This window comes from Microcaecilia unicolor, chromosome 10, assembly GCF_901765095.1.
Source record: "Microcaecilia unicolor chromosome 10, aMicUni1.1, whole genome shotgun sequence".
Classification (NCBI taxonomy): domain Eukaryota; kingdom Metazoa; phylum Chordata; class Amphibia; order Gymnophiona; family Siphonopidae; genus Microcaecilia; species Microcaecilia unicolor.
This window is the reverse complement of record NC_044040.1, coordinates 409,017-697,374: the sequence shown is the minus strand read 5'-3', so window position 1 is coordinate 697,374 and position 288,358 is coordinate 409,017. Positions and strand designations below refer to the sequence as shown.

General features: G+C 41.9%; 1 protein-coding gene across 1 annotated transcript; it reads left to right on the top strand.

The window, feature by feature from the left end:
- The first annotated feature begins 117,679 nt into the window (after positions 1 to 117,679).
- SEMA3C (semaphorin 3C) lies at positions 117,680 to 272,173 on the top strand. The gene is made up of 18 exons (XM_030215781.1): positions 117,680 to 117,950; positions 119,245 to 119,389; positions 156,355 to 156,515; positions 165,040 to 165,102; positions 174,508 to 174,627; positions 189,430 to 189,520; positions 197,140 to 197,259; positions 200,794 to 200,936; positions 209,767 to 209,881; positions 212,199 to 212,268; positions 222,534 to 222,678; positions 236,980 to 237,202; positions 238,398 to 238,486; positions 244,757 to 244,798; positions 252,009 to 252,166; positions 256,838 to 256,905; positions 262,573 to 262,703; positions 270,069 to 272,173. Exons 2-18 carry the CDS (start codon positions 119,287 to 119,289, stop codon positions 270,483 to 270,485), a joined length of 2,259 nt encoding a protein of 752 aa, XP_030071641.1. The 5' UTR covers positions 117,680 to 117,950; positions 119,245 to 119,286; the 3' UTR covers positions 270,486 to 272,173.
- Positions 272,174 to 288,358: the final 16,185 nt, after the last annotated feature.

Genomic DNA, 288,358 nt, shown 5'->3' with positions numbered 1-288,358 from the left:
GATTGAGAAAACAAACTATAGTCCCTTTGGTATAGGTAATATTTTCTATATTAACGCCTGAAAGTAGCACAATTAACACATTCAGGGATCAATTTCAAAGTGATGGTCTAATTAACAAAGGAATACGTTTTGCTGATTTTCTGGATCAGGTTTGGAGGTAAGTTCAAAGAATTGATATATCTATAAAGTCTGCAGGTAATTCTCAGTTTTCCCTTTCATAATCGAGTCAGAGTCTGCATGCAAATCTCCACTTTCTGTTTATATGCAAATTCAAAAAGTTACACGTGTGTAATAAGCTTAGGCTGCTACTTAAACACCTAGAACAATGCTTCAAGTTGAATATGGAAGGGACAAGTAAACGTTGACTCTCAGTTACAGAATTTGCTCTTTCTCCCCCAAAGTCTGTGAATGGCGCTCAATTGGTGCACAATTTAATTGAATAACAAGCCAATTAGCATCAATAGTTGGCCACTAACAATCAAGTATTGTTGCTAATTGACAACACTCTGCATTTACATTTGCATCTTCTTAGTATGTCTGAAGACGCGCGTGTAAATTTTAAGCGCGGATCTGAAAAGTGTGCGTTGCCATGAGAGAGATGGGTGGGTTAGGGACATTCCTAGAATTTGCAGGCATAGAATATGTCAGAGGATATACAGCAGCTTTCACTTGGTGTAAATCCTTGCATCCAAAATTGGGCGTAGATCTTGTGCAGAGCGTGATTCTATAAACACTCCCACCTTAGCGTTCTCTTTACACAATAGTGCTTAGTGCTTATTTTTTGGCACTTTTTATTGAATTTACCCCTACCTTTTGGATTCTATATATGGCATTTGAGTTGCACATGTAAATTTGGATGTGCGTCCAATTTGTTTGTGCAACTTAATTGAACAGCAAGCAATTTTCAGCGCTAATGGGCAACAATTAGAATTTACACGCGCATCCTTTTAGGTGTATTATATAAAGAGGTGTGTGTAAAGTTCAGTGTCTGGATCCAAAAAGAGGTCGTGGCCATGGGAGAAGCATGGGCAGGTCAGAGGTGTTCCTAAAAGTTATGCGCGTTGTTATAGAATTAGAGGGATCCGTGCCTAATTTACATGCGAGTATTTACACCGTTTTTCAGGGAGAACCATTTATAGACTTTGGAGGATAAAGGGCAAATTCTGTAACTGAGTGCCCCTTGCACACGTTGCACCTAAAGGTAATCATGGTTCCCGGAACTAGGCGCTATTGTATAAACTGAACCTAACTGTAAGCATGGTTTATAGAGCTAAGCGCTATTTTTTTCTTGTGCTGATTTTTTAGGCACCATTTATTGAATCTAGTCCTCTGTGTGTAGTAAAAAGATGCGCATAATTAAACCCAAGGTAGGGTTGGAAATGTTCAAAATCTGCATTTTTGCTATGTAGCTGTATGTTATTTATGTTAAAAGCTTTGCAGTGGCGTTCCTAGGGGAGGGCGGTGGGTGCGGTCCGCCCCAGGTGCACGCCGCTGGGGGGGTGCCGCGCGCCTGTCCGCTACATTCGTTCTGTGCTCCCTCTGCCCCAGAACAGGTTACTTCCTGTTCCGGGGCAGAGGGAGCATGGAAACGAACAAAGCGGACAGGCACGCGGCACCCCCTCCCCAGCGGCGTGCACCCGTGGGGGGGTTCCTTCGCTGATGGGTTTCCTTTCGCCGGGGGGAGGGTCGTGCTGCACCCGGGAGGTGGGGCGCATCGGCGATCTGCCCCGGGTATCAGCCCCCCTAGGAACGCCACTGAAGCTTTGCAAATTGTCCTTCCTCCTTCCCTCTAAATATTTGTGAGCTGAATTTAACTGTTATTTTCCTATGTTTATAAAGAAGTTTTGGACAAGTTCCTGGAGGAAATGTTCATAGACTGTTGTTAAGGTGGACTTGATAAGTAATGTGGAATGTTGCTACTTTTTAGGATTCTGCCAGGTATATACAGTGGTGGAAATAAGTATTTGATCCCTTGCTGATTTTGTAAGTTTGCCCACTGACAAAGACATGAGCAGCCCATAATTGAAGGGTAGGTTATTGGTAACAGTGAGAGATAGCACATCACAAATTAAATCCGGAAAATCACATTGTGGAAAGTATATGAATTTATTTGCATTCTGCAGAGGGAAATAAGTATTTGATCCCCCACCAACCAGTAAGAGATCTGGCCCCTACAGACCAGGTAGATGCTCCAAATCAACTCGTTACCTGCATGACAGACAGCTGTCGGCAATGGTCACCTGTATGAAAGACACCTGTCCACAGACTCAGTGAATCAGTCAGACTCTAACCTCTACAAAATGGCCAAGAGCAAGGAGCTGTCTAAGGATGTCAGGGACAAGATCATACACCTGCACAAGGCTGGAATGGGCTACAAAACCATCAGTAAGACGCTGGGTGAGAAGGAGACAACTGTTGGTGCCATAGTAAGAAAATGGAAGAAGTACAAAATGACTGTCAATCGACAAAGATCTGGGGCTCCACGCAAAATCTCACCTCGTGGGGTATCCTTGATCATGAGGAAGGTTAGAAATCAGCCTACAACTACAAGGGGGGAACTTGTCAATGATCTCAAGGCAGCTGGGACCACTGTCACCACGAAAACCATTGGTAACACATTACGACATAACGGATTGCAATCCTGCAGTGCCCGCAAGGTCCCCCTGCTCCGGAAGGCACATGTGACGGCCCGTCTGAAGTTTGCCAGTGAACACCTGGATGATGCCGAGAGTGATTGGGAGAAGGTGCTGTGGTCAGATGAGACAAAAATTGAGCTCTTTGGCATGAACTCAACTCGCCGTGTTTGGAGGAAGAGAAATGCTGCCTATGACCCAAAGAACACCGTCCCCACTGTCAAGCATGGAGGTGGAAATGTTATGTTTTGGGGGTGTTTCTCTGCTAAGGGCACAGGACTACTTCACCGCATCAATGGGAGAATGGATGGGGCCATGTACCGTACAATTCTGAGTGACAACCTCCTTCCCTCCGCCAGGGCCTTAAAAATGGGTCGTGGCTGGGTCTTCCAGCACGACAATGACCCAAAACATACAGCCAAGGCAACAAAGGAGTGGCTCAGGAAGAAGCACATTAGGGTCATGGAGTGGCCTAGCCAGTCACCAGACCTTAATCCCATTGAAAACTTATGGAGGGAGCTGAAGCTGCGAGTTGCCAAGCGACAGCCCAGAACTCTTAATGATTTAGAGATGATCTGCAAAGAGGAGTGGACCAAAATTCCTCCTGACATGTGTGCAAACCTCATCATCAACTACAGAAGACGTCTGACCGCTGTGCTTGCCAACAAGGGTTTTGCCACCAAGTATTAGGTCTTGTTTGCCAGAGGGATTAAATACTTATTTCCCTCTGCAGAATGCAAATAAATTCATATACTTTCCACAATGTGATTTTCCGGATTTAATTTGTGATGTGCTATCTCTCACTGTTACTAATAACCTACCCTTCAATTATGGGCTGCTCATGTCTTTGTCAGTGGGCAAACTTACAAAATCAGCAAGGGATCAAATACTTATTTCCACCACTGTAAGTATAAACACATCATCATACTGGGACAGACCATCAAGCCCAGTTTCTTCTTTCCAACAGGGCCCAATCCAGGTTGCAAGTAACTGTCAGCATCCAAAAAGAATAAATAGGTCTTATGCTGCTTATCCCAGCAATAACATATGGATTTCCTCAAGACCACCTTAATAAATGGACTTTTCTTCCAGGTGCTTGTCCAAGCCTTTTTTTAAACCCTGCTAAGATAACGGCTTTTATGCTTTTACCACATTCTCTGGCAATGAATTTCAGCGTTTAATTACAAGTTAAGTAAAGAAATATTTTCTCCAATTTGTTTTAAATGTACTACTTAGTAATTTCATTGTGTGGCCCCTGACCCTTGTACTTTTGGAAAAAGAAAAGAAGTGATTCACTTCTACCGAATCACTACTTTATAGACTTGTACCATATCTCCCTCCCTTCAGCTATCTCTTCTCCAAAGCTGAACAGCCTAACTTCTTTAGCCTATTCTAATAGAGGAGCTCATCCACTCCAGGGTCGCCGAGAGGTGGGGCAGTGGGAGCAAAATTCCCCAGGCCCAGCCTCGGTGCCAGCGAGCTTCTTCCTGCCTGATTCAGTCCTCTCCTGCTCCTGTCTGCCGCCCAGGACCACCCAGATGATTGCATTAACGTGATATCGCGTTAATGCAATCATTTGTGTCCCGACTCCCGGCACAGACAGGAACAGCACAGGACAGGACAGAGTGAGGAAGCAGACAGAAAGGTGAAGGGGCAGCGGCCCATGTGGGGATGGGGATGCGGCGGCCCAGCTGGGGGGGGGGGGTCCAGTCCTGGCTTGGCTGTGTCTCTTGGCGGCCCTGGTCCACCATCTCTATTATTTTGGTTGCCCTTCTCTGTATTTTTCTAAATTCAGCTCTATGTTTGTTGGAGATGCCGTGGCCAGAATTGCAGAGGCTGATAGGGCAGCCAGTTTTCGTGGAGGCGCAATGGAGGGTTAAGTGGCTTGCCCAATGTCACAAGGAGCTGCAGTGGGAATTGAACCCAGTTTGCCAGGATCAAAGCCTGTTGCACTAACCATTAGGCCACTCCCCTACACCCCCCGATTGAATGAGAGTAAGCAATGCACCCATAAACAAGTTAAATAATACTGCCATTAGAACAGGGCTACGTGGATAATTTCAGTGCGTGCAGCAGTTTACAGAGATACTTATTATAAAAGTAGAACAGTGGAGAGAAATAAAAAGATCTGTTTGATGCAAACTAATCATGCTTTCAAGAAATATTTTCAAAAATAATGTGCAGAGTCAGACTTTGCAATGTCTTACCTTTTTAAAGAAGGGTAGTTTTTTTTATTTATCTCCATTGAATATGTCACCTTTCCTTGGGTAAGGCACAAGGCAGGTTACAGTACATAAAAATGAAGTTCATTATGCAGAAGTATAATGCATATATTAACAGTCATAAATAAACTGCAAATAAGATTGAATCTGGGGTATCTGAACTTAAGATGAAATATTTGGTTGCACCAGCTCTACAGTTTTGAAATGTCTTTTTTCTTATGCTGCCTGGAACCAGAGTTTGCAATCAACATGACCCCTTAGGCTTCATGTTTTGTGGTTTTGCAGCTACTCAGCCACGCCGCATTGTTCTACATTACTCCAGTATTGCTATATACTCGTTTGAGGGCTTGTATCTTCGTGTTTTGCAGAATGCCATATGCTATACATCTAAAACTTACAGGGACTCCTGAGGTAGGCCTCTGTGGCCGAAACACGACTCGTGTCGAGTCCACTTGTTCTTTAATAAAGCACCTGATGTGAACTTTTGAGTCCACTGGACATGTCACCCCCGCTGTGTTTGCCTATTTGTGTAACACCCTCCTATGGTTAGAGATGCCAGATGATAATGGTCATGTCTGTGTTTGTTCCAGGTAATATTAAGGTGCTGAGCTCACTGGACAGAGAGATTAAGGCTCAATACACTGTAAGAGTGCGGGCGATAGATTTGAAAAATGATATTCAACCCGATCCCCTGAAGCAGAAAACGAATCACGCCATCGTCATAATCAACATTCTGGTAACGCTATAAACAGCTGATTTTCTGCTCCTCTGGATAGAGAACTGAAGCTGGAGACTTTTAGGGTTCACTCAACCCCCCCCCCCCCCCCCATGGGGGGCAGTGTATTAGCAGCAATTACTAAACGCGTTAGGAGTATAGAAGACAGCAGTCAATTTGGGGGTTGGTTCTGTGACCATCTTGAGTCAATCTGCTTTTCATCTTTTATTTCAAAAAATAAAATATGTTAACCACATGTTAACATATTTTACTGGCCAATAAAGGGTTAACATGCTAATGCAGCTTAGTAAATAGGGCTCAGAATGAGAAAAGACCTTAGACAATCTAGTAATTTAGGACTCATAAGATCTGGGGTTCTTGACTCTTCACAGGATCCAGTTATCTAACTCTTCAGCACCAATATTTGGGTCCAGCGTTCTAAGACGTAGACAGTTTCTTAATAATTGAAAAAGCATAGATTAAAGTTCATCATTAAAAAATAAATTCCTATTTTCATATGGGAACGGGCTGACTAAACAAACATGAGTTGAGTAAGTTTTCTTTAATTGAGAACAGATTGAAAAACAGGAAGAAAATTGGCTAAGGGTTCTGTTCTCGAATACACATTTCCTTAAAAAGTTGGTAATCTGTGTAATATGAATATTATAGTCAAGTGTAATTATATACCACTATGCAACATATTTGGCTACACATTTCACCAAAGACTGAAGCAAGAAAACTGAACTAGAGCCCACAGAAGTGAGGTTCTGTATAACCCTGAAAATGCATCCTGTCCAGAAGTGAGATGTGACACAGTTCCTTTAACCATACACCCGACAAGTGCTCCTACATGTGTTGGACTCCACACCTGTAGGATCGCGTTTTCACTGTATTATATGCGGAGGAATAGATGTTGTTGCAGCCTACAACCATCAATAGTTCTGTTGAGTTAATCTACATCACTGCACACTGTCCCTGCTACTTTTGTGACCCCTGACGCAGGCGCTGTGCGCCGAAACACAGCTCGTGTTGCGGTTTTTTGAAGATTATTTTATAAAGGTGTATGATTAAAGGAACTGTGTCCCTATTTTTGAGGCTCCTGGTACTTTATTTTTGTTCGTTAGACTTTTGTTTCTACTTTGTTCCCTCTCTTTGCTGTACTACAGAAGTGAGATGTGAGCATGTTCTTCTGAGATCTTATCTCCGATCAGGACATTGTTGATTTTCATGTGTCTTCCAGAATGTGAATGATGAGCCCCCTGTATGTGATCCAGCCTTCTACAAGACTGAGATAGACAGAGCTGCCTCGTCTTTTCTTCAGCTGAAGTGCTCGGACAATGACTCAAGGGACATTGAGCTAAGCTATGCAATTGTAGAAGGTAACCCTTGAAATTAAGCTTTCACAGTGCTGGACTAGGTTCAAACTACATATCTAATAATAATATTAGCGTTTGTACTGCACCCTCACATTCCTTCCTATTAAAACCAAATATCAAATGAATCAACACTAACAAATTAATTTATCTTTATGGCACCATCACTGGGCTGCAGCTTTAATCAAAAATTTCCATAATACAAAAACCAGAGTGGTTTTGTTTTCTTCTCCTAAAACCCTCAGCTAGACAGCATCTACCTAGTTGTAATTATGAATCAATATTCATCATGGCGATACCCATTAACTCCCCCACAAAGGTCTGCGGTGATGTCAAGCCTCCGCTGTCACTCACAGCAGTGTCGCATATAACCACTTACCTCCCCCCATTTTCTTGCTCCCCAAACACCCATCTGGAATATCACTACCCCTTCTTACCTGCTAGCAGCCACGAGAGGTCACGGTACCTATTTCCTTTGCATTTGTGTAGCTTGAGCCACATCAGGTGAAATCTGAATAGGTTGAACGTAAAGGCTCACATTTGTCCTGCAAAAGTAACATGTAAGCAGTTTAATCTTCTGGCCAATCCAGGTCACAAGTACCTGACAGAATCCCAAAGAGTAGCAGACACATATTTAAATCCTAGTTTTGTCCTTGTCTATTTCTTAGGGGGGGGGGGGTGATTCAAAGTGATTTAACGTGCCAGGAATGGCTTCTGGCTGGTTAACTTGCTAGAGCAGGGCTGTTTGCTAATATTCAGCAGCCCTTAACTGGTTAGTGTCACTGAATATTTGCACTAACCGCCAAACCAGGGGCGTAGCCATGGGTGGGCCCAGGCCCACCCACTTTCCTTCCAGGCCCGCCCACCCACCCCACATCCCTTGCATGTCGGTCCTGCCTTTTCTCCAGCCACAACGGAAATTCTTGTCCTCCCCCGGTCCCTGCATGCTGTGGAGTAGTGATGACTTTTTCTGTTGGTCTCGCTGCTGTTGTCTGTGGACGTCGTTTGCGCCGTCGGGATGATGAACTCGATGCTGTTCGCCGAGCTGGCTGCTGCCTCCCCTCCCCCCTCTCCCGGCTCGGCCGTTACCCTCGCGCTGCGCCACGACCTGGGCTCCGACATCCACCTGCTGAAGACGCTGAACGTTCGCTTCCGCTGCTTCCTGGCCAAGGTGCATGAGTTGGAGTGCCGCAGCTGCTTCTGCACCTACTACCGGGAGCAGAGCTCGCAGACGGAGCCCGACCCCGGCACCCCCTCCTCCAGCCTGCCCAGCACCATCTGGAGCTACACCCACGTGCGGCGCACCGGAGACAGCCTGGAGACCATGCAAGGCCCCGGAGTCACCTGGACCCACCCGGATGGAGTGGGCATCCAGATCGACACCATCACGCCCGAGATCCGGGCGCTCTACAACGTGCTGGCCAAAGTGAAGAGGGAGCGCGACGACTACAAGAGGAAGTGAGTGGCCCAGGTTTGAATTGATTAGATGACACCAGTTGGAAGTGGGGGGACTGTTTTTTCCTGGTTTACTTCTTGTCTGGAAGATAGAAAAAAGCAGGTATTGGTGGCAAACGAGGGAGATAATGTGGGTGTGCACCAAGCTTTCCTGGGGGGTAGGGTAGGGCAAGGCTGATGCTGGGAAACAGATAAATTTCATTGCTCTGATTATATTGCAAGATCCATTATAGTGGCCTTATGTCTGGTCAAGTTTAAGATAAGGCTTCATGTAATTGTATATTAAAATATTGTTTTTTTTTCCATTAAGTATGTATGTGGTTTATTTTGATGCAGGTCAGCAGTTGGGCAGGCTTAGAAACCCATCAAGTGCATTCTAAGGCATTAGTTTGTAGTATTCTAAGAAACACTATTCAAACCTATATACATAGTGCCCACCCATATTAGCTCTGGGCCCACCAAAAATGTCAGGTCTGGCTACGCCACTGCGCCAAACACAAAACCAACTATTTTGTTGGTGGTCCAGGGGTGGAGTCAACACTTAACCACATAAATAAGACCACATAAAACACAGTCCCATCTTTATGTGGTTTATCATAAGTGGTGAGGTGCTGACTATATGTTTTTAGCTGGATAGAGGAGTGGCCTAGTGGTTAGGGTGGTGGACTTTGGTCCTGGGGAACTGAGTTTGATTCCCGGCACAGGCAGCTCCTTGTGATTCTGGGCAAGTCACTTAACCCTCCATTGCCTGCCGCATTGAGCCTGCCATGAGTGGGAAAGCGCGGGGTACAAATATAACAAAAATAAAATAAATAAATAAATAAATAAATAAAATACTGGTGCCTGACATGGACTGGCATTCAATATCTGGGCATAAAGCCAGTGGCAGACAAAAAACCACTGACTGCCAGTGGCTGAATATTGACCCCCCCCCCCCCCATATGCTTAAGGTACTAAAATAGCTTCTCCCTCAGGGATCTGTCAATTTTAGATGGGAGCTAAATGCGCTTCACTTCACATTGATATTCACCCATACAAACACTGTCCAAAATGGTGCTGAATATTCCTCAATAAAGTCATAATCAGACCTTGCTGATTGGTAACCCTTATCATAATGCACCTGTTCACACTCAATCCAACCAATGAACATGACTTTCATTCAGTGTAATAACTGTTGTGTATTAGTTCTAAGGCAGACCATCTAAAAGCTTAAGGTCTGCCACAACTGTCTTCAACTTGCCATTATACAAGATGAGCACCACAAACTCCAGCAGGAATGGGCTACAATTAAAGGAATTTCCAGGACTACACAGCATCCAACCGATTTACCACCATAGCCACAGAGAACAAAACAACCCCAGAATAGATGTGTCACAGTAGGCTCAACAAGATTACAACCTGTGACAGAGGCATCCACCCTCCAAAATATTGCCCCTACATAATTCTTTGCTGCATTAAAACATTATAATGATCAAGAGAAAAGAATGGAGGTGGAATCATAGTAACATAGTAACATAGTAGATGACAGCAGAAAAAGACCTGCACGGTCCATCCAGTCTGCCCAACAAGATAACTCATATTTGCTGCTTTTTGTGTATACCCTACTTTGATTTGTACCTGTGCTGTTCAGGGCACAGACCTTATAAGTCTGCCCAGCACTATCCCCGCCTCCCAACCACCAGCCCCGCCTCCCAACCACCGGCTCCGGCACAGACCGCACAAGTCTGCCCAGCACCATCCCCACCTCCCAACCACCAGCCCCGCCTCCCAACCCCGGCTCCGGCACAGACCGTACAAGTCTGTCCAGCACTATTCCCGCCTCCCAACCACCAGTCCTGCTGCCCACCACCGGCCCTGGCACAGACCGTACAAGTCTGTCTAGCACTATCCCTGCCTCCCAACCACCAGCCCCGCCTCCCGATCCTGACTAAGCTCCTGAGGATCCATTCCATCGGCACAGGATTCCTTTATGCTTATCCCACGCATGTTTGAATTCCGATACCGTTTTCATTTCCACCACCTCCCGCGGGAGGGCATTCCAAGCATCCACTACTCTCTCCGTAGAGAAAGTGCAAGTAGCTTAAGGCAAAAGACAGCCTCAAAGCACAGACAAAAAAAAGCTAAAATGAGAAAATTCTTACTACTAGAGGACTCTGTTATCAATCAAAGAGATTAACTTGGGAGCCCAGTTTGAAGATCCCAATTATATTCAACAATGCAGCTTCTGCCAGTTGTGGCACCGAATACAGAAGTTAATGTCAAGACTGGTGCTTAAAACAAAAGCTGACTAACATGTGAATATCAACTGGACTTAGCCAGATGCTAGAGGAAACATTGATAAACCATTATTAGCCATGTAGAATTGAGGAAGTCAAGGCTTATGCCAAGGAGTGAGGAATTGACTATGGGATCCTGCCAGGTATTTGTGGCCTGGATTGTCAGAACAGCATCCTGAGTTTGATGGATCTTTGGTCTAATCCAGCATGGCATACCTTAAATTCTTATGTTTATGTAAAATGGTTCCCAAATACATTTTCTTTTTTTTTTTCATACCTGTATATAATTTTAGGGAATGTAAAGGACTGGTTTACACTGCAGAGAACAGGTGGCAACCCCCCTTCCCTGGCAACAACCAAGACGTTCCAATATGACCTGAACAACGGCATTCCAGATTCAACCGACATCCAGCTGCTCATTAAAGTGGTTGATGAATTTGGTGGGAATAAAGCCCTGCAGCTGTCCACTACAACAACTGTGATAGTGCATGTGGCTCCCACAACTACGACAGTGCCGACAACAGCCACACACACAAGCCTGGTGAGTGCTAGAGTTACCCCTAACAAAGGGGCATGAGTAGTTACGGGTCCCCTTTAACTAGCTGAGATTATTATGATGTCTTTTCTGTCATACCTGGCTAAGCACAGTTTAAATGGCTAGGTTATGACAGACTGCAGATTAAAATTATCCAATGTCTATCCCATCCAGTCACAATCATTAGCCCTGATTCAAAATCTCTTCCTCACATTCCATCTGAGCCTTGATCTGATTTTAAGACTCCTTCCCCATAATCAAAGCCCGATGCACATTTAATCTCCTTCCTTCTGGACACAAATTGTTTTGTTAACCCCAAACTCTGGTCTGCCTTCTCTTCTCTACCTTGGCCTCATGGTGGATCCCATCTAAACACCCCCCACCCAATTAGAGACAAGAGTAATTGTGCTCACCTCCTCTCCGATTTCTGCCGAAACATGTGCCTCCTACTGCCACCACTAACCTCTCCTTACTCCAGAACTGTTACCAAAACTCTTTTTTGCATATTTGCACAAAGGAGATTAAATCCAGCAATAGCAAAATTATAGGGCAGTGTGAGAAGTATGTCTCAAATTGTCTTTTCCTCCTCCTCTTCACCCTTAACGGTCTCCAGCTTTGTGGCTCTTCTGTTTTTGGCTGGCAGAAGCAATGACTATCCATACACTCCCCAAGCTCATTAGACCTGACAGGAACTCATGGCTTATTCATTATGAGCCAGATGTTGAAAAGCAAATTTCCAGATACAGATATTTATGCTGGCTGGTGCTATCCATTAATGTTCAGACACACTATGGCCCTTATTTTTCAAGCCATTTTGGGGTTTAATACGTGCATAAACCAGCACTTAAACGTTTCTCTTGCCTGGGATATGCACTTATTAGTCCCAAATGGCAAGGGGGATTGACTAGGAGTGTTTTGGGCAGGACAAGGGAGCAGCAACGTCATAGACATTTATTCCCTTTTTTCAAAGAGGACTAAACATTCTGCTTCTTGCTGGCCTCCCACTTGGTCACCTCTTCCCTCTCCAATCAGTTCAAAACTCTGCTGCCCATCTCGTCTTCCGCCAGGGTCGCTTTACTCATGCTACCCCTCTCCTCAAGTTGCTTCACTGGCTCCCTATCTGTTTTCGCATCCTGTTCAAACTTCTTCTACTAACCTATAAATGTACTCACTCTGCTGCTCCCCAGTATCTCTCCACACTCGTTCTACCCTACACCCCTTCCCGTGCACTCCGCTCCATGGATAAATCCTTCTTATCTGTTCCCTTCTCCACTACTGCCAACTCCAGACTTCGCGCCTTCTGTCTCGCTGCACCCTACGCCTGGAATAAACTTCCTGAGCCCCTACGTCTTGCCTCATCCTTGGCCACCTTTAAATCTAGACTGAAAGCCCACCTCTTTAACATTGCTTTTGACTCGTAACCACTTGTAACCAGTCGCCTCCACCTACCCTCCTCTCTTCCTTCCCGTTCACATTAATTGATTTGATTTGCTTACTTTATTTATTTTTTGTCTACTAGATTGTAAGCTCTTTGAGCAGGGACTGTCTTTCTTCTATGTTTGTGCAGCGCTGAGTACGCCTTGTGGCGCTATAGAAATGCTAAATAGTAGTAGTAGTCCAAAAAGATCTGTGTCGGGCATTACACCTGCTCCCAAGCACATGCAGGATTTAGTGACCAGCTTATAAGAGCAACACTCCACTGGAGGAATCAGATGGGTTGCCCCCTTAGTCCCTTAATTGGTTGGTGTCCCCCAATTGCCAAACTGACAAGGTTAACAGATCACTGTGGCAGTGTCGGGAACAAAACTGGTTATGTTTCTAAGATTACAAAGATAACCGGCTATGTGCCAGCTGTCTAAACGTCTGCATTCTATACGTTTTAATTGTTTTAATGGATGTTTATGCTGTTTACATCTTTTCCCTGTATTTTAGAAGATGATCTATGTTGGCAGATTCTGTTCTAAGATAGAGGTGAAAATTGCAAAGCGCTGACCTGTACTTCTCAATTCCTACCTCTGAAATGCCATTAAATATCCTTACAGACTACCTTGGCCCTATTTCATGGGTTGTTTCCAAAAGAATAGTTAACCACAAAAAAATTAAGTGCAATATCACCAAGGACAAGTAATTGGCAGGCCGTAAATAATTTTAAGTAAATACATTAATGTATTCCTTAGTGGTTCTTTTATTAAATTGCCTTAACAAATGGTCTTCGTCAACCCTTAAGCGAGTCATTGCTGCATACTAAGGTCATTTTTACAGTGGCTGTAAAGACCCTGATTTTGTATTTATTTCATTATTGGCCATGTGCTAACGTTGCCATTTAAAAAAAATTACCCTTGGACCACTTACCGCTATGTATTTTGTAGGTAGTAGGGGCTCCCGCATTATCCGTGCCCATATCAGTTAGCACATGGTAAAGTAGATGTGTTAACTGGTTATTGCAGGAATGACCACTCTCTGCCCCTGACGCACACCCTTAAAACATTTCCCCCAAAAATGTTTACTGTATGATTACGCACACATATGCAACAATTAATGCAGGACACTTTTGCACACGCTGCGTTAGGTCAGATTTGCTGTGTTAGTCATGCATTAGTGCCTAACATAGCTTATAAAGGGCCCCTTAATTAGCAGGAGGGTTTGTGCTATATTTTTCTTAGGATAAAATTACATTTTGCTGAACCTTTTTCACATCTCTAGCTAATGATAGCTGGTCGTCTTGTCTTTCAGCAGGTGACGACGGCCGTGCTGTTTCGTGTTTCATATTACTGGAGTCCTGATCATTGGTTTCCAGCAGTTCTGACCATAACTGGAGTTCTGTTTCTGCTGTGTCTCTATGCACTAGCATGGGGAATCCTGAAAGAGTAAGACTTGTTTTATCTATTACATATACTGTAAAGCAATTCGCCTGAGAAATCCTGGCATTCTGAATTCAAAATTCCTTCTGAATTCGTTCTATCTGAATATGTTATTAAAAATAAAAGTCCCAATTGAGGGTGGCTGGTTTTAAATTAAAATATCATTTGTTTCTCAACAGTATTCCAAAATATACCAAGTTCTTTCCTCAGTGTCATGGCTGTAAAAAAAGCCCACAGACTGGATCCGATTATAAGGCTGCCAACATAGACCAGTAAGTAAAACTTGTGCAGAATCTGATCCATCATACAGTTTGGTTCTATTTACTTTGTTGACACATGGAAGTAATTTAAAAAAAATTATTTACATGCTTATAAAAGAGTCTTGCTATAAATTTCTTGAAACATAGAGGGTAAAAATGTGTGCATGTCATTTCATTCACACCTAAGGAACATTCCTGGGAGAAGAGGTGGGGGAGGGCTTTGAATTTAAAAAATGCATTTCTGGATTTTCAAGTGTGTGCAAAAGATTTTTTGCAAACGTTAAGTGAATATGATTGGTTTTTAAGCATAAATATATATACTTGGAGCCACCTTTTTATTCACTCTCAATAAAATTTCATTTGAGCTTTTTAAGCTGCCACATTAAATTTGTTCTCTGTGTTCACCTTGCAGTTGGTTACTGCCTCTCTTTTGTCCTGTGTTTTCAAGGCACCAGGCTCTGCCCTCGCTTACGCTGCTACATATGGTTCTGGCAATGAGATCTGAGCTTCTATGAGTAGAAGAAGCCAGAATCCTCAATCTCATGGGCTCTGTGCCTAGTATCCAGTACCAAAACAGAATTTAGGCTAAAGGGATTAGCCCTGCCCTAGAAAAGGGCCAGAAATATAGCATATGCTGAACAGGCAGGTTTTTCTTTTTCCTTAAATAACTAATAATTAGGTATTATAGACACTAAATGAAATACAATAGATAATTATAATGTGCAGTGAAAAACTCAAACTAATAATATGAATAATGACAATATAGTGTTAAGAAGTGCCCAGTTCACACATCAGTCATAAATATAGTGACTGGCTGAGTAGAGAACCATCATTGCACCCACTTACGTTCTCAAAGGTGCAGATTACAGATAATATCTGCATTAAATCCAAATACAATATATTAATGTTAATTTGGGTTATATAGAATATATCAATCTCCCTTAATAATATCCAGATTGTACACATATATAAAGGAAGTATATAAGCATAAAACACAGCAAAATATATCAACAAAAGATTGACCAATATCTCTGTCCAAATCAAGCACTAGAAAAGTTTACTGTACTGTACTTACCTGAGCAGGACTTGACTCTTTAGTCAAAAACGCTATAAACGTAAGCAAATCACCAAACATGAGTGAAGTTGGTCAATACTCAGTCCAGAGTCTTCATTCCCAAAACAAATTGATCAAAAATTTCAAAAAAGCGAAAAGCTTCAACAAATGCCCAGTGTGGAATTTGCCTCAAATCTTCATCAGGAGGAAAAGGCTAAAATGAACCAAAACGGAAACAAAAACGAGACAGAAACACCCCCCATTAAACTAATTTTAAAAAATGCATACAAAGTAAACTCATAAGACTATATATCTGTGATAATGATTCAGTATCTTGCCTGCTTACCAAATGGGAAACTCCCGCAGAAACATACCAGCATTACTTAACCGCTACAAGACGCTGAGTTTAAAAAGCCCAGACACTATTAAATGACTAACATGGCGTCTACTATTGAGAAACAACTTGTTATACCAAATGGCCAAGAGATCCTTAGAAGGGGAAAAAGTGAAGCTGTTTCTAGTGCCTGAACTGGTACCCGGTCAAAATAGCCCCATCAAAAAAAGCTCCAAACAAAAATCTCCCAAAATAATTTCCACTGTCAAAACAGCCTGCCCACAATATATATAGCCCCTGACAAACTAACCCCCTGACAAAAGAGCCTGATCAGGCTGCCCAGAATATGGCCTCTGACAAAGTAACCCAAACAGTACCAGACAGGGGGAGAACTTACCTTGCGGCACACTGCAAGAGGATCTGCCCAAATTTACTTCTAGAGGATCCCTGTATTCAAGGTAATTTTATAGGTACTACTACTACTACTATTTAGCATTTTTATTGCGCTACAAAGCGTACGCAGCGCTGCACTAACATAGAAGAAAGCAGTCCCTGCTCAAAGAGCTTGCAATCTAATAGACAAAAATAAAGCAAGCAAATCAATTAATGTGTAGAGGAAAGAGGAGAGGAGGGTAGGTGGGGGGCGAGTGGTTACAAGTCAAAAGCAATGTTAAAGAGGTAATAATGATAAAACTAGTTTTAGATTAAGAGTTCCAACATAGTCTATTTGGGTAAATTCCTTTGTTAAGTTAAACAGACTGTGTTCAAACTCTTAACTAATACTTTATCAGTGAAGATTTCACTTGTAGTTTATCATCTTTTTTTGTGATGTGTTATTTTTTTCTAGGGGGCTATTTTGTTCTGGGCCATTTTTGCTACAAGGCTTTTTTGTCTGGGCTATTTTCTCAGGGCTATTATGTCAGGGTTCTGCCTGAACCCTTTCAAAGGCAGGTTATGCAGTTGGCCCATAGCCATCCCTTAGGGGTGGAAGGCTATACTTCACTAGATGATGTCTTATCTTCAAACATAAATAAACAGAAGTGACTATTTCACCTGTTGGTCTCCTTCTTTTGCCTTTTGGACCTCACTGTACGTTTTGTTGTTTGCTACCTATGAGCTTCTTCTTCTCCTTGCTTTTGTACAGGGAACTGCATTTTTGTCATAACGGGTACTTGTCTGCATGAAGTAATTTTATGAGATGCAATCTTCAATAGTTTGCTTATTCCCTAAAGTACAAGCTGCAAAATGTGTACACGGACTTCCTATGTGATAGTTTCCAAAAGGAAAACATATATCCTTACTTTCCTTAAAAAAAAAAAAAACCTGGTATAGCATGTGCCTATTTGATACATAAGTTACGTGACCTGTTATATAATTCCTCTCCTTGTGTGTAAACAAAGCTTGCAAAGTTAGGCCTTTAGACCTGACCGTTAAGCAAAATAATACAGTTTTCCTTCAAAAATGGTCTCTCAGACAGTCTGTTTTACATTTAGGAAATTGGAGTTTACTGACAGTCAACGGAAGCCAAAGTCAGCTGAGCGGGAGACAGTGCTGCCTGGAGAAGCCATTGTGAGTCTTTGGGTGGGGAATCTTTCTAGATTTTGCATGATTGCAGCAGAAGTGTCTGGTCTTTCCTGTTAGGGAATTGAAAATCCCACAGCAGGATCAGGATCTAGCTCATCTGAAGACTGAGTCATTTCGGTCAGTGCAACTGGACTTACATATGTATAATATAGAGTTAAGTGTATAAGTCAGCCATGTGGGGTTATTGGATAGACTAAAACTATCATGTAAGCACAGGAGAAGCATAAATTTTATCTACCAAACAAAGGTCATCCTAGAACACCAAGATTTAAGCCTGTAAAATGAATCATCACAGATGTATGTGTGGAAAGATCATATATACAGACTTTCAAAAGGTCTGTACACCTGACTTTAGGAGCTAGGTGCCCAGACTTTTGATTTTAACAATTTAACAACTCTGAACACCTAACCTAAATTTAGGAAACAGTTTAACAAATCTAAAGCTAAAATTAGGCATCTCTGGAAGGATTCTGTAAAGAAGGTAGTAAGAATGTGAATCTATGAGCAGAATACAGGCATATGTGCATGTGTGTACATACGTGTGTAAATGCCAATATTCCAGCCATGTGGTATTCTATTACATGTCTCCTTAAAGCGAGGGGTGTAGTCTGAAGGTGGTGTACACATGGGCGGAGTCTGAGTGGAGCATGGTGGGGTGTAAAGTTGTGTTGTTTGAAGGGGCGGAGTCTGAGTGGAGCGTGGTGGGGTGTATAGTTGTGTTGTTTGAGGGGTGCAGAGTCTGAGTGGAGCATGATGGGGTGCATAGTTGTGTAGATTGAAGCTGGGTGTACACATGGGTAGAGTCTAGGTGGGTATCTCCATTTAGGTATCTCTATTCTATACTGGCATCTGGTACCTATATTCCATTACAGAGTAGCAGCATACCTGCAGTTACAGTAACCGTAGACGTGGCATAACTATGCACATGTAATGTAGATTAGTGCCCACTATGGAGTCTCGATTAAACAGTAATACAAATTTCATATGATCTACATCTCCATTATTGATTACTGTATATCTTTTTAAGTATATTCTTTTATTATATTTCTTCAGACCTGAGAGGTACATCTTGCGTTTAAGAGTCGCCTTGATATTGTTTAATATCCGGTGACTAAATTCATGCCCATCTCTTCATAGGTCGTATGTACTATTTTTTTTTTAATACTATTTTACTCAAAGTAACTTTTCAATTCTCCATAAAAAATGGTATAAATGATTGTACTTAGCTTTATATCAGCTGAAACAGAAGGGCTGTATGATTGCTTGTACTTATGCAGGTACTTCATACGTTAATCTAGGGCTCCACACCAACTAGGCTTTCTCAAGGTATGCCCCTAGACAAATAGAAATAGTAAGCGCTTCTAGGTAATTAGGTTATCACATACAATTAAAACTTTAAACTTTCAGATGATGGTCTGTTACCTTTCTGTCTCAAAAATGAGTATCCACTCCTCATGCAACAGCCACCAACATGGGGAGCGAGAGACTGCACCAGGAAAAAGGCACAGTGATATGCCACAGGGCTTTCAGTATACAGTTAGTCAAGGTATTCACGTATTTATTCTGTTGTTGGATATTAATACTCATATTATCTCTCTCCTAGACTTCTACACCATTTTATGATGGCCGAGCTATTGACCCAAGTAAGTAGAAAAGGTGTAAGAAACATTCAACACCAGCTATATGTTCACCAGTAGTGGTGAACATATAGGGGACTTGTAATGAATTTTCGGAATGTGCCCAGATAGTATCAAGGTGAAAATCAGACTGAACGTGTAAGAAAGGGGAGGGCTGTGAAATATCCAGACAGCAGCAGGGTTCAGCTGTTATCCAGACACATGTATATATTTTTTAAACACAGCTAAAGAGCGCCAGCACCGTCACCGCACTCTCTCTAGATCAGTGTCTATATGCGTAGTGGGACTATGTCAAGCCCCGGAACCAGTATTTAACTTAAGCCAGTCATTGTGCCAATTGAGAATAGAGCTCATGGTATCTTACATATCTGATGGCCTCTTGCCTCTATCATATGAGAAAGCAGTTCGAACAGAGATGAACCACTGGCAATGAAATTGCTTCCCTGAGATTTCTGGTTCATTCTCTTAATATGTCACGTCTTCAATATTGCAACTTCCTCTTCCAAGGTCTCCCCCAATACCAGCTGCACAGACTACAGGGAATTCATAACACTGTACTTTAATTTTACGGTGCTAAAAAATATAATAGTGAAACATAGAAACAGAAACATAGAAAAATGTAGGCAGATAAAGACCATATGACCCTGTCCATCTAGTCTGCCCATCCATGCCATCTACTCTCCTTACCACTCCCTTAGAGATCCTATGTACTTGGCCTAAGTTCTCTTGAATTCAGACACTGTTATTATCTCCACCACTTCCACAAGGAGGCTGTTCCACGAATTTACTACCCTTTCTGTGAATAAATATTTTCTCAGGTTACTTCTGAGTCTATCCCTTTCACCTTCATCCTATGCCCCCTCGTACTAGAGCTTCCTTTCAATTGAAAGAGACTCACTTGCTGTGCATTTATGCTGCATAGGTATTTACATGTCTCTAGTATATCTTCCCTTTCCCACCTTTCTTCCATATTAAGATATTTAAGTATGTCCTGATATGCTTTATGACGAAGGCTACTGACCATTTTAGCTGCCACCCTCTAGACTGACTCTGTCCTGTTTATATCTTTTTGAAGGTGAGGTCACCAGAATTGCACACAATATTCTAAATGAGGTCTCACCAGAGTCTGATACAGGGGTATCATCACCTCCATTTTCCCCACTGGCTATTCCTCTCCCTATGCACCCAAGTATCCTTCTAGCTTTTACCATCGCCACCTTAAGGTCATCACATATGATCACACCCAAGTCCAGCTCCTCTTTCATGCACTAAAGTTCTTCACCCCCTAAACTGTACCATTCCCTCTGGTTTTTGCAGCCCAAATGCATGACCTTGCATTTTTTAGCATAAAATCTAAGCTGCTAAATTTCAGACCATTCCTCTAGGTTCGCTAAGTCCTCCCTCATGTTATCCACACCATCAGGGGTATCTATACTATTGCAGATTTTTGTATCATCCACAAAGAGGCAAACCTTACCATACAGCCCTTCAGCAATATCGGTTATAAAAATATAAAACAAAAAAAAAAAAAGGCCCAAGAACTCAATCTTATGACACTGGTAACATCCTTTTCTTCAGAATGAGCTCAATTTACCACAACCCTCTATCGTCTTCCATTCAACCAATTCCTAACCCAGTCAGTCACTTTAGGGCCCATAACGAGGGCACTCAGTTTATTTATTAGTCATCTATATGTTAATGTGTCAAGGGCTTTGCTATAATCTAAATATACCACATGTAGCGCTCTCCCTCGATCTGACTCTCTAGTCACCCAGTCAAAGAAATTATTCAGATTTGTCTGACAAGACCTGCCTCTAGTGAAACCATCTTGCCACGAGTCCTACAATCCATTGCATTCCAAAAATTTACTATTTTCTGTTTTAAAAGTGTTTCCATTAACTTACCACAGAAGTCAGACCTACCAGTCTGTAGTTCCAAACCTCTTCTTTACTTCTGCTTTTCTGGAGAGGGACCACATCTGCTCTTCTCCTGGCCTCTGGGACCACTCCCAACTCTAGAGAAGCATTGAAAAAGTCAGCTAGCGGAGACGCTAGAACTTCCCTAAGCTCCTTCAGTACCCTCGGATGTATGCTATCCGGCCCCATCGTTTTGTCCACCTCTAGTTTAGCCAGCTCCTCATGAACACAGTCTTCTGAAAATCATTCAGGGACTACCACCCGTCTATTCCTATTTGTGTTTGTTGTCTGTGGTCCTGTTCCCGGCCCTTCAGCTGTGAACACAGGACAGAAACATTTGTTAAGCAATTCCACCTTATCTTTATCAGCGTCTACATATTCCTCCTCTTCACCTTTGAGTCTCACAATGCCACATTTGCAGTTCATGCTATCACTAACATATCTAAAAAATGTCTTGTCACCCCCCCCCCCCCCCCATTTTACCATATTTATTTGCTGCATTTGTATCCCACATTTTCCTACCTCTTTGCAGGCTCAATCTGGCTTATATTATGCCGCAATGGCAATCACCATTAACGGAGTGAGAAGACCAGAGTATTATTACAATTAAGGTACATAGGATATCAAGAAAATTGGAAGTAAAGAAATAGTTAATACATATTAGATATGTAAAATGTAGGATAAAGTATAACATTAAATAATATGAGTGAAATTAAAGTAGCCAAATTAAGGAGTTCAATGTTGATTAGTTATAATACAGATTTGATGGTAAGTCTTTTTTCTTCCATTTGCATTTTTGCTTTCCTGACTACTTTACCTGCTTCTCTTAGCTTTCCCAGATATTGTTGCCTGTCTTCCTCTTTCTGCGATCTCTTGTAGTTTAAAAAGGCTAACCTCTCTTTCTTTACTTTTTCAGATACTACTTTTGAAAACCAAAGTGGCCTCCTTTCCCTCTTACCTTTATTTACTTTACTTACAAAAATGGTTTGTTGCCCTTGCAGTAGCTCCTTTCAGTTTTGCCCACTGCTTTCCAACTTCTTCCAGATGTTCCCATGCAGACAGCAATTCCTTGAGGTAATCCCCATCTGAATAAAGTTAGGGGTTTTTTAAGTCTATCTTCCATACTCCTGTATCAGAGCACTTTGGCTTCCTATCTTCCTTATCCTTGCCAACCAAATCTTGCACTCTGACATTTTATTTGTTTGGATTTTTCTCACACCTTTTTCAGTAGTAGCTGAAGGTGAGTTACGTTCAGGTACAATAGATATTTCTCTGTCCCTGGAAGGCTCACAATCTAAGTTTGTACCTAAGGCAATGGAGGGTTAAGTGACTTGTCCAAGATTTTTGGTCTTCTTTCCAGGGGTATAGGATATTTTAGGGGTTATGGGGGTTTGGATGATTTGGGAGGAGTGTGGAGTGGGAAGGACCAAATGCTTGGGGGTTGGGGTAAAGTTCTGATGCCATGGGGTAGATCGAGGCAATCTGATGTGGTGGGAAGAGGGTGCTGGGAAGGGCTGGACTTCGATAGTGACACCTGCTTCTTATAGCAAACAGTTATTCATACTTAGGGATAGGAATAGATGCCGATGTTTAGGGGGGTTTTTTAACGTGTGAGTGGAGGAGTGGCCTAGTGGTTAGGGTGGTGGACTTTGGTCCTGGGGAACTGAGGAACTGAGTTCGATTCCCAGCACAGGCAGCTCCTTGTGACTCTGGGCAAGTCACTTAACCCTCTATTGCCTACCGCATTGAGCCTGCCATGAGTGGGAAAGCATGGGGTACAAATGTAACAAACAACAAACAATGTGGTTCTACATGGATTCTCCTTGGTAAATGGAAAAGTCATATTGATATGTTAGACCCATGCAAACCGTTCCTTCTCCCCAGCCCACCAAGCCTCCTAGCAATTTGTATGTGGTAACCTTCATTCAGGGTAATTAGCCCCCTTTGTAAAATGGCTTTTACGTATGTTTGCCAATCTACATGTGGAGATGGTCCTAAAATAAGGATTATTGTTTTTAACAACTGCATGATTGCTAAGTAATAGAGAAATTAGTTCTGCACTGCACGTTGTCTTCATTTGAACTGTTTTTATTAAGTTACAGGCATCCATTACCTGTTCAACAGTCAAACGGGTGAGGTTCAGTGGCTAAATTAACCAAGAAACAGAACAATCTACAAAAACATAACTGGCTGACAGACTTTCCAGTTCAGGACTCTCAGATCTTCACATTTATTCATTCTGCTCGAGAATGTATTGTAAGAGTTATAGTAAAAAATGTATTCATCAGTATACACCTATACTAAACATGTCATGCATGTGGAATCTTGATATAGACTTTTGACCATGTTAAACCTCAACCTTTGACATCCTGCATCTTTCCATGTTTGGTCTAGGATTTTGGGATGGCTATAGAATTCCTTCCATGATCTGTCACCGGCTCATTTGAAATCTTTTCATTTGTAGCAGGCAAGACATGCTGGACAGAGTTTCCTCATGGTGCCTTTCTATAAATCCATTCCGAGAATATTTAGTGCCTAGGTCTCAGCTATGGAATGCACCGCCAGCTGTTTTTTGGTTAGATGGTATTCCCCCCTTTCCTTTTGGAAGGTTATATCGCCATTTGTACGGACTGCACTCACAAAGTTACATTCTGCACCTGCTTGAGCTGACTGTGATTTTAATTTGTTTCATAGGGTTGTGACGTCTATATAATCTGCTTAGAGTGAAAGATAACTGGAGTGTGAATAAGTGGAATTAAATAATACAGACAAGATTACTGTTACTGTAATGTAAAGATAGAGCTGTATCAATGCAAACTACCTATACATCCTTGGATTCTCAAAATTGCACACATGCCCAATTTGTATATGCAGTTTAATTGAGTAATGAGCAAATTAGCACCAATTATTAGCTACTATCAATTTGGATTTGCGCACACATCTGCAACTCTGTGTGACCCTGAGCAGGTCACTTAACCCTCCACTACTCCAGGTATAACAATAGTACAATGTACTAGATTGCCAGCCCTCTAGGGACAGACCCAGTACCTGTAAAATGAAACTGTAAACCACTTAGGTCTAAACTCTATATAAATACTGAAATGAATGAATGAAGATGCATGCAATTAAAAAGGAGGCATGGCCACGGGGGAGCATGGGTGGGTCAGGGGCATTCATTAAAGTTGCACATAGTATTGTAGAATTCGGGGGATCTGCGCCTAATTTACACATGAGGATGTACACCAGGTTTCAGTTGGTATAACTCCTTGGACCCAAAGTTGGGCCTGAATCCCAGGGCAATGCACTATTCTATAAATGGCATCCAACGCAGAGCACCATTTACAGAAAAGTGCTCAGTGGGCATTTTTTTTTCAGTTTACAAATTTGGACACCATTTACTGAATCTATTTTATTATGTATTTTATTGCTTTTGTATCCCACATTTTCCCACCTATTTGCGGGCTCAGTGTGGCTTACAATACATTGTGATTGATGGAAGTACAATTTGTTACAATACAATTTTGGGTTACATTGTGAAGAGTTAAGGGAAGACAAAGTCAATTCAGAATATCATTTGGGGATATATCAATGGAGTGCAACAAAGGGAGATGATAAGACGATAGAACAATAGCCTGAGAACGTTAGGGTGTAACAATTTATCTGTGGGTAGAGTTTTAGGTGTGGTGAAAGTATGGGGAGGGGGATCCAGAGGAAGTGTATTGATGCATTTCTATTAGTGTGTATGGACTTCATGTGTTTTGATCCTTATAGTAAATTTTCTCAAAGAGATGAGTCTTCAATATCTTGCGGAAGTCGGTTAATTCGTAGATCGTTTTCAGGTTGCGTGGTAGTGTATTCCAGAATTGCATGCTCATATAAGAGAAGGTTGATGCGTGCAAGTACTTTGTATTTTATGCCTTTGCACTTAGTTTTAGCTATAGACGCTGCTTTTTTTGTTTGTTTTTTAATTTCACTCCAAATATTTAATTATATTTCATGATGTTAATTGTTTTTTTATGATCCAGAACAGTTAGAAAGATTGCTGTTAGATAGGGAAGTGAGATGATGAATGCAGGTGAATAATATATGTTTGCCTTAAAGATTGTCAGGGAAAATATTGAGTATTTTGGATTTCTTATATTTGTTTGCTTTATTTCTCCTTTCAATCCGGTGGTGTGGGCTGTATTGTTTTCCTGTGCTCCTTGTACTGTTTATTCTAATTTGAAATTTCAAAATAGTCTATAGAAATATATAGTTGAGTATTGTGGAGTTTGTCTAATAATTTACCCCTCCCCCCATTTATTAAACCATGCTAGCGGCTGTTGGTGTAGTAATGCTCACACAGCCCATTCACTTTCTTATCATGTAGGGGAGTTAATGAGATCTTAACCTCCGTCATCAGTTTGGATAATCCATACATATGATTATGAGCCAAGGTGATGAACTGTATATCTGTTATTCAAGGTTGAGATCTAAAATATGATACAACCCAATTTCTTACTCAGGAACTTTCATGTATTACCATAATTTATTCTTCCTTACCATGTATTGCACATGATATATATGTTATGCTAAATGTATGTTACCATGTATGTATGCAACTTAACACATTACTACTTGTAATCTGTTATCCGGAAATGGCAACCGCCATTACGGCAAATGTAAGCCACATTGAGCCTGCAAATTGGTGGGAAAATGTGGGATACAAATGCTAAAGTAACAAAAGGTCACGGGAATCACTCCGCTAAGTTATAAACAATAACAGCTTGCAAACAGCGGGTTTTGTATGTCAATTGTGGGACACTGAATGAGAAACAGAGGAGGAGAGGACCTCAGACCAGTGCCACCTTTTCAATCAATAGAATGATAATCATGTGGTCATAATCGCATAATCACTGGTCCTCTACCAACCTCCTCCCTCAATATTTTTTAGTGTGTTTATACTCTATATCGGTGCTAACTGTATCATTAACAAATATCGAGCATCACAGCTACTTAGCTTGCTGCTCCGACCAGGGGCTCCCCAACAGTCCCGTTTCACCACCTGGGGCTTCGTCAGAGGAAGAGCTCCCTGCAACGCCAAACTGTGATAAGCACTGGGCCAGCTAGTAACGTCGTCAAACAAATTTACCAGGTGGCACTGGTCTGAGGTCCTCTCCTACTCTGTTTCTCATTCAGTGTCCCACAATTGACATACAAAACCCGCTGTTTGCAAGCTGTTATTGGATACAAATGCTACAAATAAAAATAAATAAATAAAATAAAGATTAATTCTGTTAAGCAAACTACAAGCAGTTTTCCAAAATTAGGGAAAGAAAAAGAAAGGGAAGCTGCCTTTCCCATATGTATACTCTTCATCTTTGAACGTGATTACAAAAAAAAAGCACACAAAACAGCAACAATCACAAAATATCATAAAATTACAGTAAGAACACATTTAAATATTCATAACAAATCAAAAACTATGTACATGAACAAGAGGTGTGGATACAAGCCACCACAACACCGTTAAACACTGGAGCATTGTAGGATACCATTCACTTACATATTTTTGTGTCTTAAGTGTATAAGTGTGTATTGCTGCAATTTTATGATATTGTGCGTTTTTCATCTTTATCATTTCCTCAGTTATCACACATATTTGATTACCTAGGTAAAGGTTCACGTGAGTCTTTTGGAAGGTAAGTTCAGAAACTTCAATGGTTTAACATGAAAAACAATGGTAGTGATGAGGAGACAAACATACTGAGAAAATAATGCCCATTTTAAAAATAAAGTTTAATAAGGAACTAGAAATCAACAATACAATTGTTTTGACTGAAGGATTGTTCTATGTTTGCAACTACTTTCTGGAAGTCTGCTCCCTTTATAATGTCAATGAAAAATGAACTATGGCTGACCTGGGAAAAGGATCAAAGACCCTGAAAATTGATTACAAATGTAATACATGAATCCAAGTAAAAGGTTTCACCTGAAACTTCTTTGTTGACCTTTATGAGTATTTCTTTAATGCTTACAGTTTATGGTTTTCAACATTTGATATACTGCCATATGGAGATACCGACATAGTTTACAATATTTGTTATAGGCTGGTGAGACAGTAAGATAAGAAAATAAAAGTTCAAAGATAAAGGAAAAATAAAGAAAAGAATTACAATCCATTTCTAGAGCAAGATAAAAAAAATATACAGCAATAATCACATGTCCCAGGTCTTCAAGCTGGTCCTGACAGACTCCCCCTGCTGCCGTGCTTTCAGTGTAATTTGAATATGTCCCTAAATAGAAGGCTTTAAAACCCTTCCTGATCAACTGATGATTACTCCATCCTCAGGTATTATTTCTACTACTACTACTACTACTTATCATTTCTATAGCACTACTAGACTTTTGCATGCATGAGACAGTCCCTGCTCAACAGTCGAGACAAACAGGAAAAATAAGAGATTAGGGAAATACTTATAGTAAGAATGATTAAAACAGACCTCGGTACTGAACAGGAGTTAAAAGCGATCTCAAAAAAGTGGGGTTTTAGCGTAGATTTCAATACGGCCAGAGACGGAGCTGACGAACCAACTCAGGAAGTCTATTCCAGGCATACGGTACAGCAAGATAAAAGGAATGGAGTCTGGAGTTAACAGCGGAGGAGAAAGGTACAGATAAGAGAGATTTACCCAATGAACGGAGTTTCTGGGTAGGGGTGTAGGGAGAGATAAGAGTTGAGAGATACAATGGAGCTGCAGAACGAATGCACTTGTAAGTCAATACGATGAGTTTTAACTGTGTTCGTCAATGAATAGGAAGCCAATGAAGTAATATGAGGAGAGGGCTAGTGTGAGTGTAGCAACACTGGTGGAATGTAAGTCATGCAGTAGAAGTTTGAACAGATTGAAGGTGACAGAGATGGTTTAGTGGGAGACCTGTGAGAAGAAGGTTGCAGTGATCTTAGCATGAGGTGGTAAGAGTATCAATGAAATGTTTTGATGTCCCCATGCATACCTCCTACCCACCCCCATCCTCCCACCCTGTCAGACTGTCAAAGTAATGCTTGGATGTCTCACTCATATATACTATCTGCTACCACATTTGCTTATTTCCGATCTGATGAAAAAGGGCAACCTTCGAAAGCTAATCAAGAAATGTATTAAGTTATGTCCAATAAAAAAAGTATCATCTTATTTTCTTTTCCATGTTTTATTTTGTTTGATTTCTATTGATAACCTTAAGAGTGGACTAACATGGCTACCACACCTCTCTACTTAAGGTAGTGTGTTCAGAAAGGAAGCAGCAAATTTTAGAGGTGTCAAAGACAAAGAAATGACAAATTTTAGCAGTCTGTTGGATATGTGCAGAGAAAGAGAGAGAGGATTCAAAGATGACCCCAAGGTTACGAGCTGACAAGACAGGGAGGATGAAAGTTATTCACAGAAATAGAGAATGGGGGAACAGGAGAGCTGTGTTTAGGGGAAAAGATAAGAAGCTCAATCTTGGTCATGTTTAGTTTCAGATTGTGGTGAGACATCCAGGCAGCAATGTCAGCCAAGCAGGCTAAGACTTGGGCTGGATTCCTGCTGAAATTTCTGGTGTGGAGAGGTAAATCTGAGAGTCATCAGCATAACATGATACTGAAAACTATGGAAGGAGATCAGAGCAGCAAGGGAATAAGTATAGATAGAAAAAAGAAGAGATCCAAAGACAGAGCCCTGAGTTACACCAATAGTGGGATAGCAGTGGAGAAGGATCCACCAGAACATACACTAAAAGTGCGATGGAAAGATAAGAAGAAATCCAAGACAGAACAGAGCCCCAAAATCCAAGTGAGGACAGCATATCAAGGAGTAGATGGTGATCAGCAGTGTCAAAAGCAGAAGATAGATGAGAAGGATGAAGATAGAATAGAAACCCTTGGATCTGGCCAGGAACAGGACTCTGAGGACTTTAGCAAGGGATGTTTCAGTTGAATCTAAACAGCGAAAGCCAGATTGTAGTGGATCAAGAATAGCTTAAGATGAAAGAAAGTCAAGACAATGGCAGTGAACAGCACATTCGAGTAGTTTGGATAAGAAAGGAAGGAGGGAGATGGGACAATAGTTGAAAGGGCAGATAGGATCTAATGAAGGTTTTGCTGAGTAGATGAGTGAGAATGGGACCAGAGGAGCAGGTTGTGAGTTTGGAGGAGGAAGGATGATGTGCAGTTTCCTCTTCAGTAAAAGTCAGTGGTCTTCATCATGAAGCATACGGGGACAGACTTAAAGATCTCAATTTGTATGTTTTGGAAGAAAGGCAGGAGAAGGGAGCTATAATAAAGATGTTTAAATAGCTACATGGCATAAATGCACAGGAGGCGAGTCTCTTTCAATTGAAAGGAAGCTCTGGAATGAGAGGGCATAAGTGTATTTACTTATTTTCAAAATTTCTATTCTGCACTAACTTTGGAATTCTAGGTGGATTACAACAAACATACACAATTCATAACATACACAACGAAATATACAAACTATAAAATAGACACAAAATGGTCAAAACCAGTAATTACTATAGTTCAAAGGTTCATAAAGCGAGTTCTTGATGGTCATTCACTTAAACTGAAGGCCTGACCAAACAAAAAGGTTTTTAAAGCAACTTTAAATTCCTTCAAGTCCTTCAGGGAGCAGATTTTCAATGGTAAGTTATTCCACATTTTAGGTCCTGCAACATAAAAAATAGGTGTCCGATTCGCCTGAAGACATATTACACGAAAAGAAGGCACATTCAGTAGATGTTGCCAGACATAAAGATCACGATGGCCAGGGCTTTTTTTGAGGGGGTACTCGGGGGTACTGAGTACCGGCATCTTTTCCATAGTGTGCTGAAATTGGCCCATGGTCCCCAAGTTTTAATGAAAGAGCTCAGGCTCTACACACCAATTGGTGTAGAGCACCAATTCTGCCTTGTCATAGATTCTGTGACTGGTTGCAGGGGTCATGGCTATTGTGGGGTGAGTCCCTCAGTGATCACCTCATCCCTGAAGGGTGGCCTGACATTTGAGTACTGGCACCTTTTTTGCTAGAAGAAACACACTGACGATGGCTGATGTAAAAGTAGGATCTTATATCATATCCAATTGGAACCAACATAATGCAATCAAAACAGGAGTATTGTGATCTCTTCTCTAATGCCCCGTAATCAACCTGGCAGTAGCATTCTGTGCTATCTGTAAGGATTTCAAAGAGCATTTAGAAACACCCACTAAAAAGCTGTTACAATAGTCAAAATGAGGACAAACAACACTTTGCAACTACCATTCTAAAATTGTAATCTGTGCTCTAGTTTAGTTCACTATTTTTATTAGTTTATGTGGTAACCTGACTTGGTTACAGGACCTCACAGGCACATGCAGACTGCAGAGTAAAGTCAAAGGAAAAGCTTTATCAGTGAACAAGTAATCAAAGCAATACAGTCTATTCCCCCATCACAGGCTCCATGCAGCCCCGAGCAACAAACACAATAACATTTACTTCATTCTCTCTATAGCAGTTCCACTTTCTTCAGTACAGTTCCAGTTAATCAGACATAAGTCCAGGCCTGGTTCCAACTAGGACACTCAGGACCTGGTACTCCTTTACCTTTGCAGTCTTCTGTTCCTTCTCATGCAATCCCTGGGCTTCTACAGGGTGCAAACCTCTGAGCTAGGGCCAGGCCTTACTTCCCTGGGACTCCCCCACAGGTACTACAGCCCAGCCAACACTTTAGGGAGGATTCCTTCACTTGCCTCCCTCCAGGAGATATCTGCAATTGGTATCTCTCTCCCGGAGACCTTTTGTGTCAGGGCCTCCCCAATCCACTCTGTGCCAGAGCATTTAACCACCTCCTAGGCTGAGCTCCACCCTTCTGACTCAGTCTCTGACATAACAGCTTAGCGCCACCTACTGTAAAGTGACTAAACTGCAACCTCAGTGAGGGAGTGTTCTAAGGGATATCTACCACTATACTACTCACTCCCTCACAGTTTATTATTTTTGTTCTGCACTAATCCATTATCATGGTACCAAGGCAGATACAGAAAACTACAGAAAGGGTGGGGAGTGCATAGAACAGCTTCCCAACATGGAGGAGACAATGACCATCTGAATGTAGGAAAGCATGGAGGATCCCTGAGGGAGAGGAAGAGATTATAGAGTTGAGCAGACTGGATGGGCATATGCCTCCCGATATTCAAAATCATTCAACTGGCCAGGAATGGTACCTGGCCGGTTAAATGCTACTTAGCTGGCTATCCGGCGATATTCAGCGGGAGACAATATCTCCAGTTAGTGGCTAACAGATATCGGGTGATATAACCAGCTGTCGATTTTTAGTGTGGGTTTGTTGGCCATTTTTCACCACATGTATGCCTAGAATACCTTTGGCCTATTTGAACTTAACCAGCCAGCACTAAATATCAACTTGGCTGGTTAAGTTCAAACCGGCCAAAAATAAACCAAATATTCAATGTCAGTCACCAAAAAAAGGTCTGGCATTGAATATCCAGCAATATCGCTGGCAGGAGAAGTTGGCTGGGCTAATTCCCAAGATCTGAATATCTGCCGCCATCTCTAAATTGGAAAATACTTGGAAAAGTCAACATTTAAAGCAGACGTTTTAATTTTACTGTGAAGAAAGTGTGATACCCCAACTCTACAGGTTAGTTGTCCCTTACGTTGACAACTGTAAAGTGATCAATATAAGGAAAGCTAATTCTATGGGTCCTGGGGACATTCCTATGTGCATGTGTGTTATGGACTCGTCTTCAAGCTAAAAACTACATTCCCATCTGGGTGCATACGTTAATTTTATATATTACACAACCAACAAAGACAAACTGATATTCCGAGACAAGTACAGCTGTATCAAATTATGTGATACACATGTGGAAGGCAATTTTATAAAACACATTGATGACATGTTTATTTCATTAGAACAATGGCATTTATGTGAGAATGTGTGCACCTGTGTATATGCTAAAATTTAATCCAAACGCTATTCTGTAAACACCTGTATGTTACGTAGCGCGTGTTTTAAAGATAGGCGTATGCATAGGTGAGACTGGGCAGAGCACGAGCAGCACTCACATTTGCATACATATCTCTGGAACTTAGGTAAACACGTATGCAAGCTCCATCGCTGATATAAGAGCTGGCACCTAAGTTACAGGCAGCTATTTTCACTGAAACGCTAGAACAGGTTCCTACCAGGTATTCAGTTAGAGAATTACCCCCGTCCCCTTAACTAGAGTAATTCCTGGTCCTGTCACAGGATATCATATCAAAGCATTCGTGGCATAAAATACAAAGAAAAGCCATAGAAAACTGGCTGATCGTGTTACAAATTTTTCCAGATCTTAAATGTTGTTGTATAAAGCAAATTGTATCGAGTCCCAAATCATAAGCAGTTTGTACAAAGGAACAGCTCAGGGACTATTGTCTATGGAGAGTTTTCTTTCTGTACTTTATAACCACATAAACCACGTTTTCTTGCGTAACTATAGCAGCTTTCCAAGTTTGTAACCAAACAGTAACATCACCATCTAGTGGCCACACATGAGATGCTTTTCATATGCAATATTTTTTGTATTATTCACATCTTTACCTTCTCTGCAATCCTCCTCACCCACACTTCCCTTTTTCTCACAATACATTATGAAACTTAAACTTACTAAAAGGTAGTAACAAAACAGGTTACAGCATTATTACAATCATAACGTAACACCAGCTCACAACTTTATCCCCTTCCTAGGATGTCCCACTGCTCTGTTGGGATGTCTGTGTGACCAGTCTACTAGGAAAGCTGGCTCCTCCTACATCCAAATGGCTTGATTTTGGGGGGGGGTTTTTCACTTGGATATTTGTTTTTCTAAATGGTCCAAAAAGATAGATGTACTAAGCACAATAACATCTAGGAAATGGTCATTTTCACAGAAAAAAAAGATAGACGTGTTTCTGGTTTGAAAATGGTCATTTTCACTTCTTGATTGTTGGACATTTTCAGCAAAACGTCCAAAGTCAAATTTAGACATCATATCGAAAATGCCCCGTACGTAACTTTGTAAGTCTAAGTGCTTTGAAAATGAGCCCGCTATATTGCACCCAAAATTGTTTAGTTTAAAAATAAATTGTCTTTTCATCATTTCCTTAGAATGGAGACAGTTGACTCTGTGGTGTTGTTTGACCTAGTTTTGGTCCCTGAACCTGCGTTCAAAACGAGGTACCTTGTCGGACCCGTAACTTCAATCTTCAGTGCTCAGATAAGTGCATTCTAGTGGCACCTTTCATTGACTACTATTACACATTTATTGAAAGAAGGACTTTTTCAACATTGCACTGCTATACGACTGATTTATTGGACAGTGATATATTGAGACCTATGAGGTTTATTTGTGTCTAGTAATGCTACAACACTGAAACAGTGGAGGTTCCACTGTAAGCACATCCAAGGACATGGATTATTGAGACCAAGTCAGCACAGCTTTTGTGTGGGGAAATCTTGCCTGACCAATTTACTTCAATTCTTTGAAGGAGTGAACAAACATGTCCATGCTACGGCGGGTCCCAGGTGTATCCGAAGCTGAAAAAAATAAGCCTGCTGACAGACTTTGGGTCCACGTCCTAAATTTCTGTGCTTTTCCCCTCTCTTTATGATCTGCCCACTTACTCCTCCTCCCTAACCCTGTCCTTTCCCTGTTGAGTCTTCACCACTGCCGTTTTGCCTCCTCTATGCTGGTGGGACCTGTGTCTGCCAATGATGTCTCTTTACTGCTCTTCTGCCCTGTTCTTCATGGTGTGAGTAAAGTCCCATGAATCTGTTTGGTGGTGGCACATGTGCAAAGGGATGATTATGGATGGACCCTCTCCCAAAGACACTATTGCTTGCGTTACATATCTAGACATTTGAATCAGACTATGCCCTGTGTGCACCTGTCTTTTTTCACAAGTGTGAGTCCTCCGTGCCAAGACACATTTACACCATGTGGTTTATCTTCACTGTTGTAAATAATTCCAATACAGTGCAAGAGTTCTGGCAGTGGCCAACAGCAGCTCAGATCTCCTGAATATATTAGCACAGCTTCAGTTAATTCCTAAGGTAGTTTCATTCCCCCACCTCCAACCTTTGTGGCTTCTCTTACTGCAAAACACACTTCTGTTTGCTGCATCAGTCACAAAAGTAAACTGGAAGCCTATGACTTAAGCACAAGATGGTGCTACACACCAAGCTGAGCATCTTATAAGCAGTTAAGTGCAACTATTTTTGAAATATAAAATGATCCTGTTATATTCTCAAGTCAGTTAAAGAGCTGCATTTAGTATTGTGATCAAGCAATTCTTCCCACAGTTGATATTTGATTTCTGATAGTGTAGTGTTCCAAAAAATTGGTATTGCAACATTAAAACATTTTGACCGCTTGAATACAGCAGATGATCTGTTTAACACATCCATTTTCTGCATATGCTCAAGCACCATACAGTATAATACACGCAGAATGCATTGCTATTCTGACAAATACAGGCCTGACCCTGCTTAGCTTCCAAGATGAGATGAGATTGGGCTCACTCAGGGTGGTCTGCCCATAGGCTATCAAACACCTATGTAATCCCCTTGGAAAACCGACAATTGAGTTAAGTCTGGGTGAGTTTCCCCCAGGGAATTACTAGATCATGGCTGGCTCCTAATCATGGTTTGAAAGGAGTGATGGGAATGGCTGTCAGCTGAGGGGAGGGATATACCCAGCCCATTCATATGTGGAGAATGCATCTTGGTACAGCTTTGTTGATGTGATATGAGAGAAAATGGTACTTTAATGTTGGGGGAGGGGTGATGTGAGATAAAACTGTCTGCCATTTTAAGCACAAGATCTTTGGTTGCCCAAACCCCTACTATGACCTGTAAAGTTTAGATATTGAAAGATTGAATAAGGGCTGCCAAGAGACTCGGAAACAGATTAAACAGAAGAGGGGAGAGGATTGAGCCCTAAGGGACCCTACAGTGGGGGAGAGACAGAGTAACAACCTGGAAATAGCGGTAAGAAAGGAAAGAAGTAAACCAGGAGAGTGAGAATAACCTCCTCCCCCAATGAGTGGAATAGGGAGCAACCTGTATGGGCCAGTGGGTGAGAGGAACCGCACCGCCAGGGAAGAAAAATGGACAGGGAGGTCCAATCCTGCATAGAGTCTGGCAGCTGGATAAAAGCCCAGTGGGACACTTGACTGGCAAGGAAACAGATAAGCTGCAGCCCTTGGTTGTCCTGCTGGATGGGATGGGCTTGAGAGAAGAGCCAAGTGGACATTTGATGAGACTGAGCAAATATCATCTGATCAGTGCCCTGTGATTGTCCCAGAGGGAATGAGAGTACATGACTCCGTGGTGTAGCTACAGGGGGCCATGGGGGCTTGGGCCCCCTTAAATTGGCTCTGTGCCCCTGGTTTGGCTGGTGGGGTCCCCAGCCCCTGCCAGCTGAAGCTTTTGTCCAGCGCTGGTCTCCGGCGCCACCGCATTGCCTGCTCTGCTCTCTCTTCCCCTCATATCCCATGCCCCACCTTTAATCACATGATTTATCATGAGATTAAAATTTTTAATTGCATGATTAATCACGATTACAAATTTTAAACCAAATGTAGCCCTAAAAATGATTAAAGTGTAAACTTAGACAAGCCGAACGAGCCTGGCAAGGTTGTCCTTCTAGACCAACCTTAGAAATATAAAATCTACAATTGCAAACTTATATAACAGCTAGGTTAAATGCAAAGGAAACATATTTTATCAAAGTGATTGAAGATGCCCCTTCAGAATCAAGAGAGTTATTTGCTGTAGTGTATAGACTGACATCTCAGCCCAAATCGCAATCATCCATAATAACATCCTTATCCTGTGGAGAATTTGCTGATAGCTTTCAAGGAAAAGTACATGATATAGTTGTCCAATTTAGTGAAGTGGAACAACTCACAGATATTTTTCAGCCAGTGTCTGATAGTAAATATATGGTCCAAATTTGAATTAATAAACAATTAACTTCAATTTTTGCTCATCTTAATAACTCTGTCAATTAGATGACAGGCATCCCTCAACTATCAAAGCCCTGAAATATCCATTTATAAATGTGTTTGTGGAGATAGTTAACAAGTCATTGAAAGAGGGATTATGCCGGTAAGTTTTTAAAAGCTGCTGTCAGATTGTTGATCAAAATTGAGACATTCGATTCATATGTTGTGAGCAATTATAGGCCAATTTCTTCTCTTCCATTTTTTTGCTAAAATGATTGAAAAGGTGGTTTTCCTTCAATCAATTTGGGTTCAGGGAACATCATGATACAGAGACACTTCTTATGTCATTACCTAATCCAGTCAAAGCAGGCTTTGATAAAGGCAACAATTTTCTGTTATCACCTTAGACATTTTGGCAGCATCTGACACCATCGATCATAACGTTTGATTTAATCGATTTCAAGCAATAGGGTTAGGAGGAAAAGTCTTGAAATCGTTTCAATCTTTTCTCACAGAAAATAAAATTCTGCATTATAAAGGCTGACAGAAGATCTGATGAGATGAAGTATAGAACAGGAGTCCCTGAGAGCTCCTGTCTTCTTTTTTTTAATTAACTCCACTCATTATTTTACAGACCTCTATCATTATCTCCCCTTAGCTGCCTTTTCTCCAAGCTCAAGAGCCCTAGCCGCTTTAGCCTTTCCTCATAGGGAAATATCAGAGTATGAATGTTACGTAAACAGTTGAAGACTTATCTATTCAAAAAACACGTGCTAAGGAATGAGGAACAACGAGTACAGCACCCAATGCCATGTTTTTCTTGAAACACTCCTAGTCTAAAATGTCTTGAGCCTAAAATGTAACAATATATTTGATGTCTTGATGTAAGTCGCGCTGAACTCAGTATGGGAATGCTTGTGACTAATAAGAAATAAAGTAAAATTTTTAAAAAGTAAAAGTTATTCAAAGTTGTTAAATCACAAGAGCATTGTGAAAAATTGCAAGTGCATCTTACGAAACTGGGAGACTGGGCATCCAAATGGCAGATGACTTAATGTGAGCAAGTTCAAAGTGATGCATGTGGGAAAGAGGAACCCAAACCATAGTTACATGATGCAAGATTTCACATTAGGAGTCACCACCCAGGAAAAGGATCTAGGTGTCATCTTTGATATGTTGAAATCCTCTGCTCAGTGTGTCAGTGTGTGTAGCGCTATAGAAATGCTAAATAGTAGTAGTAGTAGTAGTAGTAGTGTGTAGTGGCAGCTAAGAAAACAAATAGAATGTTAGGAATTATTAGGAAAGGAATGAAAAACAAAACTGAAAATGTTATAATGCCTTTGTATCACTCCTCGAATACTGTGTGCAGTTCTGGTCATATCATCTCAAAAAATATATAGTGGAATTAGAAAAGGTACAGAGAAGGTCAACGGAAATGATAAGGGGATGGGACGACTTCCCTATGAGGAAAGGCTAAAGTAGCTAGGGCTCTTCATCTTGGAGAAAAGATGGCTCAGGGGAGATATGATAGAGGTCTATAAAGTAATGATTGGAGTGGAACGGGTAGACGTGAATCGCTTGTTTACTCTTTCCAAAAATGCTAGGACTAAGGGGCACGCAATGAAGCTACAAAGTAGTACATTCAAAACAAATTGGAGAAAATATTTCTTCAGTGAATGTGTAATTAACCTCTGGAATTTATTGCCAGAGAATGTAGTAAAATCAGCTAACTTAGCAGGGTTTAAAAAAGGTTTGGCTAGCTTCCTAAAAGAAAAGTCCATAAGCCAGTATTAAGATAGTCTTGGGAAAATCCACTGCATATTCTAGGATAAGCAGCATAAAATCTGTTTTACTGTTCTGAGATCTTGCCAGGTCCTTGTGACCTGGATTGGCCACTGTTGGAAACAGGATACTGGGCTTGATGGACCCTTGGTCTGTCCCAGTATGTCAGTGCTTATAGTCTTATAATCCTATTCCTGTGAGATTGCAAGGAGTTGAAATGAATTGGAGAGACTGTCTTTACAGAACCCATTAATGAAACAGGACTTCTGGCACTTAATAAAAAGAGGAGAAAACAGCTGTTATGGGCAGATGGAGCATTTTTTGGTCCATAATGGTAAAATGCATAGCATTTGATTAAATGCTTTCACAGTCCCCGGCAATTGAGCCTGCTTTAATTCAGCTGTCATAAATCTACATTTCACTGGTTGAAACTAATCAGCTATATGAAAGATCCATGTTTCATTTGCATCACCCTTGTAACTTAATTATGGTTGATTTAAAGTTGGCACGGGAAAACAAAAGGAATTATTCTTTCCACTGGAGCAAGAAATCTTGTGAGTGGGCACACATGGCAGGATGAGCCAGGCAGGCATTCCTTTACTGTCCACTCCATTCATCTTGTTTAGGATTTGGCCCACACACTGCCGTCCTAAAATATGCAGTGGGAGTTTGCATTCCTGTTTTAGACTTATATAAACACAGATCAGGTAAAATAAACTAGAATCTTATTCAGTTATGATACCTTTTATTACAGCAATGAAGAAAGCTACAGCAGATGAACATTCAAATGAAGCCATTCACAGTGGGAACCAAAATGTACCATCTTAAAATGCAGTGGGATTACGGAATGAGTTGAATGGCTAATTGCAAAATAAAAGCCCTTGGATTCACTCCAAACGTTGTAAAATGGGGAGGGGGGTAGATTTAGCACATGCCTTTCGCAGTAGCTGAAGGTGAGTTTCATTTGACTACAGTATGCATTTCCAAGCCCTGGAAGACTTGCAGTCTGTTTTGCAGTGTCAGCGGAACTGGAATCCTGGAATCTCTGGTTATCAACCTGCTGTTCTTAGGTCTCTCTTTCATGCAAATACTGGAATATATATGTTCATGAGAAACTTTAATGCCAAAAATTCATCTGTTAACCTGATGAAAACATTTCTCTTAAGACTTGTACAGGAGCCTCACATGAAATAAGTCTTCATAACCTTTCTTGTTCATCTGTAGACAGTGCACACTGTTATTTAGTGGTTTACCATGACCGCAAACACATTTAGATCTCTAGGGGGCAGTGTCTTAGAAACATAGAAACATGACGGCAGATAAAGGCCATATGACCCATCCAGTCTACCCATCCTCTGTAACCCCTAATTCTTCCTGTTCCTAAGCGATCCCACATGCTTATCCCATGCCTTTTTAAAATTCTGGAACAGTCCTCGACTCCACCACCTCCACTGGGAGGCCATTCCACGCCTCCACCACCCTTTCTGTGAAATAATTCTTCCTTAGGTTACTCCTAAGCCTATTCCCTCTTATCTTTGTCATACGCCCCCTCATTCCAGTACTCTCCTTCAGTTGAAAAAGGCTCTCTTCCTGTACATAAATGCCCTTGAGATATTTAAATTTTTCTATCATGTCTCCTCTCTCCCTCCTCTCTTCCAGCGTATACATGTTGAGGTTCATAAGCCTGTCCCTATAATTTTTGCATTCAAGACTGCTTACTAATTTCATAGCCGCCCTCTGGACCGACTCCATCCTGTTTATATCTTTCCGTAGGTGCGGTCTCCAGAACTGCACACAGTACTCCAAATGAGGCCTCACCAGAGACTTATACAACGGCACTATCACCTCCTTTTTCCTGCTAGTCATGCCTCTCTTTATGCACCCAAGCATCCTTCTGGCTTTGGCTGTCACTTTTTCTACCTGTTTGAAAGCTTTAAGGTCATCAGACACAATCACCCCTAAGTCCCGCTCTTCCTTCGCACACTGAAGCACTACACCCCCCTTTACTGTACCGTTCCCTCGGAATTTTGCGACCCAAGTGCATGAGCCTGCATTTTGGGGGATTAAACCTTAGTTGCCAAATATCGGTCCATTCCTCTAGCTTTGCTAGGTCCTTCCTCATGTCATTCACACCCTCCAGGGTGTCCACCCTGTTGCAGAGTTAAGTATCATCCGCAAAGAGACAAACCTTACCAGACAGCCCTTCTGCAATATTGCTCACAAAGACATTAAAAAGAGCCAGCCCTAGGGCCGATCCCTGCGGTACTCCACTGACGACATCCTTTTCTTCAGAGCAAGCTCTATTTACCAACCACCCTCTGTCTCCTACCATTCAACCAATTTTTTACCCAGTCAGTTACTCTAGGTCCCACACCGAGGGAACTCAATTTACATAAGTACATATTGCCATACTGGGAAAGACCAAAGGTCCATCGAGCCCAGCATCCTGTTTCCAACAGTGGCCAATCCAGGTCACAAATACCCGGCAAGATCCCAAAAATGTACAAAACATTCTATACTGCTTATCCCAGAAATAGTGGATTTTCCCCAACTCCATTTAATAACGGTCTATGGACTTTTCCTTTAGGAAGCCATCCAAACCTTTTTTAAACTCCGCTAAGCTAACCGCCTTTACTGCATTCTCTGGCAATGAATTCCAGAGTTTAATTACACGTTGAGTGAAGAAACTTTTTCTCAGATTCGTTTTAAATTTACTACATTATAGCTTCATCGCCTGCCCCCTAGTCTTAGTATTTTTGGAAAGCATGAACAGACGCTTCACATCTACCCGTTCAACTCAACTCATTATTTTATAGACCTCTATCATATCGCCCCTCAGCCGCCTTTTCTCCAAGCTGAAGAGCCCTAGCCACGTTAGCCTTTCCTCATAGGGAAGTCGTCCCAATCGCCTTTATCATTTTTGTCGCCCTTCTCTGCACCTTTTCTAATTCCACTATATCTTTTTTGAGATGCAGTGACCAGAATTGAACACAATATTCGAGGTGCGGTCGCACCATGGAGCGATACAAAGGCATTATAACATCCTCATTTATCAGTCACCTGTGCGGAACCGTGTCAAAGGCTTTGCTGAAATCCAAGTATAACACATCAAGCGCCCCTCCCACATCCATCTGTTTGGTCACCCAGTCGAAGAAGACAGTCAGATTTGTCTGACACGATCTGCAGCTAGTGGTCTGTAATTCCCAACCTCCTCCTTACTTCTGCTCTTGTGCAAAGGAACCACATCCGCCCTTCTCCAGTCCACCAAGACCACTCCAGTTTCTAAGGAAGCATTGAAGAGGTCCCTCAGCGGAGCCGACAGAACTTCTCCAAGTTCCTTAAGCACCCTTGGGTGTATCCCATCAGGCGCTATTGCTCTGTCTACTTTTAGTTTGGCAAGCTACTCATGAACACAGTCCTCCGTAAACGGGTCTTGGTCTACCATACATCCATCCCCTTTAGCCTTTGCTTTCTGCAGCCCTACCCTCGGTCTTTCATTCGTGAACACAGAGCTAAAATGCTCGTTAAGCAGTTCATCTTTATCCTTATCATCTTCCACATATTTCTCTCCCTCAGCTTTGAGCCTCACAATGCTATTATGGCCCTTCCTCTTGTCACTTATATATCTGAAAAAGGTCTTGTCTCCCAATTTTACCGTACTAGCTATCTTTTCCTCCATTTGCCGCTTCGCTTTCCTGAATGGCATGCACCGAACACGTGCATGCCATGACAGGGCAAGCTGATTATGATCTCAATTACTCAAATAGATTGGGATTACCAATGCAGTATAGTAACTAAGTAAATGTAACTTGTTACTGTACTTGTAAATGTTTTGTCACTTTTACTTGTAAAGTAGTACAGGAAACATTTGTTACTTTTAGTGAAGTAATAATTTCACCGATTATTACTAATTTTACATAGTTGCCCGTGATGCCTGTAGTTAAACGTAAAGCACAAGAGAGAAGTAAATGACGACTCCTCAGTGAGCTAAATAAAGCAAAACCTGGCACAGGATTTTGCTATTGCAAACCTTGTCACGCAAACAGTGGATCAACTCATCTTCCATTTTGCTGATCAGTGAATATAACCTAACAGAACATTAGTGCTCATTTTTGAAACAGAAAGATGTCCAAAAACAGTCAAAAAGCAGCATTTGGATGAATTTCTTCTCAGATCATCCAAATCAGTATTTTGGAAACCTATTTTGCAGACGTTTATCGATGCAATTCATGTGCAGTGTGTCCAGATCACAAGGGGGTGTATTGGGATGTTTCAGGGGTAGGCTTAGGGCGTTCCTAACACTTGGACATTTTACAGCCATAATGAAACTTAAACATTTTGGTCTAGACCTGTTTTTAGAATGAATAAGGAACAAAGAGGTGCCCTGAATGACCAGATGACCACTGGAGGGAATCAGGGATGACACCCCGTACTCCCCCCCCCCCTCTAATAAAAGTATTACGTATCAGCCTCTATAACACCCACAATGAGAATCAAACACACATCCCCTGCATTCGGGGTACACAACCCTAACCCCTATGCCAAACACATATCTGACAAAGAAGTGTTCAAGGACAATACACTGACCACAGAGGGCTGTCACAGCACCAGTTGCCCCCCCAAATAGATGGTCTCTCATTGAATTCACCATTGTCAGCTCCCAAGTTCAGTATGCTGCCCTCTGAGACATCCTTCAAGGCTCAAGCTGGGGGCCCCTGAAATCTCTACATTATAGTAAGCTCCCAATGCTCCCCTTATGGAAACTCCCACCTATGTGTACATTTCCTCCCGCCCGGGTACCCCCAAAGTATGGCCATGAATCACAGAGTGATGAGCAGCCATTGCTATCAGTGAGGGCCTTAAAACAGCTAGTATGAGTATCCCACAGATAGATGCCCCCAAACCTAGGTTTCCCACCTTGATGTCTGTAAACTGCCTTTCTCCTGGGGGTCCCAGCAGAGGTGGCCAGAAGGATGGGCAGCTCTGACAGATCCCCTGCCATCTCCCAACCAGCTGTAGGACACATAGAGGCATATTTTCAAAGCACTTTGGGAGGCTAAGTTCCATAGGTTTCTATGGAACTTTGGGAGGCTAAGTGCTTTGAAAATGAGCCTCATAGTCATGGGGATACCCACACACCCAGATCCATGACAAAAACAGTAACAATGGCCCCATCCATACTAAATCCCAGCCAGTTCCTGCTCACCAAGGGGCCCCCAGCAGAGCCAGAACCTATCTTGAGAGCCCAAAGGCAGACAACCCCTTTGATATCATTGCCTCTGGGGTTCCCTGCTGTGTCATCTCATTAGTGTTACACCTCAGACATGTCTCGCAGGTAACCTCCAGTTGTCCCTGTCCCTGGCTTTACCACTACACAAGCCCTACATGATGTGTTGATCTCAGCTGCAAACCTTTCACATACACAGGCAGGGGTGGCCCAAGGCAAGATGCTGCCTGAGGTGAATCTAAGATGCCGCCTCCCTGGGCCGACATACCGCATATTTGCATATTTTGCATCTCATTACTACCTAACCTGCAACGACTTAATTATCACTGTGGTATTTTTAGTTAAGTAGCATTAAGGCTCTTTACATTGTGTTAAGGGCCAAATAATGCGTATTAAGACCCTAATGCTGCTTGATGACCCCCCCCCCCCCCCCTTAAATCTACTCTCTGTTTTCTATCTTTTAACCAGTTTTTAATCCACAGTAGGACACTACCTCCTATCCCATGACTCTCCAATTTCCTCTGGAGTTGTTCATGAGGTACTTTGTCAACCATCTTTTGAAAATCCAAATACACAATATTAACCGGCTCACCTTTAGCCACCCCTTCCAAGAAATGTAGTAGACTTGACTAAACCCACTTCGGTGTTGTTTTGTTAATCCATGCCTTCATATATGTTCAGTAATTTTGTTCTTTATAACAGTCTCTACCATTTTGCCCTGCACCAACATCAGGCTCACCAGTCTATAATCCAGATTACCTCTGGACCCCTTTTATTAAAAAAAAAAAAAGATTTAAACTTTTTTCTAAGAGATGCCTTATTAAGCTCATACTGAGGGTCTTAAATTACAAAGTCCTGGGTATTACCAGGCCACTTAATGTCAGAAAGATCTGCAAGTGATTTGAAATAGCCCATCCAACAATCTATGATCTGAATGCAGGGCATTATTTTTCTGAGAGTCATTCTGTGTTCCATTTGTAAGGTTATATTAACCTTCTAAATTAATCAATCATTCTCTTATAATCTTTAACCTAAGCTCCATTTCAACTGTGGTCTTTAGAGGTTTAAAGTCCATGACTGAATGTTCAAAATTCTTCTCCAATTTGTTTTCCAAGTGGAACCAGATGCAGTACGTAAGTGACGTGATGTAATCGGAGAAACAATGAAACTTTCGGGAATTTGAATATCCAACTATCAATCATTCTATATAATAAGTTCATCTGAAATGTTGCCAGAGATGAGTAAATCTTTATGTCATTCAGCTCTTATTGCTTGTTCTTCTAGTACTGAATCAGCACTATATTATCCATTTGTAATAGTATAAAGGGATTGCTTATTAGTACTTATTACATACTTCATTATGGTGCTTATTTCAGAAGAACTATTCACAATTTATACATTTAATTCCTGGCACATAAGCATCTATCTATGAAAAATGTCTATAATCCGTCTTCAAGAAGCTGCTTAAATTGCCAATATGCCCATATGGCAAGAGGTGTGTGGTTAGATGGGATGCGATGCACACAGATGTACATTCCCATTTTAAAGGGGAGTGCACATCCCCAGCCTGCCTATCCGACATTGCTGCCTGGATGTCCAACCGTCACCTGAAACTAAACATGGCCAAGACGGAACTTATTGTGTTCCCACCCAAACCCACTTCTCCTCTCCCTTCACTCTCTATCTCAATTGATAACACCCTCATCGTCCCTGTCTCATCTGCCCGCAACCTTGGTGTCATCTTCGACTCCTCCCTCTCTTTCTCTGCGCACATCCAGCAGATAGCCAAGACCTGTCGCTTCTTCCTCTATAACATTAGCAAAATTCACCCCCTCCTCTCCGAGCACACCACTCGAACTCTCATCCACTCTCTCATTACCTCTCGCCTTGACTACTGCAACTTACTCCTCACCGGCCTCCCACTTAGCCATCTATCCCCCCTTCAGTCCATCCAGAACTCGGCCGCACGTCTTATCTTCCGCCTCAACCGATATACTCATATCACCCCTCTCCTCAAGTCACTTCACTGGCTTCCGATCAGATACCGCATACAGTTCAAGCTTCTCCTACTCACCTACAAATGCACTCGATCTGCAGCCCCTCCTTATCTCTCTACTCTCATCTCCCCTTATGTCCCCACCCGTAACCTCCGCTCTCTTGACAAATCCCTCCTTTCAGTACCCTTCTCCACCACCGCCAAATCTAGGCTTCGCCCTTTCTGCCTCGCTTCACCCCATGCTTGGAACAAACTCCCTGAGCCCATACGGCGGGCCCCCTCCTTGCCCATCTTCAAATCCTTGCTCAAAGCCCACCTCTTCAATGTCGCCTTCGGCACCTAATCACTACACCTTTTCTCAGGAAATCTAAACTACCCCACCTTGACATTTCGTCCTTTAGATTGTAAGCTCTTCTGAGCAGGGACTGTCCTTATTTGTTAATTTGTACAGCGCTGCGTAACCCTAGTAGCACTCTAGAAATGTTAAGTAGTAGTAGCAATATGGCTGCCTGTGACTGCTAGCACATGGGGGCACTGCCATGCACTGCTTGTCAGGAATGTCAGTTAGCAAAGCTGAACTTACTGAGGAGTCGGTACATGAAACCCACTACTGGCAGATGGTGTGCCACAGAAAGGCAGTATATCAACTCCCATTACCCTTATACAAAAGTCCTTTTCATTTCTGTTTCCAATGAATGCAGATATCTATAGACTCGACCTTACGACAATGTGTCTCCTCTGTCATTTTCTATTATTCTTCTCATTCTGCTTTCTGAACTTCGTTTTGTATATTGAGGGAAGAAGGACTGAGAGGAACCCCTGGAAATCGCTTGCCCTTGGGGGATCCTCCTTTATGTGAGGCTACCTATTTAGAGACTGGCCAGGGAGTAGCATGTCATGGATATTTAAATGCCAGCAGAGGAACAGGATAAAAAAAAAAAGTGTAGCCTGCCAAGTGAACCCAGCTAAAATTTCTCCTGTCTCTTCAATTCATCCTATTATGGATTTTCCGTCAGTTCAATACTTCAGATGAACATTTAGAAGATCCTTATTGCAAAGAGGATAACTTGATAGCACGTCACCAACATTGGGATAGCAAGAAAGCATCTATTGTATAAGAAGCACAGAGGCAGTTTATAACAGGCATTAAGAGGGTAATTCTATCATCTAGAAGTATACGTAAATGTATAGAATGTGCAAATGTATAGAATACTAATACTTATACACTTAAGTGTAAGTGCCAGCAGGATACAATTCTGTATTGGTACACGAAGAGAGTGGTACATGGAAGAGAGTGTACACATGCCTTCTCTTCAGCATCGTTGTTCTTTGTGGATGGAATGAAGCTGTATGCATCTCTCTGTGCATTCAGAAACACAAAGATGGACAGATGGGAAGGGTGAGCCAGGAAATTACAGACTGGTAAGCCTGACGTCAGTGCTGGGTAAAATAGTGGAAACTTTTATAAAGAATAAAATTGTAGAACACATATGGTTTAATGGGACAGAGTCAGCATGGGCTCTGCCAAAGGGAAGTCTTGCCACACCAATTTGCTTCATTTCTTTGAAGGCATAAATAAATATGTGGATAAAAGTGAGCCGGTCGATGTAGTAGATTTTCAGAAAGCTTTTCATAAAGTTCCTCATGAGAGTCTCCTGAGAAAATTAAAAACCCATGGGATAGGAGGCAATGTTTTGTTGTGTATGGAATTGAATACTGGACAAAAAACAGAGGGTTGGGTTAAATGGTCATTTCTCTCAATGGAAGAGGGTGAATAGTGGAGTGCCACAGGGATCTGTACTGGGAACAGTGCTATTTAACATATTTATAAATGATATGGAAAACAGAATGATGAGTGAGGTGATTCAATCTGCAGATGACACTAAATTCTTCAAGGTTGTTAAAACACAGGTGGACTGTGAAAAATTGCTGAAAGACCTTAGGAAACTGGAAGACTGGGCATCCAAATGGCAGATGAAATTTAAAGTGGACAAATGCAAAGTGATGTACATTGGGAAGAATAATACAAATCATAGTTACCTGATGCTAGGGTTCACATTGGGAGGTCAACACTGAAATCTTCTGCCCAGTGTGCGGCGGTGGCCAAAAAAGCAAACAGGATGCTAGGAATTATTATGAAAGGGATGGTGAACAAGACCGAAAATACTATAATGCCTCTGTATCGCTCCATGGTACTACCTCACCTTGAGTATTGCGTTCAGTTCTGGTCGCCATATCTCAAAAAATATATAGCGGAATTAGAAGAGGGATTGGTAGCATGAAATGTTGCTACTATTTGGGTTTCTGCCAGGTACTTGTGACCTGGATTGCCACTATTAGAAACAGGATACTGGGCTTGATGGACCTTTGCTCTGAACCAATATGGCAACACTTATGTTACTTATGTACTTGGGATTCTGAATGGAATCTTGCTACTCTTTGGGGTTCTACATGTAATGTTGCTACTCTTTGGGTTTCTGCCAGGTACTTGTGACCTGGATTGGCCACTACTGGAAACAGGATACTGGGCTAGATAGACCATTGGTCTGATTCAGTATGGCTACTCTTATGTTCTTATGGTGCTATAGCTTAAGTGGAAATCACCTGAAAAAGGAAAAGAAAATGAAATTGTACCTGTTTAAGGTTCTTCTCCATCCTCCCCATTTTGAGAAAGTAAATTGCTCTATTGGCCTCTGAATCTTTCCCTCCTGTCTCTCCCACACCCCCAATACTCTGAACGAGCATGCACTCTTAGCAATGTTGCTCCTTCAAGAAAGAAAGACAAAAACCACCACACCAACAACAACAAAAAAACAAAATAAAAATGTTCAGGCTGCACATCCCTAACATACACAACTACACCTTGCCTTTTTTTCTGTGTTTAATTGCTCACAATGGGGCTAGAGTTATCCCCAGTGATGTTTGCACTGCTGGTGCTCTTTTTCAAAATGTCACCATCACATGTGAGGCTGACATCATTTTGACATCATTTTGAAGTACCGTCCCTAGTTCAGAATGGTATCGGCATCATGTTGGACTCCATCATTGATGAAGCAGGAGTCTGAAATAGAACGTAAGCATTACCATACTGAGACAGACCAAAGGTCCATCAAACGCAACATCCTGTTTCAAACAATGGCCAATCCAGTTTACAAGTACCTGGCAACATCCCAAAAAAGAACAATACATTTAATGCCACTTATCCTACAAATAAGCAGTGGATTTTCCCCAAGACCATTTTAATAATGGGTTCTGGACTTTTCCTTTAGGAAAGCATCCAAACCTTTTATAAAACCCCACAAAGCTATCCGCTTTTACTACGTTCTCTGGCAACAAATTCCAGAGTTTAATTACATGCTGATTGAAGAAATATGTTCTCCAATATATTTTAAATTTACTACTTTGTAGCTTCATTGCGTGCCTCTTAGTCCTAGTATTTTTGGAAAGGGTAAACAAGCGATGCATTATTTTATAGACCTCTATCATACTCCCCTCAGCTGTCTTTTCTCCAAGCTGAAGAGCCCTAGCCGTTTTAGCCTTTCCTCAAAGGGAAATTGTTCCATCCCCTTTATCATTTTCGTCACCCTTCTCTGTACCTTTTCTAATTCCACTATATCTTTTGTGTGATGCAGTGACCAGAATTGCACACAGTATTCAAGGTGTGGTCACACCATGAAGAGATACAAAGGCATTATAGCATCCTTATTTTTGTTTTCCATTTCATTCCTAATAATACCTAACATTATATTTAATTTCTTAGCCACCGCCGCACACTGAGCACCATCAAAAGATGAATGAGAATTTGGTTGAGTGGTGAAGAACAGGGAAAATAACCAGCAGGCATCAACAAGCATTGTGGAAAAAGTTCCCAATTCATTTTGTTTTGCACTGTTTGCCCTTTTCTGTCATTTCATTATTTCCAATGTTATTTTGTTTACTTTATTCTATTGCTTATTCCATTATTCATTAAAGTCGGTGGGGGAAATTAAAGTATTCCTATATGACTCATTTTTTTTATCCAAGCTTCCTGTTACTTCCTTTAGTAGCTGAGATAACAGCACTCCAGGCACGAAAAATGGCAGAAAGCAGCACCACGAGAGAAGTAAAGTAGATTTGCCATGGCATAAAAACCCCACGGTGCTATGAGAAGAGATTACCTGCCCTCTTCCAAAATACATTCACAATATAAAAACAAAGAAAAATAAACACCACAAGAAACTTGATAAACAAGGTAAAGATACAAAGGTATAAACAACAGAGGGGAAAATGGCGTTAGAGAATAATTTTCAAAAACAATTCCCCAGGTGAATTACATGGTAGGATCAACAACGCGCTTATTTCCACCCATGGGAAAGCTCAAGTTACAGGTAAGTGAGGGGGAGGCAATAAAATGCAGAATTCTGTATTTTTAAAACTCTAAAGTCTGCAGTAAAAGCAGATACTGTTTCCTGGCCATCTTTCAAAAGAAACTTTCCTTTCTAAATTGGTAATGGCCAAATTTGTACCTGCACACAAAGGTTTGAAAACTGCCCTCATACGTCATTGTACAGAGCAACTACAGATGCTGGTCTAAAAGCTTAGCAAAGGTTTGCTTTCAGCTCCTCTTTCCCTTTCAGACTTGCTTGTTTTCAGACCCACCCAGTGCTGTTGTCTTTCTTGTGCACCCCTTGCAAAAATACAAACACTGAAACATCTAGCAAGCTTCATTAAAGCACCAGAAGGCAGAAGTTCCACAGAATGAAAAGTTTAAGGGCAAAGGGTGATGGGATAAACTTGAAAGGAAGAGAGCAGCAAAGGCATGTGAGAATCTGACTTCCAGAGGACCAAACAGTAGCAGAATCACCCATGCATAGAAGAGACACAAAGCAGTTTTAAGGGTGGAACAAGGGAGAGGTCCATAGATCAAAGAAGACTGGTGACAGCAGAATTGGCAGACTGGGTGGAGAAATTGTCCTCTACCATGCTTCAGTGCAAATATCTCCAGTAGCAAACTAGTGACTCTGAATCAGAAAAACTGCAGAACGTGAATCAATAAACCTTTCCACCAAATTTAGGCTCTTAGGTAGAAAGCTGAAATCCAGATCCTCCAGGGTAGCATTTTCTGAAATGCTACCTGTGCCACGCGCAGGGCCCAAGAGACAGGCAGAGCTCCAGAGTCTCAATGCGTGGATGAGACGATGGTGCAGGGAGGAGGGCTTTAGATTTGTTAGGAACTGGGCAACATTCTGGGGAAGGGGGAGCCTATTCCGAAAGGATGGGCTCCATCTTAACCAGAGTGGGACCAGGCTGCTGGCATCGGCGTTTAAGAAGGAGATAGAGCAGCTTTTAAACTAGAAATGGGGGGAAGGCCGACAGTCGCTCAAAAGAGCATGGTTCGGGATAAGGTATCTTTCAAAGATATCACCATAACAGGGAAGATAGAGTATCCTGATAGTGAGGTTGCAAAAGAGATTGTAGTAGATCGGGTATCTTTAAATAACAATAAAAATCAGACAAAAGATTGCCAATTAATACTGTCAAGTACTAAGCATGATGTACTTAGGAACAACAAACATAGTTTGAAATGTCTATATGCGAATGCCAGGAGCCTAAGAAATAAGATGGGGGAGTTAGAATATATTGCACTAAATGAAAAATTAGATATAATAGGCATCTCTGAGACCTGGTGGAAGGAGGATAACCAGTGGGACACTGTCATACCGGGGTACAAATTATATCGTAGTGATAGGGTGAATCGGATTGGTGGAGGGGTAGCATTGTATATTAACGAGAGCCTTGAATCAAATAGATTGAAAATTCTGCAGGAAGCAAAACACTCCTTGGAATCACTGTGGATTGAAATTCCATGTGCAAAGGGGAAAAGGATAGTGATAGGAGTGTACTACCGTCCGCCTGGCCAGGACGAACAGACGGATGCGGAAATGTTAAAGGAAATCAGGGACGCAAACAAACTGGGCAACACAATAATAATGGGGGATTTCAATTACCCGCATATAGACTGGGGTAATGTAACATCTGTACACGCAAGGGACATAAGATTTCTTGATGAAATCAAGGACAGCTTCATGGAACAGCTAGTTCAGGAGCCGACAAGAGAAGGAAAAATACTAGACTTAGTCCTTAGTGGTGCTCATGATCTAGTGCAGGGGGTAACGATACGAGGGCTGCTTGATAACAGTGATCATAATATGATCGGTTTTGATATTGGCATTGAAGGAAGTGAAACTAGGAAATCAAGTACGCTAGCGTTTAACTATAGAAAAGGTGATTACGACAAAATGAGAAAAATGGTGAAAAAAAGACTGAAAGGAGCAGCTCGCAGAGTAAAAAACTTGCATCAGGCGTGGATGCTGTTTAAAAACACCATCCTGGAGGTTCAGGACAAATATATTCCACGTATTAGAAAAAAGGGAAAAAAGACTAAACGTCAGCCGGCGTGGCTAAACAGTAAGATAAAGGAAATCATTAGAGCCAAAAAACAATCCTTCAGAAAGTGGAGAAGAGAACCAACTGAAAGTAACAGGATAGATCATAAGGAATGCCAAGCCAAATGCAAAGCGGAGATAAGGAGGGCAAAAAAGGACTTTGAGAAGAAATTAGCGTTGGAAGCAAAAATACATAGTAAAAACTTTTTTAGATACATTAAAAGCAGGAAACCGGCCAAAGAGTCGGTTGGGCCGCTGGACGAAAATGGTGTTAAAGGGGTGATCAAGGAGGACAAAGCCGTAGCGGAGAAATTAAATGAATTCTTTGCTTCGGTCTTCACCGAGGAGGATTTGGGGGGGACACCGGTGCCGGAAAGAATATTTGAAGCGGGGGAGTCGGAGAAACTAAACAAATTCTCTGCAACCTTGGAGGATGTAATGGGTCAGTTCAGCAAGCTGAAGAGTAGTAAATCACCGGGACCTGATGGTATTCATCCCAGAGTATTAATAGAACTAAAAAATGAACTTGCGGAGCTACTGTTAGAAATATGCAATCTGTCCCTAAAATCGAGTGTAATACCGGAAGACTGGAGGGTAGCCAATGTTACTCCGATTTTTAAGAAAGGTTCCAGAGGAGATCCGGGAAATTATAGACCGGTGAGTCTGACGTCGGTGCCGGGCAAGATGGTGGAGGCTATTATTAAGAATAAAATTGCAGAGCATATACAAAAACATGGACTGATGAGACAAAGTCAGCACGGATTTAGTGAAGGGAAGTCTTGCCTCACCAATCTAATGCATTTTTTTGAGGGGGTAAGCAAACATGTGGACAATGGGGAGCCGGTTGATATTGTATATCTGGATTTTCAGAAGGCGTTTGACAAAGTGCCGCACGAAAGACTCCTGAAGAAATTGCAGAGTCATGGAATCGGAGGTAGGGTATTATTATGGATTAAGAACTGGTTGAAAGATAGGAAGCAGAGAGTAGGATTGCGTGGCCAGTATTCTCAGTGGAGGAGGGTAGTTAGTGGGGTCCCGCAGGGGTCTGTGCTGGGTCCGTTGCTTTTTAATGTATTTATAAATGACCTAGAGATGGGAATAACTAGTGAGGTAATTAAATTCGCCGATGACACAAAATTATTCAGGGTCGTCAAGTCGCAGGAGGAATGTGAACGATTACAGGAGGACCTTGCGAGACTGGGAGAATGGGCGTGCAAGTGGCAGATGAAGTTCAATGTTGACAAGTGCAAAGTGATGCATGTGGGTAAGAGGAACCCGAATTATAGCTACGTCTTGCAAGGTTCTGCGTTAGGAGTTACGGATCAAGAAAGGGATCTGGGTGTCGTCGTCGATGATACGCTGAAACCTTCTGCTCAGTGTGCTGCTGCGGCTAGGAAAGCGAATAGAATGTTGGGTGTTATTAAGAAGGGTATGGAGTCCAGGTGTGCGGATGTTATAATGCCGTTGTATCGCTCCATGGTGCGACCGCACCTGGAGTATTGTGTTCAGTACTGGTCTCCGTATCTCAAAAAAGATATAGTAGAATTGGAAAAGGTACAGCGAAGGGCGAAGAAAATGATAGTGGGGATGGGGCGACTTTCCTATGAAGAGAGGCTGAGAAGGCTAGGGCTTTTCAGCTTGGAGAAGAGACGGCTGAGGGGAGATATGATAGAAGTGTATAAAATAATGAGTGGAATGGATCGGGTGGATGTGAAGCGACTGTTCACGCTATCCAAAAATACTAGGACTAGAGGGCATGAGTTGAAGCTACAGTGTGGTAAATTTAAAACGAATCGGAGAAAATTTTTCTTCACCCAACGTGTAATTAGACTCTGGAATTCATTGCCGGAGAACGTGGTACGGGCGGTTAGCTTGACGGAGTTTAAAAAGGGATTAGATAGATTCCTAAAGGACAAGTCCATAGACCGCTATTAAATGGACTGGAAAAATTCCTCATTTTTAGGTATAACTTGTCTGGAATGTTTTTACGTTTGGGGAGCGTGCCAGGTGCCCTTGACCTGGATTGGCCACTGTCGGTGACAGGATGCTGGGCTAGATGGACCTTTGGTCTTTCCCAGTATGGCACTACTTATGTACTTATGTACAAGGAAAAACGAGACCATTGTATCCGAAGCCAGAAAAGAATTAAAAGAAGGTTTTGCAACTGTGTTTTACTTCTAAAGGCACAATCGTTACAAGTAATGGATGTCATGGAAAGAAGCAATGTACAACATTGTCTTTTGGCCTGCAAAATTAATTACAGACTGAGCTCATAACTTCTGCAAATTATCTGGTTATAATTTTAATGTTCGCTTACCTCACTGGATTGGGTGGGGAGCTGTGGTGACACATCGACTGCAGTTTAGTTGTGAGAATGATGTAACCTCAGATTTTTCAGTTTTGATACTTCTTTTACTTATTTCATGAGATTTTAAATTAGCACCTTTCTAGAATCTTCCCCATATTGGTTACCATACACCACTTTATTCTCTGTTATACTAAAGAGCTAATTTCTTACCAACGTCTAAACGAGTTATAAAAACCAGAGGTCCGTATTCGGCAGCTCAACTGGGTTTATCGGTAGAACTACCAGTGAGTTTAAATAAAAGCCTTTGTTCAGCCAACAATACCACTGACAACTTCAATGCTTTTCAAGACCAACCTTTGGGCCCCTTTTACTAAACCCCTTTGTGATTCTCAGCACGGCAAATGCGACTCAGCCCATTCAATTCGAAAGGGCTTCATTGCATCTGCCGCATGGGAATCACTTCTGTGGTTTAGTATAAGGGACCATTTCTTTTGTTGTGATGGAATTTTAGGGGGGGTTTGTTTATATTTTGATTTTTTTTTTTTACCTTTATTGTTTACCTTCCCACTTTGTGGTTGTAGAAAAGAACAACAATATAAATATTATACAGCAGTTTAGTGCTATAAAATAACAAAACAATTTAATTTATAACTAAAAGCCTCGGCATCTTTATTTGCCCCCTAACTTCCAGGAAAAGGCTCCAAAGCCGCCTTCAGGTACAAGGGAAGAATCTGTGAGATAGTAATTTTCCCCCTGCCTGGAAATCAAGGTTGAGGATCTGTGTGAGCTTTTTGGTACACTGAGGGGCCCGTTTACAGAACTCACTTTTCAGGACTACCACTGGCGGAAGTCCCGCCCCAAGTGTTTGCCATTTCCGGGGGAAAAAAGAAAACCACGCACTGCCCAGTTACTCCTGAGTTAGTGCAGGAGCCCTTATCACCACCTCAATGGGTGAAAGTAAGGGCTCCCCGTTGAATGGCCGTGCAGTAAGAATTCTCTTACCACATGGCCATGTGTGCCTGGGGTTTTCTACCCACTGCGGTAAAAAGGGCCCTGGTATGCTGGAAAAATAGCCCCCACCACCAGTGCAGGGCTCTTTTTCCCACAGCTTGGTTTACCTTTATTTTGGTGCATTTTCTCTCCAATTAAAATGCAAACAGGTATAACAGAACTTATATACAAATGATATTGTTAAAGCAAAGGATAGATGGATTCATAATCATGAGTGTGTTTAAGAAATGTTCTTGAAGCTTTAAGCCAAGGCAGTAAATGCTGACAGGAAAGTGGACATCTTAGAGTTATTATCAAAGTGTTCCTTTGTACTTATTTAAGTAAATTTAATTGTGCTGTGAAAGCTGCAAGAGTAGAATGGGTGGATAATGGTTTGCCGACTAGTCTTGGAACTCGGCAAGATTAGAATAGAAAGGAGGAGGAGATTATAAGATTCTCGGTGTCTCTTAAGGTCTTCTTTGGACAAGAGAAACTGTTCTGTGTTATGTACATAAGAATATAAGCATTGCCAAACTGGGATAGACAGAAAGTCGTCAAGCCCAGTATCCTGTTTCTAACAGTGGCCAATCCAGGTCACAAGTACCTGGCAAGATCCCAGAACACTAAAACAGATTTTATGCTGCTTATCCTAGAAATATACACAACAAAAATTGAACAAAACTTGATATGTGATAATGTGTATCTAATTGGCTATAGAGGTTATCTCATATCTTTCTTGACGACTATGTGCATTGACAAATCATGTCGCTCACATGTCTGTGTATAGTTATAATCACAGAATACCTCCAGCCAACCAGTAGTAACACGTTGTGTTTGAATATTTAATTTAAATCGTACTACTGATTCAAAAAATAAACATTATTGCACATATGAAAGCAAATAATGCACAAAAGTAACTTAGCTTAGCTACAGGGATCCAAACTTTGTCTGTTGTCTTCTGTGACTGAAGCTCAACAACTAGCGTCTTAGACTAATGGAACCCTCATTGGCAACTCCAGTGTTGTGGTAAGCCCGACAGGACCCTGTTTCGCGGTGTCATGCTTTGTCGAGGGCAAAAACCTGTATAAAGTGCATGCAATAAGGTATACATTGGCAAGACTAACAGATCCTTAAATGCAAGGATGGTAGAGCACAGATCAAGAATTTCAGCCCAAACGATTGGAGCCCCTCTTGTCCAACATTGTATTGCACAACAACATCTTTGTGAATCCCTGAAATGTATGGCCATTGATCATATCACACCAAGCTCTCGTGGGGGTGATATCAACAGATTACTTTTGCAGAAAGAAACACAATGGATTTTCAGCCTTAACACGTTAGAACCGCAGGGCTTGAATGCTCACCTCCAGTGGAACTGTTTCTTTTAATTTAACTCATTTGAACCACCAGCTGTACATGACGTATCTCAAGAGGCGGAGCCTATTATCGGTATAATAAGGACACCAACGCCATTTTAGTTTGGCGTCCTATCGACAGAAGTCAACATTGTTGTGAGTCTATATGCCAGGACTTAATAGCAAGTAAGGCACAAGGTTGGTTTTAATTTTAATTTTAATTGTAATTTTAATGCATTCTCCACTTTATACAGGTTTTTGCCCTCGACAAAGCATGACACCGCGAAACAGGGTCCTGTCGGGCTTACCACAACACTGGAGTTGCCAATGAGGGTTCCATTAGTCTAAGACGCTAGTTGTTGAGCTTCAGTCACAGAAGACAACAGACAAAGTTTTGATCCCTGTAGCTAAGCTAAGTTACTTTTGTGCATTATTTGCTTTCATATGTGCAATAATGTTTATTTTTTGAATCAGTAGTACGATTTAAATTAAATATTCAAACACAACGTGTTACTACTGGTTGGCTGGAGGTATTCTGTGATTATAACTATACACAGACATGTGAGCGACATGATTTGTCAATGCACATAGTCGTCAAGAAAGATATGAGATAACCTCTATAGCCAATTAGATACACATTATCACATATCAAGTTTTGTTCAATTTTTGTTGTGTATATTTACAAGGTTTATCCAGGGAACAAAACAGAGCCATTTATTTTTGTATTTGTATCCTAGAAATAAGCAGTGGATTTTTCCAATTCCATGTTAATAATGGATTATGCACTTTCTGTTAGGAAATTATTCAAACCTTTTTTAAACCTTGCTAAGCTAACTGCTTTGACCACATTATCTGGCAATGAATTCTAGAGTTTAATTATATGTTGAGTGAAGAAATATTTTCTCTGGTTTACACAAGAACATAAAAGCATAAGAATAGCCATACTGGGTCAGACTATTGGCCCATCTAGCCTTTTTTTCCCTGAGAAATTCTGAGAGAAGAGGACATTTCTGTGGGTAAGTAACATTATTTTGTTCTGTTCTTGGAAACTTAAAGATTGGGGTTTAAAACAGGAATAGTAGGATATTGATAAACACAGAATTTTTTGAAAAAGCAAACTTTATTAACTAGTCTCCATACCCTTCCCCATAGTTTTAAAACTTGAATTTTCTGCCCCAGCATTAACAGAGGGAAAAAATAATAATAATGCATGCCTCTCTCTCTTTTAACTAGTTTCCATTGTGTACACCCTTTTTCCCCATAGTTTTAAACTGAAACTTTCTCTAGAGGTAGAAAAACTTAACAGCCAAAAGTATAAAAAGAATAGTAGTAAAGCTTAAACTGTCCTAAAGTTATTTTCTGTTCTTGCCTTCTAGAGAGGTGGCACTGCTACTGACCTGAATTAGGTGTTAAAGTGTGAGGAAGTAGAATATTTGCAAAGGTTACTAAGGGCAATCTGATTACTGGGTTAGCTTCAAAGGGTTTGTTTGAAACAGTCTCCTTAGAATCCAAACTATATAAAGAGGTCCCACTTAACTTTCTTTCTGAGAAGTTCTAAGAGAAGAGGACATTTCTGTGGGTAAGTGACATTATTTTATTCTGTGCTTGGTAACTTAAAGATTGGGTTTAAAAGAGGAATTGTAAGATATTGATAAACACATTAGGAATTTTTTTTTTTTTAAAGCAAACTTTATTAGCTAGTCTCCATACCCTTTTCCCCACAGCTTTAAAACTTGAATTTTCTGCCAGAGCATTAACGGATAGTCTCTAGGAGACACAATAGGGCCTACTTCAGTCCACATTCCCACCCACTCTCTCCAACTCCCACCATCCCCTAGCTGAACTCTTCATTTGTAGTCAATTATTCTAATTAGAACAAGAGTCTCTAGAAGGCACAGTAGGGCCTAGTTCATTTGTCATAGCTTCATTGCGTTCCCCCTATTACTAGTAACTAGTATAGGTCTCACTGTATAAAATAAGTTAGTGCTAAAATGACGTGTAAACGGTAGCCCATGTTGATAACTCCCACCCTTATCCATTTGCAGCAGCTAAAAATCCACATAACGTTAATGGAGTAAGTTTATAAAGTTTTTCTATGTGCAAAGTTTGACACAGCAGAGAAAGGCCTTAATAAAGTTGTGTGACTGCATGTTCGTGTAAGGTGTTACATGCACAGAATGTGTCCCTGCTTTGGCTGAGACTGTGTGCAGGTGTTCACAGAAGTGTAGCTTGGGCAAAGCAGAGGAGGAGAGAATGAGTATTTTTTAAAAATCCAGTGCAAATTTTGCATTAGCATTTGTGGATATTGGTTCAGGATCTGGAAGCCTCTTTTGAAAATTAAATAGGTGTCCATGTTGCCTTTATAAAATAGCATTACAAGAGGCTCCTCTTAGGATGTCTCATCTCACATAGATGCCCCTTTGTCCATTTAGGACTTGATTTTATAACTTACCTATTTATACTGAGGGCAGAACTCCCTTCTATAAATCTGCAGAAAGCAAAAACAAAGACAAAGGTCTGTTTAAAACACCATCCATACAGGAAGTAACAGAGCTATACACAGTCTGTGACTTCCCTCGTTGCTGGATCAATTGCTTTCTAAAGAGCAGTTCAGAGTAGCTGAGATCTGTTGCACTAGGTTGAACAATCATCCTTCTGTTTGAAAATTAAATTTTCTGATAAACAAATGAAAGATTGTAACATAAAACACATTCTTATTGAGTTGAATCCGGATTTCATCTGAAACGTGGCAGTCGCACAAGCAATAAATAATTGACACTGTCTCTTTTTAAATTTAAGCAGAATTTTTGATACAGTTAACCACCATGATGTAGTTCTTTACAACCAGAAGTAACAGTTTCTAATGTAAACAATATGAAATACAATACAATGTTTCTAGTCCGCAAACACCTTGACAGTTGTTGCAGATTACAAAAAAGAAAAAGAACATAATTTCTAGGAAATACACCCTTACTAAATAAAAATAACCAAATTAAATTCCATACAATTTCTCAAACAACCAAGTTTTCAAAAATTTGCAAAAAAAAAAACAAATTAGTTTGATTTAACACGAATATCCTCAGGTTCATTGTTGGCAGGGGTGTAGCCAGACTTCGAGGTGGAAGGTGGCCAGAGCCCAAAGCGAGGGGGCACATTTTGGGCCCTCTCTTTGCCACCCCCCCACCCCGCCTTGCTGCCCCCACCCACCGCCGCCCTCCACCCACCACCACTGCTGCTACACATATCTTGACTGGCAGGAATTCCTCACCCAGCTGAAGCACTGCTACCACCACAGGCACACATACCTTGGCTGGGGGGGGTCTCCAACCCCCACCAGCTGAAGTGCATTTTCCAGCACTGGTCTCCGGCACTGTTGCATTTCCTGCCCTGCTCTCTCTTCCCCTTATGTCATGTCCAGCATGCCGGATGTTTCAAAACAAAGCAGAAAGTTGTAAGAAGACTAAAAAGACCATTAAAATAATCAAAAAATAGATTAAAAAATCTACTAAAAGGATAATGCAAGTAAAAGTAGTGGCCACATAAAGCTGCACATGTATATATGTTAATACAATGATGCTAAGATAAATAACAAATTTATAAATATAATAAATAACATACTCATACAAACTGGCCATAATTAGAAATATAGTAACATAGTAAATGACGGCAGAAAAAGACCTGCATGGTCCATCCAGTCTGCCCAACAAGACAAACTCATATGTGCTACTTTTTGTGTATACCCTACTTTGATTTGTACCTGTCTTTTTCAGGGCACAGACCGTATAAGTCTGTCCAGCACTATCCCCGCCTCCCACCACTGGCTCTGGCACAGACCGTATAAGTCTGTCCAGCACTATCCCCGCCTCCCAACCACCAGCCCTGCCTCCCACCACCGGCTCTGGCACAGACCGTATAAGTCTGCCCAGCACTATCCTCGCCTCCCACCACCGGCTGGCTCTGCCACCCAATCTCGGCTAAGCTCCTTAGGATCCATTCCTTCTGAATAGGATTCCTTTATGTTTATCCCACGCGTATTTGAATTCTGTTACTGTTTTCATTTCCACCACCTCCCGCGGGAGGGCATTCCAAGCATCCACTACTCTCTCCGTGAAAAAATACTTCCTGACATTTTTCTTGAGTCTGTCCCCCTTCAATCTCATTTCATTAGGCACAAATTAGGCACAAATAAAACTGATATAGTAAGATAGCAAATGACAGCAGATAAAGACCTGAACGGTCAATCCAGTCTGCCCAAGTCGCACTCATCAAATCATGATTAAACCAACATGATTTTATATGTGATATAAAATACATTGTCTCTCTTTGGCACTTCTGGGATAGACCATTGCTGTCCACCCGGCCTTGTTCTTAGTTTCCAACTACAGAAGTTGCCGTCAAAGTCCACTCCGGCTTATCCAATTCCTTCTTGTCAATTGTGAGACACAGACCGTAAAAGTCTGCCTGGCAAAGTACTCATGTTTCAAATTACTGGAGTTTGTCAAAGCCCTAAACCAGATTGCCATATACGGGACCCAGACTGTGCAAGCCTGCCCAGCACTGGCTTTATTTCTTCACAGCCAGAGTGGCCATCTGACGAAATATGGCCATGTCAAGTTACACTTATCTTTCTTGATTTGGATTTTATGAATACACTAGTAAAAAAGGCCCGTTTCTGGAGCAAATGAAACGGGCGCTAGCAAGGTTTTCCTCCCCAACCCCCCTCCCTACCCCTTCGTCGTTGTGAAGCCACTGACGCCATTGCTCCACACCTTGTCAACGCACCTTCATCACCTTCTTCGTTCTGAAGCCACTGACGCCATTGCTCCGCCCTCATGTGTGACGCCATTGCTCCGCCCTCGATGTCATCACGTTTGACGCTAGGGCGGGGCCCAGAGACTTGGTGATTTTGGTGGCTTCACCACCACGAACCCTTCATGAAGGAAGTGACGTCAGTGGCATCAGTGTCTTCAGAACGTTGAGGGTGAGTTTTATTATATAGATTTTGTGCATTCATGGAATCCTGGCTTCTATGTTGCCTCACTATTCCTCTTCCTACTGTTGCTTATCTTTGGGGCCCAGACTTCCTACTGTTGCTTTGTTGGATGTAATGGCTAACATGCATGCTATTTACCAAGCAATGTTCTGGCAATAGAGCTTATTAACCAGCAAGTAGCCCGTGTTGAAATCCAATAATGTGCGTTAATTGTGCCTCAGGCCTTTTATGTACATTAACACTTGAAAATCTGACCCAACCACTGAGGCATTAGTCTTGTACATAACTTTTTACAAGCTCAAAATCTAGCTCCTTGTGTATGTGCTACTCTATACATATTTCCATATGCCTAGAAATAATGTTTATTTATACGTTCTGACCGTGTCTGGAGTCAACAAGGTAAAATACATCTCATGGATCATATACAAACCCACCATGCTCTTTTCTCAATGGTTATTTTTGGTGTTATGAATATTTTGAAGAAGATTTCACTTAGCTCAGTGCTAATAACTTTACATTTCAGTAAATTGCATTCAGCTTCCCGTATGTCATGCCATTTACCAAACAAGGGAAGCTTTGATTGTTGCACTCGCCGCATTTGTCTTTCTTCCAAGTTTTAGCTGGTCAGAAATTTATAGTACTTTCAACAGGTTTACATTAGCAACCTCTGTTTACATTTATAGAGATTAAAGTTAAATGAGGTACAAACAATGAATTTAACTGGAAACCACTTCACATCTCTCTCAAATAATGTTTCATCACTAGTACACTGGTAATGGTTGCTTTATCAAAAGAGTTCCTCCCCCTACCCCCTACCTCACCAAAAAAATGATGGAAGATACCCTTGCATATAACAACTCCCTTCCATATTTAACCATTCCCTAATCACTCAATTCTTCTGCTTTCTAAATATAAATCTGCAGCAAGTAAGTACAGTGGTCCATACACATAAGTGAGTGACTAAACACGATCCAACATATGGAAAAGGTCAACATGACCCTGACAAGATCTGCATTTGCTAGTCACAGGGATTTACATAAGTATTGCCATACTGGGAAAGACCAAAGGTCCATCGAGCCCAGCATCCTGTTTCCAACAGTGGCCAATCCAGGTCACAAATACCTGGCAAGATCCCAAAAATGTACAAAACATTTTATACTGCTTATCACAGAAATAGTGGATTTTCCCCAAATCCATTTAATAACGGTCTATGGACTTTTCCTTTAGGAAGCCGTCCAAACCTTTTTTAAACTCCACTAAGCTAACCGCCTTTACCACATTCTCTGGCAACAAATTCCAGAGTTTAATTACACGTTGAGTGAAGAAAAACTTTCTCCAATTCGTTTTAAATTTACTACATTGTAGCTTCATCGCATGCCCCCTAGTCCTAGTATTTTTGGAAAGCGTAAACAGACGCTTCACATCTACCTGTTCAACTCCACTCATTATTTTATAGACCTCTATCATATCTCCCCTCAGCCGCCTTTTCTCTCAGCCTAATTTAATTACACATTTACAACCCACTTACCCATTAGAAAAGCACAAGGCAGAGTACAATAAAATATTAAAATTTCATGGGTAAATAAACATCTAATAGTTATTCCCAGTATCTATTGACCGCTTCCTCCCAATAAGGTCCAAAGTGGTTTACATTTAAGAACAAAATAACATTCATCAATAGTCCAACGAAAACAATTATCACACAAATATTTCTGAAATAAATGTTTTTATGAAAGGAAATGTAAGACCAAGGGCTCTGTTTACTAAGATGTGTTAGTGTTTTTAAAGTGCCTACAATTAGCATGCACGCTAACCGTGTAGGTGCCTATAGGGATATTGTAGATGCATTCACAGTTAATGTGCATATATTGTTAGCGTGCGTTAAAAATGCTAACGCGTCTATAACGCAACTTAGGGCCCCAATTTTGTTTTATAACAGAAAAGAAATTATTCCAAGTCTGCACTACTTGGAATAAAAAAGATGTTTCCTATCACAAATTCATTTGTACAAACACATTTCAGTGACCGATTACGAGTTGCCCAAAAACTAACACAGAATATCTTAATGTTAAAATCATCCAGAATATTTTTTAAACAAACACATCTATAAGTTTCTATGAAATCTACCGTACAGAGATTTTCATAATGAGAGAGTTTCATAATGAGGAACCATGCCTACAATACCTTTTTGGCATGTTAGTGAGTTAAACCATTTAGGCGAGGGGAATGTAACTCTCCATTGATCTATAGAGTGCAATTTTCACTTAGGGACATACCAAGACAACCAAATGGTCGTTTAATAGACCATGAAGAATATTAAAAACAATTATCTAAATTTTAAACTTGGCTCTTACCTGAATGGGCAACCAAGGTAATGCTATTATTTATTTATTTGTTACATTTGTACCCCACATTTTCCCACCTATTTGCAGGCTCAATGTGGCTTACAGTACCGTAAAGGCGTTCGCCAAGTCTGGTTGAGAAACAAATACAAAGTTTTGTTGTGGTCGAATGAGGAAGATGTGTATCAGACATCATGAGGGTCGAGGGGAGTGAAGATTATATATTTTCCAGTACGATCATTGGTATTGCTGTGTTGCCTGATGTAGGGGTTTACGTTGGATCGGTTGGGTAAGTCTATTTGAACAGGTTGTTTTTTAGTGATTTCCTGAAGTTTAGGTGGTCATGGATTGTTTTCACAGTTTTTGGGAGTGTGTTCCATAGTTGTACGCTTATGTAGGAGAAGTTAGATGCATAAGTTGTTTTGTATTTGAATCCTTTGCAAGTTGGGTAATGTAGATTTAAATATGTTCTTGATGATCCGGTTTTGTTTCTGGTTGGTAGGTCTATGAGGTCTATCATGTATCCTGGGGCTATGCCATAGATAATTTTGTGGATCAGGGTGCAGATTTTGAAGATGATCCGTTCTTTGATTGGGAGCCAATGCAGCTTTTCTTGGAGGGGTTTTGGCACTTAAAAACATTGTTGAGTGATTCCACCTGGAACTTTCAAAAATCAGTTTAGCTGCAACATTTTGAAGGACTTGACATCTGGATATCTGATATTCAAGTAGCCCCAGTAATCCACAATAAGCAAGATTACAGCCTGAATGACCATCTATATCTGTTATTCTAAATATGAACAAATAGAAATAAAGTCTCAGTTTACCATAAACTTTTCTGACCAAAACAAATTCCAAATGTGTATGCATTATCCATTGAGAATCTGCATAAACTCTAAACATTTTGATCTCCTCACATAATGTGGTCTGCGTACCTGCAGTAATTGGAGATACGTTGTGTATTTACATCCCCCCCACCCCCAAACACAAAATTTTAGTTTTCTCTGGTTGAACTTTAAATCTCTCTGATTCATCTTGTACAAAACTTAACCTGTAAGTCCTCCATGGACAGAAAAATATTTGTTGTACCTGAATGTAGCTTCCCTTCAGTATCGCCTTCCTCCTTTTTTCCATACAGTGTCTTCTCCCTATCCCACTTCAATTTCCATCTAGTGTCTGACCCCTCTCCCCTTTCCATCCATCATCTTCCCTTTCTGTATCCACCCCCTTGATCAGTACCTTCCTTCTCTCTCTGCCCCCCTTCTCAATACCAGCAGTGGCAAAGCAGCAAAAATCATTCACAGGGCCACACCCTCTATATATAAGAACATAAGCACAACCATACTGGGAAAAGAACAATGGTCCATCAAGCCCAGCATCCTGTCTCTGACATCGGCCAATCCAGGCTTCAAGAACACGGCAACCCCCCCAATAATGATCAATAGACTTTTCCCTCAGGAACTTGTCCAAACCCCCTTTAAATGCCGTAAGGCCAGCATTTTCTAGCAATTTTATTTTTTGTTACTCATGGCAGGCTCAATGCGGCTTACATGGGGCATTGAAGGGTTAAGTGACTTGCCCAGAGTCACAAAGAGCTGCCTGTGCCTGAAGTGGGAATTGAACTCAGTTCCTCAGTTCCCCAGGACCAAAGTCCACCACCCTAACCACTAGGCCACTCCTCCAAAGTCCAACTACACGCTGAGTAAAGAAAAACTTTCACCTGTTTGTTTTAAATCTACCATATTCTAGCTTCATCTTGTGTCCCCTGGTTCTATTGTTGTTTGAAAGTGTAAACAAATCTGTCCGCTCTACTTCGCTCATTATCTTGTAGACTTCTATCATCATATCACCCCTCAGCCGCCTTTTCTCCAAGCTGAAGAGCCCTAACCTTCTCAGCCTTTCCTCATAGGGAAGTCGTTCCATCCCTTTTATCATTTTTGTCGCCCTTCTCTGCTCCTTCTCCAATTCCTTTATATCTTTTTTGAGATGCGGCGACCAGACTTGGACACAATATTAGAGGTGCGGTCGCACTATGGAGTGATACAACGGCATTACAACATCCTTGTGTTTGTTTGTTTGTTTGTTTGTATGCAGCTCACAGCTGTGCCCTGGAACCAGAGGGGCGGGATTAGCAGTCACATGTGTGGGGACTGGCAGACTGTGGCCCCCCGCAATGGGTTAATTCTGTTTTGCCACTGCTGCTGCTGTTATCTGGAGAAGCCACAGCAGTGGGGGTGGTGGTGGAAGGGAGGTGGGGGAGGTTTCTGCTGCCTTGCTGAGTGGCAGTTTTTTTTAAAAAGGTGCAGAGCCCCGCAGCCCTGCAGCTTAGAGGGGAGCAATGCCCCTAAGTGGGCTCTGCTGGAAAAGCTACTGCAGCAGGAGCATTTTCCAGAGGAAGCAAGTCACACAGATCAATGCACAACACAGAGCATCTGCTTCTGTTATTTCAGTGTTGACGGCAGGCAGCCAGGAGCTAATAAGAGCCATTAGAACAACAAAATTAATTTGATCAAGCACAAATAATGGACTCAAGAGCTGCAAAGTACTTAAAAAATTTCTTGAAAGCTGTGCTGCATGTGTAAATAGAAACAGAAGCAGCCAATCACATTGCTTGTCCCTTGGGATTATGTAACTGACCCCCCCCCCCCCCTCGAAAATTAAATTAAGGAAAGATACTGATTTAGATATTTCTTTTTTGTGCACTAGAAGCTGCAGGACTAAATTTTTATATTCTTGGTTCCCAATTTTCAAAGGGGTTTAAGTATGTAGGAGGGGCTTCTGCCTGGTTAAACTCTGCTGAGCTGGTCAGTGGCTGTCATTCAGCAGCACATAAAGTAGCCTAACTTTATATGCCGAGTTAACTGGGACCAGTCTGAATATCAGTCAGTGGTCAGTTAACTTCTGGCTCTGTACACACGCCTGGATATCCAATGCCATGTGGTTGTGAGCAGCTTACCAGCCGCTTATCACCATGGGATGAATATCAACCCATAGAAGACTAGATTTGGGGACTGTTTGCGTGAACTGTGCTAATGCTTTACAGTTAACTACGTATTTTAACTGCTGAGGATGAGGCTCACTGGAGAAATATTTTCCACATGCTAAATGTATCGATAGCACAGCAAGAGTATCTGAACTCTGAATGCAGTTACCAAGACACAATGAGTTTAAAAAAAAAAAAGATTTTCCATCCCCAAATGAGCATCAATATTAAGTTGAGCCTAAAGGGTGAGATTCTATATATGGCGTCTAAAATATTGTCGCAGAAATCAATGCCAGCTAAACGTATTCTATAAGCGGAGCCTAGATTTAGACACGGTATATAGAAAATGCTTAGCTGATATCTCGGCACCTAAAATTATGTACCTTCATTTACACCAACGAAAACGTGGCATAAACCCCGCCACATAGATTTTGGCACATTGGGCCATATGCTATAACTACTACTAATTATCATTTCTAAAGCGCTACTAGACGTATGCAGCGCTGTACTTGAACATTAAAAGACAGCCCCTGCTCGACAGAGCTTACAGTCTAATTAAGACAAACAGGACAAACAAGAGATAAGGGAATATTAAAGTGAGGATGATAAAATAAGGGTTCTGAACAAGTGAATAAGGGTTAGGAGTTAAAAGCAGCATCAAAAAGGTGGGCTTTTAGCTTAGATTTGAAGACGGCCAGAGATGGAGCTTGATGTACTGGCTCAGGAAGTCTATTCCAGGCATATGGTGCAGCAAGATAAAAGAACGGAGTCTGGAGTTAGCAGTATGCCCACAAACACTCATTTCCCCATCCATAACCACACAGCTTTTTGCTGCGCGCATTAGAAGTTAGGCTCACTACATTACAGAATGCGCTTAGCGAGTTGTGTGTATAAATTCTAATTATTGCCAATTAGTGCTCATTATTGCTTAAGAGCTGTTATCAACGCTGATTAGCTTGTTAAGCCAATTTATAGAATACTCTTGGATTTTGTCACAGATCGCTAGGCGTGCTATATAGAACCCCGGGGAAAATGCTTAAGTTTAGCTCATTAGTTTACTTTAGTTACATACTGGATAGGCTGTTTTTTGAAAAGCATCATAGTGGTTTGCCAAAAATATCTGCGTAACATCCACAATACAAAAAAGCCACATCTTCACTCCTGCCTTGAATCTCAGATTAGGGGGTAAAGTGGAGGAGTGGCCTAGTGGTTAGGGTGGTGGACTTTGGTCCTGAGGAACTGAGTTCAATTCCCACTTCAGGCACAGGCAGCTCCTTGTGACTCTGGGCAAGTCACTTAACCCTCCCTCCATTGCCCCATGTAAGCTGCATTGAGCCTGCCATGAGTGGGAAAGCGCGGGGTACAAATGTAACAAAAATAAATTCCAAAGCCACAAGACCAGGTAAGCAACAGCCATCTGGCAGGCAAGATCCAAAAAAATTGTAGACGGAGAAAAGATGAGAAATGAGCCAAGAAGCAAGTAAGCTGGGTCCCCTGTATAGACTACAGTATGTGACCTTCATTGAAAGTGGCAGCTAATGTTTCTATAACATGATCAAATCGATGAACTTTTAGCAAACTTTTCATAGCGCTACTTTGTATATGTTGCAAATATTTTTTTTTTTTTTTTTAATTTTTAGAAGTCTTTATTGTACTGATTCAGATACATGACAAAATAGTAACAGCTAAAAACATTACAAGATTATGGCAGTAGTAGAAATACAAAGATAAACTATGATCTGAATTTGTATCAGAACAAACTGAACTCTATACGTAACTTCAACTTTTTCATTTTTATACAAAGAAAACTCTCCCTCCCATCCCAACCAACCCATCCCTCCAACTCCCCCCCCCCTTCTCCCACTCCCCGTATTCTACTATGAAGCCCTGTTTTAGAGACGTTCCGGTGACACTACCCCTACTCAGTTTTCAAGAAAGGGGCCCCATATTCTCTCCCATTTAGGCAGGACCTGGGCTTTAACTGCAATCAATCTCTCCATCTCGCACACATATCGTAACTTGGTAAGCCAGCGTGCTATTGGTGGTACCAATGGTGACTTCCAACTCTGAGCCAGGTTCGCTCTGGCTGTCTGCAAGGCTCCCCTTGTCAGAAGCCATTCATGTTCTTTGAGACCTACTGGTCGCTGTCCCAATATGTATACTAACGGATGCCACCGCACAGGTCCCCCTATCCATCTTTGAATGCGCGCCTGGACTGCTCTCCAATACGCTCTAGCCTTTGGGCAGGTCCACCATATATGGCCCATTGTACCTAAAGCGTCACATCTCCTCCAACATCTATCTGAGATCTGCCCATACATATGGTGCAGGCGCGCCGGAGTAAGATACCAGCGGAAGAAGACCTTAATTGCGTTCTCTTTCATAGGTATTGATCTCGCTGCACGCATTGTCCCCTTTTCCAGCTGTAACCACTTTTCGTCCGTTAGGGTGAACCCCAATTCCTGCTCCCACTTTCTCCTATGTAACAAAGATGGCTTTTGGTGCCCGGCTAGCACTGCATAAAGATAGGTGATCATCCCCCGTGTACTGTGATATCGCACACATACTTCTTCCATTGGGTGCGTTTCCCTCTTAAGACAAGTTGCATAAACAGACCCTTTCAGAAAGTGTCTCAATTGTAAATAAACATAAAAGTCACTTTGCCGTACCCCAAAATCCTCCTTCAAAGCCTCAAAGGAAACCACCTCTCCGCCTACATGCAATTGGCCCATCAAGTCTAGTCCGGCTTCAGCCCAGCGTACCAACACTGGGTTCCCCACACTCGGGTCAAACAACGGGTTGTCAATTATGGGCGCCAGGCCCGAAACAGGCGGTTGCCGATCAATAAACATCCGATCCCAATAATAAAAGGTGGCTTGTACCGCCGGTGGAAAGCACTCAACCCTCCCTCTATATTTGTTGGGTAGCCACATCAAATTACCCAGCTTACGGGATCCCACCATGGATTGTTCCAATTGTACCCAAAGCTTATGATCTTCCCCTCTGAACCACTCTACCGCCGATCTAGCCTGTGCCGCCCAATAGTACCAACACAGATTCGGCACTGCTAGACCTCCTTGATTTTTATTCCTGTACAGAATTGCCCGTGCCAAGCGGGGTCTTTTTTGATTCCAAATAAAGCGCATCAGACGGTCCTGCAAGTTAGACAAATAAACCCGGGGTACCTTCAGGGGAAGAACCTGAAAAAGATACATTAACCAAGGCAGGATGTTCATCTTAATTGCCGCTATCCGGCCCAACCAAGAGAGTCCGATGAGGGACCACCTGTCCAAATCTCTATAAATCTCTTTCTGTAGCGCCGGGTAGTTAGCTGAGAACAATTCCGACTGATCCGCAGGAATCTGTACCCCCAGGTATCGTATGGATCTAGTTGACCATTTAAAGACAAATGACTCCTGCAAGGCCTCATACACTCGTGGCGACACTCCCACCACCAGACCTTCTGACTTATTAGCGTTAAGCTTATAACCTGAGACCCGCGAGTATTTCTCTATTTCCTTTAGTAGGTTAGGCAAGGAGGTTAATGGGTTTGTTAACGATAATAACACGTCGTCTGCAAACAATGCAAGTTTGTATTCCTGCCCCTTTACCTCCACCCCAGTTACATTCACATTCTCCCGGATAGCAGCAGCCAACGGCTCCATTGTCAAGGCAAACAGCATTGGGGACAACGGGCATCCCTGTCGGGTGCCCCTCCCCAGCGCGAACATCCCCGAGTTCCCTCCGTTAATCCTAACACATGCCTGCGGTCGTGTATAAAGCGATTGGGTCCAAGCTCTAAATAAGGGCCCTATCCCGAGCCTGTGCAGGACCCTGTCAAGGAATCCCCAATGGACTCGGTCGAAGGCCTTCTCCGCATCCAGCCCCAACAAGACCAACGGACAGGTCCTCGACCGAGCCCAGTGCATCAAATCCAGAGTTCTACGCACATTGTCCATGGCCTGTCTCTTTGGCACAAATCCCACCTGGTCAGGGTGAATCAAGGTAGGTAAGAACCTCCCCAGCCGATTGGCAAGGACTTTTGCCAGGATTTTAACATCCGTATTTAAGATTGATATGGGGCGGTAAGAAGCACAATCCGCTCCATCTTTTTGAGGTTTAGGTATTACTGCTACCCAGGCTTCTAACATAGTCCTAGGCAGTGCCTGCCCATCTCTAACTGAGTTAATAACCAATGTTAAGCAGGGCGCCAACTCTCGTGCGAATTTCTTGAAGAACTCATTAGTAAAGCCATCCAAGCCTGGTGTCTTGCCCGTTGGTAAGTCCCTAATAACCTGCAATACCTCTTTTAGTTGCACTGGGTCATCCAATTCTTTTTTCTGCTGTTCGGATAATACAGCCAGCCCTCTATCTGCTAAATATTGGTCTATCCCCCCAACCTGTACGGCAGCATCTTCTCTATACAGAGACTCATAGAACTGAGCAAAGCGTTCTCTAATTTGGGCAGATTTATACAGCATTGTACCATTCTCAGCTTTCACTCGTATAATATGTCTATCAGCTCTCATCTTTCTCAATTTCCGAGCCAATAATCTCCCTGGCTTATTGGTCCCTTCATAATACACCTGTTTCAATCGTGCGTGCACAAACTTCAGGCTCTCCTCATGCAGCGCAGTCAGTTCCAATCTCACATCCTGTAGCTTACGGTAATCAGCCACCCTACCCGAAGTCCTGTATTTAGATTCTAGTTCCCCTATGCGGGCCATACATTTCAACAAGCGCTCTCTGTGGATCCTGTTTCTGTGACTGGCACATTTAATAAAGTATCCTCGTGCCACCGCCTTAAAGGCTTCCCACACAGTACTCAATGTCGGCCCCGAATCCATATTTATTTCAAAATACTCCCTCAGGACCGGTAGGAAATCCGCTACTATCTGAGGATCCTGCAACAGGCAATTATTAAATGACCACCTGCATTCTCTTCGCTCTCCCTCTAACGAAGGGATCACAACCCACGCCGGAGCATGGTCTGAGATTGTAATATGGCCAATAGCGGATTCCCCCCCCCCCCCCTCCGAGAGGGTTCTGTCCAGAAAGACGTAGTCTAGTCTCGAGTAAGTCAGGTGCACTTGGGAATAGAAAGTATAGTCTCGCCCCCTCGGATGACACACTCGCCACCAATCACACAGACCCATTTCTTCTACTAAGTTCCGCAAAGCTTGGGAAATGTTATAGTCAGCTTTAGTAGGAGATGCTGACCTGTCCAAACCAGGCTGCATGGTTGCATTGAAGTCTCCCGCTATGAATACCCTCCCCCGGGAGAACGATTGTAATTCCCTATGGAGATGTCTAAAAAACCCCTCCTGGTTTTCGTTAGGGGCATAGATATTGGCCAGGGTAAACTCCTCCCTCTCAAGCTGCACATGCAAAAAGAGATACCTCCCCGTTACGTCTCTCTTCAAGTGGAGAACCTGTACCTGGATATCTCTATGGAACAAGATAGCCACTCCTCTTTTTTTCCCCCCCTGAACATCAGAGGCACAGTATACCCCTGGATACATTTTAGATGCCAATAGCCCCTCATGCTTTGGTAACATATGCGTTTCCTGTAAAAACACCACCTTCGGGCACATTAAGCGTAACTCTCGCTGAAGGGCGTGGCGTTTGTATGGAGAATTGAGCCCTTTTACATTGTAAGTAAGTATCTTAAAGCCAGACATTAAACTTGTTCAATAAATCATCCCTATAAAACAGTGTATGAGGAACAATCAAACCTTCTGGTATCACACCCTTCTTACCCCTTCTCCGGATTCTCACCAAGTAGTGTAGTTCTTGATCCCCCATTCTATACTTCATAGTACATTCATTCCCTAGGGAACACTCTTCCCCCTCCCCCCCTGTACTCCCTCCCTCCCATCCCCCCCGTCCCAGAAAACCACTAGCGAGGTTCTTAGTCCCTCGACTAGGAATATAAAAGGAAGAGCCCATTAACCCAAACAGCTACCCAAGACCCCCTCCCCCATCCCCCCTCCCTTCTTACCCCTGCTTTTTACGCTGTAATCCCTCCTCAATAGTACAGAACTTTCGCCCTCTGTGGAAGTGGTGCATCTTTTTCCAATACTACTTTTACATAGTTCAAGATTTCCCATTCCCAGCACTCTTACTTATTTAGCATACTTAACACATACATATTTATACGACTCTCCACTGCAATGCACAGCACGAGTTCATTTTATAACTTCAGGTGCCTGTTCGGGCCTTTTTCCCCTTGCCCTGGACTCTCTGCCATTTCTGCAGCTTAGCTCGCGTGGTCGGGTCCAGTTCAGTTGGTGGGCCTTCCGTGGACACCAGTCCCTCGGTTCGTAGTATCTTCCACACTTCTTCTAGGGTCCGGGTTCGGTGCATACGTCCACCTGTAGTGAAGCAAAGGGCAAATGGAAAAGCCCATCTATAAGGGATTTTATTCTTTGTTAATACTTCCAGTGCCGGTTTCATCGCTTTCCTCAGGGACAAAGTGTGAGCAGACAAGTCCTGAAAGACTGTAATTTGTGCATCATTATACTCAATGTGCTGTACTTGGCGCGCTTTCTGTAGCAACTGTTCCTTGGCAGTGAAAGTAGTGAAGCAAACCACAATGTCCCGTGGTCTATTGTCTGTCCGTCTCCCCAATGCTCTGTGTGCGCGCTCAAATGTGATATCTAGAGAGTCTAGCAACTTGCTACAAAGCAGCTTTACAATGGCGCCAACATCCTCATGGTCCCCCACCTCCGGGACTCCACGAAAACGCAGGTTGTTACGACGCCCTCGATTTTCTAAGTCGTCCAATTTAAGCTGCATTTCGGCATAGGAGGTGAGTATTTTCGAAAGACGGGTTTCAGTCTCGATCAATTTTTCCGCGTTCTCGTCCACCCTCACCTCCAAGTCTTCCACGCGGCCTCCCATCTCCCGGAGATCTACGCTCAACCCGTCCATTTTTTCTAGGATTTCCTCCTTCGACGCTTTAATTTCCTTGCGGATCTCCATTAAAAAACGCGTTAGGTCTTTGGGCAATCCCCGCTTACCGGTTGATTTTCCCGATTCGCACAGGGATGGAGCAGAATCTGAGTCAGAATGTGAGGCGGGTGCGGACGAAAGCACATGGCGCCGCGTGGTCCGGAGCGCCGGCTTCTCCAACGTGTGTTCGCTATCCCTCCGAGACGCCGCCATTTATTTCAGCAGGGAGTATCGCTTTAGATTCCACACACCACGAGGAACGTTGCGATAGCTGATTTAGCTCGTCAAACAAGCAGAGGAACGCTGTTATTGCTCAGTTACGGAGGGTGGCAACGGAGCTAGCTCTCTAGGCAGCCATTCAGGTCCGTGACGTCACTTCCCCCATATGTTGCAAATATTTAAGAGAATATAACAAAATGCAAAGTGAACTACACCAAAGCATGGATAGCTGTCTTAAGATCCTGAAATTCCACATCCTAGAAACTGATAAAATCTGGAAGAAGGGACAAACCTTGTTTTGGGAGTGCATAATGACCAACGATAAGATACTTTTAGGGGAATATAAACACTCAGTGGGCCAAAACTTGGATTTCCTTGTAAGCCAAATGGATTCATGTTTGGCTGGGTTGGGTTTTAATTTGTGGTCTAAAGGCCATTCAGAAACTGCTTGCAGTGAAATCAAGTCAGGGCCAGAGGAATCTGTAGGGAAAAACAACCAAATGTCATCTGTAAAGATATATGGACTTAAACCAGACTAAAAAAGTGGAGTCATAAATTTGTTAGAGGACAGGGGCAATACTGACCTCTGACAAATGCCACATTTAAGACTAATCCAGTGGTTCCCAAACCTGATCTTGGAGGGTACCCCAACCAGTCAGGTTTTCAGGATATCCACAATGAATATTCATGAGAGAGATTTGCATGCAGTGGAGGCAGTGCATGCAAATCTCTCTCATGAATATTCATTGTGGATATCCTGAAAACCTGACTGGTTGGGTGCCTCCAGGACCAGGCTTGGGAACCACTAGACTAAGCAATATGGTGAATGTTGAAGCCTCACCTTAAATGTCCTACCAGAAAGAAATTGAGAGAAACACTTTAAGAAGTCCCACCTAATCCCAGCTCAGCTAGCCAAGATAACATCAGTGATTGATTGATCATAACAAATGCAGCACTTAAATCCTAAACAGCTAGAATGGATGCTTCCCAATTATTGTGGAACAACCAGACTTCACTCAGGAGAACCACCAAGAACATTTAAGTACTACGCCCCACCCCAAAACCCAATTTCTCTTGGATGAAGTAAATTAGTGTTCTCAAAAGAATCAGTAAGTCGGTTGCTGTGCTGAAAGTATGAGATTTGTGTGTTTTTTCATGTTGTTTTTTCTATCACACTGCAGAGAACATATAATTCCAGCAACGTATGCACAGACCACCTTAGACCTAAATTTCAACAAAGATAAATAATTGTTAGAGCAATTAAGGATTACATGAAGTAAGACGTCAGTGTGCCCTGCTCTTAAATGGTTTTATTTTACTGCAAAATCATATGTGAAATATGCAGGTTGTTGCCAATTAAACTCAATAGAAATGAAGCAAGCACAGGGTGGAATGAACAGCTGCAAAGAATCGCCTTAAAGAACAGATGTGGCAGATGTGCATCTACCCTTTCACATCTGTAACTCTAGCTTTATTTTCATTGTTTATGAAAAAGTAAAAGTATAGACTCTCTTCAAGAATGAGCAAAAAGAAACTGCTTGGAATGGAACAGTTGCACAGTTTCTAAATTCAAAAAGACTAAAAATATGTTATAGACTTATCAAAATATAGTCGAGATAAATGCAAAATACAGGAGCAGCTGTACCAAGAGTAGGTCTCATTTGTTCACGTGTAAGAAAGTAATTCACAATGTATAAACCTTTCCTGTAATTTTGTCACTTGTTGTTTTTAATCTTTTCCTTGTTGTTTCCTGCTTGTTAATTGCATTGTACAGCTTTTTAAAAAATATATTTTAATCACACATTAAAGAACATACAATATGGTACTAAAAGTAGGGTTACAAATAACAGAGATAAAAATTATAAAAGTTTGGAGGAGCAGAGTCAGTAGAAAGGGACTATGCAATTTTTTTCACATAGATTAAAGAGAAAGATTAAATATAGATATTTTAAGTTTGCAATTTTTCAAATGCATTTTCTGAAAAATGTACTTTTTATTGATAAACATGTCTTATCTTCAAAAGACAACAGCTGGCAGTCACCCAGGAGCGCATGGTTCGGTGTGGAGTATCCTTGAAGGATACTATTGAAACAGGACATTTAGGGAATCCCAATAAAGAGGTTTCAATAATGGTGAAAGAAAGCCAGGTGTGTTAAAGGGAAGAGCAGGGTAAAGAATGCACATTATCCCCTTCAACTTCTAAGCAGCTTGTAGATCAAAGGGAAAAACACAATTTGAAGTGTCTCTATACAAATGCTAGAAGCCTTAAAAATAAGATGGGAGAGTTGGATTATATAGCACTAAATGAGGTAGATTTAATAGGCATCTCAGAGACCTGGTGGAAGGAGGACAATCAATGGGACACTGTGTTATCAGGGTACAAATTATATTGTAATGATAGAGGTGATCAAATTGGGGGGGGGTTGCTCTATATAACCTCTTCAATGTTGCTTTCGGCACCTAACCTTTATACCTTTCAGGAAATCCTGACTGCCCCAATCTGATGACCCCTACTTGACTGTTTGTACATTTGTCCATTAGATTGTAAGCTCTTTGAGCAGGGACTGTCCTTCTATGTTAAATTGTACAGCGCTGTGTAACCCTAGTAGCGCTTTAGAAATGTCAAATAGTAGTAGTAGTATATGTTAAAGAGGGAATTGTTTAGAGAGATTAGGAAAGCTGGCAAATTGGGCAACTCTATAATAATGGGTGATTTCAATTACCTCAATATAGACTGGATAAATGTTACATCAGGGAGCGCCAGGGAGATAAAATTCCTAGATGTACTAAATGACTGCTTCTTGGATCAACTTCTCAAGAACCAACAAGAGGGGGAGCCATTTTAGATCTAGTCCTTGGTGGTATGCAGGTATACTGCAAGAGGTAATGGTATTGGGTCCACTGAGAAACAGCGATTATAACATGATGAAGTTTGAGCTACTATCTGCAATGAAGGCACAAAGGAAATTTACTATAGCAGCATTTAATTTTCGAAAGGGCGACTATGGTAAATTGGTTAAAAAGAAGCTAAAAGGATCGACTACAAAGCTTAGGATATAAAATCAGGCATGGACATTGTTTAAAAATTCCATCTTGGAAGCCCGGACCAGATGCATTCCACATATTTAAAAAGGTAGAAAGAAGAGAAAACAACATAGTTAAAAGGTGAAGTGAAAGAGGTTATAAGAGCCAAAAGAATGTCCTTCAAAGAATGGAAAAGGACACAAATGAAGAAAATAAGAAGCAACGTAAGCACTGGCAAGTTAGATACAAAGCATTGATAAAGAAGGCTAAAAGAGTATATGAAGAGAAACTTGCCTCAGAGTCTAAAACTCACAGTAAAAACTTTTTCAGGTACATCAGAAGCAGAAAGCCTGTGAGGAAATCCATGGGACAGTTAGATCATGAAAGAGCAAAAGGGGCACTCAGGGAGGACAAGACCATAGCAGAGAAACTGAATGAATTCTTTGCTTCGGTCTTTAAGGAAGAAGATGTAAGAGATCTACCTGTAACAGAAATGGTTTTCAAGGGTGATGATGCGGAGGAAGTGAAAGAAATCTCGGTGAACCTGGAAGATGTACTGAGCCAAATCAACAAATTAAAGAGTGATAAATCACCTAGACCCAATGGCATGCATCCAAGGGTACTAAAAGAACTCAAACATGAAATTGCTGATCTGCTGTTAGTAATCTGTAACCAGTCATTAAAGTCGTCCATAGTACCTGAAGATTGGAGAGTGGCCAATGTGACACTAATTTTTAAAAAGGGTTCCAGGGGTGATCCAGCAAATTAGACTGGTAAGCCTGACAGTGCCAGGTAAAAGAGTGGAAGCTATTATAAAGAATAAAATTATGGAACACTTAAACATGGTAAAATGGGACAGAGTCAGCATGGTTTCAACCAAGTGAAGTCTTGCCTCACCAATTTGCTTCATTGCTTTGAAGGTGTGAATAAACATGCGGATAAAGGTGATCCAGTTGATGTAGTGTATCTAGATTTTCAGAAAGCTTTTGACAAAGTTCCTCATAAGAGAAAATTCGAAAGTCATGGGATAGGAGGCAATGTTCTGTGGTGGATTAGGAGTTGTGGATTAGGAATTGGTTACTGGACAGAAAACAGAGGGTAGGAATAAATGGCCATTTCTCTCAGTGGAGGAGAAGTGGAGTGCCACAGGGATCTGTACTGGGATCAGTGCTACTTAACATATTTATAAATGATCTGGATATCAGAACAATGAGTAAAGTGATTAAATTTGCAGATGACACTAAATTATTCAAGGTAGTTAAAACTTATGCGGTCAAAAATCCTGTGTACAATTTCATAAAAAATAAATAAACAACTGTGCAAGGGATTGCTGAAGTTATTCTCTCTCAAGGTTCTCCTCGCCTCCTTGTACAAGGGATTGGTGGTAGTATTCTAAGAGCATAATCATTGCTGTACTGGAAGAGACTGAAGGTCCATCAAGCCCGGTATTCTGTTTCCAACAGTGGCCATTCCAGGTCACAAGTACCTGGCAAGATCCCAAAACAGTACAATACATTTTATGCTGCTTATCCTAGAAATAAGCAATGGATTTTCCCAAGTCCATCTTAATAATTGCTTATGGACTTTTAGGAAGATATCCAAACGTTTTTTAAACACCCCGCTAAGCTAACTGCTTTTATCACATTCTCTGGCACTGAATTCCAGAATTTAATTACACAGTGAGTGAAGAAATATTTTCTCCAAGTTGTTTTAAATGTACTACTTTATAGCTTCATTACATGCCCCTTAGTCCTAGTATTTTTGGAAAGAGTAAACATCTTCCCATTCCACTCCACTCATTTTTATAGACCTCTATCATATCTCCCCTCTGCTATCTGCTTTAGTATAATGAAGTAAGAGGATATCATCAGCATCAGGGCCGGTCTTAGGGCGAGGCGACCGCATAGGGCCTCGCGCTCAAGGGGGCCCCATGCGGCGCTCCTGAAGTTGCCCCACCCCGACCGCCCAAGCTCCAGTCCCCCCCGTCCTCTGAATTTTATGTTACCTCGTCATCGACGTCGGAGCGGCCGGCAGGTAGCAGCAGCCGTGAAAAGCGTGCGAGCTACTGGGCGACACTTTGGGAGCCTTCCTTTCCCTTCCTTCGCTCAGCTCTGGTCCCGCCCTCAAAACGAGCTGCTGCTACCTGCTGGCCGCTCCGATGTCGACGACGAGGTAACTTAAAATTCAGAGGGAGGGGGGCCTTGGAGCTGGTGGGTGGGAGGGAGAGAGAGAGAGAGAAAGGCCTTGGAGCGGGGAGGGAAGGAGGCCTTGGAGCTGGTGGGTAGGAGGGAGGGAGGGAGAGAGAGAGAGACCGGCCAGCCGGCCTTGGAGCTGGGAGGGAGGGGTCCTTGGAGCTGGGTGGGAGCTGGGTGGGGGGGCTTGGAGCTGGTGGGTGGGAGGGAGAGAGGGAGAGAGAAAGGCCTTGGAGCAGGGAGAGAGGGGGGCCTTGGAGCTGGTGGGCGGGAGGGGGAGAGAGAGAGAGACAGGCCTTGGAGTGGGGAGGGAGGGGGTCCTTGGAGCTGGTGGGTGGGAGGGAGAGAGAGAGAGAGAGAGACCGGCCAGCTGGCCTTGGAGCTGGGAGGGAGGAGCTGGGGAGCACAGGGGATGGCCCGGGAGCTCGGAGGAAGGGGTGGCCGGCCCTGGAGCTAGGGTGGGGGCGGGGCTAGGATGGGGCCCCATCAGATTGATCTGCATAGGGCCCCGCACTTGCTAAGACCGGCCCTGATCAGCATAATAGTAATCGCTAATGCCATGTTCCTGAACTAAAAGTGCCAAAGGACTAAGGAATTGATTAAACAAAGTCAGGGATAAAATGGATCCCTGTGGGACCCCACAATGAAGTGGTTGAGGAGATGATATGGATGAATGCCATTATACCTGAAATAAACGGTTTTGTAGAAAGATGGTAAACCATGCTAATACAGTTCCAGAAATACCGTGAAGAGATAATCGTTGCAAAATAAAAGCGAGTGATGATTTTATCAATCATTTATTGGTACTTGATCAAGATAGTAGATATTTCTTTTAATACTGATCGTTTGGGGTACCATTTGTAGAAGAATGAATTTACAAGGATTTGGAATTCTGTAGCTGGATTCATTGAAAAGTGATCTGGGGAAGAAGTAGAGGAAGTCCTAGAGAGTATAAAGGATAGAGGTTTTGAAAGAAATTGGACTTTCTTTTCCTATTTTTTTTCTGCCAAGCTGATAGCTTGGAGGCAGAGCTACCTAAAGCCCAGAGCTGCCTCTTGAGAGTGTCTTCAGAAGAGAAAGGAATGTACTAGTGTAAAGTCATAAACTATTGTAAGGATATGGGGTAGAGAAGACTTGATACTTAAGGAGTTCATTCCAGCCATTCTGAGAAATGGAGAAGACATTCCAGACAAGAGGAGAAAGCTTCACTAGTACCGTGGAAGAATAGCCACTGGAGGCGAGGAGAACCCTGAGAGAAAATACCATCAATAATCCCTTTCAAAAGAAGGCAAGGAGAATTCTGTGAGAGAAAACCATCACCAATCCCTTGCACAATGAGGTAAGGAGAATCCTAACAGAGAATATCATCACCAATTCCTTGTATAATGAGGCAAGGAGAACCTTGAGAGAGAGAATACCATCATCAATCCCTTTCAGAAGAAGGCTAGGAGAACCCTGAGAAAGAGAATGATAAAGGGGATAGGATGAATTCTCTATAAGGAAAGGCTAAAGTGGCTAGGGCTCTTCAGCTTGGAGAAAAGATGGCTGTCAGGAGATATGATAGAGGTCTCTAAAATAATGAGTGGAGTGGAATGGGTAGACATGAATTGCTTGTTTACTCTTTCCAAAAATACTAGGTCTAGGGGGCACACAATGAAGCTACAAACTAGTAAATGTAAAACGAGTCTGAGAAAAGTTTTCTTCAATCAACGTGTAATTAAAAACTCTGGAATTTGTTGCCACAGAATGCAGTAAAAGCAGTTAGCTTAGCGGTGTTTATAAAAGGTTTAAATGGCTTCCTAAAGGAAAAGTCCATAGACCATTATTAAAATGGACTTGGGGCAAATCCACTGCTTATTTCTAGCAGCATAAAATGTATTGTACTTTTTTGGGATCTCGCCAGGTACTTTTGACCTGGATTGGCCACTGTCGGAAACAGGATGCTGTGCTTGATGGACCTTCAGTCTGTCCCAGTATGGCAATACTTATGTACTTGTAAATTTGCAGATAACAGAAAACTAGTCAAAGTTGTTAAATCACATATGGATTGTGAAAAACTGCAGGAAGACTTTAGAAAATTGGAAGAATAACCATGAAATTGATCTGCATACACTGCCTCTATTATATGCAAATCTCTTTCATGCATATTCATTGTGGATATCCTGAAAACCTGACTGGCTAGGAATGCTTGGGAAACACTGCCTTAGGCCACAGCTTAGATGGGAAAGGGGGGGGGGGGACCACACCTTCAGCAGTTTCCAGGTCCATGTTGGGGTGTTCAAGCCAAAGGGTGAAAAATAAGGCAAGATATTACCTGCTGCATTCATATGTGATTGCCCTACATTGAACTGGTGGGCTCTGGTGAGGTAGTGGGCTGCAAAAGCACTATTCCATGTCTTTTCCTCATGGGAAGGTCTCACACACGAGGTGTTGGCTTTGATTACAGGAGACACTTCGCTCAGAAGTTCAGGCATTCTCAGGGACCTTTTGCTGGGGGAGATGGGGGGGGGCTAGAGACCCACCGGATCTCTAGCCCTCCCTGAACCTGGGGGGGGGGGATCATCGGGGAGACTGGAGGTCCACTGGACCTCCAGCCCCCTGTCACTGGCAGGTTTGCTGTAGGGGGGAATGGGGGCCTGGACAGGGCTCACCATTCCTCCCCAATGATCTGCAAACCCTAACGCCAGCTCCGAGCTGGCGTAGGGTTTGCCGCGGCCAGCGACCCAATCTTTGGCACACTGGCCGCTCATCATTGGGGATGAATATGTTTAGCCCTGTTTAGCATGCATTTGCATGCTAGTTGCATTCAGAGCCCTCGAGCGTGTTGTTTCACACGCTCGAGGGCTCTGATCATGGGGCGTTAGCAAACGCCAGTGCTAGTATGGTGCTAACAGCCTCTAGCGCCGGCGTTTGTTTCTGATCATCCCCCTGCTGGTGAGCTGCACTCATGAGAAATACAAGAGAAGAAGTAGAGTTGCAGATTGAAGGTTTTGGCATTCTGTCTTTGAAAATTAAGACGTATACAGCATGAGTGTTAATCACATAGTAACATAGTAACATAGTAGATGACGGCAGAAAAAGACCTGCACGGTCCATCCAGTCTGCCCAAGATAAACTCATGTGTATACCTTACCTTGATTTGTACCTGTCTTTCTCAGGGCACAGACCGTATAAGTCTGCCCAGCAGTTTTTCCTGCCTCCCAACCACCTGTCCCGCCTTCCATCACCGGCTGTGGCACAGACCGTATAAAAGTCTGCCCTCCCCTATCCTCGCCTCCCAACCACCAACCCCTCTTCCCCCCACCTGCTCTGCCACCCAATTGTAGCTAAGCTTCTGAGGATCCATTCCTTCTGCACAGGATTACTTTATGCACATCCCACGCATGTTTGAATTCCGTTACCGTTTTCATCGCCACCACCTCCCGCGGGAGGGCATTCCAAGCATCCACCACCCTTTCCGTGAAAAAATACTTCCTGACATCTTTCCTGAGTCTGCCCCCCTTCAATCTCATTTCATGTCCTCTCGTTCTACCGCCTTCCCAGCTCCGGAAAAGATTCGTTTGCGGATTAATACCTTTCAAATATTTGAACGTCTGTATCATATCACCCCTGTTCCTCCTTTCCTCCAGGGTATACATGTTCAGGTCAGCAAGTCTCTCTTCATACGTTTTGGAACGCAAATCCCATACCATCCTCGTAGCTTTTCTTTGCACCGCTTCCATTTTTTTGACATCCTTCGCAAGGTACGGCCTCCAAAACTGAACACAGTACTCCAGGTGGGGCCTCACCAATGTCTTATACAGGGGCATTAAAACCTCCCTTCTTCTGCTGGTCACACCTCTCCCTATACAGCCTAGCAATCTTCTAGCTACGGCCACCGCCTTGTCACACTGTTTCGTCGCCTTCAGGTCCTCGGATACTATCACCCCAAGATCCCTCATATATTGCATCTGCTCTGCGAGGACAAAGCTGGAAGGAAAATGCACATAAAAATGCCTTTTTCCTATGCATAGAAACACATGTGCTATGAAAACTGCATTCTTATAGCTGCATTTAAGAGGGACACTGTCCCGTGAGGTCATTTTCTGATACACAATTAAATCCTGCTAGTTCTATAACTGGGAATTCTCTCAGTAATACACCAGTTTTACTATCTCACATACTGTCATCAATATCATTGATTTATAGATTAGATATAATTTCTCAGCACTCTTCACTATCGATAACAATATTCAGAAATGCGTTTTTAAAATAAAAAGCACTATACATATCAGTATATCTAAGAAGCTTTGCACACTAAAATGCTGCGTTTTGTTTTGCTTTTTTAATGAGGTTATGCTATCAGCTATGTTTTTAATACAGCGTGCCAGAGTAGCACATACCAAAAATCTTGCAAATAACACTTCCCATGGCTAATCAGCAGCTTAAAAACTGTGAAGAACAGAAGGACAATGCCTGGGAGTGTTTTAGAGACCACCTGGCATGACTGAACAGCAGAAGAAAAAAAAAACAGCTTTGAGATAGCTGTGTTGCCCCTTGCTAGACTATGCAGACCCTTTTGGCAAAATCTGTAGTGAACAGTCCTGTCAGGAGGATTTGCACAGCTAATCAGATGGTAGCAAATTCGCATTTCACAGGAAAATGAAGGAACACTTTATCTTTTGTCTACAAGACATGATTCTTCTGCTTTTGTGGATTGCAATTGTTAATCTTGCTGTGATGAAGCATGAAAATACAGTATTGTATTATAGAAATGAACCATGAAAAGGACATGTCTGAAAGGGTCTGTTGTGATGATTTCATTAACAATTCCTGATAGAGCAAGAGAATGGACTTCCTTTCTTGAAGAGGGATCTAAATGTTCAAACCATTCCTTTTATTTAGTAGTGACTCGATTCACTTGTTCCACATAGAACGAAAATGTTTAAAGAATAAAAATTCAGATATGTCCTCCTTTAATATGCAATTTTATCATTAACTATCTTAAGTAGAGAGGTGTGGTAGCCGTGTTAGTCCACTCTTAAGGTTATGAATAGAAATCAAACAAAATAAAACATGGAAAAGAAAATAAGATGATACCTTTTTTATTGGACATAACTTATTACTTTTCTTGATTAGCTTTCGAAGGTTGCCCTTCTTCGTCAGATCGGAAATAAGCAAATATGCTAGCTGACAGTGTATATAACTGAAAACATTCAAGCATTACTATGACAGTCTGACAGGGTGGGAGGAGGGGGGTGGGTAGGAAGTATGCATGGGGACATCAAAGCATATCATTGATATTCTAACAGGGTGGGTGAGGGGAGGGTGATCAACAGAGACATACAGCTTAAGCATACATAAAGGGATCTTTCACTTGCTCATCTTCCAATGTGGTATATATCATTCAGTGTAAAAAATGTAACGAAGGATGCTATATTGGAGAAACAGGCCAGATGCCTAAGACAAGATTCAATTTACATAGACATCACATGAACAATGCTGGTGCCAGTAGGGTTCCCACACCTGTTGGTCAACATTTTACAGGACCAGGACACTGTACCAGTGACTTCACAGTGAGAATCCTGAAAGGTAACTTTAAAACCATACAAGAACGTAAGACCTTTGAAGTCAGAATGATTGAATATTTTAACACCCAACAGAAAGGACTTAACAAGGATCTGGGGGTTCCTAGCCCATTATAAACCATAAAGCTGTATGTCTCTGTTGATCACCCCACCCCTCACCTATCCACACCCATCCTGTTAGAATATCAATGATATGCTTTGATGTCCCCATGCATACCTCCGACCCACCCCCCTCCTCCCACCCTGTCAGACTGTCATAGTAATGCTTGAATGTTTTCACTTATATACACTGTCAGCTAGCACATTTGCTTATTTCCGATCTGACGAAGAAGGGCAACCTTCGAAAGCTAATCAAGAAATGTATTAATTTATGTCCAATAAAAAAGGTATCATCTTATTTTCTTTTCCATGTTTTATTTTGTTTGATTTCTATTGATATCATTAACTATTAACTTGGTAGAAAAAATGTTAACCTGATGGGAAGATTTGTCAGAAGTGTCATTTGCAAAGATTTCATTTCAATTCCCTTATCCCTGAGCTAGCGGTACATTTCCAGCATTAAGGGCACCATTTGTTTCTGCACTGTTCTCTGAGCATTGGGAGGGAATAGCAAATGACCTCATTAACATACATTTGAGTACATTTAAATAAAATTTGTGGCATGCACGTTGTTTCTCGTGCTAGAGACCTCTGAACATTCTGCACATATTAACAAGCTTGCTAGTCCAGTGCTAATCGCCTCTAATGCTAGCATTAGGATTTGAGTATCCGCCCCAAAGATCAATGGGAATGGGTAGACAAAGTCCTTAGGAAAATAAAACATTAAACAAATATATAGGATCTTTGATTTTGGAACGTGTTACTGTTTTGTGACCTCTGTTAATCCCCCACACTTTTTCATTGAGCTGTACTAAAATTCAGACAACTTAAAACTCAAATTTGTACTACTTAAACCCAACATAATTGTAGTATTTCTTTGCTGACCTTATGAAGATAGCAGAACCTCAAAGCTTGTCAGAGATACAAAATAATCGAAATGAGCTGCAGAGGCTCTTTCTGGTTAAATTGCCTATGTCTGTCTAGCACTAATATTCAGTAGCACTTGATTGGAGAGTGTCACCGCATATCACCACAGATATCATGACATGTCATCCCTTCCATGTCATTCCCAGATCCCACCAATGCAAAGACTCTCTTTTGGCTGCAGGACATGGTAACAGGTCCACAATGGTTTCTACTGCACTGATAACCCTGCATTAGCCTGCTTAGTACAGCTCAGTAAAAGGTCCCCATTGATTTAAATTATATGCCGTAACAGATGTTCCACTTAAGTAAACTTAAGAGTTCTATGAATGGAAGGATGGATAAAAATTAGCTTTAACGTAAAACTCAACAGAAGAACTCCACTGGCAAATGCTTTTATGCATTCATATTTTTTTTATAATTTCAATATATATCAAAAACAAATTAGATAAGATGAAAATATTTGTTGCAATCATACAAAACACTGGAAAATATAAGCTAACAATAATTTTTGCATCAAGCAAATTAGACTATAATTAAGGTGAGCCCAAGCAATAGGGGGTCCTTTTACTAAGGTGTACTGGAAAATGGCCTGCGCTGGTGTAGACGTGTGCATTGGATGCGCACAGGTCCATTTTCAGCGCACCTGCAAAAACAGCCTTTTTTGGCCGAAAATGGGCGTACAACAAAATAAAAATTGGCACGCATCCATTTTGGGCCTGGGACCTTTCCGCCACCCATTGACTTAGTGGTAAAGTCTCGCATGTTAACTGGGAAGTAATTGTCAGTGTGCGTACAGTGCTGATTACTGCCCAGTTAGCACCACGCGCTGAAAACTTTCCAGCACACATAGTGAACGCACATACAAAATGAAATCACCATCCGGGCCACACGGTAGCTCCGAATTGGTGCACATTGGGCATACGTAGGCGCCTACATAGCTCAGTAAAAGGGCCTCTAGACCAATGTTTCTCAACCCAGTCTTTCAGGCACACCTGGTCCCCATCAGGTTTTCAGATATCCATAATCAATATGCATGAGATAGATTTACATACCAAGGAGGCAGTGCATGTAAATCTATCTCATGCATATTCATTGTGGATGTCCTGAAAACCTGATAGGACCAGGTGTGCATGCCTCAAGGATTGGGTTGAGAAGCATTGTGCTAGACTATGTGGAGATGGGTTAATGAAAATGAAAAAAGGAAATTGGTATAAATATAAAACCTCACAATAATCAGAACCACAAACCTAACCTTTACTACAGAAATAATACACACACTATTATCTACCCTAATGGCATATTAACATGGAAAACAACAGAAATTAGCTCATGGAACAGGCCTCTTGACTCATGGCTGGCGATTTGCTTATTTTTCTCTTGAGTCTTCCAAAAAATATCAGAGAAGTTTTGAATCCTTCATAGAGAAAACAATTTGAATCTCGGTGTTGCTCAAGGATCAGTGCTGTCAAGAGTACTGTTTAACATCTATAGATAGCCAATTTGTCGATTGCAATATGTTGAATGTTCAAAAAACTGAATTTACATTTTTATTATGGCTGTACATCACTTAAAAAGTTACGCATGTGATTAACCAAGATTAAAAATTGTAATCATGTGATTAATCGCATAAAGCCCCCTCCCCTCATATTTCATCCTGTACAGTGCAATATATAGATAGCACATGTAAATTCTCAAAATGGACAAATTTCAATTACTAAACTAAAAATGAAATCATTTCTCTTACCCTTGTTGTCTGATTTTATCTTTCCAATCATCTTGTTCCCTGCCTGTGGTTCTGCTTCCCTGTGCTCTGAACTCTGCTTCCAGGGCTACTGTCTATTCACTATTTTTTTCTTTTTTTTCCTCCTCTTTCTCCTCCTGTCCTATTATCCATCCTTCACGTTCAATTTTCAACCATTTTTCTTCCTCCTTTGCAAATCTGCTTTCCATCTCTTCCTTTCCCTCCATTCATGGGCACCATCTCCTCCATTCTCTCTTGTTTTGTTACATTTGTACCCTGCGCTTTCCCACTCATGGCAGGCTCAATGCGGCAGGCAATGGAGGGTTAAGTGACTTGCCCAGAGTCACAAGGAGCTGCCTGTACCGGGAATCGAACTCAGTTCCTCAGTTCCCCAGGACCAAAGTCCACCACCCTAACCACTAGGCCACTCCTCCACTCTTCTCTTCCCTTGGTACCATCTCTTCCTGTCTCTGTTCTCTTCCCTTCCCCTCCACGGGCACCATCTCTTCCTGTCTCTCTTCTCTCCCCTTCCCTTCCATGGGCACCATCTTGTCCTGTCTCTCTTCTCTCCCCTTCTCTTCCATGAGCACAGTTTCCTCCCATCTCTTCACACCAAAGAGTCCCTCTACTTCTAAGAAGTGAAACAGATTGGTGAGGTGTAAGAATATACACAAGAGGACGAAGCCCCCAGGATGTAAGAATATATTAGAAGAATAAACTCCTAATCACAACACCTCTACTCAGGAAATCGAGACTACCCCAATTGACATTTCGTCCTTTAGATTGTAAGCTCTTCTGAGCAGGGACCGTCCTTAGTTATTAATTTGTACAGCGCTGCGTAACCCTAGTAGCGCTGTAGAAATGTTAAGTAGTAGTAGTAGTAATATATAATCAGAGGTACTTGGCTGACAGAACACTACTAAATAGCAATTATTCTGGACACATTTCTAGGGGATGCGTGTACCTATTATTTGTCCTCAGACTCTGCTAACTAGTTGTATAAATGAAAGGAACAATGTCACTGATGGAATAAGTTATTATTTATTATAAATATAAAAAATTATATGTGGCAAATTGCAAAGCAAGTTACAAAAATAAACTTGTAATACCAAAAGTATAGATTATCACCAAGTTAGGAAAATGTTGAAAACCCATCTCTTTAAGCTAGCTTATCCAAATGACCCGACATAAACCTACACATTTCTCTTATTATAACCATATCTATATATTAACCATGTCCCCCTAGCTACTCCATATTATCCTAGTCCTCCCTTCCTCATCCTATCATAACCATCCCCATTTCCTTATCTACCTTCATTACTCCTTCCTATGTTAATTAACATATAGTTAAAGCATTCTATTATTATGTTACATTATAGTTCTTAATATTCTTCTTAATGAATCTAATAATTGTAATTCTGTTAACTATGTAAGCCGCATTGTACCTGCTTATGTGGGAAAGTGTGGGGTACAAATGTAATAATAAATAAATATAAAGAAATCTGATCAGCTAAATAACTCTGTATGAGAGATTACAACAAATATATATATTGTTCAAAATAGACAGTAGCTAGTAATTCACTGACCACAAATCCAGAGATGAGCCAGTCTTCTACAGATAAAAGCCTAGACTAACTAAACCCTGAACCATAGGTAGTATATCCTGCTTATCTCTTACCCTGCAGTCCTTATTGCAGACTTCCAGTAGTAAAGAATCGGATTCCACCTTTGAGACTCTAGCAGAATTTCCCTGCGAGTCTTATCTCAGTCCAGGAATAAAGTCCAAGGTCTTGACTCTATATACTGAGGCCTCAGTGTTGCTACGGAACTGACCTTGTTAGCTTATTACAAGAAATTCAGTTCACTGGTGTTTAGGAATCAGTCTCTCTCTCTCTCTCTCTCTCTCTCTCTCTCTCAGAGCCATCTATCCACCAACAGGTCTTCTGCTCTTCTCCATTCTCTTCAGTCCAGCATTGGCATCTTTCTGGGTCAGATGATACCTATGGACCAATCACATATGGTGTAATTCTGTACAGCAGAATTCATGGTCATGAAGAGAGAGGCCTTGTTATTAGCAAAGAAACTTATCAGACAGTAGCAAATCTCTCTCTTGATTCTCATATTTCAGGAGCCACTGTGAAGTAAGCTCCTCCGCTCTTCCCAGGAGATAATTGGAGGCTAGTTTGCAGTAAACAACGTGTCCTTGGATTAAGTCATCATGGTTTGCCAAGCAGTGATTTTCCTTTGTAGAAAAGCTGGTTTCTGATGGTTTCAGATGTATTCAAGCCATAGGCTGTAGAATCCATATTGGTTATAAAAGATAGCAGGAAAATACTCCTATAGCGGCAAGACTTCTCCATTGCTGAACCCATGCTGATTCTGTTCCGTATCTTGCCCGGCACTAACTTACATAAGCACCGCCATACTGGGATAAGACCAAGAGTCCATCAAGCCCAGCATCCTGTCTCTGACAGCAGCAAATCCAGGCTTCAAGAACCCAGCAACCCCCCCCCCCCCCCCCAATGGACTTTTCCCTCAGGAATCTGTCCAAACCCCCTTTAAATTCCGTAAGGCCAGCTGCTGTCACTACATTCTCCGGCAACGAGTTCCAGAGTCTAACTACACGCTGAGTAAAGAAAAACTTTCTCCTATTTGTTTTAAATCTACCATATTCTAGCTTCATCTTGTGTCCCCTGGTTTTCTTGCTGTTTGAAAGTGTAAACAAATGCTTCACATTTGTCCGCTCTACTCCGCTCATTATCTTGTAAACTTCTATCATATCACCCCTCAGCCGTCTTTTCTCCAAGCTGAAGAGCCCTAACCTCCTCAGCCTTTCCTCATAGGGAAGTTGTTCCATTCCCTTTATCATTTTCATCGCCCTTCTCTGCACCTTCTCTAATTCTAACGTCAGGCTTACCGGTCTGTAATTTCCCGGATCACCCCTGGAACCCTTTTTAAAAATTGGCATTACATTGGCCACCCTCCAACCTTCAAGTATTATGGACGATTTTAACAACAGGTTACAGATCACTAACAGCAGAGCAGCAGTTTCATGTTTGAGTTCGTCAGGAGCTATCAACGTAGCATGGTAATGCTAACAACAGTGAACTTCTACATGTTTGTATAAGTTGATAGCTCCTGAAGAAGCCATTATTTAGTGAAACGGAGAAGCTCCGTAGAGTGAGCAAGTGTGTGAATGAGAGAGTTTGAGACAAGTTTACATATGAAATTGCTCTAGTTGTAATGCTGAAAAAGCAGAGCCAGGAAAGAAAATAACCAGGATTTAATATTGAGTGGACGTTCCTTTTTTAAGTAATCCTTTTGATAAAGAACTTTTATACATAATCAAGAAAAACTTAAGGAAAAATAAAAAATTAAAGTAGGAAGGAAGGGTTTTTCTGACTTATGATGGTAAAAGCAGCAGCTATATACAAGTAAGATAACACTGCTAATCTGAAGTCTTTCCTTTCCTCCTCTATAGAAAACTATTTGTGAGTTGAGCAAATAGCTCAGTATAACGACAGACTGTGGGATTGCGAGGATTATCCCTCTGTTTATGAATTTGTCTCATGTTCTTTACATCTTAATTTTTTTAAGTGTTTTTTCTTTCATGTTCTCTGCTGTGCTTCCATAACAATTATCTTTTCTTTATTCCATGTCATCTCTTTAATAATGAATCTATTTAAACTTGTAATAATAACATTAGATGTTGCACATAAGTATGAAAAACAAATCCACAGAAAGAAGTGTATTACTTTGATCACATTCATTTTCAAGTATATTAATTGGTAGCATGTTTTTCTGTCTACGTTGTAATTACTATTTCTGTCCACTTGTTATCATACACATATTCTTTAACTGTTATTAAATGCCCACAACTGGTTCAGCTGCTGCCCTAAGAAATGTTCTATCCAGCGTTAAGTCACCAAATGGATCAGCGCTCTATTTTCCTTGATAGGAGGCATGCTCTGAACAGAATGTCACAGCTGTTGCATCTGTTTTCACACAAAATACAGGAAGCATTGTACTAAAATTCTGTTACACAGCAGATGGGAAAACTACATGGCCATAAGTTCACTACAAACTCTGCATTACTTAGTTCTGGTTACTTGTATTGGGATTTGATCTCATTTTAAAAAGATCTTTCAAATCTATGGTATTTTTCACTTCCCAATTAACCTGGAGTCAATTCTAATCAGCTGGGGCTGAGGCTAGTCTGACTTTGCTGAACAGGAGCCAATTCTGCAATATGGTTGACTTTCCAAAAATATTTTGTACTTCTAAAAAGATCTGGGATGTGCTTCATTAGGGCAGTTGTAGCTGCTCCATAAATCATTTTCTTTTTCCCTTTCATAGACAAATTTAGTTCTCAAAGCCCACTGTTTCACTTTTTTTTTTTTAATATTTGTACCCCACGCTTTCAGGTTCAATGCGGCTTACATATTATATGCAGGTACTTATTTGTACACCAGACATCACCGCGGAGTTCCAGGCCAAGGTATCAGCCTGCTTATCCGACATTGCTGCATGGATGTCCAACCACCACCTGAAACTGAACATGTCCAAGACCGAGCTTATCGTCTTTCCACCAAAACCCACTTCTCCTTTTCCTCCACTCTCTATCTCAGTTGATGGCACCCTCATCCTCCCCGTTTCATCTGCCCGCAACCTCGGAGTCCCCTTCGACTCCTCCCTCTCCTTCTCTGCGCATATCCAGCAGATAGCCAAGTCCTGTCGCTTCTTTCTCTTTAACATCAGCAAAATTTGCCCTTTCCTCTCTGAGCACACCACCCGTACTCTCGTCCACGGTCTCATTACCTCTCACCTTGACTACTGCAACCTACTCCTTATTGGCCTCCCACTTAGCCATCTATCCCCCTTTCAATCTGTTCAGAACTCTGCTGCACGTCTTATATTCCGCCTGAACCGATATACTCATATCACCCCTCTTCTCAGGTCACTTCACTGGCTTCCAATCAGATACCGCATACAGTTCAAACTTCTCCTTCTTACCTACAAATGCACTCAGTCTGCAGCCCCTCATTACCTCTCTACCCTCATTTCCCCTTACGTTCCCGCCCGTAACCTCCGCTCACAGGACAAATCCCTCCTCTCAGTACCCTTCTCCACCACCTCCAACTCCAGGCTCCGCTCATTCTGCCTCACCTCACCCTATGCTTGGAATAAACTTCCTGAGCCCTTACGCCAAGCCCCCTCCCTACCCATTTTCAAATCCTTGCTCAAAGCCCACCTTTTCAATGTTGCTTTCGGCACCTAACCTTTATACCTTTCAGGAAATCTAGACTGCCCCTATTTGACTGACTGTACATTTGTCCTTTAGATTGTAAGCTCCTTTGAGCAGGGACTGTCCTTCTATGTTAAATTGTACAGCGCTGCGTAACCCTAGTAGTGCTTTAGAAATGTCAAGTAGTAGTAGTAATAGTAGTACTTGCCCAGAGTCGCAAGGAGCTGCAGTGGGAATCGAACCCAGTTCCCCAGGACCAAAGTCCACCACACTAACCACTAGGCCACTCCTCCACACTTTCACATGTCACAAAAAGGAAAGGTGACAAAAAACCATCTGATGCATAAAATTACTATTGACTGAACTCATGGCAAAAGCTACTTTTAAAGAGATAACGGTGCTGATTTTCAAAGCACATGAACATTTTTAAAAGGCAAGAAACCCATCTACCTGACAAAAATATCCAAATAGGAATTTCTGAAAGGCAGAAATAGGACATTTTATACTGCTGTGTGTCCAAATAGCAAGGGGCAGGCTGGAGGCATGTTGTGGGTGGGACTATATAAGGGCCAAAATTAGAACATCTAATAGACATAACGTAGCAGGAAGATACATCCAAGGGAAAAAGAAGGGCATTCAAGTGTACAGTGCTGCGTACGTCTAGTAGCGCTATACAAGGATTAGTAGTAGTCTAGATATGTTTCAGTCACATACAAGTAACATAAAGGTGCTTCAGCTAAGCAGTGGATGCTGCCCCCCCCCCCCCCAAAGAAGTGAAACTGAAAGGGAATACCTGACTCTATGGCAGCTTCAGGTATTATGGACATACCCAAACAAGCAGCAGGCAGATCCCAGGAGTAGCCTAGTGGTCAGTGCCGTGGACTGTACTCAAGGGGACCCAGGTTGAAATCTCATTCTACCTAGTTCTAATTTGGTGGAAATGTTGAGCATATAGCAGACACCAGCAGGCTTGAAGGCTACTGTAGTGGTGTACAGTTAGGGTCTGTTCCTGGAGGGCTCACAATACATAATAAAGCTGGGATTTGTACTTGGGTGCCACTGCACTGACCACTAGGCTGCCCCTCTGCTCTGCAGGGACGTCTGTGTGGCCATTTTCATACAAATGTTGCCAGACAGATGTTCTTGTCTCTGGATTTTTGCCATTCATAAGTTGGACATTTCATTTTCAAGAATGGCTGTTCACTTGGACATTTTCAGTATTTTTGTGCAGGAAACATTGTTCACCCCAACCCCCACCGCACCCCCCACCCTGTCCATCTCTAAGGCATTTTTGAACAGGAAACATTGTTCACCCCCCCCCCCCCCGTCTATCTCTAAGGCATTTTCGAACAGGAAACATTGTTCACCCCCAACCCCCACCCCGTCCATCTCTAAGGCATTTTCGAACAGGAAACATTGATCACACCCCCCCCCCCCCCCGTCCATCTCTAAGGCATTTTCGAACAGGAAACATTGTTCACCCCCAACCCACCCCCCACCCCGTCCATCTCTAAGGCATTTTCGAACAGGAAACATTGTTCACCCCCAACCCCCACCCCACCCCCCCACCCCGTCCATCTCGAACAGGAACGATGTCAGAGCTGAATTTTTTTTTTTACCTTGGATGTTCTTTCAAAAATGCCCCCTCCACATCACTTTCCTCATAGCCTCTTGCTGTGTTTGTATAGGGCACTAGGAAACTGAGAAAAATGTTTGAACGTAATGGTTCAGTGAGAGGTTGTTCCAGTGGATCAGGTGAATCCCTCCTCCCATCTCTTTCTGATGGGCAAAGACCTTAGTTGACTTTTCTTAGAGGTTCCACTTAATGCCCCGATAACAATGAATACACTCTTTCTTTACAATCTATATTTGAATTGTACTGTAGCTCCTAACTTTTTCAGTGGCACTAAAGGTGAAATTACACTAGGTATTTCTCTGACCCCAGAGGGCTCTCAATCTAATTCTGTACCCGAGGCTATAGAGGGTGAAGAGACTTGCCCAAGACCACAAGGAGCAACAGCTGAATTTGAACCAGGCTTTGCTGCTTTCTTGCTCCACCTCCCTCGCCCTGTCTTTAACACTTTTTCCTCTTCAACACACTGGGTTTCTGCCAGGTACTTGTGACGTAGCTTGGCCACTGTTTGAAAAACAGGATACTGGGCTAGATGGACCATTGGTCTGACCCACTATGGCTGTTTGTATGTACTCTGACACAGGATGAATCCTTTACATCTCCTTTCTTTCCTGCCTCTCAGGGCAACTTAAACATTGAGCAGACTAGGAGAAGGTGGCAAAGCAGCTGCAGTTAAAGCAAAACAATAGGTCCTCACAGGAGGACCCTCAAGGAACTATCAATGCAATTTTTTAATGGGCATTAGCAGATGCTGTTAATAAAAGCCCTCTTGTTTGTATACTGCTCTCTTCCTACCCCAGCTGCTTTTATCGAACTCCTGGCTTCTCCTCTCTCCAACAGTAACATAGTGCCATGATAAATGATGGCAGATAAAGATCTCTGTGTGGTCCTTCTAATCTGCCCAATGAGATAGCTCTGGTATCTGAATGAGACCATATAACCTATGTATGTTTGTTCTTCTATGCATGGGTTTCTTTTCTATAATTTATAACAGTTTCTTTCCTTTACTTTTTATTAGTTTTTAAACCGCTTTGCTCTGCCCAACATTTAAAGCGGTATAGTAAGTCCTGAAGCAGTAATTAAATTTGTACCTGCCTCTCCATGTTGGTTCTTTGGATTGGATTTATTAATTTTATATAGTGCTTTGTACCATGTGTTAAAGGGGTTTACATGACTCAAAAAAAAAAGAGAAGTAATTAATACTGAATGCAATAGAACAAAAACCACATCAAATAATCAAAATCAAGATAACTAAAGCATCATGTAAAAGCATTACTGAAACAACCAAGTCTTTAAAGATTTGCGAAAACTAAACCCCTCTATGCCTTGTTTAAGTTTGAAAGTGATTCCCTCCTCTTTCTGTGTTCATTCAATGCATTTTGAATTCTGTCACTGTTTTTGACCCCACCACCTCCACTGGGAGAATATTTGAGCCCTCTACCCTGTCTGTAAAAAAAAAACTATTTCCTGATGTTACTCCTAATTCTATCTCCCTGGAACCTCTGTTCATGTCCTCTAGTTCTACCACTTCCCTTCTCTCTTTGTATATTAATATCTGTCATGTAGTTAAATATCTGTATCATATTTCCCCTGTCCCTCTTTAGCTCTAAGGTATATATATTCAGATCTCCAAGCCTCTCCTCATAAGTGTTTTAACACAAAACAGCTTCCTCTGAACTTGTTTTCGTATATTCTTAGGGGCCCTTTTACTAAGCTGCAGTGAAGGGGGCCCTACGCTAGCCGCAGTGGACATTTTTGCCATCAACCAGGGCCCCTTTTACCGCAATGGGTGAAAATAGCCAAAAATGAAATGCCACACAGCCATTTCGGGGTGAGCACTTACCATCACCCACTGAGGTGGCAGTAAGGACTCCTGCGCTAACCAGCGGAAGTCCTGGGATGCCACGTGGCAACCCCTTCGTACAAGGGCCCCTTAATGAGATATGATCTCCAAAACTGAACAGAACTCCAAGCAGGGCCTCACTAATGAACTGCCTCCATCACTGGTATTTCACCGGGTGATATGGGCACCTGTTTGTGTAGAATGAAACTTCTCATATTGGATGCTTGTTGGTCTTGCCACTCAGGTGCCCTTTGCCTGGGTTGGCCGCTGTCATGGACAGGCTGCTGGGCTCGATGGACCCTTGGTATTTTCCCAGTGTGGCATTGCTTATGTACTTATTTTAATATCTCCTTTCTTCCACTAGTTATGCCTTTATACAGCCTAGCATCCTTCTGGCTTGGGCCATCACCTTGTCACATTCTTTTGACTTGGGAATCACCTCAACCTGGTCTGTGCCTGATATCAGCCTCCACTTCATAAGTACATAAATATTGCCACACTGGGATAAACCAAAGGTCCATCAAGGCCTGCATCCTGTTTCCAACAGTGGCCAATCCAGGTCACAAGTACCTGGCAAGATCCCAGAACAGTACAATACATTTTATGCTGCTTATCATAGAAATAAGCAATGGATTTTCCCCAAGTCCATTTTAATAATGGTCTATGGACTTTTCTTTTAGAAAGCCATCACAAACACTTTTTAAACCCCACTAAGCTAGCTGCTTTTACTACATTCTCTGTCAATGAATTCCAGAGTTTAATTACACATTGAGTGAACAAATATTTTCTCTGATTACTTTTAAATTTACTACTTTCTAGCTTCATTGCATGCCCCCTAGTCCTAGTATTTTTGGAAAGAGTAAACAAGCGATTCACGTCTACCCGCTCCACAGATAGGAAAAGGCTTTTTGTATCAAACTAAAATTTATGGAAGATGAGCAGAGGAAAAATAATTTTTGCTTCTAAGCTTCCCTAAGTTATCCCTAGTGTCTCCACTGGGCATGGACAGGAAATATTTTGTAGTTTTGGAAATGGCTCTGGAACAGCTTCCCCCATTAGTAAGAGCATATTATTTAACTGGTACAGTGAAATCTTTGCCTAGCAACCACAAGAAGTCGAATGAAGATGTGGAGGGACATTTTCAATAAAACGCCGAAGTCCGATTTTGGACATTTTGCTAACAACTCACTGCTCCATCTCATCTCAATGTTGGGAGCACACTTGGTCTACAGTGATTTGCTGTACTTCTGCCTCCTTCACTGGTATTTCACCAGGTGATATGGGCACCTGTTTGTGTAGAATGAAACTTCTCATATCGGATGCTTGTTGGTCTTGCCACTCAGCACCTGGCACCCTAGACCACCTTCTGTTTTACTGCTCTTCCACTCATCAGTTTTGGACAGCAATTTGGGACAAGATTCAATACTTCCTATCCTATGTGAATATTTTTCTATAGTCTTCCTCATCCATGCAATCTTTGGGGGAGGTCAATAAACACCTCTACTGTATCGTGTTAGCCACTGCTGTTCAGGACATTTTATGCAATTGAAAATCACAGGGTAACTTGAATGTACATATATGGTGGTCTTCTTTATGTTTGATATGTCACCTTGCCTTTACCTGTTAGTGTCAGCTCACTTTAAATGGTATGATGATTGCTACATGCTATTTTGAGTTGTCTATATTGCTGTTAATGTGTCATGCCCATATGCTTGCACAGTTTACTTTTCTTTCTCCCTGTTTTCACATCTGGCTATGATGTTGTTAGCATTCGATGAGATTTTCTCATTGTTGTTTTGTTTTATTATATAAAAACTTTTTCAATAAAGAATTTTGAACTTAAAAAGATTAAAAATATAATACAACATATATCCCATTTTAAGATGTATAAAACCAGAGAAATAGCCATGTCTGAGCTTGGCTTCAGATATTATAATTACATTAGGTTCTTATATGCCTCAGCTACCCAGGGGGTTCAGTGTGGCTCACAAGAGAAGGCAGACCCTGTTGACTAACAATACAAATTAAAAATGAGAACCCTGAAAACACGATGTAAATTAGAATGCAAACAATCCCCAATACCAGTTCAGTCTTAATATGACCCTACAAATTTCTTAAAAAGGAAAGTTTTCAAAGATTTCCTAAAAACAGTATAATTTTGAATTCTTCTTAGATAAAAAGGGATGGAATTCCAAATCATAAGTACTTGGTAAAAAAAGGCTAGCTGAAAACAAAGTTGTATATTTTAAACCACTCAGGCTAGATTAATGCAATTGCAAATTATTAGAAAGTTCCCTATTCCTATTAGTTATCTGAACCCAGCTGGGGCTGTCCCTTGAAAAATCCTTAAAACCATAGTACATACCTTGACATGAAGACATGCCTCCTCTGCCAACCACTGCAGGTCCATCAGTAATGGTGTAACTATCGTTTTTACGAGCCGGAAAAAAAAGTCAGACATCAGTATTTTGCACTGTCTAAAGTTTTCTCAAAATATTCTTCTGCCAACCTGCATAAATGATGTTACTATAATCCAGAGCTGACAACAGCAAACTCTGAACTATAAGCCTAAATGTATGTGTCAAACATATTTCAAATTTTTCTACGTTTTTTTCATCAGAAAAAAAGATTTCTTAATAAGACGACTCACATGGGATTCCAGCATTAGTGAACCAGATAACATGACTCCTAAAATTCTAATATCATTCTCAAATGTGATATGCTCCCCACTTCATTTTAACCAACTATCAATCCATAAGTCATTTGCTTGGCCCAAAAGTAGGAACTTAGTTTTAGCCTTATTGAGTTTTAAGGAATAAGTATTAACCCAAGGGGGTCTTTTACAAAGTGTCAGTAAGCCCAACGCGCCCACCGACGGTAGTCCTGGCCTGAGCACGCGCCATTTCCAGGGGAAAAAGAAAACCCTTGGAAATGGCTTGCAAAGCAGTAACCCAGCGGTAATCGGGCATCGCCACACTCTGCCTGGTTACTGCTGGGTTACCGCAGGAGCTCTTATCATCACCTCAATGGGTAGCGGAAAGGGGTCCCCACCACATGGCCATGCGATTTCTCTTACTGCATAGCCATGTTTGTCTTGGGGCTTTTTATCTACTGCAGTAAAAAAAAAGCCCCGGTGCGAGGATAAAACGGCCCCCACCGCTTGCACAGGGCCCTTTTTCCCGCAGCTTGGTAAAAGATCCCCTAGTATCTAGGAGAGAAATACATTCTTTTATTCTTTTTATTCTAACTGCTGTTAGTTCTGCTTTCTGTGGCCTTACCAACACCCCCCCCTCCCCCCAGTCCTTTAACAGTTTTAATAAGCAGTTTCCCCCTGGTTACATTGAGAACGTAGATGAGATTCTTGTATGTCTTTGCTCACATTCTTCTCCTTTGATTCTTGCCTATCGTGGCTAGTTAAAATTAAGAAGGATAACAGACTGGAACACATTTTAGTTTTATTGCTTTTCAGTGAAAATTACATCAAAGGATACCTTCGTAACAAAATATAAGTTCACAAAATCACATCAAAGAGACGTACTTAGCAAGCAAATAGCCAAGACTTTACATATGCTGTCTTATGCTGCAATAAAAGAGCCAAGACCTATAAACCAGAGGAGGCTGGTTCGAGGAATAATGTAACAACATAAGAATAGTTGAGCTCTTAATATTTTGTAGCCCCCACAATTCCAGATTACAATCATACATCAAACTATAAATTACCCTTAGAATCCAAACAAATAATGTAATTGCACGGGCTCAAAAAAGATATGCTCTGTTCTTCAACTGGACTTCACATTTACAGGGAAACCAAAGTTAATATTCAGCCCTAATCAAGGTCAGTTCTTGACACAAGGCCAAGAATTTATTCATCCTACTCACAGTCCGTCTTGGCGCATCTGAGAAAAGTTATATTCTGGCTCTCATAAAATGAAGTTCAGTAGCTCTGAAACAGAGGCACAGAAATGCATCTTTATCTTGAAGAAACACAAATGAAAACATTAATGTATCTCTGCCTACAAAGTCATCTTCAGGTTATTCTATCATTGCGTCTGAGGAAACATCTACTACATTTGCATCACCCTGTCCAGCAGACTTCACTTACAATGGAATAGGTGGGGTAATATTTTTTGTACAAGTGAGAGACCTTTACAAAACTTATCTTAGGAAACTATGAAAAAGGTGTCTAGGAGTTCATGTTTGAGCCAGTGGAAAATTAAGAATCCTCAGATTCAAATGTCTAAAATAGGAGACTTTTACTAAAGTGAGTAGAGGAGTGGCCTAGTGGTTAGGGTGGTGGACTTTGCTCCTGGGGAACTGAGGAACTGAGTTTGATTCCCGGCACAGGCAGCTCCTTGTGACTCTGGGCAAGTCACTTAACCCTCCATTGCCTGCTGCATTGAGCCTGCCATGAGTGGGAAAGCACGGGGTACAAAATGTAACAAAAAATAAAGTGCATTATGTTTTTGCATTAAACACACTCTAACAGCAAAAATCTGTGCTTGATAGCTAAAAAAGCTGTGCACTAATCACTGGGGGCTATGTCCAGCATGTTCTGTGCAATTAATGCACATGTGCATTAGCAGACTCATAACGACACTGACCTAGACTGTGAATCTCCTACCTTACTCCCTTCCCTTTGCCTATCTCTACCTACTTATCTCATTAATTATTCTGCTATTCTTAACTTTTACTTTCTCTAACAATATACTGTATTCCCTATTACTATGTAAGCCACATTGAACCTGCTTTTACTGGGAAAGCACGGGATACAAATGTAATAATAATAATCATCATAACCTGGCTACACTTAGCACCATGAATTAAGGAGGCACTAAGTGAAGTTGGGCTAACTGCCCAACTGACAGCTCATTATTTATGAACACTCAAATATTTATATTTAACATCAACTTTCAGGCCAAAATTTTGAGCTTCTTAGAGTAGCAGCAGTTGGGTTACATGGTATGTTGATGTAGGGATTTGGCAAAATTCACTGTAAAACCTGACATATTACCAAATTTACCAATGAGTCTCATCAAAGCAGGAAGAGATTCTCTAAGCCGTTTTAGAAAGATTAGAGTGTCATCAACATCAAGAGATATTGAGAATCCCTCCACAAATGTCCCCCACATTTCTAACCATCATGGCAAATGTTCAACAGAAAATGTAAAAAGGAGGGGTGAAAGAGGGCATCCTTGCCTTGAACCCCTGTACAAAGGAAAATATTTTGAATGCCAACCATTAACTAATACCATTGCTTAAGGCTTCAAGTAAATAGCATTAATCCATCCTACAGACTGCTCTCCAAAGCCACATTTAGATAGCTCCTCCATCTGGAAAGATTCTGACCCTTTTCAAATCCAGACAGTACCCGTTAAACATCTAAATTAAATGTTCGCCTATGAGCCAGGTTTTCAAAGCTATTTTAAAATTCTTAAAAGAGGGTTCAGAATCTGCAGTAAGAGGAAGAGAGTTCCAGTAGAAAGGGGCTGCGAAGAACATCATATGGTGATGGGTAAATACTAGCTGAGCAGCTCTAGGGTTAGGGATAACCAATCAATAATCATTTATCTAGCGAAGGAATCAGGTCAGTAAATATAGGATGGTTTGGGTCACAACGTAATCAGGAAGACCAAGTCTGTCTGAGTAAATTAAAGATAATACTTTTTTGATAGGGAGCCAGTAAAGTTTCAGATAAAGAGGAGAAACATGATTGTACTTACATGTGTGCCATAGAGATTTAATTTTGTATAGACTGACGTTTTTTCAGATTGAAACAGGGGCATCCTAAATAGATTATATTGCAATAATCAAACCTGGTGATCAGCAGGGACAGAAAGAGCAAGTGCCAAGTGTCCTGATCAAAGTATCTGTGGACAGAGAGGTTGTTCCACTCTACCACTAAGTTTTCCATAAAGAAGTATTTCCTTAGATTGCTCCTGAGTCTGTCCTTCACCTTCATCCTATCCCCCTAATTCCAGAGCTTCCTTTCAATTGAAAGAGACTCGTCTCCTGTGCATTTATGCTGTAGAGATATTCCAACATCTCTACCATTTCTCTCTTCTCCTGACTTTCTTCCAAAGTCTCTCCCCAAACACTTTATTATGGAGACCACTCACCATTTTAGTAGCCACCCTCTGGACTGAATCCTTCCTGTGTTTATATATTTTTTTGAAAATGCAGTCTCCAGAGTTGTACACAGTAATCTAAACGGGTTCTCACCAGAGACTTATAGAGGAACTATCACCTCCTTTCTCCTGTTGGCCATTCCTCCCCCTATACTCCAAGTATCGTTTGGCCTTTTACCATTGCATTAAGATCATCAGGTACGATCACCCCTATGTCCCATTTTCTTTTGTGCATAGAAGTACTTCATTCCCTATAATGTATTGCTCAATCAGAGAGTTTTGCAGCCCAAATGCATGACATTGCATTTTTTAGCATTACATCTTAGTTGCCAAATTCTAGACCATTCTTCAGGCTTCAGTACAGCACAAGAATATAACAATAGCCATACTGAGTCAGAGCAATGGTCCATCTAGGCCAGTGTCCTGCTTCCAACAGTGGCCAATCCAGGTCACAAGTTCCTGGCAGAAACTCAATTGATAGCAACATTCCATGCTACCTCCATGTCCATCACAATAACAGACTATAACCCTTTCCTCCAGGAACTTGGCTGAACCTTGTTTAAACCCAGATACGCTAACCGCTGTTACCACATCCTATGGCAGCAAGTTCCAGAGCTTAACTATTCTTTGAGTGAAAAAATATTTCCATGTAATTTCATTGGGTGTCCCCTGATCTTTGTACTTTTTGAAATAGTGAAAAATCGATTCACTTCTACCTGTACCATACCAATCAGGATTTTACAGACCTCAATCATATCCCCCCTCAGCCATCTCTTTTCCAAGCTGAAGAGCCCTAATCTCTTTAGCCTTTCCTCATATGAGAGGAGTTCATTGTCATTTTGGTAGTTCTTTATACATTTTCTAATTACACTATATCTGTTTTGAAATACTGCAACCAGAATTGAACACAATACTTAAGGTCAGGTCGCACCATGGAGTAACACATAGTAACATAGTAGATGACGGCAGAAAAAGACCTGCACGGTCCATCCAGTCTGCCCAACAAGATAAACTCATGTGTGCTACTTTTTGTGTATACCTTACCTTGATTTGTACCTGTCCTTTTCAGGGCACAGACCGTATAAGTCTGCCCAGCACTATCCCTGCCTCCCAACCACCAGCCCCGCCTCCCACAACCGGCTCTGGCACAGACCGTATAAGTCTGCCCAGCACTATCCCCGCCTCCCAACTACCAGCCCCGCCTCCCACAACCGGCTCTGGCACAGACCGTATAAGTCTGCCCAGCACTATCCCTGCCTCCCAACCACCAGCCCCGCCTCCCACCACCGGTTCTGGCACAGACCGTATAAGTCTGCCCAGCACTATCCCTGCCTCCCAACCACCAGCCCCGCCTCCCACCACCGGTTCTGGCACAGACCGTATAAGTCTGCCCAGCACTATCCCTGCCTCCCAACCACCAGCCCCGCCTCCCACCACCGGCTCTGGCACAGACTGTATAAGTCTGCCCAGCACCATCCCCAACTCCCGCCACTGGCTCTGCCACCCAATCTCGGCTAAGCTCCTTAGGATCCATTCCTTCTGAACAGGATTCCTTTATGTTTATCCCACACAGAGGCATAATATTGTTGGTCTTATTTTGCATCCCTTTCCTAATAATTCCTAGCATCCTGTTTGCTTTTTTGGCCACTACCGCACATTGGGCAGAAGATTTCAGTGCATTGTCTACAATGACACCTAGATCTTATTCTTGAGTGCTGACTCCTAAGGTGGACCCTAGCATCAATAATTATGATTCAGATTATTCTTCTCAATATGCATCACTTTGCATTTATCCACATTAAATTTCATGTGCCATTTCAATGCCCAGTCTTCCAGTTTCCTAAGGTCTTTCTGCGTTTATTTATAATCCGCATGTGCTTTGACAACTCTGAATAGTTTTGGGTCATCTGCAAATTTAATCACCTCACTCATCGTTCTGTTTTCCAGATCATTTATAAATATGTTAAATAGTACTGGTCTTAGTACAGACCCTAACGAAGCATTGTAAAGGTCAGGCAGCAGAACCACCAGAATCTGCCTAAATTCTTCCAGTACCCTCAGATGTATCTCATCTGGCCCCTATCACTTTGTCTAACTTTGGTTTTTCTAGCTCCTCATGAACACAGTCTACTGAAAATTGCTCAAGGTCTACCTCACTTCCGTTTGTATTTGTGGTCCTTAGAGATCCTTCACTAACATTTGCATAAATAGGCCCTGTGGCAAATAACTTAATTTAAGGATGTAAGCATGTATTGTCAGAAAAGAAGCCCCTTAGGGGTGCAGTTATCAATGTCAGCTACTGTTAAGCTGTGTTATTTTACCACTAATGTGCTATTTTAGCACAGGTCCCATTATATGCAGAGACCTAGCTACTAATAACTGGGGTTAACAGTAAAATAACATGTCTTAACGGTAGCCCACATTGATAACTTCCCCTGTTGGCTGTTAATCCTAACAGACATTAGTAAATAGATCCTAGAGAAACACAGAGCTTAGGTGAAGGCTCAGTTGGTAAAGCTGTTTCCTTGATTGCCAGCATCCGACTGGCTTTTGAAAAGAAAATTACGTATTTGTAAAATATTTTCACCCAGCTGGTTTTTTTTTTCCAGTGAATGCTAAGAAGACCACATCTTAATCTAGATAAAAGCAAAATGCAAATAAGTTTAACTAGAAATGTAAGGAAATGTCCCAGTGGAGTCAAGCCGCATGGCTTCTTGTTATGTCTATGCTTACTCATGCAGTGTCTGGGCAAATGTTTAATCATTTGTTTATTTATTTTTATTGATTACAAGCAGGTTTGCAATAAACTCCAAACCGGACTGCAGTTGATCAGACTCTGAGGAAACTGTTCCCAAACATAACAGATCTAGAATGTATTTATTCCTTACAGTTTCTGTCACTCCATTATCACAATGTGTGTGCAAATAGCAACACATAGAAGACCTGAACAGTGCAGAATCAGAGAGAGCACGATCACATGCAGTCAGATTATTAAATTGGAGATGATTTCAAAACAGTTTTGCCATTTAATGCATGTTATTTGGCTAAAATAGCGTGCTGTTCTCTTCACACACTAATATCTACCCTTCTGAATATTATCTGAACCTTGTGAGCACTTAATAAAACCTGTTTGGTCTCCATAATTTCCTCTACACTACATGGCATTGTAATTTAAGAGAGATCAGTCTGTAAGAACATCTGAAATCTTCTCTGGTAATCACTGAAATAGATACTCATAGCATAGCATAAGGGAGGGAATCACCCTTAAAACTTCATTTTTTAAAAACCTCTTTAAGCCCTGGGGCCAATAAGGGAAAATTCTGTAATTGTTCCAAGTCAAACCATCTTCCCAGGGACATTTCCCTAAACTATGTTGCTTTATTTCTCTGTCTCCTACAAGCAGAAAGTGTATAATCTTCTATGAACAGTGAAAAAGGAGTCATCTTCTTCAAGAACCAGAGCTAAAGAGGTGGATATTCAAAACAAGCTCTGGGGTTAGAACAGCACCACCAGCTGCATCAGCACCACAGGGAACAAAAGACACCGACAGTGTCATGAATGTTTCTTCTTTTTGCTTTGAGAGACACACATCACTCTGGGTCTCTGTGTGATGTGTACTGGTTTCCACGGCAGTCTGAACTCCCAGGGGGGTTGTTAACTTAAATAGCCCCAGCGTGAGGGACAGTGTCAGATTCTTAATGTCAATGCGTCAGTGGTGAACCTGGATCTTGGGAATACTTTCCTGAAACTGAAACCCTATCCACTTTCTCTAGCACATGTTGCTTACTTCACTGGACATACTGTTATATGCCGACTCCACAGTTGGCTCTACACAGAAATATAGGACAAGAAATATAAACAAAACACATCTTTACACAGAGAAATATGCAGCTATTTGTTCCCCACTCTTTACCTTGCTTATCATTGTGTCTATGCAGTATATTAGAAAATGTATTCAGTTCCTCTAGGACATTAAAAAAAATTCCGTGGAGGGGCATAATTGAACGAAAACATCTGTCTCCATGGGCGTTTATCTCCGAGAACGGGTCCGTGAAGGGGCGGACCGAACCGTATTTTCAAAAAAAACAGACGTCCATGTTTTATTCGACAATTTGTGAGCTGGGCGTTTTTGTTTTTCAGTGATAATGGAAAATGAAAGCGCCCAGCTCAAAAACGAATAAATCCAAGGCATTTGTTCGTGGGAGGGGCCAGGAGTCGTAGTGCACTGGTCCCCCTCACATGCCAGGACACCAACCGGGCACCCTAGGGGGCACTTTTACAAAAAAAAAAAAAAAAAAAAGGTAAAAGCTCCCAGGTGCATAGCACCCTTCCCTTGTGTGTTGAGCCCCCCAAATCCCCCTCAAAACCCACTGCCCACAAGTCTACCCCATTACTATAGCCCTAAGGGGTGAAGGGGGGCACCTGCATGTGGGTACAGTGGGTTTGGGGGGGTTGGACGACTAATAAGCATTAAGCAGCACAATTGTAACAGGTAGGGGGGATGGGCCTGGGTCCACCTGCCTGAAGTCCACTGCACCCCCTAACAACTGCTCCAGGGACCTGCATACTGCTGCCAGGGAGGTGGGTATGACATTTGAGGGTGAAAATAAAAAGTTGTGAAACATCATTTTTTGTGGTGGGAGGGGGTTAGTGACCACTGGGGGAGTCAGGGGGGTCATCCCCGATTCCCTCTGGTGGTAATCTGGTCATTTAGGGCACTTTTTGGGGCCTTATTCGTGAAAAAACAGGGTCCAGGAAAAGTGCCTTAAATTCTAGCTACAAACGCATACTTTTTTTCCATTATCGGCGAAAGGCGCCCATCTCTCCTCGGCTGATAACCACGCCCCAGTTCCACCTTCGCCACGCCTCCGACACGCCCCCGTCAACTTTGTACGCTTCCGCGATGGAGTGCAGTTGAAAACGTCCAAAATCGGCTTTCCATTATACCGATTTATTCGTTTTTGTGAGATAAACATCTATCTCCCGATTTAGGTCGAAATCTAGGCGTTTTTCTCTTTCAATTATAAGGTGGATAGTCACCTGCAGAAAATATTTACCTTTTTCACCCCTCTCTCAGACCTTCTATCTTAGAGTCTAAAGTGTCCTTTCACTAAACGGCAGAAAGCACTAACGCATGTTTCCTGTGTACCAAAATGCACGACGGTAGTTCAGGCATCTGCGCACACTTTCCCGGCAATAAAAATACTTTGTATTTTTTAGCACTGGAGATGTGTTTTGGGGGGAGGCGGAGAGTAGGCGTTCCCAGTGTTAATCAGTTAGGGCAGCTACTTTGACACATGCGAACCAATTGGCACGTGGTTAGCGCACAAGCTCTTTCTGCCTAATAAGTAGGTGTTGGGAAGAGCTCACGTGTTAATGACCACATGATAATTGGGGGAAATCAAATTTTGGCCCTTATACAGCCATACTAAAACTGGCCTCAGTGTACAGGGAATCCCACGTGCTTAGTAAAAGAGTCCCTAGGGTTTTTGGCCTAGTCATCCACAGTCTCCCAAAATGAATTTAGGCTTTGGTGTCTAGTAATGAAGTGGGCATTATAGCAGAACATTATGCAAAAAGTGAATAAGCTGATGTCACCAATTTATTTTCATAAGAAGGAACAGCTTGAAGAAATGTCAAACAAACTTCAGTGGACGTCACAGTTCACTGTATGGTTAGTAACATGGTAACATAGTGAATGACTGCAGATAAAGACCTGAATGGTCCATCCAGTCTGCCCAAGATAAACTCATTTTACATGGTATGTGATAGTTTATACCCAAGTTTGATTTGTCCTTGCCATTCTCAGGGCACAGACCATAGAAGTCTGCCCAGTACTCTTCCTGTACTAAAAGGTCTGAATATTCTGGAATCCTAAACAGTTACAAGATTCCAGAATCCCAATTAGTAGCAACATTCCATGTAGAACCCCAAAGAGTAACATAGTAAATGAAGGCAGATAAAGACCTGTACGGTCTATCCAGACTGCCCAATGAGATAAACTCATTTTACTTGGTATATGATACTTTATACCCAAGTTTGATTTGTCCTTGCCATTCTCAGGGCACAGACCGTAGAAGTCTGCCGAGCACTTTCTTGTATTAAGTTCTGAAGCTAACGTCAAAGCCCCTTAAAATTTAGACTCCAGCCCATCCATATCTATTCAATCACGATCAGGGCGTAGACCGTAGAAGTCTGCCCAGCACCGGTTTAAGTGGTAAGTTTTAAAAGATGTACTTGGTTTAAAGTTTTTAAAGTTTATGGCTTAAATCAGGTTTGATTAACCAGCCCTCCTCCAAGACAGACAACAAATAAACCAAATCTAAAATGGGAAAACAATATGGCCCTTATTTTAGGAACTCTTTTCCTATGTTGAACATCTGAAAAACAACAGCATTTAGATATCCATCTTGCAGGGACATCCAAATCTTGATTTTATAAAGCCAGAACATTGAATCTAAAACTACGGCACATCTTTATGGCCTACTATTATTGCAGCTTAGTAAAGGATGCCTTCATTTGAACAGTGGACATTCATGATAGAAATAGCAGCTCATGGACATTCATTCCTCAAGTATTTTAGAATGGACTGTACATCAGGAGATCTTCTTCTAAAATACTAGGACCACCAGCGATGTACAGTGACCTGGACATCCTTAGTTATGTCCTTTCTAAAATGCCGTTTCATATATGACAAAATCTAGGGCATATTAGAGTGTCTAATACGGAGTTAATCAATCAATAAAAATAAAAAAAAGGAAGGTAAAAAGAAAATCAAACCACTGTCCTGCTAATCTAGAAGTAGAGATCAAAAGAAAATGCCACATTTTCAGAGTGGATTCAAAATTCAGACCATTAGATTCTGGTCTAATATCTACTGCGAGCCTCTTTCATAACTGAGGAGTTGTATGATGGGTGGTGTCCAGTCTGATCATCAAAAGAGAAGAAAAACAATGCAGGTCTAAGATGGGGTGGTGTTTTATTAGAAGTGAGGTTGAGTATTATGGGAAACCTGCGTAGAAAGCATGAGTAGCCAGTAGTAAGATCCTGAATTGAGTAGGGTAATCTCGCCATTATATTCTTAAAGTTCTACAGTCTTATAATCAAAATAACCTCCAACTGAACAAACAGTTGCAATAGTCTAATCTATTAAAAATTAAAGAAAGAATGAATCAGAATTTTGTCAGTTAAAGTAAAATCATGTAGCCCTCAGTTTCAGAAATGTGGAGCGAGCAGATTAGACATATGATAACGTGGTAATATAGTACATGACTACAGATAAATACCAGAATGAGCCATCCAGTCTGCACAGACAGGTGGCTAGGGATGTACCTGTAGCTCGGTGCTGGTCTCTCCCTCTCCACCCTCTTTGTGTTTAGGGTTCTACCTACTGATCCAGTCCTCCCTCTATGACCTTTTTTTAAACTGTGAAAGTAATTTAAAGTTTTGCTTTTAGTGGAAACACTCTATACTTTTACTTCATCCTCTCGTCATAAAGGAATCCTCTGTGTTTGAACTTTCTCACTGTGTGTGTCCCCATCACCAACTCTGGAAGAGCATTCCAGGCATCTGCCAGTCTTTCTGTGAAAAAGTATTTCCTGAGGTTGCTGTTACATTTATCATATACTGGGATGCAAATCGAGCTCAGTTCCAAAGACAGTAACCAAAGACAAAGCCATATTTTGAATCATTGGCGAGATTTCGTCTTAGAGCTGCTAGGGTACAAACAATCATATTACCCCTTTATTACCCTACTCATTGGACTAGAGTATGACAACCAAATGGCAACTGACTTTTATGGATTAAGCTTAAATTTGTGATCAGGCCAGTTTCCAACTCATGCAAGGAGTTGAGAGACTGAAGATCTAGAAACAATGAATCAGCACAGACAACAATCAGAAAGTCATCAGCATATGAGTAACTAGTTATTTCAAAGCTTTGGATGAGAGTAAACAAAGGAGAGAAAGACAGATTGAATAGGGTCAAAAAGCTACAACGGAACCTCTGCATACAAAGACAAGAGCACATGTCCTTGTGTGACACGTTCCAGTGGGCATGTTTGGGTGGAGCATGGGACAGTCATGATTTCTACGTACACTTTAAGCACAAACCTTTATACCTGCTCCTGAGCAGAGGTAAATGTCCATAAATTCATTTTAGCCATGATTTCTGCAGCTTTTCTGGGTTACTATTATAGAAAGACACATGAGTATCTATGTTTATTTATAAAACAAAGGGATAGGTGTCTTACAGACCTGAGGGGGTTTTGTAGTGCTGTACAGTTAGGTACAGTAGGGGGGTCTTTTACCATAGGAATAAAATAGGCCCCGCTGCAGATAACTTTAGCTAATCTTTCGTAAAAGACCCCCTGGGTTTTTAGGTGTTCCTGGAGGGCTCACAATACAAAATAAGTGTGCTAAACTGGGATTTGTACCTGGGTCCCTTAATATGAAGTCCACTGCACTGACTACTAGGCTGCCCCTCTGCTTTGTTGGGATGTGTGGATGCCAGTTTACGAGGAACGGTGCCATACAGAAATTGCTATGGCTTCTTTTTGGGCATTTTTTTAAATGGTACCAAACTGAGCAGAAAAATCTGTGGAAAATAGCAATTTTCAAAACAAAAAAAAATAGACTTTTTCCTGTTCAAAAATTGTTATGCTCAGGATGAGAATTTTAAGGCATTTTCAGCAAAATGACTACAATTAGACTGGGCGTTATCTAGGGAAGAGCAGCCGATTCACAGTGGTCGAGTTGCCCACAGAAGCAGAAGTGCAAGTTTGGTTCTTCAGCGGTTTTCTACCTAGAGCCTGTGGTGTCAGATGAACGCCAGGCTCATAAGATAAGTTCTTGGTTCATTAACATATCTTATAAGTTTTTCTGTTTTTTCAGTGACTATTTTCTGTTTTACTTTTTGCTTCATGTGGTTTTGGTTTTCAGCTGGCTTTAGTGACAATTGCAAGTGCAGGCCAGACTATGATTAAATGTGGCATGTGAGAACTTATAGCCTATTTAAAACAGAAAAGGGTGAGCTGCCAATGAAAGACGTGCTATATCTCACTACAGAGTGGTACTAAAATGAGACCAACACATGGGTGTCATTGCCTGAGGGAGCTCCTCCTAATTATAATTATTATATTTTGGTTATGCATAATGTGAGTCCCACGATAGTATTTTTTCCTGGTTTATGTTAGATTACAATTAGACTTGGACATCATACCAAAAATTCCCCTCCATGTGTCTAGGTCCAAAATAGGAACCCAACTGCCCACCCAACCTAGACAAGCTTTATAAAATTATGTTTAGAATGTTTGTACGTTTGGGAAGCTTGCCAGGTGCCCTTGGCCTGGATTGGCTGCTGTCGTGGACAGGATGCTGGGCTCGATGGACCCTTGGTCTTTTTCCCAATGTGGCATTACTTATGTACTTAGGGTCTTAGGGGCTGTTTGCATTCACTACACTTTAATTGCAAAAATTGGTGTGTGGTGAGCACAAGGTTCTGTGCTATTGGACACAGCGTATAAGTACATTCACATTTAGCACAGACACACATACTAGCAGAAAAAAATGCCAGGCAGAACGTTACCATATTGTATGCTAACTCAATCTGCAATCCACTCCCATTCTCCACTCATAACGAACCCAGTTCTCACTGCAAAAGACGGAATGCAGTTAGTGCAGAAATTAGTCTATACTTTCAGTCCAACATGGTAACAGCTACTGCTTAGTACACATTAGTCAACAGACCTGGTAATGTTCAATGATCCATGCTTGAAAGAAGCACCCTAAGATGATAATGGGTTCAATATTCAGACCACGTGACCCCCACAGTCAGCACTGAACCCAGATATCCAATGCCAGGCCGTTTCCAATGACTGACATGGAATATCCAGGTGAAGCCAATATTCAGCACTGGCCAGTTAAGTTTAAACTGGCCAAAGATATACCTATATTGGTGACCAAATTTGGCCCCAAACTTAGCCGGCGATGCATTAAATATCAGCATATAACTAGTTATATCTCATGATACAACCACTTATTCACTAGGTGGCTATCTCCCGCTGAATATTATTGGATAGACAGCTGCGTGCCAGGATCCATTCCTGGACAGTTAAATGGTTTTAGATATTGGGCAGATTACGAATAAAAAGAACTTAATTCCTTAATTGTTTTCATCCTGTTCTATTAAATTCTCATTCTAAGACTGTTTTCAAAGCCTCTCTCTTGTCTCTGTGAATAAAGCTAACTTCTCCCAAAATGAGTACGAAGTCCTGCTCTAGATTTTTGAGCTCAAACTAGATAAATATTCATTTTTTTTGTTATCATAAAATGGCACCAATAGAACAGTTTCATATCACTATTATATTCTTCCAGGAAAAGTTAACAGATGGTTACTAAATTTAAAAACCACAAATATTTGAAGGAATGCCCATCCTGCTAATTACATTTCTAGACAAGATGAAACAGACCTTACCAACACATACCACTGCCTGGAGGATTTCAGAAGTGATATTGTTTCAACATTTCTGCTATCATGGGGCATAGATTTCTAAAGTGTCAAAGCATAATTTTCAATCATTTAACCCTTCCTTGTCTAGAAATTCCTGTCCTGTTCTAATTCTTGTACATCAGTTTCTTTGAGCCTACTTGCGAATAAATGCAGTGCTAAAAATGCACACACAGGGAAGTTCAATAATCGCAAGGTATGTGCGGAAGTAACCTATTTGGAGATATTGCCCCAGAGCAAATGCCAATCTAAAGAAGTCTCTCTGACACAGTCAAAGTCTTAACATCTTAGAAGAAAGCTATTTGTTTCAACTGGATGATTTTCAAGCCCCTTTAATAAGTCAGACATTATTGTATGGATGTTGTATTATATAATCCAGGCATGCTGTATCCATTAGTCAGACTACAAATTCCCTCTACCCTCCCTTGATTCAATAAACCCATCATTGCATTAATTCACATTCAGAGCCACTGTCCTGAATATCTGGATAAGAACATCAGCACTGGAACTTGTTATCTGTTATCCGGATAACATAGGACAGCTATCGGTTCTGAGTTATCAGGATAGCACCCTGAACACTGTCATTTGGATAAGTCCTGGCTTCACCCATATCCCACCCAGCACTACCTGGATGGTACAGAAGCACTCTGTAAGGATATTCATTTGTTTAAAGTTTATTCATTTAATCAAAATACGGAACATCTTTGGACAGAAAATCCACTGCAGAAAAGAAACCAAAATATACTCAAAAAATAGAAATACATTTTGAACTTAATAGTCCAGAAAAAAATGGGAAGCTGGCACTAAAAAGAAACAATTTACTCAAAGTCTTTACCCTTACACTTAGCAAACAAACAGAATCGTAGCGTCAGTCATTGGAAAGTTCAGAAAGCTCCTCTATTATTCCAAAACACATGCGATTGAGCAGGTTCAAAGAAATTGTATTTTCTATTAGCTGAACTTCGTGCCTGCAGAGATCACTTCTTGGTGCATAGATAAAACGTCATTCTCCTCTCTTGAGTCCAGTGAAATGCATCGGGAAATTCCTGGATTCTCCCTCCCATAAAGTACACCTTGGGTGCCCTAAAATACAAGTGCAATAACGCCCCCATGTCTTGCAAAAATACAAAAGACATAGGCAATGTAGCTCTGTGTGTTATTTTGTCTTGAAGTGTCTCCAACATTATAGTCAAAAACACTGGAGTCTTCCGTCCTATGGGAAAACTTCAAGGAAACAGGTATAACAAAGTTTGAGCAATGGTGGATAGTTCAAAACTTCCTTTCGAAATTTATGAAAACAATCCAAAAGGGAAGGAAGTCTTTAAACACAGAAAATGTAAAAGCGTTGAGCTTATGTTCAAGGTTTTCTAACGTGACATATGTTAATAAGCTGTTGAGACTTCTGTGCCTGAGTGTCCTTAAGATGGGAAACAGAATTCCAGGTTCCTTATTACTCTGGACTCCATCTGCACTGTTAAATCTTTTATAAAAGGTGAAGTAGAGATTATAACCATATGAAGAGTTTCTAAAGCCATCCAGACTGAATCTAAAGTAATAATCTGGGGCCAGATAAAGACTGCACGGTGACAAAATGTGATGCTGAATCTTCTCTCTAGAAGCTCATCACTCCTTCAATCTCTCTTCCAGGGATTGTGTGGAGTCCTATACAACAATGCATTCAAGTATCTGAATTCAAGAGAGCTTGGGACAAGTACATAGGATTTCTAAGGGAGTGATAGGGAGAGTAGTTTGCATTGGATGGGCAGACTGGATAGGCCATATGGTCTTTATCTGCCTACATTTTTCTATGTTTCTATGTAATGGTGTTAGTTCACATGTAATGCTTGGCTTTCAACTGCCTTGCCATAGCCCCCTCAGTAGAAGATTCTCCACCTTCACCTGATAACTCAGGCTCCACCACACTTCCTGGAGAAGTATCAGGAGCTCTTGGGCTGAGTGAAATTTGCCCTCAAGTTTGGCATTCTTCCCAGCCCCAACAACAGTGGAAGCACCCAGTATGTGAGGATATTTAAAGGCAGTATCTGGATTGTGTCTCTGAATATCCTAATAAAATAAGCAATTACTTTCATACTTTCCAATTCTTATAGCCCGCAGATACCTACACAGCTCAAAGCAGATCACATTAAAAAAAGCTGGGGACATCCCAGAAAAATACAAAAAAATATTGATAAAGAATTAACTTAATGTTGTGTCTACAAAATAATTAACCATCAATTATTCCTTAAACAAACAAGTTTTAACTGCCTGTCTAAATGACTGATAATTCGTTAAACATTAATTTCTTCTGGAAGGTAATTCCAGATCAAAACCATTCAATACATAAATGAGGAATTGGCATGTTTAAGAGATTTAATCCCCTAACAGTAGAGAATTTAACCTCATCTGATTCCTGAGAAAGTATTGCAAATTGCCGAGTGATAGCAAGATGGAGTTATCCTATAAAGCATTTTAAAAACCATCATACAGATCTTAAATTTTACACGAGCCTTGATCAGAAGCCAATGCAATTGGACAAAGAGGGGAGTCACCTTATCACACTTTCTAGCAGAAAAAGTAAGCCTACTGGCCTGCAAATAGGTGGGAAAATGTGGGGTACCAGGGGCGTAGCCAGGCAGCAGATTTTGGGTGGGCCTAGGCAAGAAGTGGGTGGGCACCAAATGTTCTCTGCCCCCCCCCCCACCAAAAAATATCTCAGCTGGTGGGACAATGCTTCTCTCCATCTTGGCAGCCTGCAACAAGCATACGCTGAAAACTGAGAATGCGCAGGTGCCAGTATCGTGGAGACAGTGGCGATCCTAGCTTGCATGACACCCAGGGCGGATCGCCGATGCGCCCCCCCCCCCCCCGGGTACAACACAGCCCCCCTCTGGCAAAATGACACCTCCCCCCCCCGGCGAAATGACACCCCCCCCCCCCGGGTGCACGCCGCTGGGGGGGGGGGTGCTGCGGCGTGCACCTGTCAGCTGAGTTCTCTAACTTCGCTGCAGCTCCCTCTGCCCCGGCTGGATCAGGAAGTAACCTGTTCCGGGACTGAGGGAGCTGCAGTGAAGTTAGCAAACTCAGCTGACAGGCGCGCGCCGCGGCACCCCCCAGCGGCGTGCACCCAGGGCGGACCGCCCCCACCGCCCCCACCTTGGTACGCCACTGCGTGGAGAGCAGCATTTTTGTTACCATCAGGATGAAGTCTTCAGCTGGCGGAGCTTGGGATCCCCAACAGCTACCACTAAACATGTGCTACTGTTGGGTGGGCCTGAGCCCTCACTGGATGGGCTTGGCCCACCCAGGCCCACCTGTGGCTACGCCACTGTGGGGTACAAATGCAGCAAATAAATAAATAAATGTTGAAAGTGAGCGCATTATGCACCGAAATGCAAGACTGCATTGAGTCTTGATATTATATTTTTATGGATTTTATAGATCTCTATGGACTATATGTTTTTTAATGTGATTTTTAATAAATATCTCGTGGTTGGTACTTCTCTGGTCATTCCCCTTTTGTTCTGTTCTTAACATTTTTAAGCTAATCTAATTAATTGGAAAATCATGAATCTGTTGAGGGTTACTTTAAAATTGGATATGTTACGATGGCAGGTGGTGAGCTGAGTAGAATGGAGAATTTGAAGTACTCTGCAGTACAGTTGAAGTTTTTAGCATTAAATCTTAGCTTCCAAATTCTGCCTCTTTCTCTCTTCCCCCCCCCAATCCATCACCCTTATGTTTATCCTTTTCCCCACCATCCAGCATCATCCCATCTCTTTTCTCTGTTCCCTCCAGCATTGCCCTTTTGTCTCTTTCTGTTCCCCCACCTTCCAGAATAAACCTCTGTTACCATCTAATGTCACTCCTCAGTCTCTACCCCCCACTAACCAGCATTACCCTGATTTCTCTTACCCCCTCCCCACCACAGCCACCCTTTTATCTCGCTCCTCCCCCACTATTGCTCATCTGTCTTTCTTCCACCATCCAGCATTATCTCTGTCTCTTTCTCTTCCCCCCACCACCATCCCACACTTTTATTCTTCTCCCTCACCATACAGCATCACCCAGCCTCTCCCAGCACTATCCACCATCCCCCTTTCTCTCTCTCCACACCACCACCATCTGGCATTCCCATGTCTCTCCCTCCCCATCCATTACCACTGTCCAGCATTGCCCTGCTTTCTCCTTTCCTCCTCCTCCCACTCGTTTGCTCTTCCACCATCCTGCTGCTTCCATGGGTTTGCAGCAGCAACAAGAAATAGAAGTTAGACACTGAGCCATTGCCAAGTATGTGCCTGCAGCTGCTGGATTTGCTGGTCCCACCCCCCCCCCCCCCCCACCCCCAGATATAACTTCCTGTTTCAGAAGGGCAGGGCCTGCAGAGTCCACAGCATTACATACAGGGAATTAGCTCCTTGCCTAGATTCTAATTGTTATTTACTGCCACTGACCCAGAAGGCAGCAGACCCAGCAGGAGAGCAAGTGGGTGGACAGCAGGAAGGGGCTGTGGGGGCTTAGTTTCTCCAAGCATCTTATACTGGGCACCTATGCTCCCTCTGCTCATCCAATCACATCTTGTCAAGGTAAACATAGTGAGTATCACCACATGGCAATAGCCCCTTTCTAAACTGGATTTTAAATGTGTATGCAACCTACATGTGTGAACGCTGCTATTTACATATGGGGATGGTTCTAAGATAAGCGTCAATAATATATGGATTCATTGAAAACTGCAAAAACAGTTACTGTGCATCTAAAATATTTTTATTAGTTAAAACTTGGACCTGAGTCAAAATATAAAACTTTAAAAGTAAATGTCTTTTCTTACAGGATTCAGGAGTCTTTGAAGATTGTGATGTCTCTTCAGATCTGTTCAATTCATTCTTTGAAAGAATGTAATAACCCATAAAACTTTCTTACAGTTTCTCTAGAATACACACAGCTATTGGAACTCTCCTTAAAAGGATCCCGTCATTTTTTCCTTGTGGAACCATTTTGCAGTTTGATTTTTATTGCCTTAATACCTTTTAATGACAGTGTAAAGATCCTGCTGCTCTCTGCAACTTATTACCTAGTATAGAGAACTGTTGACTCCAGAGCTACCATTTTTGGATCATGCATCATGCAGTCCTAGATTTCAGCTTTTCATAAACCTCAAATGTGGTGTTCAACTCTCTCTCTTTCCCTCTGTTAGTGTTCCATTCTTTGGCGTATGGGTGTGGACCATACATTATGTATGAGATACTACAGATCCCATTTGCTTTGGCTCATTTTGTATGCATGCATGTGGGGAAGAGCCTCGGAAAGGCAGCAGCCAGTTGCAGTGGGAGGATCTGAGTGAGCAGTCATTGTAATTGGAAACCAAAGCCGTCACTGTCAGGGCTTTCAGTTCCAAGGGCTTGATTGAAGAATAGGGCGAGGAAGCCTGCTTTTCAGCTCCAGGACAAGGCATCAGCTATTTATTTTGTATTTACCAAATCTGGAAGTAAATTAATAGTTTCCAGGAAGAAATTGAGCACAAGAACCAGTCTGAGAGTCTAAGAAATTTGGTGAAAGGCTGCTGGTCACAGAGAAAAGGAAAACAGAGGAATAAGGGCTGGTGGTGTTTTCCTGACATCTTCATGAACTGGGTGAGCAATATTAAAACTTATGTCCTAAAAATAATGTATGAAAACCAAATGGTAATTTATCTGACTTTTATTACTATATATAGTAAGGAAAAGCAAAGCATGTTCTAAATAGAAAAGCCAAGTGAATTGGAAATTATTCTGTTGCTTGGATTCAATAGATGCATTGTGACACCTGCAGAGCAGACAGAGGCTGAGCAGCAGAAGTGACTGCAAGGCAGAATAATTCCTTCAAAAGCAAAAATTAAAAAGGAAATTTCTGGGGGGTTGCTTCAGAAATGTTAATTAATCTGCACATTTACTAGGATGGTCCGAGCACAGCACAGTACGAGCATTTAGGATGAGGTTTCAGGAGAGGTTCTAATTAAGTTTTTTTCTCTGATTTTACTGCATGGTTCCTTTAACCACTTTCAGAGTCTTGTAAAATAAGTGTAGGAGGCAGTGCTTGAAGTGTACTCTGATCTGCAAGTTTCTATTATCTGCTAGATGGTGTTAGGCATTAAAGTAATATTTAAGGCATAAACCATTTACACATTGCCAGAGGTGAAAGGCAGCAGAACAGTTCTGCTGTCAGTCTGCAGTGAAAGAGTAAATTTCCGAGGCACTTCCGATTGTATATATTGTTTCTGCCTTATAAACTGCTTTCATGACAAATTAACCACATATGTCCAAGACCTCAGAGACTGGGGTGGGGGCGGCGGGGGCTGCAGTTTCCTTGTTTGAGCAGGGAGATCACTCAACTTACTATACCCACAAAAATCACCTTCCATCAGGTGTAGCAAATACACTTTTATCCTGTTCCTTTGCTTTGAGATTTTCCAAGGAGTGCAGTATTCTATAAATCAGTAATACCATGGAAAAATGAAACCTTCTAGTGTTAATCTTCCTGTCACATGTGTTTTTATTGAGAAGTGATGAAACATTTACACCTGCTCACATGATGGTGGGAGCAAAATAACAAATTGACAGTTTCTAATAGCTCTGTACAGCCTTCAGGGTTTCTTCATCAGGATCCTAAATTCTTTTTAAATGACCTAGACTAAGTGAAAATAATAAACATCTAAAAACTCCCAATTCAGAAATTCAGCCCATGTCCCCAAATTACCTAGTACCCTCATCCCCCCTCTTATCCAGGAGGTGGGGCTGTTATTCGGATGATAGGTCAGTTCTCAATAAATGAGTTTCTTTTGGTAATTTCTGGTATTATATTTAAAAAGTAAATGTAGAAAACTGTGTACTACCATACTTCCCAAATTTCTGAAAGTGAAATGAAAGCAATGTGCTTCTCTCCCCATAGATTGGGTCTGTTATCTGGCTGCTCGGTCATTAATCTGAGGAAATGACATCTCTGGCAGTGCACGTGATGCTTGGGCTCCTCATTCATTCGAGTTGTCTACATGGATTTTCACCTCCACAGGCAAGAGTGTATTTGACATTCAATGGTAAGAAATCTTAAGCCGTTCCGATTCAGTTGTACTCTCTGCATTAGTGCTGCCCCAGGAAACAGGTATACTGGCTTCTAAAATGTCATGGGGGCAACTCTGCATAGACTGTTATTAAATGGACGGGGAAAATCCACTATAAAATGTTTTGTACATTTTTGGGATCTTGCAGACTTGGATTGGCCACTGTTGGAAACAAGATGCTGGGCTCGATGGACCTTTGGTCTTTCCCAGTATGGCAATACTTATGTACTTATGTACAAGGTGGCTTCTAGACATAGATGCCACTTACGCATGCCAAAGTCTCCAGCAAATTGACAGTTAGGTGCTATATGCACCAGGTTCTGCTTTATAAGTGTCATAGCGCCTAACTTCAAGGGTTCGTACACATGGGTGAAGCGTGGGTGTCTCCCAGTTAGGCACAGAATTCTCTGCTAGGCATGCCAATGTACATCTGCCTACACATGGGGTCACCAATGCCGCCCTTAAGCTAATATTGTATCATGGAATCTCAATGTATAATTGGTGCTAAGCACATGCCATTGGACCGAGGATTGTCCTTAAGCCCCCTGATTCTATATATAGTACCTAAAGTTGTGAGTGCAACTTAGTTGTTTAACAAGCCAACTGGCCACTAACAAGCAATTATCAGCAGTAATTAGAATTTACGCACGCAACTTTCTAAGTGTGTTCTGTAAAGTGCAGCTTGTAAATTCTAACGCATGGATCTCCAAAGGGGGGGGGGGTTGGCGAGGTTTACAGAACAGCACTGTCTGGTTTTTTTCGGCACCAATTTTTTTGGCTGCATATTTATTTATTTATTGCATTTGTATCCCACATTTTCCCACCTATTTGCAGGCTCAATGTGGCTTACATAGCACCGTGCTGGCGATCGCCAGTTCCGGTATGACAAGTGCATAGTGATATTATGGTAGAGATCATGTGTGGCAGACACATTATGAAATAGGAAAGGAGAAAGAGTTCTATTATGTCCATTTCGAGTGTTAGATTTGTTGTGTTGCATATATAAAATTCACCCCAATATGTTTTCTTCTATATCAAATAAATGGTGTCTCAGATATCATTTTGCATCTGTCTATGATAAGTATTAACTAGAAGTGTAACAACTAAGTGAAAAAAAAGTCTTTCTTCACTGGAGTTACAATTACTAAGAAGTTTGTTGTTGAAGTTAAAAAAATTCAGAGCAATCAACCGTTCTTCTGTTTATTTAGTGGAGATATACTAAAACATTAATTGCACATTACTGCATGTGCTGAACTGCTAAACAATGTTACTGTCTGACTAGATTTCCACTCTGAAAGCTCTTTTCATGACATGTTGTTTCACTTTTCCTAGCAAAATGGTCTCTGTATGTTGTACAGAATGTCACGTGTGCATGCTGATGGAATTGTAGGCAAAGCACAGATAGTCTCAGGCTGTATGTTTCACAAGGTTTCATTATCACTCTGAATCAGGGTGACAGAGTGACATGCACCCAGCACTGTTTACAACAGGTATTTTCTACTTCTTAGGGTTCAAAGGGGTTTTTGGAAACGTTGTGAACTTGCAGAAGATCTGAACAGTCTACTAAGTGGCAGGTCCTTCCTTGTAAACATGTAAAATCAGATCAATTCTAGTAATTACAGTTGAATAAGCCTTTGGAGACACAAGTCTAACTAGAATCTGTCCTGGTATCTGTAATAAAGAAGCCAGAAGCTGAATACTCTGAAATTTGTTGCCAGAGAATGTGGTAAAGGCGGTTATCTTAGCGTGGTTTAAAATGGCTCTGGACGGCTTCCCAAAGAAAAAGTCCATAGACCATTATTAAATTGACCTGGGGAAAATCCACTGCTTATTTCTGTGATAAGCAGTATAAAATGTATTGAACTTTTTTGAGATCTTGGCAGGTATTTGGGACCTGGATTGGCCACTGTTGGAAACAGGATGCTGGGCTTGATGGACCTTTAGTCTTTCCCAGTGTGGCAATACTTATCTACCCTACCTGGAAAAGGTCATTCAGCCAGATTGTCCTAATGCCATTCGCTCTTCTCATTCTCCCTTGAATGATCTCAGTGTTGTCTCTCAGATGGACCATTGAATTTTCACACCACCCAGACATTTATTCCTGGGATTACTTTTAAGTTGTCCTCTATCATTTGAGGTATGTTGAAAATAGTTACTGAAGTTATTAGCTGATCACTCTTCACGATGAAATGTTTCCTCTGGTTTTTCCAGTTCAGATAATTCCTTTCACGATTAGCTTTTCAGCGCACTTTAGGGCTTCCTTTGACAAAGATATTTACAACAGGTACCGGTACATGCTTGCAAAAAAAAGTCCTGCTGAAGAGAGAATAATTAGCAGTTCTGAGGAAAAAAAATTCTGGTGACATCATTTACCTCTAAGCTTATTCATTCCCCACTCTTTTACACAGTTTTAGAGTACAAAACCCTAAATCCTTACAATCACTAATTACACAGAGTTGCAGCTGAAAAAAGGAAGGGGGTGAGTGTAGAAACCCAGCATCAAGGCAAATTGGAGAAAGGGTTTGTGCCTTGTTGCAAAGCTTCTCTCAGATGGAAATGCAGGTCACCCTGATTTGCAGGAAGAGCTACATGAGGAGCATGATGTAATGTAAGATAACAAACCGTGATTTGGAAATGTAAAGACTGCTTTTCAGAAACTAACAGCATTATATAGAAGAAAAAATGCAACCAGTTAATGAAACTCATAAAATCCATAATGTGCATAGATTAGCTCTAACCAGAAAATAATTTAGGTACCACTACTAAAGAATTAATTTCACATTTATATTTTTGCAAATCACCCTGTCCGTTGGATGAATTCTTATTGTATTAGATTACAGGACTTTGCAATTACTGAACTGGAAGTAAGATTGTGAAGCATTAGGAGATATTTAGAACATCTGTCAGCAGATAGACCAGCAGTAATTATCAGACCTTTGTGTTTCCAAATATATTGTACACGTAAAAACAAATTTATAAAGCCCCCCCCTGCCAATCTGTATTTGGGATCACAACCTGGGCAGACTATAAATAGAAACATCACCTGCTCACACCTCGGCGGGGGGGGGGGGGGGGGGGGTTACATGGCCACAAGTGCTTTGTTGGTGCTGGATTTGTCTACCGCACATTTGCTTCATGTCTGTTTTGCTACTGTAAGGAAACCCAACCGCCCATAATCAGTTGCACATTTAGCTGTAATTTCAGCATATGCTGATACAGACCTGACAACAGCTACTAACTTGCAGTATATGAGACCTGGGGGGTTTGTGGAGGTGAAACTTGCTGAGTTGTCTGATCAGCTCATGCTTGCAGGTTTTATGTCAAGCTCCACCTGCTGTAGACCATCTTGAATCAATCTCTTCATAAAGATGGTTAAGAGAACAAAATGAATGAATAAATTAATGAGTGCATCTCAATCAGGGTATCAATGTGTTTTCATAGCCTCAGCAATAGATCTGCTACAAACCTCCCTGTGTAATGTTTTCCATGGAAATTCCTTTAGCTTCGGCAGTAGCTTGATACTATATTTAGTTTAATCCATGCAGGAATTTCCTTTCATATTTCATTCATATACTTAACCATTAGATACAATAAAAACAGCCACCCGGTACCCTGCACCTTCATTTGGTTCTCAGGTGAACATAGAAATGTTTTCACCAGTTCATTGAAAGTCCAGCTAATATTGATAAGTGGGGAAAAGTTCTTAAACTGAGAACATGTTAGTACTGATTTGTCGCATAGGGATGGAATTTCAAGGGGTCACCAGGATAAGAATCGAGTTTTCACCTAAATATCCTGTAGAAATTAGTCAGCAGCAGGGTTCTCTATGCCGAGTATAATAGGAGAGGGAGGGTTTTCTTTTTTTTAAATTTAGAGTAGTAAAGAATATAGTTAATCTTAAACATCTTTTCTATTAATGAATCCTGGTTTTCAGAAGCAATTATTTTAAAACTAATTTGCCCTCCAGGATATAGGCAAAACAACCTAGGAAAGGAAAGTGGGGAGGGGTATTAGTGGGTTTTTGGGATTAATTTTAACATTATTTGGTGTACACTAACAGGGGCATTTTCGAAAGAGCAGGGCACCCATCTTCTGACACAAATCGGGAGATGGGCGTCCTTCTCTCAGGGTCACCCAAATCGGCATAATCGAAAGCCAATTTTGGGCGCCCTCAACTGCAGTCCATCACGGGGATGACCAAAAGTTCATGGGGGCATGTCAGAAGTGTAGCAAAGGCAGGACTGGGGTGTGCTTATGAGATGGGCATACTTGGCCGATAATGGAAAAAAGAAGGGCATCCCTGACAAGCATTTGGTCAACTTTACTTGGTCCATTTTTTTTCACGACCAAGCCTCAAAAAGGTGCCCAAACTGACCAGATGACCACCAGAGGGAATCGGGGATCACCTCCCCTTACTCCCCCAGTGGTCACCAACCCCCCTCCCACCCTAAAAAAGAAATTTAAAACATTTTTTTGCCGGCCTCTATGCCAGCCTCAAATGTCATACCCAGCTCCATGACAGCAGTATGCAGGTCCCTGGAGCAGTTTTAGTGAGTGCAGTGCACTTCAGGCAGGTGGACCCAGGCCCATCCCTCCCCTACCTGTTACACTTGTGCTGCTAAATTTGAGCCCTTCAAAACCCACAGTACCCACATGTAGGTGCCCCCTTCACCCCTTAGGTCTATGGTAGTGGTGTACAGTTGTGGGGAGTGGGCTTTTTGGGGGGGTTGGGGGGCTCAGCACCAAAGGTAAGGGAGCTATGCACCTGGGAGCAATTTGTGAAGTCCACTGCAGTGCCCCCTAGGGTGCCCGGTTGGTGTCCTGGCATGTCAAGGGGACCAGTGCACTAGGAATGCTGGCTCCTCCCATGACCAAATGGCTTGAATTTGGTCATTTTTGAGATGGGCATCCTCGGTTTCCATTATCGCTAAAAACCAGGAACGACCATCTCAACATTTAGGTCGACCATCTCTAAGGTCGACCTAAATGTTGAGATTTGGGCATCCCCGACCGTATTATCGAAACAAAAGATGGACGCCCATCTTGTTTCGATAATAACAGTTTCCCCGCCCCTTCACAGGGCCATCCTGCGGGGACGCCCTCAGGAAAACTTGGGCACCCCGTTCGATTATGCCCCTTCTAAGGGGCCCTTTCACAAAGGCACAGCAAGAACCCCAGGCTTGTTGCGCACCAATTTGGCACTACCGCCAGGCTACTGCAGGAGTCCAATGTTAGTGCCTGTCACAACCCCCCCCCCCCCCCCACCACCACCACCACCACCACCACCACCACACACCATTTCTGGTGCTCAAAAAAAAAATTTTATTTTTTTATTTTTTTTTTAGTGCCAGGGGCTTACCTGATGGTGATTGGGCAGTCCCATGAACAGTCCGGGAGCCCTTACTGACTCCTAAATAGATGGTGGTAAGGGCTCCTAAGAAATGGTCGCATGGCAAGTGGTTAACTTACTACACAAATACAAAAACCAGGATCTGCTGCTAGTAAATGACAGAAACTTCCTCTGAAGGAGGCTGTTTACACAGTTAGCAGGAAAAAAGGCCTCAAAGAGCTTCCAGATCATCAATGGATCTGCTGAAGCTACAACGGGTCTCACGACCCTACTTTCATCCTTGGCCAAAAAAACCTGCTTAACGTTAATTAAACGTTATTTAATTAATTCATCGTGGATACTTTATGTATATGCTCCACCTTTATAGACATTTCAATAGCGTATATATCTTATCTTTTATAGTGAGAGAACCACTTATCTTTTATAGTGAGAACTCTCAAGTCAGCGTGTCGTGCTGTTTCCCTCTCTTCTTTTTATTTTCAATGTGTTAAGCCGACGGTGGCCAGCGTTTCGCACGGCTGCTTCAGGGCTTCAATTACACATTTGAAAGAACGGTCAACACTGCTTCTCCACGCTCTTCTGCCAGTGTTAAATGCTTTGGTGGGGAGAGAGTCTGAGAATGTGATTCCACTAAGTTAGGTCATTTTAATAACCACGTTGATTTACCTGCTGTTTAGTTTGTGCAAGAATTCTTGGTTGTAAAGTCTACTTTGAGTTTTGTTCAGTTAGTGTTATTTCCTACCAGTGTGAAAGGCCCCTCATTGGATCTGATTTTTGTTTAGAAATTTATGGAACTACCAACTCTGCAAAGACATTAGAGAGAAAAGTCCTCCCTTTGATGGATCATTTTTATCATCTTTCTTCCTACGATATTTGTTTTAAGAAAGAATTCAATCTGTAGATTTTAAAAAAAATACTGTTGGGTAAGAATCAGTATCCAGATCTTTATTGATCATTACATTCCGATTTATAATGATGGCCCAGATCATGGCTTAGATGATAGACAGTTCAACAAGCAATCTACCCTTACTTCCACTTTAAAAGTAATTGTTCCACCGGCAGAAAGTGTAGCATTAGTGATGCACCAGGTACCACCATTTTGTACTGAACTTGTGAAAGCAAGGAGTGGCTTGTGTCAGGCGGAAAGAAAAAGGTACATGTTGCACCAACCATTTCATCATATGTTGTATATCGAGTTGTTGACAGAATACCAAGTTTCAGGTTTATTAACATTTGAAATACCACTGATAGGAAATGCTGTCTCAGCAGTTTACAATAACCACTTTTATAAAAATGGAAACAAAAATAAAGTACAGATCAAAGTTACATAATTAAAGTTTAAATTGAGGGAAAATAGAGGAAGAGTCCAGATCTTCAGGCAATCCCCAGCCTTCCAGATTCCAATGCTAATATGAAAGTTACTTTCCAAACACATCCTGAAATAATTATGTTTGGAGGCTACTCTTAAAACAATAAAAAGAAGTATCCATCTAAGATGTCATGGAAGATTGTTCCAAAGTGAAGGGACCTGTTATGCTAAATATGGTATGACAGATGGTGTCAAGTCCAATGTATTTGAAGGAGGCACCACTAGAAGATTTTGCTGAGTAGATCAAAGTAACCTTAAGGGGGGAATAAATTATCAGGAACCTAGATAGGAATCGAGACAGACCTGAGTAGGAACGTTGTAGATGAAAGTTATTATATTATGGGAAATCCTAGAAGTAATTAGGGTTATGTGGTTGAATTTCTAGGTTTTTAATCAGTTTTATTGCTGTATTTCATATCAATTAAAGATGCCTACGTTAATTCCATCATAATCCTTGGGGAAAAAAAAAAAAAAAAAAAAGAGTATAAATAGTACGGACTAGTTAGTTCATTCACTAAAGTGCATAATGCAGGCTATTGTAATAAATTTCATTCTGATTCAATCAATCTTAATTTACACCTAAGATTTTGATTGACTGGACAATGAGGATTTGAATTCCATCTATCTGTACAGTGTTAGAAAGCAATAGAGATCCTTTACTGTGGAATTAAAATTCCTTTTGATTTATCTGGATTCAACTTTAGACAGTTTCTCATTAAAGGTAATAAATAGAAATAAAACATACAAGATGATGGGTGCTAGAATAGCAACTTGAGGCACCGAAGGAGTATCTGGGCACTGAATGATGAAAGACCTGTCAGTTATGTAACACTTAAACCGTTTCAGGGCTAACACAGAGATACGAAACTGTAACAAAATCCCACATGCAAGGTAGACACCAGCTTAGAATCTACTTGACCTTTTCAGTCTCCATTTGGGAAGGAAAAAGGCCTCAAAGAGGTCTTGGATATTGAATAGCTAAAAGAGCTAAATGGATCAATTCAATCCTCTCTTCATCATTGGCCAAAAAAACCTTCCAGGGCTCAACTATGTTGATTTATTTCTTCTCTATTCTTGTTGATTTTTTATTACTTGTTTTACTGAGCTTATCACTTCAGACTTAAATTAGAAAATTTAAATAATCAATAATTCACTCCATTGGCTTCCATACACATCCAAGCTAGTCTATCCAACGATGAGCTATGGTACTTAAAAAAGGACACTTATCTTTTCAATGCCCGTGTTCTTAGTCGACGCTCGACTGTTCTGCTGTTGTCTCTGTCTCATCAATAAAGGCAGTTTGAATAGGTTCTTAAATTCCATAAGCCATTATTAAGATGGACTTGGGGAAAATCCACTGCTTATTTCTAGGATAAATAGCACAACATGTTGTACTGTTCTGGGATCTTGCCAGGTACTTGTAACCTGGATTGGCCACTGTCAGAAACAGGATGCTGTGCTTGATGGACCTTCAGTCTATCCCAGTACAACAATACTTATGTACTTATGTAAACGAATGACACCCCCTTACTCCTCAACCCCACAAAGATATAAATGAAACATTACATACCAGCCTTTAAGACAGCTTCAGACATTATGGCCAGTCCTAATAGAGCAGCAAGCAGGTTCCTGGAATAGCCTAGTGGTTGGTGCAGTGCACTATAGAGAAGGTGACCCAGGCCCATAATCCACTCTATTACATTTGTGGTGGAAAGTGTCAGCCCCCCCCAAACCTATTCTACCCACTTATAGGTGACACCTTCAGCCGTAATGGCTATTGTAGTGGTGTATAGTTGGGTACAGTAGGTTTTTCATGGCTTTTGAAGGGCTCACCATACAATATAAGGGGGTAGTGGTGAGATGTATACCTAGGACCTTTTATGTGAAGTCCACTGTAGCATCCCTTAGGGTGCCCTGCTGCTCTACAGTGATGCTTGTGTGTCCAGTCTACTAGGAAAACTGGCTCCTCCGACATCCCAATGGCTTGATTTTCTGCATTTTCAATTGATTTTCTGTTTTTCACATGGTCCAAAAAGGTAGACTTACTAAGCACAGCAACGTCTAGGAAATTGTCATTTTCAAAGAAAAAAGATAAAACGTTTTTCATGGTCATTTTTTATACTTGAATTTTGGATGTTTTCAGCAAAACATCCAAAGTCAGATTTAGACATTATATCGAAAATGCCCCTCTGAGATGGTGTAAAACCTGGCATGGAAATTTTTTCTCATACATATGCGTTATTATTCTCACTACTACTAATCATTTCTATAGCGCTACTAGACGTACGCAGCGCTATAAACAAGGGAATACACATGTAGATTTTACTCCTGCCCAAGCCGTGTGCACATCACGCCTCCTTGAAATCTCTACATGGCATGGATATTCACGTGGAAACAGCGGTTTTCTAAAATCGGTATTTTCACATGTACACGATTCTACACGAGTAAACAGTCTGTAAAATAATGACCTTAGCATGCAGCAAATCATATGCACTGAACCAAAGAGAACATGCTAACATGCCAGTTTGTGTTATTTTGTGTAGAACAAAGCAAACGTGTCATGAAACTGTTTCCCTACACACAACTCCTCACAGACCCTAATATAAGCAGCTCTGAATGTTTGTGTCTACAAAATACACACGAACGGTGCATCGCACAAGTCACATTGAAGTAGGCATTATTTTGCACTGTGCCTTCTCTTTAGGCTCATATACCCATTTCCATATCTAAAACTCAGTTTATGTGTGGATAACGCTTTATAAAACTACAGCCTGCAAGTTTGTTATTCGGGTGGTTTCTTTCCCTGTATGTTTTATCATTGCATGAAAGTATGTTAAAAGCCATATTTTTAATATGAATGCTGTAAACTTCACTTGATCCACTGGGGGAAAAACATACAAATAAATACAGATTTTATCTTCTTACCGACTGTACGGCTAAACAATTGGAAATAGCTTGATTTCTTCTTGGCCATCTGTTCTTGTCTGTATGCCGTGACCTTTCATTCTTCCAGCAGGGTGGGATGTTTACTGCATGAAGAAATTGTGAATGTCATTTCTTAAGTGAACAGACAAGGGTTGTGCTGGAATACAACAGTGCATTGGCACAGGAATCGAAAAAATATTCATAACTTTGGTATTTTCTAATATCAGTAAATCCATTTTTCCTACGAGGCAGCAAAGGAGTTTGGAAAGAGAGAAGTGCAGACTTCAGGGGAAAAAAAATGAGGGAATGATAGATTATCCTTCTTTTTTAAGTCTCATTTCATATTACACACTTTCCTGACATATTTCCATGCCACAATTCATGTACTTGTTGTCAGAGATTTTTCTAAGCTACATGATAAATGCATCTCCCAGCTATCATGAAGCAGTGTGTGTGCCACTCCCAGACCCCTTCCGACTTCCCTATGTGAGGGTGGGGTCTAGATGCAGAGGAATTTTCTACCTTTTAAATCCATTGCTCTGCCTGATAACTAAAAAGGAGCAATTTAATACTGAAAGTCAGATTGTTGGGTTTGTTATGTTACTTTTAGAAGCCTCTTTGAAGCATTATGAAAGTTTCTCTTAAAATGCTGGGGCAAGAGTTTAGGGGAGGCTTCTGCTCACTTAAACCACACGGCATCCTACATAAGTACATAAGTAGTGCCATACTGGGAAAGACCAAAGGTCCATCTAGCCCAGCATCCTGTCACCGACAGTGGCCAATCCAGGTCAAGGGCACCTGGCACGCTCCCCAAACGTAAAAACATTCCAGACAAGTTATACCTAAAAATGCGGAATTTTTCCAAGTCCATTTAATAGCGGTCTATGGACTTGTCCTTTAGGAATCTATCTAACCCCTTTTTAAACTCCGTCAAGCTCTGCCCAGTTAGTACCAGGATGGTCTCTGGACAGATTAGGCAGTTATACAAGCATCAGACATATTCTGTGTCAGGGCCTGGGTGGGAGCCCACAAAAGGCAGACTTCTCTTTGCCCGCTTGAATATTGGGCAGTATCCACATAACATCTGAGTTGGTAGCAGATTCCAGATATTTAATGCTGCTGCCCAGGCATGGCCTAGCATTACTTATCTGTGTTTATTCTGTACATAGCTGTAACAGCTTAAAAACAGCATTGGCTGAATATCAGGGGGGGAAGGGTGGCTTTTTGTTCTGCTTTTATTTCAAAGGCAATGGGTTAGTAAACACTGGGCAAAGTCCCAGCACTTCTGAGATGAGCTTCCTGCTCACTCCTATTTTCAGTATAGATTGATTCTCTAATTAGCAGGTTACATTATAGAGAATTGGCTGGGAGAAATAGTCGAAAATTGACCAAATTACTCCTTTATCTGTTAAAAGAGAGCTGTGAGAAACTCAGGAAGTTCATTATTAGAGCATCTTATTAGAGGGTGGAGGTAACTGTACAAAGGGAACTACACACCTAGTTGATAAGTAATCATATTCTGTAGTCCGAGAGGAGAAGATAAACTGATCCATACCTTAGTTATGCAAAAGCAAGCAGCCAGTAAGAGTACAGGTAACACTTTACAGGGTAGTTCTTTACAGCTGAAGAAAAGGTTGGGGCTTCGGTAGATATTTTTCTCATTTCTTTCAACAGGTACCAAAGCTCCTAGCTACAGAACACATCACCCAAATTGTCACCCCATTACAACTTCTACTTCTGTCCAAGTGGACAGACTGAGTCACAACAAGAAACTGGATCAGTGTGAAAGATAACTGTGGGTTGATCCCATCAGGAGACAAGTAGAGATACTAACAGAGGAGGTGGTGATACTAAGAAGCATCCGTAACAACTACAATCAATGAAATGCTACTTGAGGTGTCTAAGATCTCCAGCAGAAGGGAAGATGAAGCTAGACTGAAAGATAACAGCTGGACACAGATCACCAAAGCCACACCAGAAACTCTACCTTTCCCCAAACTGAAGAATCAGTATGCAACCCTTGAGGCAGAAGATGCAAAAAAACATCCAAGGAAGGACCCATAGTCCATAAACCCCAAACTGCAGGATCCTATACCTAGAAAGGAAGGGTATCAGTGGCTGACGTCTCTCTTCTGTGGGATACAGAGGTATCCATCTGCTGATCAGACATGATGCCCTTGGCGGTGTGCTATCTTTCTAGTTTCAAGAGCGAAACATCATGAAATGTCTGATGAAACTTATCAACCCTACTGACTAATATCTTATGTTTCTTATATTTATGTTTATTAGATGTTTCTTGGGTTTATGTCCATTAGGTTCTTGATGAATAGCCTTTCTGTATTACAACCAATATATATATATATCAGTTGCAAATACAAATAATAGCATCTAGAGCAGAAATTTTCAACCTTTTTCATCTTATGCCACACTTATATGGCATTAATTTGATCTTACTAAAATTGTCAAGGCACACCTCCACAAATGGCCCAGTATTTTACCTTCTACCCCACTCCCAACCCCCACATATGGTTTGGCATGTTAGCTTCTCCCCTCCCCCACCTGCACCCCCACACATGGTCCAGCATTTTACCATCTCCTCTCCCCCCCCCCCCAAAAAAAAATAGTCCAGCATTTACCTTCTCTTCCCCACTCCCCTCACAAACAGTCCAGCATTTCTTCCTCCTGTTCCCTCTCCAACCAGCAACCAGGCATTTTCTCTTGTCAATCTTATCTGCTCTTGCCGACCCCAGAGACTTCTCTCTGATGTAACTTCCTGCTTCCCACCTATTTGGAAGTAGGAAGTTACATCAGAAAGAAGGCTCTGGAGTTGGGACAAACAGGTCTTATGAATCGCTGCTCAATGGCACCGACTGCTAGAAATAAGAAAACTTTTAAAATGTACAGTCCATTCTGGCAGAAATTAAGCTGTTCCTACTAATAAATGACCCTCAACTCCCATGGCACAGCCGTAGCACACTGGTTGAAAAATGCTGATTTAGAGGGACTCTGGTTTTTTTATTTTTATTTACTAGGATTTATTTACCGCCTTTTTGAACAAGTTCACCCAAGATGGTGTACAGCAAGAATAAATCAAATATAAGCACTAGACAATTACAGCAGTAAAAATATTCAAATAACAGTACACAATATGGTGTGATAGTATTCTACATTACAATGTCAACATAATAAAACATTTTAGTAGACAGCATCGGGTGTAAGTGTTAGTGGAACATATATTTATTTATTTTATTTATTGCATTTGTATCCCACATTTTCCCACCTCTTTGCAGGCTCAATGTGGCTTACAATCATCGTGAATAGTGGAAGCATGTAAGAAGATATACAATTAGTATCATAGAAGGATCTTGGGTAACATGATAATGAAAAAACATAATAGTAGTTTAACTCATGAACATGATAATGATGAAACAAACTAGTAGTTTAACAAACTAATATTGTAAGGCATTTCTGGATAGTTGTATTGGAGTTCATATTTGTTGGTTTTTGTGGTTTGCCTTGTTAAAGAGATGGGTCTTCAGTAGTTTGCGGAAGTTAGTTAGTTCATAGAGCGTTTTTAGGTTGTGTGGCAGCGCGTTCCAGAATTGTGCGCTCAGGTAGGAAAAGGTTGACGCATGCGTTAATTTGTATTTTAGTCCTTTACAGTTGGGGAAGTGAGGATTGAGGAATATTCGGGATGATTTTTTGGTATTCCTGGGTGGTAGGTCTATCAGGTCTGACATGTAAGCTGGGACAGATGAGATAGTGTAAGAGGAATTACAAAATAAGGGGACTAACTTAAAGAAAGTCACAAACTAGGATAGAAGCAGATAAGCAAGTCCTGCTACTTTATGTGTAGTCCAGTGTTAGTACTTGCTTGCTTCTTCTACTGAAGGCTTGGGAGAAGAGCCAAGCTTTAACCTGCTTCCAGAAGTAGAGATAGTCTTGCAACCAAGTACATTCCAGAGTATGAGGTCCATTTCAGAGAAAACTCATTGGTGTCACATTGTGTAATGTCTTTTGGAGATGGTTTGGGTAGGGTTACTCCTTGGGAGGACCTTAGCAACCTTGGGACAGGTGTATAGGGCAAACCTGCTGTTTAAGTATTCTAGCCCATTTCCTTGAAGATCAGACCTATTTAAATGTATCCTTGCATTGTACTGGTATTAATGAAGTTTGAAAAGTCATCCCTAAGCATCAGTCCAGTCATACCAAATCAAACATTTTCAGTGATGAATCATACACAAGAAAAGCCCAGACATCAGACAGACAACCAATAAGACCATGCCAAGGGTGGCATACTGGAAAGCAAGTTACAGACACAGGAAAAGAGGCAGAGTGAAATTATCCATGCCTACTCTTGGTTAAAGGGCAGAAAGGGATGAGTTTCATACTTTTGTCCAGAGCTATATTAACATTGAGATAAGAAAAGAAAGTGGGCAGGGAAGAGTTTGATAGCCTCTTACCTAGAGGGTTCGTCTACAGAAGAAGAGGTGGAGACCAAAACCCATCTAGGAGTTGATGACTGGGAAATTTTTGGAACAGAAGAATAGAGAAGACCCTACAGGAGTCAATGAATTATAATAGACCTTGAAATAATCAATGAACTATTTTTTGTCCTGTTGCATTTTATGAAGAACAGCGGACTGGATAAGAAATGCAGGAGATTGTTTATTAACAGTTCTTCAATTTAACTCGACATGGATTGTGTTTCAGCAACAGGGCCTACATCAGGAGTTTACAAATATATAAAAATACAGTAATAATAAAAATTAAAAATAAAAAGTGTCAAGGATAGAAAAACCTTATAATACAACAAAATCCATGTATATAGAAACAGAATATAAATAATGGCTTACAACAAATGTGTATATAGCCATACAGGGTCAGATCAATGGTCCATCTTGCCCAGTATCTTGCTTCCAACAGTACCTGGCAGAAACCCAATTAGTAGCAACATTCCATGCTACCAATACTGGGGCAAGCAATGGCTTCCCCCATGTCCATCTCAATAACAGACTATGGATTTTTCATCCAGGAACTTGTCCAAACCTTTTTGAAACCCAGATATGCAAACTGCTGTTGTTGCAGATCTGAATGTTGAGCCCTTGGGCCATCACCAGGTTCCCAACCCAGAAGTGAGGAGGGCCCAGACAGACGGCAGAGGAGTTACTCTAGAGTGGAGTAGTCTAGCGGATGTCCCTGAAAAAGGCCCTTGGGGCACACCCAGTGAAACCAGGACCTGGAGTGACTCTGAAAAGAGCCAATGGGGGCAGGCCCAGAAGAACTGAGGCCTGGAGGCACAGGTAAACAGAGGAAGGGCTGGAAATAGGAACACTGGGCAGGACTGGAGACAGGGACAGCAAGGCTTGGTGGGAGACAGGGACACTAAGGCAGAGCTGTAGACAGGAACACTAGGCTGGACTGGAGATAGGAACACCAAGATTAGGAAGGAGACACGAATAACAAGACTTGGCCAGAGATAATGCTGCACAGGCAGAGCAGTTGCGAGGGAATGGCAAAAGAGGGTTGAACTGGCCTAAAATACCCCAACTGGAGGATGTCATAGGGAGATATCAGCATCCACTAGGGCTACTGGCCCTTTAAATCCTGTGCAGGCGTGTGCCCAGGAAAGCCGGCTCCTGCCAGCAATGAACACAGCATGCAGAACACTGGCCTGAGGAGCTTCAGAGCCACGGGCACCTCCGCGTATATGGTTCCCCATGATGGGAGGGGCATCCAGGACCTGGAGTTGCCTCAGGTATGCCGGGAAAAGGGGGACATGGCCAGGACCATGATAACTATTATCACATCCTCTGGCAATGAGTCCCAGAGCTTAACTATTGTTGGAGTGAAAAAATATTTCCTCCAATTTGTTTTAAAAGTATTTCCATGTAGTTTCATTGATTGTCTCCAGGTCTTTGTATTTAAGAGTGAAAAACTGATTCATTTTTACCCTTTCTAAACCACGCAGGATTTTGTAGACCTCAATCGTATCCTCTCTCAGGCGTTTCTTTTCCAAGCTGAAGAGCCCTAACATCTTTAGCCTTTTATCATATGAGAGAAGTTCCAAACCCTTTATCATTTTGGTCGCTCTCCTTTGAACCTTTTTTTTTTTATTCCGCTATAGATATGGCAACCAGAATTGAACATAATACTCAAGGTGAGGTTGTACCATGGAGCAATACAGAGGTATTATAATAGTCTTGGTCTTATTTACCATCCCTTTCCTAATAATTCTTAGCAACCTGTTTGCTTTTTGGCCGTTGTCATACACTGGGCAGAAGATTTCAGCATATTGTATACAATGACATCTAGATCTTTTTCTTGAGTGCTGACTCCCAAGGTGGACCCTTCCAATTTCCTAAAGTCTTCTGTAATTTTTCACAATCTGCATGTGTTTTGACAACTTTGAATAGTTTTGCATCATCTGCAAATTTAATTACCTCACGTGTCGTTCCATTTTCCAGGTCATTTGTAAATATGTTAAATAGCTTGAGTCCCAGTACAGATCCCAGAGGCACTCCACTATTCACCCTCCTCCATTGAGAAAAATGGCCATTTAACCCTACCCTCTGTTTCTGTCTAATAACCAATTCCTAATCCATAGGAGGACATTGCCTCCTATCCCATGACTTTTTAATTTTCTCCGGAGTCTCTCATGAGGTACTTTGTCAAAAACTTTCTGAAAATCTAGATACACTACATCAACCAGTTTACCTTTATCCACATGTTTATTTATGCCTTCAAAAAAATGAAGCAAATTGGTGAGGCAGGACTTCCCTTGGCTGAACCCATGCCGACTCTGTATCATTAAACCATATTTGTCTATGTGTTCCATAATTTTATTCTTTGTAATAGTTTCCACTATTTTCCCCAGCACTGAAGTCAGCCTTACCCCTGGAACCCTTTTTAAAAATCAACGTTACACTGGCCACCCTCCAATCTTCAGAAACTACGGGCAATTTTAAAGACAGGTTACAGTTCACTAACAACAGATCAGCAATTTCATGTTTGAGTTCTTTCAGTACCCTGGGGTGTATACCATCCAGTCCAGGTGATTTATCACTCTTTAACTTGTCAACTTGGCTCCTTATGTCTACCTAAGCTTCAAGCTCTGGAGGCTCATTCTGGTGTCCCTCAAGGTTCACACCTCTCTCTCTCTCACCTTATTCAACATTTTGATGTAGTCTTTAGGGTAGTTCTAGAGAAGCACAACATTCAATTGTATGTTCATGTTGATGACACTACTGTTTTCCTTCTACTCCATTCAATTGAAATTATTACATTGTCTGGAATTAATGGAGAATTGGCTTACTTCTTATACGTTGAATAAAACTAAGACAAAATTTATTTGGATCTGGAAACTAGATTTGCAGGATATGAACTCGACTTTACGGCTATGAGATCTGAATTATACATTGAAAAGCTCTTCCCGAATCCTTGGAGTGGATAAACCCTGAGGTGGAAGGTCAGGGGCAGACAAGGGGTATCTAACACCCTAGGTGAATCTTCAGTCATGCATGCTCCCCATAGTCCAGCATTGACCCTTCCTTAGCTCACCTCTAAGAGTGTGACCAGTACTCAGAGGCCTGCTGCCCCTCCCCCATGCAAACATCTGATCAGAGGTAGTAGGACACATCTGGCCTTGAGTGTGACCAGTACTCAAAGGCCTGCTGCCCCTCCCCCATGCAAACATCTGATCAGAGGTAGTAGGACACAACTGGCCTTGAGTGTGACCAGTACTCAAAGGCCTGCTGCTGCACTTTTGTTGTTTTGCTGACCATGCTGGCACTGCGCTACCAATCCTGAATCCTGTCACCCTAGTCAAATGCCAAGTGGCAGAGGCGGTTAGAAACTGAGGATGGGATTTGATGCATATTATAAACAGGTATTTATTTTGTACCTGGCTTAAATGGCGTGCTCACATTCACAAGGAACTGCAGTGGGACTGTAACCCAGTTCACTAACCAGTAGTTTACTCCTCCACTCAAGACATTTCCTGGAGCAGTATAAGAATTAGCTAAAGATTTTGTAAAATCCATTGACATTTTGAAATGTTTTATAAAGTGCTTTGGTAAAAAATAAAAATGACAAAAAAGGTGGCTGCACTTGATAGACCAACCAATTTATTGAGACCTGAGGTACTGAGGATGAGAGCCAACTTTATCAGATGTTCGAATGTGGTAGTGAAAACAGCCATGCAATGTGCTAACTTGTTCCTCCCTCCTAACATTTATACCATTTTCACTATTAACTGGTGTAAAAATCTGGTTCAGCAAATATGGAGGAATGTGGTATCAAGAAATAAGTGTTTAATTTCTTCAGAAGTTTGCTGAGCTCCACAAATTTGACCAAGAATTTTTTTTTCAGCTTTACTTAAAGGAGGTTAGCAGCAGAGATTAAATTTGTTCTGCTCTCGCTGGACAATGATTTCCACCACAGCCTTCTGGTTTGGAAAATAAGTCAGAAAACAGCAGGTCAGGAAGTATTTCTTGCTGCTACCGAATGGAGGGGAAAACAAGGGTGTGGCTTCAAAACTCATCAAATTCCTCAGCCCAGAGCAAAATAGAACTGTCTGAAGTTCACCCACAGAAACACAGGAAAGGATTTGTGGGTTTTCACTCCTCTCACTGGAGGAAAGAGGAAAAAATGAATTATATATTCAAATGGTTACAGTAAGAATTCTAAATTCCCGCAGACATCTCAGTGCCTGTTTCGTGACTTTACTTCAATTACAGGATTACAGTCTTTGGGAACAATTTCTCCAAATGAGTTAGTTTTGCACATACCGTGACAGGAATGAACCTCAGTCCTAAGCCGGGGTATGTGGACTATGATCTCAGTCTCTCAAACTTACTGCTAATGCTCACTTGCATTGTGCCAAAGAAAGCTTCTTTCCAGAGTTCGTAAGATGTAACATGTAGAGGCAACTTATCCAGGCACATTTGGAAATTCTTTTTAATCAAGCCCATGTCACCCAAAACAATGGGAAATATTTCTGTATCTTTCTGCCACATTTTCTTGGTCTCAGACAGCATTTCTCGGTACTTGAGGATCTTCCCTCTCTCCATGTGATCCACTTGCTTGGGAACGACACCTCTATAACCACTACCATTCTGGGCTTTTTCTCTTTCACTACTACATCGCGTTTTCTATCATATAGCTTTTTATCAGTTGGGATGGGTATGTCCCAGGTGATCATAACAGCTTTGGGCAGGAGTCTCTGACCTCGCAAGTCCATCTTCCCTATGAGAGCAGGAAACTCCTATCCAGCCCACAGAGATTTGGGCTGAAGGTTCCAGGAGTATGGAGAAGTGTTATTGCACAGGTAAGCAGGCTGGTGAGATTAAGTGTGATACTTTCTCACTGCCCTTCTCACCAGCCAGCACTTAACTCACGTTCAACTCAGTGGTGCGGGCTGGAAACTTGTACCTAATTTAAAATTAACACAAAAATATTCCATCAAACACCTCTATGTGGGACAAGACTTCAGCGACATTAGCAGAAAATAGCCAGTCTAGTACTGCAATGAAGTAGTGGGGATCGGAGAGGTGAGCATGTGTAAAGGAGAAATGGCCGACTCATGGGTGACAGAAGAGAACAGTAAGTATTTAAGAATACAGAAAAGTAAGGTGTGTGATAAGTACTAAAGGAGAAATAGAGAAACATCTAGAAGAAAGTTTAAGAGAATACGTTTCCACCCAGCCCAAAGTATTCAAGGATGTTTAATAGAACACCATGGTTAACCATGTCAAACGCACTAGACATGTCGAATTGGAGGAGGAGAACATTGTTGCCAGCTACAATAATTTGTTTGAATTTAGTCAGGAGTGCTATAAGAATGGTTTCAGTACTGTGATTGGCACAAAATCCAGATTGGGATGTCTGCAATACTGAGAATTTACTCAAGTAATCAGTAAGCTGCTTAGTTACTAGGCTTTCCATCAATTTAACTACAAGAGGGATGGATGCAATTGGGCGATAGTTGGTTATGTCATTTAATTTTTTCTTCTGATCTTTGGGGATTGGTGTAAGTATAAATATTCTTTGGTGGAATTAACTAAACTGTTTAGTATTAAAATGCAGGTAAAATCAATCCTTTATGTGAACACTCGATTACAAAGTTTTGTGGCCCTTTAAGCTGCGAGGCCTCAAGCGGTCATTTGGTAGGCAACCCCCCCCCCCCCCCAAATCCATCACTGGTACCAGGGTGAAAAAAGTACTGGACAGGATGAAGGATGATTTTCTTGCTTCTGGGACTGTAGCATCTACTTGATAAATGTGGTTCAGATTAGATCACTGGTGTAAGACTTCTGATTCGCTATATTGGTCTTACAGAAAACTGTGACAGAATGATTTTGTGAGTTCTTTTTTTAAAGATAAGAGATTCCCTTAAAAAAGATGGAGGTTAATGTCTCCTTTCTTTAAGAGAATGAATTCTGTGTTCTTGAGGTCGCAGATATTTTGTTGTCTCTCTTGGGAGGAAGAGTTACTACACATCTCCTCCAATGTTCATTCAGTGGATATTTTCTTATTTGTTCTGTCACCAGTGTCTCCCTGATTCTCACCTACCCACCCCCATCCTGTTAGACTGTCACTGAAATGCTTTGATGTTTCACTCCTGTCTCCATGCACATAGACTGTCACTGAAATGCTTTGATGTTTCGCTCATATATACTGTCACCTACCAACATTTGCTTATTTCCGATCTAAGAAGAGCAACCTTCGAAAGCTAATCAAGAAATGTATTATGTCCAATAAAAAAGGTATCATCTTATTTTCTTTTCCATGTTTTATTTTGTTTTATTTCTATTGATTACCTTTAAAAGTGGACTAACACGGCTACCACACTTCTGTCACCAGGAATTTTTTTTACAATATCTAATCTGTTAATGCTTTTAAAGTCAGTTCAAGCTTTGCGGCAGTTCTACAACTTGGCACCATGATGTGGGTGCCACAATGAGGTCCACTTAGCACCACTTTTACAACAGCGTTTTGGCACATCTATGCTTGTATACGATATTAGTGCAAAGCCACAATGGCGTACCAAATTTAGACGTACCCACTTATGATAGACATACCAACTTACACCAGCCATTGACCATTTAACCCTACTCTGTTTTCTATCTTTTAACCAGTTTTTAATCCACAATAGAACACTACCTCCTATCCCATCACTCTCCAATTTCCTCTGGAGTCTTTCATGAGGTACTTTGTCAAACGCCTTCTGAAAATCCAGATACACAATATCAACCAGCTCACCTTTATCCACATGTTTGTTCACCCCTTCAAAGAAATGTAATAGATTGGTGAGGCAAGATTTCCCTTCACTAAATCCATGTAACCATGAGGTGCACTGTACTACTGATTCACTTGCATCTCTCTCCACCCTTTCTTCTTTCTGGAAGAGTACATCTCCTAATACCCATATTTCAAAGTCTTGGGTTCCAATAAATCTTTCCCTTATTAAAATTTCATTTAAATTATTCCACATTAACCATTCAGGAGATTTTATTATTACTCACCTTTTACTTACTCCGGCTGATTGCTTGCTTTAGATATCACTTTTCTCTGTTCGGCTCTAAATTTATCTTGTAAAACTTGGACATGCAAGGGGAAATTCGACATATCACCACACTTCTTCAACCTTAATTTAACCAAAGCTGATATGGAGTTTTCATTTGTTATATACAATTGCCTCTCTTTAAAATCAGCTGTGTATTATAATTCTCTTATTTTATGAATGATTCCTTATTAGGATATTGCAAGAACACAATCCTCCTGAGATTCAGCACTATTTAACTGGTCAGTAACAGCTGCTAATCGCTTATGTAACATTTAACCAGCTAACTGCAAATATTCAGTGGGAGATAACAGGTTATCTAAGCTGAATATTCATGGTTAGTGCATAGGGCTAGATTCTATATTTCACGCCTAAAAAAATCGGCACCAAAAAAAACACACTTAAATCTAGTCATAGTGTATAGAACACGCCTAACACCCATTTTCTGTGACTATATTTAGACCAATGAAAACCTGGTATAAATGCCAAAGCCCAAATTATGCAAGGAATGGGCATAATCTATAACAGTGCAGGTAAATTCTAGGAACACCCATGATCCACCCATGGCCACACCCCCTTTTCAGATTCATATCTTAGAATTTACAAGCATCACTTTATAGAATACGCTTAGGCATGTTTATGCATAAATTCTAATTAAAGTCAATTAGTGTCAATAATTGCTTGTTAAGTTCACTTAGCACTGATTGGCTTAAGCTAATTAAGTTGCAAATGCAAATCCAGAAAATGACCATATTTACACACACAAATCAAGTTGCACTATATTGAATCTGAGGGACAGTGGCTAACCTGCTATATCGTGCAATATAGCCAGTTAGAGCAAATATTCAGTGCTGGGTTTAATGGTTAAATTGGACCACATAAATAGCTGTCCTACTTTTAACCACTAGGAATTTAACCGGTTAATGCTGAATATCCGCTTAACCAGTTAAGTTCCAGCAGCCAAAAATGAAACCAGAAATTCAGTGCCAATCGCAAAATACAACATGGCATTTAGGTGCGCTGCAAAATGGCCTGCAGCAGTGTAGGCACGGGTTTTGGGCACATGCAGATCCATTTTTCAGTGTGCCTGCAAAATATGCCTTTTTTTTATTTTTGCCGAAAATGGACGGGCGGCAAAATAAAAATTGCCACGCATCCATTTTGGGTCTGAGACCTTACCACCACCCATTGACTTAGCGGTAAGGTCTTTCATGTTAACTGTGTGGTAAATTGCCTATACGTGTCAAGTCGGAGTTACCGCCCAATTTTGGCCAAGCACCACAGAATAAAATATATTTTCTGGAACGTGTAGCAGGCAGGCACGTGTAAAAAATGAAATTACCGCACGGGCTACACGATAGCCAGATGGTAACTGTAAATTGGCGTGTGTGGGTGTGCGTAGGCGCCTACACAGCTTAGTAGTGGCCTTCTTGGAGTGGAGGAGTGGCCTAGTGGTTAGGGTGGTGGACTTTGGTCCTGGGGAACTGAGGAACTGAGTTCGATTCCCACTTCAGGCACAGGCAGCTCCTTGTGACTCTGGGCAAGTCACTTAACCCTCCATTGCCCCATGTAAGCCGCATTGAGCCTGCCATGAGTGGGAAAGCGCGGGGTACATAGTAACATAGTAACATAGTAGATGACGGCAGAAAAAGACTTGCACGGTCCATCCAGTCTGCCCAACAAGACAACTCATGTGTGCTACTTTTTGTGTATACCCTACTTTGATTTGTACCTATGCTCTTCAGGGCACAGACCGTATAAGTCTGCCCAGCACTATCCCCGCCTCCCAACCACCAGCCCCACCTCCCAACCACCGGCTCTGGCACAGACCGTATAAGTCTGCCCAGCACTATCCCTGCCTCCCAACCTCCAGTCCTGCCTCCCACCACCGGCTCTGGCACAGACTTTGTAAGTCTGCCCAGCACTATTCCTGCCTCTCACCACTGGCTCTGGCACAGACCGTATAAGTGTGCCCCGCACTATCCCCGCCTCCCACTACCAGCTCTGCTATCCAATCTCGGTTAAGCTCCTGAGGATCCATTCCTTCTGAACAGGATTCTTTGTTACAAATGTAACAAAAATAAAAAATAGTAAAAGGGCCCCTCAATTTTTGGGGCTTTAACTGCACTGCCTGCCACCAGCTGAATATCGACCCCAATAAGCCTATTGAGAAGTCATAACTATAAGCTGCATTTCCATTGCAGCTTTCCTGGAGGTTTGATTCCTAGAGGGTGAAGTATAATAGCAAAAGATTTCATTGTTGCCATTTGTTTGTCTTTCCAACATTCTATATTGTAATTGAGGTATTTCCCACACAACATTCTGCTAATCTACAGACCTTATCAGAATTTAGTGATAAAACAATCCATAACGCATGGGACTGATTTACGAGCATTTTTTCTCTAAGATGCAGAATGAGGAAATCAGGAAGGCTTTTTAATCACAATTTCTCTTCACCTGATTAGATTTTATTTCTTTTTTTTTTTCAAGTATCACATCCAAACTGCATATGAATTTGTATTATCAAACATATAAACGGCGAGTGACCGTACTCACTGCAAATGCGCAGTAGAGACTTCCCTCTCTGTCCCGCCCCCGCGTCAATACGTGATGATGGGGGGGCGGGACAGAGAGGGAAACTGCGCCGCCGACGTTGCTGCCGCCACCCCTCCACCCGGCCCGGGCCCTCTCTTCCCTTCTGAACTTACACATCCATTCGCCGAACGCAGCAACGCACATCAGCTGAGCTGCAGTGAGCCCTTCCTTCTTTGCCTGTGGCCCCGCCCTCCTGTGATGTAACGTCAGCGAGGGCGGGACACACACAGGCAGAGAAGGAAGGGGCAGCTCAGCTGATGTGCGTTGCTGCGTTCGGCGAATGGATCTGTAAGTTCAGAAGTGAAGAGAGGGCCCGGACCAGGTGGAGGGGTGGCGGCGGCGGCGACTTCGAGGGGGGGGGAAGCGGTGGCGACTTCGCGGGGGGAGGGGAGCGGTGGTGACCGCGGGGGGAGGAAAACCTCTATACCAGCCCGTTTTTACGGGCTCAACGGCTAGTTCTATATAAATTGTGCAAACGTCTGCGGGTATTTCATACCCATGGTTTGATTCAAAGGGAACGTGCGCAAGTACTTTTCTTTGTCACAGTTTAGGTTTTTAAAACATTATGAGAAAACAAGTAGGGGGTACTGCTCATATTTTGGGCATCTAAACATATTTTAATGTCTTGACATATAAAGTAACAGAGTTTGGGGTATCAGTGAATGAGGCTGTTGCCTACATCAGCTGTCAATCATCTACACTGGGGGCCAGTTTTATTAGTGGGTACCTGCTCTTAGATGCCCTAATGCCAGGCAGTGACACTTATTCTATCATGGTGCCCAGATTACATTCTGAAATACTACTACTACTTATCACTTCTATAGCGCTACAAGACATACGCAGCGCTGTACATCATACACGAAAAGACAGTCCCTGCTCAAAGAGCTCACATCTCCATAATAGGACAAACACAGATAGAACAACTAAGAGGTAAGGGAATTAAAGAGAGGTGGGGATAAAAGGGTACAGGGCAATCGAGTAGTGGTTAGGAGTCAAAAGCAGTGTTAAAGAGGTGGGCTTTTAGCCTGGATTTGAAAACGGCCAAAGACGGGGCTAGACGTACAGGCTCGGGAAGTCTATTCCAGGCGTGAGGTGCAGCGAGATAAAAGTAGCGTAGTCTGGAATTAGCAGTAGAGGAGAAGGGGACAGACAGAGATTTATCCACAGAATGGAGTACCTGAGAGGGGGCGTAGGGAGAGACAAGAGTGGAGAGGTATTGGGGAGCGGCAGAGTGAATGCACTTATAGGTCAGTAAGAGAAGTTTGAATTGAATGCGGAAACGGATAGGGAGCCAGTGAAGTGACTTGAGGAGAGGGCTGATGTGAGCATAGCGACTCTGGCGGAAAATGAGTCGCGCAGCAGAGTTTTGGACTGATTGAAGAGGAAAGAGATGGCTAAGTGGGAGGCCGGTGAGAAGCAGGTTGCAATAATCTAGACAAGAGGTGATAAGAGTGTGGATAAGGGTTCTAACAGAGTGTTCAGAGAGGAAGGGATGGATTTTGTTGATGTTATAGAAAAAGAAATGACAGGTTTTGGCAATCTGCTGAATGTGAGCAGAAAAGGAGAGGGAGGAGTCGAAGATGACCCCAAGGTTACGAGCTGATGAGACAGGGAGAATGAGAGTGCCATCCACAGAAATGGATACTAGTATAACCAGGTATTCGCACATTGTACATTTAGGTGCCCACAGTAACTGTGGATTCCCAAATGTGGCAAGGGCACACATAAGTTACTGCCTCACACCCATTCCCATGCAATGTTCCCCAGGGTTCAGTTTTGTCACTTCTTCCTTAGTCTTCTCACTGCCCAGATCAAAGAGTCTACCATCAAAGCATATTTCTGTGCTGATGATATTCTTTTGGTCTCTGTTCCAGGTCCTTATAACGTTGACTCTTGTTTAGACTCTGTTGACACTAGTAACTCTCTCATCATCATCTTCTTAAACCCTTGAAATCTGTGGCTCAATGGATCAGTGGCCAGCCTCTGCATCTGTCTCTTACTCCAACATTATGTGGTACCCAACATGGTTGATTCTTACAAGTACTTTGAGGTAATCCTCAACTCTCAACCTACAAGCAACTTCAGTGGTTAGATCTAATTTTCTGGCTCTATGCTATATCTAGTCTGTTTGTAGTTATCATGACAAAGACACATGTGCAACCTTTCTATATTCTCTTATAGCATCCCAGTTAGACTATTGTAGCATTACTTATGTTAGTCTTTCCTCTTCTCTCCTTAAAAGTCTACAATCTGTTCAAAATATTTCAGTTACACTCCTTATACATTCCCATTGTTATGATCACTTTACTCCACTATTGGTCCAATACCACTTGCTGCCCAACACTAGCCCACAAAGTTCTGCATTCATGTATTCCCTTTTATTCTCCTTGATTACCCCATATACAGCCTCTCATTTATGCATCCCTCTTCTGAACAGTGCCATTCCACTCCCCCATCCATTACTCTTAAGTCCACATGACACTCGGCTTTTTTCTGTATTGCTCCCTCCTTATGGAATTATCCCCCCATCCTTCAAGCAGAACAGTCCTACCCAAAATGTAGAGCCTCTTTGAAGGTCATCCTTTTTGCTCTGGCTTTTGTGGACCAGAAGTGGGATAGATGTCTTTGGAAACGTAATCCAATAAATAGAACAAAAATATTATATGTGCAGGGATATATACAATAATAACTTCCCAGCAGCTTCTACTTAAACATGTGTCAAATATCAATGTTACTTCAAAACCCTATCAAACTTTCACTGATTTTCATAATAGTATTGGGATTATCAGAGTTCACAGCAACAGCACTGCTATCAGGGCATTTTAGGCAATGCTATTCAAATCTTCATCGATCCAATATTTGCACAGCTTTGCCTAAAATGCCCTGATAGCAATGCTGTTGCTGTGAACTCTGATAATCCTAATACTATTATGAAAATCAGTGAAAGTACGATAGGGTTTTGGAAAAATAATGGAAGCGATGCTAAAGAAAAGGATAGTAAATTTCCTGGAATCCAGTAGGTTACAAGATGTGAGACAACATGGTCTTACCAAAGGTAAATCGTTCCAAATTAATCCAATTGAATTCTTTGACTGGGTGACCAGAGAATTGGATTGAGGATGTCTGCTAGATGTAATCTACTTAGATTTCAGCAAAGCCTTTGAGCCTCATAGGAGGCTCTTGAATAAACTTGACAGGCTGAAGTTAGGACCCAAAATGGTGACCTAGATTAGGAACTGATTGACAGACAGATGCCAGAGGGTACTCAAATGCCAGGCCACCCTTCAGGGGTGGGGTGATCACTGAGAGACCCACCCCACAATAGCCAGGCCCCCTGCAACCAGTCACAGAATGTATGACAAGGCAGAATTGGTGTGTAGAGCATGAGCTCTTTCATTAAAACTTAGGGATCATGGGTCAATTTTAGCAGAGAATGGAAAAGGTGCCAGTACTCAGTACCCCCAAGTACCCCTCAAAAGAAGCCCTGGTGGCGATTAACGGAATTCACTTGGTAGAAGGAAAGATGAGTATTGGAGTGCCTCAAGGATCAGTGTGAGCAACTTTGCTAAAGGTTTAGAAGGTAAGGTCTGCCTTTTTGTGGATGATACCAAGATATGTAACAGAGTGGACTCTCTTAGGGAGTGGAAAACATGAAAAAGGATCTGCAGAAGTCAGAAGAATGGTCTAATATTTGGCAATTAAAATTCAATACAAAGAAGTGCAGAGTGATGCACTTAGGGAGTAGAAATCCAAGGGAGACATATGTGCTAGGAAGTGAGCGGGATCTTGGGTGATAGTATCTGAGGATCTGAAGGCGATGAAACAGTGTGACAAGGCAGTGTTCATAGCTAGAAAGATGCTAGGCTGTATAGAGAGAGGTATAACCAGCAGAAGAAAGGAGGTGTTGATGCTCCTGTACAAGTCATTAGTGAGGCCCCACCTGGAGTATTGTGTTCAGTTTTGAAAGCCTTATCTTGCTAAAGATGTAAGAAGACTTGAAGTGGTCCAGAGGAAGGCGACAAATAATATGGGGCTTGTGCCAAAGGACATATGGGAATAGACTGGAAGACAGAATAAGTATACCCTACAGGAGATGGGGGACAGGGGAGATATGATACAGATGTTTAAATACTTGAAAGGTATTAATATAGAAACAAATATTTTCCAGAGAAGGGAAAGTGGTAAAACTAGAAGACATGAACATGATTCCTGTGACTACTTGTTTAGGAGATATAAGTGTTTTGCTTAAGAAAGAGATAAAATTGTTGGGGGTGATGCTGGATCATAGGCTTACAATGAAATCCCAGGTTGCTAATATTGTTCAGACAGCCTTTAGACAATTACATATGATTTTTAGATTAAAATCTATGCTTAGTTTGTATGATTACCGTTGTGTGGTTCAAAGTATGATTTTGATGTGACTGGACTACTGCAATGCCTTGTACATTGGCATGGCTGCTTCAGGAGTTAAGGCTATGCAGATAGTCTAGAATGCTGCTGTGAGAACAAGTGTGGGTTTATCTAGATTTTCACATGTGACACCTGCTCTTAAGCAATTACTCTGGCTTCCAGTGGCACAAAGATTCATTTTCAGGTGCTGACAATTGTTCATCAGGCGTTGTTTGCTTCTTCTCCGTTTTATCTGAAGCAAGCACTACAGGTGTACCATCTCAGACATATGTTAAAATCAGAATAGACTATCCTGCTTATAATCGAACGAGAAAAACGCCCAAGTTCTGACCTAAATCGGGAGATGGACGTTTATCTCACAAAAACGAATAAAGCGGTATAATCGAAAGCCGATTTTTGGACGTTTTCAACTGCACTCCGTCGCGGATGCGGACAAAGTTGATGGGGGCGTGTCAGAGGTGTGGTGATGGCGGAACTGGGGCGTGGTTATCTGCCGAACAAAGATGGGCGCATTTCACCGATAATGGAAAAAAAGTATGCGTTTTTAGCTAGAATTTAGGACACTTTTCCTGGACCCTGTTTTTTCACGAATAAGGCCCCAAAAAGTGCCCTAAATGACCAGATTACCCCCAGAGGGAATCGGGGATGACCTCCCCTGACTCCCCCAGTGGTCACTAACCCCCTCCCACCACAAAAAAATGATGTTTCACAACTTTTTATTTTCACCCTCAAATGTCATACCCAGCTCCCTGGCAGCAGTATGCAGGTCACTGGAGGAGTTGTTAGGGGGTGCAGTGGACTTCAGGCAGGTGGACCCAGGCCCATCCTCCCTACCTGTTACAATTGTGCTGCTTAATGCTTATTAGTCGTCCAACCCCCCCAAACCCACTGTACCCACATGTAGGTGCCCCCCTTCACCCCTTAGGGCTATAGTAATGGTGTAGACTTGTGGGCAGTGGGTTTTGAGGGGGATTTGGGGGGCTCAACACACAAGGGAAGGGTGCTATGCACCTGGGAGCTCTTTTACCTGTTTTTTTGGTTTTGTAAAAGTGCCCCCTAGGGTGCCCGGTTGATGTCCTGGCATGTGAGGGGGACCAGTGCACTACGAATCCTGGCCCCTCCCACGAATAAATGTATTGGATTTATTCATTTTTGAGCTGGGCGCTTTAATTTTCCATTATCGCTGAAAAACAAAACGCCCAGCTCACACATTGTTGAATAAAACATGGACGTCTATTTTTTCCCAAAATACGGTTCGGTCCACCCCTTCACGGACCCGTTCTCGGAGATAAACGCCCATGGAGATAGGCGTTTTCGTTCAATTATGCCCCTCTATGTGTATTTCTGTTGATGCAGTAATGCAATTGCGATACTGATACAAGAGCTTTGGCTTTTGTGTCAGCTGGAATCTCCTTGTAGAATGAACAATCTGGCCAGCTTCGTCGATGCTCTGACCTTAATCAGTTAAACTTTAAAAAACAAAACTGTTTCTGCATTTTGGTAATTATACATGAGTCTGCTGTTTGATGCTGAGTAATGTTTTTGTGGTTGTGGTTGAATAGGAATGTTTTTATGGAAACCACCTAGTTATAGGTGGTATATAAGTGTGTGTATATGTATATTATATGTATTATAAATACATACATACTTCCCTGTCATGCCAGAATGGCTTCTGAAATGACCCTGAAGTGCTCTAAGCATACTAACCCGAGATCATGAAAATTCATGCAGGAGTCACTTTACGATCTTATGGAATTCCTCACACAGCTCCCAAAATCAAATATTTCAGCTTGTTTCTGCATCAGAGGATAATTACTGCATGCTGCTCAGATGTGATGATGCACAGATTACAAATGTTTACACAAATTAAACAATAGATCAAAGTGCCCTTATTCATTTATGAGGACATTTTAGCCATGGTCATTCATTTCTAAAATAACAGCTATCTTGTGAGTTAAAAAGCACAGAAAACTTCTAAAGTCTGTGCTGTATGTACATGGGAAATAACTAAGCTAAACTGCGTTATAGGCACGTTAGCGTTTTAATGCGCGTTAACCGTGTACGCACCTACAATATCCCTACATGGTTAGCGCATGCACTAATTGTAGGTACGTTAAAATTGCTAACGTGCATTAGTAAACAGGGCCCTAATGTGAAGTCAAACTTCAAAATTCTATAGCACTTGGATATAAATGTAATCTAAGCCACACTTATGTTGTCAAAATGACTATTAGCCAGAGATACTTCACAAAAACACTGTCTTGTCTAATCTGCATTTTCGCTGCCACATAAGAGCGAATTTCTCCAAATGATTGAGGATGCACTGGAATGAAACAATGGGACCATGACTCTGGTGGAACGGTAGATCATGAAGAAGGTTTGATCACCTGGGACATTCCCATTTCATCTACTGAAATGAAAGCTGAAAACAATAAACCAGACTTTAAATGGCTGAAAACTGTGGAATCAGAGGTAAATATTCCAATGCACCTTCTTTCTATACAACATTGTAAATGATCTATTTCCATTCTTCACAATATGGATATCCAGAAAAACAATTTCTCTTTGACAATAAGAAAAAGTACATTTCTAGGATTAATCTAGAGAACTCAACTAATCAGCAAATTTTAAAAAATTCCTCCTCTGTATTATTCCATAGAAAAAATATATTATACAAAAATCTCGTCTGTAAAAGCACACATTGAAAAAAAGGTGTCAAGTTATGTAAAATCTTGTATCCTCAAATCTTGCCATATTATTTATTTGCATTTATAAACTATTTTCCTGATCAGCAGCCATTCAAATGGTTCACATATCATATAAAACAAAAATCTGAAACAGTGGAAAAGTCAGAATAAACCAAATATAGCAAAATAAAGCCTCTCTTTCCTTCTTAATAATAATTATTGTTGTTATTATTATTATTGTTATTGTTATTAGTAGTAGTATTAAAAATAAGGTAGAATTAATGAACGAACAAGAATGTTTTAAATTCTTTAGGGAGTTTGTACTACAGCTCCCATCCAATCACTCAAAAAGCCTTTCCTACAATATCCACACCCCGCACTCAAAGAAGGTTGCCTTGACCTGATCACAGCAGCCGGTTAGGGTATATAAGAAACAATTTTCTCTTTTAAATTTGAGGGTCTTTGACAACGTAACACCTTAAAGATCAATGTTAAAAGTTTAAAGTGAACCGTTTCCGTCATAGGAAGCCAGTGTAGTTGATTCAAAAGGGGTCTAGCACTCTCTTAATGACATCCTACCAATGACCTAACTGCCATTTTTCTGAATAATTTGTCATTTCTTATAGAAAATAGAGGGTAAACCCACATTTAAAATGTTACAACAATCCAGAAACCTTAACAAAAAGGCATATGTTACTGTTAGTAATGTATTCTTGTTTAAGGGCCCTGTTTACTAAGGTGTGATAGGGTTTTTAGCATGTGCTAACCATGTAGACACCCATAGGAATATTATGAGCATCTACGTTAGTGCGTGCTAAAAATGCTAGTGCACCTCTAGCGCAGCTTAGTAAACAGGGCCCTAAAAATGGTTTTAATTGCCTAATCAGTTTTAATTTGTAAAAAGCCTTCCATGAAACAGCAGCTATTTGATCCTTCCAGATCCCATCCTGTCCTAAAATGATCTCTAAAACCTTTATGGATCGTTGCCAATCCAAAACCTTACCCAATGTAGGGGGCACACCAAGATGAGTCGAAGAGACATTACCAATAACCAAACAGGTGGTTTTACTAACATTAACCACAAGACCACTAGATTTCAACCAAGTCTCAAGTTTGGCTAAATAAGCATTTGACCTAACTATTGCAGTGTCCTTATTACCTTCTAATGGTAATAATAATTGAATTCTATAATAACTTATTCCCAAGGATTAACGTATGTATTGACCCGGACCTCCAATGCTGTAATTTATTTATCAAACTGACCTCAACACCTCCACCCCGGTCTAACACTGACTGATGAAACAGAACCTTTGTGTAAAGGATACCAGGGATTCTGTGGGGTTATTTCTTATCATAGGTCATTAATATTCAAAAATTATGCTTTTTACCTTACCAAAAAACTACTTGGTTTGCATTGGCTGACCTAAATCAACACATACTTTTACATCTTACATAAAAGTATCCTAACCACAGTATTTATAAACGGAGTACCCTTATCCCAATACCTTCATTTTATATTACTCATGTCTATCCACATTTTCCTTCCTTCCCATGAAAAATGCACTTAACTGAGTTTGAATCAATCTTCTCCAGCCGGCTGGTGCCTGCTCATGAGTCTGTGAGGTTTGTGGTAGTACTTTCTCCGGTATGAGTAAATGCAGATCGCTTCTTCACTCCGTTCCTTTCTTTCTCTTTGTTATGTTGAACTTGATTTTCCCTCCGTTCCTTCCTTTCTCTTTGTTTAGTATTTCAATGTTTCAACTTGATTTTCCGACAAGCACGTCTTGTTTCGCGATATCCATCGCTGCTTCAGGAACTTTTTTACTCTGATACTTTAATTTCTTTTCCGATGTTACGATGCACAAGATGGCCGCGGTTTTTTTATATATAACGCCCACAGGGACCTCTTCCAATCCCCTTGTATCTTTTATTTAAAGGGGCAGTTAGTAGAACGCCTTCCATTCTACATTCTTGTTCAATCCCCTGGGCATGGTTGTTTTAAATTGGTAAATCAACCGTTGTTCCCGCTGCCAAAGTTGTTGTTTAACCAATTTACTCATACCGGAGAAAGTACTACCACAAACCTCACAGACTCATGAGCAGGCACCAGCCGGCTGGAGAAGATTGATTCAAACTCAGTTAAGTGCATTTTTCATGGGAAGGAAGGAAAATGTGGATAGACATGAGTAATATAAAATGAAGGTATTGGGATAAGGGTACTCCGTTTATAAATACTGTGGTTAGGATACTTTTATGTAAGATGTAAAAGTATGTGTTGATTTAGGTCAGCCAATGCAAACCAAGTAGTTTTTTGGTAAGGTAAAAAGCATAATTTTTGAATATTAATGACCTATGATAAGAAATAACCCCACAGAATCCCTGGTATCCTTTACACAAAGGTTCTGTTTCACCAGTCGGTGTTAGACCAGGGGTGGAGGTGTTGAGGTCAGTTTGATAAATAAATTACAGCATTGGAGGTCCGGGTCAATACATACGTTAATCCTTGGGAATAATTTATTATAGAATATAGTAGACCAAGGTACCCAATTAAAGGAAAAATAGAGAAATAATAATTGAATGTCATCTGCATACTTAAAAACTTTAATATCATAACTTCCAATCAGATCTCTCAGAGGCTGAAGATAAATGTTAAAGAGCAACTGTAGCCCATTTCCATAAAGATCTTTGAAACCAACCCAGAAAGACCTTTCCGCAAGAAAGGACAAAATCCACTTAAGCACTGACCTGGAAAGTCTCAACATCGCACATCTCTACAAGAGAACGACTGTTTCACTAAATCAAACACAGATGATATAGCTAATACCACATGAAGAGGGACATTCTTATCCATTCAACAGTAGATATCATCCATCATCGACACCAACATAGTTTTAGTGCCACTACTGATGGAGCTAATGTAGCGACAGTGGTCACTCCATGAATCTGTTGGTGGGGGGGGAGGGGGGAAAGAGGACATTTCTCTTCACAATGACTTCTCCAGTCACATCCAATGTAGTGTCTTCCAGAATATTAATATACATAGCAGACACATCCAACTTACCAGCCAAGAGGTTCACGTAACACATCAAGATCATCAAGAATGTGTAACATGCGAGATTTGACTTGAACATAGAATGCAATATTCTTTGCTTAAACCTCTAAAAACAAATCAAACTAAAATAGTGGTTCTAAAACTGAATTTATTTGTCCTGTTTGTCTGTCCTAATTAGATTGTAAGCTCTGTCGAGCATGGACTGTCTCTTCATGTTCAAGTGTACAGCGCTGCGTAGGTCTAGTAGCGCTATAGAAATGATAAGTAGTAGTAGTAATTGTAGATACTTTAGGCATCCCAAGTGGTGTTCCCAAGCATTTATGTAACTTCAGCAGAAAATAAATGTGTGGTGGGGATGGATTTTGCTCCCTCAAAAAAAATCTGCCTCCTCTTGCATAAGCATACCTCGATTGAGTGCAGACCTCACCAACTCATCAATACTACTCTTCAAACTGACTACTGGATCAAAGTTCATTTTTTGATAACACTTCAGATAATTGTCACTCAGCTTCAGACATGTATTGTGCTATAGAGTGAACCACCAGTGCTGAGGTACCTTTATAAAAGAGGCTCTCAGAAATAGCCCCTAATAGCATGTGTAAACATATTTTATGAGTTTTGCACACATTTCACCACTTTACTTCAGCTCCTCCGCCAGGAGCACCTACTTGCAGCATGCATATAATTACTCATGTTTATGTCAGCATGCATAGCTGTGAGATTTTAGAAAAGACCATTTTCTGCATGTTAAAGAGGCTTTACATGTGGAAAATTGACCTCGTGTGGACATCTTTTTCCTTAGCTTGTGGGGTTCCCCAGGGCTCTCTTATCTCCTCTATTATTCAATATTGTTCTAAGGACTATTGTTCTAATATTGAATAATAGAGGAGATAAGAGAGTCCTTTAGCTGCCCTTATCCAATCGTTCAACATTTCATTTTACATTTACTTAGACAACATTCTTTTGCTATATCACACGGATGGTGCTCAGCCTGGGAAAATTGTGATAGAAGCCCATTAGGGGGGAAAATATGGTTTATTTATTTATTTATTGGTGAATATATCTCACTTTATCCGGAAATACATAGACCAGTTCAATGTGGTTTACAAATTAACCAGATAGTATACAATGATAGTAATTTATAAACAGAGAAATGTTAAATAATAAGTTAGATTAGACTGCAAAGAAAATTAACACAGCAGTAACAGGTTTAGATAAAGTAAAGAACTACATCTGCAACTTATCGAATAAGAAGCTTTCAGAAATTTATGGAAGGATAAGTAGTTACTTATACATCTAACGTCTCTCGGGATGGAGTTCTAACATTTGGTGCCCAAATGAGAGAAATCTTTAACCAGAACGGGCTTAAATTTGATATTCTTATAGCAAGGAAAATGCAACATAAGATATGGTCATGTTGGAACCTCCCCCGAGCAGTTGAGGCTTCATTTTGTTAATAAAAGGACTAACAGGATTGAGGGGATTTCCTCCATTGACTGTGGTTAGTAAAATTCTGTTGTTTTTGATAAAATATGTGTATATATTGCAGCTCTGGCACACGGGAATGCCTACATGCAGACTGTGTAAAAGTACACATAATCCTCAGCAGGTATACAAGTATACCAGCGAATCCTTCCTCAATTTTATACTCTCCATGTTCCATGTGTAAAACATGCTTCACACACAGGAAATACTTTATAAACTTCCACACATAGATAGAAGGCACTTTCCATGGTCAAAGATGTCTATCGTCCAGCCACATATATCTAAGGCAGCATAACGTTACACCCAGGGGCGTAGCCAGACAACAGATTTTAGGTGGGCCTAGGCAAGAAGTGGGTGGGCACCAAGTGTTCTCTCCCCCCCCCCCCCCCAACCACCACCAAAAATATATCTCAGCTGGCAGGAAAATGCTTCTTTCCACCTTGGCAGTCTGCAGCAGACATGCGCTGAAAACTGAGCACGCACAGGTGCCGGTATCATGGAGAGTAGCATTTTCGTTACCATCAGGGGGAAGTCTTCAGCTGGCGGAGCTTGAGGTCCCCACCAGCTACCACTAAATGTGTGCTACTGTTGGGTGGGCCTGAGCTCTAAGTGGATGGTCTCCGGCCCACCCAGGCCCACCTGTGGCTACGCCACTGGTTACACCCATCAAATGAGCACGCAGCCTGCCTTTACAGATTGTGGTAATTCAGGATGAAAGAGAGACAGAAGTGCAAAGAAGTCCATAAAGAACTAGGGGCCCTGTTTACTAAGGTGCGCTAACATTTTTTACGCGTGCTAAAAATTAGCATGCGCTAACGCTAGAGATGCCCGTAGAAATTAGAATGTGCTCATTTTTAGCGCACACTAAAAGCGCATGCCTACAGCACGGCTTAGTAAATAAAACCCCAAATTCTATAAATGGCGCCAAAAAAGTAGTGCTAAGCGCTATTCTATAATTGGCGTCTACAGTGAGACGGTCGACAATCACTGAAGAAAACAAACCTCCGCAATGGTAAAACCAAGAGAAAGGCACAGCGAAGGTGACAAGGTGGATGATGGTCAGTAGTAGTTTTATCGACATCATCCACCTTGTCACCTTCACTGTGCCTTTCTCTTGGCCAACAGTGAGACGCCATTTCTAGAATAGTGCTTAGGTCAGGAACCATAACTGCATTTAGGCACACCCATTTATACCAATGAAACCTTGGAGTAAATCCCCATGCCTGATCCCCGTTATTCTATACCAATGTGCATAAATTGTGGGAATCCGTCTATGGCCTTCCCATGGCTGCACCCTCTTTTTGGACCCGCATGTAATATATGTGTGTAAACTTTAATTAAATCCAATTTACAGTAATTGCTTAAGAAGCCAATCATTGCTAATTGGCTGGTTATTCAATTAAACTGCTGGTACAAACTGGGTGAGTGCACAATTTTTTAGTGAGTTTTATAGAATTTGGGGGAAGTGTTTAGTTCTTTATAACATGTGATATTCTCTATTACAGAACTTCAGGAAACCAGAACGAGTCAGCACTACAGTATATCCCACAACCCTCTGGATTATAGGATATTATTAATGGATGAAGATCAGGACCGCATCTATGTGGGCAGCAAAGATCACGTTCTGTCTTTGAATATTAACAACATCAGCCAGGACCCTCTATATGTAAGTTTAGATAATGTAATGCAAACCTTTCATGTTAACAAAAATAAAAGGCTGTCATATCTCTGGAGGGCACGTTCTCATGTGTAATATAACCAGATAAGACATGCAAGCAGAGACAAAAGTAGGGCTTTGGGGAGGGAGGTGCTGGCCCTCAGGTAACATTAGGGAACAAGGGGAATAAAGAGTGAGCCACATGTTTAATGAGAATCCAGGGGATTTCTCCTATGAGATTACGTCTACCTGTCTTCTTTTGAACTTTCTCTCCTCATCTTTCTATCAGTAATTTTTAACTCCTCCTTCCCACTACTCTCTCATCCTCTTCGCTCTGCGATGTCCTTATTCTAGTCAGCTTCACCATTTTTCATGTGGGAGGTTATCTTGACGTAATCATTTCCACAAAAGTACTAATATAAACCACATCACAAAACATATGCAGATAATATAAAATTCCAGCAACTGGCAGGCTACTCAGAGTCAAAAATATATGTACACAAACAGAGAAGGCCAAATAAACAATTTGAGTCACCTCAACTGGCATGGTCTAAACAATCCCCCAAAGATAAAGATACACAAAGCACACTGTAAGACACTCTCACTCTCCACCAATACCAAGAGGTTAGGGTCAGAGCCATCCTAGTGACCAAACACTTGGCAACACAACAAAGCTTTCACACTGCACTCCTGAAGTGAGATAAATAACCCCGTTCCTTAAGTCCAGGGCATCAAATTGCATAGAATGAGGCACAATAACGAACTGTGATGGAACAACTAGAAGATTCACTTCTGTTAATCTAGAAAAGCAAGATGGTGAGAAAGGGATGTGAGCTCCTCAACACACTCTCTTTCCTTCAACTCATCTTCCCTGATACATACATACTCTGCACCAACTCTATCCCAGCCAGCTTCAAACTCCATCCACCTCTCCTAGCAATCAGCCTACTGGCTTTCCTCCCAGTTTGTTAGACTCACTTTCTTTGAAGATTTGCTTTTGGTGCCCACTCCAGAAGAGCTTTTCTACTTCCTTGAGGCACATTACAATGCTCAGACTTCTGCATTGTTCTCAGTCTCATGAGAACATAAGAACAAGTCCTTAACTGCATCATCTTGAAACAGATTCCAAAGCTTAATTATGGGATGCATAAAAATATATATTTTCTATGATTTGTTTTCAATCCACTGATCACTAGTTTCATGGACTGCCCTCTCATGTTTGTACCAGGGGTTAGGCCGAAGCCAGCATTCCTCCCCCTGAGGGTCCCCTACATTTTGTTCTGACACTAGAGCCACTGATAAAGATTAGAGGCTGAGGTTGGCATCCCTGAGGTCCTCATGGGCAAGGAAACAATCAAATCTTTGGCCTTTGCGGATGACCTCATGATATTGATAGCTGCTCCTTCCCAAGGGATCCTGAAGCTACTTCATATTTTACAGGATTTTAGAGAGATTTCTGGATTCACTTTAAATTTTACTAAGTCTAAGGCAATGCCCCTTTTACCTGAGGTGAAAGGGCAATGGAACCTTTCCTTTTTAATGGGAGTTTAGGGGATCAATCTGCCCTGTGATCTTAGAAATCTTTAATCACAATAATGTTACATCTGTAATAGAATCCAAAAGGGACAAGTTACAAATGTGGATGTCTCTGCAATTGTCGCTTTGGGGTGGGGTGCATCTTTTTAATATGATGATTGCTCCAAAATGGCTGTATCTGTTTCAGATGCTTCCAGTGTTTTTAACACGAAAAAATGAGGCACAGTTATATAAACCAATACAATCATACATCTGGCAAGGGAAGTGGCCTCGGCTTCCATTAAAAGTGATCCAAATGCTAAAGCACTAGGCGGGATGGGTTTATTGAATCTGTTATTTAAACATAACTAATGGAATGAAACATCTCAACAACTGGTGACTTTTCAGCTTCGATTTAGAAATACAATTGAAACCATAAATACATTTTAGCTTGCTATTACAAATGAAGGGACCACACCCATTGGGACTATTACAACATTATCCTTGCCTTCGAGCAGCACACCTCAGTTGGAAGTGGTTGTGAAAGAGGCATCATTTTAATTCACAAGTCACACCTTACATATCTATTTGTGACAATCCAGCATTTCAGCCTGGGCAATGATGCAGTATATTTCATCACTGGGCTAAGAAAGGTCTGGTTTATCTGTGGCATGTTTTAACTCAAGAAGGTCAGTTGAAATCCTTTAATACTCTTCAACAAGAATACTCTATTGCATCAACAGACTACTTTGCATATCATCAACTACATCATTATATACGATCATTGACCTGGACAGACCTCACAGAGGACATACAGGACACATTGGCAGAGGCCCTTATTTTTGTGGTCTCAAATGCATGTGCCGTTAAAATTTCACCATAAATATCTTCAAGATACGACAGAAGAAATAGACTATAAGTGCTTGGCACAACAATCGTCTACCAACTTAAAGATCATTTTGACAGCTGAACACTTGCAGATCTACTTGAAACAAATACACACTCGGGTAGTATAGATTCTACACAAAGAACTTCTTTATAAGTTTTTTTCTTATATTATATATTTCACCTTTGTGGGCACAAAGAGCACACTTGACTTCCCTAGGACTCTGTCCATGGAGTGGACTACCAGCTGCAACATTAGGACAAATATTTTGGATATGTTCGAGGGTGCACTCATTTTGGGCTGCAATACTGTCCTTTATAGAGGAGATTTGTTCCTGTCAGGTTTCACGAGATCCCTTTTTCCTTTCTGGAGGATGGACCCTGCAGCAACGACTTCCCTCTGGAAGCAAACAGTTTTTCTGTTGCACAGTTTTATTTGCTTTGAAGACTATCCTGTCGGCTTGGATGGACCCATCGGGATCTTCGTTACAACAATGGAGAACCCTCATGATATCCCAGATGAGACTGGATCGCCTAGAAGTTAAGGATTTTACTATGAATACTGGAGCACAATTCCAAACTATATGGAAGACATTTTGGTGAACTCTAACATCTAGAGCCAGAAGTTTATTGCTGAATATACAAGGGTACTTTTTTATTTACTATCTTACTAATGGAAGGTGGAATTGCTAGCAGGAGGGGTGGAAGGGGGAGGAGGTTGGGAGATTTATACTGTCTATTATGTTGTATTGTGAGTTGGCTGTTGAATTTTTCAGAAAGAAATTTGGTTTAGCACTTTATTGTATTTTTTTAGCTGCCAATAAAAATGATTTAATCATAAATTATTGATAATGTGATGACTGAAACCATACCTGAATTTCATTAATCTTCGTACAATGCTTCAAGCAATGTTTATTTCATATTTTGATTTCTACAAAGGGCTAAATGTTAGATTATCAAAAACAACACAGAATGCTGCTGTGACACCTATGTTGCAATCACTGCCTTGGTTACCAAATACCTAATCAAGATCAAAATATTGGTACCAATTCAAAAGGCACTCAGTAATGAAGTCCCTATCATATTGGCATCTTTGTAAAAGTTATGTTGATCTCCTCAATTTTTAAGATCACTAAACCAATGTTTGATGGATGTTCCTAATTTGAAATATGCTAAATTGTGTGATATGCTAATACTTAAGAGTACTCTCGGTTGATGTACCTTCTCTATGAATCTCAATGTTGAGATCTACTTCAAAATACCGAGGTCTGACCAGACTGCTACTGGGACTTATGTGGCTCCTGGCCAATGTTCAGTCCCCCCTCTCCTGATGATTCTGATCCTCCACAAAGAACACTACCCCTCCCAGACCCCTCGCAATCAGAGCTTCCCCTCCAGAAGTACTACCCCACCGGCCTACCTTTACATTGCCTGTGATCTACTGGTCTTTGGGGCAGGAGCAATGTCCACTCACTCCTGCCCCATGTCAGCTCCAGCTTTAAAATGGTTGCTGTGACATGTAGTGGCAGTCTTGTAGTACTGCCTCTCCTGCCTGCTTAAATCGCTTTGAATATTGACCCCCTTTCTTTTTAAAATTTCAGTTGCAGTTTGTTAATTTCATTTAAAATATGAAATGGAGTGAAAAAAAATTTTTTTTAAATGACATGACCACCCCCCCCAGCCCTGTCCTGGAAATGCCTCCTCTCAGTTGTGGTACGCTAACATATGTGCAAGCAGAGATAACAGGACACCTATATACAATTTCACAAAAGTATTATGGTATACCTATTTTTTTTTAAAAGAAGAAACAACATAGGTGCCTATGTGCCTTTATCAAATAATGATGAATTTTTATAGTTCAAGTGGATGTATTCAACACTGTACTGTGATGATGTGTTCAGGTGCAATATATACCTGTCCCAAAGGGCCTACAATCTAAGAGGGTACCTGAGAAAATGAGAGATAAACCCCTGGATTCTGTATACCCCTATCCCAATCTGAAGCAATGGGAGATAAATTTTCCTGAGCAAAGTCACAAGGAGTTGTCAGTGACAGAAGCAGCATTTGAACTCTGGCTTTCCCAGAAGCAGTCCCAGTGACTCACAAATCCACACCTGCACCTAAGGAAGTATAAATGTATGTATGTAGTCTGTGCATACATATATGTATTTTATAACGCATATATATATAAATATATATATTGTTATGCCTACTTGTCTTTATAAAGTACTAGTATAAGTGGCATATGGCCTAAATGTCTGTGCTAATAGTTGTCAAGTACAGATGCAAATTATAGTCTTTTATAATCTTAGATACATACGGGTGTGTTCTGGCCATGATCTGCCCAAACTCCACACCCCACTGGCAAAGTATGCAACATCATTTCAGAGAACCTACCATTATTTTATAAGAGCTCATTTGCAAACGTACATTAGGACATAAGAACAAAAGAACTGCCATACTCTATCAGACCAACGGTGCATCTAACCCAGTATCCTCCTTCTAGCAGTGGCCAATCCAGGTCATAAGTCCCTGGCAGAATCCCAAAGAGTAACAAGATTCCATGTTACCAATTCCATGGACTGCAGTAGTTTTCTCCATGTCCATCTCAATAACAGACTATGGACTTTTCCTCCAGGAACTTAAACCTTTTTAAAACCCAGATACACTACCACTGTTACCCCATCCAGAGCTTAACTATTCATTGAGTGAAAAAATATTTCCTCCTATTTTAAAAGTATTTCCACATAATTTCATTGAGTGTCCACTGGTCTTTGCACTTTTTGAAAGAGTGAGAAATTGATTCAATTTTACCCATTCTACATCACTTATGATTTTGTAGACACATAATTTGCTTTTGCGAAAGAGAAGGCTAATACAGGAGTTTTCTTCCCTACATTGCGGCTGTCTTTTCCGACAGAAACGCTTGGTTTTAAAGATTTTCTCCATCTATTTTTCAGAGGCATTGGACACGTATACATTTTACACAATTTATAACCAAACCCTGACCCCCAAGGCAGGCATTGCTTAACGCCGAAACACAGCCCGTGTCGGGTCATTTATCAATAAAATACTCCTGTTGTCTCAGTCTTGAAGGCCCAATATTGCTTTTTTTGTTTGCAGCCACATATGTTGCCACAAGCATAAATGACTAAATTACCACAAAGAAGGTTCAAACTATCCTCCCCCCCCCCCCCCCCCCCCCCCGCGTAAAATTACCCTCTTAAGGTAACTGCAATTTTTCCATCACACATTACTTGTATGCAAGTCTTTGTGAGGTAATTTTATCACAGCTATTTTCCACAGGTCAAAAAACACATAGATAATTATCCCCATAGAGTTGGAAGCAACGATGCTGTTTAAACATGTTTCATAATTCAGTTGAAATAAGCAGCTGTTACAATATGCTAATACTTAACGTGCATTGTTTTACCATAGGCCCCGTTTTATGCAAAAGGACCTAATAATGTGCATTGTGATAAAGTCACATCCAGGATTGTTGGGTTAAGGAGCCAGGGGGCGAGATGGAAAATCCAGACTGGACTCCTAGCTGCAATAAGGGAGGACATGGATGTAAGCTAATAGGAGGTGTAGGTTGGCTGCCACTAGGGGGAAAGAGAGCTAGGAAACCCTGTGTGCAGGAGCTCCTCATTAGGCTCATGCTCAACTCAGCTGGTATGGGGGAAAGAGAGCTAGGAAACCCTGTGTGCAGGAGCTCCTCATTAGGCTCATGCTCAACTCAGCTGGTATGGGTGTGTAGAGAAGCTAATGAGTGGAGAATGATTGGTTGTGAAGGGAGAAGCCGGGGATTGATTAGGCAGGTGGGAAGGAGTCTCATTAGTTCAGGCCAGGAGAGAGAAGGAGAGAAGTATTTGCAGGCTGAAAATCCTTGTGCAGGGAGGTCCCTAAAGTACTGAAGCAGGCTGAAATTCCTTGGGTGGGAGGAAGTCCCAAAAGTATTGAATTCACTGTGAAGCTGATGCAGGGGAAACCCTTGGGTAGAAGGAATCCCTAAAATATTGAACTCTCCTGAAGGTAAAGAGGATAGAAGGGAGAAACTGCTGCTTGGTGACTGAACTGTGATGATGAACTGTTTGTCTTGGGAATTGAATTACTGTTTATTGTGCACTGGATAAAGAGCCCAGACTGAAGCCTGTATTGAATCCTGGTATGTGCTATACTGCTATTGGAACTGTGTACTAGAAACTTGCATGGAATAAAAGTCTTTAAGATTGAAGTTACTGGTGGACATCTATTTCTTCATTGTACCGGGAGCCTGTGGCTGGAGGAGATTGTTCTATCCTTGGCTGCACAAGAGAGGTACCTGGTTACAGCATTAACAGCATTACTGTGCACTAACTTGATAGCTATGGTTGTAAACCTAGCTGAAATCAGATGCCTTTTTTGCCCCTTAATACAATAACCTGCATTATATTCCCACGATGCACGTTAATTTTAGTTACCCTGGGATACACACTACTACTACCTATTTCTATAGCGCTACTAGATGTACGCAGCGTTGTTCACTGAACATATAAGAGACAGTTCCTGCTCAACAAAGCTTTCAATCTAATCAAGGTAGACTAACAGGACATAAGGTATAAGGGAATTACTTAAGGTGGGAATGATAAAACTGACATGGTACTGAACAAGTGAATAGGAGTTAGCAGTTAAAAGCAGCCTCAAAAAGGTGGGCTTTTAGCCTAGATTTGAAGACAGCCAGAGCTGGAGACTGACGTATTGACTCGAGAAATCTATTCCATTTGTATGGTGCAGCAAGATAAAAGTCTAGAGTTGACAGAGGAGGAGAAGGGTACAAATAAGAGAGATTTACCCAATGAACGGAGTTCCAGGGGAGGCGTGTAGGGACAAATGAGAGTAGAGAGGAGCTGCAGAGTGAATGCACTTGTAAGTCAGTAAGAGGAGTTTGAACTGTATGCGGAAATGGATAGGGAGCCAATGAAGTGACTTGAGGAAAGGGATATTATGAGCATAGTGACACTGGTGCAATACAAATCATGCAGCAGAATTTTGAACAGATTGAAGGAGAGAAAGATGGCTTAGTGGAAGACCTGTGAGAAGCAAGTTGCAGTAGTCTAAGCGAGAGGTGATAAGAGTGTGGATAAGGGTTTTGGTACTGTGCTCAGAAAGGAAGGGATGAATTTTGGTGACGTTAGCAGTCTATTGGATATGTGCAGAGGAAGAGAGAGATGAGTCAAAGATGACCCCAAGATTACAAGCTGATGAGACAGGGAGGATCAGAGACAGAGAATAGGGGAACAGGAGGGGTGGGTTTAGGGGAAAAGATAAGAAGCTCAATCTTTTTATATTGTAAGATGCTAAGCCTGTAAATGCATGCAAAATACCTCATTACTATGTAAATCAAATAATGCTGCTCATTTGTCCTGGTCAAGAGCTTTGGGCCACTTCTTAAAGAAGCAGGGCACTAATGAATAATCTCCCTCTTTCTCAGAACCCTCCTTCCAAAGAGACCCCAATCACAACCTCCCCCCCCCCCCCCTTCAAAAGTGCTCCCTCATTATATCCGCCCCAAGGACTCCCCATCACAACTCCTGCTGAGGAACCTACCTCTCCACCAAAGATGCCCCTCTCAACCCTACCTGTATACATCCTTGGGAGTGTAGGAAATATGGGGAACCCTAGTTGCTCCTGCCCTTGCCAATGCTGGGTTCAAAATGGTGAAGGTGACTACTGCTAGGGGAGTCAAGCTTCCATGCAAGGGCACAAGGTGGGTTAGAAGCCAAAGGCTCCTAGGCAGTATGAATAACGCTGCTTGCGAAATTGACCATAAGAAGCATTGTTCATGTATTGAGCTCAGCTTTTACTGCACCCTCCTGAGTCTTAGTAAACTGTGATTTAACAGAACCCAGCAAAGGATGAATGGAGAAAGGCTGAAGCAGTGCTGTGCTGGGTAAAGTGAAATCAGACAGCTGCATCTCCTGTACCTTTCCTTGGATCCATTGAACTTTATGCTCAAAACGGGAAAAAACATTTCTAATAAAAGTTGTCTTCCTTTTCTGTTTATCCTGAGTTCTGGCATTGAAACAGGATTATGTTTTGATAGAAATCAATCTATAATATATAATGGACATCTATCCTATTTTTCAAACAGGTTTTCTGGCCAGCAACAAAAATCAAAGTTGACGAATGTAAAATGGCTGGCAAGGATCCCACAGTAAGTAAAAAGTTGAAATATTTGCTTTATGAGTCAGAGCACCTTGAGTGTAGCCAAAACTAAATCAGAAGGGTGTTGGTTATTTTAAATTCCTTACAGTGATACGAAATCGCAAAGAGAACATTTTAGGAATCTTTGTTACTTGAAAAGAAATCGTGAAGTTCTTTTTTTCAGGGATAGATTTCAGTAATAGGATTTGTACCCGATGTTCCTAAAGAATACACTGAGCAGTTGAGATTATAAATGTTTGGGCCTGTTTTTCCTGGAAGGAACGACAGCCTGTAAATTTAAACCATATGATATCCCAGTAAAGACACACTTCATTAGATCAGCAGCCCAGGGTTAAACAGGGGGATCTGTGACGGGCTTTTTTTCATTGAAGTGCCTCGTTTGCATGCACCGTGAATAAATAAATTGACTTGATGTGATTGTCAGAGTTTTTCTTGTCTAACTCAACAGTAGAAATTCTGGCAGAGGTGCTACAGGGCCTTCATTAGCAGCTACTGGAATTGTTTTCCCTCGTAGGATACATACCCTTGTGGTCAATCCATTACATGGACAATCCTTGTGCCAAAATGCTCCAAAAATCTTTACAAGTGGGGATGGTTATCAACAAGTGCATTCATGGTTAGCACCAGGGAAACATGCAGTCAAAAAATATTTGGTTTGTTTTTCCAAAATAGGGGGCATTTTATTTTTCATTTAATTTCAGACATTCATTTTAATAAAACATTTTAACACTTTTAAAACATAGAAATCAATTGCATGCATCTAATTCATAGGATAATGTGTGTTAATTGTTTTATGCATACTAACGAGTCAATATTTAAACAGTGGTCATGGTTTCTTTTCAACACTGGCCACAGCATTTAAGCAGGTACCTGAATGTTCAGCACTGGCCGGTATCTGGATAAAAAGCTGAATATCCACATATTTACTTAGTTAGTTTAAAAATTTCTCTCACCTATAACCTAGGCGATTTACATTTTAAAACATATATAATAAAAACAAGAACTAGATAGTAACATTTCAGACAACACATACATTTATAAGCCAAAAATATTGCTCTGTTTCATATCCATATCATCCACTGCTATTGCATAAAAGCTTCTACAAAGAACTATGCAATTGCTGCTTAGGTGAAGTGGTTCCGGAAAGGCATTCCATAAATAAACCCCCTACGACAGAGAAAGCAACTTAATGAACTTTCCCAGCCATATCCAGAAACAAGCACATTGCATTTGAGTGCAAAGCTCACTGTAGAGGAGTGGAGGAGTGGCCTAGTGGTTAGGGTGGTGGACTTTGGTCCTGAGGAACTGAGTTCAATTCCCACTTCAGGCACAGGCAGCTCCTTGTGACTCTGGGCAAGTCACTTAACCCTCCATTGCCCCATGTAAGCCGCATTGAGCCTGCCATGAGTGGGAAAGCACAGGGTACAAATGTAACAAAAATAAAATAGATACTCTTGGAGATTCTACATGGAATGTTGCTAGTGGAATAGCAACATTCCATGTAGAATCTCAAATAGTAGGAGGAGTGGCCTAGTGGTTAGGGTGGTGGACTTTGGTCTTGGGGAACTGAGTTCGATTCCCCGCACAGGCAGCTCCTTGTGACTCTGGGCAAGTTACTTAACCCTCCATTGCCTGCCGCATTGAGCCTGCCATGAGTGGGAAAAAAGTGCGGGGTACAAATGTAACAAAAAAAAAAAAACACAAATGGCTTGACCGAAGTACTGTGGGGCTGCTACATATAAGGCTTCCTGAATCAAAACCAGTGCCTTAAAGCGTATTCGGAAAAGCAGTTGCAGCCAATGCAGACGTTTTAGCTCTGATCTGAGGTTCCCAGCCACAAGTCTAGCTGCTACATTCTGGACCAACTGCAATGCCAGAACCGTACTTTGTACAATGTTGCAAAAATCAGTCAAGGACAACATTGGTTCAGTCGAAATAACATATGAAGATGCCTAAAAGAAGCTTTGAATAACCTCCGTGACTTGGTTCTGCATTGTTAACCTATGATCAAAACCCACCCGCAACAACTTCATTGCTTTCTTCACAACCAACTGCTGCTGCTTATTACTCAGATTATAGCCATAGGAGCCAACTCTGTGGGTGCTTAAGACCCCCAATATTGAGAAAATTCCTTGTATGTGTCCAGGAAGGAGTTATTTCCATTAGGCTTAGCACCCCCAATAATTTTGAAAAGTTGGCTCCTATGATTATATAGCAACATTCAACGTCATTATCTAGATAACCGTAACATAACAAGCTTTTCTGAAGACCAGTATTGAATGTTGCCACTATGGTGACAATTCTATATAGTTTCAGAAACAACTTGTGGAAGAACAACAGTACAGGGTGCATGGTCCAAGAAGGTTATATTGCCAATATCTGCCAAACAGCGCAGCAAGCGCAAGGATCCATCCAAAAGTAGATAATCAATGAGAGAGTAGATCTTACAGGGAGAAGAAAAAATATACAGTCCCTGCTATCAGGATGCACCTCTCTTCAAGCATCATAGACTCCCAGCTCTTGCAAGATTACACACCACACCATGTTGAGCAGAGTATTGAAATCACCACCGAAGATTAAATTCACCCACCTGAAAAAAAGATTCGTCGAGGTGCTAAAGATAGAAAAAAAAAAAAAAAAAAAGAGAGAGATGTTGATCTACATTTAGGGCATAAACATTGGCCAATGTAAAATCCACCTGCAAATGCACAAATAAAAAGCAGCCACTTAAGTCAGCCTGAATATATGTAAACCGCTTTGAATGTAGTTGCAAAATATCACAGAAAGGCAGTATATCAAGTCCCATTAACAAGATTCCAGGCACAATCTCAAAGAGTAACAACATTCCATTTAGAACCCCGATGAATAGCAAGATTCCGGAATTCCAAGGAGTGGAGGAGTGGCCTAATAGTTAGTGCAGAGGACTTTGATCCTGGGGAACTGAGTTCGATTCCCACTGTAGTTCCTTGTGACTGTGGGCAAGTCACTTAACCCTCCATTGCCCCTGGTACAAAATAAGTACCTGAATATATGTAAACTGCTTTGAATGTAGTTGCAAAAACCTCAGAAAGGTGGTATATCAAGTCCCATTTCCCTTTCCCCCTTTCCCTTGTGACATCACAATATCAGAAGTGAGCCAAGTATCGAGTAATCAAGCCATTGTGATGTCACTGATGACATTTGCTCTTATTGGTGGAATGAGTGGAGGCGTAGCCTAGTGGTTAGTGCAGTGGACTTTGATCCTGGGGAACTGAGTTCGATTCCCACTGCAGCTCCTTGTGACTCTGGGCAAGTCACTTAACCCTCCATTGCCCCTGGTACAAAATAAGTACCTGAATATATGTAAACCGCTTTGAATGTAGTTGCAAAATATCACAGAAAGGCAGTATATCAAGTCCCATTTCCCTTAACTTTAAGTATTTCAGTAGCTACTCCACACTTTCTAGTTCCAGCATGTTCAGAGACACACAAGACAGTTGGATTTTGACTGCAATGAAGCCTTCTGTGTTCTGTTTTAAAATGAGTCTCTTGCAAAAAAACAAAACAAAAGAGGAGTTCAAGCGAAGCAACTCCACATAAGCCACTGACACTTTACCGGAGAATTCTGGCCCTTCGCATTAAGAATCGAAATAGAGCAAAAGACAATATAATGTCCACTCTAGAAAAAAAGCACTACAATTAGAATCCTTCCATCTAAGCAAAGTACACATTTTAAAAACAAACCCACCCTTCCCCTTCCCTACCCACAAAAGAGAACCAAGCAAACCCCCCACTAAAGTATGAGGTCTACAGAGGTACATGAAGCACCCACCCTTCCCCTTCCCTACCCATACAGAAGAAAACCCCAAACCCTCCCAACTCCACAAAAGATAACCAACCAAACCCCCCACTAAAGTATGAGGTCTACAGAGGTACATGAAGCACCCACCCAGAGACCTCCCAAAAACTCACAAGTAACACATCCATCCATCAACCATACAAATACTCTTCTCATTAATCAGCTACACACAAGTGCCAACAGTAAAAAAAATATTATATATATATTCCAAAATTACTCAGGAGACCTCAAGATCCCGAAGACTAGTTGTGACCTCTTTTATTCTCATCAGATACACGCTGCCTCTGGAACACTTTCAACCAGGAAGCTGGTGTGGATGGCCACAGAGAAGGAACCAGTGGGAGCAGGTGCAGGAGCAGGCACCAGCGCTATTCCTGCATCATGGAGAATCTTCTAGGCTTACTCCATAGAATGAACACAACGTAGCTTTCCAGCCACAACAAAGCAGAGACTAGGATAAGAGGCATAAAATCTGTTTTCTGGGATCTTGCCAGGTACTTGTGATGTGGATTGGCCACTGCTGGAAACAGTATACTGGGCTTGATGGACCTTTGGTCTGTCCCAGTATTACAATACTTACGTTCTTAGGCCCACTTGAACTTTTCCTTATTCAAGGATTCCAAAATCAGCTTCATTTTGCACCTCTTAGCCAAAGTATAGGAAAAGACATCCTGATACACCTGTACAGAGGCATCATGAAATTTCAGTTCAGTTCCTTGTTACACCTTCTGCATAATTTGCTCCTTAACAGAGTATTTAGCAAAACACACAATATCATGTGGGAGGTTCTGTACCTCGGGTCTGAGGGGTCGATGTGCCCTTTCTTTTTCCACAGGGCCCTGCACTCCAGTATCCAACAGCAACCGTCTGTACAGTTCCTTCACAATCACCGAGACATTCTGTGTCCCATCAGGCTCCGGAACACCTCAGAAATTGAGATTCTTTCTCCGACCCTGGTCCTCTAAGTCATCAAGTTTGAGTTGAAGCTCATCTGTATGGAGCTGAAGCACAGCTTTTTGAGCACACGCCTCAGTAAAAGCTTTTGTGTGCTCATCCAATTCACTCTCAACATCTTCCATTTGCACTCCCAGCTCCCTCATGTCAGCACGTACAATTTCAACCAGCACAGCATTCAATTCCTGCTGCAAGTCGCCCATACAGTGTTTCAGCTCTCGAAACAAGCCATGATCTTCTCCCACATCCTCCTCCTCACCCATAGATGAGACAGCCTCAGAATCACACGGGATACCATTCAGTGAGGAATCATTGTACCACAAGGCCTTCCTGGCAAGGATCACCTGATTCAGTAACTTTGTGCTTGGAAGTCATCGACTCTATACGAAATGCACACAGGGAGGTAAGGAATCATTTAAGTTCACGATGACGGTTGATACAGCAACTTTGTAGGTGAGGAGTGTGGAGCCCTCAGATTAAGCGGCCATCCAGGTTGATGACATCACTTCCTTTCTCATAGCTTACATTTATTATATACAGGTACTTTCTCTGTCCCTAGAGGGCTCACAATATCTAGTGTGTGCCTGTATGCATATTTAGGTGTGTCAATCTACCATTGTCTGTCTGTGTGTCCGAATCTGACAGTTATACAACACAAAGACAACTAGAATATTTCAGATTAGTTTAAATATTTTCTACTAAACTAAACATACAGAATCCTTGGCATACAAAACTCTTCTCTGGCCACAGTTCCTACTGCTGTTTTCAAGTGAAATTCCTTGACCTTTTCACTGCGCTTCTGTCTCTCTCCCTTCCCAATCCATGTTTATCTCAGTGTTTTGCAGTTTTCCAAGTCAGACCTTTTAACAGCTGGTGTTCAGCTCCCTGCCTCACTCCCAGTTACATTCCACTGTGTCTAGGATAAATGCATTTATTTTGCTATGCATACATATGAAGGATAATTTTATAAAAAGGGTTTGTCCTTTAAACAGTAAATTGTGCTCCCACTTTGGTATATTTTAATAATTTACACAGAGATGTAGTCATATACTTATGCAAATGACCTTTATAAGATAAGACCTGTGCAAAAATATTCTCTTTGGAATCATGAGGACCAATATTCAGACCGCGGGATGTAGCCGGGCTGCCACCCATGGTTGGCACTGAGCCCGGATATGGGTGTGATCAACCAAGTCAAAAGCAGGCAACCCTTATAAAATGTACCTCAAAAATACCACAGATATTACAAAGCATTTGTAATCTAAGATTACAAGCATAGGGCTCCTTTTATTAAGCCACGCTAGCGATTCTGACATGGCAATTGCAATGATGGCCATCAGGGTCGGTCTTAGCAAGTGCGGGGCCCTATGCAGACCAATCTGATGGGGCCCCATCCTAGCCCCGCCCCCACCCTAGCTCCAGAGCCAGCTACCCCTCCCTCCGAGCTCCCGGGCCATCCCCAGGGCTCCCCAGCTCCCTCCCTCCCAGCTCCAAGGCCGGCTGGCCGGTCTCTCTCTCTCTCTCCCTCCCACCCACCCACCAGCTCCAAGGCCCCCCTCCCTCCCCACTCCAAGGCCTGTCTCTCTCTCTCTCCCTCCCATCCACCAGCTCCCCAAGGCCCCCCACCCAGCTCCAAGGCCACCTCCCTCTGAATTTTAAGTTACCTCTTCGTTAACTTCGGAGCAGCCGGCAGGTAGTAGCAGCAACCGTGAAAAGCATGCGAGCTGCAGGGCGGCGCTTCAGGAGCCTTCCTTTCCCTCGGTCAGCTCTGGTCCCGCCCTCAAAATGAGGGCGGGACCAGAGCTGAACGAGGGAAGGGAAAAGAAGGCTCCCAAAGCGCCGCCCAGCAGCTCGCATGGTTTTCACGGCTGCTGCTACCTGCCGGCCGCTCCGACGTCGAGGTAACTTAAAATTCAGAGGGTGGGGGGACTGGAGCTTGGGCGGTCGGGGCGGGGTGACTTCAGGCACACCGCGCAGGGCCCCCTTGAGCGCAAGGCCCTATGCAGTCGCCTCGCCCTAAGGCCAGCCCTGATGGCCATAGGAACTGAATGGGCTTCATCGCGTTTGCCGCTCTGGAATTGCTAGTATGGCTTTGTAAAAGGAGCCCATAAGGTCCAATCATGAATAACAGCACTTTTTCCTGTACAACCACTCCCTCACGCCTGAAAAATACTCTTTCCTTAGTGGCAGAAACTAAATACCCTCAGTGGAGAAACGGGTATACATTACATAGCTGTTATACAACACACACATGTTCACTCACGACGACACCAATGTTCAGAAGATCATTTTATGCATGGAAATATACGTTACACACATGAAACAGAGAACATGTCTACCTTTGTGTTTCTCATGAGATAAATATATTTCTTGAATTTTTTTGTTCAATTAAGACTATCAAGTTAAAATTTTTGGTGGACCTTAAAAGGAATCAAAATCAAATCATTGCATTTCCTGAAAAGGTGCCACAGATATGCTTCAGAAGCATGACACACAGAAAGGGCATCAGGGAGGAATGACGGTGTCTTCTTTCCTTTACTGAATATAGACAGGTATCAAGGAATGTATTGCTTTCAAGATTTGTACCTTTGTTCACAGAATAATACATGGTCTACCCCCCGAGCTACATGTCTGAACTAATGGACTTACCAATTAGAAACACAATTGAATCAGCCAGAATGTACTTAACTCTTCACTTCCCAAGTTATAAAAGCCTGAAGTATTAATCAATATACGTGTCAAGTTTCTCTTACATATGCACACAGCTCTGGAATTCTCTACCAAAACGCCTGAAATCTACGAATAATCATCTAGACTTCCGAAAAAAAAACCTAAAAACTCACCTGTTCAAAGAAGGCATACCTCACAGTATCTGACATAAACAATGAATAATGAAATATGGCATTTTAATCAGGAAACGGACAGTTTTCAACCCCGACTCATGATCACACCCTAACATTTTGTCTGAATCACCCCAACCTATTTACCGATACTTCTTTATTGTACTTATCACTGTAATAGTACTCCTATACTGTATTTGTTCACACCGAAGTCTGTAACCACCTCTCCAGAACTATGTAAGCCACTTTGAGCCTACTAATAAGTGGGAAAAGTTGGGATACAAATGTAACAAATAAATAAATATAGACACCTACACTAGAACATAGAGCTGGTGTCACTTTTTTGCACTTAAATGTCTTACAAACTGTGCAAGTTACGCAGATAGGTGGGAGACTCACCCATTCTCCATCCATGCTCTGGCCATATGTACGTCCCCCTTGCAAATATCCACTATGTAGGTTAAGCAGGTGTGGATGCCATTATTCTAAACATTTGTGTGTGTAATCATGCCTAAATGTTACAGAACTGCCCCCTCTAACACATTAGGTAGCAGAGACTCTGCCATCATCTCTCTAGCCTACATCCTACTGTATATTTACATTATTCTCACACCATAAAGAAACGCACACACTCTAATAATCTAGTATATAAATATAACAGAAAGAAATCATTCCCACTGTGCATTGCACCAATGCATGTGCATTTCCCCTGGCCTTAGAGAGATTTTACAAAAGGCTGTGCTTTCAGTGAGCTCAGACTAAAATTCCCTGCTAAATTGCAAAAATTTGTTTTTCTGCCTAGATGCCCTACTTAAAATGGGTCTTAAGTCTGGCCGAAAAATACCCTAATGTTAACTAGATAAAGATATCTGATTAATTGTCAGAGATATATTTATTGTTACTGACTGAAGCAGTTAGTATTGGGTCAATTTTCAGCTGTCAGTGGCCAGTGCTTTTATTAAGGACTCAATGCTGCTAAATTAGACCTGAATAGTCAATGTTGGGCTGTGTAAGAAGCATCCATGGAAGGAGGTCCCTTAGTTTTGTGAATAGCCAGAGGGTGGGACTGAAGTCCATGGAAAGAGATGCTCCTGATGAAGGAGTGGCCTAGTGGTTAGTGCAGTGGACTCTGGTCCTGGGGAACTGAGTTTGATTCCCACTTCAGGCACAGGCAGCTCCTTGTGACTCTGGGCAAGTCACTTAACCCTCCATTGCCCCAGGTACAAATAAGTACCTGTATATGTAAGCCACATTGAGCCTGCCATGAGTGGGAAAGCGCGGGGTACAAATGTAACAAAAAAAAAGTGTTTAAATGGATGGAGCGCTCAGTGGACACAGTAATGACAGCAATGATCCTACATACACTTTACAACCACAGTGTCTCCTAGACTGTAATATGTAGAACAGTGCTTGAAGATACTTTGTGCTGTGTAATTGTTTTGTTTTGGAAGGCATTTGCATGCAACATCTGTGTATGAATTTCTGGAAAAAATAAAGGTGTGTCAGCCATTGATGAAAACTTAGTAAATAGCATGGAGGGCGAGTATATCACAGTATTTATCTTCATTCTAAAATCTCATTTACAAATGGAGTTCTTTATTTGAAAGCATGCACAAATTTTGAGTTTCCCATACCATTTTCCTGTGTATTATGTAAGGATTACATGGCTGTACACAAGGGCCACATGCAAATTCATGTTTATTGCAGAGACCCCTAGTGGTTGCATTTATAACAATAAAGACACTTAATTCTCTCTTTTTAGCATGGCTGTGGAAACTTTGTGCGTGTGATTCAGGCCTACAATCGAACTCATTTGTACGTTTGTGGAAGTGGTGCTTACAGTCCTATGTGTACTTACATCAACCGAGGCCGCAGATCAGAGGTAAGTCTATTGTTGCGATTCATTTATGAGAGACTTAATTGTTCTGCTTTTTTGTAATTAGCATTCACAGATTGAATTGTATATATAATGTAGAACATTATCTTAACTATCTTAACAAATTGGTTGCCAACTAGATTCCACTGTAGCATTTTCCAAATATAGATGCACAGCATCAGCTACCGAAGTTTCTAACGTAACCCAGTCCGTTGCCCTAAGAAGTCCAATTAGATAAGACAATGGAAGAGCTTGGCACCAGTCCTGTGTCTAACAGATGTTTAGGGTCATTTCTTCTTGGCACAATATTGTATATTCCCATCAGCTCTAGGCCCTAGACACCTTTCATTTCAAAGTCTTATAAGCACATAAAGGAGGTCAGTTTAGAAAGGATTTTTAACATGTCAAGACCTTTTTGTGCACATAAAAGGAGTTTTATAGAATTGTCCCAGGGTTACATGTGTAGAACTATGTACGATGGCAGGAAGGCACATACTTTTTACATGACCCACGTGTGGGTGCATGCGTCAAACTTTACCTACTTGATCACACAGTTATGGAACGCACTGCAGCGCAACTTAAAAACAATTTACGACCTAACCAACTTCCGCAAACTACTGAAGACCCATCTCTTTAATAAGGCATACCACAAAGATCAACAAATGTGAACATACACCACTCCTCCACATATATTCAGAACTGTCTTATAATATCTGCTTGTTACATTACTATCATGTTTTATCATTATCATGTTACCCAAGATTCTTCTGTAACACTAAATGTCTATTTCCTAATATATTTCCACCATTCATGATGTATTGTAAGCCACATTGAGCCTGCAAAAAGGTGGGAAAATGTGGGATACAAATGCAATAAATAAATAAATAGATTTATCACTTACGTATGTACCAGGTTTGGGCAGGGGCTTAGCCAGACAACAGATTTTGGGCGGGCCTAGGCAAGAAGTGGGTGGGCACCACGTGCTCTCCCCCACCAGCACCAAAACAATATCTCAGCTGGCGAGAAAACGCTTCTTTCCATCTTGGCTTACCATCAGGGGGAAGTCTTCAGTTGATAGAGCTTGGGATCTCCACCAGCTACCACTAAGCGTGTGCTACTGTTAGGTGGGCCTGAACCCTAAGTGGGTGGGCCCTGGCCCACCCAGGCCCACCTGTGGCTACGCCACTGGGTTTGGGAACCACTGCCCCAATGCCATTTTAGAATTGGCGCTACGCACACCCCTTTGTGGCACCTTAATTTAAGAGCCATGATATAGAACTGCCCCCTAATGAATCAGATCACATTCTTAACAGGAGCCAATGTGGGATCTGTGGAAGGACATCCTGTTCAGGATAAAGACATCTATCGCTGGTGGTGCTAAGATTTCAGAACAGGATCTGCTGACGTATAACCTATTCTAAAACACATGAGAAATGCACATTCATGTGCCTGTTACATCCAGAACAAACATCCATTTTACAAACTAATATAGCCAAATTATGAATGAAGCTAAATTGGGGACATGAACATCATTATGGCAGCATAAAAACACCACAAGAAGTGCCGAGAACCTGGGAACCCCAGTGCATATCCCACAACAGCTCTTCGTGATTTTTTAATTTGTAAGCCCTTCGGGGACAGAAAATTATCTACTGTACCGTAATGCACATCACTTCAATAGTCGTCAGGCTTATAGCTGGTATATAAGAAATGAACGTCCATAGTTCCTGAAGCTGTCATGTAGTCCAATATCCCTTGACATGGGGGGGAGGGTTACCAACCACTTGGGGATTAAGGGAGTGAGTTTCCTCAATCCCTCCAATGGAGAGCTGTTCAATAGGCACACCTTTCTCTAACCTGGATGACCTTGGTATCAGGTCTAAATACATACCCCCCCCCCCTTTTATAAAACCGCACTAGCGGCTGCCGGTGCAGTAATGCTGACACAGCCCATTCAAATCAAAAAGAACCTTGGAATACAGTAAGATTCCACACTTACTCTGATTCCCCAAATCCAAGCAACCTTCAAGAGCTGCTTCTACTATTTGCGACAGCTACGCTGTCTCTCTCCTTACATCGAGAAGGAAAATCTTTTTCCAGTTGTGCATGGCATGATAACATCAAGACTGGATTACTGTAATGCACTCTACAACAAAGGGCCTGCAACAACTCCAATTGATTCACGATGCTGCAGCAAGACTAATAGAAGGTTGCAAGTGACATGACCACATGATACCATTTTTGCAAAAACTTCATTGGCTACCAGTATAATACAGGGCTAAATTTAAAACTCTATGTCTGATCTTCAGGCCCTGAGTAACTGAAGAATAGAATGATCCTCTACACACTGCCTAGGACACTAAGGTCCTCTCAAGGACTATCATTAACCACACCCTCTGCCAAAGACATTACATAATGTGATACCCGCAAGCGAGCCCTCTCCAGAGTAGCCCCTACACGCTGGAATGCACTGCAAAGGCTCCGCTTAACACAAGACTATCTCTACTTCAGGAAGCAGGTGAAAGCTTGGATCTTCAACCAAGCCTTTAATGGAAGAAGTAACTACCTTGTTAGTCTCACCCACACACACAAGGAGTGACACGGGCTGCACATACTGCAGCAGGACATGTTTATCCATTCATACCCTAGCTGAACCATCTCTGACCTCATGTGCACCTTTCTTTAAATTAGTCACCTTATTTTCTAACTCCTCTTACTCTCTTACCTATCTATAAATTCCATCTTTGCTTATACCCTACACTGTCTATTAAAACATTCTATTATGTATTGGGTTGACATTGTAAGTAGTACACTATGCCATACTTTGTATTGTTAATTTGAATATTTTTACTGTTGTAATTGTCTATTGCTCGGCAATACCACATGGCTTTGTAAAGGGGGGGAGGAATAGACATCTCTTCCAAGTCTTAAATTGGAGTTAGACATCTATATTTTGGGTCTTCCCTACTCCCACCAAAAAAAACATGCCTCTAACATACCCCCTTGCCATAAGGATGTACTGAAGTTTAATTTTTTTTTTTTTCTAATACCACCTTTTCTTATATTATACTCAAGAAATTAAACTTAAATTGGAAATAACAGAAAAATACATTCCATACAATGACAAAGAAAACACAATACTAGTAAAATTATTAATCTAACTCTTCAGTCCACAATATGAATTGGGAACAAGAACAGGACAAAAACATAAAAATAATGAAAGAACAAAAGCAAATCAAAGGAAAGCTGGCTAAGGTAGAATCTAAGTCATTCATCTAAGGACAACAGGATTTTCCCTAGCATTCAAAACTTCTACAAGCTGACTTGGTTCAAATAATACCAAATCTTTACCACCATATTTTATATAACAACAACAAGAAGAAGAAAACTTTAACATGAAAATCCCTCCTATGGTCAGGACTCTTGGTTTTAAAGCCAAGAAGGTCAGAAATATTAGAACGAAGAAACAACTTATTTAAATGTATGAAGTAAAGTTTCATAACCATATTACAATCGGGTTCAAGCACATAAGTAACCTGAAGAGTAGATTTTCCAGTTATTGGCACTCAGGAACTTGTTGTCCTTGTTGGTTACTAGCAGCTCCAGATATGTCACCAGAGGGCAAAGCTAGATAGGTGACACTAGGAATAGGAGGCAAATTGTCAGATGAAAATCCCAGAACTTCTCTCAAATATCTCTTAACTGTGTTTACAGTAGACACTAAGGGTGACTTAGGGAAGTTCAAGAACCTTAAACTGTTCTTCCTAGATTGATTTTCCAAGTACTCTAATCTTTGATGAATCAATTTGCTTTCCTTAACCTGCATCATATCAAAGTTTTTTTTTTAATTCAGCCACTTGCTTCTCTAATTTGGAAGTATATGAGGCAATATCATCTGACTTTGTAGAAAACTGTGAAGAGAGTAGCTGCAGAGAATTATCCAGTCCTCGAAGAGCTTCCCAGATCGTTTCAATATTTAATACTGCTGGTCTCACCAATCCTCACAACATGGAGGGAGACTGAGCTGAAACCACCACTTCAAGAGGAAGAACAGCAAACTCCAGAGGACTACTCCCCTCCATTCCCAACAGAGGAGGACACCTCCAATGGAACCCCCTCATCGGTCATCGCTGCCTTCTAACTCTCCAGTTGCTGGTGCACGCAGCTGCCACTGGCAATTTCACTTCTGGGATTATGGGGGAATAGGTCAAAGTACGAGGCTGAACAATGTATCTTCCAAACTCTCTGAATCTGATCTCGAGGGTCTGAGCCCATAACCTTCGAGTGTCGACTGGACCATCCAGGGTAAGGGTTCATACACCTAGCGGTAGGTCCGAATTTTCCCTTTCCTTTCCCTCACAGTCTCAAGAGGAGCTCAGAAAACTGTCTCTCTTTCAGACACCATTTTGCCCCCTGTACTGTACTGTACTGCAGTTACAGACATCTGCATCCCAGCTTTATACAATCAGGATTTGGACATCAATGCAATATGAATGTCTAAATGCTGGTTCTCTCAACTATGATTTCCTCCAAATTACCAGATGAAAAGATGGAAAAATCAATAAATTCTAGTTTTGAGACCATAACGCCCAAGAAGGACAAAAAGACTGGAAAACTGCACACTAAGGCCTCAAGACCAACAACCTGCTGTGCTTGAAACACCAATAACAAAAGTTTAAATACACTAACCAATGATACTACATCTTATGGCAAAGAGTTCTAGAGCTTAACTGCTGAGATAGACATGGGGGAAGCCACTCCTTGCCCTGGGATTGGTAGCATGGAATGTTATTCTGCCAAGTACTTGTGGCCCAGATTGGAAGCAGGATACTGGGCTAGATGGACCATTGGTCTGACCCAGTATGGCTATTCTTAGGTTCATATGACTTAATGATCTCAATATGTATAATTTTGAAGAAAAATGGAAGAGGAGAGATATGATAAAGATGTTTAAATAAGAAGTGGGAGGCAAGTCTCTTTCAATTGAAAGGAAGCATTGGATTGAGGGGCATAGGATGAAGATGAAAGGGGACAGACTCAGAAGTAACCTGAGGAAATACTTCACTAAAAGGGTGGTGAATTCATGGAATGGCCTCCCAGTGGAGGTGGTGATGGAGACAAAAACTGTATCTGAATTCAAGAAAGCTTGGGACAAGTCCATAAGAAAGGGAGAGTAGATGGCATGGATGGGCAGACTGCACAGGCCATACGATCTTTTTCTGCCTTCATTGTTCTCTGTTTCTATGTAGCCTCAGTGACCAGCTGCTAATAGGGGAGAGGATTTGGAACTGGAGCTGGAGAAAGGTTACCCTTGTGCAAGAAGCCAAAACAGGGAAGGATAGACTGGTCTTTCCCAGAGACATAAGCGGTGGATTAAGTATCTAGAGTGTCCAGCCACTGTAGCAACCCTCATGAAGAGTCCCAGACTAGTAATGGGTGCAAAAGATAGCATTGGAACCCAGTAAAGAAAGGGGAAAGCCATTAGGGCTAAATGTTTAGGATCCTGCTTGATCCTAGTAATAGGGGAGGGCAGTTCAATGGTATAAGTCAAATATGCTGGAAGGCTTTTATGAAACATAACCAGTTAGGCGACAGGAGCTGCACAGCTTCTACAAGGACTGAAAAAGAGGGAATCAAAACCTAGTAGCATTACTTTACAATTTTACAGTTACTTTTATGTTGCAATTAGTAAAGCATGGTCCAGAATAGATGGTAGCAGTAGGTGGGCTGGAGGGAAAGCTTGAGGGGGGGGGAGGCTTTGTGCGTATAAAACAGCACACCTAGTCTATCTATAAAACCCTTTGGGAATTGCAAGAAGAAATCTGGGGTAATCTGAAGAGAAGGAAACTTTTTGTTTGTTTTGTTTATTTGAAAGTTATTAAAGTTTAAGTCCTTCTAAGACTCGGTGTTTGCACCACAGCTGAGGAATCTCGAGTTAGGCTAGCATCGCCAAAGATTGGAGAATTATTTCTCTCTACAACCAGCAGGTGGCACTCTGTTGGTTACTGAAGTGTCTATCAGGACAGGGTGCATTGGTGGGTTTCAGGATGCAAGAGGGTGCATCAGTGCCTTCTTGTGACAGTACCTACAACCCCTTTCCCTGAACTGAGTTACATCTATATATATAAAAGGCAACCCCAACGTTCTATGAAGCCTCCAGCCGGAAGTGTGAAGCGCCAGAGATATCCGGTTTCCCCATGAGTGAAGGAAAACAGCACAGCAAGAAATCCCTCTCTCTGTAACAGTGAAGGACTCAGAGGGGGGAGGAGAGAGATGCCCTCACTCTCTCTGTAACACAAACACAGCACAGCAGGAAACTTAACACTGAAGGACTGGACTCGGAGGGGGGAGGGGGAGGGAGAGAGGGCAGAGGGCAGGGACACTCCCACATGCACACTCTGAAGAAAACCTTGCTAGCCCCCGTTTCATTTGCATCAGAAACGGGGCTTTTTTACTAGTGTTTACATAAGTCATGAGTTTGCAACTGACCCTTTTGCCTTCCAACCTGTTTTGTCCTTATTTAAAATGATCTTTGTCTACCTCCTAGTACTGCAGCATCCTAGGCAGAGAAACATACCCATTACCCACATTGTACCCTCCCTCACTCAAAGCCTACACAATGGATCCTATCAGGTTGGTACCTTGCAGGTCATATCTCTCATGGGTATGAAGCCCTTCTGATAGAGTTGTGGGTGAAGGTCTTCCCAGTACTGGCTGATATAGTCTCTCTCATTTGCACACTGGGGATGGAATACAGGGAGGTGGAGGGAGGAAGTGACTCCCTCTACCTCCCTCCCCCATACACACACACACACAGTTATTCTGCTAGAATATAGGTACATAAGATTTGTGACCCTGCCTGTGCACCAAACAAAACAGTGAGGTAGATGCGAAGAGGTTTGCTCCTCCTTTTTGCTGCAGCATGCCCTGTGAACACCATACTTTTACAACTTTGAGCACACCTTGAAAACATAGATCTTGCTGCCTCGTTCATAAAATACTGGTGTGGTTTTCTGCAACTCCCCACTTCTGAATGGCTACGCAGACTTATGCCACTGCATAAAATTTTCCTCTTTCTCAACCTAATCCAGGGTATTGACCTTGCTAAGTTCAGCACAGCAGTTACAGTGTCTCTCAGACTGTGCTGGAGAACGGGATCCGAGTTTCTCTATTTGCTTCTAAACTTGTTTGAGAATTAGTCCTTGACTGAGCTTCTTGTATTCTTCAAAGGGGGCATTGTTAAATTCAGACATTTTGTTCTGGAAGTAATTGGATTAATGGAGGCAGCAAACTCTTGACTTCCAGAGGTACAAAAGAATTGGATTCTTAAACTATTAATCCATTTTTATATTTTATAAGGCCATTTTGTCTAGGCTACGAAGGGCAACACTCCCTGATGGATATATCTGAATTCAGTGCTGATATTGAGAACAGCACATAAAAATCCTCAGGCTTTTAGATTTGTTTTAATGTGATTGCAGTCAAAATCAAGCACACAGAACAAGAAATCAGATCAGGATGGAAAAGATCAAAGGCAGGGTACAGGGCGGTTCTTTCTGGGCTCATGCCTGGGAGTATTGATTTAAAAAGCTGCTGCCTCTCAGTCTGTGAAGATATTTCACTGATGGTGTTTTAATGCAGTTACTGCACTAGCCAACAAGTACAGCAAGACAAAGACCAGTTGGATTTAGATTTTTTAGACTGCACATGATGGTTTTTTAGAAGGCCTGGACCGTATACTTTTCACTGATACACCAAATTCTACAGCTTGTTAACCATTACTACCTTATTTTCAGAATGAAGCTACAAACACCTAAATCACCCAAACCTCAGCCTTAAACTACCCTCTCTGTGCACAGCCTCAGCATGAATGTCAGAGGCCAAATTATTAGCTACTGATTTCTGCACAATGAACTCATTTCACTAGAGAAAGTCTCATCTACCAGTAAAATATCAAAGCATTTGATCAACATAAACAAAAAGCAAAACACAAGATAGAAGAGATGTCAGTTGTATTTTGTAAGCAAGACATAACATAGCACGATATACAGGGCTGTTTTTGAGGGGGTACTGGTACCTTTTCCATTGTCTGCTAAAATTGGCCCAAGGACCCCAAGTTTTAATGAAAGAGCTTGGGCTTTACACACCAATTCTGCCTTGTCATAGGTTCTGTGACTGGTTGCAGGGAGCCTGGCTATTGTGGGGTGGGTCCTTCAGTGACCACCCTACCCTTAAAGGTGGCCTAGCATTTGAGTACAGGCACTTTTTCCATTATCTGCTAAAATTGGCCCAAGGACCACAAGTTTTAATGAAAGAGCTTGGGCTTTACACACCAATTCTGCCTTGTCATAGGTTCTGTGACTGGTTGCAGGGAGCCTGGCTATTGTGGGGTGGGTCCTTCAGTGACCACCCCACCCTTGAAGGGTGGCCTAGCATTTGAGTACCGGCACCTTTTTTGCTAGAAAAGATGCACTGACAATATATAAACATTTAGTTCTAGCTTGTCATAGTTTACTTTCCTGTATTTCGAAATTTTAGTTCAACCAATTAGGGGGTCCTTTTACTAAGCTGTGCGATAAGTACTAATGCATACTTACCATAGATTAAAAAGCACTACCACAGGGCACGCTGAGACGCCCTGCAGTAATTTTGTGATTGACACTCATACCCTCGCACTCTAGGGGTGTGTCTGGGGTGGACATTAGGGGGTGGAGAGTAGGGGTGTTCTGTGCTAATCGATTAGTGCAACTACATCGCCGCGTGATAACTGATTAGTGTGTGGCTAGCGTACGAATCCTTATCACCTAGAAAATAGGTGGCGGTAAGTGTTTACACTAATGGCAATGCACTGATGGGGAAATTAGCGCATGACCATTAATAGGAATAATGGGGCCATTTTACTACTCCACTAAAAGTGGCCTCAGCATGTGGGAAAGACCCAAGCTGGGGATAGCGCTGGCCACTTTTTACCACTACTTAGTAAAAGGGTCAATATAATTCCTTATATTTAGGAATTTCAGTAAAATTGCAGAACAGATCACAATTACTGTATTGCAGCCGGGCTGATTTTCTCCTCAAGTAAATTTACATAAGTACATAAGTATTGCCATACTGGGACAAACTGAATGTCCATCAAGTCCAGTATCCTGTTTCCAACAGTGTCCAATCCAGGTCACAAATACCTGGCAAGATCCCAAAACAGTACAATACATTTTATGCTGCTTATCCTAGAAATAAACAATGGATTTTCCCCAAGTCTGTTTTAATAATGGTCTATGGACTTTTCCTTTAGGAAACCATCCAAACCTTTTTAATCCTCGCAAAGCTAACTCCTTTTACTACATTCTCTGGCAACGAATTCCAGTTTAATTACACTATCAGGCTTATTTTTGAAGGAGAAGGGCACCCATCTTTTGACACAAATCGCAAGATGGGCATCCTTCTCACAGGGTCGCCCAAATCGGCATCATCGAAAGCCGATTTTGGGCGCCCTCAACTGCTTTCCATCATGGGGACGACCAAAGTTCTTGGGGGCATGTTGGAAACATAGCAAAGGCGAGACTGGGGCGTGCTTAACATATGGGCGTCCTCGGCCGATAATGGAAAAAAGAAGGGCGTCCCTGACGAGCACTTGGCCAACTTTACTTGGTCCATTTTTTCTTGCGACCAAGCTTCAAAAAAGTGCCCGAATTGACCAGATGACCACCGGAGGGAATCGGGGATTACCTTCCCTTATTCCCCCAGTGGTAACTAACCCCCTCCCACCCTAAAAAAAAAACTTTAAAAATATTTTTTGCCAGTCCCTATGCCAGCCTCAAATGTCATACCCAGCTCCCTGACATCAGTATGCAGGTCCCTGGAGCAGTTTTAGTGGGTGCAGTGTGCTTCAGGCAGGTGGACCCAGGCCCATCCCCCCCCTACATGTTACACTTGTGGTGGTAAATGTGAGCCCTCCATAACCCACTACAAACCCACTGTACCCACATGTAGGTGCCCCCCTTCACCCCTTAGGGCTATGGTAGTGTTGTACAGTTGTGGGGAGTGGGTTTTGGGGGGATTTTGGGGGGCTCAGCACCCAAGGTAAGGGAGCTATGCACCTGGGAGCAATTTCTGAAGTTCACTGCAGTGCCCCCTAGGGTGCCCGGTTGGTGTCCTGGCATGCGAGGGGGACCAGTGCACTATGAATGCTGGCTCCTCCCAAGACGAAAGGTCTTGCATTTGATCGTTTCTGAGATGGGCGTCCTCGGTTTCCATTATCGCCGAAAAACAGGGACGACCATCTCTAAGGTTGACCTAAATGTTGAGATGTTTGGGCGTCCCCAACCATATTATCGAAACAAAAGATGGACGCCCATCTTGTTTTGATAATACAGGTTTCCCCGCCCCTTCGTGAGGACGCCCTTGGAAAACTTGGGACGTTCAATTATGCCCCTCATTGAGTGAAGAAACCGTTTCTCCAATTTGTTTTAAATTTACTACTTTCTAGCTTCATTGTGTGCCCCCTAGTTCTAGTATGTTTGGAAAGAGTAAACAAGCGACTCACGTCTACCCATTCCACTCATTAGTTTATAGATCTCTATCATATCTCCTCCCGCCATCTTTTCTCAAAGCTGAAGAGTCCTAGTTGCTTTAGCCTTTCCTCATAAGGAAGTCGTCCTATCCTCTTATTATTTTCGTCACCCTTCTCTGTACCTTTTCTAATTCCACAATATCTTTTTTGAGATGCAGTGACCAGAATTAAACACAATATTCGAGGTGCGGTCGCACCATGGAGCAATACAAAAGCATTATAAAATCCTCATTTTTGGAGTTACTGTTCCCGTTCATGTGAGTTAGAGCAGTGAGCAAAGAAACAGAGGACCCAGATTCAAATCCCACTTCAGCAGGAAACCGAGCATGCCCCAAGAGGAAAAGAAGCCGCAGGGGCAGGCAGTCAGCGCTGGAAGAATGCGTCTTCTGCTGGCGAGGGCCTTGGGATCCCCACCAGCCAAGGTATTTTAATCCTGTTATGGTAGTGGCAGCGATTGTGGGGGAGCAGCAGCAGCGATCGTGTGGGGCGGCAGCAGACGACAATCGTGGGAGGAGGGGGGGAACACCCCTGCCCTGGGCCTAGCGGCAGCGGCCCTCCCCTGGCCTGGTTTAGACTCTCTGCAGCTCTGACTAGGAGGGCATGGAGACAGCAAACTCTGGACCAAGCTCGGGAACAGAACGGAGACCCTGATCGTTTTGGGATGAACACAGGTGAACGGAGACAATTGACACTGAACCAACAGAGAAAGCAACATCAAATACATATTTAGAGGCAAAAATACTCAAGCATACTCATGAACCATCTCAGCCACGCTGGTAGAACAGATTACCCAGTCAGGGAATATCGCCAAAACGCTGCCCCACCAACTACAAAGAACCAGTCGAGGCAGAGACATCGCTAACAGAAGCGCACTAACCTCTCCCGACCCACAGCTGCCACTTCCTTCAGAAGTTCAGTCATCGTGACCGGCACCTCATGGAGGAAAAAAGATGGGACACAGAGACTTTGCTAACAAGCGCTCAAAGCCCTGCAGATCAAGGACCTCGCTGGAACGCTCCAAAAACTGAAGTGCTAACTTCTCCCACCCCCACAGACATCACTTCCTTCAGAAGTTCAATCATCGCAACCGACACCATGTGGTGGAACACAGATTGGACGTCAGTGGGAGAATGGTGATCAAGTAATAGATCGCTAGAGCGCTCCAACAACTGAAGCGCAAACGTTTCCTGCCCCACAGCCACAATCGCGACTGGTACCGTGACAGAATATGGCTGGGACGTCAGCAATGGATCAAGCACCAAATCCGCCGATGATTTCACAACCCCCTAATAACGAAACCAGAGAGAAGCTTGGGGAATCAATTCTGAGGTGAACTCATGCGACAAACTCCTAAACCCCAACAACACCGCTTCCAACATAAACGGCCCATCAGCAATATTCACCAAATGGAGGAGAAAGCCTGATGCCACCAGAAGACGTGTGGCAGACAAACCTAAATAAGCCACCGTACAGGCGATTGTGATGCTGACCTCCTTCACCAAACATCATCACTTCCTGATGTGAGTAATGGCCTGCACATGGGACAACTCCCTGCATAAGAATTTACAAACAGAAAATTGCTAAAAACTTTTCTTTTTCAAAAATATTGTTAAATGTTAATCACATCTGAAGGACGTTATGTTAAATATTTTTCTGTAATTCTTGGAATTTTGTCAATTTTCTTTAAATTGTGATCCGCATTATCCTGGTTTTTTAGATATTTGTAGAACACAAGAATAAATGCTATGCTATGGAAGCACTGAAAAGGTCAGAGAGCAGAGCCGCCAGACCTTCTCTAAGTTCCTCCAGTACCCCCGGATATATTCCATCCAGTTCCATCCGTTTGTCCACCTTTAGTTTAGCCTGCTTCTCACAAACACAGTCCTCTGAAAAATCGATCTGCGTTTACCTCGTTTCCATTCCTGTTTGTGATGGTCTTCTGCGGTTCTGCTCCTGGCCCTTCACCTGTGAACGCAGAACAAAATATTTGTTAAGCAGTTCTGCCTTATCCTTTTTAACTAACACATTCCTCCCCTTCACCTTTGAGCCTCCCAATGACACTTTTGCACTTCCTCCTATCACTAATACTGTATACCTAAAAAAATGTCTAGTCTCTCCCCCCCCCCCCCCCCCCCATTTTATCATATTTGCTATTTTTTTTTACCATTTGCATCTTTGTTTTACTGAGTACTTTACCATCTTCTCTCAGATTTTCCAGATATTGCTACCCATCTTTCTCTTTCTTTTGCCTCTTCTCCTTTATGAAGACTATCCTCTTTTTCCTTTCCTTTTTGAGCTACTACTTTAGAGAACCAAAGCAGCCTTCTTTTCCTCTTACTTTTATTTACTTTCTTTGCTAAAAGTTTTTTTTGCCCTTAAAATAACTCCTTTCAGTTTTTCCCCACTGCTTTCCAACTTCTTCCAGATATTCCCATCCAGCTAACAACCCTGTGAAATAATCCCCCCATCTCAACAAAGTTAGGTTTTTTTGACGTCTAGAATCGTCACTTTGGAATTAACCAAAGCACATATGAGTTTATCTTGTTGGGCAGACTGGATGGACCGTGCAGGTCTTTTTCTGCCATCATCTTCTATGTCACTATGTTCAGACCCATCTTAATATTAAACCATACCACCCAGTGATCACCGATTGCCAGATGATCACCCACTATAACATCAGAAATACTCTCTCCATTCATAAGCACCAAGTCCAGTATGGTCCCATTCCGAATGGGTTCCATTACCAAATACTGGAATAGCTTTCCCCCCCCTGTAGAGAATCCAGGATCTCCCTACTTCTAGAAGAACCTGAAAAAGGGATGTCTCAATCAACATATTAAAATCACCTATCAGCAGAAATTTTTAGCTTTAACTATCCAACTACCATTGATTTTATAGATGATATTATAGCTTAGTTCTTTCTTTCCTTCCTCCTTTCTATCACTTATTTAAAGCGTAAACCACTTAGATGATATATATTGATGGGTGGTATACCAAATAAAAATGAACTATGACCTGTAAGGAAACCATTCTAGAAATTTCAACAGCTCCTTTATCACTTGGGGCCCCGTTTACTAAGCCACGCTAGAGGCACGTTAGTACTTTTAACACGTGCTAACTATTAGCATGTACTAACTGTGTAGGCGCTCACAATATTCCTATGGGCACCTACACAGTTAGCGAGGGCTAATTTTGTGCACGGTCAAAAAATGCTACCGCACCTTAGTAAACAGGGCCCTTGAAAAAGTGAAATATAAAAGAACAAGATAAATCTCTTCCTACAAGAATCTCCACTTCTGAGATTTCAGAAAACAATTCAGATTTCATCTCAATCTCGGCTGAATTTTGCTTAATATCACCCCCCCCCCCCCCCACCCCATCCAACCCTAATTCTGACTGACAGATTTCAAATCTAATACCCAACTACACTTAATTCATAACAGAAGAGGGATTGAGCCAAATTTCTATAATATATGGAGCTGCCAACTGGTGTTTGTCAACCAAATCAATAATTATGGGCATCTTACTTTTCACAGGTCTGGCATTAAGTAGAAGCACCTCTAAAATAAGGTTATACTGAAGAACAGAGCAACTTTATTTTTTCATTCCAAACGATTAACACCATAACCCAAACGTTGCCATACCTTGATTTAATGCCACTAGATCTTCCTTAACCAATCAATACGTCAGTCTTCTCTATCAAATATTTACTCGCCCTAATAGCTACCCCAAAAGGACCATGCAAGCCCAAAACCAAACCAGTAAACTACTGATCAAAAACAGAGGGGCCTTTAATCCCATGCCCCTTACCCTCAGTCCACACAGATGGATATAAAAATAAGCCACCAAATAAAAATAGTTGATTTTGTTGCATCAAGTGGCAGACAAAGCTTTTTAGGTAATAATGCTGGGTGACTAACTCTTCATAAAGGGCCTCTGTTATCAAGTCGTGCTAGTGGGTCCTGGTGTAATAATACCGACAAAGCCCATTCACTTTGAACGGGCTTCGTTGGCACTGTCGTGAAAGAACTGCTAGTGTGACTTGATAAAAGAGGCCCAAAGACAGCTAATGTATTCTAATTAAAAAATGTGAAGGAGAGGACATTAACTCAGTTCAGGTCTAGAACTCAGCTGAAATATTCTCTCTTCACATGAAGGGTCAAAGATAAGTGCTGGGTGCTATTCTCTCTCTCTTGGACTTTCACAAAGTAAATAATGCTTTTGCTCTTGAATTACAGGATCGCTTCTTCTCATTTGGCTCTAAGAATGAATCTGGGAAAGGACGCTGCTCATTCAATCCAAAAGTAAACACAGTATCGGTTATTATTAGTAAGTATAGAAAGGCCATTGTCCTGCTATTGCCAGGATAGACATCACACACAAGTTCAAGGTAGAGAATTACAGCTCCGCAACATTTGCATGGAGATACGAAGAGGCAGAGAAAATGTCTTACCTCATTTCGTTCCTCTTGGTTACTAGCATTTTTCCCTTCCCTTTTCAGTAAAGAACCTAATGTATTTAACCAGAAGGTGTATTGCTGAAACACTAGAACATTCTGGGTTCTAGGTACTACTATCACATACTTTCATTCATTTTTCATTATGTATATTGATTATTTATAGTTCTAGTCTTTTTTTTATTATTTGTGTTTATTGTAAACTGCCTAGGGCTCTGGGTCAAGGTGATATATAAATACGGATTTGTTATTATTACTCCTTATCATTTCTGAAACACTATTAAAACGTAGGCAGCGCTGTACAAAAGCATGTAGACAGTTCCTGGATCACAGGGCTTGCAATCTATTGACAGGCAAACAGGAGAAATAAGGGACAGGGAGTTTTATTTATTATGGGAATGACTAAAACAACAGGGATATTGAAGAGGTGAATAAGGATTAAGAGTTAAAAACAGCTTCAAAAAGGTGAGCTTTTAGCCTGGATTTTAAAAGGGCCAGAGATGGAGCATGAAGTAGCAACTCAGGAAGTCTATTCCAGGTATTTCGCACAGCAAAATGGGAGACATGGAGACTGGAATTAGCAGTGAACCAGAAGGGTGCAGATAATGCTAAACAGAGCTCCCAGGGAGGGGTGTAGGGACAGATACCCAGGAGCAGCCCAGAATAGCTCCACTGGGAAGAGTTGCTGCCTGTAGCTGGTATCCCACTGTGACAAATAATAAAGGTCAGGGATAGTGACTGAAAATCTTTATAGCAGATCACGTTTAATGTGAGCAAATGCAAAGTGACAGATATGGAAAAAAGAACCCATATAGCTACAGGATGCAAGTTTCCATATTAGGAGTCACAGCCCAGAAAAGGATCTGGGCATCATTGTTATGTTGAAACCCTCTCTTCAGTGTACAGCAGCAGCTAAGAAAATGAATGCAGTGTTAGGAATTATTAGGAAAAGAATGGAAAACAAAAGTAAGAAAATAACAGTATAACACCTTTTTATTGCTCTATGGTGCAACTGCACCTTGAATTTTTTTGTGCAATTTTGGTCACAGCATCTCAAACAAATATAGCGGAATTAGAAAAGGTAGAGAGAAGGGCAATGAAAGGTAAAGGGGATGGGATAACTTCCCTATGAGGAAAGGCTAAAGCAGCTAGGGCTTTTCAGCTTGGAGAAGAGAAGGCTGAGGGGAGATATGATAGAGGTGTACAAAATACCGAGTGGATTGGAACAGGTAGACGTGAATCGTTTGTTTATTCTTTCTAAAAATACTAGGACTAACTAGTAAATTTAAAACAAACCAAAGAAAATATTACTTCACACAATGTGTAATTAAACTCTGGAATTTGTTGCCAGAGAACGTGATGAAAGCAGTTAGCTTAGCAGGGTTTTTAAAAAGTTTGGATACATTTCCTAAAAGAAAAGTCCATAAGCTATTATTAAGATGGACTAGTGAAAATCTACTAGCATTAACATGGGTAAGTAAACATTTGCATGAGGAAGGCACTGCTTACTATGGGATTGGTAGCATGGAATGTTGCTACTAATTGGGTTTGTCAGATGGACAAAGCATGAATAGGGCATAGGCAAGGCTCCTACTTATAGAATACTACCTTAAAATGCAAAAGTGCTGCATTTAGGCTTCCTATTGAGCCAGTGTAAGTAGGAGTGACTAATTATAGGTGTAAATATGCCGATTCACGCTAATGGAATCCTGGCACCCGGATGCCGTTATAGAATTAAAGCTCGTCGCACTGCATCTAGACACTGAACTTGGCATCATACAGTTGCCCCCCTGTTGGCTCTATTATGAAACACTTTCTCCCTGATACTTAAAGCTATTTCACCAGCCAGACACAACTGCTGACTGGTTAAATAGCATATCGGTGCCTCACTGCGGAAATTCAGAGAGAGATAACCACTGATCTCCTGTTAAATATCCGTGGTTAGCTGCTAACCGGCTATATTGTGTGACTTTGCCAGTTAGATGGGGATATTCGGCACTTAACCCGCTATGTTCAGCGGTTAACATAGGCCACATAAATTGCAGGCCGATCCTTAGCCACTTAGCAGTTTTGTTTTTTTTTAAACCCAGGCATTCAATGCCAGTCACTGGAAATGGCTTTGATAATCCAGGTTTAAACGCTGCCCCCGCCGGCTGAATATCGGGCCCTAGGTACATATTTCACACTCCCCGTGTCTCTGGGCAGCTGTGTGCACATCTGGTTTCACTATACAAAGAATATTTCCTTTATCTTGGAGTATTCTACCAAGTGCAAAACTGCAAAAAACCTGAGAAAACAGAGCAACGTGAATCATAATTTAGTCAAACCACACCTATATTCCCACTTCGCATTTTTTTATGAACAGAATGTCTTAAATCTTTAACCCTCTGCCTCTTGTCTTTTATATACATTTTCTGACAGTTTCAAAAATTAAGGCAGATGCCTTAAATATTTGGCTCTTTAACAGTCAGTGAATATCTGACTCCTTCTTAACCTCAGGCACTGCAGGCAGCTTTAGCCAATTCCTGTGTAGGCATGTGTACTACATAGCACATGGCTGCAAATTCACTATATTTTGCAGCCTCTGGGGAAGACTGCACAATTGAGTCTCTTCTTTACAGGATATTAATTTCAGCAACATACAAAGACACATTCTTTCATTCATGCACTGTACAGGATGATGGGGTAAGCATCCCCTTCCACTATAAATCTTTATCTTTCAAATCTTTGCTGTTAGCATCCATATTCTTATTCAAGGAAGCAGGTTCTCTGCAAGGGAAAGGGATTTCCCTGCAAGGCCCTGGTGTACAGGTCCCTTCACAAAATGACCCAGACACGGATATAGGGTGCCTCAACCAGAACCAGACTGTCAGTGATCTGAGCCCCCAGGCACTAAGGATCATGAACCCCTAACCACCTATCAAAATGATTAAACTACATGGAAGATAGAGGAAAGAGGGCTGCCCGTTTGTCCCAATGGGGTTTGATAACAGGAGATGGCATGAACCTATCTGCCCTGTTGTGCGGGCTGAAGCCATTAGGTGGAGCTTGTTGCCCCATCTATTACATTGTTTTGAGTGTACCAAGATGGCAGTGGCTGCACTGGGAAGAATGAAAACCTCCTTCAGTGGACCAGCTTCACCTTTGTGGCATCATTCCATCTCCTGTTCATCAAACTTTCTTTGGCAGTCCACTCCCGGCCCCAACTCTCTTTAAATAAGTGCTTCAAAAGTAGTCTGTCTGTCCTGAGATTGCACAGCTTTGAATAAACACTGTAGAGCTCCACACTCTTTATTTTATTATTATTTATTATATTTGTATCCCGCACTTTTCCATTAAAAGCAGGCTCAATGCAGCTTACATAGTAATAGGTAACACAGAATTTTGTTATGTAAAGTAGGAAATTAAGTATAACATAATAGAAGGATGGATGGGCAGTAACAGGATGGGTAGGTAGGTAGAGACAGGTGATAGCGAGAGGAGGGTAAGGTGGGAGATAGATTCTGGGTCAATGTCGTTTTCTCTTCAGTATATGTAAGGTAGATGGGTTCATGAAATTAATCTTTCCCTATCTGTGTCTGTGATCTCTTTTCAATACTGATCAGTGCTTTAGGGATACAGCTGTCTGCAGAAAGTGCTTAGTCATCTAATTAATTCTTACCATTCAATATCCATATTCAGTGGCAGTGCCCACATATGACAGCACAAAAGCCAGCCCTATCTTTTCCTGCTTAGCTATTAGGTGCCAGCACTGAATATCGACTGGCACTCACAAAACATCCAGGATGGTGGGTGAGCTGGTTAATGTTGTGTATCTAGATTTTCAGAAAGCTTTTGATAAATAAAGTTCCTCATGAGAGACTCCTGAGAAAATTAAAGAGTCATGGGATAGGAGGCAATGTTCTGTTGTGGATTTGGAATTGGTTATTGGACAGAAAACAGAGGATGGGGTTAGATGGCCATTTCTGTCAATGGAGGAGGGTGAACAGTGGCGTGCCACAGGGATCTGTACTGGGACTGTTGCTATTTAACATACTTCTAAATGATCTGGAAATTGGAACGATGAGTGAGGTGATTAAATTTCTAGATGACACAAAACTATTCAAGATTGGTAAACATGTGGACTGTGAAAAATTACAGGAAGACCTTAGGATATTGGAAGACTGTACATCCAAATGACAGATGAAATTTAATGTTCAAGTGTACAGCGCTGCGTACGTCTAGTAGCGCTTTAGAAATGATAAGTAGTAGTAGTAGTAACAAATGCAAAGTGATGCACATTAGAAAGAATAATCCGAATCATAGTTACCTAATGCTAGGGGTCACCTCGGGAGTCAGCACCCAGGAAAAAGCATACAGAATGCTAGGAAATATTAGGAAAAAGATGGCAAATAAGATCAGGAATACTATAATACCTCTATATTGCTCCATGGTGCAACCTCACCTTGAGTAATGCGTTCAGTTTTGCTCACCGAATCTCAAAAAAGATAAAGCGGAATTAGAAAAGGTTCAAAGAAGAGCGACCAAAATGATAAAGGAGATGGAACTCCTCTCATATGAGGAAAGGCTAAAGAGGTTAGGGCTCTTCATCTTGGGAAAGAGACGGAGGAGGGGAAATATGATTGAGGTCTGCAAAATCCTGAGTGGTGTTGAATGAGTAGAAGTGAATTGACTTTTTACTCTTTCAAAAAGTACAAAGACTAGGGGACACGCAAGGAAGTTACATGGAAATACTTTTTAAACAAATAGAAGGAAATGTTTTTTCAGTCAACGAATAGTCAGGGCTTTTTTTGAGGGGATACTTGGGGGTACTGAGTACCAGCACCTTTTCCGTTGTCTGCTAAAATTGACCCATGGACCCTAAGTTTTAATGAAAGAAAGAGCTCAGGCTCTACACACCAATTCTGCCTGTCAGATTCTGTGACTGGTTGCAGGGGACCTGGCTATTGTGGGATGGGTCCCTCAGTGATCACCCCACCCATGAAGGGTGGCCTGGTGTTTGAGTACCAGAACCTTTTTTGCTAGAAAAAATGCACTGCGAATAGTTAAGCTCTGGAACGATTTGCTGGAGGATGTAGTAACAACGGTTAGCATATAAGAAGAATAGCCATACTGGGTCAGACCAATGGTCCATCTAGCCCAGGATCCTGTTTCCAACAGAGGCCAAGCCAGGTCAAAAGTAACTGGCAGAAACCCAAGCAGCAACATTCCATGTAGAACCACAAAGAATAGTAACGCTTTAGAAATGTTAAATAGTAGTAGTAGTAGTAGGAATCCTAAAAAGAGTAACAATATTCCATGTAGAACCCCAAAAAGTAGCAACATTCCATGCTACCAATCCCAGGAGCAAGCAGTGGTTTCCCCATGTCTGTCTCAATAGCAGACTATGGACTTTTCCTTCAGGAACTTGATGAAACCTTTTTTAAATCCAGATACGCTAGCTGATTTAAAAAAAAAGGTTTGGACAAGTTCCTGGAGGAAAAGTCCATATTTTGCTATTGAAATAGACATGGGGAAGGCACTGCTTGCACCAGGATGGTTAGCATGGAATATTGCTACTATTTAGGTTTCTTATCATCAAAGAAAAAGGGAAAAACAGAAACAATCTAAAAAAAATCTTGCTCCTCAAACATTGCTGTATACCCCAAGGGAACAAAGAACACTGTGATATAAATACTCAAAAGTGTGAAAAAAGAGGAAAAAGGACCTGCAGGCATCAAGTATCCATCAGTGGTGAGGCTATTAGGTCTCCTATAGCGAGCGCAAAGCTATTCCAAACCTTCAGCCTACTGCATGTAATCAATCATTTGCCCCCAGGGACCAAAACCTCCGTTTTAGTCATCAACTTTTTAAACAAACATCTATTTAAATGCAAATATAATACAGTATTAGTGCAAAAACTCAAACTACACAAAAAGTTTCTAAAATGACTGCACTAAGGCATTAAATACAAAGACTACTACTACTACTTAACATTTCTAGAGCGCTACTAGGGTTACGCAGCGCTGTACAATTTAACAAAGAGAGACAGTCCCTGCTCAAAGAGCTTACAATCTAATAGACAAGTGAACGGTCGGTCCGATAGGGGCAGTCAAATTGGGGCAGTCTGGATTCACTGAACGGTAAGGGTTAGGTGCCGAACGCAGCATTGAAGAGGTGGGCTTTAAGCAAAGACCTGAAGACGGGCAGGGAGGGGGCTTGGCGTAAGGGCTCAGGAAGGTTGTTCCAAGCATAGGGTGAGGCGAGGCAGAATGAGCGGAGCCTGAAGTTGGCGGTGGTGGAGAAGGGTACTGAGAGCAGGGATTTATCCTGTGAACGGAGGTTACGGGCGGGGACGTAAGGGGAGATGAGGGTAGAAAGATAGTGAGGGCCAGCAGACTGAGTGCATTTGTAGGTAAGAAGGAGAAGCTTGAATCGAATGCGGTATCTGATCGGAAGCCAGTGAAGTGACTTGAGGAGAGGGGTGATATGAGTATATCGGTTCTGGCGGAATATGAGACGTGCAGCAGAGTTTTAAATGTCAACAACATTACAGTAAGAAAATGAGAAGAAAGTAAGCGACTACTTATCCTACATTTGCAGGCTTCTGCACTGGTCAAGAAGTTCTAACACCCAACACTGACGTGAAATACTGCATTTCGATCAAAAGACCTGCTTCTGGGGACTTCAAACTGTTGCTTAGATAGAGTTGTATCATGGCACATGCCATCCAAAATAACTGACTCAAGGGTTACTTGCAGTAGGCTGAAGGTTTGGAATAGCTTCGTGCTATAGGAGACTTAATAACCTCACCATTGATGGATACCTGATGCCTCCAGGTCCTTTTTCCTCTTTTTTTCACTTTTTTCTTTTTTCAGTATTTATATTACAGTGTCCTTTGTTCCCTTTGGGTATACAACTATTTAGGTTTCTGTCTGGTACTTGTGACCTGGATTGCTGTTGGAAACAGGATATTGAGCTAGATGGACCATTGATTGATCTGACCCAGTATGGCTATTCTTATATTCTTATGACTGCCACAGGCTTAATATCAGGTGCTTAGCTCTCAAAATTAGGATTCTAAGGGGCCCTTAAGCATGCGGCGGTGGCCATTTTTGCCGCACACTGAGGCCCTTTTTACCGCATCAGGTAAAAAGTCTGAAAAAAGAAATGGCAGTGCAGTAAGTTTACACTTACCGTCTCCCACTGAGGTGGCAATAAGAGCTCCCACGCTAACCCAGCAGTAAAGGCTGCCCGATTACTACTGGGTACCCCCTGTGGTAATATGTTTTCTGGAATTTCTGGTAGACCCGGAAATGCCACATGCAGGGGGCAGAAGTACCACCGGAGGCTGTGTTAGGCCTGTGGTAGTTCTGATTTGTCGAATGGCATCCCTTGAGTAAAAGGGCCCCTAAACCCTTTGAAAATGGACCCCGCAGTAACTAAATTACACTCATTAAAATTTAAAAAGGGCTGGAAAAATCCATAATATATTGTTTTCTCTGTTTCATAGATGAAGAGCTGTTTTCTGGGATGTACATAGATTTCATGAATACTGATGGAGCCATTTTTCGCAGTTTGACTCGGAGGAATGCTGTGAGGACAGATCAGCATAATTCCAAATGGTTAAGTGGTAAGAACATAAATGATGCATTTGGACTCTGGGTTGGACAGAGGTGACTGACAGCGTTCCAGCGACCCCTGCTGGTAGAGTGGCTCTGGAGCTAAGGAACCTGTCATTCAAGGAGCAGTACATGTAAAAAGGTCTTTTTAAAACTACTTCATGCATAAAATGGAAGGAATTTGGACACATAGTGCAGTCAAGTCACAATTTAAACATGTATTTTATGCCTATTCCTGACCTAATGTAAATATCTGCAGCTTTAGCCTGGCCACTGTTTCTGCAGAAATTGAGTATAGATGTACTCGGATGTGCCTTTGTAAAATAGGCTGGAAATGGACACCTTCTCCTCATACAACTAAAATTACTCTAGCAGGGCCATTCTATAAAGAACATGCAAAAGGTTACACACCGTATATACACGTCATCAGAATAACATGTTCATATATGTATCAAAAGTCCATCTAAGCCCTGTTCTGTGAATACTAGAATATATTTTACAGTGAGGTGTTCACGTAGGCAGAGACGGGGTGGATCGTGGACAGTTTTACACCTATTTCTGGAAGCGAGTAATTCTATAAAGAGGTGATTATTAACACAACTATTTTCCTGTATAGCAGCACAAATGCACACCTCACTTACAACACCCGTAGAGATCAAGTAGAAGTTCACACTTAGACTGACCTAGAAGACATGGGTAAATTATATTCATGTTTCATTTAAGTGTCCACGCCACCCACACTGTATCTAGACTCAGCCCCATGGTGTGACCCACCTTTGACTACGTTCTATTACATTTATTTATTAGGATTTATTTACCGCCTTTTTGAAGGAATTCACTCAAGGCGATGTACTGTAAGAATAGAACATGAGCAATAGGCAATTACAGCAGTAAAAATATTCAAAGTCTGGTATAGTTTACTACTTACATTGTCAACACAACATGTAATAGAACATTTTAATTAACAGTGAAGGGCATCATTTTATAGAGCAGAACTTAGCCAAAATATTGGCATATATGTGCACGCATGCTGATGTTCTGGTTATGTGCACATATTCTTGGTACTTAAATGTTGACACCTTCTTTACAGAATAAACCCAAAAATGGATGTTTTATGCTTGGCCACTAAAATCCCCTTCACTCCAATCAATTGTATAAATGTAGTGGAAAAGAAAGAAAAGTTGTCAGTCAGTTGCTGAACCCACCGTGTTGGACACTGTGAATATTTTTATACCAACGAGGACCTAGTCTGTAAGATCGGACTACCCTAACAGCCCACAAGAGTCTGAAAGTCTGTTATGTCCATGCTCTCCTCGCCCTCTGCTGGCCAGAACCGGTGGCTGCTATGAACTGCTATAGACTGTCTTGCTGTTCCTGACTGTTCCAGACTTTGGCCCAGTCCAGTCCGGATCTTCCAGGCTGCCAGACTTGTCTGTTTTGTTTGACCTTGCACTGCACCCGTAGCTGACTGATGATTGCTGCAGCTGAAGCTCAGCTGCTGCTGGGCTTATGAGCCATTTGGAACCTCTCTGCCTTTGCATTGCGTCTAAGGCCCTGGTATGTTGGTGCTTTTGCACTTCAGCCTGAGTTTGTTTCCTTGCTCTAGTTCTTGCCTGAAGTCTTGCCTGTTCTAGCTAGTCTGTGTTTAGTTTAGGGTATTGCTTGTTTACTGTATTGCTTGTTTCCCAGTCTTGTTTGTATGTCTTTGTCTAGTTCTGGGTTTATCTGTGTTTGTTCCCTGCTTCAGTGGCTGCTTGCAGCTTTCAGTTCAGTCTCCTGTCTAGCTGTGTTTGTTCCCTGTTTCAGTGGCTGCTTGCAGCTTTCAATCCTGTCCTTTAGCCTATCCTTTCCCTGCCTTGCTGTCCCTGTGCTGCCTAGCTGTTAGCCAGGCCTGCCCCGTCCAGTAAGTCCTGCCGACCACCTGAAGCCTTGAGCTCAACTCTTGGTGAAAAGTGGCCAGGTGCAGGTGAAGCCTAACTGTTTGTCAGAGATCTGCCCTGTCTCTAGCGTGGGGTGGTTTTGCCTGCTCACAAACCCAGTTTCCAGCTTTGTAAACGTGACTAAGTCTCTCTCATCTGCCAAACTGCCCTATTCACAGCCAGATCTATCCATGGAATAAACTGAGCTTCTGTTTTATCCACATGCAGTGGAGAGGAACAACGTTGCAATGCTTGTGGCGATCCCACTACCCACCATCAGAAACTGAAACCCCCTTGCAGGGAGTAGGACAGAGGAGAAGGATGAGAGAAAATAGAGGGAAATTGGAGGGCAGAAAAGGAAAGTGAGATTGGGAATTCAGAAGGCAAGAGGGATTAAAGGAAAGTAGAGGGGGGAGTAAGAGAATAAGGAGGGCGAGAGTGAATTCCTCACATATACACAACCCATTCCTCCAGTCATTCCCACAATTCCCATCTCTCCAGGGGTACATACTGAAGATCAGCTATTAGGGAATCCCCCCCATCCACTACCTCCTCCCTTCCTCACATTTCAAATCAGAGAGGCAGGATCCCCTGCTCATCCAAATTTCAAAGAGCCCTCCCCCCACCCCCAACCACCCTGACCATCTCAGGGATCTGAATTGTCCTTTTGCCCTTCTCTTGAAAGATTGGGGGGGGGTCCCTGCACTAACAGGTTTACTTTTCCTTACGAATAATACCTCTGGTGTCAGTAGCAGCTAAGAAAGCAAATAGAATATTAGAAATTATTAGGAAAGAAATGGAGAATAAAAATATCATAGTGCCTTTGTAACACTCCATTGTGAGCAGGTCATCAGATTACCACCAGATACACACGGTGCACTGGGAGTGAGAACTACCACCCGGCTGCTGCAGTAGCCTGACAGTACTTCCTTTTTAGCCAGCGATAAGCCTGCATTGGGTTTTCTGATGCTTTGCAAAAGGGGCCCTTACTTTTTGTTACTACTACTTAATGTATCTTATCCCACATCACTTTTTGTACTATTAATTACAAATAACTTGTTAGCCACATTGAACCTGATCTATTGGGATAAGGTGGGATATAAATGAAATAAATAAATAAAATAATAAGAAATATTGTATGGGGAAATAAGGGGAGATGTGTACCTGGGACCTTTTGTGTAAAGTCCACTGCAGTGCCCCCTAGGCTGCCCCACTGCTCTGCTGGGATGTCTGTGTAGCCAGCCTACTAAGAATGTTGCCCCCTCCCCCCTTACATTCCAATGGCTTGTTTTTGTGTGGTTTTCCCTTGGACCTTTTCTTTTTTCCCCAAAAAATGGTCCTACAAGATAGACGCACCGAGCACAAAAGCATCTAGCAAATGGCCATTTTTGAAACAAGAAGTTGGTCGTTTTCAAACCAGAAACACATATATTTTCACTACTGGATTTTTGGACGTTTTTAACAAAAGATCCAAAATTGGATTTTAGACGTTATGTCAAAATGTCCCTCATAATATAACCATAAAACAGTTTATCGTGTGTTTTTGAATTGTGGGCATAAAGTTTGCATTCGGACCATTATATTTTCCCCATATACTAATTTTCAGAAATATCATTTTCTTTTCAGAACCTGTTTTTGTGGATGCTCAGGTTCTTCCAGACGGTACGGACCCAAATGATGCCAAAGTGTATTTCTTCTTGAAAGAGCGACTGACAGATAACAGTGGTACCACCAGACAGATTCACTCAATGGTTTCTAGAGTTTGCCCAGTAAGAACCTTTCCTTGTATTGTTTTAGAGGCTTCAACCAAATTAATAAGGTAGAACAACAAATTGCTTAATAATTGATGAAAATTTCTTGTTCTTGATTATAAAATCTATAAGATCTATTAAACACAAGCAAGTAAACAGCCAACGTGATTTAAGAGAGGTTCCTGCCTGTTTACATCGTGCTCAGTGGGCCGACCACCAATATTCAGCAGCAGGTAACCAGGCAGTTCTGCTGAATATTGGTTCTGACCAGACATTTTTGCAGTGGACCAGAGAGGGGTGTTCCAATGGCAGAGATGGAGAGGAGCTGGCAGCTCTGCGTGTGCCCGCATAGCTAAGCGACCACAAAGGCCACATTAAAAACAGTCCTAAATTTTGTCACTTAGCTACACGGATAAGGCATTGAATGTCGGCTAGCACCCACATATCTGTCAGTTGGGTTGATGCTTGTTGCTCCCCTTCCCTCCCCACCTCCACCCTCAAAGCAGCTTCAATCCCTCTCCAGCTCCCCAGGATCTCCAATCCCCCAAACCCCAGAAGGCCTTCCTGGGATTGCTTACTATCCCCTGGCAACCTCTAGTGGTGGTCTCATGGTACTACTACTAGAGGTCAAAACGGCCATTTTTAAGGAGGAATAAAGAGGGGCAGGAGTAGTAGTGTTTGCTCCTTCCCCAAGGATCACTAGGGACAATAAGTAGGCCTGAGGGGACCTTCTGTGGCTCAGGAGAGGGAGGATCGGAGGTCCTCGAGGGCAGGGAGGTTCAGAATATTCAGCCAGGGCCCATAGCACTGTCTTATGTGGGTCACGACTGAATATCAGCTGGGACCAACTTAAGCTCCAGTGCCCAGATCAGTAGGATTTTCTCTGGATATTCAGTGCTGGTGCCCGGATATGATCTAGCATTGAATATCCAGGGTTAATTCTACCCATGCTGACCACTGCAGGCTGAATATTGACTGGAAGTTCTTTAATTCAAAGAATCAAAAGTACTTATCCATATAGCAGCAGCCACTGTGAGGTAATATTGTAAAAGAACAACTAGGTTAATATGGCAGGAAGGTGCCTATTTTCTAAAGACAGGAAGGCAACTGTAAGTCCTTGTAAAATAGTAGCACAAATCCTGTGGAAATTATGCCTAGTGCGAAGGTGTTGGCATTATACCTGCTCATATGTACACAAATACATCACATGTAAATTGCAACTATGTCTATATCCTGCCAAAACTGTGCACCTGAGAGAACCCCCAGCATGCCCCGCTCATGTTTAGACAAGGCCTAATTTTATAACAGTCCAATTAAAATGTCCCTCCATCTGCTGAAAATTCTTGTAGACCACCTTGAATTATCTGGATAGTTATAAAGGAGAAAAAGACCTCGGAACTTTAACAGCTCTACATCTCTCTAATAGTGACTGGGTTGCAATTTATAATCATTGGAAATTTGTTCGATTTTTGCCAGCTAAAGTCCTGCAATGCAGGGCTTTGGAAATTGCTTCCTGGGGAAGCCTTACAATTAACTGGGGAGATAGTGTCAATCTTTCCAAGAAGGGACAGTTGCTACGTTCAATCATCATTCCACTTTTGAATCCTGGTGATCGTAACAATTATAGACCAACAGAAAGTTTGCCAGTATTGACAAAGATGATGGAGTGGGGTGGTTGTGGGGGGTTTCTTTGGGGGGGGGGGAGTGGGGTGTTGGAATTACAGGGTGTTGTGGATGAGATGGAAGTATTAGTAGAAATATTCAGTTAGGCTTTTGGCAGATTCACAGCGCTGAGATGGTGCGGGTGGCTTTGCAGGATGATGTATGTGGATATTTAGATAAAGGTGAGCAGGTGTTCTTCTCATGTTTATCTTAGTGTCTGCTTTTGATTTAGTCAATCCCAAATTGTTGATTTTTCATGGCAAAGGAGATTGGGATCGTAGCTTGGTTAAGATCTATTATTCTAGTGTGGAAGCCTCGGGTGTTATGACATTTCCTTGCAGAATGCCCCTGGGGTCCTCTGTATCCCCACTGTTATTTAACATCTTTTATGCCCACTAGAATAACCGTTTATGAATCCGAGCATGGTGGGGTCTCTCTTTGCCTCCCAGGTTGAGATGAGGATACAGCCTCAGCCATGTTGAATGAGGGAATGAGGGCTTGTGATATGTTGAGTAGTTGATAGGAAATAGATCAGTCCTTAATGTACAAAAGACAGAAGTTTGGGTGAACGGTGGGTGGATAGGTGGGTGGGAAGGTGGAAATTCAACAGATTGATTTACAGTGAGGGTGTTTTTCTGTGCCACAAGAACTCAGGGGTCCTTCTACAAAGGCAGGCTAGCGGTTTTAGTGCACTCTAATCATTAGCATGCACTAAATGCTAGAGACGCCCATAGAAACATATGGGTGACTAACGTTTAGCGCGTGTGCTAAAGACGCTAGAGCACCTTTGTGAAAGGACCCCTTCGGTTGGTTTTGGCACTATGTATTTTCAGGGGAGGCTCAAGGGGTTCAAACAGCGAGGGCAGTGGATGATGCATTGGTTACTGCCCTTATTACCCATAGATTTCTTGTAGCTGGTGTTTCAATTGTCAGTGCTTCCAAGTTTGGATTATTGTAATGTATGTATATTGGGCTGCCTACGAATGCTGCAGAATGTGACTCCTCAGTTAATTTTTAAAACATCTAAGTGGACACTGACTTGACCTTTTGAGTGAGCTTCACTGGTTGCCTATTCAGACTGAAGTAAGGTTTAAACTTTTGTACTTGGCTTTTGGGTTCTACATGGGAAAGGACCAATGTATTTGTTTCAGAAATTGTTGTTTTCATGTTCCAAGCTGGCACTTATATTCAAGTCAGGGGACGTTCTTGAGGTGCCATTGTAACTCGCTCCTCTCACCCAGTAGCGGGTGTTTGTGCTCAGAAGGTGAACTCCTTGAACATAGCTTGGGGTTCGGGAGACTGAATGCTGCACTACTCAAACCAGGGTCCCTCCAGATCACACGTAGGAACCACAGAGTAGTCAAGGGGAGTCGAAGAAAACAACAGAACTTTATTGAACGAGATGAACTCTGTAAGAAGGGTCATGGAATCCACAGCACATGACTCAGATGGTATTCGACTCTGATACTATAAAGTCACAAGAGCACTTAGTCTTTCCTCTCATGCACAACCCCTTTTGCCTGGCCTGCAACCAGTTGATACTCCACAATCACCTTCTCCAAGGTATAAATCGCCATCAACAGAGAAATGGATTGGCATTCACTGTCCAAGCCTTTCAGGGTTCACATATAAGTACATAAGTATTGCCATACTGGGAAAGACCAAAGATCCATCAAGCCCAGCATCCTGTTTCCAACAGTGGCCAATCCAGGTCACAAATACCTGGCAAGATCCAAAAAAAGTACAAAACATTATATACTGCTTATCCAAGAAATAGTGGATTTTCCCCAAGTCCATTTAATAACGGTCTATGGACTTTTCCTTTAGGAAGCCATCCAAACTGTTTTTAAACTCCGCCAAGCTAACCGCCTTTACCACATTCTCAGGCAATGAATTCCAGAGTTTAAGTACACGCTGAGTGAGGAATTTTACCTCCCTAGCATGCCCCGATGTTACATTTACCCAGTCAATATCGGGGTAATTGAAATCACCCATTATTATTGTATTGCCCAGTTTGTTTGCATCCCTAATTTCCTTTAACATTTCTGCATCCGTCTGTTCATCCTGGCCAGGCAGACAGTAGTACACTTCTGTCACTATCCTTTTCCCCTTTACACATGGAATTTCAATCCACAGTGATTCCAAGAAGTGTTTTGTTTCCTGCAGAATTTTCAATCTATTTGATTCAAGGCTCTCGTTAATATACAATGCTACCCCTCCACCAATTCGATCCACCCTATCACTACAATATAATTTGTACCCCGGTATGACAGCGTCCCACTGGTTATTCTCCTTCTACAAGGTCACAGAGATGCCTATTATATCTAATGTTTCATTTAGTGCAATATATTCTAACTCTCCCATCTTATTTCTTAGGCTCCTGGCATTCGCATATAGACATTTGAAACTATGTTTGTTGTTCCTATTTACATCATTGTTAGTACTTGGCAGTATTAATTTGCAATCTTTTCTCTGATTTTTATTTTTATTTAAGGACACCTGATCTACTACAGTCTCTTTTGCAACCTCACTATCAGGATACCCTATCTTCCCTGCTTTGGTGATATCTTTGAAAGATACCTTATCCCAAACCATGGGCTTTTCAGCGACTGTCGGCCTTCCCCTTGTTTCTAGTTTAAAAGCTGCTCTATCTCCTTTTTAAATGCGATGCCAGCAGCCTGGTCCCACCCTGGTTAAGGTGGATCACATCCTTTCAGAATAGGCTTCCCCTTCCCCAGAATATTGCCCAGTTCCTAACAAATCTAAAACTCTCCTCCCTGCACCATCGTCTCAGCCACACATTGAGACTCCGGAGCTCTGCCTGTCTCTTGGGCCCATGCTACCCTAGAGGATCTGGATTTGAGCTTTCTACCTAAGAGCCTAAATTTGGCTTCCAGAACCTGTTTCCCACATTTTCCTATGTCATTGGTACCCACATGTACCAAGACAGCCAACTCCTCCCCAGCACTATCTAAAATCCTATCTAGGTGATGCGTGAGGTCTGCCACCTTCACTAGGCAGGCAAGTCACCAGGCAATCCTCACGTCCACCAGCCACCCAGCTATCTATATGCTTAATGATCGAATCACCAACTACAACAGCTGTCCTAACCCTTCCCTCCCGGGCAGCACTTGGAGACATATCCTCGGTGTGAGAGGATAGTGCATCCCCTGGTGGGCAGGTCCTGGCTACAGGAGTACTTCTTACTTCACCAGTGTGATGGTATCCTTCTAGGAGACCTCCCTCCTCCAAGGTAGCACAGGGGCTACCAGACTGGAGGTGAGAACTTCTCTACAACATCCCTGTAAGTCTCCTCTATGTACCTCTCTGTCTCCCTCAGCTCCACCAAGTCTAGCCTCAAAAGAACGGACACGTTCTCTGAGAGCTAGGAGCTCTGCATCTGGCACACACATATGACATCTCACCAACTGGGAGATAATCATACATGTGATACTCAATGCAAAAGACTGGCTAGCACCCCTCTCGCTGCTGGACTGCTGACTCCATCTTAGTGTTTTTGAGTTTTTCAATAATTTAAAACTTGCTACAGTATTAAGGATATTAGCCTAATATAAAAGTGTCTTTTAGTTTATATAGTATATTGTATGATTTAGTTAGTGTTTCCTTCTTAGATGGTAATGAAATGTATTTAAAACTCTGTAAGAGCACTCCTTGCTTGTTACCCTAATTACAATAACTGAGTATAAATGAAGAGTTGTCCTAGGGGTGGGCGGGGAAGGAATCACTAGCTGCGGGGCAGACAGCATCCTACCCTTAAGCCCGGGTTGCAGCGAGACTCTCCAATCTCCAGCTCACAGGTCGGCTCCTAAATACAGCTCAAGCAATTAACAGCAATGCTTAAATCCTGCTCCTTTCTCAAGGTCTTAGCAGGTACCCCTCTTCAACTCAAACGGGTCTCTTGGTGAGGGTTCTGGTCTTCTAGAATACAGGCAACCAAGGACAAGTTTACACAGAACTGCCCTCCCTTAAATAGCAATTCATTAGCTCCACCCCCACACCAAGGCCCCACGAATCTTCACACTCTCCAGTGTGCGATGGACTAATGATTTTCTCTATGTATGGTTCCTCCACACACAGGGCTCAACTATAACAGTGGGTTACACCATAAGCGAGGCAAATCCAACAAGTGACGTAGAGGACTATAGTGCCCTCATTTGTGACCCTGGAAATGTGTAATAAATTGCCCAAAGAGATGCAAAAACAAACAAGTTATAGGTGTATATTAAGGCACTGAAAATATGACTGTTGTGGGGAGTTCTGCTCCTGTTGAGTTGGGGTATTGAACAGTAAGGTAGGGTTGGGATATTTTTATGTTTCTATTGTTTTTTTATTATTGTACACTGCTTCGATTGTATCGGTTGGTATAAAGAATTTAAAATAAGTAAATGAATGAGGTACTTACTGTATTCAACCAGTTCATCTTTATCCATTTATTGGTAAGGCAAGACTTGCCTTTGCTGAACCCATGCTGACTCATTCCCTTAAGCCATAGCTGTAGTCAGTAATTTTGATTTTTAGTATAGCTTCAAACATTTTAACTGGCACCAACATCGGTCTCACTCGTCTAGTTTCCCAGATCATCTTGGAGCCATGTTTAAAATTTGGCTTTACATCAGCCACCTTCCAATCCTCTATCATCATGGCTATTTTGAATGATAGATTACAAGCACCAGATAAGCAACTTTTTGTTTGAGCTCTTTCAGGACTTCGGGGTGAATGCCATCTGGTCCTGGTGATTTGCGTTTGTGAATTCGATCTACTACATCTTCTAGACTTACAGTGATATGATTTAGTTGCTCTGAATCTTTACCATCAAAGATGGTTTCCAGTGTGGGTATGATCACAACATCCTCCTCAGTAAAGACTGAAGCAAAGAAATCATTTACAGGTCAATATTTAAAAGCATCAAATAGTAAATTGAATATTGCTTCTTTCTGGATTAGTTTTGGCACTGATCACATTATCTAAATATTCAGCATCAACCACTAGCCAGATAGTAGCACTGAATATCCAGATGTGTTTTAACTCTTGCAGATAGCATTTTTTAAAAAATGTCTTTAGCAGTTGAATATTGACACACAAGTTTTTAAGCTTATTACCATTGAGTGTTACTATTTTTGTTTGCAAATATTTGTATTAACTTTATCTCAAGAGATGAGCAATACAACAATGAGAAACTCACATAACTGACAACAATGCTAGATTTGCAGCCAAAAGCTCACAATCATTCGATTTAATTTAAAGAAATTTAATTTAAGGTCTTTATATTCTGCTTAAACTTGCAAGCCTAAGGCAGAGTACAACATAAAAAAAAATCCCAATGCTAGCACATTACAAATACATTTTTTATATAAAAGCAACAAATACATATTAAAATAATTTTACAAGTCCAGATAAATCAACTGTCTCTAGTTGATGCAAGCAGTCCTTGATACAGTGTGTTATTGCATGAGACAGCTCTTACCACTGAAGAAGTTTGCGAATAACCATGTATTTGAAGTTCTGCAAAAGACTGGTTATAAATAATTTTATATTGTCCAGAAGCACATTCCAGCGTTAAATCATGTTGAAAGTAGCCTTTGTGAAAGTTCATTGTAGAAGGAAAACATAAATTCCGATATTCAAAGTGACATTCACAGTGATTTAAGTGGGCAGGAAAGCCTCCTGCCCACTTAAATTACTCATGGCTGCCTAACCACTGATATTCAGCTCTAACCAGCCATCAAAAAAGTGGACAGATCAGGGGCAGTACAGGGGAGAAACTGGCAATATTGAACACTGGCACCTGCACAGCTAAGTGGGTAAATTTAGGACACCTCAAAAGCTGTCCTAAATTCAGGTGCTTAGATACAAGGGCCTGGCTGAATATTGGCCGGAACCCACATAACAAAAAAGAAAATTGCAGAGGCCCTCCAATTCCCCCCCCCCCCCACCCCATATCATGGGACTTCAAGCCCCCCTCCCCCTGACCATGCAACCTCCCACCCCCACTCCTCCAACATGCAGGATATGTCCCTTCCTGGGCTACCTGCAATCCCTGTTGGTGCAGTGAGGGTACTGGGGACATAAGCAAAGCCCATTCACTCCCACCCCTAGCGACTGCCTTTCCAAAATGGCTGCTGCGCCCTCTAGCAGCAGGCTTCATAGTACTTCAGTATAATTTTCAGGGTCACCTCTGGAAACCTTATTAAAAATGATACTTTGGTCACTCTCCAACCTTCAGGTAACGCACTTGATTCTAAAGATAGGTTATAAATTATTAATAGATATGTAATTTCATTTTTTAGTTCTATCAGTGCTAGAGCTGTACCAAAGCGCACATTTTACTATTCAGCCAAATACAAATAATGAAAATTATTGTTCAGCTGAATATGAATATCAAGTGTAAATAATGAGAACTGACCTTTAACATAACAAAGAATAAATGAAGCAACATGAAATCACAGATCAAGTGTTTATTTCAGTAGGATTTAGCACAGTAGAGCCCAGGATTATTCATATTCGAATCTCAAACAATATTCAACTGAATATGAATAAATTATTCAGGATCAAATTGAATCGAATACCCTAATCAGTACTCCTTTTGGAATCACATTGAAATATAAGGCCAATGATGTATTAATTCATGTGTATGTGAGCTAGTCATAAGATCGTGATTACTTCTGCATTCAGTCTATATGCACTCTACAAATGCACTCGATCTGCAGCCCCTCCTTACCTCTCTACCCTCATCTCCCCTTACATTCCTACCCATAACCTCCACTCTCAAGACAAATCCCTCCTTTCAGTACCCTTCTCCACCACCGCCAACTCCAGGCTCCGCCCTTTCTGCCTCGCCTCACCCCCATGCTTGGAATAAACTCCCTGAGCCCATACGCCAGGCTCCCTCCCCGCCCATCTTCAAAGCCTTGCTCAAAGCCCACCTCTTCAATGTCGCCTTCGGCACCTAACCACTACACCTCTATTCAGCAAATCTAGACTGCCCCAACTTTACATTTCGCCCATTAGATTGTAAGCTCCTTTGAGCAGGGACTATCCTTTTTTGTTAAACTGTACAGTGCTGCGTAACCCTAGTAGCGCTCTAGAAATGTTAAGTAGTAGTAGTAGATTTCACAAATGGATTTTGAAGAGATTAAAACTGCTTCGTTTTATGTTTCGATTGCAGAACGATGTAGGTGGGCAGCGCAGTCTGGTTAATAAGTGGTCAACATTCCTGAAGGCCAGGCTGCTGTGTTCAGTAATGGAAGACGACGGCACAGAAACAAGTTTTGATGAACTAGGTATATTAGAGCTAGAGGGGGAAATGTCTGGTCCTGAAACCTACAGATGCACTGCATTATCTATCTGATATTTTTTTCATGAACAAATCTGTTATATAAAGTTTCCTTGGTATCCTATGCCACCTACACTTTTCCTCTTTAAAACAGCAGAATTATGTTAGGGCTGGTCCAGCGCTGTGAACTGCCATTACAATGTCCAGGTTCAATTCCTAAGTACAGTTACCACGCCCTAGTTCAACTAAACCATTAGCCAGTCTCTGGGGCTGTTACCATGATGGCTGGGTTGAGTTGGGAAGAAGATACAAGAACAGGAGGTAAATCTCAGGTTCACAGAGACAAAGACCAATAGAAGGCAGATGCAGCAGAAACAGAACCCAAAAATATAATGGGGTCAATATTCAGGAGGAGTTACCTATTGACCAACGGCTGGTAAATGTACAGCTCCTCTGGCCACTGAAAGTTATCTTATATACACCCCAGCATTACTTCCTTCCACTGTGACTAGACACAGAATCTGTGTATCATCGGCATATATATATTGCAATATGTTTATTCAATTCTTGATATAGCGGCTTTCTGTGGTACAACCAAAGCAGTGTACATGTTATATTTAAGTTCTTTGTTGTCCCTAGTGGACTCACAACCTAAGTGGTCCTTTTAATAAGGTACACGCTAGATGATAAGATGCCCATAGGAATACAATGGGTGTCTTATCATTTAGTGAATGAATGCTAATCATTAGCACACTCTAAATCCATTAGCACACCTTAGTAAAAGGACCCCTAAATGTTGCTTCTGGGATAATGGAGGGTCAAGTGATTGGGTCACAAGGAGCTGCACTGTGAATTGATCCCAGGTCCCCTAGTTCTGTTTCATCTGTTTACTCTTTCTGGAGTCCTCTTGGTCATGAGACACTGCATCTGACATTTGACAAAGCACCTCATGAAAGACTCCCTTTTTGGCCTTACATTGCTTTCGGGTGTGTTTTCCGAGGGTTCCATGTGCACATTAATGGAACTATCATACACATCCTATTTTATACCTATGGGCAGTAGTAAAATAGACAGTGGTTTCAAAGACCCGATAATAATAATAATAATACAAAGACTCTTATAGTCTGTTACTATTCTCGTAAATTCAGTTCAGAATATATTATAAGAAGCTGGGAATATCCAGGAATTACATTAGAATATAAAATAAATTATAGAAATTGCTGAAAGAGAACATCTTTTTACAGAATTGCATATAATTATATTCCTGAGTCATTTATATCGGAAGATTATTCCAACACAATGCCGCTTGGCATGAGAATATTATCAAAACAATTTCTTTGATGGAAAGTGAAATTGAAAAAAGCAACTCAGTCACAAGGAAGTGCTTGAAGTTGGATATAAGATCAAGGGCATCAGGAAAAAGCTGAGCATGAAGAAGTTAGGACCCAAAGTAGTGAACTGGATTGGAAACTGGTTCACTGACAGATGACACGGGGTGGCGGAAAATGGAATCTGTTGAGAGGAAAGGAGGGCAAGTAGAGGAGTACCTCAGGGATCTATTCATTATATTTGTGAAAGAAAAAAAAAAACTTTGCCTATTTTGGATGACAAAAGATTTCCAATAGAGTGGCTACCCCGGAGGGAATAGAAAACATGAGAAGAGATCTACAAAAATTAGAAGAATGGTGTAAGGTCTAGCAGTTAAAATTTAATGTAAAGAAGTGTAGAATGGTGCACTTGGAGATCAGAAATCCAGAGGAGATTTACAAGACAAGAGGTAAGAAACTCAATCATAGTTCAGGAGAGGGACCTTTGAGTGATAGTGTCTGAGGATCTCAAGGTGGCAAAACAACGTGATAAGGCAGTGGCCATAGCCAGAAGGATGCTAGGCTGCATGGAGAGAGAAATAACCAGTACAAGAAAGAAGGTATTAATGCCCCGTACAAATTATTGATTGAGGAGGCTTCTGTGTTCAGTTTTGGAGGCCGTATTTCACTAAGTGGTTCAGAGGAAAGTGACAAAAATGGCATTTGGTTTGCGCCAAAAGATGTATGAGAAGAGACTTGAGTTCAATATGAATACCCTAGAGGAAAGGAGGGATAGGACAGATAAAATGCAGAGATTTAAATACCTGAAGAGTATTAACATACAAACAAATCTCTTCTAGTGATGGGGAAGTTGTAGAGCTAAATAGGAGTGGAACAAATGACTGGTAAAGGTTCTGATTAAGACAAACTTTGTGACAGTTGATATTTCAAATGTAAAAATACCCATGAAAGGAAAGGCAGTTATGAACTGCAGCTGTCTATCTTCCTTTCCTACAGAGGATGTCTTCCTGATGGAAACCGAGAACCCCAGAAACACACTGGTGTATGGCATTTTTACAACATCAAGGTAAATTTCATGATTTTAAAACATGTGACTCCGAAGAATTGGCAATTTCAATGTTGTGCAGACAGACATGGAAAACTGTACGTTAAAAGCTTAAATCAGGCAAAATAAGGCTTCCCGGGATGTTCTTTGTTTTGAGAAACAGAAGGTAGAAGACATGATGAAACCCCTTATATGTAGAGGTCCACAAGAGGCCACACAGATCCGCAACACAGAAGCAAAAAGCAGATTCAAATCCATTATATAAAAATAATGCCTTTACTTAAAAATGGCCAACATAGTACACATTTTCCCCATGCATGGGCTGCATCAGGGGTTACAATACTAAAAGTGACCAAAGAATAAGGAAATTTAGAAACATACAAGGATAAAGTAATATATAAACACACATCACATAAAATATAGAGAATAGATGAGATAACTGATATGCACAAATAATGTATATAAAAAAAAAGTACCATCTACAAAGAGTTTCATGCAATCAATTCATGTTAAGACATCAAATGGATAGACAGGTGCTGTGTAAAGCAGACAAAAAAAATGAATAATTAAATAACATAAGAGTAGCCATACTGGGTCAGACCAATGGACCATCTAGCCCAGTATCCTGCATCCAACAATGGCCAAGCTAGGTCACAAGTTTACTAGTTTAGACATGTTGATATATCACTTTTCATGAACATTCCATGCTACCAATCCCGGGGCAAGCAGTGGCTTCCCCCATGTCCATCTCAATAACAGACTATGGACTTTTCCTCCAGGAACTTGTCCAAACCTTTTTTAAACCCAGATACACTAACCGCTGTTACCACATCCTCAGGCAAAGAGTTCCAGAGCTTATAAATATTTTCTCCTATTTGTTTTATAAGTATTTCCATGGGATTTTAATGGGTGTCCTCTGGTGTTTGTACTTTACGAAAGAGTAAAAAAAAATTTTTTTTGATTCGCTTCTACTCATTCTACACCACGCAGGATTTTGTAGACATCTTTCATATCTCCCCTCAACCGTCTCTTTTCCAAACTGATGAGCTCTAACCTCTTTAACCTTTTCTCATATGAGAGGAGTTTCATCCCCTTTATCATTTTGGCCACTCTTTAAACCTTTTCTAATTCTGCATTTTCAGTGGTCTCGCTGTACAAGTCATTTTAAAGTACTGCTGGAGTGCATAATGCATGCAATGTGCATCAAATCATTAAGAAAGAAGAAAGGCAAATGTTTGTTTGTAGATGCCCCCAGGGAGCAGTGCCTGCGATGCACACTTCCAATCAATGTTTTAGTGCTCAGCACAATTATAAAAGACCAGCAGAAAAATCATTATGTCAAGGCTTTAACTAAAAGTTTTACAACGTCTCGTATCAAAACAATTTCAGGAATAAATCAATAGCTGACAGAATTTCTCACAGAAAAAGCTTCACATTTAAGCCATACTGATTTTACAAGAGTTGCTTAGCACCTTCATCATTTAAAACTTTCCTTGACAACAGTGTTACTTAACAGCAAGAATTACCACTGGAAGGAATTAAAACATAAGCCAAAACAATCAATTTAAAAGCAACAGGTTTATAAAACAGGAGGGTCAAAGCTAAACAAGTGTATAAATCATTCTAGTGTATCATTAAACACGATTGAGCAAAGGACATGAAAACTATTTAGGATAGTGCCAGTAGAACACAGACTTAGCTTTTTCACAGCTGTTTCAATGCACTCATTAACCACTGCTCACACAGTTTCTGGAAGATATATTGTTAAGTATCTTATTCCTGATAGGTATGAAACTTAACAACAAAGCCATAATCACAAACCATCTCTTAAATGCAGTAAAAAAAAAAAAAAAAAAAAAAAAACTTACCAGCTTGAAGCACAACTGAGTACAGACTATTTCCTTCACAGCTGCAGCAGTACACTTATAAGTAGTTTCTGCTCTAAACTGTTCACAGTTCCTGAAAATATTGCGATGCTGAACATCTTATTTACTTCAAACCCTTTCCCAACAGGTATGTAGCTTAACAAGAAGAGTCATAATCAAAAAAGCAATAAATAAACCTACCAGCTTGAATTATGCACAGCCAGGCTGGTTCCTTCACAGTTGCAGCAGTATACAGACTAGTCTCTGCTCTAACAGCATTTAGAGAGCAATGCCTCATGGGAAGCAGTAGACCAATCAGAAAGTAAACCTTCTAAGCACCAAATTTAAATATAATAATATGCAAAAATATGAAAAAACAGTACCAGTCACATTAAAAATCAAAGCCATTAAAAATCTAATAGGAACAGATAATAATATACAAAAATGCATATAAATACATTTAAAACCATATAAAAAAATTAAAAAAACTACATCATAAAACAATGGTATGAAATTACAGAACATAGGGTCTCTTTTACTAAAGCACTGTACCCCCTCCCCCCCCCAACATTTAAACACTTTTAAGGTAAGTATTCAAGGTACCTGTTGCAACCCTACCTTGTTCGTCTGGCAGCGACCATATTGGAAGGATCATCTGAGCAGCAACCATCTTGGGAAGATCATCTGAAGGGCAACCATCTTGGAAGGATCATTTGAGGAGCAGCCATCTTAGGTAGCTCACTAGGAGGCAGCCATCTTGAGTTATTTTGGGCGTGTCCTTGCTTGCCTCACAGCTGAGACCAGGACCCTCTGATTGGAGGCCTATTTAAGAGCTGGCCTGAGCCACCATCTTTGCTTTGGCTTCTATGATTATAGAGGTTTGGTGTGTGCATTTTACTGCTGACTGTCTGCTGATACCTGACTTCCTGCTGTGTTACTGCCTGCCTTGACTTTTGGACCAGACCTGACAACCCGCTGTGTTGCTGCCTGCCTTGACCTTTGGACCGGACCTGACTACCCGCTGTGTTGCTGCCTGCCTTGACCTTTGGACTATACCTGATTACCCGCTGAGTTACGCCCGCCTTTATCAGTAGCCAGGTCATTGGCTGCCCAACCCCGTCCAGATCCAGAAGTCCTGGTGGCCGCCTGCACCTGGGGGCTCAACTCCTGGGGAACGGTGGTCATTTCCTAGGTGAAGCTAGGGGTTGTCCAGCTGCCTGACTGAGTGCAGCGCTTCTCTTCATCTACCGTGCTCAGTCATGGCACAAGGGCTCAGTACTCCAGTCCTAACAGCACCCCACTGGGCCTGAGGCTGTGGCTGCTTATTCAGCCGAAGATCTGTGAAGATTTCCATAAGTATCATATCCCACAAGTAAGCTTTCCATACATGTAAGGGTAGAACCTCTGCAGACTTTCAAAATGTAACCAATACCCATCTAACTGCTGCCGAACACTTAGATACTGTAGAGAAGTCCCAGTCCATACCAAGTACATCCAAGAGGGCGGGCCACTGAGAGACAAAAGCAGGCCTTGGGCAAAAAGTCTTAGAGGGCCCCCCCACCCCACCACACCATCAGTCAAGAAACACAGGCAGCCCATGGGGGGGGGGGGGGAGACTCTGGGGCTACCCATTTCTTTCTGCTCTCTCTCCAATTCCGTTCCTCCCTCCCCACATTAAAAATGTTACCTTTGCTGGCGGAGATGCTGACGTCCTGCCAGCCAACTAGCTCTCTAGCCCGAACCTCCCCTGGTGTAAGGAAGTTGACAGCATGCTTTCTAGCAGCCGACACCGACACTCCTCACACATGCTCAGTTCATCCGTGGAATGCCAGCGTCAGCTGCTACCGACTTCCTTACACCAGGGGAGGTTTGGGCTTCGGAGCTATTTGGCTGGTGGGGCTTGAGTATCCCAACCAACCATTCAAGGTCTGCATTGGGTGGATCCAAGCCCAAAGTGGAGGGTCAGCTGGCCAAACCCAGGGAATCTTGCCTGCCCCCTCGGCAGGCCTACAAAGAGGATCCATCCCAAGGTGAAACCCCAAAATTTTGTTCATTTCTTGGAGAACACCCAACCAAAATTTCTGGGCAATAGGACATTTCCACTAAAGATGGAAAAAAGTTCCCCATTGCCTACACCCTCTCCAACTGTCAGTAGAACTCAGGGGATACAGCTTTTGTAAACACGCAGGCATCAGATGCCAGCACATTAGGACCTTGAAATTAGTTTCCTTAATCACAGCTCAGACTAAGAACTTATAGGCTTGGAGGAGAATCTCAGACCACTGAATGTCAGAAAAAATAATGCCCAACTCTCTCTTCCAAGTAAGCACATAGGGCAACTTGGTAAACCCCAAAGATACCAAGTGCCAATATAAGGAGGCTATTAATCCCTTAGCCCCATGATACATAAGCCAGAGTTCCTCCCATGGATTTAGGGTCCTCCCCAAAGTGGCTTCCCAATATTTCTGAGTCATAGACACCCCCCCCCCCCCCCCCCAGGATTCTATATATGGTGCCTAGATTCACAGGGGGATAATTGAGTAACTTAATTGGCGGAACAAGATAAATTAGCATTTTTAACGGCACTTAAGCAATAACAAGTGCTAATTGGCAATAATTACAATTTATACGCAGAAATTGGTAAGTGTATTCTATAAAGAACTGCGCCTAAATTGCAAAGCGCACAGTTCAAAATAAACGTGTGTAGCTGAAAAGGGGCGTGTTTATGGCCATTCCAACAGTTACATGCACAATTACAGAACACGCTAAATCTTCGTGAATGGATTTACACCAGGTTTTTATTGGTATAAATGATTGTGTGTAGCTTTAGGCGCTGCAGTATTTATAAGACATATTCTGTATACTGCGCCTTAATTTTATAGACTATACTTATTTCTGTGCGGATTTTTTAGGCGCCATATATAGAATCTAGCCTATAGTTGTAAAATTCTTTATTAGGTAGCTCATATTCCTGTTGCAGCTGGGTAAAAGTCTTAAGGGCCCCACCCTCAAAAATTTGATAACCGTACTTCAGTTCAAATTGGTCCCAACCCACTTGAGCTCCTAGTCTGTGCTTCCCTTCCTTTTCCATATCCCATCCGAAATACGGTGCCACAGCAAGACCAAATGTCGAGTCATGGGATTGACAATATTATAAGACCCCCCCCAAAATATAGGAATCACCCAGGGAAGAAAATGCAAGCAAATCCCCAGCACAAAAGACTGTTCTAAAGTGACATATCATTTATGCTCCAAAGGGTTCTGCCAATACCAAATATCGCATAAATGAGCAGCCACAAATCTTACTCCGTCCTCAGTTTTATGTTTACTCAGAAGCAAAATTCCCAAGTGGGGAGGCCTACCCTACGTGAGAAACCTAGTAATGTCTCGTTGCCACTTGGGGGAGGGGTGAAGGATCTTCCATGGGGGGCTTTTGCCATGGGCTGGAGGGGCTCAGGGGCTCTTTTTTTTTTTTTTACCAAAAAAAAATGTGGGTGCCAGCCCGATATTCAGTGCCGGCAGCCCCGTAGCTAAATGATCTTATTTAGGACACCTCTTGAGCTGCCCTAAATGAAGCCGCTTAGTTTTGCGGGTGCCGGCACTGAATATTGCTGGCACCCACATAACCTGGGCTCCTGCCCACTTTTTCTTTGGGCGGTCAGTGGGGATATGGTTAAAGGCTGCGGAATGTCCCCACTTAGGCATCAGAATGTGACTTAAGTGGGCAGGAGAGGCTCACTTTGAATACACAGCCCTATGCGAGTCCAACAAGTGTCACAATTAAATAATAAAAGTAAATTGATTGTGTGATCAGATAACAAGTGCCAGTGCTCAAGAACAAAATTCACATCCTACATAATAATTCTCACCTCCAACGTTCTAATGTGCCTGGTACCGTGGCTCCCTCGGAGGTAGTCTGCTAGGCAGTTTAGAATGCACTGACGTCAGTGATGTCACTGACAGCTGATTCCAAGGCAAGGGGAGGAGTAGGGAAACACGCGGAGCATGTTTCTCTACTCCTCCCCCTGCCTGGGAAACAGCTGTCAGTGCCCCCCCCTCGGCGAAACACCCAAGCCCCTACCCACCCTCGACGCATCACCCAAGACCCTCCCCCCGGCGCATCACCAAAGCCCCTACTCCCCCCCTCTTGGGCACATCAACTCCCTCGCCACCCACAGCCGCCAATACTAACGCTGTCCGGCCGCTGCTGCTTCTCCTGTGGAGCAGCAGCGGCCGGTACAAAAAGAAAAAAGCCAAAAAAAGATTTTTAACCTGAAACACGGCCCGTAGACAGCCATCTGGCATTGGCTGTCGTCACTGCAGCCGCTCCTCCTCTCCCCTCTACGTCACTGCCCCTGCAGGAAGACCCCGGAGGAGCGCAGCGAGTCAGAGGGGAGAGGAGGAGCGGTTGCAGAGATGACAGCCAATGCCAGATGGCTGTCTACGGAGCCGTGTTTCAGGTTTAAAATCTTTTTTTTTTGCTTTTTGCTTTTTTCTTTTGTACCGGCCGCTGCTGCTCAACAGGAGATGCAGCAGCGGCCGGACAGCGTTAGTATTGACGGCTGCAGGTGGCGAGGGGGTTGATGTGTCCGGGGGGGGGTAGGGGCTTGGGTGATGCGCTGGGGGGGTAGGGGTTTGGATGGTGCTCCAAGGGGGGAGGGGAGGGTTGCTGGACATGGGTGGCTGGAGGGGGGAAGGGGGAGGGGAGGATCACTGGACATGGATGGCTGCAGGGGGGGGCAGGGAAGAGGGAGGTGGGGAGGGGGTCCTGAGACCAGATGGGTGGCTGCAGGGGAGACAGAAGGGACGCTGCAGGGGGGGCAGTGGGAGAGGAGGGTCACTGGACATGGGTGGCTGCAAGGGGGGCAGGGGAGAGAAGTGGGTCGCTGGACATGGGTGGCTACGGGGGGGCAAGGGGAAAGGAGAGGAGGGTCGTTGGACATGATTGGCTGCAGGGGGGCAGGGGAGAGGAGGGTCGCTGGACATGGGTAGCTGCAGGGGGAGAGGAGGGTTGCTGGACATGGGTGGCTGCAGGGGGGCAGGGGGAGAGGAGAGTCGCTGGACATGGGTGGCTGCAGGGGGAGCAGGGGAGAGAGGAGGGCCGCTGCACATGCGTGGCTGCAGGGGCAGAGGAGGGTTGGTGGGGAGGGGGTCCTGAGACCAGATGGGTGGCTGCAGGGCAGGCAGGGGAGACAGGAAGGACGCTGCAGGGGGGGATTACCTTGCTAGCGCCCGTTTCATTGCCTACCGAAACGGACCTTTTATACTAGTCTATAATAAATCAGAAGCACACTTATCTTGGTTTGCTGACTATGTGGCCCCTAACTTTAGTCAACCTTTGTTTAATTTACCCCCTCTACATCTAGTTTTATGTTCTCGCCCTCACTTTGCTCTAACTCCACCCAGACATTATAAGGGCAATTCTATAACCCAGGCACCTCTGCTGGGTTCCTCCCACAGGAAGTTGCATCAGAGAGGTGGGACTAGACAGTGAAAAGGCTCCAGCATTCTATGCGGCAGCCTTTGGAGGACCGGGGGAAGGATGAGAGGTGCCGGACCAGGATGCGGAGTGGGGTTAGGAGAGGAAGAGAGGGTTCAGCTGTAGGCGGCCCCTACCAATGGGCAGCCCTGGGCATTTTGCTGCGCTCGCTTAATGGTAGCTACGCCCCTGTTCACCAGCACTATCTACAGTGGTGGAAATAAGTATTTGATCCCTTGCTGATTTTGCAAGTTTGCCCACTGACAAAGACATGAGCAGCCCATAATTGAAGGGTAGGTTATTGGTAACAGTGAGAGATAGCACATCACAAATTAAATCCTGAAAATCACATTGTGGAAAGTATATGAATTTATTTGCATTCTGCAGAGGGAAATAAGTATTTGATCCCCCACCAACCAGTAAGAGATCTGGCCCCTACAGACCAGGTAGATGCTCCAAATCAACTCGTTACCTGCATGACAGACAGCTGTCGGCAATGGTCACCTGTATGAAAGACACCTGTCCACAGACTCAGTGAATCAGTCAGACTCTAACCTCTACAAAATGGCCAAGAGCAAGGAGCTGTCTAAGGATGTCAGGGACAAGATCATACACCTGCACAAGGCTGGAATGGGCTACAAAACCATCAGTAAGACGCTGGGCGAGAAGGAGACAACTGTTGGTGCCATAGTAAGAAAATGGAAGAAGTACAAAATGACTGTCAATCAACAAAGATCTGGGGCTCCACGCAAAATCTCACCTCGTGGGGTATCCTTGATCATGAGGAAGGTTAGAAATCAGCCTACAACTACAAGGGGGAACTTGTCAATGATCTCAAGGCAGCTGGGACCACTGTCACCACGAAAACCATTGGTAACACATTACGACATAACGGATTGCAATCCTGCAGTGCCCGCAAGGTCCCCCTGCTCCGGAAGGCACATGTGACGGCCCGTCTGAAGTTTGCCAGTGAACACCTGGATGATGCCGAGAGTGATTGGGAGAAGGTGCTGTGGTCAGATGAGACAAAAATTGAGCTCTTTGGCATGAACTCAACTCGCCGTGTTTGGAGGAAGAGAAATGCTGCCTATGACCCAAAGAACACCGTCCCCACTGTCAAGCATGGAGGTGGAAATGTTATGTTTTGGGGGTGTTTCTCTGCTAAGGGCACAGGACTACTTCACCGCATCAATGGGAGAATGGATGGGGCCATGTACCGTACAATTCTGAGTGACAACCTCCTTCCCTCCACCAGGGCCTTAAAAATGGGTCGTGGCTGGGTCTTCCAGCACGACAATGACCCAAAACATACAGCCAAGGCAACAAAGGAGTGGCTCAGGAAGAAGCACATTAGGGTCATGGAGTGGCCTAGCCAGTCACCAGACCTTAATCCCATTGAAAACTTATGGAGGGAGCTGAAGCTGCGAGTTGCCAAGCGAACAGCCCAGAACTCTTAATGATTTAGAGATGATCTGCAAAGAGGAGTGGACCAAAATTCCTCCTGACATGTGTGCAAACCTCATCATCAACTACAGAAGACGTCTGACCGCTGTGCTTGCCAACAAGGGTTTTGCCACCAAGTATTAGGTCTTGTTTGCCAGAGGGATTAAATACTTATTTCCCTCTGCAGAATGCAAATAAATTCATATACTTTCCACAATGTGATTTTCCGGATTTAATTTGTGATGTGCTATCTCTCACTGTTACCAATAACCTACCCTTCAATTATGGGCTGCTCATGTCTTTGGCAGTGGGCAAACTTACAAAATCAGCAAGGGATCAAATACTTATTTCCTCCACTGTATATAGTACTTTTGAATGTCGGTGGTTGGAGGAGTTATACATTTACGGTTCACCAGTAAATATATAACTCCTTATCTGGTTACTGGCACTGAATATCCCGTCCGTTGGTGGGCCACGGAAATTATCCAGGTATCTCTGACATTCAGTGCCAGTGCCCAGTTAAGTAATCACAAAGTTATATTGCTTTTTGAGTGGTCCTGCCTGTCCGGTTAGTTTTATGGATACCTTTTGGGCACCAGTTTGGAATATTAGCAGTCCCAGGATAACCTTTCACTAACCATAAGTACATAAGTACATAAGTAGTGCCATACTGGGAAAGACCAAAGGTCCATCTAGCCCAGCATCCTGTCACCGACAGTGGCCAATCCAGGTCAAGGGCACCTGGCACGCTCCCCAAACGTAAAAACATTCCAGACAAGTTATACCTAAAAATGAGGAATTTTTCCAGTCCATTTAATAGCGGTCTATGGACTTGTCCTTTAGGAATCTATCTAACCCCTTTTTAAACTCCGTCAAGCTAACCGCCCGTACCACGTTCTCCGGCAACGAATTCCAGAGTCTAATTACACGTTGGGTGAAGAAAAATTTTCTCCGATTCGTTTTAAATTTACCACACTGTAGCTTCAACTCATGCCCTCTAGTCCTAGTATTTTTGGATAGCGTGAACAGTCGCTTCACATCCACCCGATCCATTCCACTCATTATTTTATACACTTCTATCATATCTCCCCTCAGCCGTCTCTTCTCCAAGCTGAAAAGCCCTAGCCTTCTCAGCCTCTCTTCATAGGAAAGTCGTCCCATCCCCACTATCATTTTCGTCGCCCTTCGCTGTACCTTTTCCAATTCTACTATATCTTTTTTGAGATAGTGCCATGGTGGTCTGTCTGGATATTCAGTATCACTTTCCAGGAAAGCACCACTGAAAATGCACTTATGGCCCAGTAATAGAAGCTTCTCCCACCCAGATAAGTGTCCCTAAATATCGACCCCCACATTGGCAGTTCTAGAGCCAGAATGGAAGAAAAGCCCTAGTGAGTTAGACCTGTCATCCTGCTAAAGACACTGATAATCTTGCCAGACTGTGTAAACTCTATTTAAAATTATGAGAAACTAGTGAACATATTGTTCCTGCTTTTCAGTTCGGTATTTAAAGGTTCAGCAGTCTGTGTGTACCACCTGCCTGACATCCAGACGGTATTTAATGGACCCTTTGCACATAAGGATGGACCCAACCATCAGCTGATTCCATATCAGGGCAGAATTCCATACCCAAGACCAGGCACTGTGAGTAATATTTATGATGGTTCATAACAATGTCAATAGATCATGCAGATGCCCATTGTGTAGCATTAAAGTTTACTATCTGCATGCCCTCTCTAAAAGTGTGTTTCTCTTCATCTTATTAATATTAGATGCCTTTAATATACATTAAACTATACCTGATATTCAGCCTGCAGTGGTAATAAGCTGCTTCCAGCCATGGGCTGAACTAACCCCAGATACTCAAAGCTGTGGCATCAGCAGCTCTGGATGTGTCCACCGCAGGGGCGTAGCCAGACACCCAATTTTGGGTGGGCCTGGGCCCAAGATGGGTGGGCAGAAGAACTCCGCCTTGTCCCACAAGTGATTTGGTCCTACTCTCTCTCTCGCCTGCATGCCATATGGTCTTTCAAATATCCCCCTCCCCCGCATACCTTGTAAATAGATTTTCACTGGCAGCGAGCAGCAGCTAATACACACTGCTCATGTTGGCCCCACAGCCTCCCTCTGAGGCAACATCCTGTTTCCGCATAATCGGTAATACATCCGAGGGAAGGCTGTGGGGCCGGTGCGAACAATATGTATCAGTTGCTTCTCGCTGCAGGCGATGATCTGCTATTTACAAGGTATGCAGGAAGGACACTTGTTGGGAGTTTTCGGCTGGTGGGGCTTGGGGATCCCTGCCAGCCACATCATAGGTGTGCTGCTACTGGGTGGGCCTGAGACCAAAGTGGGTGGGCCTGGGCCCACCCGGGCCCACCCTTGGCTACGCCACTGGTCCACCGACCCAGAATTTCTCCGGGCGTTGGGCGATGTTCAGACCAAGGCCAGTTAACATTGTGCTTGAAGTAGCTGTTGTGCTGTCCTAACTTTTTAAGGTTACTTAGCCTATTAATGGACTGAAAATCACCGCTAACCACCTAAGATGACACTCGGCCTTAACTCCGCCCCCAGCCCACCCCTAACGTATTCAGCACAACTAACCGGTTAAGGGCCACTTACCAGGGGTGTAGCCAGACAATAGATTTTGTGTGGGCTTAGGCAAGAATTGGGTGGGCACCAAGTGTTCTCCCCCCCCCCCCCCCCCCATAAACATAAATCTCAGCTGGTGGGAAAACGCTTCTTTCCACCTTGGCAGCAGGAATGCACTGAAAACTGAACATGCACAGGTGCCGGTGTTATGGAGAGTAGCGTTTTTGTTACCATCAGGGGGAAATCTTCAGCTGGCAGAGCTTGGGATTCCCACCAGTTACCACTAAACAAGTGCTACTGTTGGGTGGGCCTCAGCCATAAATGGGTGGGCCCTGGCCCACCCAAGCCCACCTGTGGCTAAGCCACTGCCACTTACTATTGGCTTCCGGCTCTCTCAGCGGGGTTTAACTGGGCAGGAACCTCTCCTGCCCAGTTAAACCCTTTTGAACATTGACCCTTTAATTTCTAGCAGTAAATTAAATTGAGGAAACTGAGAGGATAATCAATAAAACACTGGGATACTGAGATACAAATTATAGTCCTTTGTCTTGTGTTGATGTTTTTATAAATGCTTAACAGATATCAACTATTGTGTGTACACTGCCTTGATGTTATTTGTGATACAGCTGTTTATCAAATCCATTGCATAAATAACTAAAATAAATCACAGTGATTGGGTGAATCAAATAGTTGGATGGGCTGTGCTATATGTTAAACAGACCTACTCTGTTTCCCACCTGTTTAATCAGACGGCCCTTCACATCCTTGTTCACTCTTTTGTCATAACATTTCTGGACTACTGCAACTCCCTCCTCCACAGTGTTAGGATACATCTCTCCCTACATTCCTTCCCATGAACTCCGCTCACTGGACAAATCTCTCTTGTTGTCCCCCTTCTCCTCTACTGCTAACTCCAGGCTTCGTTCCTTTTCTCTCGCGGCACCTTATGCCTGGAATCGACTTCCTGGACCTATACGTCTAGCTCCATCTCTACCTGTTTTCAAATCCATGCTAAAAACCCACCTTTTCACTGCTGCTTTTGGCTCCTAGCCTCTACTCATTTGCTGTCCCTTGTTCCCTTCCTTCCTTCTCACCCAGTACTTCCCTCATCCGTAACTGTCTTGTCTGTCTGTATTATTTAGATTGTAAGCTTGTTTGATCAGGGACTGTCTCTTTGTGTCAGGTGTTCAGCACTGCGTGCATCTGGTAGCGCTATACAAATGCTAATAATAATAATACAAGATCTTCAGGTTATTCAAAATTCGACTGTGAAGCTCATCATTGGCGCCAAGAAATACGACCACGTTACCCCCTCGTCCGCACAGAGCAAGTCTCCCACAGACTTTTATTAGTCCTCAAGGTACATAGCTGTAGCGTCCCTTCATACCTTTCTCTCCTTCTAATACCATTCTCTCCATTACATCTACGTGATTAGCGCGTGCTAAAAATGCTAGAACACCTTTGTAAAAGGTGCCCTCAATAAAGCACAGCACTGAATGTTCATCAATTTAAGGTAAGTGTATTTTTCAACATATAAGAGAATTTGAAATCCTATCTTGAATGGAGATAGTTTCACAGTAAATTTTATCTACATAAAAAATATGGACCGATGAGGAATTTGAGTGCAGTGTGGAAAAGTTCTGCCTCATACATGGAAAATGTGATTTCCCCTACTTTCTGATGGTCCAGAAAAATATTTGAACTATAATTATAAGGATCCTTTTCTTGGATGTTACTAGTATAGTAGTGCGTTTCCTTTAACATTTTTGAGACCACAATTTTGTTTTCTGTTACATGTACTGTATGGATATACACGTGTGTGTAATGTGTGTATACATTGTGTGTGTGTGTAATGTGTGTGTAAATAAGAATTTGCCAATGTCTAATTGAGCACCAGAGTCAGAGACGGATGTAGTGGCTTCTACAGAGCTGTTTGATTGCCTCAACCTTTAATTTATTATATATAATTTTTATTAAGTTTTTAATACTTATACAGATATTATCAATACTGCAAAGTATAATACAGCCATTAAACAATAAGCTTTTAAGTCAGGAAATCAAGAAAATATTTTCTTTATGTAACATGACTTCCTTAGACCTCAATATGGAAGATAAGGGGGGGTAGGAATATAGTGAAGTTTAAACATAATATATACATAAATCATTATAATTTTAATTATGGTTCCGTTTTCCTTTCTTCTTTATTACTCTACAGATTTCTTGCTGTCTAGGAAGGTCTGAAGTTGGTTAGGCAAATAATAGACATATTTTATCTGATTTAGTCTAATAATACATTTACAAGGGTAAGCCAGGAGAAATGAAGCCCCCAATTCCAAAACTTTTGGTCTCATAGAAAGGAATATTTTTCGTCTTTCTTGAGTAGACTTAGTCACGTCCGGGTAGAGCCAAATTTTTTGACCAGCAAACAAACAGTCAGTAGATTTAAAATATAAACGCATTATTGCATTTAAATCCTGCTGAAATACAAATGAAACAATTAATGTCCCTCTTTCTGTTACATCTTCAATTGATTGTTCCAAAATATCTGTGACGTTTTGCAGGTCTATTGACTTCTCTGAATCTATTTTTTTCATTGTAGATGGTATATAATAAATTTTATTTAACGGTGGAAACACTTCTTGGGGAAATTTCAAATTTTCTTTTAAAAATCTGCAAAACATATCATTCGGGGACACTCCCATCAATCTAGGAAAATTCAGTATTCGAAGATTTAATCTCCTATTATAGTTCTCCACTTGCTCTATCTTCCTTCTTAAATCCATATTATCCTTTATCACTGCAATTTTAAATTCTTCAGTTCAACCTTTAATTTAACAGACTGATCTATTTTTTATATACTTTCCACTTCACATATCATATTGCTTTAGGACACGTTGACATTACTGTCTCAAGAGTAGTTCATAAGCTGAAGATATTTTGCATAAGGAAGCTCATTATTTTAATATTTCATGAACAATGAATCCAATCATTTACCTTCTCGATGTAAGGAGAAAGGCAGCGTAGCTGTCGCAAATAGTAGAAGCAGCTCTTGAAGGTTGCTTGGATTTGGGGAATCAGAGTGTCGAATCTAACTGTATTCTGAGGTTCCTGACTTGTGATTTGAGGGGGAGTTCATACTTCCCAAAAGAGATTTTGATGTCAGGTATGTATCCACTTGTGTTAGGGACCCAGAGAAGCTCAGTTTTACTTGGGTTCAGGCAAAGTTTGTTGTGTTTATCCCGTTCTTGAATTGATGTTAAAAAGGTAATCAGTTTATTCAAGGCTGTAGGTAAGTCACGTTCAATGGGTATGAGTAGCTGCACATCATCTGCATAGATGTAGAACTGAGTGTCCATTGACCGAATCAGCTCAGCTAGTGGTTTGAGGTAGATATTGAACAGAATAGGTGACAGTATCGATCCTTGTGGTACCCTACAGGTCAGTGTCCATGATGGTGATGAGTTGCTTCCAATCATTATGGATTGTTGCCTGTCTGATAGGATCTGAACCAGACAAGTACTGTTCCATTGATGCCTGTTTCTGTCAGTCGTGCTAGCATGATATCATGATTCATGTACACCGCCTTGAATGAATTCCTTCAAAAAGGCGGTAAATAAATCCTAATAAATAAATAATAATATTTCATTAACAATGAATCCAATCATTTTGCGAGTTCAGTGTATTCCAGTGCAAATTTTCCTTCATTCGAATTATAAACAAATTCTCTTTGGATGCACTACTGAGCAGACTCTCATTCCAGCAGTCAGTGAGGGTCATTGGACAGCTCCAAAGTATCTGTTTATTGCTGTAAATAGCGGAAGCAGATGAAGGGAAGAAACAAACTCCACAAGATAAATCCAAGAACAGTACAAAGGTGGAGAAGCAAAGAAAAGAGTCCAGGCACAAGGATGTGCTAAAAAATTAACAAACTTTACTAAAATGAACCAAGAGCTGACGCAGCCTGCATTAGGGGTCCAACAGTATGACGCACATAGTCTGAATGCAGTCAAGACAAAAAACATAGTAACATAGTAGATGACGGCAGAAAAAGACCTGCACGGTCCATCTAGTCTGCCCAACAAGATAAACTCATATGTGCTACTTTTTGTGTATACCTTACCTTGATTTGCATCTGCCATTTTCAGGGCACAAACCGTAGAAGTCTGCCCAGCACTAGCCACATCTCCCAACCACCAGCCCTGCCTCCCACCACCGGCTCTGCCACCCAATCTTGGTTAAGCTTCTGAAGATCCATTCCTTATGAACAGGATTCCTTTATGTTTATCCCACGCATGTTTGAATTCTGTTACAGTTTTCATCTCCACCACCTCCCGCGGGAGGGCATTCCAAGCATCCACTACTCTCTCCGTGAAAAAATATTTCCTGACATTTTTCTTGAGTCTGCCCCCCTTCAATCTCATTTCATGTCCTCTAGTTCTACTGCCTTCCCATCTCCAGAAAAGGTTTGTTTGCGGATGCAGATTCTGAACATCAAAACTTCCATGTGCGCGACAAGCATCACATTTCACTAGCATTGGGCCCTTGTGCTCAGACCTTCTTCTTTGGTTCTGCACCTTTTTAATGTTATTGCTGTGGTGATTTCCATGAATGTCACCTTGCCATCTCTATTCTCAAAATTTATATCATGTGATGTTTCAGCAGTTGATACTGCTACTTGTCATTTCTACTGCGTTGTGACAGTCATGTAAGAGAGTGTCCTTGCTCAACAAAGCTTACAATCTGTTCGACGAACTGGACAATTAGGCATTAGGAAGTTTCATTTATTATGGGAATGTTCAAATCAATATGGATATGTGAATACATTACATTACAGCTCCATTTATATACTCCATTTTTTTCGGTATATTAAAAGCAGGAAGCCGGCAAAAGAATCGGTTGGGCCGCTGGATGACCAAGGGGTAAAAGGGGCGATCAAGGAAGACAAAGACGTAGCGGAGAGACTGAATGAATTCTTTGCTTCGGTCTTCACCGAGGAAGATTTGAGTGGGATACCGGTGTCGGAAATGGTATTTCAAGCGGACGAGTCGGAGAAACTTACTGACTTCACGGTAAACCTGGAGGACGTAATGGGGCAGTTCGGCAAACTGAAGAGTAGCAAATCTCCTGGACCGGATGGTATTCATCCTAGAGTACTGATAGAACTGAAAAACAAGCTTGCGGAGCTACTGCTAGTGATATGCAACTTATCCTTAAAATCGAGCGTGGTACCGGAAGATTGGAAGGTGGCCAATGTAACGCCCATTTTTAAAAAAGGCTCCAGGGGAGATCCGGGAAATTATAGACCGGTGAGTCTGACGTCGGTGCCGGGGAAAATGGTAGAGGCTATTATTAAAAACAAAATTACAGAGCACATCCGAGGACATGGATTACTGAGACCGAGTCAGCATGGCTTTTGTGTGGGGAAATCTTGCCTGACCAATTTACTTCAATTCTTTGAAGGAGTGAACAAACATGTGGACAAAGGGGAGTCGGTTGATATTGTGTATCTGGATTTTCAAAAGGCGTTTGACAAGGTACCTCATGAAAGGCTACAGAGGAATTGGAGGGTCATGGGATAGGAGGAAATGTCCTATTGTGGATTAAAAACTGGTTGAAGGATAGGAAACAGAGAGTGGGGTTAAATGGGCAGTATTCACAATGGAGAAGGGTAGTTAGTGGGGTTCCTCAGGGGTCCGTGCTAGGACCGCTGCTTTTTAATATATTTATAAATGATTTAGAGATGGGAGTAACTAGCAAGGTAATTAAATTTGCTGATGACACAAAGTTATTCAAAGTCGTTAAATCGCGACAGGATTGTGAAAAATTACGAGACTGGGAGACTGGGCGGCTAAATGGCAGATGATGTTTAATGTGAGCAAGTGCAAGGTGATGCATGTGGGAAAAAAGAACCCGAATTATAGCTACGTCATGCAAGGTTCCACGTTAGGAGTTACGGACCAAGAAAGGGATCTGGGTGTCGTCGTCGATAACACACTGAAACCTTCTGCTCAGTGTGCTGCTGCGGCTAAGAAAGCGAATAGAATGTTGGGTATTATTAGGAAAGGTATGGAAAACAGGTGTGAGGATGTTATAATGCCGTTGTATCGCTCCATGGTGCGACCGCACCTTGAGTATTGTGTTCAATTCTGGTCGCCGCATCTCAAGAAAGATATAGTAGAATTGGAAAAGGTGCAGCGAAGGGCGACTAAAATGATAGCAGGGATGGGACGACTTCCCTATGAAGAAAGACTAAGGAGGCTAGGGCTATACAGCTTGGAGAAGAGACGGCTGAGGGGAGACATGATAGTGGTATATAAAATAATGAGTGGAGTGGAACAGGTGGATGTGAAGCGTCTGTTCACGCTTTCCAAAAATACTAGGACTAGGGGGCATGCGATGAAACTACAGTATAGTAAATTTAAAACAAATCGGAGAAAAGTTTTCTTCACCCAACGTGTAATTAAACTCTGGAATTCGTTGCCGGAGAAACTGGTGAAGGCGGTTAGCTTAGCAGAGTTTAAAAACCATAAACCGCTACTAAACGGACTTGGAAAAATCCAAAATTCCAGGAATAACATGTATAGAATGTTTGTACGTTTGGGAAGCTTGCCAGGTGCCCTTGGCCTGGATTGGCCGCTGTCGTGGACAGGATGCTGGGCTCGATGGACCCTTGGTCTTTTCCCAGTATGGCATTACTTATGTACTTATGTACATTTACCTATAAGATTCAATGTGAATCACAATAAGAGAATCCAGCTCAAGTTAGGTACTGGGTACATACCTAGCCAGAAGTATACACAGCCAGTTACAGCAAAAAAAAAATTCAATCACTTAAATAAAAATGTTTATAAGCATTTCTTAAATATTTCAGTTTGTTTAATCGCTGTTGGCAAAACATTACAAATTTTTGCACATTGGTAAGGGATCGTTAGAGAATAGATACATGTATTGGGATTTTCTATCTAATATCATACAACCATTTTCCCAGCAGATGAAATTTAATGTGGACAAATGCAAAGTGATGCACATTGAGAAGAATAATTCAAATCATGGTTACTTCATGTTGGGGTACACTTTAGGAGTCAGCACTCAAGAAAAAGATTTGGTGTCATTCTAGAAAATACACTGAAATCTTCTGCCCAGTGTGCAGAGGTGTCCAAAAAAGCCAACAGGATGCTAGGAATTATTAGAAGAGGGATGCAAAATAAGACCAAGAATATTATAATGCCTCTATCACTCCATGGTGCAACCTCACCTTGAGTATTGCCCTCAACTCTACTCACCGTATCTCAAAAAAGATACAGTGGAATTATAAACGGTTCAAAGAAGAGCGACCAAAATGATAAAGGGGATGGAACTCCTCCCATATGAGGAAACGCTAAAGAGGTAAGGGCTCTTCCACTTGGGAAAGAGATGGCTAAGGGTGGATATGATTGAGGTCTATAAAATGCTGAGAACGGGTAAAAGTGAATTGATTTTCACTCTTTAAAAAAGTACAAAGACCAGGGGGCACTCCATGAACTTACATGGAAACACTTTAAAAAATTGGAGTAAATATTTTTCATGCAAAGAATAGTTAAACTCTGGAGCTCACTGCTGGAGGATGTGGTAATGGTGGTGAACATACCTGGGTTTAAATAAGGTTTGGACATGTTACTACTACTACTTAACATTTCTAGAGCGCTACTAGGGTTACGCAGCGCTGTACAATTTAACAAAGAGAGACAGTCCCTGCTCAAAGAGCTTACAATCTAATAGACAAGTGAACGGTCGGTCCGATAGGGGCAGTCAAATTGGGGCATTCTGGATATAATCCGCTATTGAGACAGACATGGGGATGCCACTGCTTCCCCTGGGTTTGGTAGCATGGAATGTTGCTTCTATTTGTGTTTCTGCCAGTTACTTGTGACCTGGATTGGCCACTGCTGGACGCAGGATACTGGGCAAGATGGACCATTGGTCTGACCCAGTATGGCTATTCTTATGAATTGCAAGAACCCAAAACCATGAATAATATTGAATATTAACATCACTGTTCCCTCTAAGCTGAGTGGGATTCCTCCAACCGCATTGCTGCCAGTGTGGGTGGTGTTTCATTATTGTGTTTTCAGTCAGTAGGGACAGGCAGGTTCCCTGGTGTCCTGCAGAACTTGCCTGTCCCTCACTATAGTTAACAGCAATCAATTTGATGTGTATACAAATACAGTTGTATTAAACCAGTTAGTCCTTCCAGCATGTTCCTAACAACCAAGAGAAGTAAAGTGAAGTGGTGGAGTCTTGATTATTTGCAAGAAATTAACTTGTTACCATCAGTATTTCTATAATTCAAGGCTTTGAACTGGTTTTGTCCACGTTTGCTTTACTGTGCATCATCTGTACTAATTCTTTGCTTCTTCAAATGTTGATCTTAATTTTTTTTTCTTTTTTTTTTAAGAGTTAGCTGATTTGTTCCTACTCTAAAATTGTAAAATTACATCATTTATTTGGAAGAGTGGATTTAGGAACTCTCTCATATGTTCCTGTAATCAAACTATTATAAAATGGGATAAATTCAGTTTTATAGAGAACCTGAGAGCATCTGATTTACAAGATGTAGCTTGTGTATTGGTTCCTTTACAGTACTAAAAACAATATTGGGAATTCCTGACTCAAATCATTAATACTACCTTGACAAAAAGTACTTCTGTTATAATTTTCAAACAAAAATACAATGAAAAAAAAAAGCACAAAAGAGAACTTGTAATGGCAGCAGACAACATGAGAAGGCGAAGGGGAATGCATCTTTCTATTATAGATCTCAGAGCTAAATAACAAAATGGCACAATGTTTCTCCACTGGTTTCCATACATTAATAAAATGATCCACCCTGCATGTCGCTATTACAGCTTCATACTGGGGGTCTAACAACATGCTACTATTCCAGTTTTCTAGTTTTAATTGAAGCACAATTATAATTGAAGGTTAAAAATAGAAAAGAATGCCATAGCATGATAGGAAAGACCTCATTCACAATCATGCAACCAAGAGTCCACTTATCCCATGATCCTCAATTCTTCTCATTTCTACAGTCTTCCAGGTCTCCAGTGATATAAACCCAAGTCAGTCACTACTTTTGAAACAATGAAGGTCTAAACATCACTAGTTTATATGATACCTCTACATAATTTATTTTGCACATTTATGCCCCACATTTTTCCCACAGTTTTGCAGGCTCAAAGTGGCTTACAATGCACTGAATGGCTATTGCCAGATCAGAGATGAGATGGTTACAATCAAATTAGATAGAAAGGGTAAATGAGTCTAAAATGGTCCGTAGATATGCTGGCAGGAAGAGCTGCAGGTTATAAGTTGCATCTGAGGAGTAGGCTGAACCTCTTCTGGCTGGAAGAGAGGTACATCAACTGGACACACCAAGATGACCCTGCTTCATGGAAATGGAGTCCATTAACCGCCACTCCTGCTCCCATGGCAACTGGCGCAGCGACCCACACACTCTCCGACCTGTTCAACAAGAAACAGCTGAGAGAGAAGTGGAAACCGAGAAGCATACAAATCGGGCCACCTCTGCAGCTGGGATCGGCAGGGCAGCACCCTCCAAGAGGACCCAACAATGCCGCCACAACCTCCAAACGGCCAGCAACCAACCAATATCATACTTTGTGCAAAACGTCTTGGATCAAGAATAATAAAAGAGCTTGTCGGAGTTAGTGCTCATGTCCATACCACAATTCTAACAATTTTTGGATTGGGTGAGCTTAGATCTGTATATTCTAGGTGGTGATCAATATATTCTGTATGGCTGGAAGTAGATGCATTTCAAAAGGCTTGCAGAGATAGTTCTCGTTAATGACTCTCAACCAGAACCACCTTTGGTTTATCAAGGTATCCCCAATGTCAGCTGTCCACATGTGTTGCAAGCCCACTAACTGCCTGGTCATGGAAGATTTCAGAAACTTGCACAACCATGTGACTGGTCTTCCAGACAATCTTGCACACTCACATATATGCATTACATCTGGGTCGTCTTTGGTTTATTTTTGCCAGCTGCATACTTAACAAAATACATTGTCCTGAATAACCGGGGGACCCTTTCACTAAAGCTTAACACATGTTAACAGACATTAGCACATGCTAAATGGTGCATGTTCTATTTTATACTTATGGGCTACGTGGCACTTACCACATGCTAATGTCCATTCGCATGTGCTAAGCTTTAGTAATATAATAACATAGTAAATAATGGCAGATAAAAACCTAAATGGTCCAGCCAGTCTGCCCGACAATCACACTCATTATCCATTCTTGATTAAACCAACAATGAATGTGATATAAAATAACTGATCATGATCTTTCTTTGGTATTTCTGGAACATAAACCGTAGAAATCTGCCCGGCACAGTCCTTACATTCCAGCTACTGGACTTCCTGTCGAAGACCACTCCAGCCTACCCGAATCCGTCTTGTCATTTGCAGAACACGGACTGTAAAAGTCTGCCTGACACTGTCCTCGCATTCCAACTACTGATGTTGCCATCAAAGCACACTCCAACCCATCCTAAATTTCAATGCCATGTGCGGGACACAGACCTACAAGTCTGCCCTGCACCAGCCTTAGTTCTTCACAGCCGAAGCTGCCATCAAGCAGCACAAACATCCATACACATGTAGCTATTTAAGTTTTCTCTTTTTTTAATGCCATCTACTTTCTAATTAGAGATCCTCTGTATTCATGCCATGTCTTTTTGAATTCCATTACTGTTTTTGTCTCTATCACCTCCCTTGGGAGGGGATTCCAGGCATTGACCACCCTCTCCATGAAAAAGTGGAGTGGACGAGTGGTCTAGTGGTTAGGGTGGTGGACTTTGGTCCTGGGGAACTGAGGGACTGAGTTCGATTCCTACTTCAGGCACAGGCAGCTCCTTGTGACTGTGGGCAAGTCACTTAACCCTCCATTGCCCCATGTAAGCCGCATTGAGCCTGCCATGAGTGGGAAAGCGCAGGGTACAAATGTAACAAAAATAAAATAGATACTATTGGAGATTCTACATGGAATGTTGCTACTATTGGACATTCTACATGGAATGTTGCTAGTGGAATAGCAACATTCCATGTAGAATCTCATATAGTAGCAACAACAGTGGAGGAGTGGCCTAGTGGTTAGGGTGGTGGACTTTGGTCCTGAGGAACTGAGTTCCCGGCACAGGCAGCTCCTTGTGACTCTGGGCAAGTCACTTAACCCTCCATTGCCTACCGCATTGAGCCTGCCATGAGTGGGAAAGCGCGGGGTACAAATGTAAAAAAAAAAAAGAATTGCCCAACATTACTCCTATGTCTACCACCCTGCAATTAATTCATGTCCTCTACTTTTACCAATTCCTTTTCTCTGGAAAAGAGAAAATGGTAAAACTAGGTCTCTTTGTTCACTCGTATCCCACTAACTTCCCTTTCAAAATTAGCACAAGGTCTGCATATACTAAAGCACATGCATACCTTATAATAGTGCAATCCTTTCAGATTCTAGATCTATTCATGCTGCTCAATATTGAGCCCACGGGAGGCAGACCTACTAAGTCCCATGATCGGTGCTGAGCCTGGTTATTCAATGCTGGGCCATTTCTGGTGACTGGCATTGAATATACTTTTTTGGGGGGGGGGGAGGGGGAGCAGTTTAAATATAACCAGCTAAATCAATATTCAGCGCTGGCTGGTTAAGTTTATAGCAGCCAAAGAGAGACCTGCTATTTGGGCAGCCCAATTTGGCCACTAAATATAGCTAGCGATGCACTGAATATTTGCAGCTAGGTGGTTATATTGCGCAATAAATACAGACAGTTGCTATGCGTTAAGTACTAATATTCGGTGAAGATAACCAGTTATCTCATGCTGGATATTAGTGCTTAGCTGGCTAAGTGCCATTTAATGGACCAGGAGCCATTCCTGACTGGTTAAATAGCGCTGGATATGGACCAGAAGGTTTTAATTGTCGTTCTACTCACTTCCCTGCCTTCTGTGTCTCATCTAGTCTTGTCTTTGGTTTATCAACTGTATGCAGAAATGTTTTGGTTTTGTAAATGATCAAGTTGTCAACTTTATTGTTCGAATTGTAGTATTTCAAATCTCAATTGATCAACCAGTAAAATCCCTCCCTTAATGCACACAAATACATGCCCAGCTGTCACTGCTACTGCATTGTTTTATATATTCATTCCCATTTTATCATCAACTAATAGAGAAAAAGAAAAAGATCTGAATATCTATTCATTTTAGTTAGAATAAAGCCAATAAATCAACTAACTAGAAATTACAAATGCATAACGAGTATCACAATTTAAATTGTCTTTTTCCTGATTAGTGTTATCACAGTTCCTGCCCGTTCTTAGAACCCAGCTGCCATCTCTTACCCTTGATCATATTAACTTTCAACTTCCATTTCTCTGACCTCTGCCAAAAATTCCTATGAACATAGTAACATAGTAACATAGTAGATGACGGCAGAAAAAGACCTGCACGGTCCATCCAGTCTGCCCAACAAGATAACTCATATTTGCTGCTTTTTGTGTATACCCTACTCTGATTTGTACCTGTGCTCTTCAGGGCACAGACCATATAAGTCTGCCCAGCACTATCCCCGCCTCCCAACCACCAGCCCCTCCTCCCAACCACCGGCTCTGGCACAGACCGTATAAGTCTGCCCCGCCTCCCGATCTTGACTGAGGATCCATTCCTTCGGCACAGGATTCCTTTATGCTTATCCCACGCATGTTTGAATTCCGTTACCGTTTTCATTTCCACCACCTCCCGCGGGAGGGCATTCCAAGCATCCACTACTCTCTCCATGAAAAAATACTTCCTGACATTTTTCTTGAGTCTGCCCCCCTTCAATCTCATTCATGTCCTCTCGTTCTACCATCTTCCCATCGCCGGAAAAGGTTCATTTGCGGATTAATACCTTTCAAATATTTGAACGTCTATATCATATCACCCCTGTTTCTCCTTTCCTCCAGAGTATACATGTTTAGTTCAGCAAGTCTCTCCTCATACGTCTTGTAACGCAAATCCCATACCATTCTCGTAGCTTTTCTTTGCACCGCTTCAATTCTTTTTACATCCTTAACAAGATACGGCCTCCAAAACTGAACACAATACTCCAGGTGGGGCCTCACCAACGACTTATACAGGGGCATCAACACCCCCTTTCTTCTGCTGGTCACACCTCTCTCTATACAGCCTAATAACTTTCTAGCTACGGCCACCCCCTTGTCACACTGTTTTGCCGCCTTCAAATCATTACTCTTGATTTAGATGCTAAACCTCTGATGTATCGATCACCTATATTGTGAATATTCCTTTGCAGTGCCCGGGAGGAGCTTTCACTCCCAATATGCGAACAACCAAGGAGTTCCCAGATGACGTTATTACCTTCATCAGGAACCACCCATTAATGTTCAATGCCATCTATCCAATAAATAAGAGACCACTGATCGTCAGGACAGGCACAGACTACAAGTATACCACCATAGCTGTGGACCGAGTGAATGCTGCAGATGGGAGATACCATGTATTATTCCTGGGAACAGGTAAGAAAAATGCACAAAATTGCAATATATCACCTTTATTTCTGATGTATAGTTAGCTGCAGGTTGAAGTCATTATGAAGACGATTTCATAATCGGCCACCTAACTTGTATAGAAGATATGTAGACAGATTATAGCAATATTTTAAGAGAAAGGGTGTTCATGCTTTCCCTTTGAAAATTAACTCACAGAAAGTACATTCGCACAAATTGCACATGCTATGCAGTATGCATTACTTTCCCATGCATGCATATTTTACAAAGTACCATATAACTATGGCCAGCAAGTAATTTAACCACTGGATGTATCCACAATGAAGTAACTAGGCTCCGTTTAATCTTCAACAGACCCGAATATCCAGATGTAACCAATCAAGTTTTAATTATATTAATGTATGAACTTCAGCCATACAACGGTATGTTCAATAGATTTTTACACAACGATGTATGTACTTATCATCGGTTCAAACCTACCTCCCTCCTAATTTTCAAGTTTTTGTATCTTTAAACTTTTAAATAAATGTACTTAGTACTCATCTTTTCAAATTGAATTTCAAAGCTAGTCGGCTCACAGAAACTTTTGATCCGACATGGGACATGTTTTGATGAAATGCTTTTTCAAGGATATCCCGTAATATTAGCCTCCGCTCATCCTGCAAACCTAAAAGTCGTGTCACAGAGCACATCCTGGAAAGATGTACAGAAAAGACTAAACTGAGTCCAACCTGGTTCCCTGGTAGCCTAATGATGCGCGGTATGCCCCCTTCCATACCCCCACCTACAGCCAAAACGTTTTTATAAAAACAAATCACCCACCGCTTACTCCCTTAAAAAATCTCTGCTCCTCTAAAGCCCTAACCCCCCTCATCGCCACTCACACTTCCTTTTAAAAATTGCTTCTTCCTCCCACACACCTTGAGACTACCACTTCAGGGCAAAAGAGGGAGGGGGCATGCCCATCCCTACTAGGACACCAGGGTCTTAGGCTCAGACAGGACAACGTCTAGGGTTTTTCTTTGCACCAGGGCAGCTCTTTTGACTATTTCCAGGAGCATCAGTCCACGTGATAGTGTACTGATACTCCTGAGGGGCATTATCAATACCTTTGGAGTTATCTGGGTTTGCCCATCTCTACTATTTCATATTTTTTTTAATCAAATTTATTTACTACAAGTTATTTTTTTTGTTCTTATTCCAGACCGAGGGACAGTCCAAAAAGTTGTTGTTCTACCCATAAACAACTCAGCAAACGGAGAGCTTATACTTGAAGAACTGGAAGTTTTTAAGGTTTGACTTGCAGTACTTTATCTTCAAACACACATTTATCTGGAGTTTAGTAAAAGACAAAAAGCACTTGCTTAAAGATGAAATATATTGGTCTTGCTGTGTCTGAGCTCACATGCCAAAGGAAGAAACCATAAAATAAGCTACTTCTTTCCACTGGAAACTAGCTTGTTTTGTCACACTTGGTAAAAGGGTGTCAAAATGATGAGGTGTTGCCAGAAAAAGGATTATATCCATTTCGAGGGCAATTTTCAAAGGTACTTACATGAGCAAAAGACTTTCCTGAAAACTGCCCTCTTCAAACACCGCTGAAGGTTTGCACAAATTCATCACACACACACATCTTTGACCACATTAAAAAGGGGATTTCCTGTGCACGTGTTTAGATTAGGTGAACAAAATGACACAGTTATGCTCAATTTAATTCGATCTATTTACTTGTACATTTGTATTGTCCTTTTATGAACATTCAGAGCAGTTTGCAATAAAACCATAAAACAGACAAACAAAACAATATTCAGAAAATGCTCAGCTCCTAAATTTATGCCTCTAAGATATCCTCCGAAATTTGTGTCCTATTTTCAGCTAGTCTTAGGATTATAACGTTTCATCTGAAAATGCATCTTAATTTAGGAGCTCATAAATTTAGACCTAAGCTACAGATGTCCAGCAGCAAAGTCAGAGTGGCCAGCGTCACATACTCCTCCGGTAGATATGCCAGGGTTCCTCGCACTGTTCGCATCTGGCCCATGGCTGTGCTCCCTCCTGACTTACTGGAGTAGCAGCTGAAGAAAGCCAAACAAAAATCTCCCAGCTTTGGGATCAAAGTCTCTTCCATGAGATGTTGGATCTCTTCACATCTTCATGAATCAGGCCAGGTTGGCATGCATGGAGGAACTGGATGGCACAAGTGGATCCCAGCAAGATATTTTTCCCTACCCTAAATCCACCCCTGTTACCACCCCATTTTTATGTTCCTAAATTTATGAGTTTAGTGAAATTTTGAGTAAAATTAATGCACTCAGCCCTAGTAAATGTATTTATTTATTTATTGCATTTGTATCCCACATTTTCCCACCTATTTGCAGGCTCAATGTGGCTTACATAGTACCGTGATGGCGATCGCCAATTCCGGTATGAGAAATACAGAGTGGTATTGCATTAAAGTTCATAAGTGACAGTAAATTAGGTAGTCAAGAAGAAAGAGTTAAGTTTTGTCCAGTTCTGGTATAAGTTTCATTGTGTTGCAGGGTTCAGGTGTTGGATTGTTATGGTATGCCTTTTTGAACAATTTCATTTTTAATGATTTCTGGAAGTTTGTTAGGTTGTGCATTGTTTTCATGACGTTTGGTAGTGCATTCCATAGTTGCGTGCTTATGTAGGAGAAGCTGGATGGATATGTTGATTTATATTTTAGTCCTTTGCAGCTTGGGTAGTGGAGATTTAGGTATGTGCATGCTGACCTTTTTGTGTTTCAGGTTGGTAGTCTGCCATGTAGACCGGGGCCTCGCCGTGAATAATTTTATGAACCAGGGTGCAGATTTTGAACGCAATTCATTCTTTGATTGGGAGCCAATGTAGTTTTTCACGTAAGGGTTTGGCGCTTTCATTTGTTTGGCTCTTCGTATGTTCAAAGAGGCCAATTTATGAGCATAACTCTCAACGTTAGGAATGTAAATCCTTTGAATATCGGGCCCTAATTGTATTACATAATACCATAAGCCTAACGTCCATCTACTATGCAGTACAATGTGCTCTTTGCACATACTGAATTTCAGAGGGAAACACGAATTTTTTCTCATTGAAAATCTGCCTCAAGTGTAGAATAAGTATTAATAAGCCCCATATAGTCTGGGATTCTGCAGTTTGTAGGAAAACTGAAGACCTTTCATTGCTCCTATATGTTTTCATTTCACTAATTATGTATCCTTTCAATTTTTAACTGCAGCAGTTGACAAAACAAACATGTTTGTTTGCTATAATTTTCAAAGATATGTAACTATTATTCTTTTTTTTTTTTACTTAGAAATCTATTCCTGCAAGAAAGCTAAACAAAAAAGTAAAATTAAGTCATTGAATATATTGTGGGATTATTGGATATTTAGGGCTCTATTTACTAAGCCGCACTGTACGCATGCAAACCTTTTACCACGCGCTAACACTAGAGACACCCATAGGAATATAATGAGTGTCTGCTAAAAAGTTACAATCCCTACAGCGCAGCTTATTAAACAGGGCCCGTAGTGAGCCTCTGAATTTAAAACACAATTCCCCTGATATTCAATGCTATTTTATTATTATTATTATTTGTTACATTTGTATCCCACGTTTTCCCACCTTTTTGCAGGTTCAGTGTGGCTTACATTTTACCGTTAACGGCGTTAGCCGATTCCGGTCTGAACAAATACATGGTATGAATGAATACAAATGTTATGATTCTGCCCATGTTTCAGGCTCTCAGTCATCTCGCCACCTGATGGCCAGACCTGGTGGCTGCATTGAACTGGCTGGTTACAATACATTATTCACTTATAGCCTGCATATACTTGCTGAGTACAATGCGGATTGATTTTTTTTTTTTTAAAGACCCGGGAATTTACAGTAAAAAGTACATAAGTATTGCCATACTGGGAAAGACCAAAGGTCCATCTAGCCAGCATCCTGTTTCCAACAGTGGCCAATCCAGGTCACAAATACCTGGCAAGATCTCAAAAAAGTATAAAACATTTTATACTGCATATCCCAGAAATAGTGGATTTTCCCCTAGTCCATTTAATAATGGTCTATGGACTTTTCCTTTAGGAAGCCGTCCAAACCTTTTTTTAAACTCTGCTAAGCTAACCGCCTTCTCTGGCAACGAATCTGCTCCGCTCCATATGTACAGCTGCATTCTTCTCTAATCCCTTTCATCACTGAAAAAAGGACAGGATTTGTTTAGTATTTCTGCTTTTTTTTTCTCTCATCTCCTTTTGGGTCCACGTCACCCACATTTCTGAAAAGTCCAGTTACCTTGCTTTACTTATCTTTATTTCTCATTGTGCTTCGACTCTATTGATTTATTTCTGGAAACTTGGCACCCTGATTTACACTGCTTCTAATCTAAAATAATAATTTATAACATTCATCCAAAGCCCACCCTATAACATTACATAATCAAATAAAATCCCCTCCCAAACAACAACTGGAACCCATCATTTCTTTGTATCAAAGCCAACCTGCGCATTCAAATGGAAAAGCTGTTATCCTCTTACAAAATCACTGGGTAAAATATTTCACAGCTGAAGTCCATAATAACTAACCCCCCCTGTTTACTAAACCGAGCTGTGTCAGGATTACCGTGCGGCTTAGTAAACAGGGAGGTAACATCCTTTTTTTTTTTTAATTACATTTTTATTGAATTTCAAATATTAACTACATCAATCATAATAATGCAGTACAGAAATAACTAAACAGAAAAGGAAATTGAAATAATCCCAACAGAAATAAAATACTTGGAAAGTCCCTGTAAACATGAGGTTCATTCCTGTCACGGTATGTGCAAAACTAACCTGTTTGGAGAAATTGCCCACGAGAGACCAAGAAAAGTAAACTAAAGAAAAACTGCTCATTACAGGATTAAAAAGCCAAGCTACTAGCAAGGACTAAAGATAAATAAACACAGCAAAATACCTGCAAAGCAAGGAGCAACATTTTAAAATTATGGGGCTCATTTTCAAAACAAAAAAATATCCAAAAAAATGTCCAAGTTGTGATTTTTCAACATCCAATTTTGGACATTTGCTTCACAGTTCATCCTAATTTCAAGGGGGCATGTTGGGGGCATGTTTTGGGTGGGACATGGATGGCACCAAAAGATAGATGTTTTTCTGCAATAATGGAACAAAATGAAAACAGCTGAGAGGAAAAGCTGTAATACTCAAAGGGGAAAGTGTGGGAATAATATGGTGAAGAATTTTGATGGAATCAGAGTAGCTTATGGAGGGATCAGTCCCTAGAACAGCTGCTGATCACAAAGGTATGCTAGGAAGACTGGGACACTCAATCACAACCCCCAGGAGAAGAGAGAGGGCTGGCTCTGGCCCAGAACTAAGAGCCAACAGGGAAAGCTCATAAGTACATAAGTAGTGCCATACTGGGAAAGACCAAAGGTCCATCTAGCCCAGCATCCTGTCACCGACAGTGGCCAATCCAGGTCAGGGGCACCTGGCACGCTCCCCAAACGTAAAAACACAAGGAGTCAATCACAGGAAACTGAAAACTATAGGGACAGTAGCCCTAATACACAGTACTATGTATATTTGGGATAAGGAACATAAAATTCTGGGATAAGCAGCATAAAATGTATTGAGTTTTCTGGGATCTTGCCAGGTACTTGTGACCTGGATTGGCCACTGTTGGAAACAGGATGCTGGGCTTGATGGACCTTTGGTCTGTCCCAGTATGGCAAAACTTATGTACTTGAGATTCTGAATGGAATCTTGCGACTCTTTGGGGTTCTAAATGGAATTTTGCTACACTTTGAAATTCTGCATGGAATCTTGTTATTCTTTAGAATTCTAGAATCTTGCTGCTCTTTGGGGTTCTACATGGAATGTTGCTACTGTTTGGGTTTCTACCAGGTATTTGTGACCTGGATTGGCCACTGTTGGAAACAGGATGCTGGGCTTGATGGACCTTTGGTCTGTCCCAGTATGGCAACAGTTACGTACTTATGTACACAGGCAATACAATTGAATAGAAGCAATACTCATACTAAATATACATAGCAATATACCCTGCCTCCTAATGGATTAAGGAACCCAGGCTGGAGTTCAGGCAGATCATGGGTGAAGAAAAAAACTTACATGTCAAGTCACACGTGCTTTACTGTAGGCATGCACAGGGGTGGAGACCAGACAGATCATATTATAAAACACACACATATGTGCATAAATTTATCTGTGCTTCGAATGTAGGCTGCTAGATTTGTACTACTATTTCATAAAGCCTCACAGAACCTTCCTGCTCAATTAACCCTGTTATAAAATTACCCCACATGAACTGAAAATCCAGGGTTCGGGAAGGTGTACGTTCACCAGCCAGCAGTGAACATATAGAGGGGCATAATTGAATGGCGCCGGCCATCTATGAGGCCGGCGCTGTAAAGGGGCGGAGCCAACCGTATTATCGAAAAAGATAGCCGGCCATCTTTTCCTTCGATAATATGGTTGGCGCTGGCTAAATCTCAACATTTTGGTCAAATGTTGAAATAGCCAGATCTAGAGATAGCCGGCTTTGATTTTTGGCCATAATGGAAACCGGGCCCGACCATCTCAAACCCGGCAAAATGCAAGCCTTTTGGTCATGGGAAGAGCCAGCATTTGTACTGCACTGGCACCCCTGACATGCCAGGACACCAACCGGGCACCCTAGAGGGCAGTGCAGTGGACTTCAAAAATTGCTCCCGGGTGCATACCTCCTTTTCCTTCTGTGCTGAACCCCCAAATCCCCCCCAAAACCCATTCCCCGCAACTCTACACCACTACCATAGCCCTAAGGGTGAAGGGGGGCACCTACATGTGGGTACAGTGGGTTTTGGGGTTTTTTGGAGGGCTCAACATATACCACCACAAGTGTAACAGGTAGGGGGGATGGGCCTGGGTCCACCTGCCTGAAGTGCACTGCACCCACTAAAATTGCTCCAGAGACCTGCATACTGCTGTCATGGAGCTGGGTATGACATTTGAGGCTGGCATAGAGGCTGGCAAAAAAATGTTTTATTTTAATTTTTTTGGGGTGGAAGGGGGTTAGTGACCACTGGGGGAGTAAGGGGAGGTGATCCCTGATTCCCTCCGGTGGTCATCTGGTCAATTGAGGCACTTTTTTGAGACTTGGTCCTAAAAATAAATGGACCAAGTGCAGCCGGCGAAATGCTCGTCTGAGCCGGCCATCTTTTTTCCATTATCGGGGGAAGCCGGCCATCTCATAACCACACCCCCTCCTCGCCTTCTATACCCTGCCTTGAAGTTTGGCCGGCTCCGCGACGGAAAGCAGTTGGCGCTGGCCAAAATCGGCTTTCGATTGTACCAATTTGGCCGGGTTCAAGAGATCGCCGGCCATCTCCCGATTTGTGTCTGAAGATGGCCAGCGATCTCTTTCGAAAATAAGCTGGATAATGTCTTCTAAATATTGCTCTTGATGTTATTTGACTTTTGCCAATGGAATGATGCCGGTAAGACAAGTGACTTTAGAAAGAAAATATTTAAGCAACTTTCTCGTGTTTTCTCTTTTTAGAATCATGCTGCTATAACAACAATGAAAATTTCATCAAAGAAGGTAAAAAGCTTTTTACCATTCCCTAGTGTGTACTTAGATATATAAACCCTGCACCTCCTGTCTGAACAAGTTAGTTAATACATTTCTGCTTTATGATTCCAAGGTAAGTTTGCTTTTGTATTGCCAAACCTTATGCCTCTGCTTCCGCTGCTAAAACTATAGAAAATCATTTTACGTGCACAGTTTTGTGGAAGCAGGGAGAAGGATTCACATGTCCAAGTCTCACTGTATTTTTCAAGAGCCTCTTGTAAAATAAGACCAGGGCTGCACATAGAAATTCCACCAGCTGAAGCATCAGTTTCAGAAAGCTGCACATAGAAAAAAAAACCCAAACATACTCTCCCCTACCCCTCCACCCCGCTCCATTCATAGGCATGCAAGGAGCTTTCTAAAATCATTGCTCCCTCATCAAATGGCTGCAATCAGTAGCAGCTCTCCCCCATGGCATTTTCTTCCCCCCTCCCCACGGTAACCTCCAGCCTGGCCCACCCAGTGGTCAGACCAGGTCTCTTCTGACAACAAGCACCCCTCAATCCCAACTATAGCAACCCCCTGATACAAACTCTGCCCCTTGCTGGCTCACACTCAACACTCCTTATTGGTAGCCCCTCCAAGGAATCACTTCTCAAGAAGGACCTCCTAGTGTGCTTACCATGTGGATCCCTTCCTCCAAAACAACCTTCCCTCCCATGAGCCAAACCCCCTTAGGAAGGCTCCTCTGGACAGGTCCCCAACCCACCCCCAATGGCAACCCCCAGTATTACCACTAGAGAAAAGGGTCTACTGGTTAGAGAATTTGTACAACATCTGTGTAGATAGAAGTGCTACAGCCCATCGATTGTATAAATGTTACAAGTGGAGTAGGAAAGAGTTAAATAAGGTCAGTGTCCATATGGAGTCTTTGGGTATACCAGACAGAGGAAAGAATTTCTTTAGAGATTGTTTACAAGGTACAGGCCTGAAGATATGATGATAACCAGGCTAGAGCTGTCAAAGCTATTCCCAGTTCCTGAAGATGAACAATTATAAAGGAGTGAATCTACGAGACCATAGATTAATGCCAGCTCTGTGGTTACTAGGATCATTTCCATTTCCAGTGCTATATTTGCTAAACTTCCTTTCAAGGACAGACGCATCAAAGCAGTTTGCATAAAAACTAAAGAGGGAGAAAGGAAGAACAAGAAATGAGAGAGTGAGTGAATGAGAAACTGAGTAGAAAGAAAAGAAAACCACCTCTACTTCCTGACACTTTTTTTTTTTTGTTCCATTTGTACCCCGCGCTTTCCCACTCATGGCAGGCTCAATGCGGCTTACATGGGGCAATGGAGGGTTAAGTGACTTGCCCAGAGTCACTGAGTTATTTTTTCAACAAACCAAATCTAGTAATTTCCTAAACATCAGAAAACTATAACCTTCTAAAAGGTCATAAACCTTCTAAAAAAAACCCCAGGTCATCAGTTGCTCCTTAAACTTCCTCTTTGGGGATCTTGCCAGGTACTTGTGACTTGGATTGGTCACAGTTGGAAACAGGATATTGGGCTTGATGGACCTTCAGTATGTCCCAGTATGGCAACACTTATTTTCTTAATTTCAGAAGACATCTTTCACTACTCAGGTTGAGAGGCACAGTATTCCATAGCACAGAGGCAAGGAAGCCAAATGCTGCATGGAAAGTAGTTTCCAGCAAAATTTGAGCGGGAGTTGTGCCGACTATGAAGTGTGATTGAAATGAACATAAATTTCTGCTCAGAACATGAAATCAGACGACTTACCAGATAAGGCTTCTGAGAGTAAATAATACACAATGAGTTAATATTAGAATTTTAAATTTCAGTCAGGAGCTGTTTAGGAGCCAATGTAATTTAATCAGAAATGGTGTTATATGATCATATTTCCGTAAACCAAAGATCCATGTTGTAGCCCTATTTTCAAGCAACAGAAGTGTATCAGCAAAATATTGGGTAAACCTTGTGAAGTATAGAAGGAGTTCCAATAGTCAATTTCGGAGCATCAATAGAGAAAACATCACTCCCCGTTTACATTTAGCTGCCTATAGTTCTGTTGCACACACACTCCTATAAATGTTGTACCACCCAGGCTAAGAAGGATTATTTCTTTTTACTGATAACTCAGGACCCTACACCTGCTAGGCTCCATAAAATTGTGCATTGGCTTTAATAATATTGTACTGGAAACACTCTGTTCCTCAACTCTTACAACTAATGCTTTCCTGGACAACACCACAAATTTGCATGATTCTCTTGCTATTACTGTTCCCCTTCCTATGCTTGCTGATCTTCCTATTTCTACCCCCTCGTGATCCTTTATCCCTTACCTTCCCTCTGGTCTTGAGGTTAAGAAAACAGTATTATCTATGAAGTCCTCCACTTCTACTATGGATCCTATACCCACATCTATCCTTAAACAACTTCTTCCTCCTTCACTTTCTTACGTGTATGGATCAGCCTTAAAGAAGGCATTTTCACTTCTAAATGGAAGGAGGCAATTATTTGTCCATGACTCAAGGATCCTAAGGCAGATCTCACAATATCACTGAACTATTGCACCATTTCAGATTTACCATTTATATTTACAGAAAACTGTTGCTTTCCAACTATCCACCTACCTTGGTCAAGAAAATGGTTTCTCTGAGGACAAGTAGGACTTTGTATTCTCACCTATTGGTGACGTCATCTGAGAAAGCCTGCTGCTGACATTGACTTGCAAGTTTAAGAAATTTCTAGTAGCGTTCCACTGCGCACATACTGGTTTCACCTTCCCACCCGACATGCAAGCTCGGGTCCCTTAGTCTTCATTTTTCTGTGGAACTGAGAGGACGCGTCTCTGTCTTCTCTTTGCGGCATGTATTTTTCTAGTGTTAAAGTGCCTTCCCATGTGGCTCTTTTTGTTCTTAATTCTATATTTTTGTAAGGTATTTTTCCTTTTTAATTCCTTCATCCCTATTTTTTCCTTTTATTTTTATAGGTTTTTTTTTGCATTTTAAGCTTCCTTTAGTTTTTGCAACCAGCTAGACCTGTTTTAGGCCGGAGCACCAACCTCAGTTTGGACACTGCCCCTTTTTCTGTTCAAAATTGAGGAGTTTAATTTGGTCGTAATTCTTTTTTCACAGTCTCAGAAGACCTCCCAGTGGCTTCAAGAGGTGTGCCAATGAAATCGGATGATTTCAGTAACAGACCCACACTCACGATGGGTTCCTTAGGCCTAACTATGATCCTAACTCTTGCTCTCTCTTTTTTAAAATGCAGCTCAGGACACAGATGGTAAGGCAGATCCAACAGGAGAAACATTTTAGTTTCTCGAAGACCGGTGCATTGACATTGACACCAGAACCATCAACCTTAATGGCTGCAAAGGCTTCTACATCTACTGGGAGTGTATCGGCATCGAGAAGGTCTCCACCTGTCTCAACATCGGGCAATGAGAGTTGACCCTAGGACTGTTCAGCATCGAACCCGACACTGAGGGCACATATGGATTTCACATCACCCTCATCAGCACCGAAGGACCATGATGCTGAGCATCATGGGAAGCCCAAGAAGCACAAGCATTGGTCCTCTTCAATACACAGTGCTGAGAACACCAGGGCATCGGCATTGCAGATACCTGAGAAGCGCTGCCACCGAGAGGAGCACTCCCCCTCTTTGGAAGAGGTACCGGTGCACAAGCCTCAGAACAGCCAGTCCCCACTACCAGTTTGACTCCAATGCCTTCTCAGGTTGCCTCTCTCCTAGGTTCCCTGACTTTGCAAATGCCTTCCTTCGATGAGAGGTTCCAAAACAAGTTTAGGGAGGAGCTGATGCATATGCTGCAGCAGCCGACCATCCAGGCATCGAAGGTACTTGCGCCTGCTCTGGATCAGCCCCAGCTTCTCTCTGAGGCTCTTTCTATGTCTGTGCAGGCATCTTCAGCACTGGCACCTCGAAGGGTGCCGATGTCAACATCAATGCATACAGTACCACTCTCAACCTCGAGGGAGGAAGCTTCCTTGAAGATAGGACTGTATCTCAGCACCCTTCAGGGTAAGGGTATGGTTCCTCTGAGCCAAGGCAGACACAGACTCTCCCAACCCACTCTGAGTATGAGGAAGAGTCTGATTGGTACCACTCCTTGAACTCAGAAGAAGACCCACATTACTTCTCGGAGGAGGAATCCTATGATATTCCCTCTGATCCCTCCCCACCTCGATAGATGAAAATCTCCACTTGAGGATCTCTCTTTCACTGGATTTATCAATGAGATAGCTTTGGCCATCCCATTTAAGTTGGAAATGGAGGAAGAGCCCAGGGCAGAGATGTTGACTGTCCTGAACTATGAGTTTCCTCCTAAGGAAGGGATCACGATAACATTGTACCCTATCTGTACTGAAGAAGAACTGGGACTCTCTCCTCTCAATGCAGGTGGTACCAAAGAAGGTGGCTATGCAATATCATATCCAAAAGGCACCTGGAATTAAGAAGGCCCAATTGCCACACATAAGTACATAAGTATTGCCATACTGGGACAGACCAAAGATCCATCAAGCCCAGTATCCTGTTCCAACAGTGGCCAATCCAGGTCACAAATACCTGGCAGATCCCAAAAAAGTTCAATACATTTTATGCTAATTATCACAGAAATAAGCAGTGGATTTTCCCCAAGGCATTTTAATAATGATCTATAGACTTTTCCTTAGGAAGCCATCCAAACCATTTTTAAACCCTGCTAACTTTTTTTTTTTTTCCACATTCTCTGGCAACGAATTCCAGAGTTTAATTACACATTAAGTGAAGAAATATTTTCTCAGATTTGTTTTAAATTTACTACTTTGTAGCTTCTTTGCATGGCCCTAGTCCTAGTATTTTTGGAACGAGTAAACAAGCAATTCACATCTACCCATTCTACTCCACTCATTATTTTATAGACCTGGATCATATCTCCCCTCATCCGTCTTTTCTCTAAGCAGAAGAGCCGTAGCCACTTTAGCCTTTACATAAGTATTGACACACTGGGACAGACCAAAGGTCCATCAAGCCCAGTATCCTGTTTCGAACAGTGGCCAATCCAGGTCACAAATACTTGGCAAGATCCCAGAAATGCTCATTACATCTTATGATGCTTATCCCAGAAATAAGAAGTGGATTTCTCCAAGTCAGTTTAGTGGGGTTTAAAGAGGGTCTGGATGGCTTCCTAAAGGAAAAGTCCATAGACCATTATTAAATTAACTGCCTTTACCACATTCTCTGGCAACGAATTCCAGAGTTTAATTACACATTGAGTGAAGAAAGCTTTTCTCCGATTCGTATTAAATTTACTACTTTGTAGCTTCATTGTATGCCCCCTAGTCCTAGTATTTTTGGAAAGAGTAAACAAGCAATTCACGTCTACCTGTTCCACTCCACTCCTTATTTTATAGAACTCTATCATATCTCCCCTCAGAGGTCTTTTCTCCGAGCTGAAGAGCCCTAGCCACTTTAGCCTTTCCTCATAGTGAAGTCAACCTTTATCATTTTCATTGCCTTTCTCTGTACCTTTTCTAATCCCACAATATCATTTTTGAGATGCTGCGTCCAGAATTGAACACAATATTTGAGGTGCAATCGCACCATGGAGCGATAAAAAGGCATTATAACTTCCTCATTTTTGATTTCCATTTCTTTCCTAATAATACCTAATATTTTATTTGCTTTCTTAGCCACTGCCACACACTGAGTAGAGGGTTTCAATGTATCATCAACAATGACACATAGATCCCTTTCCTGGTCAGTGACTCATAATGTGGAACCTTGCATCACGTAACTATAGTTCGGGTTCCTCTTTCCCACATGCATCACTTTGCACTTGCTCACATTAAACGTCATCTGCCATTTAGATGCCCAGTCTCGTAAGGTCCTCTTGTAATTTTTCACAATCCTTCTGCGATTTATCGACTTTGAATAACTTTGTGTCATCAGCAAATTTAATTACCTCACTAGTTACTCCCATCTCTAGATCATTTATAAATATGTTAAAAAGCAGCGGTCTCAGCACAGACCCCTGGGGAACCCCACTAACTACCCTTCTCCATTGAGAATACTGACCATTTAACCATATTCTGTTTTCTATCTTTTAACATTTTTAATCCACAATAGGACACTACCTCCTATCCCATGACTCTCCAATTTCCTCTGGAGTCTTTCTTGAGGTACTCTGCAAATGTACGTGCATTAACCGTGTACGTTCCTACAATATCCCTATAGCACGAGTGCTAATTGTAGGTGCGTCAATAATGCTAACATGCTTTAGTAAACAGGTCCCTAGGTCTAGAATTTTTCCTCCTCTTGTTGGCTCCTATACAAGCTGCTTCATATAGCAGTCCTTGATTTTGTCAAGGAAGTCTACCTCCATAGCATACCCTGATGTTACATTTATTCAGTCAATATCGGAGTAATTGAAATCACCATTACTGTGTTCACCAGTTTGTGAGCCTCCTTAATTTCTGATAACATTTCTACATCTGTCTGTTCATCTTGGCCAGGTGGATGGTAGTACACTCCTATCACTATCCTTTTCCCTTTAACACATGGAATTTCAATCCATAGGGATTCCAAGATGTGTTTTGTTTCTTGCAGAATTTTCAATCTATTTGATTCAAGGCCCTCGTTAACATACAATGCTACCCCTCCATCAATTTGATCCACCCTATCAGTGTGCAGCGGTGGTGAAGAAAGCAAATAGAATGTTAGGTATTAGGAAAGGAATGGAAAACATAAATGAGGATGCCATAATGCCCTATCAATACTGGGGTAATTGCAATCACCTATTCTTATTGTGTTACCAAATTTGTTAGCCTTCGTAGTTTCTGTTCATATTTCACTGTCTTTCTCTTCATTCTGTCTTGACCCCCCACCGCTAATCTCTGACAGTTACTATCAATTAACCTGGATTTGAAATCATCACAGAAGGGCAGTAGCTACTTTAACAGGAAAGCAATGATCTAATGGTTGTAAATCAGGAAAAATTATATTTTAATGGAAACATATTTCCCAGCAGTTTACTTTTTGGATGAATTGGAAAGAGTGTGAAATAGTAGTAAAATTTTCCAGTCTCTGCTTTCATTAAAGAAAGATTTCTATTTAACCAGCAAATATAAAAATACATACAATTTGAGTTCATTTAGAATAACACATTCTAGCTTGAATTCTTTTTAAACTTATTTCCATTTTATCCACAGCAACTGCTGTATGTCAGCTCTGAGGAGGGTGTTACCCAGTTATCTTTGCATCGCTGCCATGTCTATGGTGCAGCTTGTGCCGACTGCTGTCTGGCCAGAGACCCTTACTGTGCCTGGGATGGCAAAGCCTGCTCCAGATTTTATCCAACTGGCAAAAGGTGAGAGCATCCCTAGGTAAAATCTTGGATAGTCATGCAGTGAAAAATTTCATTTATACAGATGACATCGCCTTACTTATTCTTTGGATGCAGTGATGTTGAAGATTGATGCTAAAGTCACATTTTATATCAAGCTAGTTGAGGACTGGGTTACTATACAGAAATTAAAGCTAAACTTGGATAACCCAAAATTGCTTCCAATCCGCAGCAGGGTGCTTTATGTCAGATGATAAATAGAGATAAGGTTTGCTTTCCAGCTGAATCAGAGTTAAAAATATTAGGAGCAGTGCTGGATTCTAAACTCTCTCTTTTAAGAAGCACATGGCTCAGTTAACCAGGAAAGTCTCTCTTACTTTGAAAAGACTAAGAAAATGATTAGCCACTGTTCAAGCCCTAATTTTGAGTCAGTTAGATTATTGCAATGTGCTTTATGTGGGCTGTACACAAATAATTTTGAAGAGGTTACAAGCTCTACAAAATGTAGCAATTCATTTGGTTTACTCTGCAAAAAAACTGTGATCGTTACTCTTCTGTTGGCTAGAGCAGTGGCATTTCTAGGTCGGTAGCCACCCAGGGTGGATTGCCGCTGCACACACACACCCCCAGCGCATCACTTCCAGATGACTCCACCCCCTGGCACATCACGTCCTGGGGGTGCAGGGAGTAGCCGCACAGCTGTCGGCTCCACCAGTTCCCTGCCCTGGAACAGGAAGTAACGTCAGAGGGAGCAGGGAACCGGTGGCACCGACAGCCGCACAGCTGCTCCCTGCAACCCCTTGCAGCGTGCACCCAGGGCAGACCACCCCCCACTACTCCACCCTTGGTATGCCACTGGGCTAGAGCCCATTGGCTCCCTATCCAAGATAGGGTGTATTATAAGGCTTGAACAATTATTTTTAAAATATTATATGGTCTTGCCCCAGAATACATGTCACTGTTTATTCTCCCCTGTCAAGAAAATACTATGCAGTTATGGAATACGTTGCTTTTACTTCTCCCATCTTCTACATCTGTTAGATATAAAAGAATATTTCACTCTTCATTTTCTTTTACAGCAGTCAAATTTTGGAATAATTTTCCAGTAATTCTGATCCCTTGACAATCTTTCACGATTTAGAAAATTACTAAAAATATGGCTATTCGAGAAATATTTGTATTGAGTTTTTGAATGTATGATGTGTCCTACAGCTGTTTTAATGCCTGGCTTCTTACTATCTGCAAACCACATAGAACTGGTAAGGTTGTTGTGGTATTAAAGTATTTTTTGGTTCTTAAGTCTTTCCTGGTTCAAACCCTGTACCATTCTGACTGCTTTCTTCTGAACCACTTCTAACGTCTTTATATCCTTAGATTATGGCCTCCAGCACTGAACAAAGTTCTCCAAGTGAGGCCTCACCAAAGACCTGAACAGGGGCTTTATGACATCCTCCTTTGTGCTGCTTATACTTCTCTTTGTCCAGTCCAAGATTTTTCTGCCTTTGTCCATAGCCTTTGTATATTGATTTGCCACCTGGAAATCAGCAAGTTCTCTCTCCTGGTCTGTACTCATCAGCGTCTTCCACCTTAGTGCATGTAACTCATTGGGGTTTCTGCACCCCAAATGCTTCTTTGTATGTGCATTAAAGCTTAACTTCCAAGATTTTGACCAGTTTAGATCACTTCTCATTTTGTCTTCTCATAGATCTTAGTATAATCAGCAAAAACGCAACGTATTCCTCACAGGGGCTGTGCCAGAACTGAACCCTAAGTCAGATGTGTTTGAGACAATGTGAATTTGCTAAAACCAAGCTACCTCTGATCTTACACCTATCCTTTCCTTCAATAGTTCTTCCTTACTTTGCCTACCACTGAGGTGCCTGTAAAGCTTGTCACCTTGTAGTTTTCGAGCTCCTTTTTCTAACAAACTTTATAAGAAGGATTACATTTGCTCTGTTCCAGACTTGTGAAACAGCTCGTATCACCAAAGATCTATTAAACATAGTCTTTAGTAGACCCCCTGTCTCTTATTATGCTGAGATATATATCAACTGGTCCCATGGTTTATGCACTTTCAAATTTTCAAATTCCTTATATTCTCTCCCCCGTGATTGATGTTGGATCTACTCCATTTCCACATGTGCTGTTGCTTTGACATCTGCAGTTCCTCTCCAGGGCCCCCACACATGGTCCTCTGCACTTTTCAGTCTTACAATTCCACCTCTCATCTTCCTCCTTTCTGCTACATACTTTGCTTTATATATTTAGCCACGTTTTCTTCCACTCACACGTTTGCTATCCTGATTTCTTTCCTGGCCTCTTTGAGCTTTGCCAGGTATACATCTGTGGTTTTTTTTTAGATCCTTTGTGTATTTTGTATACTGAACTTTTATTTTTCCAGCCATGTCCTTAGATAAAAGCTAAACAAAAAAGAAAAGGTACATTTTCCATTTTCCTTACACAAAGAAGTGCTGCCATTTTGATACTTCCCTTTACTTTAACTCACTATCAGGCTCATTTTCGAAAGAGATGGATGTCCATCTTTTGACATAAATCGGAACATGGATGTCCATCTCCCAGAGACGTCCAAATTGGTATAATCAAAACCCGATTTTAGACGTTTCCAACTGCAGTCTGTCACAAGGATGTCCAAATTTCAAGGGGGCATGTTGAAGGTGTGGTGAAGGTGGGACTTGGGCATGCCTAAGACTTGGACGTCTTTGAGCCATAATCAAAAAAAGCAAGGATGTCCTAAAGTAAAATTTGGATGTTTTCACCCAGTTGTGGTTTTTTGTTTTTTTTTTACGAATGAGGCAAAAAAGGTGTCCGAAATAACCAGATGACCACCAGAGAGAATCATGGATGACCTTCCGTTACTCCCCCAGTGGTCAACTAACCTCCCACCCTCAAAAAACATCTTTAAAAATATTTTGTTCCAGCTTCAGATGTCATACTCAGGTCCATGACAGCACATGCAGGTTCCTGGAGCAGTTTTAGTGGGTACTGTAGTGCACTTCAGACAGGCAGACCCAGGCCCATACCCCCCCCCCTACCTTTTACATTTGTGGAAGAAACAGTGAGCCCTCCAAAACCCACTGGAAACCCACTGTACCCACATAAAGGTGCCCCCTTCACCCATAATGGCTATGGTAGTGGTGTACAGTTGTGGGTAGTGGGTTTTGGGGAGGGTTCAGCACATAAGGTAAGGGAGCTATGCACCTGGGAGCATTTTATGAAGTCCACTGCAGTGCCCCCTATGGTGCCCGGTTGGTGTCCTGGCATGTCAGGGGGACCAGTGCACCTCCAAATGGCTTGCATTTGGAGCCATTTGGACGTTTTTGACATGGACATCTTTGGTTTCGATAATCCCCGAAAGTCAAAGACGTCCATGTCTAAGGATGTCCAAATTCAAGGATGTCCTTGGTATTTTTGAAACGAAAGATGAATGTCCATCTTTTTTCAAAAATACAGTTTTCCCCTCCCCCGGATTTGGACATTTTACAAAGACGTCCAAATCTAAACATAGACGTTTCTTTCGAAAATGCCCCTCTATGCATCCAATTGCCCTCTCTCTCCCAGCCTGCTAGCTTTTTCTTAAGGTACATACTAGAGAGTTGAACAGGGACAGAAATCCAACCCATCCCCGTGGGAATCTAACCTGTCCCTGTCCATCCCCATGGGGAATCTAGCCCGTCCCTGCCGCACGTAATCTCCTCCATCCCAGATCCCAGCCCACCAAGCCCTTGCTGTGCCGCAGTCACCTTGACCCCTCCCAAAGAAAACCAGATTCTATAAGCAGTAAAAATACTAGTAAAAGTAACATAAATCATTTTCTTCTGCTAAGACAGCAGATGTACAGATCAGCACAGGACCCAAAACAGTACAAATTCCACAACAGGTAGTCAGAAACAACACAATTTATATCTAATTGTTCAACCACCCTTAGGCAGTGGCGTTCCTAGGGGGGCGGACACCCGGGGCGGCGCCCCGCCCCCCCGGGTGCAGGACCCCCCCCCCCGGGGTGCATGCCGCTGGGGGGGGGTGCCGCAGCACGCACCTGCTCAGAGTTCCCTGACTTTGCGCGTTCGCTGCAGCTCCCTCTGACCCGGAACAGGAAGTAACCTGTTCCAGGGCAGAGGGAGCTGCAGCGAACACGCGAAGTCAGCGAACTCAGAGCAGGCGCGCGCCACGGCACCCCCCAGTGGCGTGCACCCAGAGCAGACCGGCCCCACCGCCCCCCCCCCCCCCCTTGGTACGCCACTGCCCTTAGGATTTACCTTTGGGATTAAAAAGCAAAACCATGTGCCTGCAAGGACTAGATAAATTAATTAAACAAAGTTTAAAAGCAAATGCCCTTAATATGTAATACTTGGTAGCAATAATCACATAGCAAGCAGCCTGAGGCAACAGATTTATTTTCTACTGAACATAATTAACTTTATATGAACTTGGCGGCTGAACTGGACAATCTTGGCACATTTGGACTGATGCTGGACAAAACTGTTGCATTAAGGAAGCCCTTCTCTAATTATTCAATACCTCCACCCCCCACCCCCCAAGCTATCACCCTAGGCAACCCCTAATCTTGCATAAGGGTTAACCAAGCCCTGCTAGAGTATCTAATATTATCTAGTTTTAGTGTTTTTCGGTTATGATACACTGACAGTTTCGGCTTTTTCCTCCTAAACTCTTAAGGCGAAGTCGCAGACAAGATATACGACATGGAAATCCTATGACTCAATGCCGAGGATTTAACCTGAAAGGTAAGCCACAAAAACAATTAGTTTTCTTCCTGTGCATTATTTCTATGTTGTGTTTTGATATAGTTTATTATGCATAATTACAATTAAATACCTCAGTGGATTATAATAAACTAATTTAGTTAAATAAGATAAAATAAAGCATTAAAAAAGTACAAAGGGATAAACAAGTTTCCACTAACTGACCCTTACAAATAGTTAGATAGGGTAAAGGTTAGACTCATTCATTCATTTGCAGATTCTGGATATACCGCAGAGGGCCATGAAACGGCTTCTACACACTTTACAGACTAAGCATAAAGATAAGTGAGACTACATCTCAAATATTGTGTGCAATTCTGGTCATTACATCTCAAAAAAGATATAGTGGAATTAGAAAAGGTACAAAGAAGGGCAATGATAAAGGGAATGGGACAACTTCCCTATGAGGACAGGCTAAAGTGGATAGTGCTCTTCAGCTTAGAGAAGAGACGACTGAAAGGAGATATGATAGAGGTCTATAAAATATTGATTTGACTGGAATGGGTAGACATGAATCACTTGTTTACTCTCAAAAAATACTAGGACTAGGGGCATGCAAAGAAGCTACTAAGAGTAAATTTAAAACAAATTGGAGAAAACTGTAGAATTCATTGCCAGAGAATGTGGTCAAAGCAGTTAGCTTAACAGGGTTTGAAAGAGGTTTGGATAATTTCCTAAAGGAAAAATCCATAAGCCATTATTAAGATGGACTTGAGAAAATCCATTGCTTACTTCTAGGATAAGCAGCATAAAATCTGTTTTACTGTTTTAGGATTTTGCCAGATATTTGTGACCTGGACTGGCCAATGTTGGAAATAGGTTACTGGGCTTGATGGACCTTCAGTCTATCCCAGTATGGCATCACTTATGTTCTAAGTGAGATAAACATAATAATCCAGAAAACTGATTACAAATAAAGAAAAGAAAATATAGAATCAAGGGGTTACAAAAGGAAATGGTAAGACATTCATCAATCACAAAGCAAAATAAGAAGTAGTGCTTCTATAACCTAAAGATATATTTAGTGATTAAGATCCAAAAGGATCACACACAGGAGCAATCATTACTTTTCTACTTCTGATAAAGACTGAGCTGGTTCAAAAATATACCAAATTTATAATTAACAACACACTTAAAAAGATATTCCAAAACAAATAAAGCTCTTAACTGGTCACTGACTTTGACTCCTGGCTTTCTTTCTTTCTTGAACCTTCATCTTCTTCCCTTATTCTTGGGGATTTTAACTTCATACTGGTGATCTCTCAGTTTCTCACTTTAACATCCTCATTCACCCTTCAATTGTTCTCCACCACTACCTTGATCTTGTCTTCTCCAACTGCTTACTCTCCAATTTCTCCATCTCATTCTTCCCCTCTCTAACTATCATCTGATAACTTTCACACTTATCATCCCCCCCCCCAATCTCATCCAATCTCCACCAACACATTTAGGAACCTTCAGGCGATTGACCCTTGCACTTTCCCTGCCTCTGTTTCATCCCTCTTCCCAACTACTATGTTATCCAAGTCTGTCAATGAGGCTGTCTCTTCCTATTATACTATTCTGTCCTCTGCTGTGGATACTCTCGCTCCTCCCATTCCCCATTCTGTAAGGTGTGCCAAACTTCAGCCTTGGCTGACCTGTAGAATCTGCTACCTACATTCCAATGATCAATCTGCTGAACGCCTTTGGCTAAAATTCTGTGCCCATGCTGATTTCATATACTTCAAATTCTTGTTGACCTCCTTCCAGTCTGCTCTTTCACTTGCCAAACACTCAATCTCAACCTCTCTTTGCCACACTGAACTCTCTACTCAAAGTGCCTTCACCGCCAACTCCCCCTTCACTTTCTCCCCAGACTCTGGCTGAGTACTTCCATGGCAAGCTTCACAAGATTAACTTTGAGTTCTCAAGCATGTCACCTCCACCTCTCCTTCCCCCAGTCCATTTTGCCAACCTTCCTTCAACTCCTGCTACCTTTTCTTTTCTTTCTTTTCTGAAATCACTGAAGAGGACACTGCACATTTTCTTTCCTCCTCCAAACTGACTACCTGTTCCTCTGATCCTATTCCCACCCATCTACTTAGCACTAGCTCTCCTACTGTCATCCCTTCTATATCATATCCTGAATCTTTCACTTTCCACTGAAACTGTTCCTGATGCCGTAGTTACGTAAGTACATAAGTAATGCCATACTGGGAAAAGACCAAAGGTCCATTGAGCCCAGCATCTTGTCCCCGACAGTGGCCAATCCAGGTCAAGGGCACCTGGCAAGCTACCCAAACTTACAAACATTTTATACATGTTATTCCCAAAATTGTCGATTTTTCCCAAGTCCAATTAGTAGCAGTCTATGGACTTGTCCTTTAGGAAACCATCCAACCCCTTTTTAAACTCTGTCAAGCCACCACTCCTCAAAAAAACCTTCATTGGACCTTACCTGCCCTTCCAGCTACTGTCCCATCTCTCTCTTCTCTTTCTTATCCAAGCTACATGAATGTGCTGTTCACTGCCATTGTCTTAACTTTCTTTCATCTCAAGCTATTCTTGATCCACTTTGATCCAGTTTTCACCCTCTAAATTCAACTAAAACAGCCCTGGCTAAAGTCTCCAATGACATGTTCCTGGCCAGATCCAAAGGTCTCTATTCTATCCTTATCCTTCTCGATCTATCTACTATTTTGACACTGTTGATCACCACATACTCCTTGATATGCTGTCCACACTTGAATTTCAGGGTTCTGTTCTTTCTTGGTTTTCTCCTTTTCTCTCCCATCGCACTTTTAGTGTATAGTCTGATGGATCCTCCTCTACTTCTATCCCACTATCGATTGGTGTACCTCAGGGCTCGGTCTTGAGAATTCTTCTTTTCTCCATCTATACTTATTCTCTTGGTGCTCTGATCTCCTCCCATGGTTTTCTGTAACATCTTTATATTGATGACTCCCAGATCTACCTCTCCACACCAGAAACTTCAGCAGGAATCCAGGTTCAAGTCTCAGCCTGCCTGTCTGACATTGCTACCTGGATGTCTCACCACCATTTGAAACTAAACATGGCCAAGACTGAACTTCTTATCTTTCCCCCCTAAACCCATCTCTCCTCTTCTCTGATTTTCTATTTCTGTGGAAAACATTCTCATCCTCCCTGTCTCATCAGCTCATAACCTTGGGATCATCGTTGACCCCTCTCTCTCTTTCTCTGCACAAATCCAACAGATTGCTATAACCTGTCATTTTTCTCTACAATATCACCAAAATTCTTCCCTTTCCTTTCAGAGTAAACTACCAAAACCCTTATTCAGACTCTTATCACCTCATGCTTAGACTACTGCAACTTACTTCTCACAGGTCTCTCACTAAGCCATCTCTCTCCCCTTCAATCTGTTCAAAATTCTGCTGCACAACTTATATTCCACTAGTATCACTATGCTCAAATTAACCCTCTCCTCAAGTCATTTCATTGGCTCCTTATCTGTTTCTACATACAATTCAAACTCCTCTTATTGACTTACAAGTGCATTCGATCTCCAGCTCCTCAGTACCTCTCCACTCTTCTCTCCCTACACTCCTCCCTGGGAACTCTGTTTATTTTATTTATTTATTTATTTATTTATTTACGTCAATTTATATACCGTATCTTATTGCTACTGCAAGACAGAACGGTTTACAATTTATAAAAAGAAGCAATACAATAAGTACAAATTGGACAAACATTAGAACTCCAATCATTACAGGAAAGCACAGCAAACCCACAAACTAGCTACATAAGATGAGAACAATATAACTCATGATTAGTACACAGGAGAACACCGCAAATACAAAATTAAATACATAATATAATCTACACAGACAGATAATACAGTTTTGACTTAGTATATATTACAGATGCCCAATTTATAACCTTTCTTCCATTATTCTAAATTCTGATCTACATACTCGATAAAGTAGAAGGTTTTCAAAAGTTTCCGAAAATGAAAGTAAGATTTCTCAAGTCTGATCTCTTTTGGAAGGCCATTCCAAAGAGAGGGAGACAAATAGAAAAAAGCCGAATTCCGTGTAGATTCCCATCTAGCCCTAGTGAGAGGAGGAATCACTAACCTGTTGTCTGTCAGGGATCTAAGGGTTCGTGTGGCAGTGTAAGGAATAGTTAGATTTGACAGATAGTCAGGATTTAGTGTATAAAAAGCCTTATTGAGTAAGTCTCTCTTATCTGTACCCTTCTCCTCCACTGTGAACTCCAGACTCCATTCCTTTCACCTTGCTGCACCATACGCCTGGAATAGACTTCCTGAGCCAGTACGCCAAACTCTATCTATGGCCATATTCAAATCTAGGCTAAAAGCCCACCTTTTGGAGGATGCTTTTAATTCCTAACTCCTATTCACTGTTTGTCTGTCTTGATTAAATTGTAAGCTCTGTCGAGCAAGGACTGTCTCATACCTGTTTAGTAGTGTACAGCACTGCGTACGTCTAGTAATGCTATAAAAATGATACGTAGTAGTAGTAGTAGCGGTGTGCTCTGGATCTTAACAAAAATAATCTGGCTCCTTCTGCTTTGTGTCTCTTTAGTAACATCAGGAACAATTCTATAACACAGTATCCCAAAAAGGATACCTGACAATGTTTAAAAAGCATAAGTAAGAGCCACTCAGTCTATGCTGAGCGCCACAGATACTAACAGAGGAGACATTCTTCAACCAGACTTCTTTGAGATTTCTTTTTAGCTAAAGGCAAATAGTAGGCCTTAGATAACGGGGTCATAGATTCTTCTGGTATTATTCATTAATATATTATTTTCAAACAAATATAATATACTTTGATATAGGAAAAATAATGAAGAAAAAAATAAACAACATAACTCCATGAAGAAATAGCTACACTCTCCAGCAAAGTAGTCTAGCGTTTCTTTAAACACTGACTGCTGCAGACTGAATTAAACATGGATATTCAGTGCTGAGCTAATCCGGGACTTTTGCAGCCACCAGAAGTTATCTGAGTCTAGTGGACCCTCAGTTCCAGTACCCAGAAAACTACTGAGCAAGTTAGGACTACTGTTTCTGCTCTCTTACTTATTCAGTGCTGGAACCAGATAACAGCTGGACATCAGAGCCACCTGGATAACTTCTAGGTCCCCAGAAATCCCGGCAGTAGCTGGAGACTGACGCAGTGCTCACAGCAGACTTTCAACAGCACCCTCCAGTTTACTGTCACTGAACATCTGCTCCAGACCGTCACAGCACCATTAACCACACAGAAGACTCTTCTGTCTGCTTAACTAGAGCTTAATATCGACCCCTGAGTAATCGGCGTGGAGCTGGGGATGGCGCTTGCTTGTTTCACTCGGGCCCCACAACCAAAAGACATTCCAAAATTTCACTCATTGTTTCACGTGTGATGAACAAAAGTCATTGTTGTATTTGGTTTTAGTTGGTTGTTCTATGTTTTATTTTTCTATGTAATTGATGTTAACTACATTGATCAGACTGGTTCTGTAACACCATATTATGCATGTTAAATAAATAAATGATTTGTGTGAATTAACTCACACGGCAGAGGATGCAGAAACAATCTAAATTATGGCTGCACTTTAAGTAAAAATAAAGGAGACATTTTAGTAACGTACTGATTGCATTATTTTGCTTCCCAGAATATAGAAATACAGCAGAGATAATACAATATGGAGTGAAAAATAATACAACATTCCTGGCATGCACTGTGAAATCTCCACAGGCATCTGTCAAGTGGCTGATACAAAAGGAGAATGATCGCAGGAAAGAGGTCAGTGGCACAGCTCGGCATCTCCAAGTAACTAGTGGGAGTAAATTTTCAAAAACTGGAGATCCCTTCTTAACTAGTTACAGTAATAAACTTAAGCAACCTAAGTCAGCTATTATTGGCTGAGAGATGTACATGTAGAGTACACATTTTCCTTTCTATTGAAAATGAACCCAACAAGCATCATCTCACGTCACAAGGATACAGTCTATGTCCATTTCTCTGTTACAATAGGTAGGGTCACAGAATACTAATTCATAGTGCTTTTTAATCTAATGCAGATAACTGTGACCTGCTGAATGAAAAGGTACCAAAAGTGGGGTATAAGACTTATTTATACCACAAGATAGAGGGATATCAACTGCAAAATCCTGTCAAATTTAGCCTCAGGTATGGACTAATTATGTCTTTTAAAAATGAAAAACATATATCAATAAAAAGAAATAATTAACTCCAAAAATCACATTCCTCACTTTAAACACTTGCAGTTTTAGGCTGGAGACAAAGATGGGAGCAATCTCAGTTGCTGGTCCATCCTTGTGGAATGCCCTGCCGGTACATTTGAGATTTTATAAAAATATTCAGTAATTTAAACGTCTTTTGAAGACACATTATTTTGTAAAAGCCTTTCTGGAAGAATGAAGTAGATTGTTGCTGATTGACTGTAGCTGTCTTTAACCCTTTAGTGTCCAATGTTCCCGTAATAAGCCATATGGGAACAGATTGATGGGAAGGGTAGTTAGTGGGGTTCCCCAGGGGTCTGTGCTGGGACCACTTTTTAACATATTTATAAATGACCTAGAGATGGGAGTAACTAGTGAGGTAATTAAATTTGCTGATGACACAAAGATATTCAGTCATTAAATCGCGGGAGGATTGTGAAAAATTACAAGAGGATCTTCCGAGACTAGGAGACTGGGCGTCTAAATGGCAGATGACGTTTAATGTGAGCAAGTGCAAAGTGATGCATGTGGGAAAGAGGAACCCCAATTATAGCTATGTCATGCAAGGTTCCACGTTAGGAGTCACGGACCAAGAAAGAGATCTAGGTGTCGTCATTGATGATACGTTGAAACCTTCTGCTCAGTGTGCTGCTGCAGCTGAGAAAGCAAATAGAATGTTAGATATTATTAGGAAAGGAATGGAAAACAAAAATGAGGATGTTATAATGCCTTTGTATCACTCCATGGTGCAACCGCACCTCGAATATTGTGTTCAATTCTGGTCGCCGCATCTCAAAAAAGATATAGAGGGGCATAATCGAATGCGGAAGCCAATCTCCATGGGCGACTATCTCCGAGGACAGGTCCGCGAAGGAGCGGGACAGACCGTATTTTTGAAAAACATGGCCATCCATCCTTTGTTTCGATAATACGGTTGGTGCCGGGCAAATGCATCAGATTTGGGCAGATTTGAGATGGGCAGTATCGGTTTTCAGCTATAATGGAAACCGAAGCCGCCCAGCTGAAAAACAAACAACTCCAAGGCATTTGGTCGTGGGAGGGGCCAGGATTTGTAGTGCACTGGTCCCCCTCACATACCAGGACACCCACCGGGCACCCTAGGGGGCACTTGTAAAAAGTAAAAAAAAAATGTAAAATACCTCCCAAGTCCATAGCTCCCTTACCTTGGGTGCTGAGCCCCCCAAATCCCCCCCCAAAACCCACTCCCCACAACTCTACACCATTACCATAGCACTTATGGGTGAAGGGGGGCACCTAGATGTGGGTACAGTGGGTTTTGGGGGCAGTTTGGAGGGCTCCCATTTACCAGCACAAGTGTAACAGGTAGGGGGGATGGGCTTGGGTCCACCTGCCTGAAGTCCACTACACCCACTAACAACTGCTCCAGGGACCTGCATACTGCTGTGATGAAGCTGGGTATGACATTTGAGGCTGGCATACAGGCTGGCAAAAAAAAGTTTTTAAAGTTCTTTTTTTTTGGGTGGGAGGGGGTTAGTGACCACTGGGGGAGTCAGGGGAGGTCATCCCCGATTCCCTTCGGTGGTCATCTGGGCAGTTGGGCCACTTTTTGGGGACTAATACATGAAAAAAGGGTCCAAAAAAGCGCCCCAAATTGTCGCTACTACCGCCCCTCTTTTGTCCATTATGGGTTGAGGGCGCCCATCTCTCGGCCGATAAACACGCCCCAGTCTCGCCTTCACCATGCCTCCAACACGCCCCCGTCAAATTTTTTCATTCCCGCGACATGCTGCAGTTGAAGGCGCCCAAAATCGGCTTTCGATTATACCAATTTGGGCACCCATGAGAGAAGGGTGCCCATCTCCCAATTTGGGTTGAAATATGGGTGTCTTTCTCTTTCGAAAATAAGCCTGATAGTGGAATTAGAAAAGGTGCAGAGAAGGGCGACAAAAATGATAAAGGGGATGGGACGACTTCCCTATGAGGAAAGGCTAAAGCGGCTAGGGCTCTTCAGCTTGGAGAAAAGACGGCTGAGGGGAGTCTATAAAATAATGAGTGAAGTGGAACGGGTAGACGTGAAATGTCTGTTTATTCTTTCCAAAAATACTAGGATTAGGGGGCATGGGATGAAGCTACAAAGTAGTAAACTTAAAACAAATCAGAGAAAATTTTTCTTCACTCAATGCATAGTTAAACTCTGGAATTCATTGCCATGTAATGTGGTAAAGGCGGTTAGCTTAGCGGAGTTTAAAAAAGATTTGGACAGCTTCCTAAAGGAAAAGTCCATAGACCGTTATTAAATGGACTTGGGGAAAATCCACTATTTCTTGGATAGGCAGTATAGAATGTTTTGTACTTTTTTGGGATCTTGTCAGGTATTTGTGACCTGGATTGGCCACTGTTGGAAACAGGATGCTGGGTTCGATGGACCTTTGGTCTTTCCCAGTATGGCAATACTTATGTACTTATGTAAAATTGGACACTAAAGGGTTAATGATGGTGATATATTTATGTTTATCTGTTACCTGCTTTGGATAACAGCAGGATATAAATAAATAAAAACAAGTTGTGGAAAAAAAATTGCATCGTCCCTTTCTACTGATCCCATAGTACACAAACCTTTCAAAAATGAGAGTTTCCAAATTTACCCCTCCAAACTTTTATAGCCTTTATCTCTGTTATTTGTAATCCCATTTTGGTACCTTTACATTCAGTGGGTCACAATTTTCAAACTTCCTGCCAGGGTACAGTGTTCACAAATGCAAATTTTTTTCCAAATGCAAAGATCCTTTTGAAAACAGACCTGCTTATAAAGTTCAGAGCAGAAGCTGGATGTGATTGGTAGGGGAGGAGAGGAAGGGAACACAGCAGTAGCTGAATGTTTCTAGGAGGGAAGAGGAACAAGGCAGAAGCTGGATGGGTCTAGCAAGGGAGATGGGGAACAAAGCAGAAGAAAAATTGGACTTGAAAGAACTGGGACATGGTGGTTGAATGGGAGTGTGTGAGGGGGCAGAACAGGGAATTATAGATGGGAGAAACTGAGTGGGAATTTGGAGAGGATAGTGAGGTGAATGTGTGTGTTAGGGAATGGTGAGACTGATAAGAATTTTGAGGGGGTAGCTATGAATGGGGGGGGGGGTGTTAAATGGATTAGGACTATGAGTGAGCCTGTGAAATGGAGGTGAGAAAAAGGGGATGAAGAGGCTGAGATGTAGTGTGAATGACCTGGAGCACTGGAGTGAGGAGCACTGTTGCCTCTAAGCTCAACGGGAGTCTTCCAACTACATTCCTACCAGTAGGGGATGGTGCTTCAATATTATAATTCAAATACTAGAGACAGGCAAGTTCCCTGGAGTCCTTCAGTCTACCTGACCCTCACTATTGGAAATGTAATAGAGAAATAGCAGTTCTGCTCAGCTTATAGGGAACAGTGGAGAGGATGAGACATATTGAAAATGTACGGGGGGTATTGTGGAGGGGTATGAGAGAGGAAGGGGATGAGTCTTTGAAGGGGTTGAATGAGGGTTAAATTAGATTAAAAGATGGTGAAAGAAAGGCGGTAGGAGATAGAAGAGTCAAGGGAAGGAAGGAGAGACAGGGATAAAGTTGGGGCTGGTGAGGAGATTTGAGGCAGTGGAGGGTAGTTGAGGGCTGTGAGGGTGAGTGCAGAGGATGAAAATGGGGGTTCATGGAGTGGCTAAAGAGAGGAAATAGAAAATTAGGGAAGGAGAGATGCATAGTGGAAAATGGGTCCAGCAGAGTGGATGAGAGGGAGATAGGAAAAGCTGGTAGGGAGATGAGGGGTGAAAAGAATGAGAAGGATTTAAGGGTGGGGAAAAGGGAGAATGAGGGGTAAAATCAGAAAGGAGTGGATATAAAGGCAAAGAAGGGAAAAAGAAACAAAGATCAGTGCCAGATAGATGTAGAGATGGAAGGGAAGAAGACAAGAGGAGAGAGAAGAAATGGAAAAGGCCAACATGGAAAAGAATTTAGGAAAAGACTGATACATGGAAAGTGGAAGAGATACTGGGACCAGCCCAATTTGTAAAATGATATACTCAGACAACAAAGGTAGAAAATAATAACTTTATTTTTATCTAATACTTTTAAATGATTGAAATATTCCACTTTAGGAAATTTACATGTCACGGAATACTAGCACTAAGCAACCATTTTGGAATTGGGTCTGAGAATGAATACACCTAACTCCAAATCCCGGAAAAACAGAACATAAGAGTGGCCATACTGGATCAGTACCAATGGACCATCTAGCCCAGTATCATGTGTCTAACAGTGGCCAAACCAGGTCACAAGTACCTGGCAGAAGCCCAAATCTTAGCAACACTCCATACTACAAATCCAAGGCCAAGCAGTTTCTTCCCATGTCTGTTTCTATAGCATACTATAGACTTTTCCTCCAGGAATTTGTTCAAACCTTTTTTAAACCCAGATATGCTAACCACGGTTACTGCATCCTCCAGCAAAGAATTCCAGGGCTTAACTATTGAGTGAAAAAATATTTCCTCCTATTTGGTTTTAAAATGTTTCCAAGTAACTTTCTTGAGTGTCCCCTAGTCTTTTGTACTTTTGGGACAAATAAAAATTGATTCACCTACACTACTCAGGATTGTGTAGACCTCAGTCATATCTCCCTTCATCCATCTCTTTTCCAAGCTGAGGAGCCCTAACCTCTTTAGCCTTGCCTCATATGAGAGGAGTTCCATCCCCTTTCTCACTTTGAACACTCTTCCTTGAATTTTTTCTAATTCTGCTATATCTTTTTTGAGATACGGTGACCAGAACTGAATGCAATACTCAAGGTGAGGTCGCACCATGGAGTGATACAGAGGCATTATAGTATTATCGGTCTTATTCACCATCCATTTTGTAATAATTCCTAGCATCGTGTTTGCTTTTTTGGCCGCCACTGCACATTGAGTAGAAGATTTTAGCGTATTATCTGCAATGACACCTAGATCTTATTTTTTGGTTGGTGACCCGACCCCCCCCCCCCCCCCAAGGTGGACCCTAGCATCAGGTTACTATGATTCAGATTATTCTTTCCATTGTGCATCACTTTGCATTTGTCCACATTAAATTTCATCTGCCGTTTGGATGCCCAGTCTTCCAATGTCCTAAGGTCTTCCTGCATTATTTCACAGTCCACACGTGTTTTAACAACCTTGAATAGTTTTGTATCATCTGCAAATTTAATCACCTCACTCATCATTCCGATTTCCATATCATTTATAAATATGTTAAATAGCACCGGTCCCAGTACTGATCCCTATGGCACTCCACTGTTCACTCTCCTCCATTGAGAGAAGTGACCATTTAACCCTACCATCTGTTTTCTGTCAAATAACCAATTCCTAATCTAAACCTGAACATTGCCTCCTATCCCATGACTCTAATCTTTTCATGAGGAACTTTATCAAAAGCTTTCTGAAAATCTAGATACACTACATCAACCAGCTCACCTTTACCCACGTGTTTATTCACGCCTTCAAAGAAATGAAGCAAATTGATGAGCCAAGATTTCCCTTGGCTGAACCCATGCTGACTCTGTCCCATTAAACCATGTTTGTCTATGCGTTCTGTAATTTTATTCTTTATAATAGTTTCCAATATTTTGACCAGCACTAACGTCAGGCTTACCGGTCTGTAATTTCCTAGATCACCCCTAGAACCCTTTTTTAAAATTACGGTCACATTGGCCACCCTCCAATCTTAAGGTACTATGGATGATTTTAGTGATATGTTACATATTACTAACAGCAGATCAGCAATTTCATGCTTGAGTTCTTTGAGTACCCTTGGATGTATGATGGATAGCAGGAGGTCAGTACGGTTCTGGTTGCAAATACAAAGAGGTCCAGGGACTCTGAGACTTTCTCTTCCAACACAAGTTCAGCTGGGACATAGTTAGATTCTGAGGAAACCCATAGGTTTTTGGATGGTGAAGTTTTCCTTCAGCCCAGTTACTACTACTTATCATTTCTATAGCGCACCTAGATGTACACAGTGCTGTACACATCATATGCAGGTACCTTCTCTGTCCCTTGTGGGCTCACAATCTAAGGGGGGGGAGTTGTACCGAAGGTTAAGTGACTTGCCCAGAGTCACAAGGAGCTGCAGTGGAAATTGAGCCCAGTTCCCCAGGATCTCAGCCCACTGCATTAACCATTCGGCTACTCCTCCTGGACCACTGATAGATGGGAATGCCTAGGTCATCCTGCTGGAAAATATGCGTGTAGCCCAGTCAGAATAGCCTGGAGAAGGCATGCAGAAGGTTCACCATTCCCTCAGATGTATAAGTGCCTTCTGTCTCCTGTGCATTCCTGAACTGTATTCTTTATACCCCAGGATGTGGTAACAGCGGTTAGCATATCTGAGTTTTAAAAAAAGGTTTGGACAAGTTCCTGGAGGAAAAGTCCATAGTCTGCTGTTGAAATAGACATGGAGGAAGCAACTGTTTGCCCTGGGATTGGTAGCATGGAATGTTGCTACTGTTTGGGTTTCTGTCAGGTACTTGTCAGGCATTTTTGGAAGGGGCATTTTTTTTTCCCAGGGAGAATCCCTTTGAAAATTGCATCCTTAATGTTAGTAGTTTGTCTTCTGACTACTTAATCTAGGTCAGTGGTGAGTAAACTATTGCTTTCCTTTCTACATCCAAATGCTCAGAAATGGAAAACTGAACACGTGATCTTAGCAAATGTATCCAGCTCTGTATTCCATAAGATGCTTCTAGATGTTATCAGACTGAGCACAAGCTTATGATGTGCTCTGTGAAGCCCTTAGAGGAACTTCAAGTTCATTGTTCATAAAGATCTTTCTCCCCTGTTTTGACTGTGGGAAAATCTTTGTATAATCTACTTGCTGTTATTAAGTGTGGCCTAGGCTGTTTCTTATCATCTTCAGGCATAATTTCTTTGCATTCTTCCAGGTAAAGTTGAATGAGAGAATCATTGCTACCGACCAAGGACTTGTGATTCGTTCCATGCAAGAATCAGACCAAGGACTGTATCACTGCATTGCCTCAGAGAACAGCTTCAAGCAAACGTTAGCAAAGATCAGTTTGAAACTTCTGGAAACAGACTTCTTAAACTTTATGACTGACAAATCCCGCTGGTCTTGGGCCAGTTCTGTGAGAGGGCTGCAGTTCTACCCAAAAGATGCTATGGGAGATTTCAATCATGCAGAAATGCAAATGATTAATCAATATTGCAAAGAAAGTAGGCAGCGAACTCGAGAGGAATCAGTCCACCATAAAATGAAAGGGGATTATAGCAAGCTGAAGGCCCTCATCGAGAGCAGAAAAGGAAGAAACAGAAGAAATCGAGAACTAACAGCTTATATTTGAGTTTTGTGATACCTAAAAATAACATTTGTGAGCAAATCAAGAGCAAACACTGACAACAAATTTAGTAAATCAAAAGTAAGAACATGTTTATGAACTTAAATGTCAGAAAGCTGAATGAAAACTCGAGCAATCTCAGTGGGAGATGCTAAGAGACAATTGGTGCCATACTTATCTATGTTAGAAATAATGAAACCGTGGCTATGATAGTAAAAATGAGAGCTACAGTTTAATGCCACACTACTGACTGTTTTTGGGTGAATGGAATTTGCTTCTTGTTTCTTTTAATATTTTGTTCAAATCCAAGATTTTAAACTCTCAAAGTTTCTAATCTAGCTCAATCAATTCAGACTGGAAGAAGTAATTTTGGCATGTCAGCAAATATTTTCCATTAGATTGAACTGATGTTTCACTTGGCAATACTTTAATTAATGATTGTAATAGTCACATAGAAACCACTATTTAGCAGAGTAAAATCCGCTTAAAGTTATCCAAATCATTCATCTGATTAACTTTAAGCAGATTTGCAGCTGTCCTATTTCTTAAAGTTGGACCACTGAATATGCAGTCCCAGACTTAAAAAGACAAGTTATCCATCTAATATTATGGCAGTTTTCTAGCTGGCAATTTCCTTTACATGGAAGGCTGATCCCCTACCACTAGATGTCACACCAGCCATTTTCAACCAGACCCAGTAGGGGCAAGAGAAATTGGTGTTTGCTCCTGCCCAACTACCCCCTAGACCATGAGGAATGTGAAGGTAGGCCTGGGGCGGCCTAGTGGGGTATGGAAGGGGGCATCTCTGAGGGGAAGCAGCTGGGAGGGAGCCAGGCTTTTCTTAAGGGGTTCTCAGAGGGGGCCAGGCTTATGTTGGGGTGATGGGGCCAGGACGATGATCGGACTTGTTTGGATTTCCAAAGCAAGGCTTAGTAGAAGTCCGTCAGAGATTTGGCATGTGGACTGGGAACCATAGCGTCAATTTACCTGCAGATAAGTGCAAGTGGATTCTGAGTAGCATTGAAATTCTTGCTCTTTGGAGTCCCTTAAGAGACGCTGCTTCGATATTAGAGCATCCTACCTTGTATGAATTTTGATGAGATTTGTAGGAGTGAATATTTATAATTATTGATTATTTCACATATGCACACAGATTGGGAGATCCGATGATGGTGTGAATGTACACAGGGGCTTGCCTGCCTTTTTGAAAGCAATATTTATTGTTGTTACTTAGCGGTGGGTTTAGGCTGTCATTGTGATAACTACCTTCTCCCCTCTTATTTTGAGGGTGGTGGATGGGACACTGAGGACTCCCAAATACACATTAATAATTTAGGTTTGTTTACTGTTTTTAATCTTGTCAAAACTCACAGAGTTAATCTTTGTTGTTGTTTTAATTTTACAAGAAGAACAACTTATTAGCAACCAAAAACTGACACACTCAGAAGAGGGTTTGTGTTCAACTTGTCCAGGAAAGATCTGCTTGTAGCCATACCCAGAAGTGTGATCGGTATGACAGAACACCCTCTATGAATAGACTTCTGAGCTGTTGCTGACATGAGTATTTTAATGTACTCAATCCTTTTATCTGTGAGCTGATCAACACAGCGAGATAAAGCCGTAGTTCTGTCATTTACAATGAGAGAGGATCAACCATAGAAAATTATGAACATCTTAAAACAAATTAAGAAAAATTAAGAAAGAAAGAACATGTATATAGAGTCAGGTTAATATTTAGCAAGTGTGAGAGATGGGGGGGGGGGGGGTTTGAACAATAGTTATGGTTATTTTTCTGTGTGTGTGTACATTTGGCTGCTGAAAATTCCTACAGACTGTCTCAGCTTTAGAGGCAAGTTGGAGGTAGCGTGGAGACAACTACCAGTCTCAACATAAGCCAGCAACATGCAATCACCATTAATAGAGCTGTGTGGTTTAATGTAGGCCAGTTAAAGTACAGTAACATAGTAGATGAAAGTAGATAAAGACCTGTATGGTCCATCCAGTCTGCCCAACTTCTTCCCTACCCCACAATACCTCATGCACTGAAATTATAAGCTTTCCTTCTGTGCTTTCCAAATGTAGCCTGTTATGTCCGAGTGTTATCTTTATGCTCATTTTCCGTTTTCCCCTATTTTATATCTTCTTTTTCCAAACTACACAGACAATTTTGATTTGTGGTATATCAAATACATTTGATACCTGAGCTGTTGGTTGTATATTTGCTGCTATTAGTCAATGCTATCGATGTGTATTCACTGTCTATCACATGTTAGTTTTCACTGTCTAAAAAGGTGAGCCTGTTTGCATTTTCAAAGGGATTGTAACAGGAAAACAAGTGCTTTATCTGCAGAAATGGCACTTTTGGAAATTAGCACCCTCCCTCCCCCCCCCCCCCCCCCCCCCCAAGAGGCTGAAGATGGGGTCAAACTGCACAGGGGTCAAAGCAACTTTATTGTTAATTCTATGCATGCACTTCCCGGTTGGAAATTTATACCTTCAAACTCCACTCAAACATAAGGAACCAGAAGCCCCACTGGGGATATAAATGTATCTCCAGGAATATGCCTCTGTGTAGCTAAGAGGGAAACAGGTCTATGTCCCAGCCACATTCCATCCCATATATGTAAGTGGGAGACATGTCTATGTCCTGGCTATATTACACCTCATGTATGTACAGAGTGAGACATGTCTATGTCCCAGCCACGCGCCACCTCATGTATGTAAGAGGGAGACACGTCTATGTCCCGGCCACGTTCCACCTCATGTGTGTAAGTGGGAGACATGTCTATGTCCCGGCCACGCTCTGCCCAATGTATGTACAGAGGGAGACATGTCTATGTCCCGGCCAAGCTCCACCACATGTATGTAAGAAGGAGACACGTCTATGTCCCAGCCATGTTCCACCTCATATATGTAAGTGGGAGACATGTCTATGTCCCGGCCACGTTCCACCTCATGTATGTAAGTGGGAGACATGTCTATGTCCCGGCCACGTTCCACCTCATGTATGTAAGTGGTACCTTCTTCAATTAGACTACTACAAGTCTTATACATAAGTCAGAATATCTGTCCTTTTTATTAATAATAATACCACACATCACCACTAAGTCCCACACTTCTCACATCAAGTCCCATAAGATAGTCCGTTATACAGGAAATAAAGTCCAAAAAATATTCCCAACTTTATACAATTCCTGTTGGATACAACCTTCCTTCACCATTGATCTTCAACGTGTCCAAAATCCACGCTCTCTGTGTTTCTTAAATATAGTCCAGTCCACTTGATGCTTAATCCATTGCTCTTCACTGATCAGCAGTGTGGTTCGCCGCACACTGAGGGAACTCTTGCTGTTCCAGGCAATTTTGAAAGGCTATATAAGGGTCTCCTGATGAAGAGATTGAAACACGGCCAATGTTGAGACCGAATGAAAGTTAGAAGAATGTATGTGAAGACCATTTCTTGTTTGGTCAAGCCTTCAGTTATACAGTGGAAGTGGAGATCTGTTTGAGTATCAGTGCTCTTGTGAAGAGCAACAGATTAAGCATCAAGTGGACTGGACTATATTTAAGAAACACAGAGAGCGTGGATTTTGGACATGTTGAAGATCAATGGTGAAGGAAGGTTGTATCCAACAGGAATTGTATAAAGTTGGGAATATTTTTTGGACTTTATTTCCTGTATAACGGACTATCTTATGGGACTTGATGTAAGAAGTGTGAGACTTAGTGGTGATGTGTGGTATTATTATTAATAAAAAGGACAGATATTCTGACTTATGTATAAGACTTGTAGTAGTCTAATAAAAGAAGGTATAATATAAGTAAGACTTACTAACATTTATTGTAACCCTTGTATTGTGAAAGATGTATGTAAGTGGGAGACATGTTTGTGTCCTGGCCACACTCCACCTCATGTAGGTTAAGGGCATTTTGCAGAAAGGCACCCAGATGCCCTGCTAACACTTACATCGGTCTGTGGCACAAAAAACGTGTCACATGCTAGTACTGTAAACACATATGTGCCTGGCACATGCAGAAATATGTGCACTTGTGTCATAGAATTGCCTTTGATGTCTTTTTTATTCAATATTTTCCTGTTTTCAGGATTACCTAATGTCTATAACTTTATTAGTTTGTTTTTTTTTAGAGAAAATACCTGCTAGGCATAAACCTAAAGATAAACTGGCCGATGTTCAGCACTTGGGAGGCAGCTTTGCTAAGTCCCTTGATGGGCGCCAAGGCCACATAGTCCACGCCGGGCCATTTGCAGTGACCTACATTGAATATCCAGGGGGGGGGGGTTTCCAGCCGGTTTAAAATTAAGTGGCCAAATGAATGTTCAGCACTGGTTAGTTGATATTATAGTGGTCACAGATAGGATCCTACATGACCTCTAAACTTAGCCAGCGATGTGCTGAATAATCACAGCTTGCCAGTTCTATCGCATGATACAGCAGGCTAAGCAGTAATATTTAGTGGAGATAACCGGCTACCTCACACTGAGTATTAGTGCTTGGCCGCTAAGTGTATTTAAACCACTCAGGAGCTGTTCCTGGCTGGTTATAGCTCAGAATATCGGCCAGAAAGTTCTGATTCATGACTGATATGCAGCTGAAGCTCTGCTGTTTCTTTTAATACTTTGCTGGTTTCATTCTGTGGTCCTGAATGTGAGCTGGTACTAGGACAGTGCACAGAATTGCTTAGAAAGCATCTAGCAAGATGAAACTGTTATCACAGTGAATATGTATGAACGATATTAAAAAGACCAACATATGTTTAATGGTACTAAGTTATTTAAATGGAAACAAATTATTTGCTTGAAAAATAAACTGTTCAAAGGTTCAGTATTTGTTTGATTTCCTTCAGTATTCATAAGGTTAATTTTTAACACTTTACCAAATGTGTGTGAAGTATCCTATAGAACGTACTTACACGTCTACACCCACTATTCAGTATGAAAGCATCTGTAAAAGCCAGTGCATGAACATTCCACAGTAACTCCAGACAATCCTGAAACAAGCTTCCATCACATAAACCTCTTTTTCTGCTTTGAAAATGATCACAGGCTGGGTTACTTTTGCTGCCAGAAACCCAAATCATGGCAACATTCCATGCTACCGATCCCAGGGCAAGCAGTGGCTTCCCCATCTCTGTCTCAATAGCAGACTATGGACTTTTCCTCCAGGAACTTGTTCAAACCTTATCCACCCAAGGCCTTAACCCATTTATCTACGCTGATGACGTCACATTATATATCCCCTTCAAACATGACTTGGCAGAAATCACCAACGAAATCAAGCTCAGCTTAAACACCATGAACTCATGGGCTAACGCATTCCAACTAAAACTCAATACAGAAAAAACACACGGTCTCATCATCTCATTACAATACAATACATACAAACCCACAAGCATCAACACCTCATCATACACCCTCCCTATCTCAGACAGCCTGAAAATTCTCGGAGTAACAATTGACCGTAACCTCTCACTTGAAACCCAAGCGAAATCCACCATAAAGAAAATGTTTTTCTCAATGTGGAAACTCAAACGCGTGAAACCATTCTTCCCGACAGAAATATTTTGAAACCTGATACAAACAATGGTACTAAGCCATGTAGACTACTGTAATGGAATCTATGCAGTATGCAAAGATCAAATCATTTAAAAACTTCAATCCGCCCAAAACACAGCAGCCAGGCTTATATTTAGAAAAACGCTTTTTGACAGCGCCAAACCACTCAGACAAAAACTGCATTGGCTACCAATCAAAGAACAAATCATGTTCAAAATCTGCATGACTGTTCATAAAATCATTTACGGAAAGGCACCTGGATACATGACAGACCTTATTGACCTGCCAACCAGAAATACCACTAAATCTACACGATCATACCTAAACCTCCACTACCCAAGCAACAAAGGACTCAAATATAAATCCACCTATGCATCCAGCTTTTCCTACTTAAGCGCACAACTATGGAACGCACTGCCAAAAATAGTAAAAACTATGCCAGACCACCTTAATTTCCGGAAATCACTAAAAACGATCCTGTTCAAAAGAGCATACCCCACTGGCCCAACATAAATATACATGGACACCTGTGACACAATGCAACCAAAGAATGTAAAGGACATCACCTGACTCTTCTTCCCCCCCTCTCTAAGTTCCCCCAACTACACCTACCTTACATGTATCGTATCTACCACAACATCACCTTGTATTCATTCGTACCATGTATTTGTTCAGACCGGAATCGGCTAACGCCGTTAACGGCAATATGTAAGCCACATTGAGCCTGCAAAAAGGTGGGAAAATGTGGGATACAAATGCAACAAATAAATAAATAAACCTTTTTAAAACCCAGATACGCTAACCGCTGTTACCACATCCTCCGGCAAAGAGTTCTAGAGCTTAACTATTCATTATTTCCTCCTATTTGTTTTAAAAGTATTTCCATGTAACTTCATTGAGTGTTCCCTGGTCTTTGTACTTTTGGAACGATGCTGCTTGACTATTGAGCTGGTTCCCAGCACTACTGAAAGATATCTTTAGATACCGGTGCAGTTATTTAATCTCAGTAGAAAGGATTAGATCACTGTGCAATTGTCCCCTACTGACTCCTGACAGCCGAAACAGCTCATGTTGAGTCATTGATACCAATTAATAAAGTTCAGCACCACACCATTGTTTGGGGACTTTTGTCGTCACTTTTGCTGTTTGTGTGCTGTGATACAGAAGCATCTTTGTTTTTTCTCTTATTTGCCATCCCTTTCCTTTTTTGGCCGCCACCGCCACACACCACGTGTATTATCTATAATGACACCTAGATATTTTTCTTGGGTGCTGACCCCCATGGTGGACCTTAGCATCAGGTAACTATGATTCAGATTATTCTTTCCAATGTGCCTCATTTTGCATTTGTCCACATTAAATTTCATCTGCTATTTGGACACCCAGTATTTCAATTTCCTAACGTCTTCCTGCAATTTTTCACAGTCTGCATGTGTTTTAATAACCTTCAATAGTTTTGTGTCATCTGAAAATGTAATCACCTTACTCAAGGTGCCTGTGGCACTCTACTGGTTCACCCTCCTCTGTTGAGAGAAATTACCATTTAACCCTACCCCCTGTTTTCTGTCCAATAACCAATTCCTAATCCACACCAGAACATTGCCTCCTATCCCACGACTCTTTAATTATCTCAGGAGTCTCTCATGAGGAACTTTGTCAAAAGCTTTCTAAAAATCTAAATACACTAAATCAACTGGCTCCCCATTATCCATGTTTGTTCATGCCTTCAAAAAAATAAAGCAAATTGGTGAGGCAAGACTTCCCTCGGCTGAACCCATGCTGACTCTGTCCCATTAAACCATGTTTATTTGTGTATTCTGTAATTTTATTCTTTATAATAGTTTCCACCTCTAATTGTTAACATTATATTCTGACTCTATGACTTACATTTTAAACTGTACTGCCTACAGCTATGAGAATTGTTGTCCACATTAAATTTCATATTTCAAGCTTGTTCTAATTCCAGTGTTGCCACTCTAACTTTTAGGAAAAACGAAAACTAATAAAACTTATATTAAACATCGCAGTAGCGTGTTCCTATGTTTACCATACAATTCAAATGCATAAATTCAGACTTAAGAACATCATTACCATGATTCACCATCACTTAAGTCAACAACTGCAACCTTATTTAATTGCCTAGTCCTTATCCAGTTGTTCACAATAAGGTTTATGGCATGGTAGAGACGCCATTGACATAACAGGCTGTTGCTTTCATTATATTTGCCTCTGTTGATCTCTATGCTTAAATTTTCCACTTTGCTAATGGCAAACTGACATCAATTTCACCCAGTTGCAGCAATGAGTCAAGGTAGCAAGTATTTCATCTAGTGCTTTATTATTTAAATAGGCCATGTCACACGGGGGCCCTTTTACAAAGCGGTGGAAAGCCCAATACCGCTCGCTAAAAGGGAAGTACTGCTGGCTCCCTCCCCCAGAGTGCGCCATTCCCAGCACTGCAAAAATATTTCAATTTTTGTAGCGCTGGTGTGTACCGGACAGTAATGGGTTAGTGCAGGAGCTCTTCCCGCCCCCCCCCCCCCCCCCCCCCCCCCCCAGAAATGGCCACGTGGCAAGTGCTTCACTTGCTGCACAGCTAGAAACAAAGACCTGCCTTTTACTCGCTGCAGTAAAAGGGGGCCTCAGTGTACATAAAAAGCATGCTCCGATGCCAGCGTAGGTTCCCTTTTGACACAGCTTCGTAATGGGATTCCATAGAGATATAATTCAAATTAATATAAATATAATTCATCACAAAAAAACAGATTTGAATGGAAATTCATAGAAACATAGGGAGGAACAAAAACTATAGATCTAGGTGGAAGAACATAGCAGTGGCTAATTCCACTTTTCTTTGTGTTTATTACCATCTGTCCAGTGAATTCTGGTTGTCTGGTTAAAAGAAAACCTTAAATCTAAGACTGCCATCTTGTAGCCATTGCTTTAACAGTAAACACGTTTATATATTTATTGGGGTTTATGTACCATCTTTTTGAATAAATTCACCTAAAGCAGAAAATGGCAAGTACAATATAGACATATAACTTTGCCTTTTTGGTCGCTGGCTGGGACGAGGAGGGTCCTAGGTGGTTAGAGACGGGAAATTGTGGCTCCGTATCCTTTGTGCAGTTTGCTAACAGTGCAGGATAGACGGGTTGTACCTCAGTCTTTGATTCTGCCAGTTGCTGATTGCATTTATTGTGGAGAAATTTGGAGGTAAAGGTTCAGCACAGGGTCATAAGCTGCTCGGATTGGCAAGCTAAGAAGGTGTGGTATGTTAGTCAGATGTTTCGGGGGAGAAGTTTCAGGACCTTTAAGGACTTATCTTGGCATTAACTGAATAACATTCAAACTATATGCATTTGTTTTCAAAACTCTGTATGGCTTAACCCCCGATTATATGCAAGTTTTAATTCATCTTCCCCTTTGCAACACTCTCCCTGGTTCAAGAGATTATCTAACCCTCCACTATCCCAGTTGCAAAAATGTGATCTACAAGTCAATCTACATGCCAGGATTCTCTTGCTCCTGTATCAAATGCTGGAATTCCCTCTCAAAATTCATCAGATAGGAGCCTAATTATTTGATATTCTAGAAATACCTTAAAGCCTCTCTGTTTAAGCAATTTCTCACAGATGATCATAATTAATTTAAAACCCCTAACTGTACAATTATTCCAATTACTCAGTTGCACTCTAATTGTTATTATACATTGATGACTATAAATTGTTACCTTTTTGCATCTAGCATTCATTTCTTCATTACATATTGTAATATTCAATCCTCATTTGCTTTGTTATGACTACTTAATGTGTACTATCCCACATCACTTTTTGTACTGTTAATTACAATAAGTTGTTGGCCACATTGAACCTGATCTATTGGGATAATGTGGAACATAAATAAATAAAATTACTTCCAGTGGCTGCAGTTCAGGCACTGTTTGAGGGATTCCAGGTGTATTGAGTGGGTTTATTTAATTTCTGTGTTGGGCTTAACGGGCTGTCAAAGAAAGCTTCAGCAGTTTATCATAAGGTTAAGTTCAAAGGTAAGAATGAGTGTCTTGCATTACAGAAGGTGTGGAAACATGATTTGGGGGGGACAGTATTGATGAGGCGGTATGGAAAGTTTTGGGGGTAGAGTTTGTAGGGCCTACTTCATCTGCTTCAGTAAATCATCTCTTTTTTTATGTAGCGCGTAGGGCACTGTGGACCCCTTAAAAGGTTTCTAGGTTGGCGAGTAATGGGTCCAGTTTATGTTGGTCCTGTAGGTTGGGTGTGGGAACCTTTTATCATTTGTTATATGGATGAGGTAGTTTACAAGACTACTAGGGTTAGATTTAGAAAAGGGTTCAAGATGTCTTCAGTATTCAGGTTAAATTTAGTTATAAAATTGTTATTTTAAGGTCAGCAGCTTTGTCCCATTTGTTACAAAAGAACAAAGCTAGTCTGGGTTTAGCCATACAGAAGGTCTTGCCTGAGTGGAAAGACAGTTCTGCATTTTTTATTTATTTTTGTTACATTTGTACCCTGCGCTTTCCCACTCATGGCAGGCTCAATGCAGCTTACATGGGGCAATGGAGGGTTAAGTGACTTGCCCAGAGTCACAAGGAGCTGCCTGTGCCTGAAGTGGGAATCAAACTCAGTTCCCCAGGACCAAAGTCCACCACCCTAACCACTAGGCCAATCCTCCAATGTTGCTACTATTGGAGATTCTACATGGAATGTTGCTATTCCACTAGCAACATTCCATGTAGAAGTCGGCCCTTGCAGATCACCAATGTGGCCGCGCAGGCTTCTACATGGAATGTTGCTAGTGGAATAGCAACATTCCATGTAGAATCTCCAATAGTAGCAACATTCCATGTAGAATCTCCAATAGTATCTATTTTAGTTTTGTTACATTTGTACCCTGCGCTTTCCCACTCATGGCAGGCTCAATGCGGCTTACATGGGGCAATGGAGGGTTAAGTGACTTGCCCAGAGTCACAAGGAGCTGCCTGGTCCGGGAATCGAACTCAGTTCCCCAGGACCAAAGTCCACCACCCTAACCACTCCTCCATATCATTGAATGTTTGATGGTTTGGAATTTGTCTTGTGTGAAAGTATGAAGATGTTGCTGCTGTCAAACAACATTGTGTTCCCAAATTCCAGACACTTTGGACTCCGTTAGATGTTTTCTGTTCATTGGATTCTGTATAATCTGTAGTTGTGGAGTTACGCTCTGTGGGTTCTATATTGTGGGGTGGGAGGGGGTGACTTGTTTGTTATTCTAAATTTTATAAATTAATAAAAATGGACCCCTACAAGTTAAGTGGTATCCAATGAGAGGCACAAAAAAAAAAAGCAACCCCCTAGAGTTTTTTTGCCATTTTCTCAGCAACCACTTTGAATTTCAGCACTATTGAAGCAGCAATTGAGGCCCATGGTAGGAACAGAGAGACAGGGAGCCGGCTCAGTCCCTCCTTATACAAAACTGGAGCATTGGCTTGCAGATACAGACTCTGAGGTGTAGGATTTCACATGACTTTATCCACAGCTATAAACTGTTTCTTGTGGTTATTCTGACCTGACACTGACATATGGCTCTAAAAGTGCATCACAGGCTAGAAAACGCAGAAGCCATGTTGGTTAGCAACATTCTCAGCACTCCACAGCTTTCAAGCTTCTTTGAAAGGTACTGCACTCACTTTTGTAAGAACGGCTTAGCTTTCCTTGATCCTACTTGTAGCTTCTTGCATGCCTAGCTTCAGGGCACATTTTTTTTGTTTTGTTTTGCTTATTAGCACTTAAATTCGTGCAGCTACAGACTGCTTTTTCTCATGTGCTCTTAATGATCTGGTGCAACTGCAAACCGAGGGAAAACGTCACTTCCACCCAGTGCCCACTGATGCTCCGGAAGAAAGGGGGCAGCAGTCACATCAAAAAGTGCTCACAGTAAAGTCTGAGAGTACCACTGCAATCCTCTTGAACCTGATTGCTTGGAAGCAGTGACCGCTTTTGTTTATGGCAGAGCTGCTTTGCTTTCGTCTGACAAGCACTCTACAACCGGCTCGCAAAATTCATGAAAATTTAACAAACGGCTCTAGCGAGCCGGTGCGAGCCGGCTTCAGCACACCACTGCCTACACCACTGGTGGTCCAGCAGGGTCATTGATGGCTGGGGCACAGCCCCCTCGCTCCTGACCCTTTTGGCGCCTCCATAAAATGGCTACCACAACCTCTCACAGCAGCTCTCGGTACTACACAAAGTACTACAAGTTGTCATTTTCCAGAGGTGCTGCAAGGGGTAGGGGCAAGGGGGCTGCACTCCTGCTTCCAATGACCTTGCTAGACCACCAGGGATGTAGGTTTTCAGGTTGGGGGGCAGGAGGATTTGCGGGGGAGCTATGGGGAGGGAAAAGGGGACATTGTAGGAGGGTGGAAGGGGGCTTAAAAAAATTATGTGGGTGCTGGCCCGATATTCAGACCCGCCACCCACATAGCTAAGTGACCTTATTTAGGACAGCTCTTGAAGCCACTTAGGTATGCGAGTGCCGGCACTGAATATTGCCAGCACCTGAATAACTTGAGGCTCCTCCCCAGTGCCATCACCAGCGCCACCCCGACCTGCCCACCTTTTGTTTGGGTGGTCTCAGAAGATATTCAGTGGAACTGTCCAGTTAAGTGCTGCTGAATATCCCCGCTTAGGCAGGCAGGAGAAGCTCCTGCCCACTTAAATCGCTTTTGAATATCGGCCTCTATGCGCTCAGTGCGTTTTTCTTTTGTGAACATTAAAAAAAAAAAAAGGTCCAAGGAAACCACACAAAAAACAAGCCATTGGGATGTAGGGTGAGGGGCATCATTCTTAGTAGACTTGCCACACAGATCCCAGCAGAGCAGTGGGACACCCTTGGGAGCACTTCAGTGGATTTACATAAATGTCCTAGGTACACATCTCACCATTACCCCCTTATATTGTAAGAGAAGTCCTTCAAAACCCACAAAAAAACTACTGTACCCAACTAAACAAACACTACAATGGCCCTTATGCCTGCAGGTTTCACCTATATGTGGGTATACTTTCCACCAAAAGTATAACAGAGTGGGATATAGGCCTGGGTCACCTTCTCCACAGTGTACTGCACTGACCACTAGGCTACTCCAGGGACCTGCTTGCTGCTCCAATAGGCCTGGCCATAACATGTGAAGCTGTCATATAGGCTGCTGTGCCAGAAAACAGCAAGGCAAACAATCTGCGAAATCCAGCATGGAAAATGAGCAAGCAGATCAGTATCTTCAATAAAATATTTTGCATAATATACTGATCTGCTTGCTCATTTTCCATAGAGGCTGCTGTGTACTCTTTCTTTCACATCTTTGGGGGTGGGTCAGTGACCACTGGGGGAGCAAGAGGGCTCATGCCTTAATCCCCCCAGTGATCATCTGGTCATTTAGGGCCCCTTTTACTAAGCTGTGGTAAAAACTGTCCTATGCTAGTTCTGACACGTGAAATTGGCGCATACTGGGTAATTTTTTTACCACCGCAAGAAAAAGGTCTTTTTAAAATGGGGCAGTATATGGCCGTGCGCTAATATTAAAATTAGCGTGTGAGTATTTACTGCCTGAGACCTTATTGCCAGCTATTTAGAAAGTGCTAAGGGCTCATGCGCTACTTATGCGGTAATCAGACAGCATGTGGCAATGTGGCCAAGCTGCTTATTACCGCCTTGAATGCCCCAGTGGTAGAAAATTATTTTGTACCGTGGGAAACTGCGCACGCCAACTTCGCAACTACTGCCAGGTGCCCACGCTACACCGGCGATAGGGCCAATTTTGCACACGCTATTCACGCGGAAGCCCTACCAAAGCTTAGTAAAAGGGTCCCTGAGGCAACCTTATGACTTAGTTGCGATTGATACAGATCCAGACCAAAACATCCAGCTTTTAGGACACTTTTGCTTTGTTCCATTATGGCAATAAAACATCTAAGTTGTGGGAACGCCTTCAACACACCTCCTGGTGATCTGGATGCACTGCAGACAAAGTGCAGAGAAAAACATCTTTCAAATGTGTTTGAAGATTTTTATAGAAGAAAAGTTCATCTGCTACTTTGTACCACTTTTTGGGCATTTTTCTCTTTCAAAAATGAGCCTCAGGTATCATTAAATACAAGAAGAATTTGAAACAATATTTGACTTTTCCAATTATTCTAACAAAAATTGACCCCAGACCTGATACTTTATGCATCTATTTCACAGGACCTACTTATATGGTAATCTACATAAAGTTGTTATTCATGTAAAATGATCCATAAAATCATCCATGGAGAAGCTCCTTCATACATGTCAGACCTAATTGACTTACCAGCACGAAACATCAACAGTTGTTTTGTTTTTTTGTTACATTTGTACCCCGCACTTTCCCACTCATGGCAGGCTCAATGCGGCGGGCAATGGAGGGTTAAGTGACTTGCCCAGAGTCACAAGGAGCTGCCTGTGCCGGGAATCAAACTCAGTTCCTCAGTTCCCCAGGACCAAAGTCCACCACCCTAACCACTAGGCCACTCCTCATCATGTACCTTCCTAAACCTCCACTACCCTAATTGTAGAGGACTCAAATACAAATCATTACATGCATCTACCTTCACATACCTCTGCACAAAAGCATGGAATAAACTACCGAACACTATAAAAATAACACGTAACTTGACAGACTTCGGGAAATTATTGAAAACGCACTTGTTCGAAGAAACTTACAAAAAGAATCCTCCTTAAGAACTTGATTATTCTACATCTAAACCAACCACCTAGTGATCCCTCTGAATTGATTATATTAGGCTGGAGGTTGGGAGGCGGGGATAGGGCTGGGCAGACTTATACGGTCTGTGCCAGAGCCGGTGGTGGGAAGCGGGACTGGTGGTTGGGAGGCGGGGATAGTGCTGGACAGACTTGTACGGTCTGTGCCAGAGCCGGGGTTGGGAGGCAGGGCTGGGGAGGTGAGGATAGTGCTGGGCAGACTTATACGGTCTGTGCCTGTGCCAGAGCCGGTGGTTGGGAGGTGGGGCTGGTGGTTGGGAGGCGGGGATAGTGCAGGGCAGACTTATACGGTCTGTGCCCTGAAGAGCACAGGTACAAATCATAGCAGGGTATACACAAAAAGCAGCAAATATGAGTTATCTTGTTGGGCAGACTGGATGGACCGTGCAGGTCTTTTTCTGCCGTCATCTACTATGTTACTATATTATCATTATTGGTCATTATATTTTACTGCTTTTTATTATGTGTTATGTAAATCATTCTACAGGCATATCTTCCTTATTTCTTACATAGTAATATGTTAATTTAGAACAAACCTCTTACTCCGTTCATAATTATACCTTTTGCAATATAATGTAAGCCACATTGAGCCTGCAAATAGGTGGGAAAATGTGGGGTACAAATGTAGCAAATAAATAAATAAATAAAATGTATGCAGTGCTAAGAGATTTATTTAAAATCTTCTTAATGAAAGGTTTCAAAATGCTTTTTTGGCTGCCTGCCTAGAAGAAAGCAGGGCAAAGTATAAGTGTACTTAGCTTATCTTATCATACCTGTTTTACCTGGTGTATGTCTGTGCTGCACTATACGTTATGAAAACTGGAATATCTTTCCAGACTTTGCCTCTACCTAGCTTTGTACCAATAACTTTATATAGCCCAGAAATGATAGTCAATAAATGTGATTCTCCATTTCAACAGTTGACATTGCACAATTGTTATATTGACAGTAGGTTAAGGTCATGTTTCTGATTCTGCATACCACAAGCACTGGGACTGAGGCTGGGACCTCCTCCCACCGACTAGGTCACAACCGCCTCTGGGCAAGTCTCCCGCTCTCAAACTATCTTCAGTGATTTCTAGGTTACTGGAGGTCACACTCACAGTGGTTCCACAGAAAGTACTCACAGACACAACACACAAACCACAGGCGTCAGGCAGAGTCAACAAACTAAACAGGCAACATTCCAAAAATATGTAAAAAGATGCGTGTTATGCCAATAGTGAATACTATGCACTACATTAAGTGACTGACGGCATCCAAAAAATACAATCATTTAGTACTGATCTTTGGCTCCACGAATCCCCATGGACATCCGTTTTGCCGTCGCTTTATCAAGGGACTGGAGCTTGAAAATCTAGGAAGAAAATCATATAGCCACTCATCCAAAAGACTGGTGAACTTATTTCAATGTAATTGTATAAATGTATTGAAGTCTTGATTTACAGGACACTTGCATATCAGCTGTTCTTGCCACCTAGCCCTTACAAAATGGCAGCGGCGTCCTTTTAACAACGGATATTGGGATCGTAACCACCTGCTGACATCACTCCTCCAATGTTCTCCTCCAACGTTCCAATGTGTGTCACTGGGATTGTAACCACCTGCTGATGTCACTCCTCCAACGTTCTCCATCCCCCCTCCCTCCCAGTTCCATGGGACCCTGGAACTGGGAGGGAGGGACGGAAGGACAGAGGGAGGGGGGACCTTGGAAATGGGAGGGAGGGAGGGGGACACTGGAACTCAGAGGGGGGGAGGGAGGGAGGGGGGCCTGGAACTCGGAGGGAGGTGGAGGGGGCAGGGGAGAGATGCTGCACATGGATGCATGGAGGGGGCAGGGCACAGAGGACGTTGCCTGCATATGGATGAATGCAGGGGAGAGAGCATAATGCAGGGGAGGGAGGAGACCCTGAAACTCGGAGGGAGGCAGGGAGGGGACGACCCTGGAACTCAGAGGCAAGGAGGGGACAACCCTGGAACTCAGAGGCAGGGAGGGGACAACCCTGGAACTCAGAGGCAGGGAGGGAGGGCCCTGGCACACACACACACACTCTCTCTCTCAGACACACTCGCACCCAATCTCACTCTCTCTCTCTCACACACACACACTCTCTCAAACATACACACTCCGAGGAAAACCTTGCTAGCACCCGTTTCATTTGTGTCAGAAATGGGCCTTTTTTACTAGTATCCAATAATAGGCGCTTTCTTCCAAATACTAATCACTTGTTAAAGGGACTTTAGACATAAAACAATTCCATTTCAAATGAGTGTTTTTGGTCTATGATTATATTTATCGCCGAAGGACACAAATATAACTCCTTAAGGACTTAACTAATGCAGCTTTAAGTCCAGCGATTGATGAGACGTTTTCCCCATTTTGTTCACATATATGGTGACTTATTTGGTTCAAATTTAGTTGTTATTTTTGCTGGTAGGATTGAACTATATTTTTTAAGCCTCAAAAGATTTATTATTTACAATTTCATTTTTGAGTTCTTTCAGTGCCCTGGGGTATAAACCATTTGATCCAGGTGATTTACTACTCTTTAACTTGTCAGTTTTGCATGGTACATCTACCAGGTTCACCAAGATTTGTTTCAGTTCCTTTCTGTCATCACCTTTGAAAACCATTTCTGGCTCAGCCCTATCAATATACTCCTTGCCTTCACACATGGAATTTCTATCCATAAGGATTCTACATTGCTATCAGTGTCCTGTAGAATTTTTATTTTGCTTGATTTAATTCCTTCTTTAACATATAGCGCAACCTTTCCTCCAATTTGATGTACTCTATCATTGCTATAACACAGTGTCCCATTGATTGTCCTCCTTCCACCAGGTATATCTACCTCATCATAAAGGGCTTCTTAAACTAAACCATGCTAGCAATTCCCTTGTGGCAATGCCGCACCAGGAATCGCTAGTGCGGTTTGGTAAAAGAGGTTCTTAGTGCTATATACTCCAACTTTCCCATCTTAGCTTTTAGGTTTCTAGCATCTGTATGCAGATACTTCAAATTGTGTTTTTACCTTGCGTCTACAAGCTGCTTAGAAGTTGACAGGGATAATTTGCAACCTTTGCTGTGATCTACCCTTAAACACTCCTGGCTTTCATTCACCATTGTTGAAACCTCTCTATTGAGATTCCCTAAAAGTCCTGTTTTGCTAGTATCCTTCAAGGATACCTTACTCCAAACCATGTTGCCATATTGAATGTTTGTATGTTTTTTATTATTTTTTTTTATTACTTAACATTGTGATCCGCCGAGAGTTGTAAGATTGTGCAGAATAGAAATTTTTTAAATAAATAAAATGTGTTCCTGAGCGACTGTCAGCTTCCCCCCCCCCCCCCCATTCCCTACCCCACTTCTAGTTTTAAAGCTGCCACCACCAACCCTCCCCCCCTACACACACACATGCATTTATATGTAGAGGGCTGGAAAGAATTCCATGAGCCATGCTGTGCATGCTTTCCTCATTTGCTTAAAATGAGCACATCCAGAAAC

Excerpts from the sequence above, each read along its gene's own strand:
- SEMA3C (XM_030215781.1), top strand. The coding sequence starts at position 119,287 with ATGACATCTCTGGCAGTGCACGTGATGCTTGGGCTCCTCATTCATTCG. Across the intron at positions 212,269-222,533 it reads GGCATTTTTACAACATCAAG|TTCGGTATTTAAAGGTTCAG; the intron begins GTAAATTTCATG and ends CCTGCTTTTCAG. Across the intron at positions 222,679-236,979 it reads CATACCCAAGACCAGGCACT|TGCCCGGGAGGAGCTTTCAC; the intron begins GTGAGTAATATT and ends ATTCCTTTGCAG.